Source organism: Camelus dromedarius, chromosome 21 (assembly GCF_036321535.1).
Source record: "Camelus dromedarius isolate mCamDro1 chromosome 21, mCamDro1.pat, whole genome shotgun sequence".
Lineage (NCBI taxonomy): Eukaryota > Metazoa > Chordata > Mammalia > Artiodactyla > Camelidae > Camelus > Camelus dromedarius.
Window position 1 is genome coordinate 18,413,630 of NC_087456.1, and position 288,358 is coordinate 18,701,987.

At 38.4% G+C, this 288,358-nt stretch overlaps 5 protein-coding genes, 1 long non-coding RNA gene, 1 other non-coding gene and 2 pseudogenes across 13 annotated transcripts; 6 read left to right on the forward strand and 3 right to left on the reverse strand.

Annotated features, from left to right (window-relative positions):
* Positions 1 to 6,129: 6,129 nt before the first annotated feature.
* On the reverse strand, positions 6,130 to 37,971 carry ADSS2 (adenylosuccinate synthase 2). 2 transcript variants are annotated; one of them, XM_010992279.3, is made up of 13 exons: positions 37,682 to 37,971; positions 28,868 to 28,970; positions 27,827 to 27,895; positions 25,872 to 25,922; positions 19,077 to 19,143; positions 18,696 to 18,803; positions 17,425 to 17,506; positions 16,602 to 16,728; positions 15,154 to 15,308; positions 13,858 to 13,982; positions 12,495 to 12,592; positions 8,623 to 8,772; positions 6,130 to 7,278 (listed from the first exon to the last, which is right to left on the reverse strand). In XM_010992279.3, the coding sequence occupies exons 1-13, from the start codon at positions 37,862 to 37,864 to the stop codon at positions 7,226 to 7,228; spliced, it is 1,371 nt and encodes a 456-aa protein (XP_010990581.2). In that variant the 5' UTR covers positions 37,865 to 37,971; the 3' UTR covers positions 6,130 to 7,225. The 2 variants fall into 2 exon arrangements, with proteins under 2 accessions (XP_010990581.2, XP_064333314.1); XM_064477244.1 differs by lacking the exons at positions 18,696 to 18,803; positions 19,077 to 19,143; positions 25,872 to 25,922; ... (1 more) ...; positions 28,868 to 28,970; positions 37,682 to 37,971 and adding an exon at positions 18,323 to 18,679.
* Positions 37,972 to 43,390: 5,419 nt separating this feature from the next.
* LOC105100180 (tubulin alpha-1C chain-like) lies at positions 43,391 to 50,598 on the forward strand (annotated as a pseudogene).
* A 9,243-nt stretch (positions 50,599 to 59,841) lies between these two features.
* On the forward strand, positions 59,842 to 158,477 carry CATSPERE (catsper channel auxiliary subunit epsilon). Its single transcript, XM_031438504.2, has 21 exons — positions 59,842 to 60,051; positions 76,204 to 76,277; positions 76,737 to 76,803; positions 78,182 to 78,252; positions 83,455 to 83,479; positions 88,706 to 88,780; positions 96,808 to 96,914; positions 107,913 to 108,405; positions 112,661 to 113,138; positions 122,031 to 122,473; positions 124,244 to 124,302; positions 126,368 to 126,443; positions 129,871 to 129,923; positions 131,927 to 131,977; positions 132,364 to 132,397; positions 132,466 to 132,545; positions 137,755 to 137,854; positions 143,067 to 143,153; positions 149,917 to 150,074; positions 151,005 to 151,058; positions 157,988 to 158,477. Exons 1-21 carry the CDS (start codon positions 59,842 to 59,844, stop codon positions 158,142 to 158,144), a joined length of 2,952 nt encoding a protein of 983 aa, XP_031294364.1. The 3' UTR covers positions 158,145 to 158,477.
* LOC116148719 (ubiquitin-conjugating enzyme E2 W-like) lies at positions 86,480 to 87,025 on the forward strand (annotated as a pseudogene).
* A 10,187-nt stretch (positions 158,478 to 168,664) lies between the features above and the next one.
* DESI2 (desumoylating isopeptidase 2) lies at positions 168,665 to 201,470 on the forward strand. 4 transcript variants are annotated; one of them, XM_064477247.1, is made up of 6 exons: positions 168,956 to 177,640; positions 177,755 to 178,233; positions 188,186 to 188,258; positions 190,758 to 190,851; positions 192,352 to 192,493; positions 201,152 to 201,470. In XM_064477247.1, the coding sequence occupies exons 2-6, from the start codon at positions 178,081 to 178,083 to the stop codon at positions 201,383 to 201,385; spliced, it is 696 nt and encodes a 231-aa protein (XP_064333317.1). In that variant the 5' UTR covers positions 168,956 to 177,640; positions 177,755 to 178,080; the 3' UTR covers positions 201,386 to 201,470. The 4 variants fall into 4 exon arrangements, with proteins under 4 accessions (XP_064333319.1, XP_064333317.1, XP_064333316.1 ...); XM_064477249.1 differs by lacking the exons at positions 168,956 to 177,640; positions 177,755 to 178,233 and adding an exon at positions 168,665 to 168,938; XM_064477246.1 differs by having other exon boundaries at positions 168,956 to 178,233.
* A 37,962-nt stretch (positions 201,471 to 239,432) lies between these two features.
* On the reverse strand, positions 239,433 to 255,162 carry LOC116148657 (uncharacterized). Of its 2 annotated transcripts, XR_004132177.2 has the most exons (5): positions 254,069 to 255,162; positions 247,119 to 247,238; positions 246,566 to 246,721; positions 246,058 to 246,134; positions 239,433 to 243,193 (listed from the first exon to the last, which is right to left on the reverse strand). It is a non-coding gene; the product is annotated as an uncharacterized LOC116148657 (long non-coding RNA). The 2 variants fall into 2 exon arrangements; XR_010377148.1 differs by lacking the exon at positions 246,566 to 246,721.
* On the forward strand, positions 243,523 to 243,595 carry TRNAT-CGU (transfer RNA threonine (anticodon CGU)). The gene has a single exon. It is a non-coding gene; the product is annotated as a tRNA-Thr (tRNA).
* A 419-nt stretch (positions 255,163 to 255,581) lies between the features above and the next one.
* On the forward strand, positions 255,582 to 262,067 carry LOC105099462 (cytochrome c oxidase assembly protein COX20, mitochondrial). The gene is made up of 4 exons (XM_064477250.1): positions 255,582 to 255,643; positions 261,064 to 261,178; positions 261,304 to 261,367; positions 261,796 to 262,067. The coding sequence occupies exons 1-4, from the start codon at positions 255,602 to 255,604 to the stop codon at positions 261,938 to 261,940; spliced, it is 366 nt and encodes a 121-aa protein (XP_064333320.1). The 5' UTR covers positions 255,582 to 255,601; the 3' UTR covers positions 261,941 to 262,067.
* An 8,478-nt stretch (positions 262,068 to 270,545) lies between these two features.
* HNRNPU (heterogeneous nuclear ribonucleoprotein U) lies at positions 270,546 to 280,565 on the reverse strand. Of its 2 annotated transcripts, none has more exons than XM_031438501.2 (14): positions 279,708 to 280,565; positions 278,756 to 278,867; positions 278,594 to 278,667; positions 276,516 to 276,655; positions 275,824 to 275,923; positions 275,309 to 275,421; positions 274,718 to 274,981; positions 274,313 to 274,432; positions 273,764 to 273,892; positions 273,494 to 273,662; positions 273,004 to 273,258; positions 272,512 to 272,696; positions 272,091 to 272,162; positions 270,546 to 271,656 (listed from the first exon to the last, which is right to left on the reverse strand). In XM_031438501.2, the coding sequence occupies exons 1-14, from the start codon at positions 280,339 to 280,341 to the stop codon at positions 271,603 to 271,605; spliced, it is 2,421 nt and encodes an 806-aa protein (XP_031294361.1). In that variant the 5' UTR covers positions 280,342 to 280,565; the 3' UTR covers positions 270,546 to 271,602. The 2 variants fall into 2 exon arrangements, with proteins under 2 accessions (XP_031294361.1, XP_031294359.1); XM_031438499.2 differs by having other exon boundaries at positions 279,651 to 280,561.
* Positions 280,566 to 288,358: the final 7,793 nt, after the last annotated feature.

The window sequence follows — 288,358 nt, forward strand, 5'->3', positions numbered from 1 at the left end:
TCCACATATTTGTGATTTTTTCAGTTTTCCTTCTGTTATTGATTTATAGCATCATGCCATTGTGATCAAAGAAGATATGTTACAGGATTTTAATATTTTTAAATCTGAGATTTGCTTTGTGACCTAACATATGGTCTGTCCTGGAAAATGTTCCATGTACACTTGAGAAGAAGGTATATTCTATTTTTGGATATAGTGTTCTATTAATGTCTATTAGGTCTAGCTGGTTTATAGTGTGGTTCTATTTCCTTATTGATCTTTTGTCTATTCTATAAATTATTGAAAGTAGGGTATTGAAGCCTCCACTTATTATTATTGTAGAACTATTTCTCCTTTCAAACCTGTGAACATTTGCTCCATATATTTGGAGACTCTGTTGTTTGGTGAGAACATGTTTATAAATGTTACATCTCAATAAATTGACTCTTTTATCAATATATGTCTTTCGTCTCCTGTAATAGTTTTGACTCAGCCTATTTTGTGTGATATTAGAATATATTTTTCCATCCTTTCACTTTCAACCTATTTGTATCTTCGGATTGAAAGTAAGTCACTTCCAGATAGCATACCATAAGATCACTTTTTAAAAGATCCATTCTGCCAGTCTTTTCCTTTTGATTGAAGAGTTTATACGTTTACACTAATTACTGATAAAGAAGGACTTACTTTTGCCATTTTGCTATTTCTTTTTTGTCTAATACCTCTTTTCATCCTTCATTTTCCTCCATTACTGTCACCTCTTGTTTAGTTGTTTTTCTGTAGTGTTCTGTTCTGATTCTCTTATCAGCTTCTTTTGTGTATATTTTAAATATATGTTCTCTTAAGGATTTTTATAGTTTCATTCTTACATTTAGCTCTTTAATATATTTTGAGTTTATTTTTGTGTATGGTGTGAGGAAATGTTCCAATTTCATTCTTTTACATGTAGCTGTCCGGTTTCCCATCACCACTTCTTGAAGACACTGTCTTTTCTCCATTGTGTATTCTTGCCTCCTGTGTTGTAGATTAACTGACCATAAATTTATTTTGGGGCTCTTTATTCTGTCCCATTCATCTATCTGGGTTTTTTTTTTTGCTGGGGAGGGGTGGGGGGCAGTTGATGTATGCCAGTACCATGCTATATGCCTCCACTGTAATCATTTATCCTAGACAGCTGTGGGTCTTCACTTGCCTTACAATGTCTACTCTACTTTCCACCCTAGTTGAGTTCCAAGTTAGGCAAAACAGAGATGAATGCCTTGTGTTAGTCCTTCAGATTACCTGACAGGTTTAAACAGAAACACACAATAACGTACAGATAAGGTCTGCTCTACTCCTTTCCAGAACCAAGGTCCAGGGTCCCATGCTAGAAACACAGGTTGCTGTCTTCAAGACTGTCACTTAGCTGGGGAGGAAATGGGACAAGGGCAAGTAAAAACACTACAAAGTTCTCCTATTTTTAATTTGCCTTTTTCCTGATTCAGTGTTTTCTTTGTTGCTTTAAATCTGCTTTCCATGTTCTGAAAAAGCTCTAATAGCTTTTTTTTTTAATGTTTCTGTGGATGTTTGGAGCTGTGTGTTCTGCCATTTTATTGACATCACTTCTAATCCTAAAATTTATATGGAATGCAAAAGACCTAGAATAGACAAAATAATACTGCTAAAGAACAAAGTTAGAGGATTTATATATCCCAATTTCAAAACATACCATAAAGTTAAATTATCAAAACAGAGTTGCCAAAGCAGATCAATGGGATCAAGAACTGGTATCCAAAATATTTAATAATCTCTTACAACCAAAAAACAAATAACGTAATTCCATAATGGGCAAAATCTTTGAATAGACATGTCACCAAGAATATACATGAAGAGATGTTGGAACATCATAAGTCACATTAGGAAAATGCAAGTTAAAACAACACTTCACACCTCGAATAGCTACAATCAAAAGATACAAGTATTGACTAGGATATGAAGAAGCAGGAAGTCATAGACATTTGCTGGTGGGCGTGTAAAGGGCTGCAGTCACTTTGAAAGTTTCTTCAAAAATGTAAATATAAATGTACAATATGATCCAGAAATTCCACTCCCGGATATCTACTCAATACAAATGAAAATGTATGTCCAAAAACTTACACACAAATGCTCACAGCGGCATTTTCCATAAGAATCAAAAACTGGAAATAATCCAAGTGTCCCTGAACAAATGAAGAAATACATATAATGAAAAACTATTCAGTAATAAAAAGAAATGAAGTACATGGTGCAGGCTCAAAACATTATATTCAATGAAAATCGCCAGATGAAAAAGACTGCATATTGCATGATTTCACTTATGTGAAATGTCCAGGAAAGACAATTCTACTGAGACAGAAAGTAGATTTGTGAGGTGGAAGTAAGAAAGAGGAGTGACTGCAAATGGGCATAAAGGATTTTTATGGGATGATGAAAATGCTCTATAAGTGGAGATTACGGTCATGGCTGCACCATTCTGTAAACTTACTAAATCATCAAGTTGTATTCTTTAAACAGGTAAATTTTATGGTATAAATTAGATCTCAATAAAGTTGCTTAAGTAAAAATCATATGTATGTTTTGATAAAAAATAAAACAAAATCAGGAGACGAAGTCTCCTAAGGAAGGCAAGGAAGAAAGATGGACTGATGCTGGGCATAGAAGTGATACAAATCTTATTTTCCTTCTTAGGCAGATACTATGAAGGCGGATGCTGTTCTAAATGAACATCAAGGCTAATGGTATATGTTGGTGCTTTCAAACAAAACTATCCTTTAAGTGAGTGAACGAATGAATAAATAAACAAACAGTGGGAAACTAGTTACAGAGCTAATAGTCTCCCCAAAATTCCAGAAGCAGTTTCCAAACAGGCAGCTTATATAATATGTAACTGCCGAATCTAATGAAAGCATAGTTTTCCCTTCTTTCACAACCTTTGTGTTCACTGTGGATGTTCACTCACAGGGTTTCTAAGATCAAGCCTTTCAAATGATGTCGAATGCCAGCATCCCAATTGTATTTATGTAAAGTGCTGATACATACTGATTACAATGTGTGATGTGGACTTCTAAAATTATTAATCACTGAATATATTCAGTTCTCAGGTATACTTGAAATGGCAATTTATTCTCAGTAACTGGTAAAACTCATTTCTTGAGAATACTTAAAATTAGGGGAGGGTATACCTCAATGTTAGAGCACACGCCTAGCATGCATGAGGTCATGGGTTCGATCCCCAGTACGTCTGTTAAATAAAAAATAACACAAACAAACCAACCAACCTAATCCCCCCCAAAAAACAAACAAAAAATACTTTAAATTATACGCTTAAAAAATCAAAACAATACAAAGATGTATAAGGATAATCACAAAGTCCTCTCTTAGTGACCGGTGTTGACTGTTTGACATATAGCCTTACATACTTTGTCTTAGATTTAGACCAACAAATATAGTTTAAAATTTTCCTCCTCCCTCCCCCACTCCTTCCAAATGGTGTCATACCTAGAAAACTTGCTGTGTTTGTGTCAACATGTCATGGTCATCTTTATAGTCAGTATGCATATATGTCTTAAAGGTTTCATAGAAGACCTTGCTACACTATTAATGGATATTCATATGATCTAATTACGCTATTACATGCTAAATAGGGGGTTTTCTCCCTTGAAGTGGGGTGGGGTGGGGTGGAGTGGGGTAGTGGGATTGCTGGTGGGTCGAAGGATTTGCAAATACAAATTGTAATAGAAATTGCCAAATTGCTTACCCGCAAATAGTAGTGATTCCATTCTCACTAGCAGTTTATGAACGTTCTATTTCTCCGTACGCTTGGTAGTACTGATTTTATTTTTCACACTTACCAATCTGAGGGATGAAACGTGGCATCTCATTGCCTTAACTTAAATTTTCCTGCCTGTAAGGGGAAGGTGAACACCGTTTCATGTTTTGGGCCATTTACATTTATTTTTCTTTGGATTGACTGCTGTAATTTTGCCCATCTTTCTGTTAGTTGTCATGGTCTTATCTGTGCCAGCTCTTTGTGTTTTAAGGTTATGTGTTGAAATATTTTTCCCAAGTTTGTCTTTTGCTTTCTCAGGTTGGCTTTTTTTTTTAAACTTTGTCCCTAGTATTTTTAAAACTTTGAATTTGGTCAAATCTGTACATTTTTCTTTAGGGTTTCCAAGTTTCCTGCTCTTCTTTAGAAGGCTCTTCCTAAGATTCTATATTTACCTACATCACTTTTATTAATTAAAACTGTTATAATTTAGATTTTTATTCTAGGTTAAGTTCATATTTTGAGATTGTTTTGCTATCACTTTTTAATGTATTCTTTTTCCAGTGAAATGAAATATCCATTATTAAGTTCCCCTATATACCGCATCTATTTCTGAAATGTCTAGTGCATTTCCTTTACATATTGTTCTTCCCCATGACAATCCACATACTTTGATTATAATAGCTTTACAATGTTTTAATATACCTAGTGGGGAAAACCCCATCTCTCCACATTTCTTTTTCAAAGATATCTTAGGAGTTTTTGCTCATTCCTTTTTTCACCGAAGCTTCAATATAATTTTGTCCAGTTACGAAGAATCTGACATGGTAATTCTGATTGGAATGGCATTATATTCATATACTCATTTGTGAAGTACTGGCATCCCCATTCAACTGTACACTTGATTCATATATGAGACGTATATACTAACTAGGTCCGCTCCCCACTGAAATATCTTGTTCTGTCATTCATTTCCCTCCCACTAAGTTTCACGGGGGAGAGTGCACATTTTGTTTCAGCAGTTGTTCCGTGCTCTTGCTACGTCTCCTGAGAATACTTACACGTTCTGGCCTACAGTCCTCTTCTTTCATGCAAAAAACATGGTTTGGTTGTTTGGCTTCGCCTTCTTCCAATTTCTTGCCAACCTCATCGGCCTCACCAGCCTCACCAGCCCCTCACTCATTTTGCTCAGTTGCTCAAACTTCCCAAATTCTTTGCAGCATCTGGGTCTTTGCATATTGACTACTTTGTACTTCGAATACTTATCCTTTTGGTCTCTTCAAATGCTATTTCCACGAAAGGCCTTCTTTGACATTTTCTAAATTTAGATTAGTTTCTTCACAGCACTCTGTACTTTACCATCATAGCCTATAAAATGTTTGTTCAGCATGCTGTCCCCACTACCATAAATTTTAGGAAGACTGTATTTGTCACTACCACATACACAAAACCTAGCAGAATCTAGCATGTATACTTGTTCAACAGAGATTATTTTGTTGTCTATGATTTTAAAAACTGAACTGTATCTGAAGAACAGAGCCTCTCAACCAACTGGCAAATAGCTCACTTTTACAGAGAAACAGGAGAATCACTCAAAATGAAAATGTGTAAATGTCTATCAACATCAATAGGAGAGTTACCCATTTTTGGTACAAAAATAAGACCACTTCTAATCTGAAGAATGGGTTTTTTGCATTTACTTCTGGGTCATTATTAAAAGTATATTTCAATAATGCAATGTTTAATAAGAACGTGAACTTTAAGATACTTGCTTCTTGGGGGAGGGTATAGCTCAGTGGTGTAGAGTGCATGCTTAGCATGCACGAGGTCCTGAGTTCAATCCCCAGTACCTCTAATAAACAAACAAACAAACAAACAAACAAACCTAATTACCCCTTCCCCCCCAAATTAAAAATAAAACAAATATATTTGCTTTTAATAGAGCTTTAGCTCTGGGTAGCTAATCTAATTTGAAGTCCAAATAGGAAGATGAAAGAGTAACGAGACATAAAACCCCCTTCACTTTCCATTAGAATAAATAAAAATTATTTATTATATATTAAATATAAATTATTATTTTACATAAAGGTCATTATTGATCAGTAGTAAGCTTGTAAGATCATCTGTACTATCCTTTTTATTTATTGAATCCAAGGCTGCTTCTATTTTATACTTTTTCTTAAACTAATTATTAATAAAAATATATCTAGTGAAGATAAAAGGTATTTAGATCCTTTCAAAGATTATTTTTGATCTCTCCACACCTTATCCCCACAGACTCTTTATGGGATAAAACTCCTCCTTATATATGCTAGTAGTATTACTATTACTTCTCTTATCAGAATAAAAACACAATACACAAAACATACTAGAAATAGTTGGTTCTTTTTAATCAGCTATTGATGGCATAATAAAATAAATTTAAGTGGCACCTAATTTAAACATTTAAAATAGTTCGTTGAAGGATAATCTACAACACAATATGTTAAGCCTAATTGTCAAAATAACACCTTTTTTCAAGAAAGACAAAATAAAGGCATGATCAAAATTATGACCAATAATTTGGGTTCATCTGGACACTTATAGATGACTTCATAGGCATACTGGCAGGCACAATGTTGAAAAATCAATCCACTTGACTTTGAAATAATGGTTAAGATAAAAAAGGAAAACTATACATTTCAGAATATTAACGTCTGAAATTAAAGAAAAATATCCACCAAATATCACAACAGATCTTTTAATGATGATTTTTTTTTTTTAACATTAAGCTTGTTGTTTTAGGGAACATCTTTTCTCTTTGAACATTTAACTAAATGTTCAATGTGTTAAATAATTTACAGAAAGAAATAAGTTTTGTGTTCTGTACAAATTAAAGGACCCATGAACATAACCCCCTCCCACCACCAAAGCTCAAATCTGCAATGGTCTCAGCAGAAAATAAACAGTTCACAATTTAAACAGAATTTATAGAATTACAAAAGTTTACAGGACTCCTCTCTTACCACTTTTTTCTAACAGCAGAGGTTACAATGACAGAATTGAATGATCAGAATGTAAAAATATTTGTGCAAAACTGCATTCATTGTTCTTACCATTTAATAGAGGTAAAACCTATGAATACACAATGACAATAATGAAGAAAAACTACATTGAAAGTAATTCTATTTTAGATTTCAAACAACATTGATTATACTATGACTAAACATTAAAAGAAAATGTGGCACCATGAGCAGCAGGAGCAACAAATGATTTGGCAATTCTGCCAGCTAAGGAAGCTGACACTGGAAAATGCCAAAGTTTATCTCCACACCAGCCATCCGTCTGAAAAGACTGGAAACAACTGTAGGGCTGAAAACTCACTTCAATGTCTTTATTCTTGAAGTTCGTAGATCATAAATGAAATATTTAAGAAAGTCCTTTCCCCCCTTCAAGGAGTGCTTCTTGCATCACTGGAAATCCTTAAAAAAGCTGAATCATAGACTCTCTGGATTTACCTACACCAATCCATCTAACTGGGAGTGGAAAAAAAGCATAAGAATAGTATTAATTCATTTATAATGTTCAAACTTTGGGATTAACAGATCTCACACTTTGCTTAGTGTTACCATTTAACTTTTCCCCATGTGCCTTTTGCTATCTTTTTGCTCTATTAGCAGATTATGCCAATTTCTAAACAGAATATACAGTTAACATCCAGTACAGGGTAGTTTGCCTTACTGTTTCCTGTTTTAATCACACAATATTTACAATTCTGTAATTCCTAATAATTAGTAGAGTAAAACACTGGCCCAAACCAGCAAAGACCTAAGGCACTTTTGATCAAGTTCTTAATAACTAGAAAAAATAAGCATGTTTGAAAAACGGTTGATGCTAAGAGGACACTGAAGTGTCACTGCAGCTTTCATATCTCAAAAAAGGTAGAAATTATCTGGAAGAGAATACTGCTTTAACTTGCACAGCCTTAGGAACTGGCTACTGTACCAGCCTATGGGAATCTCTAATCACCTGCACCACATGGATAAGCGTTTAAGGTATTTTACAGATGTCATTGTTAAATTCGCTGTTGTTTGTATTTCAAAAGATGTGAAAAGTGCGGTGAGCAAACATGCTTACAAAATTTATCAAGCTGGGAAGCGCAGCTAGCAATATGGAAAACAAGATTCATGTTTGGAGATGAACCACAAACACAAATCAACCACAATACAAAATCAGATTAAGTGCGTAATAGATTTATACAGAATACACTTGCCACTCACTTCACTTTTTGTCTCTGAAATCTCCAACAGCACAAATAAAACAAAAACAAGCAATGTGTTAAAAGACCTCATATAACTAGTCATAGCCATAACTTGGTTATGCCTAACTCCTTGGCCAGCTTACATTTATTTTTTAATAAAGAAGCTTTATTCTTTATTCTTTTATTTTTTCAAATTGGATTTCCTATTTTCTATACCTATTACTTCCTAATATCTAGTCAAGAAACTCCTCTAACTCTCAAGGGTGGTTTAACCCCAAATAAAAAAAACCACAAACCATTTTTGGTGGTAGTAAAGATACAAAGGATTTGTTAATGAAGAGGGAGAAAGAAATAAGAATGAATGTCACAGGGTAAGAAACAGACTAACAGAAAATTAAAACAGGGTCAAAAAGTGTGAGAGGTCTCATGCAAGTGAAGGATTAAAGAGAGATGATTATATTTACTCTAAGGGATAAAATTATTTAATAGTTTTCTGGGAATTTGTTCAAATCAAGCACTCGATACAAAATAACCTGTTTTTCATCCTATTTCAAAGGTAGACAGTTAAGTCAAAAGTAGAAAAAGTAAAGATGGTTGTTCATAAAATATTTATATTTACCTGGAATTTGAAGCTCATCTTCAATAAATCGAACATAATTTTGTGCATTAACAGGTAGTTCTTTAAAAGTCCTTGCATTTGATATGTCTGTGTTCCATCCTGGGAGAGTCTTATATTGAACTTCAACTTTATTTAAGACTTCTTGGTTTGCTGAAAGTTAAAGAATAAGTATATTTGTTCGTGGTGTCCACTGTCTATTGCCAAACAACTTTTTGATATGTCATAGGTTTACAACGTCTCATACTTGGAGACAGATATGTTTTGAAATTTAGAATTTTTCAAAGTTTAGAAAGATAAAGCAGTGCATATACCACCTAGTTTTTTATAATCAAACATATTTCTGCAGCAACAGGTTTATTCAATCTAAGTGGGTAGATTATTGTTCTAATAACATCAGCTCAAGTCAAGTTTTGCTGTCAAATGAGTTTTGCTGCCAAACTTACAATTTGCAATTTTTAGAGCTTTTTAGATTTCCACACTGTGGATTAGGGATTGTGAATCTGTGTAATGGCAGCAATCTCACAGAAAGGTTTGCAGACTTGCTCCCATCTGAGAAACCTTCTACTGTTTTTGTGACTACATACAAAGGCTTAGCTGGAAATTTTCTTCATTATCTCACCTAACCATTTTCTCTGTATTTCCTAAAAGAAACTGAACATGTACAGTTTCTTTGACTAGAGACAGATAGCTGGATGCTGTAGTACAGTCCAGATTTCCTTCTTCATGATTCAGACCCTCGTTCCCCACCTATGGGAGTACTGCCTGCGGAGAACTCACAGTTCAGAATCCCCTAGGAATTGCTCTCCACTGAAGGGAGCTGTCACCCTGGTGCAGCCCATTTCCAATGACTTGCCAACATGGTGATATAAAGGACCTGGCCACTTACCTTAGTTGGGGACAACTCTGAATTCAGCCCTATAGCTCCCCATGGCATCAGCTGAGAGCTTTTTATGACACTACTTGCCAGGTCACCTTGTCCCTCTGCCTCGCCCTGCTTCTTCTCTCACTCCCTTACAGATACTGCTGTTCAGAGCACTTATAAACTACCTACCTGCAAATCTCTGTATCAGAGTGTTTCCCAGGGAATGGAAAGTGAGACAGTTGGTGCCAGGAGTGGCGCGAGGAAGAAGGCTCTAAGACGAGATCTTGGAACTGGGTCACTGCATCACTAGTGGTGGAGAGAGTATGGACAGTCTCTGGCATGCTGTAATAGTGCAACTGTTAAAACTTTCTCATGGGAGGTGAATTGGGATGCCAGGGTGCAAAGTAAGGCTCTGGCAATATCTGAAGCACTGAGAAATGAGCACAATGGAGCAATGGAACTGAGTGGCTCTAGATCAACGCCATTCATGAACTGGAGAACGACAATGAAAGGCAAAGTGTGAAAGTCAGAGGGCCTCCTTGGCAGCAGCATCCAGAGAGAATCTCACGTCCTACAGCAGGGAGCAGGAAGAACCGAGGATCAGGCTCAGGACTCAGTCATACAGACAGCAGAGCTCCAGGGAGAGCTGAATTCTCAGATCCAGCAAATCTGCTAAGACAAGGCCAGATCCCTTTTTGAGAAAAAAGTGGGACCCTGAGACTTTGGATGAGACATCCAGGATGAACCCCTAGATTTGCTGATGGCCTGCAGAATGGCCTACTACTTCCTGTTAAAGGTTAGGGCTTCCCTTCGCTTGAGGACAATGCAGAGGCCTCTGCTTTACAAGGCAGGACCTACCTCTATCTCCCCTCCTGACCAGCGAAAAGTATCTAGGGTCAAGGTACAACATAAGTTGGCTAAGGAAGCACTGGGCCTGCTATAGGAGGAGAGGGACTACACTCTGAAGGATCTGCGGGATCAAGCCAACATTTACCAGTAGGAGCCAAGGAGTATGTATGGAACTGGATCCTTAAAGTACTCGATCAGGTGGAGCTGTGGCTGGTGGAACAGAAAGTTTAGTAAGAGAGTACATTGATATGGGAGTGCTCTCCCATTATTCATGATCCAAACGTGATAAAAACATGACACTAGGTATGTTCTTGGACTCTTATAGAAAGTGATGGACCACACTAAGCGGGTATGTCAGAGCTGCTTGTGGTAGACAGTAGAAGAATGAATCAAGACACTTCTTGGGGCTTCTACTTCCAGCCATAATGGAGTACATGGTTCTAGACTAACTCTCCTAGCATAAACAACCATAAAACTGGACAAAATATATGACAACTCTTTCCAGGCAGTGGACCATAGGCAGTGCAAACTATGGTTTCTGAGTGAAAGAAAACTCACAAGCAATTTTTGAAACTACTCCACTCTCTGCCTCGGGACAATTTCCTGATCAATGAAGTCAGGACACTGGGGTCAGCAGAGAATGGTGGTCCCACTGACCTTAGACGGCAGATATCAGATTTCATCAGGAATGCTAAAGCAGCTAGAATCATCGAGGTCAAGAGTCAGAGAGAAGGGAGCTATATAAAGAGGGTACTCCTCTCCCAGAAGTCTGTGTGAAAGTCCATGGTTAAAGCTCATCCATATATGCAAAGAACTGGACCATCAGAGAAAATGACCGGGTAGCAGCTGTCAAATGGTTGAGTGGAACAAAGATTCCAGAGGTCAAGCAATGCTGGTAAAAGGGACGGGACAGGGGACATTGGAGCTCCAGCACTGCCAGATTGCCAGGAGCAGTCTCTCTATACCTTGTTAACTCTTCTGGCATCCAGCTGAGACACCAGAAAGCCTGCCCATTAAAAGTAAAAGCCACACCTTAGACTGAAATCTACTGCAGACCACCCATAATGAAGCCTAAAACCAAGCTCTGCCAAGACCCACAGAGGAGACAGAATTTGGAGACTGTCTCATGCTACATTAGACAGGTGCAGGAAATACCTTGAGCTCTCCACATAACTATACTAACAGAGCATAAAATCAAGCTATACAAGGTTCAAGATGATCAGTCAGTAATTCAGTTGTCCCCTAAAACAAAAACCAATACTCTGCAGAGTAAGACAACAGAATCCAAGTCTCTACAACATATTATCCACAATGTCCACTATTCAACAAATAGTCATTAGACATAGAAACAGTGATCCACAATCAAGGAAAAAAAACCAAAACCAAACTGGAGACGGCTCAAATGTTAGACTTAGAGATAATGACTTTAAACATCTATCTAAGAACTTGCAGCTATCCTCAGTTCAAGGACTGGTCACCATTAGCAAGTTACAAAACCTACCAGCCTACCAAGTTCCATCAAGCTAGTCAACATTCCTTCATTTGGCATGTTCCCAGTCTTAAGGATGATTAGACAATTTAACAGTTTCTATTTCTGGAAGCTGGAAATATTTTTGGAACTTCCTGAGTAAATGAAGAAATCATTTAACTAAAGATACTAAAGCTATGCCTGAAAAATACATCGCCTCAAGTAGGAAATCTCCCTACATCCACCCACTTTAGACACAGAATAGAAGTTAGGAAAAAAATCATTCCTGTGGCTTGAAGGACAGAGTGTGTTAATGTATTAACAGCCTGCTTACCCTGACAGGCAAGGGGCTCTTTTCTCCTATCCCACATTTCTCAAGGAAGGGAGAAATACCTACATAGAAGTTACTTTCAAAGTAGGGAAGATGAGATTCAGGAGCAGCATAACTGGGCTCAGTGGTACCATGTTTCTTTCCTATTTTAAGTTTGAGCACATGATTGCTGCAACCCAGCACCCAAATGCATAGCAGCTATGGAACAAATGCTAACAGTAAGTGAATGTACTTGCCCTAGTCACAAAGGGCATATCAAGCCTATGACTATGTATAATAAATTATATAGAAGTGCTTTATAAATTGCTCTAAGACATTCATCTAATAATACTCTTTATACATAGCCACCCCTAAAAGAGTACCTGGGAAATGAGGTATGATTTCACCATCTAACTTGTATGCAACTCCAACTTTGATTTCCGTAAACATGTCCAAAATATCCAATTTGGTAAGTGCCAACCTAATTTTGGAAGAAAAGGCAACATTAAAACAGCAAATTCTTAAAGCCCTTAACAACTAACTTGATGAGGGAGTAAAGGAAAATTCATACAAAGCTAAAAGTTCCAAAGCAATTCTGAAAACTGATTAGAATTATATTTTAAAGCACACCATGCATAAACACTACAGGACAATATACTGATGTATTTTCCTCATTAAAAAAAAAACTTTACTGATCTACTAGTAAGTTATTTTTCTAATAATTAAATACATTTTCACTGACTGATCCATACCCTCCTGATTAGCTTTCTCAGAATCAATCAACACATATCCATACACATCCATAGGAGGGCTGCCTAGAGGAAAGGATACATTCTGCAGGGGTGGACACCGTAAAACTGGTCCACATGAATGACATTTACACATATCATCAACCCTCATTTCTTCACTCTGCTTACCATCACCTCCACCCTTGGTCAGAAACTCTCAAAGGAGAGTGAGGAAACTACATTAAGGGCTTCTTCATGATACAACAAAATCTCCCAATAAACTGACTGGAGAACAGTTTTAAGGGGAAAATCTATAGAAATTAGATAAAACCCTAGGTTTGGGATTCTTGCCCACAGATGATTTTTTTATCCTTTATTCTGTTATTTGCTAGAAGTTAAGCCTAATTAATACAAACATGAATGCATTTATTTACGTATTTATGTATATATGGTAGTAACTTTTCCTGAGCATTCTTAGCAAGCCAGTCAGCATGGTATATGCTCTCATCTAGTTTTCAAAATATCCTTTTGAAGTAGATAATACTGTTATCTGGATTTTAAAGATGAGGGAGAAAAAAATAGAAAGATTAACTTGCCCCAAGTCACACAGCCTAATGCATGGGTCTGAGATTTGAATCCACAAGTCAGCTCTCAATCAAGCCCATGCACTAAATCGCTGTTACATTGCCTCCCCTCTGTACACATACTCTGTGTTGCTCCGTCTATCTAACCACCTACCTGTCTTACTTCCCTCTATACTGTTTCGCATATATGAGTATCATGATTCTTTTCTCCCAACTTGGGATGCCTAGGACGATAACCTGGGTCCCTCTCCTTATGTACCCTTCCCTTATATCTTGGTCCACTTCTACATTGAACTGCAATTTCATTCTAAGGCTAAAGAGTGAAATTTCTCTATTAGGGCCCTACCTCAAGTGTGCACTCCACAAAATTTAACCTGTGGTCAGGAATTGTCATTTATGTCATTTATAAAATAAAAGTTTCTAGAAATACTCACGCAGTAAATCCATTAATCATATGAGCATATTTGAGCAAAACAAGGTCCAGCCAGCCACACCTTCTTTTCCTTCCAGTAGTTACACCAAACTCCCTACCCCTCGTTTGTAATAATTCTCCAATTTCCTAAGGAACAGAAAATAAAACTTCCCGATTAGAATACCAAAGCTGTAAATCGAGTAGAATTATACTTAAGATAACAAGTCAAAGTTTCTTAGAGATTAACAGCTTTCAGAAAATAACTAAGTTGAAGATAGAATTCCACAGAGATGAAGGGTTTTATGTGAGGGAGGCATTATTTGAAAACATCCAACTTTTGGCTTCATTTTTTACCATTATTTTAAAACCAATTTTTTAATAGTATATAGATAACTTCTTAAAATTTAGATTAACATATAAAAATAAATGCTCTATATCAAAAAGTGTTATTAGTAAGAATTTATTAAAATAGACACATTAAGCTAATTTGTTTCAAGAACAGCTAATGGCTTGATGATTTTCCTGAAAACCATAAGGCAAACTCATCTAATAAAAGCAGTTTTTATCACAACATCCCTTTGAAGAGAATTAAGACTGAAAACAATGCTCGGAAGTTCTAGGCTACAGCCATTCCCTAGAACCTAACTTCCCATCTATGATCTATCTATTCCTTAATTTACACCTTCCTGATTAAAGCCATCACTTTATTACCTCACATATTCTGACATCATTACAAGTATGTATTTTTCTAAAATGCTACTCTGTGAGGTCTGAACCCCAGCCTTGTCTGTCTATGTGGCCTTGGGCAAGTTACTTCGACTCTCCGTGCCTCAGTTTCTCATGTGTAAAATGGGGCTGGTGGTGGTACCCCGCTCCCTGAGTTGTTGTGAGGATCCAAAGAACTTCTAAGTTTACAGCAATTAAACAGTGCTGAGCCCAAGGTCACTACCATGTAAGTGTAAGCTATGATGAGACAACGTCTGGAGATCACTTTCCTCAAACATGGCTCCTAATAAGCTCTTAGTGAAAGGTAGTTGTTATTTTTAACTTCTTTCTCTTCCACTACCTTAATTCCCTTCATACACTCACCTTCACTTAGCCTTGCAATTACAGTTACCTTTGAGTACTAATCCCTCCTCTTCTGTTGCCAGTCTGCTGCCACTGACAACAAAGGGGTATACAATTTTTTTTTAATGTTGCTCTGATCAATTTTGTAAGTTAAGTGAAATGCACAGAAGACAAGAATTCATTAAGGGAAAAAAAGCTGAGTGTTTATTTTAAAACGTTTTCAATTAGATTTACTGAGAAAAAGGCTTACATTGTCTTGCTCTGTCGGAAAGGCACCAATACCAACTCTCGTTGTATAAGCTTTCACAACTCCATACACTTCTCCAACATTCTGAGGGGGCATACCCAAGCCAGTACAAACACCTCCAACTGTACAGTTTGAGGACGTTACAAAAGGATAAGTTCCTAAAAATAGAAACAAATGGTAAAATATACACAAATGATATGCGTTATTTTAAAACAGAATTACTATGAAAATTTGAGTATATTTAGGTATTTGAAAGACTTGAGTATAACTGTAACTGCCTTTTCAAAGCCTCAATGGTTTATTCCTGATTCTTTTTGTCTGTAGAGAGGTAAAAACACCTCTAGATGGTTAGTGCTATTAACTGCAGTGCTTATGGTAGAGAGGCTCCTTGAGTACATGCCATTACTCAGCTGTCTGGCAGGCACTCACCTAATGGACTGCTAAATAATTTAATGTCAAAACTCTGGTGTTATTCAACTGTGTGGATTTGCAGTCTATATATTTTAACAATCACCTGTCAGCTTAAAACAAATTTACTTTATTCCCTTGATATATATATTTGAGGTGTATCAGCAACCTGGAGTGACAACAGTACACTAAGAATTCTGTGGCCTTTTCTAACCTCTTGATCTCTACTCAGGGAATAATCCCTGAAATGACAAGAGTAAGTGAAGAGCGGTGTACTTCCCAACCCTTGCCCCAAGATCCTCTTCATACTTAAACTATTCACTGTGCTAATTAGACACGGCTTTCTTTCCAGATTGGATATTATGGTATCAAAAATACGTATCTACTATATAGATAGACTCTTTCTTTAATTGGCTTACTTGGAGTCAAAAGCCAATGAAATGTCAATAAGAGCTGAGAACAATTGGACTTATCCTGAGAGATCACGTTTAGATGGAAAGGCCAACAAATTAACGGGGGTGAGTTTGAAGACGTTAGGCATTAACTTTTTGAAGATGGATGAAATGCTCTAAATCCATTCAGAATCTCATGCCCAGAAATTAATTAAACAGATCCACAGATCTTAGAATGTGCATGTTTAATAACAATGTGTATTAGTTCTTGATATTTTAAAAAAAGCTGAATTAAAGGTCCTTTCATAGGATTCATCTAATCATCTTACAGTTCCAAGGAAATGAGGTTTGGAATTGAACCACAAACTAAACAATTAAAAAAAAAAAAATCACAGTTTATACAACCCAAATCCATTGACCCAAATAGTGATTTCATTTTTCTGATGAACTACAGAACTTAACATATGTATTATGTTTTCCATAATGATCCTTTAAAAAAAAAAAAGTTAGTATGAGATGACAAACTTTCATCATTCCTGAATATACAAGCTAAAAGCCTTATTTTAAAATCCATTAATGCTAACATTAATTATTTATATCTTAAGCACTTTAGGGCTCAGTTAAGCTCCCCATAAGTCATACCTCACTTACCAAAATCAATATCTAGTAGCGCTGCATTTGCACCTTCTACCAAGATTTTCTTTGGTGGTCCATGGAGAGCCTCATATAGGAAATAAACTCCATCTCTCACCATTGGTTTAATCCTTTCCATATAACCCTAATCCAAAGACAAAAACCAAGGTCAGTGTATACTAACAAATTTACAATATAACCAATGTGTAAAAATTGCCTGATTTTGACCGTGAAAACTGACAAATGCAAAGTAGAAAGGGGCTGGTGATGGTGCTCACCCTACCGCAACATTTGGATTGGCTGTAGTCTCTCATGCTGATGAAGATTCTTAATAGACTCAAGAGTGTTGTGCTAAAGAGACTGACCCTATGGGGTACCATTCCTAAATGGGCTGGTTAGCTTTAAAACATATCATCTACCACTTGTCCCTTTTGTTGATCTATCCTCCAAATTGCTATGAGTCATATATTTTCAGGTACTTTACTCCTGCACCCTGCTCCCCACTCTGTATTTTGTTTAAGCTACATCATGTAAAGTTACTCAGACATGCCAAGTTTTTCAAGGCCTACATGCTTTTGGAGTTCAAAAGTACAAACAATTTACTTGATCAGTTCTGACCTATAATACGTTACACATATCTGTGTGGCACTTAGTATACTATTAAGCTATTAATGTGTATCTTCTGAGTCATAATGTAGCTCTATAAAGGAAATTAAAGACTACATGTTCTTCATTCTTAAATTTTCAGTCTCTAACACAAAGACTGAATCAATGAAAGATCTAGATGTCAATTTGGCAAACAAGCTTTTAAAAGGACATTATAAAGGTCAGAAAGCATTACCTTGAGTTTTTGTAATTCACCTTCAATGTCTATTTCCAAAGTGGGGTATATAGATTTGTACTGGTTAGCCAGAACTTTGAACCTGAGAAATATAGGTAAATCAAGACATCAGCTCTGTTTAAAAATATACTGAATAAGATCATTCAATTCAAATGGTTTCTGAAGATAAGTGGTCTCACTAACAACCCCCAAACTGAAGTTACACTCCGAGAAACAGAATCTAACAAAGGAGATCAATCATATGAATAAGCAATACACTTAAAATATTTTTTACTGAAGTTTAGGAATATCAACAATATCATTAAGGTGATGTGGGGAAGGGCGAGGAGCAGGGAATGAAAGAAATCTGTAACCATAAAACTTACATCTGAATTAACTATATTATACTGTGTGACAGACAAAAGGGGACGGTCTGCATGATGCTTTAAGAGACAGAGGCAGACATTAGCAATTTGTCTCTATATTCCCATGGAGGTACTGCGACAGTGCAGACAGAAAAACTGCTGACTGAAAATGGATACAGAACATGATCTTTGATACCACCTGTTATTAGATGCAACCAACTAACTCCCCATCACTGAGTCACCATATAATTTTTTTATGATTATTAGGTTTCCCATAGAGATTTTTCTATAGAAATTAAGTGTTAATGTAGCATTTCTATATTTCAGGGTGAGTTTGATACACAATAGTTCACCAGTACCTGAGAGCCTGATTATTTCTAGGTGGGAGGGCACAATGGAGTCTTTGAACCTAAAAACCCGAGGATCAAGACCCCAGGATCTGGTGACCCCACCACAGCACTGCCATCTCCCTCTGGAAACATCTCTATTTCTCAGTAAACAAATCCAAACTCCAGTCCTTAAATAGAATTTTGGCTTTGTCTTAAGGTACTTACATAATATCATCATGTTACTTTTCATGCAGGTAATCTGAAATTAAGGACCAATTAAAATGTAATAAAAGGGGGGGAGCATATAGCTCAGTGGTAGAGCACATGCTTAGCATGCACAGGGTCCTCGGTTCAATCCCTAGTACCCCCATTACAAAATAATCATAATTAAGAAATAAATAAACCTAATTACCTCCCTCCAGAATAAAAAAAAAATTTTAAAGAATGTAATAAAAAACAACTTTAATATTTCAATTGAAACAGAAAAGCCAACCACTACTACTCAACCAGAATACTGATTTTATCGATTTGTATCCTGGGTTTTAAAAATTCTAAAAATCCACTCACTTTTCCCATTTTTCAATCACAAGACAGTTACCTCTCAGAGAAGCCATCAAAGTCAGAAACAAGATCGCACATCCTGAGTCCGCTCCGAGAAGCTTTGGAAGAATAAACTGGGCCAATGCCCTTTTTTGTAGTACCCAAACTTAAAAATGAATCAAAACAAGCTTTGAGTTAGAAAAGAAAGATACATCTTATGATCAGATCATCACAAACAATAAACACTGTGACTATTTTCTGTCTATGTTATTTCCTGGTTAAGTTTATTTTCACAATCTTACTGAGTTTCTCTGAAAACTAAACAGGATATTCTAATACTTATTTTTCTTAAACTCATGGCCTAGAATTTCAACATAAAAGTTTGGGCATGCTTAAACTGCACGCGCGCACGCACACACACACACACGAAAAATCATACTTTTTCCCTGCTTGTTCTTGTCTCTGTTGTTCCTGGATTCCATCAGCTGCTTGATGAAAATCAAATACTGAGGGGGAAAAAAAACAAAATTACAGTTATTGTTGAAACAAGTAATACAGGAAAACAAAAGACACTGCATTTTAAATTACTGAAGTTACAAATCCCTTCCGCGTAATTTATGACAAATTGAAGGTAGACATTTTAAAAAGCAACAATAATGGTAGGAGTGAAGGTTATAATGCTAGCTGGCATATTAATATGAAAAATATGCCTGATCATTCATTCATATCTATTGCAATATATACTATGTTTAAAATCAGTCCTTAAGAGAGTAATTTTGGAAAACCCTACCCTACAGTTCTGTAAAGCTCGTTTGCCAAGATACATTCTTCAAGTTCAGGACTCCAGGCCATCCCTCTCTCCCTCACTGTTCCCAAGCTTCCATCATCTCTCACTATAACTGTAGCCTCCTAGTGTCTTATTTCCACTCTTGGACACCTCTAATTCATACTGTTTAATGCAGCCAAAGCTATCTTTCCAAGACACAACTATGAGGTCACCACTCCCTTGTCTTTAAAACGCAATGTCTTTCTATCACTTAAAAGAAAAAGACAAAACTCTTCTACATGGCCTCCTTGCATAGTCTGCCCTTTCACCTTACACTATGCTCTGCCCCCTTTCTGCCCTCCCCCTACACAGGCATTCTTTTAAGTCCCTGGCTCCAAGGCACATGCTTCTCCTGTCTGAATATGCCTCTTCTATGCTTCCTCTCTCTTCTCTCTCCCTCTCCCTCCATATTGTTTCCCCTGTGGCTACATAAATTTAAATTCCCACCAACAGTGCACAAGGGTTTCCTTCTCTCCACATCTTCACCAATACTTGTTATCTCTTGTCTTTTCGATGACAAACATTCTAACAGGTGTGAGGTGCTACTTCATTGTGATTTTGATTTGCATTTCCCTAATGATTAGTGATACTGAGCACTTTTTTCATGTGCCTGTTGGGCAGCTGTGTGTCTTCTGTGAACAATGTCTGTACAATTCCTCTGTCCTTTTTTTATTTGGGTTTTTTTTCTATTGAGTATATGAGTTTTTCTTATTTATTTTGGGTATTAACCCCTTATCAGATATATGATTTGTAACTATCTCTCCCATTTTGTAGACTGCCTATTCATTTTGTTGATGGTTTCCTTGCTGTGCAAAAGATTTTTAGTTTGATGTAGTCTCGTTTGTTTATTTTTGCTTTTGTTGCCTTTTAGTGTCAAATCAAAAAAATCACTGCCAAGACCAGTGTTAAGGAGCTTATTACTATTTTCTTCTAGTTTTATGGTTTCAGGTCTTATGTTTAAGTCTTTAATCTCATTTTGAGTTAGTTTTCATTTATGGCATAAGACAGCAGTCCAGTTTCATTCTTTTGCATTTGGCTCTCCAGTTTTCCCAACACCATTTATTGAAGACACCATCCTTTCCCCACTGTATATTATTGGCTCCTTTGTTGTAAATTAACTGATTATATATGTGTGGGTTTATTTCAGAGCCCCCATTCCCTTCCATTGATCTTTGTGTCCGTTTTTATGCTAATACCATACTGTTTTTATTACTACAGCTTTGTAATATAATTTGAAATCAGGGAACATAAAGCCTGCAGCTTTATTCTTCTTTCTCAAGATTGCTTAGGCTATTTGGGGTCTTTTGTGGTTCCACACAAATTTTACAATTTTTGGTTCTGTTTCTGTGGATAATGCCATTGGAATTGCATTGAATTTTAATGCAGTTGAATGCACTTAATTTCAAATGCACTGAATCTGTAGATTGCTTTGGGTAGTGTGGACATTTTAACAATATTAATTCTTCCAATCCATGGGCATGGAATATCTTTCAATTTATTTGTGTCTTCTTCAGTTTCTTTCATCAGTGTCTTATAGTTTTCAGTGTACAGGTCTTTCACCTCCTTGGCTAACAGAGTAGCCTTTTAGGGAACTAGAAGGCTCTGCATAATAAGATTGATGGTGATTAAAGGGAGAAAACATGCATACTCTCTGTGTAGCACTTTGCTATATTATGTGGTACATTAAAATGTTCACTTATTTCTAACACATAGATTCTAAACCTTGGCCAATAAATAGCTATCACAAACTATAGGGTTAGTTTTTTGTCATGTTCCTATTTTGGTGCCCAGCCAACAGCCTTCCTTATCTACTTTTGAGAGGCTAGGATAGCTCTTGAGAGCTGTTTCACTAAACTCAAACACTGCAAATCAGTTACAGCAAGATTGAGATCTTGGAGTACTTATGTTACTTCTCTTAAATAAGAAAAAATTTGCATTTCAAAATCATTTTATTTTCTATGTTCAAAGAAGTTACAAAGGCAACGGGCAAACCACAAATAGTTGTTAGAAAGCAGGTGAGCCAAGTACCTTGTCATAGAGCCAATGTTTTCTTGGGTTTCTCTAGGCTCCAGGAAGCTATTAGCATAATCAAAATAATTACTTTCATAAAGCTTCATCATGACATGGAGCCTTAATACCTCCACAATTACTGGTTTTGAAAGAACAGTCTTTGTCTGAAGTTGCTGTTAATGCCTTTTACATTTTCTACAGCCTATACATTGAAACCAAAAAATGCCACCTTGGGGATTCAGTCTAATTTTTTAAATTAAAGATAATTGTGCACCTCCAGTAATTAAGTTTCATTAACATCATCTTATTATTTTTAATTATTACAGTTAATTTTTATTAACATTATTGTTATACTATATTGAAGTGTCCAGTGTAAGCCTCAGGACATGTAATACCCACTTTGCTTACTTCTCATACCTCCTCAGGTCTTTATTTTATTTTTTCCCAAAGTTTTGTTTGTTTTTGTGGCCACTTAACATGAGATCTACCCTCTTAACAGATTTTTAAGTCAACTATACTTGAATTTAAATAAATAAATGAATAAATGGATGTAAAAGATCTAATAAGCTTCTAAGGAGACTAAAAAAGAGAGCAAACTAAAAAAGAGCAAAAAAGTAGGAAGAATGGCATAAGAAAGAGCTGAAACCAATGAAATAGAAAACAAATACAGAAAATAAACAAAATCAAATGCTTATTCTTTGGGGAAAAAAATCAATAAAATGGATAAAGCTTTAGTTGGACTGATTAAGAGAAAATGATGGGGGGAGGGTATAGCTCAAGTGGTAAAGTGCATGCTTAGCATGCATGTGGTCCTGGGTTCAATCCTCTAAAAATAAATAAGCCTAATTATATCCCAATTCAAATTAATAATACCAGAAATGAAAAAAAAATCCAAAAAACGGTTATCACTGCAAACTCTACAGAAATTACAAGGACAATACACAAATATTAAAAATCTTATGCCAATAATTTGACAAGTTGGATGAATTGAATACATTCCTTAAAAGAACATGAATTACTGAAACTGACAAGAAGAAACAGAAAAACCTGAATCTCTCCATATCTATTAAAGAAATGGAATTCATAACTAAGAACATTCCCTCAAAGATTCTATCCAACATTTAAGAAGAAATAATACCAACCTTACATGACTCTATCAGAAAAACAAAGGCACTAAAACTAAAGAAAACTACAGAGCAATATCCCTCAGGATGAAAAAGCAGTACCTCTTGACCATGTGGGCTAGGGCTGGGCATTTTTATGAACAGAACAGATAAACTTCTTTCCCTCATGGACACAACCTTGTGTAAGGTGTCGTGTTACTGTTGGGGGCGGCGAACTACTAATGCCTGGAAGATAAATAACTTGCGAGAAGACACACAACCAACATTTGGATCTAGATCCCTCAAATTCCAAAGCCTGTAATTCTATTAGACTGTACTCTGTATCACCCATCATACTTTGTACTGAATTAATCTCGTGATTTTATGAGAAATTTTTTAAATTCTTGAAAAGAATTAGTATTTTTAAGCTTCTATGTACCAGACTAGGTCCTGTACTTAGTCTGAAATGAGAGCTCTAATGCCATAATTACACCGGAGCTTAGAGAACTGTCCTTTCAATCCTATGGTAAGAGAAGATCCTGAAGAAAAAATTTCACAGCAATGATTCTCAGCAATTTTCTAGTTATTTGATTTTTTGATAACGTTATTTACTTCTTTTCACCATTTTGTAATTGATAGTACTAAAAATACATATTTCCGAGACATTTTAATAGCACTTATTTTAAAGAATATGTATATTATTATACATTTTACTATTAACATCTAAATTTTAATCTGAGCTATCCTCTCTGGACTTATCCTCGATCAGAAATATTTTCTTTTAAGAACATAAATTTATAGAAAAAAATCATTATTAAAGAAATATAGTAAAATTATAAATAATATTATAGGGATAGATGGGATTTCAAAATTGTAGAATAGATAAACAAGATTATACAGTATAGCACAGGGAAATATACACAAGATCTTATGGTAGCTCACAGAGAAAAAAATGTGACAATGAATATATAAATGTTCACGTATAACTGAAAAATTGTGGTCTACACTGGAATTTGACACAACATTGTAAAATGATTATAAATCAATAAAAAATGTTAAAAATAAATAAATAATATTATAAAATTAACCCACATTTGCTATGGCTTAAACCATGTTACTTTGGTATTACTCTGGTCCTTTGACCCCCCTGCAATATTTCCTTTGGTCTTTGTACTCTAAAATACAGTTAAGTAACTTGCTTAACTACTGCACTATATTCAAGGATGCAAATTGTCAAGTAACAGACCCAAAGCACTTGTCATGAAGAAGAAAGGTGGAGAATCCAGACAGGAACACAGCCATCTCTTTTAACCCTATTTTCTTTCCAAAGATTGATTACCATCAGCATATATTTGTATCTACTCATTTGATTATGCACATTAAGGTTGTAAGTTACTCAAAGGGTCCATACGAAGTATTATCCTAATTTGCAATTCTAGATTGTGGTATTAAGATATTGAATTTCACACAGCAGATGACAGAGGAGCATGACAAAGTTCTGAAGATAAGTAGCGACTTTCACCATACAATGCTTTGCTTTATCAATAAGACAGAGAGAATGAATACCAAAAGGTTGTATGTAAAAATTATGAAGTTAAAAATGACTTATGGTTACAGAAAAAAAATCCGTATAAGGATAATGATTAGTGAGTACAAACAGACAAAAACACTACAATAGTAATGTACAAAAATAAAATTTTCATTACATACCTAATGGACTATCAGAAAAAATATTAATAACACAGTATTGCTTTTTATAATACAGCATTATAGCGATTATACATAAATGTTTAAAAGTACCAAGATAAGGTAATAAATAAAAAATATTTTAAACTATATTGGTGACAGGATGAAAGGATGATTTCTTTTTTAATCAGAAGCTTAAAATGACCAATAAATATGACAGATTTACAACCGCCTTCCTCAGAAAAGCAAAATGAAACACTTCTGTCCTCACTCAAATGATGTGCTATTATTTGGGACTGCAAAGCTTATTTTTTCCTTTTTTTTTTTTTTTTTGTCTTGTTATACATCTATGCTATTAATCACTCTGGAAATATAAATTGCAGTTTTGCTATAAAGAAAAAACTATGAACTCTTCAAAGAAAAAGTTCAGTTTAAATACAAGTATAACGAGTAGTTAATATTTTCATAGTTTAAATACAGTCATGTGAAATACAAATGACTCACAAGCTTCCTGTGTTTTATGAAAATACAGAAGCATGTATCTACATATTTTGTCTAGTGACACTCACAACTGGCAAAGTCTTGAGCATGGAGAATACCAAACCTACTAATAAACATATAGGATAATGTGAATTAATGAAAAGTGTTTGCAGTGGTAATCACAAGCTGTTCTTTTCAGATTTTATAGATTAAGAAGCCCATAGCAAACTATGTAATGAGAAGGGACTTTTCACATAAAAGCTGTATGTCGATACAGTACAGTTTACTTCAATTAAGTTACTGTATTGGGTTCCTAAGATTATGCATAATATTCAAATCTGTGATTGTTATTCGGAGGTCCTGTTACTTGGTTGATAAACACTCTTAAGAATTTTGATGGGACAGCCTCTTAAATGAAGGTCAATGGGAAAACTACAGCAACTACTGCCGCATGAAACATATCCAAACACAATGCAATAGTTCTACTCAGTCACAGAAGTTTCTTACGTGGTTTATAGTTCTTTCTCTTTTCTGGTTATGACTTCTTAATCATGTCATTGACAATTAAAAATTCTAATTCTATCAGAGACAGAATTCCAATTCTAATTCTAATTCAGAGATAGGATGATAGGGGAACAAACTTCAAGTATGTTGGCAGTGGTTGAAATTCATTTTAGAATCCAGTTTATTCTAGCTAATGGAGGAGAAGGTTGGTCTGAGTAAATTCCGCATCACTTAAAAAGCAGCGCTATCACATTTTAGGTACAGAGAGTCACTCTATAGATTTGTCAGATGGTAGACTTACTTTTACAGGAGAATTAATATGTGCAAATAAATGCTCTCTGTATTTCAATATAGCTTTATTTTTTAATAGTAGTAGAGATGTCTTGTGAAATACTGTTTATTCATTTGATTAGCTAATTATTTCTTCAGAAGTCAGTAAATTTTAACCTAGCCCTTATCAACATCAGAAGAAAAAAATAAGATTTCATGTATTTGAACCAATTACTACAATCCATCCTACTTAGCTTTCACTAAAATTAAAGACAAAATTGGCTACCAAATGCTTTCACATGATAAGTTTCTAATAAAAAGATGGTTATAAATAAATACATTATGTCCCCCTTACCAATATGAGCTCTGTCAGAAATGATAAGCCTTTTTTCCCAGCCTTCCAGACCTAGACGAAAAGGGAAAAAAAGATACATTAAATTGAATATTTTGTATAATAATTTTTAAATCTTAATTTCTTTAGAAATACAGTTTAAAATTTTTTTTCACTGAAGTAATCATTTCAGTATCTTTTCCTTGCACAGGAAATATGTTTAACAAGAATTTTCTCACCTGTCACTCTTTATACAAACTCATTTACAAATTCTATCTTTCTAAATGTTTTGCTCTAAAAAGCCAAAACTTAAACCAGCCATAGCCACGTAAAACACTTCTAAGAAATTCAAAATGCAATTGGTAGGAAATATCATTCTGATGGAGGCAATAGGTGGTGAGGGGTGAGGTGCCACACAAGGGGAGAATTTCAAGAAAAGGGAATTGATTTGGGAATGGCACCCTTTCACAAAAGACAATTATAAAAAGTGACTAAACTAAGATAATGTTCTCATTAATTCCTCCAAAGTAGTATCCAATACTATACTTATCACAATGAATTATAACAAAACATATGTAGCTCCCCATTTAAGTGTAAATGCCTGAGAGCAGGGGCCATGAGTTTTCATCGCATGGGCCCTGTCATCCAATAAATGTTCAAAAAAAATGTTGAATGAATAGATAAATCAATCTAAATCTTTTTCTTTAAAGATAGTACCTTAGTAGGTTATATGCATTCTAAGTATAAGCCACCAAGCCATATTTTCAAAACAAATATTCAGATATTAAAAATTAGTTGTTAATTTTGATAATATCCAAAGATTTGCTTTAAAAGTTATTCCTTATAGATTAAAAAGGAGAACTTTCCTGGTAAAGTGCTAAAAGATAAACTGGAATATTAAGCCTCCCGCTCTATAGCTGTTTTTGACATGTAAACACATACATATTCTAAAGTTAGTTTAGGGAATATTGTAAAGAAAATATTACAAAGAAACTCAGTAAAGTGGATTCAGCTGGGTTAGACAGGCCAGAAGGAAAAACAGTAGGGCAAAAATTGCAAAGGGGATGAAGGACAGCAGAGAGCAGCATGGGAGCCTCAAGCTGACCAATTTAAAAAGCAGATACAAGCAACACACAAGTAAAAATGAAGGGTGGACAGCAGAGATGGCAGCAGACAAGATTCTGTGAAGTCAGATTCAGTTGTTAGAACACTTGAGGATGGACTGCTACTTTTAAACCTGGAAAATAAACTTAACAATATAACAGAACTTAGTACTTTTAAATATGAGCTAAGGGGAAACTCACACTAATGATTTTCCTCAATTGTGTATTATTTGCATTGCCACATTCCCCTCAAACCCTAGCAAGGTACCCAAATTGAATGTAAACAGACTTCCAAATATGCAAAAGAGATTAGGAAAGGCAGGAAATGAAGGCTTCTTTTTTTTTTTTTTTAAGATGGATGTGGATACACTGCATAGAAGGAGCATTTCCTTCATTTGGAGGCAGGGACCTACACAATCCTCTTTTACCCCTGGAATATAGCAACCAAGGGAGTCCCAGATCCTCTAGGAAACGAGACTAACAGTACACACAGTAGGCTTCACTGGCTTCCTGACTGCCTCAAGCTAACTTTTGGTTCAGGCAGAAGGGGATGCTAACTTGAGCACAAATGACAAAATAAACTCGTGAATTTCCTAGAGTTTTGCCACCAAATAAATAGTAATTCTAGCCACCCAAAATTTGCAGATGACCAATGTGCAAAAATTCAAGACTTACACAATGACCCTGTTATGTTCACCTTTTCATTAAAATCCTGATGAATAAAATTTAGTAACTGACATTAAAAATATTGTCCTACAATAACCTGCAATTTTAAAGCAGAAGACAAAAATGTTACATTTGTCTGGAACAAGATCCCAGTAAAACTTAACAGAAAAATAACTGGTTACCAGACAAAGTAGACTCATTCTTTCATACCTTTTCCTTTTTGAACATTTTTCTCTGCTTCCTCAAACAATCCAGGTAGATGAATTACCACACCATTTCCTGAAAAAAAAAAAAGACAGAAAAAGAAAAATTAAAATTATAAAATAAATTCCAAACTTAAACATGTATATTTATAATATAGACATACATAATGATATTTAAATAAAGACATTTACAAAATACCTTTATTTAGAATAGTAGAAGAGTGAGGTACTTTGATTAATAGGACATTTTGATTTATCAAGAAGTTACCACAGAAATGATTCCAAATTTTAAACAGCAGTATAATGTAAATACATAATAGAACATAATACATAGAATATAAAACACTGTAATTTGAAATTTCTGTGAAACTGTTATTTTGAAAGTAACTAGTTATATAGTTTTAGGCAAATTGAACCAGATTATTGTATATTCTAAATCAATGTCCTTCAAATTGGGGAATCCCAACCTATACTAGTGGTCATAAACCCATTTTATTGGGTTGTGATTAGCATTTTTTAAAAATAAAAGACAAGGTGGGGAGGGTATAGCTCACTGATAGAGCACATGCCTAGCATGCATGAAGTACTGGGTTCAATCCTCAGTATTGCCACTAAAAATTAAATAAACCTGATCACCTCCCCTCTCCACCAAAAAAAAAAAAAGAAAAAATTAAAGACTAAAATAAAAAATAACAGATTGCATCATATGTCCAGAATCAATCCATGAAACAGACTTCTTGTATTTTTTACCATGTGTCACAGTGTTTAGAAAACTGATTTGATGATCTAACATTTCATTATAGACTTAAGATTGTCAATGATCAGAAATAAATGCAAAGTAATCATTCCCAAAAGTATTAGTGCTAAAAGATCTGAAAGGGTTGTAAAACAGCCAGTTAGGTATATTCCAGAAGGTACCACTGTCAAGATTAATAAGCAATCAATGAATCATTTGATTAGTAAGAGATTAAATCAGCTTAGATAATGAGAAATGAACACTATTATCATTTGGCAGGAAAAAATCCCTAAGTTCAGTTTATATACTTACCAATGAATGCAGTAACATTTGGATTAATTATTCCACTGGGCAAAAGATGAAAATCATATTCCACAGAATCTACAACAACTGTATGGCCGGCATTATTCCCTCCCTGGAATGCAAGATAGGGAGAAATGAACCTGACAATCAATACGACAAATAACATATCTCCTTCCAAGGTGGATTAGTGATCTCTTGCTAAAATGTCAATACAACTTAAGTGTTTGCGATGAATACTTACTTTAGAGGCTTTACAATGATTTTCTATCCTCTCTCCTTCCCCACTATCGCACACTTAGAGTGGTTATTCCTGACAGGATACCTACAGGCAGCATAGTACTCGACAGTGAAAAACTCAAAAGCTTCCCACTAAAATCTGGGACAAGACAAAGATGCCCACTATCACCACTTCTATTCAACATAGTCTTGGAAGTCCTAGCCACAGCAATCAGACAAGAGAGAGAAATAAAAGGGATCCAAATTGGAAAAGAAGAGGTGAAAGTGTCACTATATGCAGATGACTTGTTACTATATATAGAAAACCCTAAAAAGTCCACACAAAAATTACAAGAGTTGATCGAAGAATTCAGCAAGGTAGCAGGTTACAAGATTAACGTTCAAAAATCAGTGGCATTTCTTTACACTAACAATAAATCAACAGAAAAAGAAAGTAAAGAAACAATCCCCTTTAAAATAGCACCCAAAGTAATAAAATACCTAGGAATAAACCTAACCAAGGAAGTGAAAGAAATATATACAGAAAACTATAAACCATTGATGAGGGAAATTAAAGAAGACTTTAAAAAATGGAAAGATATCCCATGCTCTTGGATTGGAAGAATCAATATTGTTAAAATGGTCAAACTGCCCAAGGCAATCTACACATTTAATGCAATCCCTATCAAATTACACAGGACATATTTCACAGCACTAGAACAAATCATAATAAAATTTATATGGAGCCATCAAAGACCGAGAATTGCCAAAGCAATACTGAAGAGAAAGAGGCTGGAGGTATAACTCTCCCAGACTTCAGACAATATTATAGAGCTACAGTCATCAAGACAGCATGGTATTGGTACAAAAACAGACATATAGACCAACGGAACAGAATAGAGAGCCCAGAAGTGAACCCACAAACTTTTGGTCAACTAATCTTCAACAAAGGAGGCAAGAATATACCTGGAATAAAGACAGTCTCTTCAGCAAATGGTGTTGGGAAAACTGGACAGCAGCATGTAAAACAATGAAGCTAGAACACTCCCTTACACCATACACAAAAATCAACTCAAAATGGATCAAAGACTTAAACATAAGACAAGACACAATAAACCTCCTAGAGGAAAATATAGGCAAAACATTATCTGACATACATCTCAAAAATTTTCTCCTAGAAGAAATAAAAGCAAGAATAAACAAATGGGACCTAATGAAACTTACAAGCTTCTGCACAGCAAAGGAAACCATAAGTAAAACAAAAAGACAACCTACGGAATGGGAGAAAATCTTTGCAAATGAAACTGACAAAGGCTTGATCTCCAGAATATATAAGCAGCTCATACGACTTAATAAGAAACAACCAAACAACCCAATCCAAAGATGGGCAAAAGACCTGAATAAGCAATTCTCCAAGGAAGACATACAAATGATCAATAAGCACATGAAAAAATGCTCAATATCACTAATTATCAGAGAAATGCAAATCAAAACTACAACGAGGTATCACCTCACGCCAGTCAGAATGGCCATCATTCAAAAATCCACAAATGACAAATGCTGGAAAGGCTGTGGAGAAAGGGGAACACTCCTACACCGCTGGTGGGAATGCAGTTTGGTGCAGCCACTATGGAAAACAGTAGGGAGATTCCTCAAAAGACTAGGAATAGACTTACCGTATGACCCAGGAATCCCACTCCTAGGCTTATATTCAAAAGGAACCCTAGCTCAGGATGACACCTGCACCCCAACGTTCATAGCAGCACTATTTACAATAGCCAAGACATGGAAACAGCCTAAATGTCCATCAACAGATGACTGGATAAAGAAGAAGTGGTATGTTTATACAATGGAATACTATTTAGCCATAAAAACCGACAACATAATGCCATTCGCAGCAACATGGGATGTTCCTGGAGGATGTCATTCAAAGTGAAGTAAGCCAGAAAGAGAAAGAAAAATACTATAGGAGATCGCTCATATGTGGAATCTAAAAAAAAAAACAAAACATAAATACAAAACAGAAACAGACTCATAGACATAGAATACAAACTTGTGGTTGCCAAGGGGGCAGGGGGTGGGAAGGGACAGAATGGGATTTCAAAATGTACAACAGATAAACAAGATTATACTGTATAGCACAGGGAAATATATACAAGATCTTATGGTAGCTCACAGAGGAAAAAAATGTGACAATGAATATATATATGTTCATGTATAACTGCAAAATTGTGCTCTACACTGGAATTTGACACAACAGCGTAAAATGACTATCACTCAATAAAAAAATGTTAAGAAAAAAGTCTGAGTCAGGAAATGTTGATAGGTATAAATTTCTAATTAAGAAGCTTCAAAGGTCAAGGGAGATTTTTAAAAGTTTAGAAGGGAATGAAACGGTATTAGTCTGCAAAAGTAACTCCTGACTCTTCACTTAGCTTGGTATTAGGTCTTCTTCCCAAAATCACTCTCCTAACTGAGTTCCCACTGTAAGAGAGGAGATGAAGGCAGTCAACTGCCCCTTGACAGTGTTACAGACCTGAACCAATGCTGTCTCTTTTCTAGCAACAGTGTTGAGATCTAAGAGCTTCATGCACATAGCCCAGAGGCATTTCTCAGTCCACTTAGTCGGGCCTATGTTTTCTCTTTGTCCTTTTTGCTCTGAATATATGAACACTGTTCTGTAATCATAGAGCTCAAAATGAACATCAATCAAGAAATCAGAGAAAACACTATGGATTATAGCAGAGAGCAGGAATGCCTCTGAACTACTCCAGCAACCAAAAAAAGGGCTCCCATTTCTTGTCTAGCCTTCAAGCTTCTTAGAACCCTAACAAGCTTTTGAGTCTATGCCTATTACCTGTGCTGTTTCTCGGTAAAGACTGTAAGGCCTGTGTCCCTTTCCAGATGAAACATTTCACTATTTGCCAAAACTAAAACACGTTTCAATCTACAGCAATAAAATAATTATAAACAAGGATGACTATTCTTTTATAAAAATATTCATATAATTGCAATTAGTTTACAATTTCGAAGGAGAGCAGGTTAAGTTAGCAGCAGTAAGTTGATCAAATTAAACTATTCAACAGTTACCAGACACACTAGATGGGAAGAGAAAACATATACAGGGTATCTGAATTTCTTTTTAGCAAACACATCCAAGTGCACTGCTCAGTTACCTTTTAAAGGCTTAAGATAGCCTCTTTACCTTACACTACTATGGTTACCTTCCAGTCTCATACACAGACAAATGTCACACAAATGACAAAAAGCTCAGGTACTTTATCTTTTATACCTTAAATTACCATTATAAAACAGCTTCTCACAATGAAAATGGAAAGGAACATTGCCTTGGGGCATTTCAGGCTCCTAATTAAGAAACTGTAGAGTCGAGGTACCAAAATGTAATATACACACTTACTAACAAGGCTCAGAGATGACCAGGGTCATAGATGGGAGGATCAGACATGCAACTAAAAACTGCATAAACCAATAATGTTATGCAGCTCTTTGTAAATGCTTAACACAAATTCATCTAATCATTACATTTATGGAGATATTTTCTTTAAAATACACTGAAGTTGAACTGCAGATTTCAAGTCAAAAAACTTTTCTCTCATGAATAAATCCTTCCTTTAAGAGGGTTTTTTAAAAGCTTGAGACAAAGATCCCTTTTTTAAAATTTCATGGGACCTCCTATTTTTAAAGAGTTTTATTATACTGAATTAAATATAATTAAAAGTTGTTCAGTATAAAGAACCATTCCACCTTGGAGCCATAGTAGCCATGGGAATTCTCCTCTATTTACTGTTCTTTTTAATTGCTTTCTCCAGACCATACTGAATACCTCAATGTCCCTTTTTCCACTGACAAAAGTATTCTAACAGTCACCAATCTTCACTTATTGGTATGTAGGTCATCCACATTAACCTTTGGTGTCAAAATCTGACCTAATTCCTGAAAGATAATATAACTAGATTTGTATCCAGTTACAGTAAATAAGCTATTAAATACATATCAACTTACCAGTTCACTCTAGATTTGTTCTAGGCAATAGTTTTTCCTAAAGAAACATGAAAACACCCAAGTAACCCACCCATTTCCACCAAAATTAAAGAAACAGAATATTGACCAGATACTAAGATGATCTCTTATACTTTAAAATTTTATGTCTCAGAAATAGAGACGATGCTATTATATATATGTGTGTATGTATACGTGTGTGTGTGTGTGTGTATATATATATATATATATTTATATATATTTATATAAATATAAATCCAATAGGTTTAAATAGTGAACAACTTGTGAACAACTTGGGACATCCTCAATGACCAAACTTTGAGATCTATGTGCCTTCAGCAGAGAAAAAGTACTTACTAGAATCACATGGCATTCAAACGGAATATGCTGAGGAAATACACACAAAAAGATACAAATATCACTTATCTATTTTCTCACAGATACAAGAGATAAGACTTGAAATAAAAACTAGAGAAGTCTTTGAACATAATGGTACAATGTAAAAAATACTAGTTAAAAATATTAAGTAACAAATGTTAATCCAAGGAATGCTGGGGATTCCATGTTAAACTCGTGCCAACAGACAATTAAACTGTCCAGGAGTATATTAAAAATAATTTACAGGAAAGGGCTAAACTACTGATTTCAAAAAATTTCTAAAGGTGATCCAGGTCACCCAATAAATATTTTTTGAATATTTACTTCCTCTCTGCCTCACATAGTACTAGGTGCTGTGGAAGAAAACAAAAAAGGAACAAGTCCTCTTTTTGAGAAAATGTATATTCTAGCAGGGAAAGCACAGTAACCCAAGAAAGCAAGATTTAACCAACTCCACCACACACTGGTATATACACTCATGTACGCACTTGGGAAATGCTATGCATAAAAAGCAACCCTGATAGTCAGGAGACATAGAAACAGCAATCGTTATAAAGCTGGAAGAATGGCTTACCTTAAATGCTAATTCTCCACCATCTTCAAAATTATGGGAAGTGGTTTAGAAAACAATTTTAGCTGTATAAGGTCAAGGCATTAAATAACACTGAAATTATTCTCTTTTCAATTATCTTTCAACCTTTCTGATTATTTCAAGGAGAAAGTCTGTCTGCTGATGGTATGTCTTTTACATTTCTTTTTTTAATATTTTATTTATTTATTACTGTATTATTTAATTACTTTATTTTTTGGTATAGGGGGAGGTAATAAGGTTTGTTTATTTTTTTGGAGGAGGTACTGGGGATTGAACCCAGGACCCTGTGCATGCTAAGCATGTGCTCTACCACTTGAGCTATACCCTCCCTCCTTGGTATGTCTTTTACATTTCTTTTATCACCTACTAATAGCTGGTTTCAGAGCCTTCAGCAGATACCAGCACCTAGCTACAAATTAACATTTTTGTCATTACTTTTATATTTAGCAAGTGACAGGATACACTTTCCCATTATAATTAATTTTAGTTAAATTTTCCTTTTATATTAACTTTAAAACCCTGAGGGGGAAACACAAAGAAAGGGAATAATGTACTGGCTATCCCTGATCACAGGGAACTTCTTGCCTGTCACTGTAACCACGACTACCAAGCTTTACTCTCTCCAAGAACAATAAATTAAGTCCTAATTACTTAAGGCCCAGTATAAACTGCAGTAATTAAAATCTTTGTAGTTTCTATTCAACAAAATAAAGTAAATAAAGTATAACAGTTTACTTTGAGAGAATTTATGTGGGGAAACTGGTAACAGGCTTCCTAACAAAACTACTTTTGTGCTGCCAGGAAGGGGTCTTCCTATTCTCATGCTTTAACTCTTTGAAAAACCTGTACTATTACCCTTCTCCATCCCAGCTCTGGCAATACTTGTTTAAGTAACAGCTGTCCACTAGATGGTAAGTTCCTTGTGGGCAGAAGCCCTGCCTTTTTCAGCTTTTAACTCTAGGGCTAAGTGGTCCCCTGCAGATACTCATTATGTGATTGCTGAATGAAAGAACTGTGCCTGGAGTTGGTCCTATACATAATTATTCTTCTCTTTCTCTTAAAAGATATATCGATTTAAAATTAAGTCATTCTTTCATGCACGTCCTACACACTTATCTAAGGATCGAGAGTACGTAACAAGTTATAAATAACTCCCTGTAAATCCTGAGTCTGAAATATAGGCCTTAAGTGCTATGATGATGAAAACGCCACTAGTTTTGCATCCATTCTCTCCAAAAGGGCATTTTATATATTAAAATATATAGTTAAATGCAATGTCAGGTTGTTTTTAAATTGTATTTTTACTGGAAAAAAAATTCTTTATTTTATGATTCCATTGTTGAAAATAGAAATACATTATGCATATACCTCTTCTGGAGAAACACTGTATATTTGATTTTATGAAATGAATATGACAAATACATATACACATACATATAAAACTCTAGCAAAATACATATTATTTTCAATAATGCACAAAACTTGAATCATCAAACAAGGCAATTCAAGCTCAAAATGTCTTTCCTAAAGATGACCTTTCCCAGCTCTCCATACTCATTAAGAATTTCAACATTTCATAACCTTCAATTTTATAAGCCAGGAGAACTTCATTAAATAGATATCAGCTCACTAGTACAAATAACAAAGTTACCAAGGTGAATCACAAGAGATAGGCTTAAATCTACTCATTACTGATCTACTTGCACTAACAAGACGTAAGAATCCTTTGAGTGATGAACTATTAAAAGACACTAGGAGAATATAAAGATTTTTAAATTGTATAAGGAAGGTAGTAAGTCAATAGTTTACAGGTGAGTAGTCTGCCTAACAAGTCTGCTCATATGTTTCTCCTCTATCTTCAGCTAACATTTTAAAGCCAAACGAGGCTCTTTCTCAATCACTTCTCTCTAGGTTTCCCAAGGGCATCAGAGTGGTCCATGACCTCCTTCAGGAGTACTTCTCTAGTAATACAGTAACACCTCCAATCAACAAACTAATTCTACTACTTTTCAGAGGGATATTAAAATTGAGGCTCTTTTAGAATAAATGCTATAAATGGTTACACTCCCAAAACCTTACAACCCATAATGTAGCTCAACCCCAGTACTACTATTTCCATGTAAGGAAGACCTCAGAAATGACAGTGAAGGAGACAAACAGGCCTCAGGTCCCTCCCCTCCTACCCAGAAAAAGTTAGGTATCCTTATACTTCTTTCCCCACAGCATGGCCAGACCTGATTTTAAGACAAAAGGAAGGTGAAGGCCAGCCTTCTGGAGCACTCCAGCTCCTAAGGCAATATGAGGCAGTAATTCAAAGACAACCCCTTTAGGGATGTTATTAAGTATGTGTGCTGCCAGAAAGGTGGAGGAATTACAGCCTAGAAGCGAGGTAGAGGTGGTGGTGGTGCTAACGGTAAAACTAAAAGGAAACTGGTGTAACAGCTATCTTAACCAAGGAAAGGAACAGGCAGGGTGAATTTCTTCACGCAAAAAACACCAGGTGTTTGCATTTAATGTTTGATGTACCTATGATTACCTTATTTCTGCATGTTCAAGTGGTATTCAATTTTAGGTAAAAAAAAACTTCCAATCAAGTGGGCCTACTAACTTGTTAGAACATACACAGCATCATCATATTGCCATGTATGTTCAGGAAGAAGAAACGTTTTTGCAACCTAAACAGACAGCAGTTAACTTCAAATATTACATTACAATTTGTTTTGAAAGTGGTTATTGCTCAACTATTTCGAATTTTCAAATTGCTAATAGTTATCTAAGAGCCTTTACAGAGGCCTACCCTGTAGGCTGCTTCAAAGCAAACGACAAATAGGAAAAAAGCTTACACTGAAAACCACGTGCCTCCCAGTAGAAAGTATATTACCATTCCATTTCCTGAAAGTTCACTCTAGATGTGAGTGTGTAACAATGTAAGTATTTCTAGATATCAGATTTGACATCCATGTATTTACTTGCCTCACTCGTCAAAGAGCTGGGATTCCTTCCTCTGGGACCAACAGGTAAACATAATCTCCCCTCCGTTTTCTGGGTACGGAGTGAAAAACCGGAGCCATTAAGAACAGTCCAAAGCCCCGAGGTGGGTTCTCATGCCAACAAAGTGGACCAGAAGAGGTTAAGCTCTGCACACTCGGTGCCTGCAGGTGGGGGAGTGGTGAGTCTGGATCTCAGGGCGTTTCGGCCCACTCGGTCTCCCTGGGCGGGTGGGTGATGATGGGGAGGGTTCTGCGGCCGCGCAGGGTCTCCGCCCGGAGTCCAGAACAGGCCTCGAGCGGTAGCTCCTCAAACTCGGACCGTATCCCACCTCCACTCCGGCCCTAGACCTGGGGTTGGGCACTGGTCCCCAGACGGAAAAATGCAATTCCCCAGGCATCGCGCATCTCGATGGCTTCATGTCAACCCGCATTTTCCTCCAGAGCTACCCCGAGCCCTCAACCCAGGACCCCAGGTCAGGGGTCTTCGACCTCCCGCCATTTCTCCACGTCGCCGTGGCTCAAAACAAGAGGAGAGACCCTCAAGGTGACACCTTATTTTGGACAGTGGATGCGAGTTCTGGGCCCGAGCTCGTGGGCCGGCTTCCCGTCAAAGCGCGGCCGCCTCACCTGGCAGCGGCACACGATGTCGGCGTCCTGCGCCAGCAGATCCACCACCTTCCCCTTGCCTTCGTCGCCCCACTGCGCGCCGAGCACCACCGTCACCCGGTTCCCTCCGGGCCGCGCCCTGGGGCGGCCGCAGTCGCCGTTGGGCAAGGAGGATGCCGCCGGGTTGGTCTCGGCGAACGCCATGGCTCCAGAGACGCTAGGAGAGCCCGAAGGGGACGCGGGTGGCTGTGAGTGCGCGAACCGAACTGCTCTGCGGCCGCCAGCCCCATGCGGAGGAAGAAGCAGCCAGATCCAGCCCGCCCCCGCCCAGCCCCGCCCCGCCCCGCCCGCCGGGTCGCCACCCTCCCGCCAGGCCCGCCCCGCGTCCTGCTGCCCTCTCAAGGGATACCAGGACCGCCCCGCGCACGCCGGCTTCTGCAGCACCGCCCCAGGAAAAGGCCACGCCCCTTCCGCGGCCGGGCGCCCCTCCAGTGCGAACCAGATGAGCGGAAAGGGGCGGGGGCGGGGCTTCGAGCGCGCTTCTGCCTCAACGCCCCGCCCATCCGCCCTTCCTCCAGCTTTTCAAACTGGAGAGGCGCGGAGGTGCGTGCCGGTGCGTCGGACTACAACTCCCGGCAGCGCTCTGGCTGAAGCGACGAATTCCGGTGATTTGGTGTCTGCTGTCTGTACGTTTGTCTCTGAAAGTGATCATTTTTAAATTATTTTTTAACTTGTTTTTGTTAGAGGATGAGATAATGTGTGCACATACAAAGGGTGGAATTTCAAAATACAAAAGGGGTGGAATTGGAACTTATTATAGTTTTAAAATTGGAAAGTAAAGGTTTGAAGTGAGAACAGAAGGACAAGGATCAAACAGGGCAAACTCAAAAGGAAAGCCTTAAGCTTAATTCCTTTGATAACTATGTAAGTTTAAAAAGCTAAAGCTCTAAACTTTCTTAGAAACAATGAACAGTGCATATATGTAAATTTTTTAAATATGTGTAATATATATATGCATTTACATGCAATATATTGTATATGTGCAGTCAAATTATTTTACCTAATAAAAATGAAAACTAAAAAGCAAAGCCTTAATGTAGAGGACATTGGGCCTGAAAATCTAGAGATCATGTAGAGTCCTAAACCTAATCATTTATATCAGTAACAGAGGCTTAGAGAGGAGGAATGAATTACCGGTATCATATAGTATACAGTAGTGCACTTTTAATTCCCACAACCATATGAGGTAGGTAATACTATCTTATCCTTATTTTACAGGTTTTGAAAGTTAGTTAACTTCATCTAGTGAGGACTGAATTAGTCTAGATGGTCTGAATCCAGAGCCCAGGTCCTTTTCTGTATATTCCACTCCTCTTAGTATTTCAGTTGTCGCTAGATTCCAAGGAAAATATGAAACTAGACAAACCTCATTTTAAATGGAGTTGGGGAGCCCCAAAGTGGGAGCTCTCATGCAGGTACCATCCTAGCAGACTGTGTAACAAGAAGGAAGGCAAGAATATTGCTTTTCTTCTGGTAAAAGGAAGGATATTGTTTTTTACATAGGAACTTTATCACCTGCTTTTAAAAAAGGAAGGCAGATCCCTCCCTGCCCCAGCAACAATGCTCTAACCCTTGAAATCTTTTTGTCACTTTAACTAAATGAATAATTAAATATTATTTCATAATGATCTGTGATCCAATTTAATCGTGTCCAAAACTTTGGATATTTTTGACAAACTTCCCCAAAATCAAATTGTAAATGAAGTCTTTTTTACCTTAAACTAACTTTGGGATTTTTCTGGAGGGCCCCTGGAGCATCTCAAAGGGTCTGTTTTATCTTCTTATAAAAAGGGAAATATTAAACTAATTAGGCTTATTTGGGAAATTATGTGGGAAGCACTGTCAAATAAAAAATAACACTAAGCCTTCTTTATGTTGTATCTGTATAGATATGTGTTATAAATGTCTCAGAAATTATATGACATTCCTAGAAATCTGATATGTCCTCATATATTATGATTCATAATTCTAGCTTTTACAATGTTGTATGTCACAGAAATAACCAAATTCCCTTGTCAATTCCATTATAATGAATTCTTATTTGATCTTTAATAATGGACATTTAAGTCTTTTGTCATTCACAGTCATTGTTTTGATCTAATGTTTTGCAAAAAGATTCCTACAAAAATGCTTCATCTTCAAGGAGATTCATGGAAAAGACCCTAACAAGTACTCTAGAATGCAGATTTCTGATAACTTTAAGATCATAACACTGAACTGGGTAAATAGTTCTAAAACTTTAATGGAAAATTTATTGATTCATAAAGCTGCTAACCCAAGATCAAGACCAACAAGAATTGTAGGGAACTAAATGAACAAATAAGGATGATTATAATTTTTATGATTTTTTATCTTTTTATTTCTACCTGATTCCCCCAGAATTTGAAAACTCTTAAGTATTCTTTTCCTGACAATACAGTTAGTTATTTATGTGAATTCAATGAGAACATGTTCTGCTTATAACAGGATACAATTGGAAATATCGACTACATTACCAAGGCTTTGACTGGAATGTCATATTTGAGAGAGAGAGAGATACATAGACTCGGATATGAACAGACAATTCTAAGGAAGTGCTTGGAAAAAATAAACCTAGTACCTTGCTTATAAGGTTCCAGCAAAGAAGTCTTAAAAAGAGCTTTATTTGATCAATCACTATTCTTTCTATAATCAAGTTGAATTTAATACAAACAAATTAATTTTACTATGTTTTTTTATTAAAAAGGGGGATAATTATGGAGAGAGAAATTATTTTTGCAACTTTGTAGATATTAGATTCTTACCCTGTTAATTTTCTTCAGGGTTTTGTTATATACCTGTAAGCTGGACTGGATCCTAAACTCTCCTAGGAGTTTCCTCAACTATCTGACTACAAAGCTCCAGACTAATGTTTCTGATTTTCTCCCAACCTTCTGATTTGAAATCAATAAGAACAAAGACTGCCCTTAAATTTCCTTGGAAAGAACTACACCAAGATCCTCCTCACTGCCCAAATGCAGCCAGACTTCAGAGGCTTGGGCCGTGGGTAGACATGTCATGGCTAAAGAAGACTTCACCCGGCATCCAGTCCTATAACAAGTGCTGAATCAAATTGACTAGGAACTGAAAAAGACAATAGCTGAAGGAGACATCTTTCCCATAATGACTGGACCAGGCCTGTATATCTTTTCCTGCTGTTATGTCTTACCTTTTCCTTTCCCTCTTCTTCTTGGAAAGACAATACTCGTTTCTGCATTTTCAACCTATTACACGACAATGGTGACTCTTTCATCTATTCCGTAAAAAATGTTTTCACTTTTCCCAAGTGCTACTGCTAATTTCACCCAGCATCCCCTTGACATCAGCTACAGGGTAAGATGTTGGAATCCTCCCATTGGTCCACCCCATTAAGCCTCCTTAAGAGAGACCTTCAAGAGGCCTACCTCAGTCTGAGTTTGCCTCCATAAGGAGAGCCTTTCTCCTCTGGATCAGAATAAATTCCAGTGGATGCATGGTCAGAAATCTGTCTCTAACATGAGGAGAGCTTGCCAATTCATCATTTGACTTGTTAGCTAAGGCAGTTTTGCAATTTCTCATAGCCCTTGATTAGCTACTTGCTGAACAAGAAGGCATTTTCTTCAATAGCAAATACCACCTTCTTGGTTAAATGCCTCTGGAGGAAGAAAAACTCAATTAGACGAGATCGAGGAACTAACCCATTGGTTACAACAAATTTCACCTGATGACCACTCATCTTTTGACCTACCTTCAGGTTTGGGCTCCTGGTTTAGAACCAACATATAAACATAACTTGTCATATTACTTTTAACTCTGCTTTGCATAGTCCATTTTAAATTTCTTGTTAAATCTTTGTTAAAACGACATACCCAATAGGGTGATACTAGCTTAGTGCAATGTTTATGATCTTTAGATGGAAAATGCTTGGGAGTTATCCCTCCCACCCTTCCCTGTTACTCCAGTGTGGCCTCAGTGGTTTCCAGTCTGCTCTTTCCCTATGACATGGGCATGGGAACCAGAAAAGCGCCTTCCTGGCACCAAGGGACAAAATGCAGAAAACCTGACTCTTGATCAGCAGTGCTTTTGAGGAAAGTTCATGATCAGAAAGGGAAACGTGAAAATGAAGGCAACCTCATCGGAAGTGGAGTCAGGAAGCCAGGAAGAAGGAACTGTCACGCGTGCCACTTATTGCAGCCTACAGAGCCAGCAGCAAGAAGGAAGATAGAATGTCAATTTTCTTCAGCTATAAGGGAGGACATTTTTCACAGAGCAACTTCATCTCCTGCTTTTAAGAAAAAGGAAGGAAGATTCCCTCCTTGACCCAACAGCGATGCACTAACTACAACTTGCAGCCCATGAGAAACTGCTGCAACCCGACTGGCTCTTCTCCAACGGACTTTTGTTCAAAACAATCACCCCCAGCTTCTTCTTAAAACCTAATAAAAGCAAACCCCTCTCCTTTGTTCTCCTTATTTGCCTATGATTCACCATAGCTTACCTGTTCTGAACTGCAATTTTCTGCTATTCCCAAATAAACCCATTTTGCTGGTAAAATAGCTGGCTGTCTTACTTTTGAGGTTGACAGGTGACGTAGAGGAAAGAAGGAAAAGTTAGAAATAAAAATCTAAACTTGGAAGCAGTTTAGATAACAGAAATAAATCCAAATATCTTGAAAAAGGACTAATTTTAATTGGTGTGATGTAAAAAAGCATGTTTACATCAAGAGAGGGGGGTTTGTGTGATTTCAACAAAATAATACTAAGGATGTCACTGCTTCAAATGCATTTATAATCCCTTGGTTAGAGTGGACTCCATTCAGTAGAGGGATGGAAAGATGTTTTTAACTGGCAGACTCTACCAGCAGGTGAGATAGCTGCCTAATTTGGTGGGCGAGGATGAGATGATGGTGTTGAGTTTGACTTTTTTGAGTTTATGGCCAAGTAGCCTCATTTTAACCAGTGATATGCCCACCTTCAGTAGAACACAACATTTGAGCTGTTTTGTTTGGAGCAGTGACAGGCAGTGAATAACCATGTCTCAGCTTTGTATATGCAAGGGTTTTTTTCAAAGTACTTACTTAAATATTCACCCACACACTCACTTCTTATCCTTTGACCAAAGACATCCACTTTAGAGCTGGCAGCCTCATAAAACCCAAGGGTTGAGACCAAAAAACACTTTCCAGAGTTCGAAGTTAACCTAAGCAACCTGTACTTAAACCACCTGAGCATTAAGTTTTAAAGTATTTCAGGATACTTTTGAATGATGTGGCTAGAGTCTTGTTGGGGGAAAAGCAAACAAACAAAAAACCAGCTGCAAGAATTCAGGGGGCAGTGGCAAGCGACACCATAACTTTAGGTCTTCCTGCACTCTCTGAGCAGAAAGTCATTTATAGCTGCAGGTTTTCTAAGGCAAGAATTCGTCTCCAAGCCTAACCCGCATAAACTGGGTTTTCCACTGGGAAGTGAGAATAGGAGATGACAGAAGCTTAGGTTCCTCTGAACTGTGCTGCACAAATAGAGTAGTCATTGGGGGGTGCCCAATCACTTTATAAAAAACATCAATTAACCCTCCCAAACTAGGAAGTGGACTGATTTGCTATGCTTAAGTATTTAGAACTCAAAACCTCATCTCAGACAGCCGGGTGAGAAGCGCGTGGGGGGCCCCGGCACAATGGGAGCCCGGCGGGGAGGCAAGGCTGGAGGCTCGCGGGGACTCAGTCCCAGGAGGGGTCCAGGGCCCTGTGCAGCCTCCACCCGTCGGAGCAACCACGGTGAGAGGCGCCGGGGAGGCCGGCAGTCCGGCGGCGGGGATGCTGCGCGGGGCGTCTGGACTGTTCGCGGGGACCGTGGGCTGCGCAGAAAGGCCGGGCGGGCCGGCCTCGGAGCCCGGCTCTTCCCCGCGCCTTCCGGGCCAGAGGCGGACGCGGGCCAGCAGGGTCCCCGGCGCTACCGGCGGGGCGGGAGACCGAGACCCGCGCGTTTCCCCGCCCGAGACCGTGACGCGGCGCCGCCTGCCCCGGAGACCACAGCCGGCGCGGCGGCCGCGCCCGGGACGGCGGGGAACCCCCCGCAGGTCCCTCCGGTTCGGAGCCTGGGCGGCCCGACGCGGGCCGGAGGTCAAAGGCGCACGACCTTTGGTCCGTACCTGAGCAGGGGTTCAGTGAGCTCCGGGACCCGGGGAGGTATGCCCTTTGCCCATCTGTCTCCTCTCTGGGTGCCCAAGGACGCGAAGTCCCTCAACGGAGAACTCAGGGTGTGTACACAGGCCAGGCGCCTCCCAGGAATCTCAGGATCCCCACCTCTGGCTGAACCTTGAAGAGGCTCTGAGACTGTCTTGAAGGATGGTTCCTAACTGAACTGCTGAACTGTGAAACGGTTGCCCAACTCCTCGAAGACCGCCCTCTGCATCTGGGAAGGTCTAGACTGGATTGGGTGAAGGAGCAGAGCCAGGAAATCCTCTCCATCACAGGAATTACCCCAGTGAGGACAGTTGACAGGTGGGGTGAGGCTTCTGTCTCCATTGTGACCCTTAAGCTGTTCTCATCGGTCTAGACTGGATTGGGTGAAGGAGCAGAGCCAGGAAATCCTCTCCATCACAGGAATTACCCCAGTGAGGACAGTTGACAGGTGGGGTGAGGCTTCTGTCTCCATTGTGACCCTTAAGCTGTTCTCATCTGGATTAACACGCATGTACTGGGGGTCAGGACCGGTGTCCAGAATAGGGGCATATTGGGGGAGAGTATAGCTCAAGTGGTAGAGTGCATGCTTAGCAAGCATGAGGTCCTGGGTTCAATCCCCAGTACTTCCTCCAAAAAAAACACAAAAAACAAAAAAACCGAATAAACCTAATTTACCAAAAAAGAAGAAATTGAACAGAATAGGGGCATATTCCTCTCCCTGCCAAAAGGGAGCTTTCAAAGTGCTCGAACTCTACATAGAGTCTCTGCTTCCATTTACCCACAGACCTGAACTCATCTGCCCTCTCAGGGTGTGGAGGACACCCAAACGTGGAGGACTCCTCCTCAGGGTCCAGGGCTAGAAGCTCCAGAGGGCCCTGTCTTGGCATGCAGGGGGCTGAGCCTTCCCGAATCACCCCAGCCAGCAGACAGGGCACTAGGTAGTGAGGTTTGGCTACTTGGTATTGGATTTCTCTAGAAGATTTAGGATTAGACCCCTTTGTTCTCAAACCCTGAGTAAATGAAGAGAAAATGAAGTGGGAGAAGGCATGGAAAGGAACCCAGTCTTTTGGGTTTCAGACCAGGTAATGCACTGCCAGGCTTCAGCCTCCAGGGAGGAAGGATAAAGGATGCTCTCAGGGAAGGCTTTTCAGGCCCTCCTCCCTCCTCACACCACACCACTGCTCCACTTCTCCCAACAGCATGAGTGTGTCTCTGTCCCCGTGCACCAGGCTGGGGAGCAAATGGGCAGTGCCTGCTGGGAACCCTACTGACTGGAGCATGACATCCAGCCCTATGGCACCAGTGAGCAGGCCTGGGGAGCTATAATGACTCCTTCAACACTTTTAGTAAGAGAGGGGCTGGCAAGCACATGCTCAAGGCTGTCTTTGTGGACCTGGACCCTTATGTCGTAGGTGACTGGGCACCTGGTGGGGGAATCCCTGTCCCCAGCCCCTATTTTTTGCCATCCAAAGTCAGCTGGGACCTCTGCTTAGGGGAAAAGCTCTTGGAATGCAGGCAATTGCCTGACGAGAACAACACTGAAATCTGTTGCTTTTGTCTAGACTTAGTCTTCAGGGGTTCCTGGGACTTCCTGTGCTGAGGGGGCGATTAATCAGACAGCTCTGCCCAGAAACTGCTAGATATTTGAGTCAGGGGTCAGCCCTGGAACTGCAGAAAAGCCTGGATGTAAAAGCAGAAATTTCAAACTCCCTTTCCTTAGCCTCAGGTTCTTGGGGATAACATTGCCTGCGGAACTAGGTGCTGAGAACATTCACTATGTTCTCAGCCTTAACTGAAATGGGTTCCCTAATAGAATGTGGACCTGGGTGAACTTGGCTGTGTTGGCTCCCAGGGGTTCCTGTGCTTCCTCCTTTCTGCATCTGGGTTTCCTCACTTTCCTGTTCCTGAAAATGTCACCCCTCTCCTGTCTTTCTAAAGACATTGGTGTAAATGTTAAACTGTGGACTGGGTTTTTTGCATTAGTCTGTGTTCTTATCCCAATCAAAAGTCAAGTGAGAGTCCCCTAAACACCCTCTGATTCTTCACTAAACAGAATGAAGTGCCTATGATGCCAGGGAAGGGACTGGTAAAGGGACCCCCTAACCTTCCCCGTCACAGCCCAGGTAGGACTGGGCTTTAGAAGTGGGCTTGGAAGTGCTGTGTACCTCTCTGTTCAGTCCTACCTGGGGGAGCTCAGCCACAAAGGTCCTAGTGCCTGTGTCCCCATGGGAGAGGAGACCTTTCTTTCTCCCAGGATGGAGAAAGAACTGGCAGGTACAGGCAGCTCTTCCACCTGGAGCAGCTGATACCTGGGGGGGAAGATGCTGCCAGCAACTCTGCCCAAGGTCACCACACTGTGGGGAAGGAGAGCCTCGATCTGGTGCTGGAGCGGATCCAAAAACTAGTGAGCAGACCTGGTGCCTTGGCACCTGCAGGAGATCAGTGCATCCTTAGGAAGAAAGGGGAACCCCAGGCCTGCGGCTGGTGCTGATGGTTCCTCTGGCCTGTCCATCCACTTGGCTTCCTCTGGAGGGAGCTGTGCATCCTGGGTGTGGATCTGGGGTTAGAAGTCTGATGAACCTGCTTCGTGGACTGGTCTGTGGCCTCGGGCTTTCTGCTCTGCTGTCCTCGCTTTGCCAGGCCTGACTGTCCGATCCAGGCGTTCTTTGAACTTTGATCCGTCAAGGGCCCCAGCAGGTGGGCGGAAGCTGCCTCAGCAGCTCGGCTTGTTGTTCTTAGACCCCTGCCACTTCACACACACAGCACTGCCCTCCTGGGTCCTCTGTGCCCCAGGACTCCAAGCCCCTTGGAGATATTTTCTTCTCACCTTTTATGGAGGTGAAGCATGAGAGAACTTTCTGCAGTGATGGAAATTTCTATATCTTGACTAGTTTGGAGGTTCTATAGGTATATACATTTGTCAAATTATTCATTGTACGTTCAATAGCATCTATATACTTAAGTATAAGTTATGCTTCAAAGTTTTGGGTTTTTTAAGTACACACGTGAATACAGCTGTAGTTAGGTCACAATACCTTTCTAGACAGAAAAGGGTTCTGCCAGCAGAAGAAGGCTGGGGGAGCTAATATGCCATCTGCATTGTGAGCAGTGTTCTCTCCCACCCCAGACAGACCAGTGTACCAGGCTTCAGGGTTTCCTCATCTTCCAGAGCTTTGAGTGGGCCACTGGCTTAGGCTTCACCCCCCTGCTGGTGGAGTGGCTTTCTCTTGACTATGGCAAGAGATCCAAGTTTGAGTTTGCTGTCTACCCAGCCTCCCAAGTATCAAAAGCAGTTGTGGAAACTTACAGCTCCATCCTGACCACTCACACCACCCTGGAGCACACAGACTGTACCTTCACGGAGGACAACGAGGCCATCCGTGATATGTCACCACGCCTGGACATCAAGTGCCCTACCTACACCAACCTCAACTGGCTCATCAGCCAGATTGTCCTCTGCATTTTGCTGCGCCCTGTGTTTTGCTAGTGCCCTCAATGTGGACAGGCCTTGCAGCGCTCCAGACCAATCTGATGTCCTACCCCTGAATCCCCTTCCCCTTAGTGACCTGCTCACACATTGTCTCAGCTGAGAAGGCCTATCACGAGCAGCTCTCCATGTCAGAGATCACCAGCGCCTGCTTCAAACGCGCCAGTCAGATGGTCGAGTGTGACCCTCACTATGGCAAATACATGGCCTGCCGCCTGCTCTGCCATGGAGATGTGGTGCCCGAGGATGTGACGGTGTCACTGCCACTCTCAAGACCAGGCACACCATCTGGTTTGCAGGCTGGTGTCCCACGTGGTTCCAAGCCAAGTTGGGGAGGAAAGGAGGGGTCGGCATGTGTCCTGCATACCTGCTGAGAGGGGAGATTCCTGCAAAGCTGCAGGCATGAAAACATGCACCAGGGATGGGGAGAATCAGGCAAATAGCAGCTTTCGGGGCTGTCTTTAGCATAAGAGAGCTCACCTTGTCTAGAACCCAGGCCTGTGGCCTGTACTCCAGGGTCATTTCTACTTGAAAGTTTGCCTTTACGAAAGGTAAAGTGTGTTTCATGTCTCTTAGCCTGGAAAATAGGCATTCCCTAGGCCTCCCAGTCAGACTGGGGCAGGGCTGTCTTTGTTCACAGGAGCCAGGGACACGCCCACTTAATACAGCTCCTGCTCAGAACGGAGTGTTTTGGGAAGCACAGAAAGGCCTGCCATTCAGATAACGGGCAAAACAGGGGCCAGGAGCTCTATGTCGCAGAAGGTCTTCTGTCTCTTCGTTTTGAGTAATTCGTTTATGCCCCACCCTTTTATCAGTTCACATGCCCAGAGGGTACCAGACACATGACCTAGTTTAAAGTTTTATGGTTTTTGTTCCAGGGTGAGACTAGAAAGATAAAGGTAGCAGTTGTGACATTTAGAAAATATACAGCTTTCCTGCCCTATTACACTGCTGTGTATGTGACCACAATGGAGAGGAGGTAGGGACTTCTGGTCATAAAGATAGTAGAAACTTGCTAGTATTAAAGAGTCATCCTGCAGCTCAGAACAAAGGAGCAGGAAATGTGAGAGGCTGACTCTGTTTCTCGGCTCTGCATTTTAGGAAAGCTTAGCTACTCAAAGGAAGAACAGGTTGCCTTCAGGAGTTACTGGTAAGCTTTCTACCCTTGGAGGCATTAAGAGGAAGTTGACTTTTAAAAAAAAATTTGAATATGAAATGTACTTATACAGTCTGAATAGAGCAGTGTTTAAACTAGGTTAAGTTTAGATTCAGTTGGAGATCTTCACAAGGTTCTATATTTTGTTTAAACTGTTGATTTCTAAACTACAGGAAAGTGGGGAGACTTGCAGTTAACACTCACATACCCATTACCTAGATCCAACATCTAATTCTATGTTTCCTTTATTTTTGCCTTGCTGGCCCATTTAAACTCCTTTATAGCTATTATATAGCAAACATCTGTTTTTGTGCCTCACAGAATTAATAATACTTCTCCAAAATAAAAATACCGAGTCAATATTCAAACTTTCCCAGTAGCCACGAATTGTTTTTAGTCAGTTTTCAAAGTCAGGATATAATCAAGAACCAGGCATTGTATTTATTTGTCTCTTAAATATTTTAATATAAAGCAGTTGACCCTTTTTTTGTATGTGTGTGACTTGGAAGAGACTAGGCTCCTTGTCTTGAGTGTCCCACATTCCGAAATTGTTTCCCTGTGATGGTGAACTTGTTCTTCATAGACTGGCAAATATTGAACGCCAGGTGACTGGCCCTTCCCCAGTCATGGGACTCCTTGTACAGGCTCCCTCCAGGGAACACAGAACCAGGCATTCACACTACTTGCTGTTTCTTCACAGCCCCCCACTGTGAGGGGACCTGGCCAAAGTACAGGGGGTGATGCTCAGTGTTACTGAGGTCTGGTTCTGCCTCAACCACAAGTTGGACTTGATGTATGCCAAAGAGGCACTTGTGAGGGCATGGAGGAAGAGGAGTACTCTGAGGCCTGGGAGGTCCCAGCGCCCTAGAGAAGGATTATGAAAAAGCGGGCAGGGAGTCAACGGATGGAGAGGATGAGAGTAAAGAATACTGGGGGGGGGGGGCCCTTGGCCCCTGCAAAGCCTGTTCTCTCTCCCCAGTTTTGTATGTCTCATTCAACTGTTTCCCTAATGCCCTGCAAATACAATCAGTTTTGCAAGGGGTGTGGAACTATATGACGTGGAACTCTGCTCAGGCAATGGGTCTTCTCCAACTTTCCCAAATTCTTTGTCCTCCTTCTAAGTTGATGGGCAGGGTGGCCTCTGCCCCCCAGTGATTACAGCCAGAGGATGTCCGGTGGAGGATTGGCCCTTCTGTCCTATGTGGGCAGACCACCCTGACAGATATTTGGGGCTCAGGACCTGGGCACTGGTGCTCTGACTTCATGTGGTGGTTCCTATGTACCCCCTTATCTCCAGCCACCTTAAGGAAAGGTAAGCCTTCTAGAGGTTCTGGTGAAAGCTGCTGAAAGTGTATCTGCCTCAGCATTCCGGGACAGAAAGTCTGTCTCAATTCCAGCACTTTACCCATTCTCCCTCCTCATGGCCAACAGAGGGCAGTAGAGGTGAAATCCACATGGACTCACAGCCCAGTTGGCTGCAGCCTTCTTCCAATTTAGGGCTTTACCCTGATGCCTTATAAAGGCACAGGGTTGGAGAACCAGGACTCTAAAAGATGGGGCTTTTTTAGCTTGGGGCTTGGACCAGAGGCAACATAGGAGTCTCCAAGCATCCCAGTCTGAAACTTAATGATGGGGTTCCTCACATTGTTCTCATTCCAAGAAACTGGTGGGGAGCTGTGTAAAGAGTAAGTAGAACAAGGGTGATAGCATGACTGGGAAAGTTCAGATTCTGTATTCTTTATGTTCTCTTCCACTGCAGCTTTTCTGACCCTCCATGAGAAAGAAGCCCACTCTGGCTGATGGCAGCATCTCTTCCCCTGGAGCACTGGCTGGTTGACATCTTCATCTTTCAGGACGTGGGCTTCACCAAGGACATGGACAACATTAGGTTGCTGGTCTGTGCAGACTGTGGAGTCAGACCAATTGGCTACATTGTCTGGATGACAAGACCAGGTTCTCTGTGGCCATGGAATGGGTTTCCCATGAGTAGTGAGGAGAGGGGAATCAGCTCCACACCCCACTATAAAAAGCTGCTCCCCTCAAGAACTGGCATTTAACCTGGTATAACTGTTCTGCTGCTGCCTTCCCTGCAGTAACAGAAACTATGAGTATCAGCCTGCTCAGCTGACATGCAGAGGGAGAATCCTGCTCCTCCAAAGCCTCAACAGCATGTCTCTTGTTTAGGCCGCTTTGCATCACAGCATTTCCCAATTCCCCTTTCCTGCCGGTTTTAGGACACTGGGACACTGCCACAAAACTGTTCTCCACCCTGGTATTCTGCCTGGGCTCTCTTTCACCCAGAGGCTCCCTTGTTCCTTGCTCTAGAACAGCAGTTCTCAGCCTTTCAGCCACAGTGACCTATGACTCATGCTCATGTGCTGGTAGTTGAAACGCCCCCTCCTTTTTCTCTCTCATTCAAGAAAGCATGTGAGTGTGTGAGAATGCCTTTTTTGTATGGCTCACTTTACCTATAGTAATTAATTCTTTTTAAAAGCAAAGCATTCACAAACTTCAGTATTTAATAGCTAATCAGAAACACATTGCCTAGGACACACCCCCAAGACTACGTCCAATAGTCTCTACTCCAGGTTGACAGTAATTTTTATTGTGAAGATGAACATAGTGGCCCCTCTTTCCTTCAAGTCTCAATGTAGATAAATGCCTTCCTGCTGTAGCCTGTAAGTTGAGAATCAGATTTTCACCCCCAAGGAAAACTCAGCCCTGGTTGTTTTCCTAGGATATCTTAGGATTAGAGTGGAGGGTGTGGGATACAGGAGGGGTAGGCCTTTGCCGTGTTATACATGAGTTTATAGGTTTGTCTTATCGGGACAAGTAACTCATTTGCTCTTAGAAAAGACTTCTTTACTGGATAGTGTTATCATTTACTGGACATGGTCCTCTCTGAGTTTTGGTTCAGCTGGAATCTCTATTCCAACCAAGAATACAAACTTTCCATCCAAATACCTCTACTTCCAGCTGTGGAGTTGCTCTGTTTGATGATGGCACCAGTTTGATCTTCAGTACCATCTTCAGTTGTTCTATCGTTTCTCCTCTGAATGACTCACCATCTTAGAGGGAATCTGTATAACCAGGTTTCAGGTATCCTCTGATCATCCCTACCTCTAAGATTCAGGGGACCTAGAACTGAAATGCGAACTAAATAGAGACCTTGCCTTCTTCAGTCCATTCCTTGACATCTATTTGCAGGTTGCTTCCTTCTTCCTTCTCCCCAGAACTTACTCTAAGGGCTCCCCAATTAAAGTATGAGCCTTTTGCAACCAACCTACTCCCCTAGAAAAGCGGCTTCCTTCCCCAGTCATAGCCTCAATGTGTTCTAGGAGAAAATGAGAGAACTGTTTCCCAGAAAATCAAATGTCCATGATTATGGCATTTGCAGAAAGAAACAAAAACAAAAACAAAAAACTCAGAATTATCCACTCAGGTCAGAAGGAGCAGAACCAAGAAGATGCCTCTAGGGGCATTGGTCCCTCATATTACAAGCCAACACCTAGGGAAGGCTTTTTTTTTTTTTTTTTTTTTTTAATTAGGCTTTGGCCTTTACCTCCTTCTCCTTCTTCTTTTTTTTTTGTTGCAAAAGATTTTAAAAGACTTATTTAAAAAGAAGGGAAAAGTACACCCCCAAGAACGGAAGGCAGTCTGATCCAAGGGAGGAAGAGCTATTTCTTTTTTTAAACACAGACATAGTATATATTCATTGCAAGTAAACACAAAAATAGGTATAAAAATCTTTTTAATCACTCGTATTTCCACCACCAGAATGGTAATGTGGTGTATATCCTTCTCAATATTTTTCTATATGTAATATAAATGTGTATGGTTTTTTAAAAGAAATATGAGGCCATACTTTATTCTTTTATAACTTGTTTATTCCATTTAACAAAATACCAACTTCCCATGTCGGTTGACATCCATCTATGTACACCATTGTTTTTTGTATTCCATTGTATTTCTGTACTGTCATTTAAATAAGCCACTATTAGACGGTCTCCAGTTTCTTATAAACAATGTGATATGAATGCAACCTTATAGCTATATCTGTTTACACATTCTTGGCTACATCATTAAAAGTGGAATCACAGGGTATGCTCATTCCAAGGCTTTGCTGTATGACATAAATTCCTCAAAAACAGCTGTGCTGATTTATTCTCCTCCAGCCAGCGTAAAAGAGCAGCCATTTCTCAGAACCCTTCCTAACACTGTGTATTTATTATCATTAAAAGAATATTTTGCCACTTTGATAGAAAAAAATCTCATTTTTAATTTGTATCTATTGTATCTCTAATAAAAATTTTATCTACTTAGTCATTTGCAATTTTTTTTTGAGACTTGCCAAACATTATTGCCCCAGTAGCCAAAAATATCGAGTTGTTATTCTGGCTCTTCAGTTTTATCTGAAAGAAAGGCATGTAAGCAGTGGAAATTAAATTCTGTATGTCCCTGGGAAGAATACATAATTAGAAAAAGCAGAAGACAGATGAAAACTGAACCTTAGGATTTATCTTGAGGTCTGTCAACTAATTAATTAGTCACTTAGTTCTGCTATAAAATGAGAATGTCATCTCTTCATTCCCCTCACATATAATAGGATCTCACTAAAGATGTGAGTCAGTTACCTGCTGTCTGCTATAAGTAGATAGAGGTAACCCATGTTTGCTGCTTTCAGTGTAGAAACCCGCAGTTCCCGTTGGGGAGAGCAGTTCATTTTTCCAAGGCCTCATTGTTTCTACAAAATTCTTTTCTAACACAGAACCAAAGATGGACAATGGTGTCCTGCAATTTTATATACAGTTACCATGCCAAGTATGAATGAGGCTACTCAAGTAACTCAAAGTATATCAAATGAGGGTCTGCTCTTGGTGATAGTGGATAGGTAATTTGGACTGACCATCCCACTAAGGGCACTAGAAAGGCTAGAAAAAATATTTTAGAAATCTGAAGATACCAGAGAGCTAACATGAGTGTGAAGAATTACTGGACCAGAACCACTGAGAAGATGGAGGCTGTGGTAGGCGGGCTTGATGTTAACAGCCACTGCACAAGCACTTGTCAGACTTGGAGGAGGCAGTTCAGAGGATGATGGGTGATTTTGATGGCCTTCCAGAATTAGAGGGCGGAGCCTGTCAAAGGATAATAGACCTGGTGAATATTCTTCACTTTGGTTTGTGGCTGTCAGTTCTTTGCACCCCAGCAATGGGGTGAACCAGAAGTAGGAAAGAGAAAGGCCCTTGCAGGAGATTGCAGCTCAGTTTCCAATTCTCCCAGTCCTTGAAATTGGGTTATGGTGATCCTAAAGGGGAAGTGTCCCTAAACCCTTGGCCCGAACAAAAACTCTCTCTAGAGGGAAATATCATCATCCTAAACTTCAGGTTGTTTCTACAAACAGTTTCACTATTACAAGTATTATGAATACACTAAAACTATCACAGTATCCTGAATACACTAAAACAAGCAAGCAAACCAAGCATGCAGAACAAGAAGAAAACCAGTAAAACAAGATGATGGAAACAGGTCCATAGAGGATGGAGACACTGGAGCTTTCAGACATAAGCTATAAAATGACTCCTTACTCTGTTCAAGGAGATATAGAAGTTTGGGGAATTTCAGCAGCTACCTGGACATATGAATAAACAAGTGAATTCTACAATGTTTTTAAAAATCCAAAAGCCAAAATTAAGAGTTCAGTGGAAATGTTTTTTTTTTTTGGGGGGGGGAATAACTAGGTTTATATATTTATGAATGGAAGTACTGGGGATTGAACCTGGGACCTTGAGCATACTAAGCAGGCACTCTACCACTGAGCTATAGCCTCCCCACAGCAGAAGGTTTTAACAGAAGATTAGGCACAGCTGAAGAGGGAACTAGAAAGGAAACTGGTAACTGGGAATAACTCAAAACAGATCTGCAAGACTGTAATAATACAAAACCTTATATAGCACTGCTGAGACAAATTAAAAGAAAACGAATTTATGGGGCCAGAAAACCATAAGTCCACAGGCTAAATCCACTCAAGCCCAGCATCTGATTTATTGAGATTCAGGAGTCTGCAAGCTAAGAATGATTTCACCTTTTTAAATGGTTATGTAAGTTTCTACATAATACCCTCAATTTTGCCTCTAAGAGGCAAAGCCTAAAATATTTATTAACTGGTCCTTTAGGAAAAAAGCTTGCCAACTCCTGACTAATACTGTAAAGACGTCAACTTTTCCTCAAACTGATATATAAATTTAATAAAACTTCAGTAAAAAAGAGGACAGGTTTTTTTGTTTGTTTGTTTGACTCTAAAAGTTACAGGAAAATGTAGAGGACTAAGAATAGCCAAGGCAGCCATGGAGGAAAACAAGATGGAACAATTTCCCTATTAGATAGATATCATGGTTTGTCACAAGGATAGACAAAGAACAAAATTGAACAAAATAGCTCAGAAACAGATCCATGTATATGAATACTTGATTTATGACAAAAGTGGGATTAATGATTGGGAGGGGGCAAGAAGAGGGCTTATATAATGCCGGTGATTTCTACTTTCAAAAAAAATCCGAGTAGTGATTATGTGATAAATTATTAAGCATTGTACACATCTTTTGTGCATGTTTCTGAATATATGTTTTTATAATAAAAAGGCTTTTAGAAGAATGTAACCAATGGTCCTACTCAAAACTCACTCCTAAATATCAGTTGTCAGACCCTTCATAATTGGGTTACATTTCTTTTGTATTACCTCCTAAACCTATACACATTTAAAAATTAAACCCTTTATTCTGCCTGCTCACCTCTAAGGAAGGTAAGTTCCATAAATGTAGGGACCAAGAATATCCTGTTTACTGTTATACTTTTGGTGCCTGGCCCAATGCCTGCCACATTTAATAATTTGATAAACAGTTAAGGGAATTTAAACTTCGTTGAATGCTACTGCCATTTTAATGGGACTAATTTAAAGTATTCATGCAAAATTTTTAAATGGAGCTAGGGATTAGAGTGAATTATATTTCTGATGCAGGAATAGTGGGTTAGAGATTAGGTGCTGCAATTTTTTCCAATGCCTTTTGACAAAGACAAGGAAAACAGCTATGGTACAGGATCATGAACAGCGTACATCATTGTGGCCATGACCAGGGCTAAGTCTTCAGAAAGTAAGGAAATAAAGGAGTCTAACTTTGGTGCCAATTTTTCAGTTGTGATCAAGGATTCCTGAAATGTGCCTAAATGTCAGAATTTAGGGTTAAGTGTCAGAAGTGTCTACCAAATTCATTTCAAGTCTATTGTAACTTGGGATGCATTTTGCCTCATATAGAAACAATTTTATCCACAAGTAGTTTGTAGCCTATGACATAAACTATGTGTACACAAAGCATAGTATTATAACAAATGATTTTAATTTGGTATGCTAGGAACATGTTCTCTGTTAAATTAGAGCAGGTTTCCTCCAAAATCCAGACCTGGTGGCCCCAGAGTCTATTTCTGATTGGGGGCCAGGATGAACTGTGACCCCAGGGAACTAGTGAGCAGATGGAATGTGGGCTGGGGACACTTACCTAAGGAGGTGAGGGGAGAGTGATCAACCCCCACAGGCTTGTACATTATCTCTTCCCCTCCACTTTGTCCTGAACGAGCTGTGGCATGAGATGTCAAATAGGGTTTGGATGGATAGGGGAGTTCCATCTCAGGAAGCATTTGCCCCAGTCAAAGGGGAGGTAAATATCAAGATAAGACAATATGACTTTCAATAGAAAGTGAGCTCATGTAGGCACCCAACTTGGGCAACTACAGTAAGGTGACTATCAGTTGTAAGTAACTCAGTCATTTGAAAGCAGGTACCACCTGTACAGCCTTGGCACTGGCTCAAGAATGAATAGCTGAGGCACGGCCCTGGTGTTTCCCTGTTTACCTTGATTCTTTACCACCCCAGGAACAGGATATTCTTGTTCTCACAAAATCTCTCCATCTAAAATTGCAACCCCCCACCACAACACACACACACACACACACACAAAGTTACAGGCCAATATCACTGATGAACATAGATGCAAAAATCCTCAACAAAATATGAGCAAACCAAATTCAACAATATATTATAAGGATGATACACAATGATCAAGTGAGTTTTATCCCAAGGGTGCAAGGATGATTCAATATTCATAAATCAATCAATGTGGCACACCACTTTAACAAATTGAAAAATAAAAACCCTATTTTAAAGCATAAAAACATCTCCATAGATGCAAAAAAAGCTTTTAATAAAATTCAACATCCACTTATGATACAAACTTTCAACAAAATGGAGACAGAGGGAACATACCTCAACATAATAAAGGTCATATAGGACAAGCCCACAGCTAACATCATACATACTCAAAGAACAGGACAAGGATGCCCACTCTTATCATTTTTATTCAAGATAGAATTGGAAGTCCTAGTCACAGCAATCGGATAAGAAAAAGAAATAAAGGAATCCAAATTGGAAAAGAAAACATAAACCTGTCACTGTTTGCAGACGACAAGATACTATATGGAAAATTCTAAAGATGCCACCAAAAACAAACAAACAGAACAAAAAACTATTACAACTAGTAAATGAATTCAATAAGTTGTAGGATACAAAATTAGTACACTGAAATCTGTTGCATTTTCTATATGCTAACAATGAACTATTAGAAAGAGAAATTAATAAATTAATTCTATTTACAATTGCATCAAAAAGAACAAATTATCTAGGAGTAAATCTAAGCAAAAAGGTAAAAATCTGCACTTGGAAAACTGTAAGACTTTGTAGAAAGAAACTGAAGATGACACAAACAAATGGAAAGATTTACCTTGCTCACGGATTGAAAGAATTAATGTTGTTATAATGACCATACTATTATTCAAGGTAATCTACAGATTCAATGCAAGCCCTATCAAAATACCAATGACATTTTTCACAGAACTGGAACAAATAATTCTAAAATTTGTTTGGAAACACAAAAGATCTTGAATAGCTCCCCCCCCCACCCCCCCAAAAAAAACCCCCAAAAAACCTTGAGAAGAATCACTCCCTGACTTCAGACTACACTACAAAGCTACAATAATCAAAACAATATGGTACTGGCACAAAAACAGAACACAGATCAATGGAACAGAATATCGATCCCAGAAATAAACTCACACTTACATGGTTATTTACCCTATGATAAAGGAGCAAAGAATATACGATGGGGGAAAAACAGCCTCTTCAATAAATGGTGTAGGGAAAACTGGACAGCTGCATGCAAAAGAATCAAACTGGACTACTTTCTCATACCATCCTCAAAAATAAGCCCAAAATGGATTAAAGACTTAAATGTAAGACCTGAAACCATAAAATTCCTTGAAGAAAACATAGGTAATATACTCTTCGACATCAATCTTAGCAATATTTTATAGGACAGGTTTCCTCAGGCAAGGGCAGCAAAAGCTAAAAATAAACAAACGGGAGTACTTCAAACTGAAAAGCTTTTGCACAGTGCAGGAACTAGCAACAAAGTGAAAAGGTAGGTTACTGAATAGGAGAAGATATTTGTAAATCATACATCCAATAAGGGGTTAATCTCCAAAATATCCCAAGAACTCATAAAACTCAACATCAAACAAAACAAACAACCTGATTAAAAAATGGGCAGAGGACCTGAATATCCGTTTTCCAAAAAGGAATACTGATGGCCAAGAGGCACATGAAAAGATGCTCAACTTCACCAATCATCAGGGAAATGCAAATCAAAACCACAACGAGATAGCACCTCTCATCTGTCAGAATGGCCATCATTCACACACACACACACTGTGGTTGCCATTTCAATACCATTTAATTGCTATGTAGTCGGGGAAAGACTACATGTAGGGAGAGGATGCAGGCTTATCAGATTCCTCAGATTGCTTGAAAATAAGAGTTAACTATGAGCCTTTCTCTCTGAACTTCGGAATATTTAAAATTCCTGAAGAGCTATGAGGTGTCTGCAATGACGCTGGGGTTGAGGTCGGTGCGGCATGTGAAAACAAAGGAAACCTCATTTTAATGGAGTCAGGAAGCCCTGAAGGGGGACCCACATGCCTGCATAACCAGCAGCAAGAATGAAGATAAGAATGTCACTTTTCTTCAGGTATAAGGGAGGGCATTTTTCACAGTACAATTTTATCTCCTGCTTTTAAGAAAGAAAGAAAGAAAGAAAAAAAAGCTTCCTTTCTGATCCAGCAACAATGTACTAACTACCGCTTGCAGCCAATGAGAAACTGCCACAACCTCAGGCTCTGGCTCTGCTCCAATGAACTTTTGTTCAAAAACAGTCATCCCCAGTTTCCTCCTAAAGCCTAATAAAAGCAAGCCCCTCTTTGTTCTCCCGACTTACCTATGACTCACTATAGCTTGCCTGTCCCAAACTGCAATTTTCTACTATTCCCAAATAAACTTATTTTGCTGGTAAAATAACTGGCTTACTTTTAAGATTGACAACACCTACTGCTCATCAAATGCTCTTTAACTGCAACACAAATTACCTAAGACATCTAGTTCTGATATGAAGCTGCTATGGCAAAAATTGGGAATAGAATTACATCAAATGTAGCGTCTCCCAAATCATAGATATACAATTGCATTCTCTTAACAGTCCCTAGGGTGCATTTTACTATTTTTATTCAATGACTCAAGTCAGTAACACAGAACAAAAACGATCATGCAGGGCAGTGATAACATAAAGAGGAATAAAGATACACTTGTAGTCCTCAAGGATTCAGATTATTTGGTCTATCGACAAGTAAACAGATAAATTATAACGCTACATGATAACTCTGGTGTTTATGTTGGCTATACTGCAAGATTACAAATCCCTTTGCAAACCAGAATGCTGTTCTTTTTCTTTCTACTCAAGTACTGGGCATAAAACAGGTGCTCCATAGCGCATGTTACCACTCATTTCTGTTCAACTTCAAAAACAATTATGGAGCGCCAGCTCCCTACACGGTACTGCCAGATACGTAACAGCTACTGCAGTGATTATATACTGCCACAAGGAAGACGTAGACTAAAAGATACACTAACTTAAAAGTTTCACCTTCATCCAGTCAACTCGGACTCTCCTAACTGGTTTTGCTACTTCATTCCAGAAAGGATAGTTCTGCTTTTCCTTAAGACCTGGTTTACGCTTCCGCCTACTACAGTTAACTTTCTGCAGGCTGGGGAGCCCGCCCCGCGGCGCGCACCTGCACGCAGGCGCACACTCCTCGCCTCGTGGTGAGCGGCCGATCCCGCCCCACGGCGCGCACTTGCACGCATGCGCGCACACCCTCGCCTCGCGGGGAGGTGCGGACCCCGCCCTGCGGTGCGGGCCCGTGAGCATCTCCAGGCAACGGCGTCCGCGGGAGCGCGCGAGGACAGGCGGGCGAGGCTGGACCGTTGGGCGGCGAGGAAGCGGCGCCATGTCAGCCCAAGGAGTGGCAGTGCTGCTGTCTTGGCTGAGCTGTTGCGGCTCGGCCCTCTGGAGGTAGAGAGAGCCAGCCGCGGCGGGGTGGGGTCGCCCCTCGGGCGGGCAGGCGGGGCTCCGACCACGCGCCCTTGCAGACCACAGCCTCCTTCCCACCGTCACCCCAACACCAGCGCTGGCTCCCCGCCGCCACTTCCGACAGTTCTCGGTGAATGAGGGCACGCTGTTAGGACTGGGCTGTGTCCTCCAGTTCCCCCAGGGGGGTCTCGGTACCTTCACGTCTCGGTACCTTCACGTCTCGGTCCTCTGGGCAGCGGGACCCCAGAATCCTGAAGCTCTTTCCCTCCCACTGCACCCTTTTGCCAGAGAGAGAAGCACAGGAGAACCAAAAAGTCGCCACCAGAAATGGGGGGCAGGGGCGCTTCGCTAGGGTAACTAGGTAGTTGATGGTTTATCTTAGGTAGTTGTGGTTGATGTGTGAAGACAGTGCTTGATAAAATGTACACTACAAACTTAAGGACATGTAATTCCTGCATAAAGTGAGTTGATTTGGGGGAAGAAAAACTTAAAAGTTCTGAGATCTCGCTGCAAGTTTTCTTTTTGGTCAGTATTTCTTCGGTAACTGGTGGTTTAGAAAGTGTATCGGGATATTTTAGAAAGATTTTCAATATAGGTTAAAATACAGATAATTGACCAGAAAAATAACATTTTGCGAATATCCCGTTTAATGGAGGCTTTGCTATATTAATATTTATTACCTTCTAACATTAAAATGTAAAGGTACCAGCAGTAAATCAAACCATTACAGAGGTTTCAGAAGGAAGGGATCCACGCCACCTCAAAGGACAGACGGAGGGGTCAAATAAGAGTAAGAGTAACCTTTGGAAAGAGTCACTGAAGTAATGAGAGAGTAGAAACGTAGCATTCTAGCACAACTTTGTAAACCTTCATTTTCTTCTTTATAAAATGAAGATAATAAAACCTGTCATGGTGTTGTGGTGAAGCTTGAATACAGTGACAGCTTTCATGCTGGCAAACAACTGTCAATAAATTATGGTGGCTGATATTAAGGATAGCCTGTGAACTCAGGAATTTTATAAAGTTTGTTATGTTGTGGCACTAGGGATCACCAAGCTTTACTGTAAAGGACCAGATAATAAATATTTCAGGCTTTTCAGGCAATGCAGTCTATGTTTTAGCTACTCAGTTCTGCCATTGTAGAGGACAGCATACACCAAAAATAGTAAACAAAGGGCGTGGCTGTGTGCCAATAAAAATCTATTTACAAAAAACAGATGGAAACAGATGGAATTTAGCCTGCAGGACAGTTTGCCAACCCCAATCTACATTCATAATTGAAGGAAATGCTAACTTTCAGTTAGAGGTTAGTGAAGACAAAAATGGTATTTTTTTCTCATGGTAGTCACAGACTTCCTGAATTTTAGTTCTTAATAAGGTGTACTTTTAAAGGACAAAATTTCTTAAATTTATTATAATGAATTGTTATTTTATTGTTAGCTTTACGGTGGTGGTGGGGGAGCTGGTTAAGAAATCCTTCCTTGCCCCAAGGTCTTAACAGGTATTTAAATTGTCTGCTAATGTTACCGAACCAAATCTGCTTGCCCATGTGCAGTAAAAGCCAATTTACTGACACTAGGTTGTGGTGAAGGAAAGTGCAGCATTTTTGAAGGTGCCTAAGAAAGGAGTACGGGTGGCTGATGCTCAAAAGACCCAAACTCCCCAGTGGATTTCAGGGCCGGGTTTTTAAAGACAATATGAAGGTGAGGGTTGGGACCTGGTTGGGGTGGTATGGTGGTGATCCGCTAAAGCACAATTCCCTGATGGGTTAATGGTGAGGTAACAGGATGGCATTTCAGGAGGGAATCTCAGCTACGAACTTTCTGGTTCCAGCCAGTCTGAGGTCTGTATGTTGGTGGTTAGCATGCAGCAACTTCTTCCATCTGGTGGGGGTATCTGCAAAACAATTCAGGAATGTGCATCAGATACTGTTATCTATATTCTTCAGAGACGAACTAAAGATTCTGCTATATGCCTGATGATGGTTTGAATTATTACCAGTTCCCCTGGCCTACCCGCTGTTCACATTCTTTCAGTCATTAATTCTTGAGCCAGCCTTTTGTGACTCAGGGGAGGCCTGGGAGACTAAAGCTTTTCTACAAACAAGAGGCAGGCAGAGGACATGGTGGGAAGGAGGTTTGTCCTAGGAAGACTCCTTAGGGTCCTGCTCGGATACACTAAGAGTATTAACATTTGGGCTTTGATATTTCTTACCCTTGTGGAGTCAGTTTTCTTAAATCATCTAAGGCAGAAATGCAGTTATTTATTTTTCCTTATGAATCCAGATCTATTTTTTCATCTCCATTTATTGAATAGTCCCTCTTCTCCTCAATTGTTCTGACATATCATCTCTGTCCTATACAAACTTCATATATACACATGCCTATTTCTGGGTTTACTGTTCTGCTCAACTCCATTGGTCAGGTTGTCTATTGCTGCACCAATAACCCAATGTCTTAATTATTGTAGTTTTATAATAAGTCATGATATTTAGTAGAGCAAGCTTCCCCTCCCTGTTCTTTTTGTTGTCAAAGATTAGGTTCTTGCCTTGCTCAGGAAAGAATTCAAGAGCAAGGCATGATACAGTGAAAGCAAGTTTATTTAGAGAGATACACACTCCATAGACAGAGTGTGGGCCATCTTGGAAAGATGAGAGGAAGAGAGACCAAGATGTGTGGGCATGTTTAAAGTAAAAACAGATACATACTCCATAGACAGAGCGTGGGCAGTCTTGGAAGGCAAGAGAGAAAGTGACCACTAGGTGCGGATAAACTTAATGGGTTTGGCAATTTTATAATGCTAATGAGTAGGAGGATTATTCCAACTACTTTGGGGAAGGGAGAAGGATTTTTCAGGAAACACCCCCCCACCCCGCCTACTTTTTGACCTTTTATGGTCAGCCTAGGAACAGTCGTGGTGCCTGTGGTTTGCCATGAGGCTCCTGGTCTACTGGAAGTCGAATCTTCTGGCTTGATTCTAACTAGTTTGTCCTGTCCTTGATTGCTGTGTCACTCCTTCAGTGGTTGTGCCCTGCCCCCTTTTCTCCTTGTTTCATTTTCAAGAAGTGTTCTGATCATTCTTGGACTTCCACACTTTAACACACATTTTAGAACCTGATTATCAAGTACTACGAAAAACTCAGGATTTTGATTGGAGTTGCAGTGAATGTATAGAACACTTTAGAAAGAATAACATCTTTATGAATATTAAATCTTGCTATCCAGTGAGCATTGTGTATCTCTCTTTAGATCTTCTGTAAAAATGGGTTCTGTTTCCTCCTTTTCAATTGTAATTTATTTTTCTTACTGCACTGGTTAAGACCTCCAATACAGTGTTGAGTAGAAGTGGTAATCGTGGCATCCTTCTCTCATTTCAGATTTTTAGGGGGATGGTACTACTGTTTTGCCATTTAGGATATTGTCTGCTCTAGGTTCTCTGTAGATACTTTTCATCATGATTAAGAAAGTTTCTTTGCATTTCTTATTTAGTAAATTTTTAAATGATGAATTTATATGAAATTTATATTTTTCCATCTATTGAAATAATTTTATTTTTCCTCTCTTTAGTATGTGTAGTAGGTTTCATTTGTAGAGTTTTCTAATAAAATCATCTTTGTATACCTAGGATAAATCCAACTTGGTCATGGCTTATTATCTCTTTGTACCTTGTTATATTCAGGTTTCAAATATTTTCTTCAGGATTTTTATATTTTTATTTTTATTTTTCATATCTTAGTTTGATTTTGATATCAGTCTTACACTAGCTTTACAAAATGATTTGGAGAGTATTACCTCTTTTTCAGTTCTTTGGGAGAGTTTGTATAGGATTGGAATAACTTGTTCCTTGAAACTTGTGATTAGACTCGTATGTAAAGCCCCTGAACACAGTGTTTTAGGGGAAATTTTGAAGTATCACTTCAAATCCTCTAATATCTTATAGAACTATTTAGGCCTTTAGTTTTTTGCTTGAGTCAGTTTTGGTAATATATATTAAAATGCCTGTTTCGTGCAATTTTTCAAAATTGTCACATAATTAAAAATATTTCCTTATCTGTTTACTCTTTGGTTTTATTTGTAGTTATGGTCCCTTTTCATTAGTTATTTTTTCACCTTCTTTCTCCCTTTTTGATCAGTCTTGTCATAAGCTTGTCTGTTTTACTCATCTTTGTATTTTTTTCTATCTTTATTGATTTCTGTTTTCATTTTTATCTCTTCTATTTTCTTTGGGCTTATTCTGATACTCTTGCTCTAATATCTTAAGCTAGACATTTAGCTCACAGTTTTTGGTCTTTATTCTTTTCTAATATGACATTTAAAGATATCAATACCCCATATAGTACTCCTTTGCTCTGTCCCGTAAGAAATTGTTTTAACTTTAATCTATTTCTTCTATAACTCTCAAATTGTTTAATAGTTTGTTTCTTAATTCCAAATATGTAAATATTTGATAATCTTTTTGTTAATAACTTCTCCACTAATTGTAATATAATCAGAGAGCAGGGTCCACACGATGCCTATTCTTTGAAATTTGTTGAGACTGGCTTTATGTCCATTATAATAGATGATCAGTTTTTATAAACTTTCCTTAGGTATTTAAAAAGTATGTGTTTTCTCCGGCTCTAGTAGTTCTGTTGAGTCACACTTGTAATGGGTTGATCTTCTTTGTCCATGATTATACTTTCTGTCTCAAAGCCTTTTTGGTCTTAAATTAATATATTCAGTGGGGGTTGGAATTTCTGTGGGAATCGTGTGCATCCCACAGCATATGGTTGTCCCACCTGAATGATTTAGCACTTGCTTCTGGCAGATGCCCAAGAGTATGACCTTTCTAGGACAAATTCCTGGATAGGTATAGTAGGGTGAATAAGGGATTTGAGAGAAAATTGTTTACCCAAAGAATATATTTTGAGGGCTGGAAAGAGAGAGAAAAAAGTAAAGTCAGGAAAGGACTTATCTCTTAGGAGATGAAGGAAGTAGTAAAAATCAAGAATTCTCTTTGATTTTGAAGAACTGGTAGAGTGGGAATACACTAGAGAGAATATGAAATATTCATTCTTACAGTCCTTTTCATTAAAAAATAATACTGGCACATGGACCATCTGCATGTCCCACACCTATGATCATCCCAGATCCATTTCCAGCAGGAACACATTAAATGTTTGACATAATTAAGGAAGCAAGGATGAAGTGTTATCATAGCTGTCTGTGATGAACTTAATAAATTAAATAGGACTCTCTTAGCTACTGTCCCCTCCATACCGTTCCCAGCCTTAATAGGAGTAAGAAGCTGATGAAGGGGAAGTTGGGAGAAGAGGGAAGACCTGTTTCATTCACAAATTAAATTGTATACTTCACCTTTGTAAATTAAGATACAGTGTCTTCCACTTGTATTTTTCTCCTTCCTGAGGTTTCTGTCTGTCTTACTATAATGAAAGGGGTCTTATATTAGACTCATAAGTGGGAGATCGTCCATACTTACTTGAAAAATGGCCTTTGATGAAAAATATTTTATTTTAATTTATAAGGATATATAAAATACATTAACATGTTTTATATTTGATCTGCATATAGATAAAATGTGTTTCATTATAATGTATATTTCATTATGTGACTGATATCTGTTAAGAAGAATTCAGAATGCTGTTAAGACTTTATAATTCTGATAAAGGAGTTAGTGATATCCCAGCAATTCCACATATACATACACACAAAAATTGATTAAAGATTTTAGGGATGGAGTAATTCCAATGGCAATTAAGTGTGTAATATAGACGTGGACCAGATTATTGAAGCAAAGGGAAGGTGAAGGATATTTAAGATAACGCTTTATGACAGCCACTGGCCACATCTGGCTTTTGAGAACTTGAAATGTGGCTAGTCCAAATTAGGATTTTTTTAAGTATAGCATATACACCAGATTTCAAAGTCTTACTGTAAAAATAAAATTGCTTTTGAATAAAATATACTATTAAAATCAGTTTCACTTGTTTCTTCTTGGTTTTTAAATGTAACTGCTAGAAAAATTTTTATTACATAAGTTGCTCACATATTTTTATTGGACAGTGCTGCTTTATTTAGATAGATCATATAGATAGAAATTAAAGTACCCTGAATAATAGCAAGAAATGATAATGAACAAAGAAGGACTCATAGAAATTTGCTCTTTACTTCAGTGTTTCAAGTAAGAAATACCGTTTTTTTAAAATTTTCAATCTTTATTCATTTTAACTCAGTTCATAAGTGAAGGAATTAGAGTCAGTATTCTTCAACAGTTTTTATTTTAAAACAAAAACAAGATGTGTAAGTATTTACTTCTCACTGTAGTGTCTTCAGACACTGAGCAAACCTGAACACACCTTGAGCTGTGGGCAGATGTTGCTGATATTCCAAGTTTTAGCCCTGACTACGCTTTCCAAGAAGATGCTTGGGCAGGAATGTAACGCTCGGGGCAGCCCAGGCATGCCATGTATAGAATCCCTGACCATGTACAGAATTACTTATACTTGGAGGAGAAATTAGTTTTAGTATTCATATTTGAATTTTTCCTCTACAGGTATTCCATTAAGAGCCCAGACTACCATATTTTTAGTACCAGAAGTACTGTAAGTGTTTAAATTTTGAAAACGATAGTTAAGTATTAATTTTTTTTGACTTCACGGCAAAGAGCAGAGTTAATCATACTCAGCTGTACAGCATTTTCATGAAAACATTTTTTTCACTTCTTTTTTTAAATTTTATTTTATTGAATTATAGTCAGTTTACAATGTTGTGTCTATTTCCAGTGTAGAGCACAATTTTTCAGTTATACGTGAACATACATATATTCATTGTCGCATTCTTTTTCACCGTGAGCTACCACAAGATCTTGTATATATTTCCCTGTGCTATACAGTATAATCTTGTTTATCTATTTTATATGTACCTATCAGTATCTACAAATTTCGAACTCCTAGTCTGTCCCTTCCCACCCCACCCCCTCGGCAACCACAAGTTTGTATTCTGTGTCTATGAGTCTGTTTTTGTTTTGAATTTATGTTCGTCTTTTTCTTTTCTTTTTTTAAGATTCCACATATGAGCAATCTCCTATGGTATTTTTCTTTCTCTTTCTGAATGGCATTCTCCAGGGACATCCATGTTGCTGCAAATGGCGTTATGTTGTCATTTTTATGGCTGAATAGTATTCCATTGTATAAATATGCCACATCTCTATCCAGTCATCTGTCGACGGACATTTAGGCTGTTTCCATGTCTTGGCTATTGTAAATAGTGCTGCTGTGAACATTGGGGTGCAGGTGTCTTTTTGAAGTCCTGGACTTTATTTGTAGGGAGGTTTTTTATTGCTAATTCAATTTCATCTTTAGTGATGAGTTTGTTCAAGTGGTCAGTTTCTTCTTGATTCAGTCTTGGTGGACTATGTGTTTCCAGAAATTTGTCCATCTCTTCTAGGTTATCCATTTTGTTTCCACATAGTTGTTCATAATATTCTCATATGATATTCTATATTTCTATGTTATTGGTTGTAATTTCTCCATTTTCCTTTCTTATTTTGCTTTTTTGTGTTCTTTCTTTTCTCTTCTTCGTGAGGTTGGCCAGAGGTTTGTCAATTTTATTTACTCTTTCAAAAAACCAGCTCTTGATTTGATTGATTTTTTCTATTGTTTTTTTAATCTCTATTTTATTTATTTCCTTCCTGATCTTTATTATTTCCTTCCTTCTGCTGACTTTTGGTTTTTTTGTTTGTTTGTTTTTGGCTCTTATTTTTCTAATTCTTTTAGCTTTTCTAATTCTAATTCTTTTCTAATTCTATTTGAGAGTGTTCTTTTTTGAGGAAGGCCTGTATCACTATAAACTTCCCTCTTAGCACTGCCTTTGCTGTGTCCCATAAATTTTGTGTGGTTGTGTTTTCATCTGGAGTCTACCTTGTATATAAGATAGGCACTTACATTACTTTCTCCATAGAATGAACCAGCATATATTAAACAATTTATTTTTTCCTATTATTTTTTTCTGGTATCATCTTTTTTCTATATTGATGGGTTGATTTCTGAACTTTCTTATTTCCTACTGGTAGATTTGACCCATCCTCTCTGCAGCATGTTTCATATGGTTGCAGTTTCAAGTCTGTATAGTATTCCCTTGAATAAACATATGACAATACATGTATTTCTACTCTAAATAAACAATTGGGTTGTTTCCATTTTTAGAGTACTGTGATTAGGGCTGCTATGAACATTCTTATACCTATCTTCTGGTTAATATATGTATGCATTTCTGCCAGGTGTATATCTAGGAGTGAAACTGAAGTCATAGAGTATGTGCATATCTTCAGCTCTAAGAGATGGTATCAAAAGATTTTACAAAGTAATTATATCCATTTACATTCATATTCTATTTATATATACTATTGTATTTACATTATTCAAAACCAGGTAAAAGGAATCTCTGTAAACTATGTTTTCTTTTAAAATGTGCATTTGTTTTCAAATTTATTGCTATCCATTTCTTTGTAATCTCTGCATACCATTTAAATTTCTGTTTGTAGTTATTTTACTTCTCTAATATTATGTGTTTATGTACTTCATCTTTTAACCCGTGAACCAGAATATGCAAGTCAGGGAAGTTTCAGGAGACTAAAGTTTTTCTTCAAGCCAGAAGCTGGAGAACATGAAGGGGTCTGTTACCAAGAAAGGCTTATCTGAGTATTGCTCTGTTTCAGTCTGCCTTTTCTTTGCTACTCCTCAATCCTGAGGGAAACAGGAGTGGGACAAGAAAGAGAATAAAGTTTTGGATAGAGAGGGTAATTCAGAAATTCAGAATAGGCAAAACAGTCTTGAAAAAGAATTGTTGGAAGACTCACAGCTCCTGACTTGCTTATAAAAACTAGGATCCAGATAAGATTCAGTTTGTCTGTGTAAATCAGGATACAGATTATCCAGGTTTCTTTTATACATGATGATTAGTTCATGTATCTCTAGTTTCTTTTGTAAAAGGCAGGTTTATTGAGGTATTTTTATGCAACAAAATTTACTCCTTCTAAGCATATAGTTTGAATTTGGCAATGCATACAATTGCATACTCACTACTACAATCAAGATATAGAACACTGATATCACCCCCCAAAAGTTTACTTATACTCTGCAGTCAGTTCTCACCCTCCCCATCCTCAGCCACTGGTAACCAATAATCTGTTTCCCATTCCAGTAGTTTGCATTTTCTAGATACTCATATAAATGAAATCACCTATAGATTTTTTGATCAGTTTCTTTTCAGTTAGTCTGGTGCTCTCAGATTCATCCTTAATGGTGCATTTATGAGTACTTCATTCCTTTTTATTGCTGAGTAGTTTTCCCTTGCATTCATATATCACAGTTTTTGCTTTTTTTAAATATATTCATTCATTGATGGACAGTTAAGTTGTTTCCAGTTTGGGGCTATCTTGAATGAAACTTCTGTGAACATTCACATACATGTGTGTGCACATATATTTTTATTTCTATTGGTTAAAGACCTAGGAATGGGATTACTGTGTTATATGGTAAGGATATGTTTAAGTCACGAAGAAACTAAGAACTGTTTTCTGAAGTAGCTATACCATTTTGCATTCCCACCAGCAATGAATGAGAGTTCCTGATGCTCCACATCCTCAGCAGCATTTAGTGTTGTGAGCGTTTGGGATTTTTATCATTCTTATAGATGTGTGGTGGCTTTTCAATGTTTTGTTTTAATTTGTTTCCTAATGATGTATGATGTTGAGCATCTTTTCATATACATCCTTGTCATCTATATATCTTCTTTGCTAGGGTGCCTGTTTAGATCTTTTTTCCATTTTTCAAGTTGAATTTATGTTTTCTTGTTGAGTTTTAAGAGCTTTTAGTATATTTTGGATATCAGTCATCTATCAGATATTTGCAGTAATTTTGCATATATTTTCTCCCAGTCTGTGGCTTATCTTTTCATTCTCTGCACAGTGACTTTCCCAAAGTAGAAGTTTTTAATTTTAATGAATCAAATTTTTATTTTATAGATCATGCTTTTAGTGTGGCATCTAAAAAGCCATTGCCAAACCCAAGGTCACCTAGGTTTTTCCCATTCCTCTCTCTTTAGTCTTTCTGGGTCACTTTTTTCTTTGGGTGCTTCTCTTGTACACAGCATGTATTATGTCTCGCTTTGTGAGTTAAGTTTCATTCACATTTATTTATATGACATATTTTTCCTCTCAATTCTCTTATTTTATATATAGACATATATATAATCTATGTGTATTTTATTTACTGTGTTTCTCCTCTGCCTGATTATTTTTCTTCTCCTTTAAAAAAAGTCTTTCTGTATTTAGGAAGATTTATATTTTTATTTTAGCAATTACCTTTGTATTTATATCTTTTGAACATTTTAGTGCCCTGTTCTCTTATTTACTATCTGTTTTTTTAATAGCATTTAATTTCCACCTATTCCCTGGTCTACATTTAGTGAGTTTACTGTACTTTCCTTTATCCTTATTTTTCTTTACCCCAGATTTTTAGTTGCATTATTTCTACTTTGTCAGAATATGTAACATTTATATATTACCCTTTAACCTTTTTTTTCTTTATCTCCACATGTTAATCTTTTATCTAGAATCAAATATGTTAATGCTCACATCAATCCTTTTGCCAGTTACCTCAATCATTTTTTGAAATGACTTAGAAAATGAAGTTCATTTTCTCTTGTAGTACAGTTGTTGATAGAGTTTTTCTATTATGACCAGATATTTTAGTCTTTGCAGATCAAATGATCTCTGTTGTGACTACCTAACCCTGCCATTATAACATGAAAGCAGCCATAGACACTAAATAAATTGAATATGGCTGTATTCTCATAAAACTTCATTTACAAAAACAAGTGGTGAGCTGGATTTGGCACACGGGCCATACGTAGTTTTGCTGACCCTTGCTCTAGTGGATTCCTCATAAAGAGCTCCTAGGTAGAGTGCTTCCTGAATTCTTGCTATTAAAAATGTTCCCAAGTCCCACAGTCATGTCCTTAATATTTAAAGGAGAGCTCCACTGGATATGAAATCTTTGGTTCATACTTTATTTCTTGAGTTACCTTCCTTGTTACCTTGCTTTATATGTTGCTTTAGAAAATTCTGATGCACTTGTATTTTATTTGATCTTTTTGTTGGGAGGCCATGGCTTACTCAGACATGTTTCAGAGTTGACTTTTAAATGTCAATTTTTCCAGGTGCCAATGATTGATCTCTTTTTATGTACATATTCAGATCTTCTTTTATTTCTGGAAAGTTTTCATAGTCACAGATTTAAATATTAGTTCTTTTCCCATTGTTTTGCTTTTTAACTTCAGGGACTCCAATTACACACATGTTGGATTTTATTTGTCTGTCTTATACTTCCATCATTTTCTCTCTGGTTCTTTTTCTTCTTTACCTATTTCACTTATATTTTCTTGGTTTTTTCTGCCTTTCTTCAATGCCTTTTGTTCAGTTTTTGTTCAAATGTAGTCACCCATCATTATCTTTTAATTTAGTATTCATTTCCTTTATAATCGTCTGTATCATTTCCTAATTCAATCAACTTTTATTTCTATTTGTGGTTCATTTCTGTTCCTAGTTTGTGAATTTACAGTTCAAGATTTTCCTTTCTCATCATCAAATACTTGTCTGAGGATATCTAATTCAGCTTAGGATATTAGTTTGCAGTTTTCTCTGCTTTGTGTTTGGCTTTTTGAAGGCAGTTTCATTAACTGAAATTTTGATTTTAATTTTCTGTTCTCTTATTGTAGCTTTGTATGGATAAAGACTGCTTTTATCTATGAATTTCATGGAGAAGTTGCCAACTTGAGTTGATTTAAAAGATTTCTAGTTTAAGTTTATTTATCTCATTGTAGCAAAGTGAAGTATCTTTAATTGATGGCTTCTTGTTGAAGGTGTTGTATTTCCTTTAGGATTTTTCTTAGCTTGTAATATCCTAAATTTCTCCCTCTCAATTCTCTTTCCCTATGTTACATACTCTCCAAAGTGTGTCTCTCTCTTCCTTTTATTTTCTTCTCTCCAAAACTGATTCATTTCTGAGGCTCCCACCTCAACTGTCACACACGTTTAATTTTCTTCCTCATAGTCAGTGCTTTGATCTTCCGGAGTCTTTTTGCTGTACTTTCTGCACTTCACTGTACTTTCTCTTTCTGTGGGTGATTTTAATTAAATCTCAACCTTCTGTTTGTGTCTTTTCTCTTCCATGAAGTTTTTCAGGAGCTCACTCACTGTCCACAAAGGATTGTGACAGGAGCTTGAGTGAGAGTTCTGCTAAAAATTGTTGTTTATTTTTATACTTACAGGTTTCTTGAAGTTTGTAGTGTGCTTTGTTTTCTAGTTATGCCATTATACAGAATTTTCTTGGTTTTATTTGTTGATCTGTGTAATTTTTCGGAAATGTATGGAGAGAGTTGAACTTACTTGGCCATGATTATCTGGGCTAATAATTCACCTACCACTCATGTTCTGATACATTGTTAGAGTACAGTCAGTAGCAAATTCCTTTTTTAATAGCTACCACGTAGACGTGTCTCTACAGAAAAATCCCTCTTTAATACTTAGCAACAGTTCTTAAGCTGATGTCTCTGCAGTCATTCTGGTGGAAGCTCTTTTTCTAGCAGTTTCCTCAGGAAGGGTTCTATTTCCCAAGTTATTTTATGGTCATAAGACCTTGTCTATTAACTTTTATCTAAAAGTTGGCATATATGGATATAAAAATTATTGGCTAATATTTCTATTTCCTTATATATATGTTATTTTGTTGTCTATGACATAAAGTGTTGCCTCTGAACAGTCTACTGGAAATCTGATTTTCTTTTCCTTGTGAATAAATTGTTCTTTCTGTCAGGATCCCCAAAGGGTTTCTTATCAAATTCAATGCTTTTATTAATATAGGTTCTGGGTTGCTTTTTGAAAAAAAATTCTTTCTGCTTTTCCTGGGTATGAGTTGTGCCCTTTCAGTACATTGTTTCAGGTTATTTTATTTCACATATTATTCTTGAGTTATAGTTAATGTTAATGTTAGTGTTCTGTTCCAATCAGTTTGATTCTCTTACTTAGAATCTCCAACTTTGCATATATTAGATTTTCTTTGCCTATCTTTAATATTTGTCACTTATTCTTGAGTCACTTTTTCTCTTTTATTTTTAAAATCCTTCTGTTTACTGCAAAACCTTATCTATTAGGTTTATTCACTACTGTGCTTCTAATTTAGTTCATTTCTGAATTTACTTTTTAAAAATTTCTACTTGTTTCTGAGCTCTAGTTTATTTATGACTTTTAAATTCTGATTTCTGTTGTCATTCCATAACTTCTATCATTTTTCTTATTTATTTTGCTTCATTTTGAAATAGTAGGTGTATCAGTCATGATTCTCCAGAGATACAGAACTAATAGAATTTATACATGTTTATATTAAGAGATTTATTTTAAGAAATTGGCTGATGTGATTGTGGGAACTGGCAAGTCTGAAATTTTTAGATCAGGTGAGAGGCTGGTAACTCAGGCAAGAGTTAACGCTGTAGTCTTCAAGCAGAATGTCTTCTCCAGGAAACCTCATTTTTTTACTCTGAAGGCTTCCAGCTGATCAAAAGGGGCCCCACTCACATTATCAAAGGTATTCTGTTTTAATTAAAGTCAATTGATTGTAGATATAAACCACATCTATAAAATACCTTCATAGCAAAACCTATATTAGCATTTGATTAAATAACTGGGTACAATAATCTAGCCAAATTTATACATAAAATTAACCCTCACATTAAGTTATAGCTTTCATTTATTTAATGGATATGGTCTTACAGAGATGCTATTCTGCTTCTTACTCTCTTCTTTTTCTTATTAGAACTGTGTGTGATTTGATTGTGATCCTCTTTCTATTGCTTATTTTTCAAAACATGAAACTAATTTTCCTGCTCTTTAAGGAGGCAGAGATGGGCCATAATAACTTTTCTAACTTCATGGCTTTAGAGTTACCTCTTATGTTATTTTGTAAAGTGTTCAAAAAATAAGGTTAATACTTTCTAAGATTTCCAGATTTTATTTCCCTCCCTCATTCATCTGTAGTTTCTCTTTCCCTTGTTCTTATTGTCCCTTTCCAGCTCAGCATTCCATTCCCTGTATTTTTCTTCATTATGGACCTTTGTCCTAGAAGGCGTCTTTGGCTCACTGGTTTTGGAGTTCATAGGTCCCAGCTCCTCCTGTCCTTTCAGACATCACCATGAACTTCTTGAACTTACCTAGAAATTGAAAAGTGTAAAAACATCTCTGGTTAGAGTTGCTATTCTCTAATTTCCTGCCATGGTTTCCACTGAATACCTATCACTGACTAAGGTGTTTTCTTCTGAGGTCTGTCATACTTGCTTCCTTTTGCTTTCTTATGCTGACAACACATGAGTCTGTAGTTTTAGCTGGTTTGTTCCAAACCACTTTTATTTTGGGATTTTGAGGGACACCTTGTCTCTGAGCTCTACTATTGATGTTGTCTAGTGGGGTTTTGGGAGGGGTTGTTTGTTTGTTTGTTTTTGGTGCTATATTAATTGTTCTGTGTGTTTATCAGGAAATTTGAGTAGATTAAAACATTATATTAGCACTAACCCTTTCCTATTTGTTTTCTTCTATAAATTCCTATTTTTTTCCTGTTTTTTATATCCTTCTTTTTACTTTTTTTGCATTTTCTCTGTGGTTATTTTATGGCATCATCTATGAAAACTGAGTTTATTCACTTTAAAACTACATATTTCTTTTACATATATTTAAGGCTATAAATTTTCTTTAGAGACTATTCACACTAAATGCTCCAAGTTTTGATAACAACAAATGCCTTTATTGTTTTTTTCATAAATATTGTGTAATTTTTATTGTGATTTCTGCTTTACTGCATGAATTATTCAGAAGTACATTAAAAAAAAAAAGATTACAAATATCCTAGGGTTTTTTCTTATTAATTTTATGAGAAATTCAAATTTTATCTCATTAGTATCAAAGGCAAAGTATGTGTGATAATAATACTTTGAAATTGACTAAGACTTCAATGTCAATTTTGGTAAATTTTCTATGTAAGATGGAAAAGATTTTATATTGGTTAATTTTAGAAATACACACACACTCACACACAGTTGACCTTTGAACAACATGGGTTTGAGCTGAACGGGTCCACTTAGGCAACAGTTTTTTTCAATAGTAAATACTGAAGTAATATGCAACCCAATGTTGGTTGAATCTGCAGATGTGCAACCACAGATGCTGAGGAAATGCATATACAGGGAGCTAACTGTAAGTTATAGGCAGATTTTCCACTGTGTGGAGGGTCAGTACCCCTAACCCCTGAGTTCTTCAAGGGTCAACTGTAACCACCTTTTTTTCAGGTTTATCTATGGCTTGAGAAAAATGTGTTAAAAATATGCTACTGTTTTTGTGACTTCTTAAATTTCTTCTAGTAAGTCTATCAAATTTTACTTTATATGTTTTTGGGTTGTGTCATATTTTCTGGTGAACTTTTCTCTTTTTTCTTCTTATACACAATATCAAACCTACGAGATAGGTGGTAATAGATAAGCCCCATTATATAAGTAGAAACAATGAAGCAATATTTATGTATGTAAATCTGCATTAAAATGTATACATAAGTATATGTATGTAATTTTTATGTAACAATATTAGAAGGTGAAATTGGGCTCCAACTATGGCTGAGTAAGAGGACCAGTGTTGAGACTAAGACTGATGGTGTTAGAAAGTGGATGGGTATATGTCAAGAAAGAAAGAATTAATAAATTAAAGAATGTGGAAGCAGGAAAAAAAAGTAGAAATAAAGAAATACAGAAAATGTGACTGAAGAAAATTAGACTGATACCAGTCACCTCCCACACTTAATAGATTACTTTTGAAGTAAAATAAAATAAAAACCTTATAGTTGAAGGGAGACTATTGAACCATCCCGGAAAAGTTGTTACTTCTCCTTTGCCCTAATACTTGTACAATTTCAAAGAAATTGAATTTTAGTTATTCTTTCTTTAAATAATGATGCAGAAAATTGAACCCTACATCTAAACACTGAGATAAATTTTAAAGCCGATTTTTTTGTTTCGACTATTTTACCTTCTTTTTCAGATTCAGTTAGAGTATGAAGGGACATCATTTTCTGAGTGGAGTGTGCCAGGAACTTGTTCTGTGAAAAATAAAAGGTAAGATTTTTGCTGTGAAAGTCAACATATGTGTGTATTTATATGCAAAAAAAAAAAAAACCATTCAAAGTGTGGACATTCAGATTCAAGGCTGTGATTTAATGTAAATTTCTTTGCATTAAATAGATGTGAAAAGAAAAACAAAATCACCTTGAAAATAGGAGAGAAGTGAAATATTGCTATACATAGGATTATTTATTTATTTATTTATTTATTTATTTATTTATTTATTTAATTTATTTATTTAATGTAACAGAGGTACTGGGGATCAAAGCCATGACTCCATGTATGCTAAGCATGCAGTCTTACCACTGAGCTATATACCCTCCCCCCTTGTTTTTTATTTTTCTTCTTAGCATACAATGGAAATTTTTAGGATTAAAAAGTAGTAGGGAAATTTTTATTAATCTCATATGCACCTGTACTTATTTCTCCTTTCTCATTCTTTTTAAATGCTAGATCACCCAAGACAGAACTGCGTTGTTCTGCTGGTATTCAGGTTATAAAACCAATTGTTACGGGCCCCGTAAGTTGATTTTAATGATAAATTATTAAATATTGAATAATCATCCCTGTTAAATTTATTTTGCCACTTTTGAGCTTTCAACTTAATTTAACCTGTTTTAAATAATAAAGTTGTAACTCTAAATTAGATACTTAAAAATTATTATCAGTGTCATTAAGTTTAGATATAGCTCATAGCAAACTATGTGTTATGAGCTGAATCAGTAATCCCTTATCCATGGTTACACCTTCTGCGTTTTCAATTACCCACAGTCAACTGTGGTCCAAAAAATTTAAATGGAAAATTTAAGAAATAAACAATTCACAAGCTTTCAATTGCAGTTGTTCTGAGTAGTGTGATGCATCATCTAGCCGTCCGCTCAGTCCTGCCTGAATCATCCCTTTGTCCAGCATATCCCACCCATTAGTTACTTAGTAGCCATCTCAGTTATGAGATCTGTTACTGCAGTATTGCAGTGTTGTGTTCAAATAACCCTTACTTAATAATGACCCCAAAGTGCAAGCATAGTGAGCTGGCAATTCCGACATGCCAAAGGGAAGCCATAAAGTGCTTCCTTCACAAAGTGAAAAGGTGAAAGTTTTTTACTTGATAAGGAAAGAAAACAGATCAATATAAAAGAAAAATATCTACGTATGTTGATATAATTGTTCTATTTTAATAGTAGTTATTTTATTAATCTCTTGCTGTGCTTAATTTATAAATTAAAGTTTATCACAGTTACGTCTGTACAGGAGAAAACAGTATATATAGAGTTGGATTGGTACTATCTGCAGCTTCAATCATCTACTGGGGGTCTTGGAATATATTCCCCATGGATAAGAGGAGACTACCATAGGTCCAGAAGGGTTCTGAGTGCAGGAACTTTTGTCCCTGTGGAGTTGGGTGTGTCACCTGCTGGCATGCATATGTATCCACCAACCTGGAAGCTCTCGAACTCTCATGCTTTAGGGATTTTTATGGAGACTTCATCAAGTAGGCATGATTGATTATTAACTCAGTTTCCCGCCCTTCTCCCCTCTCCAGAGGATGGGAGGTTGAGCTGAAAGTTCCAAGCTTTAAATCATGGGTTGGCCTTTTTAGTGATCAGTTCCCAACCAGGAGCCCTCCAAGAGTTGCCTCCTTGGAGCAAAAGGAATTTGGGAGCTCTGTGTCAGACATGCCTAATACTCAGGAAATTACAAGAGTGTTAGGAGTGTCAGGAACCAGGGTCAAAGATCAAACATTAGCAGGAACTGGGGACAAAGATATATATACATATATATATGATATAAATTTATATATCATATATGAAAAAATATATATAATTTCACAATGAGAAATATAATAGAAACAATAAGCCATCTGAATTTATCATAGTTTCTTCTGCATTTTCTTTTAGGATTTAGAAGAAGAACGCTATTTCCCTATGGAGAATTCTTATTTTTGCTTTCTCTGGTATCATAAGGCTATGTAAGTAATGCAATAGAAAGGTAATTAATGCGTTTTAAGAGTATTTAGCTTTAATTAACCACAAGTGGATTATCTACATTATCGTTCCCACATAAGCTTTTATTCACCAATCAAGATATTTCAAACGTATTGCCCAACTAATATTGAAGAACAAACGGTAAAAATAACAATAGCAACCACTGTTTAAACATATGCTGCTTCTACGTGGTCATACTCTATGTAAATTAGCTTTATCAATTCTCATAATAACTAGTTACATGTAAGTATTACTATCTTTATTATAAATAAGGAGATGTAAGCTTGGATAGGTTAAATAATCTGGAAAAAATATACAACTGCTAAAAGATAGCATTGGAAAGTGACTGGTTTTTCAGATTATGGGCCTCTTTTGTTTCCATTATATACACTGTATTTCAAAAGGACTCTCTTTGTCTTAGACAGCTCTTCAAACTCTTTTTAACATGATGGTGAATGAATACAACTAAGAAGGGAAAACTGGTACAGGAAAAGAATAATTAATTGCATTATAAAATCATTCAATAAGTAAAAAGCATCAATGAATCAGAGCTTTCTTAGTATCACAGTCAAGGCATATCCTTCCTTTGGGGGAACCATCCCTCCCCTATTCTGTGGTGAAATTATTAATTTCATGTGATTTACCTGGTACTAACTCTAAAACCCCACATTTAACTGGCCACAGTGATTAGTTGAGGATTGGCATAAGACCCAAACAGAACCTATCAGAATACTTGTGTCTTCAGTAAAGCATGGTTTTTGCTGATAGTTTCATTGTCCTGGTTCACAAAGCCCCTTAAAGTCACATGGCTCTGCAGTTTATGTGCAGTTTTTGGATGGAAAGCCCCAATAACTAGATTTCAGCTAGCCCCACTAGGAGTACACATTTGCCCGTTCTTCTCTGAATTACTGCCACTCTCCCAGAGTCTTACCAAGAAGCAAGGATTGAGTCCCTGCTACTAATGAAACTGTCCTTGTTGGGTATTTCAGAGATGCCAGTCAACAGCGTTCCCCCTGTGGGTTTTGAACCAATTGAGAAACAGAAAAGGGAAAATAATGGGAATAAAAATTCCTGGTACAGCTTAATTGGAAAACGGATCCTGCCTTTGTGGCCGATGGGCTACTTTCTCCTTTCCCCAAGGAGGGAGATGGAACCGTCCAAGACTAACTAATATCCTTGTATCCATCACACAAGTCAAGAAATAGAACATTACAGTACCTTAGAGTCTGCTTTATGTCCTTACTGATCACATCCTATCTATCCCTCAAGAATTAACCACACTCCTGAATATGGTGTAATAGATTCTTTGCTTTTTTTATAGTTTACCAATAATATATGATTATAAGAAGTTGTTTAGTCTTGTTTTTGAATGTTACTTAAATTGAATCATATGTATTCATCTGTGACTTGCTTCTTTCTCTGAACATTCTATATTTCGACAGTCATCCATGTTTAAACAAGAACCTTTGGTACTTGCATTGTGACTGCTTGACAGTATTCCATTTTATAACTATTTTTGCTCATTCTGCTGCTGATGCATTTATTTGCAAGATAACGCCTTGCTACTCAAAGTGTGGTCCAAGGATCAGCAGCATTAGTGTCATCTGGGAACTGGATAGAAATGAAGAATCTGAGGCCTCATTCCAGACCTGATGTATCATAATCTGCATGTTAACAAAATGCTGTAGTCATTTGTATGTACATTATTTGGAAAGTACCGATCTAATGTACATTAAGTGAAAGTTTCTCTAGGGTATAGACCTAAAGGTAGAATTGCCTAAAAGTAGGATTGTACTTGTTCAACTTTACTAGGTAATGCCTAAGTGATTTTTAAAAGGTTATCCAAATTTACATCTACACCAGCAGTAGATGAAAGTTCCCATTGTGCTACATCCTCACCAACACTTACTATATGACTTAATTTTTTCAATCTAGTAGATGTGAAACTATGTCATTGTTCATTTTATTTGCATTTCCTTGATTATTATTGGGCATGTTTTCATTTATTCATGAGGAATTTTTCTTCTGTTTTTAAACCATTTTTTAATTGAAGTATAGTTAATTTACAACATTGTTTTAGTTTCACAAGTACAGCAAAGTGATTCAGTTATACATGTATATATGTATTCTTTTTCAGATTCTTTTCCATTATAGGTTATTATAAGGTATTAAATATAGTTCTCTGTGCTATACAGCAGGTCTTTGTTGTTTACCTACTTGATATATACTAGTGTTTATATTGTTAACCCCAAACTGCTAATATATCCACCACCACACTCAACTACTTTCTCCTGTGGTCTCCTTTGGTAACCATAAGTTCGTTTTCTATGCCTGTTAGTCTGTTTCTGTTTTGTAAATGAGTTCATTTATATCATTTCTTAGATTCCACATATAAGTGATAAGTGATAAAGATATTTATCCGTCTCTGATTTACTTCACTAACTATAATATCCTCTAGGTCTATCCATGTTGCTGCAACTGGCAATATTTCATTCCTTTTTTATGGCTGAGTAATATTCCACTGTATATATATTCCACATCTCCTAAGCCAGTCATCTCTTGATGGGCACTAGGGTTGTTTCCATGTATTGGCTATTGCAAATACTGCTGCTATGACCATTGAGGTGCATGTATCAAATTAGAGTTTTCATCTTTTCAGGTATATACTCAGGATTGGGTCTGCAGGATCATATGGTAGCTCCATTTTTAGTTTTTTAAGGAACCTCCATACTTTTTTCCATAGTGGCTGCACCAATTTACATTCCCACCAACAGTGTACAAGGGTTCCCTTTCCTCCACATCCTCTCCAGCATTTATTAAGTGTAGAGTTTTTGGTATCTATTCCAACAGATGTGAGGTGATATTTCATGTAACCTTGAATTGCATTTCTTTAATTGTTAGTAGCCTCATTTCATGTGCCTGTTGGCCATCTGTATGTCTTCTTTGGAGACATGTCTATTTGAGTCTTCTGCCCATTTCTTAATTGGGTTGTTTGTTTTTTCAATATTGAGTTGTATGAGCTTTTGAATATTTTAGATATTATTCCCTTGTCGATCATATCATTTGCAAAAATTTGTTCCATTCCATAGGTTGTCTTTTTGTTTTGTTGATGGTTTCCTTTGCTGTGCAAAAGTTTTTAAGTTTAATTAAGTCCCACTTATTTATTTTTATTTTATTTATTTTGCCTTGGGAGACTGATTTAAGAAAATATTCTTATGATTTATGTCAGAATGTTTTGCCTGTGTTCTTTTCATGGAGTTTTATGGTGTCACACCTTATATTTAGGTCTTTAAACCATTTTAAGTTTATTTTTATACATTGACTTACATTACATTGACTTACATGTAGCCGTCCAGCTTTCCCAACATCACTTGTTGGAGAAATTGTCTTTTCTCCATTGTATATTCTTGCTTCCTTTGTTACAGATTAATTGACATAGGTGTGTGGGTTTACTTCTAGGTTCTCTGTTCTGTTCCACTGATCTATACGTCTGTTTCTGTGCCAGTACTATGCTGTTTTGATTACTGTAGCTTTGTAATATAGTCTGAAGTCTAGAAGGCTATGCCTCCAGCTTTGTTCTTTTTCCTCAGGATTACTTTGGCAATTCTGAGTCTTTTGTGGTTCCATATAAATTTTAGGATTATTTGTTCTAGTTCTTTGAAAAATGTCATGGGTATTTTCATAAGGGTTGCACTAAATTTGTAGATTGCTTTGGATAGTATGGCCACTCTAACAATATTAATTCTCCTCATCCAAGAGCATGCTATACCTTTCCATTTTTTTCAATCACCTTCAGTTTCCTTTATCAATGTTTTATAGTTTCAATGTATACAACTTTCACCTCCTTGGTTAAGTTTATGGTTACTTTTTTTGATGAGATTTTTTAAAGGTTGTTTTTTTTTAACTTCTCTTTATGATATCATTGTTAGTTTAAATAAGTGCAATATATTTCTGTATATTAATCTTTTATCCTGCTACTTTGCTGGATTCATTTATTTTAATTGTGTTTGTGTGGAGTTTTTAGGGTTTTCTATATAGAGCAACATGTCATCTCCAAATAGTCACAATTTTACTTCTTCTCTTGTAATTTAGATCCCTTTTATTTCCTTTTCTTGTCTGATTCCTGTGATTATGACTTCCAATACTATGTTAAATGGAGTGGTGAGAGTTGGAGTTTTTGTCTTGATTTTGCAGGAATGCTTTCAGCTTTTCCCTGTTGAGTATTATTTTGGCTGTGTGTTTGTCATAAATGGCATTTATTATGTTGAGATATGTTCTATCTATACCCACTTTGGTGACTTTTTGTTATGAGTGGAGGTTGAATTTTGTCAAATGCTTTTTCTGCAGATATGGAAATGATCATGTGCTTTTCTTCTTTCCTGCACTTCCGACAAGTAGCACAACACAGAAATATACCAGTCCCAGAGCTAGGGATCTTTTTGATAAACTTAGTACTTTATGAACTTAGGGCACATTTGCCTATCAAGATTTATAGTACTTGTTTTCAGTAGCTTTCTCAGTAACTTTCTCACGTATCAGATAGAACAAATGAAATACATTTTCATTATATGGTCTCAGAAACTCACTGCATGCATATTTACTGGTTCCCAAAATATCTTTATTTTGTTTTATATCTAATAATGTACTAATCACTATGCACAAATGAGAAAAACATAGTCCTGAGGCATTACTTTTAGAGATTTTGTAATTTTTAAAATACAGATATCTTTAAAGTGAAAAAATTACTTTCTTAAAAAAAATGTACAAATGACTGTTACTCCTTTCAGAAAATTTACATTGAAAGGCTGATAAATGAAGTATTTGCAGTACTCCTGACATATATTAGAACATGTAAACACTATAGATTTTTTAAATGTGCATTGATCATGTCAAATTTTTAACGAGAATTAATCATACAACTTTGGCTGTGTGAGCTTACGGTATTGTTAAGGAGGCATACAGATTCATGCCCCTCAGCCTTTTGTGATGACACATGAGAATCAGTAATTATATTTAACTATAAACATATGTAGCTTTTTTAACATTTAGCATTTAATCATTTATGTATCTGTAATGGAATATAAAGAGAATATTCAAAGATTTATAAACATATATGTTGGAAGTTGAATATTCAAACTAATATTTAGCATGCTGTTTACTAAAATGATTTCTCTTTTTCCCAACAGAAATTTACCTGACAATTTAACCCAGGTAAAACTTTTTTTTAAATTTTATATCCTTTATGTATTGCTACTGTATTATTTCCTTCTTATCTTCCATATTTACCAGAAGAGGAATTTTCTAAAAAATTTCAACAAAATTTGCTTCAAGCGGTACTCGAGGTATGCATTGAGATCCCCTAGGGCTTCACAGACTTTGTCAGGAGTTCAGACCATGAGGTCTACCCTTTTCCATTTAAATATCTGTTTGAGGATAGATTTCCCCCCCTTCCATTTCTACCAAAGTAACATATACCAATAGTTTGAATGCAAGAGCACTAATAATAATCCAGCTGTCTTCTGTTACGCCAGATAAAGAGATTTGATAATGTAAAATGTGAAACAACTATTCTCCTTACTATTTTTTGTCTTGGAAAATATTTTTTCATAAAAATAATATGTTAATGCATAATAAGTTTAGTGTTAATATGTAATAGGTTTATCATACATTTTAAAATAAATTAATAAATATCTGTAAATGTTCTAAATTTTCACTTTGTTATATGCTAAATATTGACAGAACTAACTCACATAAAACAAAAGCTCTGTGGGATTCTCAATAGTTTTTAAGCCTATGAAGGCATTTTGAGATCCAAAGGCATTTTGACATCTGGATTAGAGGATGATTAGAAGTATGATAGAGAGCTACATTCAAAAAATTTGAAAATTGAAATAAGATGGTAATATTTGGAAATTAAAGCTCTATAAATATTTTAATTTTCTCAAGGCAGTGATTTGGTAGGAAGAAGAGACAGTGAAAAATAATAATAATAAATAAACTTCCTATATTGGATCAAGATGGTCGAATGAGCCCATGTATCCATACGCACTCGTATTCCAAACCCAACTGACATTATAGGATTATTTATTAAGGCTATAAGAGTGCAAAAAAGCAAGAAAGAGTATTATGAGTGGATAAGGAATTTTAATATAAAAATAGAACCTCCTAAAAGTAGAGTACCTATTACAGATCAAAATAATGCAGAATAGCCTCCATCTCACTCAAAACATAGAAATGCCTTTAGAAAATAATGTGTGTGTATAATGCTAGTGCAGACTTTTACATTAATATAGGTGCATGTGTGCATATAGAAGTTAAAAGCAAGTAAAGGAATTTCCCAGTTGCTGGAAGTAACTAGAGAACTAAAATGCAGAGTTAGATAAGACTGCATTCTGAACTAAGGGTATGAGACAGAATATAAGCTCTAGTAGACAAAGGGCAATGTTTTAATATGTGTATGGGGATAGAAAATGCAGCCTTTGACCTGTGGGAGAGGGAGGAGCTGAAACTAACCTCCCTACATGAAGCTAGGATTTATGAAAGGTCTGTCAAATGAGAACTTGCTGGCTTAGAGTAATTGCAGATAAATGATAAAATAGACAAAGACTTACCTACACAGAGTTTCAGGTAGATGTCCAAGTTTAACAGACCAAGAGGTTGGAGGACCTAAAGCCAAGTAGTAAATACAAAAAATGGAAGCAGTGAAACACACAGAGACCAGGCAGAGGTAATTGCCAAATCTATTTCATAACCAAGAGTGTCCAGGACTCTCACAGAAAACAAACCCTCTGAAAAGAATCTGAAACTAAAAGGTATAAACCACAAAAAAGACAACCTGCCTGGAACAGAAACACACATAAAAATTGAAAGTTCATACTTTTCAAAACTAAAGATGAGAACTATCTGAAAGATTACTAAATTCATATTTTAAATGGTCAAAAAGACAAAGGAAAGAATAGAAACAAAAACAAGGATTATTCATAATTATACAACATTCAGAAATTGAAAAGCATCCTCTATAAATGTCTTGAGATTAAAAAAAAGTAGGCAGCTAATAAGAGGTTAAATAGAACACTGGATACAACTGAGAAAATTGCAGAATTAGTGATTTGAAATGGGAATCAGGCAGAATGCAGAACCTAAAGATGAAAAGATGAAAAATATCCAAAGAGAAGTTAAGAGACATAGAGGGTAGACCAAGACACTTTATCATAAATGTAATAGGAGTTCCAAGTGGAAGAAAAGGAATTGGAGATAATGCTGAAAGAGATGATTATGGAGAATTCTTCACAGTTCTTCACAATATGAGTTCTCAGATTGAAAAATTGAAGTACCATATGTAGTAAGTAATGAGAAAACGAATTATTTAATCTCCTAATGAGTCTAAATAAGCATTGACAATCAAATATTTTAATAACGACTAATGTTTTTTAACAAAATGACATTAAAATACTAGCTAAAAGAATAGAAAATAGAGGAGAATTTGGGTTTGAAATTACCTAAGTTCTTTATAAATATTCAGGATGGGGATACTGGTTAACTTCAGCCTACATCAAATATTCAAGTAAAATTTTAAAGGTGTCTATTAAAGTAATAAAAATAAGTGTAATTTCTAAACAGTACAGCTCTGGAAGATGAATTTTTAAAATGCTAACAATTCAAAATGAGACAATAAAAAAGAAAAAGAAAATTTAAAACAGAATACAGGGACTCAAAAATATGATTTAAGAAATAATTTAAACTAATTCAGTAATCAAATGTGACAGGATAAAAATCAGTTGTAAAAAATTTGGAAAGGAAAGGATGCAAACAAATTAATACTATCAAAAGAAAACTGGGGTGATGATATGAACATCAGATAAAATATATGTGAAGCCCAAAAGACAGCAATAGCATGAAGAGAGAAATTACTTCATGATAAAGGAGAATCTACAAAGATGATAAATACATTCTGATATCAGATACACCTAATAATATAGCCTCGCACAATGTAAAGAAGATAGAAAGTGCCTCTAAGTCATTTCTTGAATCTAACACTACTTTAATGCCAAAAGTAGGCAGAGAAAGAAAGCAAGGAAGGGAGGGAGGAAAGGAAGAAATTGTACATAAATATACTCGTCTATATAAGACCAATAATTCTACATATATTAGCAAATAGAATCCCATAATGTATTAAAAGAACAAATTGAAAAGGGCCAGTATCTTCCAGAAATGCAACATTGGTTCAATATCAGGAAAACTGACAACAATATCCATAATGGCAACACAGTAAAAAGGAAAATAATGATCATATCAGTACATTTAAAAATTCAGATGGCGTCAACACAGGAACAACTACAGAGAGAACTGTTGGCTTTGCAAAATGACCCAAGTCCCGGAATGACTAAATTAAAAGAGTTCAAAATTCAATTACACAGTGGACTGTAGACATGGAAGGTGCACCAGGTACCTTATACAAAGGGGGAAAAATTCAACTGCTATTTAAATTTAAGTAGTCGATATCCTTTTGACTCTCCTCAGGTCATGTTTACTGGTGAAAATATCCCCATTCATCCTCATGTTTATAACAGTGGTCATATCTGTTTATCCATTCTAACAGAAGACTGGTCCCCAGTGCTCTCAGTCCAGTTTGTCTTAGCATTATTAGCATGCTTTCCAGCTGCAAAAAGAGATGACCACCAGATAATTATTTGTATGTTCAAACATGTAACAAGAATCCAAAGAACAAAATAGTGGTACCATGATGATACTCGTTGATGCCACTGTTACCATCCTCATAGCAGAAGAGAGTCCCACTGAGAAAACGAGGACTTTGGTCATTCAGTCTTTGAACTTTAACCTTTGACTGGAAGTGACCTATCGGCAATAAAGACTACTTCCTTTTACTGCATTTTTACTCATGTGCATTCTGGGCGCATGTTAATCGCTGATTCAGTCCAGGCAACTGACCTGCCTTTATTAAGTCGTACAGTTTTAACGAAGGTGTCAGGAAATGTCAAATATAATTCCATTTTTTATTTTTGTTTTTTTAAGCTTTTGGAAAAGTTCTACGTCCTCATGTATCATGCCATAAGAATGACTTCCTTGGCAGTTTTGGGACATTCATTGTCGGCAACGGATGTTCCTAACAGGAAAAATTTTCATTAACTCCTGCCACCCAACAATCAACGCATAATAGCGCCTATGAAATGAACTTACTGCTTAGAGTGGGATTATAAATCAAGTGACTGATCCAACATTATTTTGAAAGTTATCCCAACTGTTTATATTTGGCTTCAGCGCACTGTGAACCTAACTAAGGTTAACAGCATAAATTAACATGCGTCTTTAAAGGACTGTAATGAAAGATCATCGTGTACTTATTGAATTGCTTATATCTGCTGTCAAATTGTTTTGACATGGTTGGTTTTCAAGTAATATTGGCAGAGAGGTACAATATATTATCCCTCTTGTGAAAATAAATTAATTTGTTGTATATAGTTCCTGAGTCTCTGAAGTAAAGGTATAAGTAATATACGGGTGTGAATGGTTTAATCAAGGCTTTATTTTGGAAGTAAGAAAAATAGCAGTGATGATTAAATGGCTGCAGTCCATAATTTGGGCTTGTTATTTGTACATTAACAATTTTTTCCAAGTAGATTACACTCTGTTACTTCCTGCTAGCCATCAGCATGAGCCCTACTGTCTAAACAGTATTTCATTTTTTTATGTTTGGAAAATCTCTAAACATTTATGTTTGCAATTTTGTTTCTTTTGTTATGTTTTAAGTTTGAATATTACTTTAATCGAAAACCTTTTGTCAAATTTTTTCTTGTAATTTTTTTTTTTACTTTTATCATCTTGTCCTTCAATCCTGTACCCCAAAATAAGAAATACATTTTTGACAGAGGCTTAATGTTTTAAAAAAGAATTCAACAGCCATTCCTAATAAAAGCACAAAGCAAAACAAGTTCAGAAGGAAACTACTTAATTCTGATTTTAAAATGTGCTCCCTAAATGACTAACAATAATTGTTATAAATTATGAAGTACTTCTATTTCAATATCAGGAAGTGGACAAGGATGCACATAATCAGCATTATTATTTAATATTGACTTGAACATAATTGTGTAAGTAATAAGACAAGGAAAAGAAATATACAGTATTATAAATTTATGATAGCAAAGCATATTTAAAATACTTAAGAATAAATTTAACAAGACACAGAACCTGTATCAAGGTATCAAGAACTACTCTCAAATTTTGTTGAACGGCTTTAAAAAAGATCTTTTTTTAAAGTTTCTTATTGGATTCTAGAGTCCAATTTTTGATTAAAAAATCTCAACACTTACGTGGAATATAAAAACAAGTAAATACCTTTTATGGTTATGTTTTGTCACAACTAAAAATGAAATTTGTCCAATATGTAAAGAAATATAAACACACTTTATTTTGTAGGTCATTGTATGGGTATACGATCCAGAAAGTGCAGACCCCAGTGAGTTGCTGTGGACTGCAGATGAACCTTCCCTGGTAGGTGGAAACATTATTATTATCAGAGATAAAATAATATGCTACAGTTTTTAAAGAGCTGTGGGTAATGTATTTTAAGCAGCCTAGAATTAACTACACTTTAATTACCCATTAAAATTAGTTCAGTCATTATAGTGATTTTGAACTCGTGCCCCATCTCTAAATTATAAATCTTTCTTTGGAATTCTTCTTGAGCATTCTCTATATTTCTATGAACCTCATTATTCACGAAGAGGCTGACTGTTAAAATGGTTCAAAGGTGTTTCCTGAACATCTGTCTTGAAGTCATCCTTCAAAAATCTGTCTGGTCCTTTAGGGAGTCCTTTATCACTTGGACACTAATGAGTTTCTTAAAAGTTCAACACAGGGAATAAATAAGTCCTTTTTTGAAAATCTGTTACAAATTTACCTCTTTCTAAGATTCAAGTTCTGTCTTGTGTTACAATTAAAATGTACAGAAGAGAAATATAAAATGAGCAATTTTAGTTTAGTGATCAAATTCATGTGCTCTACCACTGACCCATTCCCACCCCCTGTTGGTTCCATTTTTCATTTTTGAGGTCCTTCCATACTGTTTTCCACAATGATTGGACCAGCTTACATTCCCACCAACAGTACACAAGGGTTCCCTTTGCTCCACACCTTGTCAGCATTTGTTCTCGTCTTTTTGATGATAGTCATTCTGATAGGTGTGAGGTGCTATCTCGTGGTTTTTATTTACATTCCCTGATGATTAGTGATGTTGAGCACCTTTTCATGTACCTGTTGGCCATTTGTGTCTTCTTGAGGAAAATGTCTATTCAATTCCTCTTCCCATTTTTTAAATCGGGTTTTTCTCTTTTTGCTGTTGAGTTGTATGAGTTCCTTACATACTGCATATTTACCGTTTATCAGATATATGACTCGCAAATATTTTCTCCCTTCCCATAGGTTGCCTTTTCACTCTATTGATTATTTCTTTTGGTACGCAGAAGCTTTTTAGTTGGATTTAGTTCCATGTACTTATTTTTGCCTTTATTGCCTGTGCTTCTGGTGTCATGTCCAAAAATTCATACCCAATGTCAAAGAGCTATTCCCGTTTTCTCCTAGGAGTTTTACACTTCCAGGTATTATGTTTAAGTCACTAGTCCATTTAAAGTTAATTTTTGTGAGTGGTATAATGTAGGGTTCCAATTTCATTCTTCTGCATATTATCAAGTTCTCCCAGCAGCATTTATCGAAGAGAGTATCCTTGGCTGTCTCATCAAGTATTAGTTGACTATATATGTGAGGGTTTATTTCTTGGCTCTTGGTTCTGTTCTTTTCTTTGTATGTCTATTTTAATGCCAGAACCATACTATTTTGATGACTACTGCTTTGCATTATAGTTTGAAATCAGGATGTGTGATTGCCTCTGGCTTTGTTCTTCTTTCTCAGGATTGCTTTAGCTATTTGGGGTCTTGTGTGATTCCATACAAATTTTAGGATTATTTTTTCTACTCCTGTGAAAAATGCCATTGAGATTTTGATAGGGATTACACTGAATCTATACATGGCTCTGAGTAGTATAGACATTTAATAATATTAATTCTTCTGATCCATGAAAATAGGATATCTTTCCATTTATTTGTGTCTTCTTAAATTCATTTCATCAAAGTCATAGTTTTTGGTGTAGATTTTTCACCTCCTTGGTTAAAGTTATCCCTAAGTGTTTCACATTTTTGATGCTGTTGTGAGATTTACTTATTTTTCACATAGCTCATTTGTTAGTATATAGAAACACAACTGATTTCTGCATGTTGATTTTGTATCCTTCAGCTTTACTGAATTTGTTGACTAGTTCTAATGGTTTTGGTGGCTTCTTTAGGATTTTCTAAAACTTAAGATCATATTATCTGCAAACAAAGACATTTTTACTTCCTTTTCAATGAAGATGCCTTTTATTTCTTTTTTCTTTTTCTTACCTGGTTACTGTGGAATACTATACTATGTTGAATAGGAGTGGTCAGAGTGAGCACACTTGTTATGTTCCTGATCTTAGAGCAAAAGTTTTCAGCTTTCCCCACTGAGTATGATGTTAGCTGTGGGCTTGTCATATATGGTTTTTATTATGTTGAGGTAGGTTCCTTCTATACTCAATCCACTGAGAGTTTGTATTAAAAAAGGATGTTGTCTTTCATCAAATGCTTTCTCTGCATGTATTGAGGTGATCAAATGACTTTTGTCTATTCAATCACTGTGATGTATCATACTGATTGACTTGTATATGTTGAACCATCCTTGCATCCCAGGGATAAATCCCACTTAATCACCAAGTATGATCCGCTTAGTGTGCTACTGAATTTGGTTTGCTAGAATGTTGTTGAGAATTTTTGCATCTATATTCATCCGAGGTACTGTCTTCTAGCTTTCTTTTCCTGTAGTGTTCCTATATGGTTTTGGTATCAAGGTAATGCTGACCTTATGAGTTCGGAAGTGTTCCCTCCCCTCAATTTTTGGAAAGAATTTGAGAAGTTTTGGTATTAATTCTTCTTTAAACATTTCGTAGAATTCACCTGTTAAACCATCTAGTCCTGAATTTTGTGGGGTTCTTTTTTTTTTTTTTTTTTTGAGGGGGGTAGATCTTTACTTACTGTTTAGGTCTTTTTACTCATTATTGGTCTGTTCAGATTTTCTCATTTTTCATTATTCAGTCTTGGTAGATTGTATGTTTGTAGGAATCTATACATTTCTTTTGGGTTATTCAACTTTTTGCCATGTAAATTGTTCACAATTGTTTCCTAGGAGCCTTTGTATTTGTGTGGTGTCAGTTGTAATGTCTGCTCTTCTCATTTTTTATTTTACTTAGTTGAGTCTTCTTGTCTTTTTCCTTAGTTTAGCTAAGGATGTGTCAATTTTGTTTTTTTCAAAAAGCCATCTCTTAGTTTTATTTTTTCTGTTATTTTTCTATTTTCTACTTGATTTGTTTCAGCTTTGATCATTATTATTTCTTTCCTTCTGCTCACTTTGGGTTTAGTTTGCTTTCCTTTTTCTAGTTCCTTTAGGTGTAAAATAAGTTGTTTATTTCAGATCTTTTTTAAATGTAGGCATTTACTGCTTCCCTTTTAGTCCTGCTTTTGATACATTCCATAAATTTTGTGTTGTTTTTGTTTTCATTTGTCTTGAGATATTTTTAAAATTCCCTTTGATTTCCTCTTTGATCCAATTACTGTTCAAGAGTGTGCAATTTAATTTGCTTGTATTTGTGATTCTTCACATTATCTTACTATTATTAATTTCTAGTTTCATTCTACTGTGGCTGGAAAAGATACTGAGAATGATTTTAATTCTCTTAAATTTTTAAAACTTATTTTATGACTTAACATGTGATCTGTCCTGAAGAACACACCCTTGAGAAGAACTGCATTCTTTTCGCTGTTGGGTGGGAAGTTCTGTATACACCTGTTAGGTCTGTATGGTCAGCTGTATTTTAAAAATTGCTTTTCTGTCTGGATGTTCTATCCATTATTGAAAGTGGGTAGTTAAGATTCCTACTATTATTGTATTGCTATGAGTTTCTCCCTCCCAACCTGTCAATATTTATTTCATATATTTAGGTGCTCTGATGTTGGGTGCATGTATATCTGTACTTGTTATATTATCCTGTCGAACTGATCCTTTTATCTATCATTATATAGTGACCTTCTTTGCCTCTAGAGACAGTTTTTGACTTAAAGTCCATTTGGTGTAATATAGGAATAGTCACTCCTGCTTTCTTTTGGTTATCATTTGCATGGAATAACTGTTTCATCCATTCATCACACATACCCTACGTGTGTCTTTAAATCTAAAATGAGTTGCTGGTAGACAGCATATTGCTGGATTTTTTTTTTCTTTTAATTGATTCAGCTAGTCTATGCCTTTTGATTGGGGGGTTTAGTCCATTCATATTTAAGTACTTATTAATAGATAAGTTCTTAAAATTGCCATATTGTTCATTGTTTTTGTCTGACGTGCGGCTGTGTTATTCTTCTCTTCCTCTATTGCCATCTTCCTTTGTTGTTTGATTTTTGTAGTGCTTTTTTTCTCTTTATCTTTTGTATAATATATCTGATAGAAACCTAAATACTAGATACTGTTTTTTCCTTTGTGATTACCTTGAGGCTTGCATAAAATATCTTATACTTACAACTGTCCTATTTTAAGTTGATAGCAACTTAACTACAATCACAAAGAAAAGTACACTTTTACTATCTGCCCCATTTGTGTTCCTGTTGTCAGAGTTTACTTTTTGTGTGTGTTAACAAATTTTTGTCTTTTAACTTTCATATTAGGGTTTAAAGTTATTAATGCACCACCATTACGGTGTTACATTGTTCTGTATTTGCCTATATAGTTACCTTTACCAGTGAGGTTTATGCTTGCATATGCTGGGTCCTCACTGGTGAAGACTGTGAAGGCCCATGATGGTAGTGAAGGCTACTGAGGTCCCCTTTCTCTCCTTTTCCCTCCATGGGAAGTTGTGGTGAATGAGATTCCTCGTGGCCCTGAGCTGTGCTGGCCTAGGGGCTGGAGTAATGCAGATAAAATTCTTCTCACACTTTTCTATGCACCATCCTCAGTTTTTGTGCTCCACTTGGTTGTTGAAGCTTCTGAATTGTACTCTGGAGCTCTTCAGGACTATTTTATCCAAGGATAGTTATTAAATTGTGGTTTCTGTAGGAGGACCTCCTACTCTACCATCTTTCTGATGTCACTCCTCTTTATTTTTTTTGTTTAATAATAGCCATCTAAGTGGATATGATGTGGTACCTCATCATGGTTTTGATTTGAATTTCCCTAACAATTAGTGATGTTGGCCATCTTTTCATGTGCTTATTGGTTATTTGTATAAGCTTCTCTGGAGAAATGTCTATTCAAGTCCTTTGCCTATTTTAAAAATTGGGTTGTTTTTGTTGTTGTTCAGTTTTAGAAGTTGTGGGTATATCTGGATATTAATCCCTTATCATATATATTCTTTGCAAATGTTTTATTCCATCCTGTGGATTGTCTTTTTTATTGTTGATAGTTAGGTTTGTTTTTTTTTAACATACAGAAGTTTTTAATTTGGTGAAGACAAACTTGTCTATTTTTCCATTTGTTGCTTGTGTCTTTGAAGTTATATCCATCAAATCATTGCCAAATCCAATGTTATGAAGCTTTTCTCTTGCTTTCTTCTAAGAGTTTTATAGTGTTAGCTCGTATGTGTGAGGAATGAAGTATTGATACCCTCAACAATTTGGATGGATGCTGAGTTTAAAAGCCAATTTTAAAGTGTCACATACTGTCTCATTCCATTTATATAACATTTTAGGGGCAATAAAATTCTAGTAATTGAAAACGGATAAGAAGTTACAGGTAGCAGTTACCAGAAGTTAGAGTTGGTGGGCAGTTGTGACTCTTAAGGAATAACATGAGGGAGTTGCTTCTTTGTGATGGACTATTCTGTGTGTGGTGATGATTACATGAATGTACATATGTGATAAAATTTCACAGAACTATACACAAAAAAGGAGTGCCCATTTAAAAAAATGGTGAAATCTGAATAAGGTTTGTACCTGAGTTACTAGTGTTGTATCAGTATCAACTTCCTAGCTTTGATAATGCACTAAGATTATATAAGCTATTGTCATTAGGGAAAACTGACTCACTTCTTGTGGGTGAAACTGTGGCAAAATAAAATAAAGTTCTATTGAAAGGACAATTCCTTTAACATTTGTCCATTGTACTAAGAATAAAACCCAAACTATTTTCCAAAGCCTGCAATGCTTAGCATGATGTGGCCCCTGCCTATCTTTTCTTTAATCTCACTTTTACTTACTACACTCTAGCTGTTGTCTTTCTTTCAATTCCTCAAATATAATAACTCCTCTCCCACTTCAGAGCCCTTGTAAGTGTTAATTCTGTATGGAACACACCTTTCACAATCGTATTGTGAGAGGGTTCTACTCTCCTCTGGGTGGTGAGATTATTTTCTTCTTTATTTATTCAAAAAATATATATAAATGCAGGTTTTGGAGGCAGAGCCTAAAGTCAGCAGTCCAGTTTTGGACATATTGGTTTGAAGTGCTTAGAAGACAACCAAAACTTGAAGTTAAAAATCTAATTAGATACATGGATCCTAAACTAGATATAAAATTTGGGCTCTAGGCTATACAGCTTGAGGAGTTGTATAGAAACTGGATGATACTTGAAGCCATGTGACTGGATGAGACCACCTAGGAAGAGAATGTACTAGGAGAAGAGTACTAGGATGAAGAGAGCCTAGGACCGAACTGGAGCTCCCCAGCAGAGCAGGAAGGAAAGGCAACGTGAAAGTGGAGTAAGAAAGAAGCACTGCCTGTCCAAGGCGGAGATCAGTCTAGTGTTTCAAATGCTGCTGAAAAATCAAGTAAGATAAACAAAAAGACATTTATTAAATTTAGTAACACGTATAACCATATATTGATGTTACGAGTAGAAGAATACTTTTTTAAAAAGTTTGGTACTAGCATAGTGGAATTTGCTAATAATAGTAACAAAATTAATTGGCATAGTACTTTTTAGAGATCATTTTGCTTATCTTATCTCAAGAATTTTATAAATGTTAATAACTTTTGATCTGTAATCATATTTCCAAGAATCTAACCAAAAGAAATAGTCCTAATGTAGAAAAGACTGTATCTGATGATGTCCATGGCAATAATATTTACAAAAGTGAAAAAAATAAAGCTACCTAAATGTCCAATAGGGGAATGTTAAGTTAGTGATGATAATTCACAATGGAATATCATGCTATCATTTTAAATGATGTTTATATAAGACCTCAGGTTATATAACATGAATACATAACAGTAACGTATATTTGGTAAATCCTAAGGAAATATCCTAAATGTGTTTATTTTTGATGATTTCTTTGATGTAGTTTTTCTATATTTATAAAAGTTACCTTTAATAACCATGAATTACCCTCTTAAGGAAGAAACTTACGTTCTTAAGCTTGTTTACATAATTGTCTAATTGTTTTAACTTCTTCTTAGCCTGTCTTTTTTCTATCATTTTGTTGTATATGTTGCTTGTTGTATTTTATTTCTATCTTATTCTGTGCTACATTAAGAATGCTCCATTTATTCTTTTCTTTTGCAGTTATATGGATAGTTGTATTAAAAGTTCTGAATAGTGAATAAGAGTTTAGAAAAAAATTAAAATACTATTATTTATCAACTATTTATCAGATAAATTTATTTTTCTCTATCAAAATCATTCAATATGTAATCTTCAGGGAGGCCTTTCCTGACCACCATTCCTAGTCTCAAAACAAGGTTAAATCCTCCTCTTAGACAATCCCATAGTCTCAATGACTACACCCTTACTGATGCTCATTACAGCAGTCTCCAAGGTTTCCTTGTGGGTGGTGGACATGTTTCTAGGAAATTAAACAGGAGCATTATTGGAGGATTCTAGACTAGCCCTCATTATCTGATTTTTTAATTCCAGGGATTCCCCATAGTGAAACTATTGCCTCTATTCTAAAAATACCTTCTTAGGGATAATTCCAATCAATTCAGCTTCTTAAGTTTCATGAGAAGAAGAGGGAACATGTCAGATCTATCTTTATGTTAACAGAATTTTTCTGAAAGCCTCCAGATACCATTTGAAAAATGCCTTGAAAGGGTATATTGTTTTGAAGCCAGGCTTATATAGAAATAATTCTAACAGATTAGTTTTAGAAACTCCATTATGTATTTCATTGACATTAAAACAAAGGGCATTTATTTAAGAGCCTCCATAATCTCAGTTTATTCAGGATTCTGATTGTGCATAGTGTTTTCAATGTGTTAGAAACTGTATTATGACTTATTTATAATTCATAAAGTTCTAACAGGGAAGATGTTCTATGGTAGAAAAAAACCCAAAGCTTAATTTTGAAAATGCAGTAAATTTGTAAATGTAAACAATGTTATAATTAAAATAATAAACTCCATATTATGATGTAATTTCAGAATAAGTTGGCTATGAAAAGAGTAAAAAGAGGATTTTTTTTTCCACAGGATTCCGAAGCACTTAGCAAGCATTTAGCCGCTATGGGACAGAAGCCTACCATACATACAACTCAGAGGAGAAAACTTTATTTTCCACATGAACAAATGAAGAATGGGTATTTAATTTTTTAATTTCAAATATACAATTAATCTTTAAAATCAAGTAAAATAACTGTCAGACACTTAAAAGAAATTTTAAAACCCTAGCAGAATTTCATGGAATATCTTATATGTAATTTCTAAGTAGCTTCTTTTAACACATAAAAGTTGTGATAATCGGAACTAATTACCAACTCAGAAAATGCCAGTCACACTCCTGGATTATATTTTGACAATTCATGTTAATAGCTAAACCTCAATGCAAGAGCCTCATTCAAGACAGTGGTAAATCCTGGCAGTATCTCAGAATGTTTCCTGCTGGTTCTTAAAGTGAGCCACAGTGGTATGACTGTTGTCACAATCACTACCACCATCAGTGCACACAAGAACATACATGTGCACGCATGCATGCGCGCACACACACACACATTCCACCTGAGAAGTAGATCTGTTATTGTTAAAGTTAGCAGGTGATCATGGGGTTTCGACAGCCTTTTTTAATCAACTGAGTACCTAGGCACAGGGCAAGGTGCTTATAACTAAAAGATAAAATTCCTGCAGTCAGTGACCTCATAGTTTAATAGAGAAGACAAGTAAACAAATAAATATTATGATAGAAGTGAGCCCAGGGTGAAGTGGAATACATAGAAGGTGCACTAAGGCTCAGAGAGGACTTTTCCAAAGAGCATTTCCAACAGGCGCAACATACAGGAGGGCCTTCAAACAGAGACCTGAGAAAGCAGATGCATTCTAGGAAAGGCAAAGAAGTTCAATTCCTGGGTAAAGTAGAGGGTGCCATTCAGAGAGAGAAAATACTAATGTGGAGCTAAAATTCCTGCAGATTTTATACAATTGTGGTGTTGAGAAGGAGGAGAAACAGCTGCTATAAAACCAAACCAAAGGCCTTGTCTCATTTAGCAGGCAGGTGGAAAGGTTATTGGTACCATTTGTTTCTTACCTATTTTTAACAGCTTTACTGAGATGTAATTCATATACCACACAATTCACCGTTTTAAAGTGTGAAATTCAGTGGTTTTTAGAATACTCACAGAGTTGTGCTACTGTTGCCACTATCTAATTCTAAAATACCATTATCAGCCCCAAAAGAGACCCACTCCCCACCCCACAGCCCTTCGCACTACTAATCTATTTTCTGTCTCTAGGGATTTGCTTATTCTGAATATTTCAAGAGAATCATACAGAGATGGTCTTTTGTGACTAACAGAAATAACTGTTAGCATAATGTTTTCAAGGTTCATCCATGTTGTAACTTGCATTAGTGCCACTGACTCTAGAACAACAAGGGTTTAAACTGCAAAGGTCCACTTACTCATGGAAATTTTTTCAGTAAATACGTGCTACAGTGCTACGTAATCCACAGCTGGTTGAACCTACGGGTGTGGCACTGAGAATACAAAGGGCCAACTCTAGGGTTATACACACATTTTCCACAGTGTCGGCAGAGGAAGGGAAAGGGGCAGCACTGCCCCTAACTCCTGTGTTGTTCAAAGGCCAAGTATATTTCATTCATTTTTATTGCCAAATAATATTCTATTATATGGACATACCAACATTTTACTTAATCTTTTAAAAAATTTATTTATTTACTTTCTATTCTTTTTGGGGGGGAGGTAATTATGTTTTTATTTATTTATTTTAATGGAAGTACTGGGGATTGAACCCAAGACCTTGTGCATGCTAGGCATGCACTCTACCACTGAGCTGTACCCTCCCCACTACTTATTCACTCTTTAGTTGATGAACATTTGGTTGTTTCTACTTTGGGGCTACTATGAATAATGTTGCTATGAACATTTATATATAAGTTTTTGTATGGACATAATTGTTTCATTTTTCTTGGATATATAACTAAGTGAAATTGCCAGGTCATATGGTATCTAATTTCATTTCTTTGTCATCAGAGAAAATACTTTATATGATTTCAGTCCTTTTAAATACATTGAAGTTTATTTCATGGCCTAATATATGGTCTGTCTGGAGAACTTTCTGTGTATACTTGTGAAGAAGCTATAGTTTACTGTTGTTGGGTGGAGTGTCTGATAATTTAAATGCTGTCTAGATGTACAGGTATTAAGGAAATATTGTTAAATGTTATATGATGATTTTGATGTCACTAGTTGTTTAGAAAGTTTTATCTTTTAAAGATACATAAAATTGAAATGGTAATAAAAATTAAAATTAATCTTCAAGGCATCAAGCCCAGATAATTTTGTGAATAAATTCTCTGAAGCCTATTGGCATAAAATAAAAATCTCTATATTATTTAAACTATTCCATATGTTTAAGAATATAGAAGTCTTTTCAATTCATTAAATAAGGCTAGCATAGTTCAAATACCAAATATTGGGCAGACAGAGCCCAACAATAAATAGATTTCTCTTTTAAAATCAATACCACTTTTTTAACATTATTTATTAAACTTCTAGAATGTGGTTACATATGCAAAGATGTTTCAACATTAGGAAATTAATAGTAATAGTGTAGAGAATATTACTATTAGGATAGTAATATTAGAATATTCTGTTAGAATAATATTCTATTAGAATAGTAATAGATTAAAGGAGAAAATGACATAATTGTCATAATACGTATGAAAAGAGGTTTTGATAAAATGTAATATATGCATTCTCAACCTTACGAATAATTAATAAATTGGAATTAGGAGAAAATTTCTTTCACTTAAAACAAATGTACATTTTAGAGACTTACAGTGAAAACAACAAATTAATTGGTGAAACATGAATCATTCTCATTAACGTCATAAAAAATAAAAGCATGCCCATTTTTTACTTGTTTTTCCACATTTTCTTATAATCCCAACCAATGTGATAGAAGCAAAGGGGAAAGGGCAATAAGAAGAAAAGTATCAAAGAGTGAGCAGGAGGAGGAAGAGAAGGAAGAGAATGTCTGGAAAAGAGAGGAAGAAGTGAAGAAGGAGAAAATGGAGAAGGAGAAAGAACTCTGGGTTTGGGGAGGGCACAGGGAAATATTGGGAGTGGAAATTGGTAAAACAGGTAAACTGAACAATATAAACCGGTTTAAAATATTCTGAAGGGAGATTGCTGCAGAATGTTCATTTTAAATATATATAACCTATGGCTTAACATTCCCACTTCTAAGAATTCTTTCTATAGAAATAGTAGTACGAGTATGAGAAGTATTTGTGTGTGTGTGTGTGTGTGTGTGTGTGTGTGTGTGTTCATTTAAGAATACTTTGTCATGAATTCCACCAAATAATTTAAAGAAGACTTACTGCCAATCCTTTTCAAACTCTTCAAAAAATAGAAGAGGGAATTCTTCCAATTCTACCCTGATACCAAAATCAGATAAGGTCACTAAAAGAAAAGAAAATTTCAGGCCAATATCTGATGAATATAGATGTAAAAATTCTCAACAAAATATTAGCAAACCAAATTTAACAATACAATAAAAGTATCATATACCATGATCAAGTGGGATTTATTTCAGGGATACAAGGATAGTTCAACACACACAAATTAATCATGTGATATATCATATTAACAAAATAAAGGATAAAAATCATATGATTACCTCACTAGATAACAGTAAAATCATTTGGCAAAATTCATCATCAATTCATGATTAAAAAAACTCTCAACAAACTGAGTACAGAAGGAACATACATCAACATAATAAAGGCCACATAATAGTAAATATCATCCTCAATGGTGAAAAGTTGGAAACTTTTCCTCTAAGATCAGGAACAAGACAAGGATGCCCTCTCTCACCACTTATATTCAACACAGTACTGGAAGTCCTAGCCAGAGCACTTAGGTAAAAAAAAGTAAAGTAAAAGGTATCCATTTTGGAAAGGAAGAGTAAAACTGTCTCTATTTGTAAATAACATGATCTTATACATAGAATGCCCTAAAGACTCCTCCAAAAACTATAAGAACTTATAAAAATATTCAGTAAGATTGTAGGATACAAAATCAGTATACAAAAATCAGTTGCATTTCTATACACTAACAATGAACTATCAGAAAGAGAAATTAAGAAAATAATCCCATTTACAATTGCATTAAAAGAATAAAATGCATACAATTAAATTTAACCAAAGAGGTAAAAACCTGTACACTGAAAATCATGAGAAATTGATGAAAAAAATTGAAGAAGACACAAATAAATAGAAAGATATTGCATGTTCATATAATAAATCAATATTGTTAAAATGTCCATACTATCAAAAGTAATCTACAAATTCAGTGCAATTCCTATCAAAATTCAAGGCAGTTTTCACAGAAATAGAACAATTCTAAAATTTGTATGAAACCACAAAAGACCTAAAGTAACCAAAGCAATCTTGAGAAGAACAAAGCTGGAAGCATCATATTATCTGATATTACACTATATTACAAAGATGTAGTAATTAAAACAGTATAGTACTGGCATAAAAAAGACACATAAATTAATGGTACTGAATAGAGAGCCCATAGATAAACACAAATATATATAGTTGATTAATTGATGACAAAGGAGTCAAAATACACAATGGAGAAAGGATAGTTTCTACAGTAAATGGTATTGGGAAACTGAATAGCCACATGCAGAAGAATAAAATTGGACACCTATTCTGTATCATACACAAAAACTAACTTAAAATGAGATTGAAGACTTAAACATGTGACCTGAACCCATAACTCCCTAGAAGAAAACATAGATGGTAAGCTCCTTGACATCAGTGTTGGCATTGATAGTTTGGACTTGACATCAAAAGCCAAGTCAACGAATAAAAAGGCAACCTATGGAATTGGAGAAATTAGTTTCAAATCATATATCTGCAATTAATAACCAAAATATATAAAGAACTCATGCAACTCAACAGCAACAACAAAATCCAGTTTAAAATAGAGGAACTAAATGGACATTTTCCCAAAGAAGACATACTACTGCCAACAAGTATCTGAACAGGTGCTCGACATCACTAATCACAAAGGAAATGCAAATCAAAACCACAGTGAAATATCACTTCACACCAGTTAAAATCATCATCAGAAAGACAAGAGATAGCAAATGTTGGCAAGGATATGGAGAAAAGAGAACTCTTGTGCACTGTTGATAGGAATGTAGATTGATGTAGCTACTATGGAAAACAATGTGGAAGTTCCTCCAAAAAAATTAAAAATAGAACTACCATAAAATCTAGCAACTCCACTTCTGGGTATTTACCCAAAGAAAATAAAAACACCAAATTGAAAAAATATATGCACGCCTGCGTTCATTGCAGCATTATTTACAATAACCAAGATATGGAAGGAACCTAAATGATCATCAATAGGTGAACTCACAGAAAAGATGTGATACACAGACACAGACACAATGGAACATTACTCGGCCATAAAAAAGAACGAACTCTTGCTGTTTGTAACAACATGGATGGACTTAGCCTTATGCTAAGTGAAATAAGTCAGACATAGACAAATACTGTATGATCTCACTTATACATGCAATCTAAAAACAAAATAAACAAAACAAAATAGAAACAGACATAGTTACAGAGAGCAAACTGATGGTTGCCAGGGGGAGTGAGGTGTGGGGAGTTTGGCAAAATAAGTGAAGTGGATTAAGAGGTACAAACCTGTAGTTATAAAATAAGTAAGTCACAGGGATGTTCTATACAGTATAAGGAATATAGTCATTAATACTGTAATCACTGTGTGTGGTGACAGATGGTTACTGAATTTATCATGATGATCATTTTCTTACTTATTTGTCAAATCACCATGTTGTACACCTACAACTAACATAACATTTTATGTCAACTATATTTTAATAAAATAAAATAAGTTATATATCAAGCTAATAAAAAATAAATTCAATTTTATGATAACTAGATACAGAATGAGTATAGATTTAACTTAGTTTTTTTGGCAACATGAATGTCAATTGGTTTTCACAGTTGATCTAACAAATGCTTGTACATCTACTGATCAAGCTACTGTTAGAAACTATGGGTATAGTCAAGGCCCCTACCTTCTATATTCAATTTTTTATTTGGAATTCAAGAAATTAAATCATTCAAATTCAAATTCTAGTATGGGAAATGGATAAGTAAATACCTAAAAATATAATATGGTATATCAAGAACTATGAGAGAAATACACCAGGTGATACTACAGAGAGAAGCACATTTAGATAGCATCTTAGGGGTGGTACTGAGTTGAGATAAAAGGGTTTGCATGAACCAGTAATGTGAAAAAAAATGTGGAAAGACTAATCTAGGTTTTTAAAAAGAGACGTAGATTCGAGATATAGCAGATACATAAACAGTTATAGACCTAAACATTTGAAAACTAAAATAGAAAAAAATTCTAGAAAAATAACGATTTTTCAAAAGTGACTCAAAAGGAAATCTAGAAGTTGAGCAACATTTTAACTACAAAGAAACTTAATCAGTATTTAACAAGCTTTAAGGAAGGGAAGAGAGGACTAGCACAGATAATTCCAACAATAAATAAGTAGCAAAATGAAGTTAGCAAGGTAGCATACCCCAAATCAGGCAAGGTCTGTATGAGAAAGAAAAATTATAGGCTAATCTCATTCATGAACCTTGATGCAAAATTCTAAATAAAATATTAGCAAAACAAATCCAACAACAATATATGAAAAGAGATATGACATATAATCAAGTTGGTTTATACTGGAAGTGCAAGGTTAGTATAATATTATAAATGTTTTAATTAACTTACTACATTAATAGATTAAAAGAAAACTACATGATAGTCTCAATAAGGACAGAATAAAGCTTTAAGTAAAAAAATTGTTCTTTACCTCATATATATTAAAATAATTTTAGATTAGTAATAATAATAATAAAATAATCTCAGAAGACAAACCTGTGAAAGGCTAAACTGCAAAACTTAAAAAATAGATGGGATGATATCTTTATTGCCTCAGGATAGGAAACAATTTCTATAATCAATCAAAAGTAACTCAGATTATAAAAGCAAAGATTTGATAAACAACTCATTAACAGGTACAGGACATGATGTTCAACTTTACTAGTAATCAGATAAAAATATTAATAGCCCAAAGAGATCCATTTTACATACACCAGATTGATATGATATGTTAACATTTTAGAAGTTTGTTGGTGAAAATCTGCCTCAGTCCATTCAGGCTGCTATAACAAAACAGCTTTAACTGGGTGGCTTATAAACAACAGAAGTTTATTTCTCACAGTTCTGGAGGCTGGAATTCTGAGATCAGGATGCCAGTATGTTTGGTTGAGGGCCCTCTTCTGAGTGGCAGAATTCTCATTGTATTTTTACATGGTGGAACAGGCTAGAAGCTCTCTTGGGCCTCTTTTACAGAGGCATTAATCCCATTTATGAGGGCTCTACCCTCATGACTCAAGTACCTCCCTGAGGCTCCACTTGCTAATACCATCACACTGGGCATTAGGATTTCAATATATGAATTCTGGGCAAAGACAAACATTCACACCATAGCAATGTGCAAAACTGGAAACACTTACATACATTGTTAGTAGAAGTATAAATTGGCACAATTTGAAAGGTATTTTTACATTATCAGCCAAAGCTGAAGATGCATATATCCAATGGTTCAGGAATTCAATACCAGTATATACCTTAGAGAAATCCATACACAAATATATCACACACAAAAAAGAAAATTACATGCCAATATCACTTATGAACATAAACACAAATATCTTGAACAAAATACTAGCAGACCGACTCTAACAATACTTTAAAAGGATCATACATCATGATCAAGAGGGATTTATCCTAGGGATACAAGGATTTTTCAATATCCACAAATCAATCAATGTGATACATCACATTAACAACTCTAAAGAATAAAAACCATAAGATCATTTCAATAGATGTAGAAAAAGCTTTGGATAAAATTTGCCATCAATTTATGATTAAAAACTCTCCAGACAGTGGGCATGGAGAGAACATACCTCAACATAATAAAGGCCACATATGACAAACCCACAGCCAACATCATAATCAACAGTGAAAGGCTGAAGGCATTTCCTCTAAGATCAGGAACAAGACATGGATGCCCACTCTTGCCACTTTATAATTTTGGAAGTCCTAGTCACAGCAATCAGAGAAGAAAAAGAAAAAAAAGGAATCCAAATTGGAAAGGAAGAAGGAAAACTCACTGCAGATGACATGATACGATAACATAGGAAATTCTAAAGGCACCACCAGAAAACTACTAGAGCTCATCCATGAATTTGGTAAAGTTGCAGGATACAAAATTAATATACAAAAATCTGTTGCATTTCTATACACTTAACAATGAAATATCAGAAAGAGAAATTAAGGACACAATCTAATTTACCATCATATCAAAAAGAATAAAACACCTAGGAATAAACCTAGCTAAGGAGGCAAAAGACCTGTACTCCAAAAACCATAAAACACCGATGAAATAAACTGAAGACAAAAACATGTTAAGATACACCATGTTCTTGGATTGGAAGAATCAATATTGTTAAAATGATTATACTACCCAAGGCAATCTACAGATTCAGTGCAATCCCTACCAAATTACCAATAGCATTTTCACAGAACTGGAACATGTGATCTCACTTTTATGCAAGCTCTAAAAAGTAGTAACAACAATAGCAACAAACTGAACTCATAGATACACAGATCAGTGATTTCCAGAGGCAAGGGGGTGGGGGAGTGGGCAAAAGTGGTCAAAAGGTACAAAACTTCCAGTTATAAAATAAGTATGGAGATGTAATGTAAAGCATCTTGACTCTAGTTACTAATACTGTATTGTATATTGGATAGTTGGTAAGAGAGAAGATCTTAAAATTTCTCATCACGACAAAAACAATTTGTAACTATGTATGGTGATGGTTGCTAACTAGACTTATTGTGGTGATCATCGGCAATATGTAAAAGGATCAAATTATTATATTGTACATCTAAAACTAATATAATGTTATACATCAATTAGATATCAGTTTTCAAAAAAAATCAGGCCAGTGACTACGTGGGGGAGGGTGAGAGAAGAGACATACAGAGATTTCCAAGTCATGGCAATGTTTTGACTCTTGATATGGGTGATTAGTACACAGGTATTCATCTTAGTATTATTCTTTAAAGTGTGTGTTTTGTATCACGTACTTTTGTATATATGATTTACTATTTTGTTTAAAAATTATTAAATAAATATTTTTAAAGAAATATAAATAAAATGTGCATATGTAGAGAATGTCAGATATCCATTTTTAAAATGTTGCCTTGGATGCCGTAAAATATCATCCATATGATTGGACTGATTAATTTGGGTTTAGAAAAGACTGTCCTTATGAAAGCTATATTTTGTGGTAAAACAAGAAAGCAAAATAGAAAAAATAATTCTTGAGCAGGACCTGAAGGACAAGTAGAAGATAGAGATGGAGAAGAGGGACTGGGTGCTCCAAGAGAAGGGAAAAGCACAATTTTGGAAGGCAAAAAGAAAGAACACACCTGAAATATAATACAGCAAGTGAAACTGAATAGGAAAAAAAAATACGCAGGCTCCATAAAATGTATTGGAATGGTTTGAATTTTTTCCTGGATATAATTTAGGGGCCACTAAAGTTTCTAACCAGAACCTGACTTAATGAAATTCAATTTAAAGCAAATAAAATAAATTAAAACATGGTATATATTTAATATGTATATATCTCTCTATATATAGATAAATATATTACTTTATCTCTATTCTCTTCCATAATCTTGCTAAAATAACAGAAAGAAAAGTTTTTAAAGTTGCAAGCCTATGAGGACAAACAATGGGAAGGAAAGCAAGCCCAGAAGATAGAAAGCAGAAAGAGAACTGATAACTGACTTTGTAGAGCACAAAATTCTGTTAAAATTAAGGGCTTGCAGGAGGGAATTCTAAAGTGATGGGAATTCCTCAGGGTGCCTGCAGTCCTGCTCACTGAATATGGAAACCTGGCATACATCCTCCCAGCAGAGTATTAGAAGATTCTTCTTTGGATTAACTGATCAAAACCACTTAAAATAACTTAAATTTGGAGTGGGGCGCGGGGGTGGGGTGGGCAGAGAAGCAGGGTGGGGCACCATGGGAGTAAGAAGTACTCCTCTAAGCTGACTCACAGCCTGTTACTTCTTCTCTCTGAAATATTAGAGGACAGCCAAGGACCGCCAATTACATAAAGCCTCCAACTTGAATGTCGGAGACCTAAATCAGTAAACAGAACAACTGAATTCAAAGGGCACAGCACACAACAGAAGGACACAGCAGGGAGCAAAAGAAAACTTCACCAAAATATATAAATAGTATCTTCACAGAAATAGGAGAAGATGTTATATACATAAAAGAAGATTCATGCTATAAAATGAGAAACAATAAGAAAAAATTGAAATGTGTATACATGTAGTCACTATGGAGCGCTGTTTTAATTACCTGTTGGAAAACTTAGAAAACTAAACAAATTTTCAAAATGAAATCATTATTAACTTCAGGGGAAATACTATAAAGAAACATATATATATAAAATATATATATAACATAATTATTACTGTCTCAGTGGTAAACAATATTTCTGTAGTAATAACAATATAAACACTATAAACTTAGCTCAATACTGTGATATTAATTTGAGAGAAGAGATGTATGGGTAGGTATATCATATGATAGATGCATCTTTAACTGTCATATAAGAAGCCAATAGATAATGTATAAAATTATATATTAAGAGAGCAGTATAAAATATGGAGGATATGGAGACACATTGCAGAACAAAGAGCTGTAAGAATCAAGATTGTTGTTCCTGGGAACAAAAGACGAATGAGGAGAAATGGGGAAGAGGTAGCATTTTAGTACTATTTGTTTTCTTTTACCCAGACGTATGTGGATAAAAATAAAAACTTTATAAAAGATGATGAATGTCAACACTGTGCAAGATGGATCTGGGGGAGAGGGAGAGTGCAAGCATTTTATTCTTATGTTTTCTATTTTTCTCTTCTTAGGGCCTGGCATTTCTCAGTACCAGTGGCAGAAGATGATGTGGTAACTGAGATTAAAGGAAATGAAGTGGCTTTTTTTGATTGTTTCGTTGCAGACACTCTTTTCCTGCTGACTTTTCCTTTTCTGGCAATACCTGAGACGCCTGGTTTTTTACCAATCTCTTCACCACGGGGCAGTCAATTAATGGCATCCCGGGCTAATTGTGTTCCTTCATCTGTTGTGGTGGTAGCTGATATGGAGACCTTTCAGACAAACGATTCATTCCGTACGTGGGTCAAGATCAGAGTACCCCCAAACATTCTGACTGATGATGAAAGACACAGTGTGTCTGATGTGAACCTAACAAAGGATGGAATATTTCTTTTAATAAACGGTATTCTTTACATAAAAAATTTTACAGCATTTACAAGACTGGGAAGCAATGTAAATCTTCCTGATAGTGGAATTATTGGCATTACATCAAGAAAATGGTGTTGGCTCAATTATTTATTGAAGGTTAGTAAAAGATCATGTATATGTATTACACCTACAAATTTAGATATATTTACCATACCATTTAATTCAGTGATCTATCAGAGACTAAACCATGCCCCTCTTTGTACAGTTACTTATGCTTGTAAATAGCTCTATCTTTTCTGACCTAATTTCTCAGAGGCCTCTTTGAAGAGATGTAACTCCAGTAACAGAGAATAAAATGAATCTAAAATATATTTAATAGATTTGTTTAATGGAAAACAAAATGGAAAATATGAGGGAAAAAAGAATCTATCAAATGGCAAGGCAATTATTAAAACTAAAAGCAAGGAAGACATTATCATTAAATTTAGGACGATTATCCTAGAAAGGAAATGTGTCGTTACTAGGAGAGAGCATGTGTGACATTTGGGAGCTCTGATGATATTCTATTTCTTAATCTATATAGTCATTACACAGACTCCTGGTTTGTGATAAATCATTCATATGTGTGTGTGTGTGTATATATATATATATTCCATTTTCTATATGTGTATTCTATTTTTTTAAATTTTAAATAAGTTAAAATATTACTTAGATAAAACTGATAATTGAAATGTAAAACTTAATGATCAGCTTAAATAGAAGATTGGATACAAGAAAAATAACTAGAGCACTGGAAAGTAGAAGAGAAATGAAACAAAATGAAAAACTGAGAGAAAAGGGGATAAAAAACAAGGAAAAGAGGGAAAGAGAGATGAAGGAAAGAATGCAAAAGAGAAGATCCAATCTATACCTAACCAGAATTCCAAAATGAAAGATCAGTGAAAATGAGAAAGAGCTGAAAATTTTTCAGACTTAAAGATATTACTCCTTAATCCAGAAATACTAATAAATCCCAGTTGATATGGGAAGAAAGAAAACCTACTTAGTCACAAAATAGTGAAATTGCAGGGAATCAAATACTAACAAGAGCTATTAAAAGTATCCAAGCAGAAATGACAAATTACAAATAAAATAAAGACAGTAAAACAATTAAACAGGATTCATGGAAGCCAGGAGATTGTGGAATATTCAAATAACTGAGATAAAGTTATTGTCACCTTAAAATGTATGTGTTCAATAAAGCTATCCTCAACAAGAGAAATGTTTGAAACTACTTTAAGAATCAAAACCAGAGACTTTAGAATATAATTAGAATAACTGCAATAAAATTTATTAGATGTGTTCAATAGCAGATTGGCGATGATATAACAGTCAGTAACTGAAGTTACATCAATAGAAAATTTCCAATATAAATAATAGGAAAAAATGTCAAAAGTGAACCAAGCCCCAGAGATCTGTGGGACAATACCAGAATATGTAACATTCATGTCATTGGAATCCAAGGAGGAGAGAAGAGAGTATTATGTAGGGAAAAATATCTGAACAAATAATAGCTAGAAACTTCTCAAATTTGGCAATAATAAGTATAACTTACAGTCATGAAGCCCAGCAGACTCTAATCAATGTAATTACAAAAGAAATTCATAATCAAACTACTGAAAACCAAAGGAAAATAACTTGAAAGCAGCCAGAGAAAAATGATACATTATGTACAGGAGAGCAATGATTCAAGTGATAGCTGATTTCTCATCAGAGGCCATAGGTAACAGAAGGCAATTAATCAACATTATTTGAGTGCTGAAAGAAACATCAACTTAGAATTCTATTCCAGACAAAAATGTCTTTCAAGAATTAAGGAGAAATAAAGACATTCTCAGATGAAGGAAAACTAAAAGAATTTGTTGCTAGCATACCTGCTGTAAAAGAAACAAATGTCTAATAAAGCTTATCAGGTGGAAGGAAAATGAGAAATTAAAAATTTTAGAAATGAGTAAAGAACAACAGAAATGGTAGATATGCAGGTAAATATAATAGATTATTTTTATACCCTTAAGTTCCTTTTTAAAAGTATGATAGGTAAATGCAAAGCTTAAAATATATAACATTTTCTGGTGGAGTTTTTAATATATGTTGATATAATACATGACTATTATAGCATAAATGAGGAAGGGTAAAAGAAGCTAAGGAGTATTGAGGTATCTTCATTCCACTCAAAATGGCAAGGCATATATTGTAACCCCTAGAGCAACCACTAAAAAGTTATACAGGATAGAGTTAAAAAACCCAATAGATAAATTTAAATGGAATAATACTAATTTTTTTTCAATAATCTAAAAAAAAAAAAGGCAGGAAAGGGAAACACTGGGACAAAAATCAGAGGATAGAAACAGAAAACAATAAAATGGTAGTTAAATATAAATGTCAATAATTTCATTAAATGTAAATGACCCTAATACTAATTAAAAGGCAGGGACTGTCAAATTGGATTTTAAAAAAAAGACCAAACTGTATGCTTTCTGTAAGAAGTCCACCTCGTTTTTAAAATTTTTTTTTACAATTTTTTAAATTGAAGTATAGTCATCTTACAATATTCTGTCAATTTCTGGTGTACACCATAATGTTTCAGTCATAAATATACACACATATAACTACTTAATGTAGATACAGATAACTTACTACTTTTGTCTTTTAACCTCCCCACTAGCTTTATAAGTGGCTCATTGGAATTTCCATCTATCATGTTTATTACAAATTCCAGTTCCCATCCTTCTGCTAAAAGTGAGAACTGCTGTGAGTCTTTTTTATGAAGGGCTTATTATTTTGTTTCAAATCTATTTCCTCTTTGACAATTGTTTCAAACTCATTTCCAGCAACAAAAGCTCTAGACTTTAAACTGAATCTTCATTTGGTAAAGTGTCTTTTCACCCCCAATAGTCTCTGTCTTTAATTATCAGTTTGATATCTGTCTACAACCTGTTTGAGTATGGACTAAATATTTGTGCATTAAATAAATATACAAACTTGTTTATTTAGGGAGACAAGATATGCACAAAAGACTCCTGTTGGTTGTCATGGACATAGAAGTTACATTTTAAGTAAAAATCTTTAATAATTAGAAACAGTTGGGGAAGAGACACAGGGGAGAAGGGGGACCTTCACTCCATAAATGAAATTAGGCCCACTGAATTTCAGACATCGTCATCTTTGAAGTGGCCTTCCTCACTAACAGCCTGTGTTCATAAAAGGGTAGTATTGATTTTGTCTAAGGTTTTAAGTTCTCTTCTCTTTTTCCAAGGAAGCTGGAATTGCAAAACTAATTTAATGTTTGAAGTGTTCTTGTATCTCGACCTTAGCTAACATCAAGGTCAAAGAGGCATCCCTGGCCAGAGTGGACAAAAATACATAAGAAAAGAGAAGGCTGATGCTCTTTGAGGATTTAAAAGGGAATTAAGATGAATTAGTTCTATGGATAGAAAAAGTATATAAAAGGATAAAATTACTGGAATAATTCACTTTTATGGTTATATGTGATATATTTCTATATATTTCTGTCTGACATATTATTCAGAAATATAATAAAAATTAAGCCTTAGTAGTTACTATGTTTTATTTTTAAATGTATCAAATTAGAAGGAATTGGAATTGTTAGCCCTGCCCCTAAAATCAAAGATTTTCTATTTAGAAAACAGTATGGAGATTTAGTCAAAAGACTAAAAATAGACTTACCATGTGATCCAGCAATCCCATTCCTGGGCATATGTCCAGAGGGAACCTTAATTCAAAAAGATACTTGCACCCCAATGGTCACAACAGCGCTATTTACAATAGCCAAGACATCAAAGCAACCTAAACATCCATCCACAGCCAGCTGGATAAAGAAGTTGGGGTATAGAGAGAGAGAGCTATATGAATAGTACTCAGGCATAAAAAGGAATGAAATAGTGCCACTTGCAGCAACATGGATGGACCTGGAGATTGTCATTCTAAGTAAAGTAAGCCAGAAAGAGAAAGAAAAATATCAAATGATATCACTTATATGTGGAATCTAAAAAAAAAAAAGACAAACGAATTTATTTAACAGAGGCGGACTCACAGATATAGAAAACAAACTTGCAGTTGCTAGGGGGGAGGGGGGTTGGAAGGAAGAAATTGGGAGTTTGAGATTTGCAGATACTAACTAATATATATAAAATAGATAAACAACAAGATCGTACTGTGTAGCACAAGGAACTGTATTCAATATCTTATAGTAACCTATGGTGGAAAAGAATATGAAAATGAATATATGTATGTTCATGTATGACTGAAGCATTTTGCTGTACACCAGGAATTGACACAACATTGTAAACTGACTATATTTCAGTAAATATATATATAAAAGGTTTTCTAATTATTTTCACTTTTGCTACAGGATGAAGGAATAAGAAGCAGCATGGCAATCTGGACAGAAAATGAAGTTTATCTTGGATATACTTTTCCTAAATTTGTTAAAATAGGAACTACTGAAATGTTGAAAAAACTTGTAAATATGTCATCAGCTGCTACTCTGACTATACACAATGTTGAGTATACAGGACACCCTTTGGAACTTGGCTTGTTATTAAGTTACTGCATTACATGTGAAGTCACCAAAACAATCTACCTAGTGATATATAATGAAGACACAAAACAGTGGGTATACCAAGACTTTGCATTAGATGTCACTATTGACACTTTTCTACATCTATATTTTACACATTCAGCGCTGCCAGAATTTATACTGTGGGACAAACAAAGGATCTACTATTATTATCACAACCTCAAAGATAAGGGAGTATTACAGACATCTACAGAATCTGGAAATCTATCAAGATTATCACAGGACAGCAATATTCACGATGTTTTTATCGGTGAGGTATTCTCATTCTGCAAAAGTTATTCTAGACTTCATAATAGACATCTTCCTTATGACGATGTAACAATTTTAATGCACTAATATATGTTGCTTTTGATAAAGGTGCACTTTTACCACCTAAAAACAGATATCTCTAAAGTTCTATTAATGTTAACTAGGATCTCACAAAAGCAAAACAGAAAACTCAAGTCTGTTTTCTCAGAGGTTCATTTTGGTCAATCGGGAGATACAGATGCAACTGACACATGCATTTTCAATGTAGAGGTGATGTGTTCTTGAATTCATTTCCTAGGCCTCCCATAACAAAGTACCACAAACTGGGAGACTTAAAACAACAGAAATTTATTGGCTTATAGTCCCCGAGGCTAGAAGTCCACATTCAAAGTGTTGGCAGGACCATGCTCCCTCTGAAATCTGAGGGAATCTTTCCTGTGTCTTCCTAGCTCCTAGTGGTGTGCTGGCAAAACTTGCTGTTCCTCAGCTTGCAGCTGCATCCAGTCGCTGCCTCTGTCATCACATAGCATTCTTCCTGTGTCTTCACATGCTACCTTGTTATAAGGACACCAGGAGCCACCCCACTCCAGGATGAACTCCTCTTAATGATTACACCTGTAATGACTCTATTTCCAAATATGGTCACATTCTGAAGTAGTATCACGAGTTAGAACTTAAACCTATCTTTTTTGAGGGGATGCAACTCAATTCAATCCATAATAGGCATTGTAGAGTTAAACAGATTTGTTTTCAATCCCATGAAAACATCATTTAACCTTTCCAGGCCTCAGTTTTCTAATCTGGAATATAGGACTGTCGTGTTGATTAGATAAGGGATTGTATATAAAAGTTTAGAATAAAAGTTGGCAAGTGAATAATACTTCAATTAATAGTAGTTATTTTTGAGATTATTATTCCTGAGTAGTCTACTAAACATTATAGGAAATGCAAAGAAATAGAAAGCTTGATCCTCAAGGAATCTACTTACGAGATAAACAATGTACTTTGAAGAAATATCACCCTTCAACTCCCAATTATCAAATTCTTCTGCTCCCCTTCACAACAAAACTCCAAGAAAGCATTGCTTAGTTTCACTTTTTCCTCTTTCACCTCATTCTTTCTTTAAGCCACTCTAATCAAATTTTTTCAAAAACTGCTCTTGTCAAGGCTTCCAATGACCTCCACTTTGCTAATCCATAGTCAGTTTTCAGACATCTTTCATGATCTGGCAAGCAGCATTTGAAACCCTTTTTTTCCCTGACTTTTGGGGAATTACTTTTTTTGGTCTTCCTCCTACTTCCTTGTCTATTTCTCCTCAGCCTCTTTTTCATTCTCATCTTTCTCAGTCCTAAATGGAGAAGTACCACAGGGTTTGTTCTCAGCCATCTTTTGAACCCTATTTATATTCATTCTTTTCCCTCCAGCCACGACCCCTAGACCGAACTCCAAACTCCTATTTCCTACCTTGATACCTTCCTTGGATGACTAGTGGGCATCTCAAGCTAACATATCCAGAACTGGCCTTGATTCCCTCACCCAAACTCCAACTTGCTTCTTCCCTAGTCCTCCCCTATTGAGTAAATATGACCTCTTCCAATCTTTCCAGCCATAAACCTTGACCTCATCCTTGAATCCTCCCCTTTTACATCCCATAACCAAGTCATTAGCAAATCCTGTTGGCTCCATCTAAAAAAACACTTAGTAATATCTAAACTTTTTTTTTTTACCATTCCCGCTCCAGTCCAAGTCACTATCCATACATACAAGAGCTGTTTAAGTGGTCTCCCATTTTCTTACCTTGCATCCCCATCGCCAACCAGATTAGACTCCACCCAGCAGCCAGAGTGAGACTTCGAGAATATATGCAACATCGTATTATTCCTCTGCTTAAAACCCTCATTTGGCTTCTCATATCACTCAGAATAAAATCCAAAACCTTTAGCATCCCCTGAAAAGCAATATGTGAATTGGCCTCAGACTCTGATGTCATCTCCTGTAACTTGACCCTTCATTCACTATTACCTAGCAATAGACTGGCCTCTTTGCTATCCCCTGGATATCTACTGTTTTCCTGGATATCTGCTGCCAAGAATATTCCTCACTTTGATATCTGCATGACTCTTATACTTAATTTAGGTTTAAGTCCAAATCCCTGACTCTGACCTAACTCCCTTGCTCTGTCCCTTACACATCTTAATTTTGTTCACAGCACTTATCTTCACCTAAGAAATATGTGTACTTATTTATTAACTGAATCTTCCACCAAAAACAAGCTCTGTGTGAGTTGTTGCATTTGTTGCTTTACTCACAGTGTCTAGAACATACTATGTGTACTTTTTTGAATAAGTAAATGAAAAGATACTCCTTGAGCACCCAGTATTTATGAAGTACTCCACCATGTTGTCTGATTTCACCTGGTATATTTTGAATTTGCTTTTTTCAAAGTCTGGATAAATTCACAGGAACTTGTTAATAATGGGTTCTTTGAGAAATGGGAATAGCAAAGGCTGAGGGCCTTTAACTTCTTATCTCATAAACTTATAAATTGTTTAAACTTTTCACTTCAGCATTTCTGAAAGGCCTTCTATACAATATTCAAACTTTAAGGTCCTCTAAAGTCTATCCCCAATTTATCATTCTAATAGCAAGTTAGGCAAAATGAGGCAACAGAGGAACATGTTCCAAACAAAGGAACAAGGTAAAATCACAGAAGAACTAAGTTAAGTGGAAATAGGCAATCTACCTAAGAAAGAGTTCAGGATAATGATCACAAAGATGACCAAAGAACTGGGGAGAAGAAGATGCACAAAGCAAGAAGTTGGAAGTTTTTAACAGTTAGAAAATATAAACAACAAAACAGAGATGAAGAATACAATAACTGAAATGAAAAATACACTAGAAGGAATCAACGGTAGACTAAGTGAAACATAGGAGTGGATCGGCAAGCTGGAAGACAGAGTAGTGGAAATCACTGATGCTGAACAGAAAGAAGAAAAAAGAATGCAGAGAAATGAGGACAGTTTAAAAGACCTCTGGGATAACATCAAGCATAGTAACATCTGCATCACAGGGGTCCCAGAAGGAGAAAGAGAGAGAGAAAGGGAAAGATAACATATTTGAAGACATAACTTCCTTAACCTTGGAAAGGAAACAGACATCCAAGTCCAGGAAGCACAGAAGTCCCAAACAGGATCAACCCAAAAAGGAACATGCCAAGACATATTGTAATTAAATGGCAAAACTAAAAGATGCAGAGAAAATATTAAAAGCAGCAAGGGAAAGGCAATAGTTATAAGACACTGATGAAAGAAATTGACGATGATATAAACAGATGGAAAGATTTACTGTGTTCTTGGATTAGAAGAATCAATATTGTTAAAATGACCATACTACTCAAGACATTCTACAGTTCAACGTAATCTCTATTAAACTACCAATGGCACAACAAGTAACAGGTGTTGGTGAGGATGCGGAGAAAAGGGAACCCTTGTGCATTGTTGGTGAGAATGTATATTGATGCAGCCATTATGGAAAACAGTATGGAGGTTCCTCAAAAAACTAAAACTACCATATGATCCAGTTCCAATTTGGGGCATATTTCCAAAGAAAATGAAAATACTAATTTTAAAAGATACATGCACTCCAATGTGCATAACAGCCTTACTTACAACAGCCAAAATATGAAAGCAACCTAAGCGTCCATCAACAGATGAATGAATAAAGAATACCACTATATATGATATATATATATGATATATATATTTTTGGCAATCCTATACACACACACACACACACACACACACACCAGAATACTACTCAGCTATAAAAAAAGAATGAAATTTTGCCATCTGAAGCAACATGAATGGACTTTGAGTGTATTATACTTAGTGAAACAACTCAGAGGGAAAAAAATACTGTATGTTATCACTTATATATGGAATCTAAAAAATAAAATGAAGTGAATATAACAAAAGAGAAATAGACTCACAGATATAGAGAACAAACTAGTGGTTACCAGCAAGGAGAGGGAAGAAGGGCAAAATAGGGTTAGGGCATTAAGAGGTACAAACTACTATGTTTAAAATAAATAATCTACAAAGGTATATTGTACAGCACAGGGAATATAGCTGAAATTTAATATTATAAATCAATTATACCTCAATTAAAAAGAGAAAGAAAAAGAAAACTATTACATTAAAATGGTTAAATTGCCAAAAAAATTGATAAAGAAGGATATATTGTATAGCACACAGAATTATAGCCATTATCCTGTAAGGACCTTTCAATGGAGTATAATCTATAAAAAATCCTGAATCACTATGTTGTACACCTAAAACTAATAAAATATTGTAAATCAACTATACTTCAATTAAAAAATATATACATATAATAGGCATATTTCCAAAACAATACATCCAATACATATCAAAATAATGCCACTTTAACTTCTGCATAGTGCTCCATTGTTTATTTATACTATTTAAACTAGTAGGAGTATAAATAGATATTTAGAAAGATATTAGGATTCAGTCCTTTTGCTATTACAAGTAATGTTGCAGAGAATATGCATATATATATATATATGTATATATATACATATATATATATATGTATGTATTTGTAGCATTGTACTAGTATTCCTGTAACATGTTACTAGAGGTAGAATTCCTGAATCGGAACTCTGAATATTTTAAAAGATGATAAATCCTTTTCAGTTGCTAACTAGTCAAGTCTAAACTCACCCAAAAATATTTGAAAATGTGTATTTTTATATAATCTGTTTAATATTTACCCACAGAATAGAAGAAAAATGTGTAATTCTCATGTCATTGCACATTTTATAGTTAGACACTATATGTAGTTTCATATCAGCCATATTCTTCTATGGATTGTCAATTCATACTGTTTAGATAGTTTTGCATTGAGTTGCTTATTTTCTTATTGATACGTTCTTATAATGTACATTAGCCATTTATCCTTCACATATTTTGCAAATATGTTCTCTTTGTGTCATTTCTTGTACCTTTTTTCAGGGACTTTGATACTTAGAATTTCTGTTTTTATGCAGTCAAATTTGTTAGTATTTTATTTTATATTTATGTAGATTATAATTTCATAATATGAAAGGTCTTTCCAATTATGAAAATATTGTATTTTATTTTAATGCAACACTAATTTTTAATATTTAATTCATCTAGCATTATGTTTGATTTAAGTTAGGAGTCTAATTTTATTTTTTATTTTTATTTTTCCCCTTGAAATCTAGTGTTGCTTTCAAACCAGTCTTCTATTAAGCAACCCTTACCCCACAAATCTGAAATGCCAATTTTACTGTGTATTTATTGTTCACGTTAACCAGGTTCAGTTTCTAGGCTCCTCCCTTCCACTCACCTGTCTCCACAAGGTCTATATTGTTTTGCAGTTTATATTGTTAGCTTTAATCACCTAATGTACTGTATAATTTACTATTTTTTAATGTTTATTGGCTGCCTTCCCTGTAGGAATGTAAGCTACACAAGAAAGGGATTTTTCAGTTTGTTTGTTTTACTAATGTATCCCTCCCAAGTATCTAGAAAAGTATGTAGCTACAGTGAGCATTCAATATTTATTGAGTAGATGATTGCATATTTGCAGTATCGGGTCTTCCCAACCAAGAATGTTATATCTCTTCATTACTTTGATTTTCTCTATTTGGTCTATTGAAGTCTCCCATCTCTTTTTCAGTCAATTTTAGAAGTTTGCATTTTCCTAGGAAATTGTTCATTTTATCTAGATTTTCCACTTTATTGGCAAGGCTTCCCATTTTATTTTGTAACTTTCTTCCATATCTGTAACTGTATTCTCTTGCTCATTTGTAATGTTGTTCATGCTCCACCACTTGTTAGTTTGGCTTGCAAGATCTCATTTATTATTTTTAGAGTTTTTGGTTTTATTTTCATTTCCTTTGAAAAGAACTCTTGATTTTATTTATCAAATCTACTTTCTTTTAAATTTAATTCCTTAATCTCTGCACCTTACCTCTACTTTCTGCTGGTAACTTTGGTATTCTAGCACCTGTTTCTTGAGTTTAATGATTAGTTCATTTACTTTCAGACTTGACTGTTTCTAAGTATTTAAAACTATGAAAAAGCATAATGCTATGAATTTTTCTCTGTATGGCTTTAGCTGCATCCCATAAACTTTTATATATAGTGTTCTTATTCTCATTATTTTTTTAAAAATTCCTTATTTTCATCTTAACCTCATGTTTAATCCAAAATTCCTTTAACTACGTTTTTAATGAGCAGTGCAACAGGAAAATGGGAGTAGATTGACACTAATATCTTATTAAAGTATTCTGATCCTAAAAAATTTGGCATTTCTGATTTAAAAGTTTGATTAGAATATAACTTCTGAACAGTGTTGGGAAAACTGGACAGCAGCATGTAAAGCAATGAAGCTAGAACACTCCCTTACACCATATACAAAAATAAACTCAAAATGGATTAAAGACTTAAACATAAGACAAGATACAATAAACCTCCTAGAGGAAAATATAGGCAAAACATTATCTGACATACATTTCAAAAATTTTCTCCTAGAAGAAATAAAAGCAAGAATAAACAAATGGGAACTAATGAAACTCACAAGCTTCTGCACAGCAAAGGAAACCAGAAGTAAAACAAGAAGAAAACCTACGGAATGGGAGAAAATTTTTGCAAATGAAACCGACAAAGGCTTGATCTCCAGAATATATAAGCAGCTCATACGACTCAATAAGAAAAAAATAAACAACCCAATCCAAAAATGGGCAGAAGACCTAAACAAGCACTTCTCCAAGGAAGACATACAAATGATCAAAAAGCACATGAAAAAATGCTCAATATCACTAATTATCAGAGAAATGCAAATCAAAACTACAATGAAGTATCACCTCACACCAGTCAGAATGGCCATCATTCAAAAATCCACAAATGACAAATGCTGGAGAGGCTGTGGAGAAAGGGGAACCCTCCTACACTGCTGGTGGGAATGCAGTTTGGTGCAGCCACTATGGAAAACAGTGTGGAGATTCCTCAAAAGACTAGAAATAGACTTACCGTATGACCCAGGAATCCCATTCCTGGGCTTGTATCCAGAAGGAAATCTACTTCAGGATGACACCTGCACCCCAATGTTCATAGCAGCACTATTTACAATAGCCAAAACATGGAAACAGCCTAAATGTCCATCAACAGGTAACTGGATAAAGAAGATGTGGTATATTTATACAATGGAATACTACTCAGCCATAAAAACCGACAACATAATGCCATTTGCAGCAACATGGATGCTCCTGGAGAATGTCATTCTAAGTGAAGTAAGCCAGAAAGAGAAAGAAAAATACCATATGAGATCGCTCATATGTGGAATCTAAAAAACAAAAACAAAAACAAACAAACAAAAACAAAGCGTAAATACAGGACAGAAATAGACTCACAGACAGAGAATACAGACTTGTGGTTCCAGGGGGGTGGAGGGTGGGAAGGGATAGACTGGGATTTCAAAATTGTAGAATAGATGAACAAGATTACACTGTATAGCACAGGGAAATATACACAAAATGTTATGATAACTCAGAGAGAAAAAAATGTGACAATGAGTGTGTATATGTCCATGAATGACTGAAAAATTGTGCTGAACACTGGAATTTGACACAACATTGTAAAATGATTATAAATCAATAAAAAATGTTAAAAAAAAAAAGAATATAACTTCTGGCTTTTGTGTGTGTGTGTGTGTGTGAAACTGTCACTTAATTATTCAGATTCCAAATGTAAGCTGCATAAGCAGAAAATACTCTGAACCTCCCTAACTCTGAATTCACCTTCCTCCTTTCAGCCAGCCTTCTCTAAATGTTATATTTTGAAAATTAAAGAAAGTATATTCCTAGGAGCTATCCATATGTAATGTATCTGAAAAGAAAGCTATGAAACCAACTAGTCCAATGGTTCATTTTATAGATACGGCTATTGAACCAAAGAGGTTAAGAGACTTACTGTTTATGAACCTCTATGATTTGGGCATAATACTCTATTAAGGAGAGAAAGTTGATTATTATTTTTAGAGTGACCCTGAAGATGTGACAGCTCACCACCACCACCACCACCACCATTTCTTCATTTCCTCATCCCAATTGTTTTAGCCTGCTATGGCTGCCATAAGAAAATACCACAGACCAGGTGGTTTAAACAATAGAAATTCATTTTCTCACCATTCTGGAGACTAGAAGTCCAAGGTCAAAGTGTCACCAAGGTTGGTTTCTGATGGAAAACTCTCCTCCTGGCTTTGAGACATTGGCCACCTTCTTGTGTCCTCACATGACCTTTCCTCTTTGTGCATACAGAGAAAGATATTCTGGTGTATCTTCTTCCTGTGATAAAGACATCAGTCATACTGGATTAGGGCCTCACCATTCTGACCTCATTTAACCTTAATTTCCTCCTTACGGACTCTACTTCCAAATATAGTCACGAGAGTTAGGGCTTCGAAATACGCATTTTGCGGGGTTATAGTTCAGTCCATAACCCAATGCTTCCTAATAATACCATTTCTGTCATGCTCGTCCTCATTTTTATTTAATGCACTAATTCCAGTTCTTTCTTCTATATAAATGATGTGATTACAAAAGTGATATAGTGAATGCAAGGAGAAACATATCCAGAAAAAAAAAAAAAACACTCTACTATGCAGTGGGAGAGAAGCTCTCAAGCACTGTGTTAAGTTGTGGGTTTGTGCCTGAACACTCTAATTTTCTCCAAGTATATAAATAGTCATTGTGAAAGAAATTGCTTTGGTTAATAGCGCACTTAAATAAAACAGCATGGATTTACATTAACTCAGAATAACGGAAACTTTTTTCTCTTTTTTCCAGATTATTTTGGAAATATTGTGATAAAAATGGAAAATAATGTAATGTTTTATTCCAAGGTGTCTGCTGAAGATGCAGTGAAACTACATTTATGGACAAGTAACAGAATAAAATCATTAATTTCCTTGGATTCATCTGGTCAAGTATATCTCATATACGTTTTTGAAAATGGTGAAATACAGCGACAGGAATATCCCTTAATACTGGAAGCACACAGTGCAATTTTTAAGACAGAAGAAAAATGTCCCTACTGGGAATTTCACAATAATATTTTTGTTGCTTTTTACTTATTGGACAAGGGACAAAACCTGTCATTTTGGGCTCTAATAGTCTATCCAGAAAATACTGGTCTGTACATCATTGTGGAATCATATGGCCCCAAAATATTAGATAAAAAACAACAAGTTCACTATGAAACTGCCTTAGGATACAGCATTAAAAACATGGTAAGTTATTATTTTAAAATTCCTTCATTTGATTTTAATAAATGTTAAACTATAATATTGACTTTAAAAAAACTGGATTTCCCCTCAAGTTTAGCTTCAAAAATGTTGAGAAATATCTACGTTTTTAAATAAATAATATGGTAAGTCATTAATTCCTGAGTGACAACTTTTACTTTCAATATCCAGGGCCTGTTTGCCACTTAAAAGCACATTCCTGCAGAACTCTGACTGTCAATTGTATTGTTCATTTCCTTTTTCTTTTTTTTTAATGCGTGACTTTTCTGTAGAGTTCCATCTGCTATGTCCGGTAGTATAACACCACCCCTAAACCTAATGGCTTCAAACAACAACTAGTTCTGCGGGTCAGCAATTCTGGTTATGAGTAGCTGGGCAGCTCTGCTGGCTTCATTCTGTGTTCATTCATGAGGCTGTGGTCATCTGATAGCTTGCCTGGGACAGGATAATGTAAGATGACCTCATTCACGTGTCAAATGCTTGGTGGAAGCACTGGCTTGTTAGTATAAGGGACCTCAGCTGGAGCACTTGTCTCTGCTCTATGGGTCCTCTATCCTGCAGGCTAGACCTGGCTTCTTTACTTGGTAATTTCAGGGCAGTGTTCCAAATGGTGAGAGCAGAAGTCACGAGGCCTTTCAAGACCTAGGTTTGGCCATATTCTACTCATCAAAATAATTCACAAGGCTCGCCCAGATTAACAGGATGGGGAAACAGACTCCACCTCTTAATAGAAGAGCAGCAAACATACACTGTAAAGGGACATGCATCCAGGAATGGGAGAAATTATTGCAGCCATCTTTGTAAATAATCTACCACAACTGGTATAAATTTTTTGTCTATGGTTTTGTAGATTATCTTCCTAAGTAATACTGTAGCATAATTGTTTTACATGTTACTACAATTTCTTCCCAAATATTGTGTGTTCTCCCCACTTCCTCTTTCTAGGCTCAGCTCCCTTAAGCTTGTACACTTGAGACTAATATAATATTACCGATCAATTGAACCTCAATTTTTGAAAAAGAATTAGGTCAATTAAGATATTCAAAAATAATTTTTAAAATTTCAAAACTATCTTTTGGCACAATATCATTATGAAAAATTAGAGAATTAGGCAAAATGAGGTGAGTAAACAAGGGAACAAGATAAAACCCCAGAAGAACTACTAAGCGAAATGGAGATAAGCAATCTACTTAATAAAGTGTTGAAGGTAAGGATCATAAAGACACTCAACAAACTCTGGAGAATGGCTTGAGCAAAGTGAGAAGTTTAACAGAGTCAGAAAATATAAAGAAGAACCAAACGGAGCTGAAGAAAGGTTCAGACAAATAATTCCCCATAGTCTCAACAATTACAGACTATATGATATCTGTAATCGATTAAAAACTTCAAAGAGGAAATAAAAAGGTCCAGAGGCAGATTACAGAAAACAGAAGAAAGTGAAAGTTTGCTATGCTAAGGATGTAAATAAAAAATAAAAATAATATTTCTATAACAAAAGTTAAATAAGGAGGGAGAGAGAAGCAATATAAATAAATGTGATGATATAAAATTAAAAGCAAAATAAGAAAATACAACAAATTAAATCTAACATATACATAATGGTAGTTTCTGAGCTAGAAAAGAAAATAAATTAGGAAAAAATGCTAAATATATTATTCTTCTTACCTAAAGAAAGATTTCAATCTACTTGAAAGTATCCATTGTCCCTATTCCCAATTTTTCTACTTTACATAAACTTTTTATTTTCTTTTTCAGACTGTAACATTTTCTCAGAATATCAACTATGAGGCAGTAGATGATTATTTCACATTGCAGTAAGTGTGACTTTTAAAAGAACCTACTCAATATTAAATATGCTATTCAGGTTACTGACTTATAGGTATTCTTTTATTGAAATTGCCTCATATCCTTTTAAATATCCAGATTTCAAATTCCTTTAAATATCTGGCAAGATGTGAAATTAGTATTCTGTATAGCAATGTAAAATGCTCCTTTAATTAAATGGAAACATGACCTATCTGAAGGTGCTATTCATCCAATTGAAGGTACAAAAAAACAGGCTGTTTCTTAATTCAACAATTCTGAGCATCTTTTATCATTCATTCCCATCCCAAAGTCTTTACATACTATCCTTAAGCAAAAACTAGAACTTGAATATCCGAAAAAAAGTCTTTAATTATGAGTAGAATCAGACAAAACACTATCTCGGAGTCTTGGAATAAGGTAGCACCTACACAATTTCTGAAGGAAGGCAGCCAACACAGAATTGTGTCTTAAGGCATTGATAAGGTTCTCATTATGTCCTGACTCAATGTATTTTCTGGAAAGATACCACTATTCTAGGAAAAGGTCTATTTTTCTTTGGTCTCTCTGCAGCTACTCCATGTGAGTTTGATCACCCACTCCGTGCCAAGCACTCTAGTAAGTGTTCACAACACATGGTGAACAAGAAACATGGAGTACTGCTGTCATGAGACATACCTCTAGTGGGGTAAGACAAGCAGCACGTAATGAAGTAAATAAGCAAGATGATCCCAAATAATTATAAGTGCTATTAAGAAAATAAAACAGAAGCGGTAGAGAACGACCAGGAAGTGTCAGGAGGAAATGCTACTTTAGACACAATAGTCAAGAGAGGCTCAATGTGTTCCTTTTTCCCTCAACCACTAACTTTATTCTTGACTCTTCTAGCGTTGTGGATTCCTTTGGGTACTTTTGGTTTTGTGGATATTTATTCAGCATTCTGTTGCTGTACAATACACAGCAAATTAGCCAGGATACTTTAGGTCAGTCTGAGGCTTGACAAAAAAATACCAAAAGCTTTGAAATCAGCAATGGCAGGAAAGGAAAAAAAAAAACCAAAACCTGTATATCAGCAAAATTGTGTAGCAAATTGAAGATGCAGTATTTACTTTAGTGTCCTTTTACAGATCTATACTATATTACTGAATTTATCAAGTCAAAGACTCCATCAAATTGGGGTAAAAGGCAATAGTTGGCATAATTATAAGATGCTTCCTGATTTCAAAATTGTTGAAGGAAATTTTAAAAAATGTATCTTAGAATTGATGAAATATGGTACAGTGATTTAAAAATACAAAAATGTGCTACTTGTATCCTCCCTTATTTAGTCTTTTTATATCTAATATATGATAAATATTAAGATACAATGAATATTGGAATGAAAAGGACATTTGTTGGTGGTTTGTGTATGCTTTTCCCCAGTTTTTTTAAAAAGTAAAAACCTTAGCAGTGGCAGGGTATAAATAATACTTTTAAAATCTTTTCTTCTGTGATCTTTGAGCCTGAGCACAAAGTGATTCATGTGTATTTCATAATCTACAAAGGCATTATGTCCAGTCTCCCTCTTGGTTCCAGTCAGATCACATTAGGCAGCATACTGTGAATCAGAAAACTAATTTCACAATTTTATTCTTTATTGTTCCAAAGGCATTATCAATAGGAGGGGAAAAAATCTGCAGAGGCTAGAGAAGGAACCTATACAGTGGCTATAACCTTATAATACCATCAGGAAGCAGGGCAAGCTGTCAGCAGCAGAGCCCTACCTTCAGGGGACTGAGGGTGTTCATGAAACAGGAGGGGTTGAAATGCTGATAGATGCTCATTCTATTTCCCACTGTGCTGACCCTATGCTGGTCAAAATACAGAATGCCCTGAGGTGGGAGTGACCTTAGGATATGACCACAGTGCACCTTAGAAGCAGTCACCCCCATCCTCCAGGTGTCTAGAATTCCTCGTGGGGGGCGGGGGTTCCCTCAGATCATGTTCATGGGGGTTTTGATCTGCTCTACAGAAAGGCAGAGTCATGCCTGCCTCCCTTGTGATTCTATAGTCACCTATATGTGTTGTTTCTCCTAGACACCAGAACACGGGTCTTCTGCTCGTCCAGGTTAGGTTTAGTGAATTTGCGAAAATATGTCCAATAACCCAAAAGGTAAGTGACATGGGTAGAAGATCAAAAAATTTACTTCAGTAATACAAGGTGGTAAACTAAATAATACATACCAACCCCATTCAACACCATTCCCCTAATACATAGCAACACTGTAATATTTCACTGTAGCGATGGCATTATTTACCTTGGGAAGAGAAGATAAGATTACTGCTTTCTATGAGTTTACTATCAGAAGTGAGATATATAAACACGCACAAAGGTGTAAAATTATTAGTTTTTGAAAATAAATAAAACTGTGTAAAGGAAAACTAAAGTCAATGGGAACAGCTAAAGTTGGATATGGCTTGTCAGAGAAGACTGCCAGTCATGTCCATATTTATCCTGCACGTATTTATTCAAAAAACTGAATCATTTCTTCATTCAAAAAAATGTATGACATGCCTGCTATGTTTCAGTCCATGTGCTTAAGTAATGGGAGTCACAAAGATGAAAAGAGCCCCTTCCCAAGGGGAAGCTATAAGCTAGTATAAGAGAACGTGAGATTTACAATTATCAAATAGCCCAGAGGAAAGAGTGAGCAATTTTGATTGGGAGGGAAAGGTGATGCATAAAGGTGATGCAGAAACTGGCTGCTGAAGAATCAGGAGAAGCTGCGTGGGCAGGCGCAGAGAGAGCTGCAGGGAGAGGCGTGCTCAAAGGCATAGCAATGTGATGATGCAGCAGTGGGCTGAGCAGGCAACCACCCACCAGCACCTCCTTTGAGTCTTTGTTCCACGCTGAGGGGTGCCTCCTCCCTTTGCTCCTTCTCAGCCCAACTAATAATCAATAAACATATATTGAGCACCCACTACACAGCAGTCATAGCACAATGAGGAATCCCTACATGAAGAACTCAGAGTTAAATGAAACACAGTGCCTGCTCTTCGAGACGCCAGCACAAGGAACCTGTTCCTACCAGGACAAGGTTCCATGAATTTAGAGGAAGCCTTGAATTGAGGCAGATGTGATCCACCCTTGAGCTCTGCTGACACATACTGCTTCCCCAGGAAACTGCCTGCAGATGCGTACCCACCATTCCCCCGTCTACCTACCATGCTGCCTTCCCAGCTTAATCTGCCGAGGAAGCAAAGATGAGACCTCGCAAGTTCCTGGCCCAGCCTCGGTCTGTGTGTTCCATCTTCAGCTCCTCAACAGCTCCACCCTATTCCATACACGATGCCTTCCTGAAGCATGTGCTTTCCTCCAACCTTTCCTCTGTCTAATTTATAGATTTGTTAGGGATCCTTATTCACCCTTTCCTGCCCAGCCCAGGCATTACAAAAGCAGGTTAATCTAACCTGAGTTCAAATCCAAGCTCTACCACCTGCAGGCTTCGAAAAGCTACTAAACACTCTAAATTTCAGCTGCCTCATTGGTAAAAGAGGAAATATAGAATCTACCTTGCAGTATTTATCTACTTTGCTGAGAGCATTAAATGAGATAATTTTTGTTAAGTGCCCAGAAGAGTACCTACCACAGAGTAATCATCTAATATTCCTGGTTCCTTCCTTGGCACACCCCAAGACAGGGACAGTTCAAATCCAGCCACCATGCATGCCACTGCAGGTAGTCTGTATTGACCCACCCGCTGAAACAGAATGGAGAAATATGTCATACATAGCCCTTTGGTCAACAGGAAAATGTGGCCTTGTGGAGGTAGGTCCTCCAGCTAGCCAGGAAAATAAAAACATGTACGCAACTACAAGGTGTGCCCTCAACCACAGGGACCCTTCTTTGTGCTGGTAAGCAAGTTGTCAATCTCCCAGATAAATTTATTACAGAGGCATAGGGCCCACAGACTTCTCTAGTTGCATGACGTTAGGCCCTTGCTAAACGTGCTGGAGCAAACGGACCATGGTCTGAACCATCTGAACAGGAATCTGCCATCTTTGTCACTTAGTCCTCCTATCTTCAGCAGAGGCAGCTCCAACAGGGCTGCATCTCGGTTTTTAACCATACACCAAGAAGCAGAACGCAGTGAGGCCACCCTAGTAAGCCAGTCCCCAGAGGGCCTTAGTAATTCCTTCCAAGACGAATTTCCCCAGGGAGAGAGGACTACACTTTGTCTAATGCGTTGTCTATCAATATTTCTGTGTTGAAGGCCTTTAGAATTCCTTCCTCAGTTCAGTTGTTCCGTCCAGTTAGAGAGAATGGCTGTGTCTGATTCTGAGCTAAGGAAGGTGCAGTTCTGCCCTGTCTCTCCACTTAAGAGAAGAACATTAAATAAAGAAAACCGGTACACTCATTATTATCCTTTGGGCTATATGTCCAAATCTCTCTAATTAGATGTCCAGTCCTAGGGAACATGTGTCAGCCCTCCAGCAGTGAATAAAAAAAGGATTATTCCTGCTTCCCACATCCTGTGCCCATGCTCCTGTTCAAGAGCCACCTGCAGGTCAACTCGTATTTTTAATCCTAGTCATGGCTGTTGATTCTGAGGGATGATTTTTGTGAACTAGGACCCAGAAAAGAAGTGATGTTACAAATAAGATCATCAAGTGATGATCTAACTATGAAAAATTTGAGGACCTCAGCCAACCATGTACGTTATACGGAAAATTTAGTAAAGAAAAAGGGCAGACCCATTTCTCTGAACATATTTGATGGGAAAAGATTTAATGACAATGGACAGCAAGGACTGTGGGTAGAATTGTTGAGATAACAAATCAGGTCCTATGGGTGAGATCAGGTGGTTCAAGAAATAAGATTCATGGACTCCTGCTGTAGAACATCCCTTGCAAATGAAGCCTGAAAGGTTTTGGTTTCGCAGGTGCAACTCTTTAAATCCATCAAGCTTGGCTGGACATCATTCTTTATCCCCACCCTCCTGATCCCCAAGTCCTTCTTTAGGGTAAGGAGTATTAGGGATTTTTCTTTAGATTTGCCTTGTGGAAATATGCAACATACAGGACATATTTAAGACAGAATGCAAGTGTCTAGATCTCACTTAGAAAGCCTTGGGTGGGGCTGGGGGTGGGCAGGGTAGACAGCAGTGAGTAAAGTGTCCTGGAGCCAGGTAGAAATAGAAGTAGCCTATCTCAGAGGAAGGACCAGGACTCTGGTTAAAAAGAAGTCAAATTAATAGATATAGAAAACTGCCAGGGGAGTCAGGTGCAAGCTGGAACCACAGAGTTGACAGTCCTGATCACAGAGGTGCTGGTGAAAGATAAGACCAGATCAGGTCTCAGAGATACTGATGTAAGAGAGCAGAGACCCAACCTTCGGGCCTTGAGAGCAGTAAGGGTGTAAAGAAGCAAAGAAAGAGAAAAAGTGATCAAAGAAGGAGGAAAACACAAAGTAGTACAACAGAACCCTACATTTAAAGGATTATTTCAAGTCTAAAATGTAATTGCCCTTGGCTGTAGTAATATTTTAGATCATGTGACTCGGAACTGCTGAACTCATCACCTAAATTACTTTACTTTAGGTGTTCCAAATAGCTGTGGGCTGTGATGCTAAAAAATTCATCGCTGTCAAAGGGCAAGTATATTTGCATTTGACCTGTCTTACTCTTCACGTTTTAAAACAAATGGTGAACTAAATGGTAATTACTAGCAATAATATTAGCCTAATGACTAACATGTCATAATGAAATCCATTATGAATTGACAATTTGTCCAAACCAGATTTGTTTGAACTTTTTGCCAAGTCAAATATTACATTTGAATCGTACTAAAAGAGAAAAAGATTTCACCTCTTTCTCTATTACCAGCATTTTTCTCTATCTTTCCCTTTCATTCGCCAGTTTCCATCTTTCAAATCACCTCTCTTAGCTCTGCAGTCTACAACTCATTTCCAGAGAAATGAGAGGGAGAAACACTTAACCTCTGTTGTCCATCCAACTCAAACCAGCTATAATTTCATTTCTGTCAGAGAACTGCTTATAACCACATGAGAGAAGCCTCAGTTTCCTACACCTTTTTCTATGGGAAAATTTTTTAGAGCAAACCTAACAGAACCACCCGTGTTTTCTCCAGAGAAACCCGAGGTATGACTTTTATTGATCTTACTATGGTTCACAATGACGCACCCTGGATCTTGTGTCATCCATAGCCCTTTCTTATCCGTGGGAGAAAGTCAAGGTCAGCATTCACAAAACCAATTGAGGTGGAATATACAGTGGAGGTAGCAATGTATCAGTCAGGGTGACTGACTCTTATCTGAGCCTATTTATGAAGTGTCTTGCTCTCATCCAAAACAAAGGTCTATTCATTTGTCATTCTAATAATCTTTTGAGTACTGAATTATTATAACCAGTTGCCAGATAAGTAAATATTCCCATCTCATTCAGCCAGGTATTTGCATTTCCTGTTAAGTCCTCTTCCAGAAAACACAAAGGCTAACTGATTTATACAGCCTATAGCATCCTGTTTCTGGGATGGTATACATCGTTGCTCCTTAGAGTATGTTCTATGGGCCAGCACTGACATCACCTGGGAACTTACAGAATCTCAGCCCTCACCTCATACCTGCTGAGTCAGAATCCCTATTTTAACAAAATTTCTAAGATTAGTAGGGACGTTAAAATTTGAGAATACGTGCTCTAAGAAAGATGTTACCAAAATCAATTCCCAGTACCCCTGCATGCAGTATCACTGCATGAAGACGTCCTTCTTCAGTGAGAGGCAAAGCCACTGGAATCAATTTCTGGGAGGGTTTAGAGAGCAACTGTCAAACTAGGTTACTTATCAGGATCACTTGGACAGCGTGTTTGAAAACACAGATTTCAGGACCTTATTCCAGGCCTCTTAGTCAACGACTCCCTGCTCTGGGAACCTAAAAATGACCCTAATATCTTGGATTCAGGCTGTGGTGGGCCTGAGGTTTTCATAGTCGGCAAAGGAAGCCTATGCACTTTGACAGGAGAGTTGTCAGTGAAGGAGGGCATCTCTTGGGGTCTCATTTGAGTTCGGGGTAGGAAACGGTCCAGACTTCCAATATCTATATAAACACAGTGATGACTAGAGTTCCTTCTGAGTTACACTGAAAGCAGCCAGCAAAAAAAAACAGTCAAAGGAATAATTTAACTTATTAAAAACTCTTATTATTTTTATAGACCATGATAGCCTTACATCTGCACGAACCCTAACTAGAAATTATGTGACTCTTTAAAGTATATCCTTATGTGCACAACTGAGTCTCTAGTAACAATTAGAACTCTGTTTTTTAAAAAAAAATTATGAGAAATGAAACCATTCAAAGAAATTCACCTTTACTTTGATAGATTTTCTACAGATTTCTCATATGTATCAAATATAAGAGATACGTTAGATTTCAAATTCTGGTGTCTTCACAAACATTTGTGAAGCTGATTTTTAAAAACAGAAATGCTAGGGCCACATACCAACCCCCAAGATTCTAATTCATTAAGTGATGATTCTGTGCTACTTTCAAGTTTGAGAATCACTGAGTTAAATAATTAAATGTTTGTGTTAGTAAATAAGGAATGATGATGTTACAACTCCATTATGTTTTTTTAATAGATTTCATAAAAAAGAATGTCGTCATCATGATTTTTATTACCGTATTGAAAAGTAAGAAATATTTTTAACATAAGCATTGAGTTTTATATTAATGTATCAATAATTTAGAATCAGAATTTATTCCTATTAGCATCAGTCTTTTCTACTCTATGCATTTGTTACAAATTTACATCTAAGCACTGCTTTTGCTACATTTCACAACTTTTGACAAGTTGTGTTTTCATTTTCATTTAGTTGAATATATTTCTAAATTTCTCTTAAGATTTCTTCTTTGATCCATGTGCTATTAGAAGCATGTTGTTTAATCTGCACATATTTTAAGAGTATTTTGTAATTATCTGTTTGACTTTTGTGATACCTCTTTACCCAAAGTAATGGTTTTAATTTTTAAGTTTAAGAAAAGGAAAGATACTAAGTAGTGCAAATGTCTTTTACAGGACATATCTGAGGGATCGACCATCTAAACACTTGGTAAGAAAACTATAATTTTGTCAACCAGCCAAATATAGAAAATAACTAAAGCATTTTTCCTCTTCTAGAGAGTAAAATATGATTGGGAAAAATATGGCTGCCCACTGAGACTTAATTTCAAAGAAAAGTTTCGCCCTTTACTTCAATTGTAAGTATATTCTCACTAAAAATTTTAACTTCCTTTGAAAACTTCAAAATAAAAGTATGAAAAGGAGCCTCATAGAAAACAAACTTATGGTTACCAGTGGGGTGAGGGGGTGGGAAGGGATAAATTTGGGAGTTTGAGATTTGCAAATTTTAGCCACTATAGATAAAAATAGATTTTTAAAAACCAAGTTTCTTCTGTATAGCACAGGGTACTATATTCAATATCTTGTAGTAACCTTTAATGAAAAAGAATATGAAAATGAATGCATGTACATGCATGACTGGACATTGTGCTGTGCGCCAGAAATTGACACAGTGTAACTGACTGTATTTCAATTTTAAAAAATATTTTTTAAATAAAAAATAAATATTTGCTGAATCAACTCATGAACTCCATGGCTTCCCTAAATGGGAAAAAATTTAATAGCATCAACGGTAATATAAAATAGAGAATAAAAGATAGGTTGCAGGGAGAAGATGATTAGTTGAGTTCTACATTCCTGAATTTGAGAAGTCTGTGTGACAGCCAGAGGGAAACGTTCAATAAAACGTTCACGGAAGCATCTGAAGTTCATGTAAACTGTCTGAGACAGAGATATGTATTTAGAAGTCAATAGAAATTTTGTGATATTAAGAATAGTTGTGACTGATCATAAAGAACTGTTGAAGTACCTAGAAGGTCCAACTGCACCCCTCTTCCCTGACCAAATCCTGAGTGAACTGAATAACAGGAGTCAGAAGATGAAAATTATTACTTATTACTCACAAAAAATATATTGAGAAATAGAGCTTACATTTGCAGAAAGTGAACCTCCTGCTCCTACAGCACTAAGACTACACCTTACAGGGTTAAGAAGAATGATGTCCCCAGTCACTGGTATAGATCCACTGTTGGCCTCTCCTCCTGGGGGTCATTTAAATGTATAACATAAAGGAGCAAAGACGACATGTTATCCTAAATATTCGCTCCTAAATTCACTCCTAAGAAGAAAAATGCAGAAGCTGAGCCAAGCATGTCTAGCTTATTCTTTTCTAACTTATCAATCATTTAAGTCAACCCATCTCCCAAGGTGCAGAGTGAATAGGAACACAGATGTAGACCAAGAGCGTTATATTCAATGAGCGCCCTCCATGTAAAAGGAAGTCTCAAAAGTAGTATTTCCTTTTAACAGTAATATGGAAAAAGAGAAGAGTTATGAGCCAAAAAATTAACTCTACCAAAAAACAACAACAACAAAAAAAACAAAAAACAATATTCGAGGGTGGGCTGAAGAAAAGGAGACTAGAAATAAGACCCCAAAGAAAACATTCAGAGAAATACAAAGATGACACAGATCATATGGAACTGTGGAAGGAAAATGGAATTTGCAAGAAAAAAAAAAGAATAAAATTCTCGTGTTCTTCTGCATATTTGAAATATTTCCTAATAAAATAAAATAAACTATTAGGAGCAAGTTCCATGAAGAAGATTGGGGAAGTAGGATCAAAGGCCCAGGCAGCAAGGCTAAAAGGGGGACAGTTCATCCCCTGGTCCTCTGAGACTTGGAAGGAAGGAGCAAAAATGGACATGGAAAGTGACTGGTTTGGGAATAGGAATGTAGGAGTGTCATGTCTGAAAGCCTCGCTTTACTTACATGAAGTAGGAAGGAGAGCCATCTGTAAACCAAGAAGAGGGACACTGAAGAGGGGCTTTCGGGAGAATGTCAAAGGTCACAGGGTAATATGGCTGGCTAAGGGCCAGTAACAAGGTGACTGGACACCACCACAGGCACAGCTGGGGTGAGATACCATGAGTGAGTCCAGTCCTCACAGAGGCTGAATGTCTGAAGTAGCACGTGCACAGAGGAAGAAGGCATAGGGAACCAAGTTTTGGATTAGACATTGGATGCAAGGGCAAGAACAACTGAGTGCATCTTGGATGCTGGTGAGAGAGGGGTCAGGTGACCGACCATGAGACTGAGCTGAGCGGGGAAGCCAGAGAGGCTGGAAAGGCACTACTGTGTAGCAGGAAAGCAGAGAGCAATCAGGGGACTGGAAGTTTCTGTGAGGTCAAGGGGCAGGTGAGAGGATGTGAAGGATGGGAGAGGCTGGGGTCAGGAAGCGGACTGCTGGGGCAGCACTGCTTTCAAGTACTGTGGCAACACTTTTTTTTCTGGGGGCAACTTCTTATATCTCTGCTACTAGGAATCACTTGATAAAGCTTGTTGCCTCCAGTTCTCCTAAGATAATCAACTGAATATTTGAGACTAACTACAGAGGGACAGTCAGATCAATAAGGCTCAGTGTCCAGTTCAACTGAATTACAGCAATACATAGTTGACAGCTTGGTATTCAATTAGGTATTTATCAGAGGTAAATTTGAGTGCTAATTAATTAAGCTTTGAGAAACAGGCAGTCAGAGGAGGTCACTGGGAAATAGGCCTCTAGATTACAATAAATGCCTTACCTTTAAAGAGAATGGCTCAGGAATAAGGCTAGGCAGAATTTTACAGATAAAATAATAGATTCACCATCAAACACTAATTAAGAAGGAAGCAAGTCCTGAGAGTATGATCCAGCTGGGAATATGCCACCCCTGCTGCCTCTCTGCCTTCACATTCCCCATGACAACCCATCCCAAACTAGAACTTGGTGCTAGAGAAGCAACCCAGAGGAAATACTGGGACACGACTGCACTACCATGATGCAGGAGGTTCAGGAACAGGTACTCCGGGTGATTTAGGGGTACTCATTATTTGTTTTAATTAGATATGATAAGACACAGACATGGAAATGACTGTCATGAAGGAAGAAGTTTATTATACCTAACGATCCCAAAAAACAGGAGACACAGCATACCACGTAGGGCCTCCCACGGAAGCACCAGGGTCTGTCAGGAGGCAGAGGGAGTGAGGGGAAAACAGAAGCAAGAGCCGTTATTGTGTTTTCTGTGGGAAGGAATGGATAAGACAGGGTGAGCAGGTTTAGGGGTGGCTATTTTGAGTAACTTCAGCGGACTCTGGGCATAAGTGCTATCCCTACTTATCTAGTATCTGATCTTGGGGTGATTGGGGCAGGTGAATAGTGGCCCAGAGTGTAACAACCTATAAAGGAGGTGGCTGGAGGTATGGGCTCTGGATTGGTTGGTTTGCATATGAAAGGCATTCTTGGGAGAGTTATTTACGATCTCTAAGAATTAATTAACCCTGGGAGTCCCTCCAAGGTAAGCAAGACCCCCGATATTAAAGCATCACCATGCAGAAAGTAAGAGACATGGTTAATACAGTGGGCTATCTGGAGTGACCACACAGGATTGAAATCATATGTGTCCAATGGATCAACAGAGAAGTGTCTCCTTCCCAGTTCCAAAAGTGGAACTGCCAGAGTGGAGAAGTTACTGCATTTTGTAACTTCTCTTGTAATTTGTAACAGTCATGATTCTCTCAGGTTCAATTAGTATTATACCTCACATTAATAAACTTTAATGAAAATAAGCCATACTTACACAGGCAGTGTTTTTGTCCCATATTCTCAATGAAGTAAATGTAACATCAAAGATCATTATAAAACCCCCTAAGTATGGGTCATGCCATTTATCCTTATTGCCACTAGATGGTACTGTAGTTTATTGCTTTTAGGAGTGTCCAAAGAAGCCAGCTCAGAGTTCAATTAAGATCTTTTTTATTTAAATAAAACATACGGCTTTACAACTAGTTTTTAATAATTCAAGATGCAATAAAATACGCGGCACCTTCCAAAGCTCCTAGAATCAGAGCTTTGCTAAAGCCCGACCTAAATCTCTGAAACTGTATAGAAAAGTGTGTGTGTTTCCACACACGTATGCCCTTTCCTGTGGGGAGGGTCCAGCACTCTCACTAGAATTGAGTTCTCTACAACCCCCTTCTCTTGCCAAGAAAGAAGTTGAGCACCACTGCTCCAACCCCTCCATAATCACACCTGAGTTCATCTCTATGATTCCTAAAAACTATAAGATAGAAATAAAACAGCTTCTCAGGTACCACTTTCTGGCATTTAAAAATGTTTTCTTCTCAACTTCTGAGAATGGGACAAAAACTGTCTTTTATAACCAGGGGTAGACAGTAGCGAGTTACACCTGACCCAGAAAGCCAAAAAGAATGACTGCAAAGTCAGGCAGCAATCTGGGCAGTGAGCAAGGGGACACTGTCAAGGATCTGCCAGTTTTCATGAATTGACACAGGGATGTGAAGCAAGAAAATATATCAGACGATGAGGCAACCCGGGCCAAGGTCCTAAGTGAAATTCCCATCCAAGGGGTATGAGGGACAATTTCATTCAGAAATATGGGCAATAACTGATGGAGAAGGCAGGCACGTACCCATTTTTAAAACGAGCTCTGGTACGCAAAGGTACAACTTTACCAGTAACTGACGTTAGCTTTGGTCTCAAGCCCCTATTTTCACGCGGTAGCAGGAAAAAAAAATCTTAACAATTTGAAGTAACATATCTCTTTTAAAACTCACTGCTTTCGGGGTAAATAAGCTCAGGGAGGCTTATGTCTCCAGTCCCAGCATCAGGGGAGTGGGCACCCTGTCATGCTGGACTGTCTGCTGGTGTCTGCTGTTGACATCGCATGTTCTCTGAGCACAGGCTGTGCAGGACTGCAGCTCCAGGGAGCTTGTGACTACTTCTGCTTCTCAAGCCCACCTCAACTCTTACTAACACAGCCACATTTTCCAGCCGGTGCCTCCAGGGAGATCTGCAGCATCTCAGTTCTAATCACAGTAATTCTGTGGTTTAGTTTTCTGGTACATAATAGGCACCTAACGAATATTTGTTGATTAAGTTGACACCAAGGAATCCTTGTTTTGCCCTTCCCACACTCATCACTCACTTCTGTCTTTCTCCCTGCTACCAGCCAGGACAGCAGGGCCTCACCAACTCGTCACCTTATCAACATACAGTTCCTATCAAAGGGAAGAGAACTTATGGCTCCAACTGTTAAAAAAGTGAAAACTGTCTGCTTCATTACTATGAGGTTTATTCTGAGAGCTGAGGGAAACCTATACAGTAGGTACCATTATTTTTTTTAAAGATAAGAAAATCGAGGCTTCAAGAGTTCCAGTAACTTCCCCAGGGTCACAAAGCTCCTGAGGGATCAAGACAAGATTTAAATCTAAGCACATCTGTCTTAAAAGCTTGAGCTCTTAGCCCTTCTAAACTTTTTTGTGTGTGTTCACTGTCTCTTTCAGATACAATGACGAAAACTATGTTGAAGACGTTGAAGTAAATTTCATAGTGTGGGAAATACACGGCAGGGATGACTATAGCTTTAACAACACTATGAAGAAGGTATGACATTTGGAGATTTAAATAGAATTTAGCATGCAATTAGACATGTCTTTCTGTTTTTAAACCTATATATATAAGTTATCTAAGGAAAATAGAACCAGTCAGCTTTGGGTAAAAAAAAAAACCCATATTATCCCTATATGAAATTCTGCGACTACTAAAATTCACTTATGAAAAAAAAACCACTATCATATAAAACAGACTTAAAGGTGTCAGAAACAATGATGTTTCTGGTAGGATGATGCAATTATTAATGAAATTTTTATTTTCTCTCCATATTGTATTTCATGTTTGGTTATTTATGGGTCTGCCTTTGACTTTCAGACATTCACCACATTTGTGCTAAATCAAATGGACACCCTCTAGGCTTTATCTCACTTGACTTCTTTGCATCATTTGACCCACTGAACTTGGCTTCACTGTCCCCACACTCTCCTGGTTCTCCTTCATCCTCCACGACCAGTCAACCTCAGCCTCCACGGTGACCCGCTCCGTCTGCCCATACACTGCAGGCCAGAAAGGTCCTGGCACTCCCAATCACCACACTTCACTCCTGCCTCTGCTCCGTGGGGCCTTCTGCCCTTGAGGGCCCCCATCATGATGGACCCTGTCTAGAAGTTACCAGCATTGGTTCCTGAGGTTCCCCAGAGGTCTCAAACAAAATGAGGGACAACTCCTTCCAAAGCAACTTTCTCATATATCAGAGACCTTAATTCTCCAAGAAGTATAACCCACCAGGGTGGCAGCCAGGAGACTCAAGTTCCACCTGCTACCTGCCTCCACACTACTACAAGAACTAAGTGTCTTTCCATTATGTGAGCAGACAAATCCATGCCATCACACATTTCTCATGTGCTTGTTCTGCACTCCATATGTAAATCCTTCTGGTCTACTTCCTCCCCACAGTCTCATCCCTGGACTATTCTATCCTTCTTGTACCTTGGCTCAGACTCCCATTACCCTTCACCTTCTCAGACTTTCCCAATATACCTTAAGGTTAAATGCCTTAGATCCTTCTTCAATAAACATTCTTCGGAGAATACAGTTTTCCCCATTTTCCTATCAAACCAAGGGGACTCCTTCTCCTACCCCATATACTTAAGGATGAACTGTGCAATTTAAGTTCTTCCTAATCCACAGTATCATTTCCAGATCATTATCTCTTCACTCAAAGTCAAATCCCATTAGTTTGAGGCTCCTGTGATCCAGCTGTCATCTACCCCATCCCTACTCGTTGCTGTCATATACTCAGTTACTTGATGATGTCTCCCTATGCCCTGAAAACAATTAGAGTTGACTCCTGAATTCTGCCAGCCGTCAGGTAGGGTTCTTGCTGGAAGAAGCTTTCTAAACAGAGACTGTATTTCCCAGCCTCATTTGCAACTAAGTGGGGCCACGTGACTGATTCTTGTCACTGGAGTATAAGCAGAAGTCTTCCGTGTCCAGGATGAAGTGTTGAAGAATGTCCCATGAAATCCCGTGCCCCCCACCTTCCTTCACATGTCTGTATGTTACAGCAACAATGAAAGATGGAGTAGAGGAGAGCTGGATGAAGGGGGTCCAGTCAGGGGACTTCAAGGAGCCACTAGATAAAGAAAAGTCTGAGTTCTTAATTCACTTCTTTCAGGAGAGCCATCCAGAGGAACCATCTAACCAGGGACTCTGCATTGGACTATGTGTAAAAGAATTAAATTTTAAATACATAAAGCCCCTGAGAATTGGGGTTATTATAGCAGTAAAGCAAAAGCTACCTTGACCAATATTGCTCCCTCTGTTAAAATCACATTTAAATGCAAACATTTCAGTCTCTGACCTCCCCTCCAGTTCGTTAGCTCTCTCGTTCCCACTCCTCCTCTGCTTCTTACTTTTTCTCACACAATCTAGATATCCACTATATTGAGCCCCCTGCTTTCTCCCTCTTTACTCCCTCTCTACATTTTTCTTCCCTTCATCTCCTCTCTAAATTGAGCTCCATTGTTCTGTCCTTCAGCTATTGTCTTGCCAATATCTCTATGTCACTTCCCCGGTATTGTTCCTGTTCACTGTCATAAAAACTTTAAACATCAATCTTTCTGCCTTATCTATGCCTATATCTGAGCTGCTGATCACTTCTAGGAAAAAAAATTTTAATTGCAATAACTGGAATTAGGAACTCAACTATTGGGAATGATGACAGAGCAGTCAGAAGGAAATACCCAGAATTACACACAGAGAGATAAACTGATTTAAAATATAGAAAAGAACATGAAAGAGATTTAGTGCTAAGATCTAAGAACTGGAGTCCTAAAAAGGGAGAAGACGGAGTGTTTGCCAGAAGCAATATTTTCCAAAACTGGTGAAGGACGCCAAGGCACAGAGAAAGTAATCTGAACCCAGAAACATCTCAGAAAAATTTCTAAAATCAAAAACAAAGAGAAAAATCTTTAAAGTAGCCAGAACAAAAAAGCTAAGTTACCTTCAAAACAAAACAAAAAAAGCTGATTTCTCAATAGAAATAAAAAACAGAAAATTTTGAACAAAAATATCTTTAAGTTACTGAAAGAAAATAATTTCCAAACCTAGAATTCCAAATTTAGTGGAAATAGCCTTTAAAAAATGAATGTCAACAAAAGATAATGCCTTAAAAGATACATGAAATTAAAAGAAAAAAACTTTCAAGTAAAAAAGAAATGAAGAACAAAATAAAAATGATTTGAGAGAAAGTAACAAATACTGAGGATAGGTAAAGATCTAATCAATGGAAAAATGGAATTCCTGAAAAAGAAAACCAAAGCAAAAGAACAAAACCAATACTAATAATTCCACAAAACATCTCCCTCCCCACTGAGAAAAAATATTTGACACTTCTTTTTGAAAGAGCATGCCATACACTTAAGAATGCCGAATCAGAAAGCCAACCCATGTGGGCATCTAGGCAAAAAAAGCAAGTAGCCTACAAGGAAAATTAAATTATCATCACACAATATATAGCAATGCTTTATGCCAGGAGAAAATAGAGCAAAATATTTAAAATACTAAAGGAAAAAACGAGCCAAGGATTTTATACCCAGCAAAACTCATTACACTATAAATGGCACAAACTGCTATCAATATATGAAAAGCTCAGATAATATTGTTCCCATGAGCCCTTCCAAAGTAACTTACTAAGTAATAAGCTTCAGAAAACCAAAATTACTAAAAAGATATCAATATAAGAACTACGGGGAAGCATTATAATATAGTTCAGAGTTACTTACAGGGTTAAATGGCTTAGAGTATAATATATAATGGGAGTATTTATTCTCTAATAACGTAGATATAGTATAGAGAGGAGAATGTGAAGAAGGGAAAAATGTAACTGCTTTCAGTAATCATGACAGTGGTGGTAACATTCGTATTGTTATTCTGAAGCTATGAGGTGTGTAATGTGAGATAGTCCAATATTATCATTCCTCACCAAGTGTAAAAGCAAGAAGATACGTATATAAGACAGGAGAACTTAGACAAAAATCCTGAACTTGAATAGGACTTAATATAAATCCCTGAGGTACTGGATACTGATCTGGATATAAATATAGTATTCAAATAGAGAGGTAGATAAAATTTTCCTGCTCTGTCCATCGAAATCCCTAGAAACATAGCTAATCAGTAGCCATTAAGTATCCTTAGTATTCAGATTGCTTTTTTGAAATACCATTTCCCCCTAACAGTACTGGGGATTCTTAGGTAAATGGCTGATTCCGAGCCTGGAGGAAGAAATATCTGAGATGAGCCTGGAACAGTCTGGCATACCCAACAGCAAGGAAGTATCAGAGACTGCTAAGGTCAGGTACAAGTAGTCAGAGATCAGCATCAACAGGTTCCCACTGGCCAAAGATGGGATAATTTGAGCTTCATGGAGGATAATTATTGCAATGGGTTAAAACTCATTAAATATATTAAACCTATGAATTCACAATGATTCTTCTAAATCTAATCTTTGTAGAATGATAGGAAGCTAATTATTTATTTTAAAAACTGGTGAATAAAGAAAAAGAAACAATTTATCCTATTTTCCTCAAATGAACTATACCACTGAGTAACCACATAGTACGTGAGCGGAAGCATCTCTTTACAAAATTAACCCAGTTGACAAATGAAAAAAACAGAATTATAATATCACCATTTTACAGCCCAAATAATAGAGGTTATTATAAACAAATTTATAACAACAAATTTGGCAGTGGACAAATGGATAAAATGGACAAATGCCTTGAAAAATACACCAAAATTTCTTGTACTCTAAGAAAAGAAAGGAAAACTCTAATCCCAGGTGGCTTTCCTAACAAAGTCACCAAATATTTAAGAAAAATTTAACTTGAGCCTTATAAAAACTCTTTCAGAGTATTGGGGTGGTGGGAAGCACTTTTAACTCACTTTGTGAATCCAGGAGGACCTGATGATGACCTTAAAAGAAAATAGAATTATGAGCCAATCTCACTCATGACCATAGATACAAAACACCTAAACATAATACTAGCAAATCAAATGCAGCAACATATTAAAAAATTACATATCCAGACCACATTTTGTCTATTTCATAAACGAAGAGTTTGAAATCATTTGAAAATCAGAGTAGCCTACTATAATAACAGAATAAAAAAGAAAAGGCGTAAGATTATTGCAATAGGTGGTTGATGAAGTCATTTAGTTAAAAATTTATCATCCACATATAACATTATTTTAAAAATAAATCTTAGAAAATTATGGTAACTTCCTTAGGCTAATAAAATGTTGATACAAAAAAACCTGTAGGAAACATCATACTTAATGAAAATTTGAAAGCCTTTCCTCTGAAATCAGGAATGAAACCAGGAGGCCTGTTTTCACCATTTCTATACAACATTGTTCCCAAGCTTTATAACAAGGTAAACAATAAATAATAAAAAATAAATTAAAAATATAAGAATTGGAAAGGAAGAAATAAAACTCATTCACAGATAACGTGACTGTTCATTTGAAACAGTTAAAATTAATAAGGGAGTTTAAGTTCTCTCTGTATAAGGTCAACATACAAAAGTCAACTGTTTTTCTGTATATCAGCAAACATTTAAATCATTAAAAATTTAGATATATAATTTTCGATGGCAGTAAAACATATTAAATACTTAGAAATAAATTTATATATAAACATATAATCTTTATATAAATGTATAAACCTTTATTATATATGTATAAAAAAAATTTTTGACAGAGTGGTTGTTTGAAAGAAGCTCAGACATGGAAATCAATGACTCAGCTTAACAAGCACCTCCCATTAGAAGAGGCCTGGGGACCAGAGGTAAGACATACATTACCATGCAAATTGGTTTTTTTTTTTTAACATTTTTTATTGATTTATAATCATTTTATAATGTGTCAAATTCCAGTGTAGAGCACAATTTTTCAGTTATATATGAACATATATATATTCATTGTCACAGTTTTTTCTCTGTGAGCTACCATAAGATCTTGTGTATATTTCCCTATGCTTTACAGTATAATCTTGTTTTATCTATTCTACAATTTTGAAATCCTGTCTATCCCTTCCCACCCTCCGGCCCCTTGGCAACCACAAGTTTTGCAAATTGTTTTTTTAAATAACTAATTTGGCATTTTAGTATTAAAGAAAGTTTGATGGAAATACTTTGGATTTAAATTTAATTTTGTAAATCAAATCCAATTTTTCTATTGGATTATACTATGATTTCTAAAATGCTTCATCTTAATTTCTGTTTGAGCTTCTGTTGCTCCTGTATTACTAACAATTTTATTTTAATTTTTCTGCTGAAAATCTATTTGCAGATTATTAAATATCTGACAAACATGTTAAAGCATCGAGAGTGAGTCTTTTTAAAGAATGCCTGAAGTTTCAATTCTTATATAACAAAAAGTTCATTTTTGAATGCCAGTTATCAATCCTATGCTGTTTTTTTTTAATTGAAGTATAGTCAGTTACAATGTGTCAATTTCTGGTGTACAGCATAATGTTTCAGTTATATATATACATACACATATATTCGTTTTCATATTTTTTCACTATAGGTTACTACAGTACTGTTTCCAACTGAATTTTCTTGAACTGAAATTAATTTATGTTATTTGGCAAATCAAATCACATCTCATGAATAAAAAGTGACATATAAGGTACCCCAGCCTGTGACATGAACACAGCATGTTGTATAGTAAGAATGTTATTTTGCTTCTACATCAGAATCTGTATGTGTCAAGACAGAGATATATGCAAACGATGTACACTATCCTCTGTATTCCCAACTCCAAAAAGTCCCTTTTCCATCTACCATTCCCTGTCTTCCCAGCAACAAAATCCTAGGAGCTTTACTCCCAACAATCCTTTGAACAATCCTTCCGCCCTGACATGGCCTTCCATGCTTTGATCCTACCACCCTCACCCCACCCCAAGTTCTCTTTTCCCTCTTTATCCAGCTAAATTCCATAGTCAATAATCATTTCACTTATTAACATGTACCCTTAATTCCTTCACCCGCCCTCACTTCTTTATATTTGTGTGGCCAAATCACAACCCTGGTTAAATTCAACTATCCACCTTAGCACCTGACCGTGGTCAGAGAAAAACATACCCATGCTGACTTGTTTCCCTTTCATTTCATGATTAAAATGGTCCCATGATACTGCCCAACAAATGTGACTGTATTTCTCTAGTTCGTTCCCTCGCCCCCTCTCGTAAACAGCTATTGCATGCTTTCTTCTCTCCTAAAATCTCCAACGCCTCTTCCCCATCCTCATTTTTACCTGATGAGCTTGCTTCCTACTTTACCAAGACAATTATGGTAGTTATTAAACCTGGTATAACACCCTTCTATCTAAGTTTATTTAAAGAAGTGCATATTTTAAAATGTGCTATATGTTACCACATTGTTTTTAACATTTTGACAACTATAATTTCTTATAACTAGTTTCCCTTGTAATGCAACCTGTTTTATATTATGTTTTTAGAAACATTATTCTGAGAGGGGTCCATGCAGTGCATAGATTTCACCAGATTTTCAAAGGTACCCATATAAAAATAAAACAAAATACAACTTTATATATATATATAAATATACACATACATAACCTATTCTTATATATTTATACATACACACTCACTATGAGGTTAGGATCCCTGATACAGATATTAAAAGAGAAGGACTAAACCTTGGGTCATTTCAATATTTAGAGATGGGGAAAATCAGGAGGGGCAAAAGAGATGAAAAAGGAACAATCCAAGGAGTTGGTGAAAGTCCAGGCAATTGTGGTGTTCTGGATTTCACATACAGCAAGTCTCATGAGAAGGAGGGAGGAATCAAACCGTGTCAAGTACTCTGCTAAGACAGGTCAACTCTGATGAGGATTGAAACTTGATCATTTTCTTTAGTAACATGGAGATAGCAAGTAACCTTGACAGGATCAGTTTTGGTGGGAGAGTGAAAGACAATACCTTACTGAAGTGGTTTAATTAGAATGGAAGAAAAGAATACAGAGCAGCAAGAATAGACATCTCTGCCAGAGAGTTTTACAGTAACGGGGAGAAACAGTGTGGTAGCTGGAGAGCAATGGGGTGAAGAGAGGGTCTTATTTTTTTTAATAACTGAGAGAAATAACCACATGTTGACGGATGGGAATAGTCCAACAAAAGAGAAAACTGATGATGCTTCAATCATCATCTCAAACTTAACATGTCTGAAACTGAGCTTCTGGTATCCACCTTCCAAACATACTCCTCCAACCTTCTTCCCTACCTCAGTTGATGGAAGTCCTCCCAGTGTACTCATGATAAAAGCCTCTAAATGTTACCTCATTTGGTCTTTCAGCAAATCTTGTTGACTCTTCCTTCAAAGTATATATATTCTGAATTTGGTCATCCCACCGCCACCCCAATTGCCACCACCTTGTTTCAAGCCACCATCACCAACCATCTGGGCTATAACCACAGCATCCTAACTGGTCTCCCTGCTTCAGCCTTGCCCACCCTAAGTCTATTTACTTAGCAGCTAGAGTGAGCCCACTAAAACATGAATGAGAACACGCCACTCTTCTGCTCACAACCATGCAGTGGTTCCCGTCTCACCTTGAGTTATGACAAAGTCAACCTGACTTGCTGCACCCCACTCCCACCCCCCACCCCCATCATGGCCAGCTAGTGCCTTTCTTCAGGCCTTTACTTAAAAATCAACCAGTCAATGAAGACTTTCCTGGCTATTCTACCAAAAAAGTTAAATGTCACCCCATGACAGTCCATATCTCCCTTCCCTATTTCCTGTAATGTCATTAGCATTTATAACTCTCTGATACATTACATAGTCTACTTATTTATCCTATTTATTATCTGGCTCCCCAGCTCACACGCAGGCTCCACAACGGGAGGGAATTTTGTTTGTTTTGCTCACTGGTGTATCCCCAGCATCTAACTCATTACGGCTGCTCAGTAAGTATTTGTGGGATGAATGAATTAATTATAAGTCACCCACCTATCTATAAAGAGTATTATTCTGTTATTAAAAAATCATAAGGAATTAAACTAGTAATGGAATCAGTTAAAAACAAAACTTACCCTCCTAACTTCCTGTTGAAGGGCATCAAAAAATCTGGGGTTGAGGATAGGTGTAAGTGACACTCTATATGCCAAAATCTCACAAAAGGCACCCAAATATTATAGGATTCTGACAAAACAACCTAATCCTAGGAAGTAATGAGCTATCTGATAATTAACCGTCATGGAGCTTGAGCTTGCCTCAGTCAGTATGATAGAGTGCAGTGGTTCTCAAATTCCAGAATCACCTAGAGGACTTGCTAAAACAGAGCTCTGGGTCCTGCCACCCAAGTTTCTGATTCAGCAGATCTGGGGTAAAGCCCCCAAATTTTGCATGTCTAACAATTCCCGGGTGATGCTGACACTGCTGATCTGGGAACCACATTTAAGAACTACTGAAATAGTGGCTTACATTCCAGAAAGATTCTGGAGTGCCCACCCTAGGCCCTAAATGTTCAGTTCTACCATATGAGAAACAAAGAGCTCACCATTAAAGGAGTGAACTCAGTCTGGAGTCTGAATATAATAGAAGGCAAGTATCTGCAGAGACCAGTTATGTCCTAGTGACTAAGGGTGTCACTGTGTAACTTACTCAACATGGCGATGAGAGGTGCTCTCTTCCTGAAGCATGTACCTGAAATGGAAACAGCCTTCCGATTCCTGGAGCTGCACTGATTGCCACTCAGCTCTTCCCACTCTACAAGGATGAATGAGGCTTGCATAAAAACCCGGAAGTAGCTCTAGGGACTGTAAATTCTCAAGAGAAAAATCTGAAGGAGTCATAAACAAAAGTGGCATTTTCACAGGCTCTTCCAAGTTAATGTTGGGGTTTGAGAAGGAGAGGGAGAACGTGGGTAATGAATGGCTGGCTACGTATTTCCCACTCAGGATGTCAGCTGAGTTTCTGAACACGACTGACATACTAACCACAGAAGTCCTTGGCTAGAAGCAAAGTGTAATTCATGAAGCCAGGGCAGATTTGTTTTCTCAGAGACTATATAACTTGATCAAGTGGGCTTTGAATTCAAAAAGAAAGAGGACGAATATAAGTATGTATATGCATGACTGGGACATTGTGCCGTACAGCAGAAATTGACACATTGTAACTGACTGTGTACTTCAATTAAAAAATAAATAAATAAATAAAAAAGAAAGGGGAAAAAATAATAATTGAAAAAAAAAAGTCTGTTAATATAACAGGAAATATCAGGCATGACACAAAAAGAGGAGCAACAATCAGTGGGAATCATCATTCATGCCAGGAAATAACGAGGTAGGAAGTTGGAAACAATATAAATATTCCCAGGTGTCTACATTAAAAAAAAAGTACATATGTCCCTATCAGAAATGCATTGTTGCGATATGTGTCCAGTTCCTGCATATATTTAGTACCTGCCACATACTCTTTCCATTAAATTCATGGTCTTACACATTAACTAACCTGGTAGAACGAGAAGTTCACAGGTCAGTGTCGACCTAGAAGAACCTCCATCATCATTATCATCATCATCATCATCATATGGATTGTGTTCTCAAGTTAGGATACATCAAAAGATGAGTGGTTGCCAGAGGTAGGGGATGGGGCATAAGGGAAATGGGAGAAAGTGGTCAAAAGGTACAGACTTACAGTTATGAAGTGTAATGTACAGCATGGTGACTATGGTTAGTAATACTGCCTTGTAATATTTGAAAGTTGCTAAGTGAGCAAATCTTAAAAGTCCCCATCATAAGAAAAACAATTGTAACAATGTATGGTGATAGGTGTTAACTAGACTCATGGTGGTTATCATCTCACGATACGTACAAATATTGAATTATTCTGTTGTACACCTGAAATTAATATAATGTTACAGGTCAATTATATCTCAAGAATAAATAAATAAGTACATACATACATAAAATAGAGAAAGGCAGAAATGAATTTCTTGATGTTCAAAAGAAAAAATAATAATGATGAGCCTCTTACTTGTTTTTCATCTACACCCAACATATTGCTTTATAAATATGTCAGGGAGTGCAGTGGTAGAAAGGTAGACAAAGGCAAGACATAATAGAAAATGTGATAAGGGGGAAGGACAAAATAATTATTTTGCAGTTTATCAAGACATTGAGGAACACTTCATGAACTCTTAAAAAATCATTGAGTTTAGGGGATGGGACTTATAATTAAAATATAATTATAGAATGATTCACTTGTGTAAAAGAAAATGAACTGCTAAGAAGGGAAGTGGAAGATTTTCAGTGTGAAGGCAATATTCACCTTCAAAATAAATTCAAACAGGATGGTAAATACTGAACTGTATATAAATAAAGACAAAAGGAAAGAGCTGTAGAAGGGACTGCTATGTATGCCTGATTACATAGCCAAATAAAAGAACTATATGAACTGTTCCTAATTATCTCCAAAACCAAGTAGCATTAAGAAAGTACACTGTGGGGGAGGGTAATAGCTCAAGTGGTAGAGTGCATGCTTAGTATGCATGAGGTCCTGGGTTCAATCCCCAGTACCTCCTCTAAAACTAAATAAATCAATCAACCCAAGAATGAACACTGTATCTGCAATACCATTGTACTGACAAATGTCAAAATGTAGGGAGGATGTGAAGGAAAGAACAAGAAATAAATTCCACTTGAATAAATCAGATGGAAGTTCCTCACTCAAAAGCTGGAGAAAGAATTCAGCCACACTGAGAATACGTGATAGAGATGAACAGCATTACCAGAACAGGGAGAAGCACGAAGCTCTGGGCCCTAAGTGACAGGCAGAAGAGAGAAAAAAACTACGAAGGTTGTTGACAGCCAAAAATCAGGCACATCCAAAGTAATTGCCCCACAAGGCTTCTTATCTCCTTAAATGAGAAACCCTTCAGACAGCAGAGGGGTAGAGGAGGAACCCTCTCAGTAGGGTGTGACAGCCTACAGGACAGGACCTACAAGAACCCAGAAGCAATGCCATGTATTATACTAGGATTTTCTTTTCTTAGCTTTAATAAAGTAACTGAAAAATCTAGTCTCATTTCATCTATGCTTTTCAAAAAGGGAACAGGGGATAAAGAAGTATTCTTACTTGTTTGTACCTTGAGACCCACAGAGAGACACGGTAATGGTAATGGGGGTAAACAGAAGTCTTAGGGGAAGATGAAAACCCAAAGATACCAGCTTGACTACTGTATCCATAACTTATCACCAAAATAGTATCTTTCCCTAAATTAAGCATCCTTGGAGGACTCCGTGCTTTTTTGATTTAGGGAAATAATATGCTTACATGCCCTCAACACCTTGATTTATTATTGTTTGCAAATAAATACAGCACTTGCTTTCACTAAGCTTCACTTTTTATCAAACTTTAACCCAGGAGAGCCACTAAAAACAGTATACAGCACTCAAATGACAGAAGAAGGGAATAGCCATTATATCTCTAAATGCTTTTTCGAGATAAATAAATGAGACTATAACCTTGTTTATTAGTCAGAGGATAGTCTTAAGGTTTTTGTCTTTGTTTCCTATTCAGAACTATAAGCACTGTTTTTCTTACGCTATTGGAAAACCAGGAGACTTAAATCAACCATATGAGATCATCAACAAGTCTAACAATAACCATTTAGTTTGGCCCGTGGACCATTATGGAATGTATGTGTTTCGTGTGAAGATCCTGGATCCAAACTATAGGTGAATATGCATGTCTTCTTATAATAATTTTACCATTAGTTACTAAAAATTAAATTTTTATTTTATTGATCTAACTTGATTTCACTCAGATGTCCAATTACAAGCATCTCTCATTTTATCAAGTCTCACTTTATTACTCTTTGAAGACACTGCACTTTTTTACAAATTGAAGGTTTGTGACAACCTTTGGTCAAGCAGGTTTATCAGCGCTATTTTTCCAACAGCATTTATTCACTTCATGTCTCTGTGTCACATTTTGGCATTTCTTGCAACATTTCAAACCCTCCATCAGCCAAAAGATTACAATTCATTGAAGGCTCTCAGCTTCCTTAAGGAGTCAGCCTACAGCAGGTGAACATCATGGGCAATTTGGTCAAAAAAACTTGAATTCAAATCCCAGCTCTGTGACTTATAACTGCAAACTTTTGTAAGGAGCTTAATCTATCTGAGCTTCAATTTCCTCGTCTAAAAGCAACGGCTGCTATGAGGATTAACAAAGATAATTCACGTAGAACATTTGGTACGTTGCCTGGTACATAGCAAATGCTCAGTTAGTATTCATTTTCAGTAAGTATTAATGCTCGATAAATGTTAACTGTTTATGATTCCTGTCCAACACTTACTATCGTTAATTATTATCGATATCATTATTGCTGTTGCCCTGGGAGCCATTATCAAAATGATGTAAGCCACTAGGAGGACAGTGAGGCTGCTCTTACAAGCTCTGAGTAAACTTGTAGCGATCAGCTTAAGTCACACGTATGAAAAAAAATCATCACAGCTCCTATGTAAATGTATCTATTCTCTCCCTTGTCAAGAAAATGACACCTTAACTAAGATTATATATAATTTGGTTGTTACCATAGAGATGTGCAGGGAGTCTTTTAATGTATTTAATTTAATCTTTAATATTATTTTTCTAATTTGCAGTTTCTGTAATCTAACAGCTATATTTGCAATAGAGACCTTTGGAGTGATTCCCAGGTAATGACTACAGCCTAATCCAGCTCTAAAGAGGGAAGTAAAAGAAACAGTGGCAGCAAAAAAGGAAACGTACCTCTCCCTCTCCTATTTTCCTGGGACCCTAATATTTCTGCCCTATATGTGACATTTTTAAAATTGTATATATATACCCTACTGAAGCTAGGGTCCCTTTTAGTTCCATCCTCCTCAATAGCCAGTTTTCCCTTCAAAAGTGTCTGTCAACTCCACGTAAGGGCAGATGATAGATTGCAGCAGTGGGGACAGAGAGGACAATGGCTGGGCCCCACTGACCGTGAGTCAGCCCTCCACTACTGGCCATTATTCCAGTGCATACAGGAAACAGACAGTAAAGGCATTTCCCTGGACTCAGCTTCAGTTTCATTTGAGAGCGGAGTGAAACATCTTATATGAAAGTTGGGACTGCAGATGACTGCATCTCTGTCCTATGTTTTTGTTTTGTTTTGTTTTCTGAAAATGTTAAACAAGAGTGGAGGACAAACATCAAGTTACTTATGGCGCTACTTTAAATATCACTGACTGCTCAACTCTCTGTGCTAACAGGAGGTTAATGGTGCAGATAAACTGCAAATGAGATAAGCCACGTGTTACTTGTAGGTAGCTTGGGGGAACATGTACAGGTTTTTTTTTGCAGCAACTTCTCTTTCTCATCAGATCTGTACGTTTGATTTAGATGTATATTAAGAACATATGTCCACCCAAGTATCCACCAACAGAAGTGGGAGTTGGTGAGTTAGGGAGGAGAGGAGGAGGAGTAAAGGGGGATCTCACCTATTTGCCCCAGCTCATCTGCCAGAAGCTGGATTTTAGCAGCCAGGAAATACGATGCAGCACAAGGGATGGCCCATCAGGTTAGTGACTGCAGTTCAGTCTCTGTTATGAGCCCTGAAGGGGACCAGAGGCAGAACAGGGGTGAGCTGGTGGTGAACATCTTCCTAGTAAGAGAGCACTCTTCATGAGCAAACCGGGCTGATTATCAGTTTGCAGGAGGCAAAGATCTTACTACTTCCTTGCTTTCTGGCCCAGTGCTTAACCACTTCCCCCAATTTTCTACTCTGTCCTTTGGAGTTGCCACGATTTAACCAGCAAACTCACCTAAATCCTGTCCTCTGAGCTCTCCTTCTGTCTGTCACCCTTCAGCTCTTCAGAGTGATGGCTATTTATTTCCTCACACTCCCATGTGCCTTGGGGAACCATTACCACTCCCAGATCCTTATTTATCCTGGTTCTTCTGAAAAAAAATAATTTTTTTTAAACACCCTTTGAGGCTCATGGCATCTGCTCTACGCCCATCCTTTCTCTGTTCTCATTGCTGTGTCCTCTCCAAACTTCCCTTCATTCAAGGCCATCCTGTTTTCATCTCCGTATCAAGACCCACCACCAGGGTCCACATGGCCAACCCTGCCAACATCATGGCCTTTCCTACTCCTTGGCGTGCTCCTCCTCTCTGGTACTCTAGCCATCCACTCCCAGAGTCACACCTTGGCCACTGTCAGGACTATCAGAACTGCTCTGCGGACTGAAGCATCAGTTCAGACATCTCGTCCTCTGACCTTCTCAGCTCGCTAATCCAACTCCACCCACTACAACTCTTCGTTCTCACCGGAAAGGACCTCCACCTCTACTTTCAGTCTCTCCTTTTTTTACTTTCTATTTCCTTACATTCCAAACAAAGTCCATTATTTCAACATTTTCTAGTACTCCTTTACCTTTTTGGGATTTGCGCCCCCTCTGGCAAGCCCCCAACTACCTACTTTCTCTAGGACTACATCGGAGCAGCCCAGTACTTCTAAAGAAAGATACACAGCAGGGCAGATTGATCACCAACTTCAAATAGATCACCAGCACCACCTGGGAACCTTTCTTTCTTTCTCTGGTCAACCAGTATTTCCACTCTCCATAACATCCACCTATCTGAGTAGCTTCCTCCTTGGACCTTTCCTTAACAATCATCAAATGAAATTTTTTTCACCTTTACAGAGAAATTAGAAGCCATCAGACAGGAACTCCCCTTATTTCTGATTCCAAACATAAAAACCAACTAACATCTATCCCCTTTCACTCCTCTTTCTATCCTGTTACATCCTCTTTAAATACAATTCTCTCACCTGTGCTTTAAACCCTGGTCCTTCCCACTCTGAAATTCCAGATCAATTATTCCTTCTCTCTTCTCTATATTCAACTTTCCCTCTCAACTAGATCCTTCCAATAAGCTTTTAATTACCCTCAAGTTTTTTAAGCAAATAAACAATAAAGTAAAACCTCAGGCATATCCCCTTCCACCTACCACCTTATCTCACACCTCCTTCGCAAGACAAACTCCTGAAAAGGCTTGTCTACCCTCATAATCCTCATGATCCTATATTCCATCCCTATGGCATGAATCCATCCAGTCTGCTTTCTATCTTATCACGCCACCAGTTACTTCTCGTTAGAATAGCTTTGGTCTGCACTAAGTCTCTTTGGTACTTTCTTATATGCTCTGTCTCTTTGCTCATGAATTCTTCCCCTGACCTCAGTGAGCATCTTTATGACCATCACTTTGAACTCCTTATCAGGTAAATCACTTAGCTCTGTTTCATTAAGGTCTGTTTCTGAAGTTTTATCTTCTTATTTTGTTTGGAATATATTTCTCTGTTTCTTCATTTTCCTTGACTTTCTGTGTTGGTTTCCGTGCAATAGATAAGACAGCCACTTCTCCCAGTCATGAAGGAGTGATCCTACATAGGAGATGGAACTTACTATTCAGCCCAGCCCTAACTGCTGTTTCTCTCTTAAACCCTTGAGACTGTCCAAGCTGCCTTCGTAGTTCTTAGTGTCTCCCAGTAGCTGAGGGTGTGCCAAGACCACCAGTGTCCCAAAGAGGAGGATCTCAGCCAGCACCCAGATGCAGCCTGGTTGGAAGCTGGACCCTCAAGAGGCAGTTTTTAAAGTATGCAAACAGACCTCTTTCAGGGGAAGACTAGGAGATGGGCCTTTCTGTCTGTTCCCCTATGCTGAGGGAACAGCCAGATAAGAACAGTTTCTTTATTTGTTACAGTCCTGTGGGACCTGTGAATATACGCTCTGCTGGCTACCAGGGCCAGGCAATCCAGTGGCGTGTCTCCTGAGCAGCAGCCATAGGGGCTGGGGCATCAGAAGTATGAGTGAAGTCTTTTGGGGGAGATACCTGCGACCTGGGGACAGGCAGAGAGAGAGTGCAACTTTGGCACCTGCCAGCATCTCCAGTCTCTGCAGAGGATTGCAGAGATTTGTGTTACATTAGGAGCCTGACCCTCAGATCGCAGCTTTTAAGATAAGCAAACGGGTCTCTTTCACGGAAAGACCGGGAAATGCTGCCTCTGTGCCGAGCAGGGGCAGAAGGTGAGAGAGGGGATTGGCCACTGCGAGTCCTCAGGATCCAACGGAAGCTAGGAGTTGTGAGTTTCCTCCCCACTGTACGCTGCGGGGCTGGGGGTGGGGGTTCTGGTGAGACTGTGCCTCAATCTCTCCCACCCACCTTTATGTGGCTGACTTTTTCTCATTCACCCAGTATATAGGAGTTGCTCAGCTAGTTTCTGTATTTCTCTCAGAGGGAATTGTTCCATATGTAGCTATAGTATTGGTGTGTCCATGGAAGGAAGGAAGTTCGGGAGCCTCCTTTGTCACCATCTTGAACTGGAACTGGCCTACACTAAATCTGACCTTTCCAGTCCTGTCTTTTTCGACCTTTCATCAGCGTTGACTTTTCCTTTGGCTGCCATTTTGCTCTAACGGTTTTCCTAGCCTTCTGTAGCCATTCTCTCTCTTTCTAATAAAGAGAGCCTCATCCTACAACACCAGCCATTACATGTTGACCTTCCTTAGGGCTCAGTCCTGGTTTTCTGAGCTTCTCACTCTGGCAAGCTCATCCATATCCATGATTTTGATTAGCATCTATAAATACATGACTCCCAAATCCTATCTCTAGCCCAGTCCAGGGCCATATATTCCACTGTCTACTTAACCTCTTCTTTTATCTCAAAAGACGAGTCAAACGGGACATGTCCAAAAGTGAACTCATGATCTTACCACCCATTCCCTTACCCCGTTATTTGTCTGAAACTGATTTTCACAGTAATTGCAAACAGTCCTATGTGTCACTGCACAGCTCCAGGAGAATCCATTCACATAGGCTATAACGTGAATGGTGCCCTCTTGGAGTTAAACAATATGGTGACCCTATTTTCCAGTGTTTCCTTCTCAGGAAATAGCACATCTAAAATTGTACAAGCCAAACACCTAGCAGTCAAAAACATGAAAAACTAAAAACTGGAGTTCACATTCCTCTCTCTCTCTCTCTCCCCTCCAGCTCATCTAAACAGTCACTGCTTCCCACTCATTTAATCTCTTACATTGCCCTTAAATGAATCCACTTCTTACCAAACCCAAAACCACCACTCTAATCCAAGTTACCATTACCTCTGGTCTGAATTATTGCAGCAGACTCCTAACAGTGCTCTCCCCTCATCTTTTCCTATTTTATTCTATCTCATTCTCCTCATTGGAGCCAGAGTAATCTTTTCAAATGCTAATTTTAGTAGCTTGAGACCTTTAAATTTCTTTCTTTAAAATGAAAACTTCCTAACATAGCCTACAAGATCTTTTCTGATCTAGCCCCTACCTACTTCTCCAGTCTCACTTTGCATCACGTTCCCCTCATTTTCTCAGCTCCACACCTACCAACCTTCTTTCAGTTCCCAGCTTTCTCCATACTCTGTTCCACAGCAGGAGCTTTGAACATGCTATTTTCTTCATCTGCAGTCTCTTCCTTCCCCCTCTTTACCTCTTAACTCTATCAATCTACTTCTATTTAATTCTTCAAATTTTTTTCTTGGTATTTTCTTTTTATTTGTTCAATTTTCACAATAATGAATTGATTTCTGGTCATTCTCAGAAGATGACCAAATTTTTTGTCTGCAAATATTATAAACTCATGGACTTAAGCATAATTTATGGATTTCAATCCAATGTAAACTTATCCTTATTAAAGCTCAAATTGTCCTGTCTTGGACCATTGACTTCTCCTTTCAATTTGTCTTCTAAGTTATATATCTACGTACAGCTGTATCTATCTGTCTATTGATGTGTGTGTGTGTGTGTGTGTGTGTGTGTGTGTGTGTGTGTGTGTGTGTTTGTATAAAACCCTTGTAGTCTTTGATAATTTATTTTATTATTTTTTAATGGAGGTACTGGGGATTAAACCCAGGACCTTATACATGCTAAGCATAAGTTCTACCACTGAGCTATACCCTCCCCACTAATTTTTCACATTTTAAAATATTTATCTTTTCCCAATGGGGGCATTTTTTGACCCAATTCACCAGGTCAAATCCTGCGATGAGCTTTCATTGCATTGTATACCTCTCCTACTCAGTTCTTATCACAAGTTCAATTATATATTTATTTTCTCATTAGTTGATTAATTACTATGTCCCCACTAAAATGTAAGCTGCCTAAGGATGAAGACCATGTCTATTGTTCCTCATTATTGTTTTCCCAGCACCTAGCACAGTACTGCATACATCAGATGCTTTGTTAAGTTAGTGGACTTTCGAGAAGGAAGAGATTCACTGGAACTAGATTAAGCTTGTAACCACTGAGGAGGAAGATCAGACTAAGGGGACTGGGGACCTGGGGAAATACTGCAAACAAATAATTATGGTTTAAAAGGGAACTGAAAACTAAAGTCAGGTACCAGGACAACAAACAGAAAACAGCACAATGTTTGGCTTAAGAAATACATCCACTCTGAAGGGGGGCACTCATGCAGAGTCCCAGGTGAAGACGCAGATGTCTGGACCTTGGCTGAAAGTAGCACCTAATTAAGTGTGCGCACACACACACACACACACACACACACACAGGCACATCTGGTTGACCCTCAGGTGCCTCAAATTCTATGTGCCCAACACACATGCCCTCTAAAGTGTATTTCCTTCTGAACTTCCTATTGTCAGTGAATGAGGATACCATCCTCAGAGTTACCTCATCTTAAAACTTAGGAGACAGCCCTTATTCTAACGTATTTGTCAAACCCTACAGCTTAACAATCACCACGATTGATCCAGTCTAACTCCTAAATATACTCTAGATTTAGCCACTTCTCCCCATTTCTCCAGCCATGAATTAATTAAAACCCTCATCATAGTTGATTATTACAAAAACCTCCTAACTGGCTTTTCTCCCTCCATATGAGTAATTCCCATTCATCCACTCCTCACACTACAATCAGAATCGTCCTTCTAAAATGACAGCTCTGTATCAGACCTCTGAAACTCCCTCTTGCCTTCAGACTAAAATCCACACTCTGTAGCTTGAATAAAGCTGCCTTTCTCATCCCCAACAACCTGTGCTGCCTCACCTCTAGCCACTGGGCCTACACCTAAGCTCTAGTCATGCTCAAGTAGTTTTAGATACAGACTGTCTGGGGCTGATCTTAAGATTTTCTCATGTTCCATGCCTTGTAAATGCATCTCCCTTGGCCTGAAACATGATGCCCACCTAGTCGCTTTCACCACTCCCAGGCGTTTTTATCTAATTAACTTACAATAACACTCCTAATCTTACTCATATCCAGCTAACTCCTACCCATACTCAGTTCAAAAGTCACCTCCACTGGGAAGCCTTCCCCATGCCTGGCTCCCATAGTACCTTGTGACTCCCCCTCTCATTATACTGATCACTTTCACTGTCTGTTTTCCTCTCTGGTCAGCCTCAAGCACTAAGAGGTAGACATCCTGAGGGTAGACAAGATGTCTCATTAATCCTACTACTCACTGACAGAGAACAATGGCCTTGTAGCCAGCTATTTGAATATTATTTGACTAAATAAGTTAACAACCAAAATAAGTGAACGATGACTTTTAATGACTTTTTTTCTCTTATTTCAGTCCCCGTACTTACCTGGTTGCTGCCATCCTCTTTCTCCTGATGCTCCTGTTCCTCAGTCTTCTAGCTCTGAGCTACTTGTATTATTATCTGAGGATTTACAGTGCATTTATTGATGTACCACTTCACAACCCTGAAACAAAACAAAAGAATGATTAAGAAAAATGGAAGTTTATTGACTACAAATGTATGTATGTAGAGGGAGTGTCTCTATCCTTATATTGAGAGTATAAGTTTGACTAGGAACTACTAAGTATAAGTGCATAGTAAGTATCACCAAATTCAAAATCTGAAAAGTGTTCTTAAATTACTCAAAACAAAACTATTTTTGTATATAATGCATGTTATTAAATTAATCCTTAGTGTGTTTACATTTATCTTAATGTAGTCTATGTACTTTTATATGGCTTAAAGAAAAAAAAAACTTTAAACCACCTAAATTTGGCTATTACAATCTTTCCTAAGAATGAAAGTAAATTTTTGAAAATATAAGTGTGTCAAATGTTATTATTTTGCATAAGACTTTTCATATGAAACCTTATATGGCTGAAGTTAACTTATGTATAAAAGACTTCATAATGTATATAAATTTCAATAGTCTGTAAAAGGTATTTCAGAAGTTTCTCTAATGGTAGATTCACATATGAGATACACACCTTATTATATTGGAAAATAGGAAACTGATGCTCTAAGTCTGAATTTTAAGTTTTCAAATTTGATTTTGATGCTCAAAATAAGCTTCTTCATTTGTCCAAATGTGATCACAGCTTTCTAAACAACTAGTATTTGAACAGTCAGGATCTAACTAGAGAAGGAGAATCAGTAGAAGTGTGTGAGTGTGTGTGTGAGTGTGTGTGAGTCTGTGTGTAAAGAGATTTATTTAAAGGAACTGGCTTATGGGGAGAGAATGCAGGAGACAGAGGGTGTGCTGAGCTTTAGCTGTACTGGGCCCAGCCAGGGTGGAGGTACCCTAGTCCATGTTCTTCACTCTCTCCATGGACTTACTTAAATTCATAAATCGGCTCCTTTTTCCTCAAACAAACAAACAAAAAAATTGGCTTATGTGATTGTAGAGGCTGGGTAAACGAGTCTGAAATCCATGCACAGACATCACGAATGAAAGATCAGAAGTCAAATGGAACTCCAAGGGCACAGACCAAAACTATTATCTACAAATAGGATTTCTTACTTTACTAAGATCAGGAACAAGACAGGGATACCTGCTATTAATCACTGTTTTGAAGGTTCTGACATTACAAGAGGGAAGTAAAATAACCATTATAAATGCTTGGGAAAAGGAAATAAAATCCTCTCTTTCAACAGTAAGATTGAAAGGAAACCCAAAATTAGAAACAAGAATTACTCAAATAAGATCATTAGATGGCTCAAGATGAGACAAATATTTAAAATTTAAAACCTTGCTTTTAAAAGTTACATGAAAAACCTGAAAGAAATCTGAAAAAGCAATACCTTTTCTCTATAATAGTTTAACAGTTGGCAACAGAAATAAAATATAATTTATTGTAGTGGCAAACTACATAGAATTAAACTTAATATGAAAGGTGTATGACCTACATGAGAAGCATCGTTAAAATCTTTATTGAAAGGGTGAAACAAGACCTGAAATATGTGACAGAGAAAAGAAAGAAAACAACCAAACACAAAATGAGCAAAACACATGGTCATTTCACAGAAGAGCACATCCAAACAGCCAACAAATACAATAAAAACAACTATTTCTTAGTGTTTACTATGTGCCAGAAATTATTCTAGTAATTTATGGAATCCTCTTCAACAACTTTATGTGATTGGAACTACTATTATCCCATTACAGAGATGAGGAAACTCGTACAGAGAGGGTAAATAATTTTTTAAGGTCACACAGTTGGTAAGTGAAGTCTCACAAGGTTTTGCTAAATGAGAACAGTGAGCTACAGGGAAGTACTTATACTATGATCCTATTATATAAACAAAATGAAAGCTCTGTGCATGAGAACCAGAGAAAAGTATGGAAGGATACACACCATTTGTGTACATCATGTGCATGTGTGCTTGTGTATGTCTGTCCACTGTGGGAGGGGGAGAGGGGATGTGTCCAGAGATGTAGAGAGGAAAGGATATAAACAAACCCCTCAAAACTGTGGAAGCAGCAAACAACAGAAAAATAGCATGCATATTTTTCTCTTTATGTAAATTGATGTGTCTGTGCATAAAGACAAATGGAAGGATGTTAGTCACAAAACTCAAAATGATGTAGTTCCAGGTGATATTTGCTTTCTTACTGTGGTTTCCTACTACACTAAAGTTATACTACTTAATTAATCATAAAAAGTCTCTTGTCACTGTGAACAAACAAATGGGAATTAAAGAAGTAGAGACAGCAAGTATAAACTCTTTCAAGGAGTTCTTTTTTTCCGTGATAGGGAGCAAAGAAATGGAGGGCAACTGGAGGCAGAGGTGAGGTCAGGAAGGTGTTACTGAGTACTGATAGGAATGATCCAGTGGCTAGGGAAAACTGATGATCCAGGGGAGAGAGGGGGTAACTGCTGAACCAAAATCCTTGAGTAGGCAAAACAAAACCAGATCAAGTGCTGAAATTGAACATTTCATCCACTGTTATAGGAGGGAAGCCAGAGTTCATGGGTACTGATGTAGGTAGGCTGGTAGGAAGATGGGTGGTTTGTGGCAGACCTCCTACTGCAGGAGTGTAATTGACCCAGCACATGAGCTGCTGCCCCCTGAAATTCACCACCACATTGCACCAAGGCCACACCCCCCAAGCCACTACCCCTCCGATGACTGAGTGTGCTGGGGATACTTTCACAGATGAGACACCTGCCAGCCTGCCTCAAGGACTCCTGAAGTCTCATGTTGCACAGCAGTTAAGGACACCTCCACTCTCACACACACACACAAACACACACTCACTTTCTCTGTGTGTGTGTGTGTGTGTCTGTCTGTCTGTCTCTCTCTCTCTCTCTCAATGTGGGTCAGATGATTCTCCCTACCTTCCACAACTTCCTATTTCCTTTCAGACAAGTATTTCCCCTAATAAAATTGTTGCACATTCAGTCTGATGTTGGTGACTGTTTCTCAGAGAACCTGGACTGACAGAGGTGGTAATTCGAGTGGTCTAAGAAAACAAATGTTTGGAGGGGACTTGAGACTGGCTCACCCAGCACCCTGCAGGCAGAGATAGCACCAACCTGGAGGGTTTGTGGGACACAAACAGTTCCTGGTTCAAGGTGGTGGTTCAGTTGCTAAAGCTTTTATTGATGGTGACTTGGGGAAATGTCCTGGTGGAGGGGAGTGTTACGGCAGGTACAATGGAGCAAGCATTTGAACATAGGGATAAAAAGACAGTGACGTTTGCTGGTTACTGCTAAATTATATATATAATTGACATATAACATTGTGTAAGTTTAAGGTATACAGGTGTTGATTTGATACATTTATATATTGCAATATGATTATCACCATGGTGTAAGCGAACACCTCACTATGGACAATTAAATGCTGACAAAATGGAAAAGTTAAGAGAAATGGATAAATTCTTAGGAACATGCCATTTCCCAAGACTGAACCAGGAAGAAATTGAAAATAAGAACAGGCCAATTACCACTAATTAAAGTGAATCAGTATTAAAAATAAAATTCCCAACAAACAACAGTCCAGGACCACAGGCTTCACAGGTGAATTCTACCAAACATTTAGTAAACAGTTAACTTAACATCTATCCTTTTCAAACTATTCCAAAAAATTGCAGAAGGAATGGTTCCAAATTCATTTTATAAGGCCGGTATCATCCTGATACCAAAACCAGACAAAATTATCACACACACACACACACACACACACACAAAGTTACAGGCCAATATCACTGATGAACATAGATGCAAAAATCCTCAACAAAATATTAGCAAACCAAATTCAACAATACATTATAAGGATGATACACAATGATCAAGTGAGTTTTATCCCAGGGGTGCAAGGATGATTCAATATTCATAAATCAATCAATGTGGCACACCACTTTAACAAATTGAAAAATAAAAATCCTATTTTAAAGCATAAAAACATCTCCATAGATGCAAAAAAAGCTTTTAATAAAATTCAACATCTACTTATGATACAAACTTTCAACAAAATGGAGACAGAGGGAACATACCTCAACATAATAAAGGCCATATAAGACAAGCCCACAACTAACATCATACATACTCAACAGAACAGGACAAGGATGCCCACTCATCACTTTTATTCAAGATAGAATTGGAAGTCCTAGCCACAGCAATCGGATAAGAAAAAGAAATAAAGGAATCCAAATTGGAAAAGAAAACATAAACCTGTCACTGTTTGCAGACGACAAAATACTATATGGAAAATTCTAAAGATGCCACCAAAAACAAACAAACAAAACAAAAAACTATTATAACTAGTAAATGAATTCAATAAGTTGCAGGATACAAAATTAGTACACTGAAATCTGTTGCATTTTTCTATAGCATTTTCTATACACTAACAATGAACTATCAGAAAAAGAAATTAATAAATTAATTCTATTTATAATTGCATCAAAAAGAACAAATTATCTAGGAGTAAATCTAAGCAAAAAGGTAAAGACCTACACTTGGAAAACTGTAAGACTTTGTAGAAGATGACACAAACAAATGGAAAGATTTACCTTGCTCATGGATTGAAAGAATTAATGTTGTTATAATGACCATACTATTATTCAAGGTAATCTACAGATTCAATGCAAGCCCTATCAAAATACCAATGACATTTTTCACAGAACTGGAACAAATAATTCTAAAATTTGTTTGGAAACACAAAAGATCTTGAATAGCTCCGCCCAAAAAAACCTTGAGAAGAATCACTCCCTGACTTCAGACTACACTACAAAGCTACAATAATCAAAACAATATGGTACTGGCACAAAAACAGAACACAGATCAATGGAACAGGATATTGATCCCAGAAATAAACTCATGCTTACATGGTTATTTACCCTATGATAAAGGAGAAAACAATATACGATGGGGGAAAAATAGCTTCTTCAATAAATGGTGTAGGGAAAACTGGACAGCTACATGCAAAAGAATCAAACTGGACTACTTTCTCATACCATCCTCAAAAATAAGCCCAAAATGGATTAAAGACTTAAATGTAAGACCTGAAACCATAAAATTCCTTGAAGAAAACATAGGTAATATACTCTTTGACATCAATCTTAGCAATATTTTATAGGACAGGTCTCCTCAGGCAAGGGCAGCAAAAGCTAAAAATAAACAAATGGGAGTACTTCAAACTAAAAAGCTTTTGCACAGTGCAGGAACTAGCAACAAAGTGAAAAGGTAGGTTACTGAATAGGAGAAGATATTTGTAAATCATACATCTAATAAGGGGTTAATCTCCAAAATATCCCAAGAACTCATAAAACTCAACATCAAACAAAACAAACAACCTGATTAAAAAATGGGCAGAGGACCTGAATATACATTTTCCAAAAAGGACACACTGATGGCCAAGAGGCACATGAAAAGATGCTCAACTTCACCAACCATCAGGGAAATGCAAATCAAAACCACAATGAGATAGCACCTCTCATCTGTCAGAATAGCCATCACTAAAAGGATAATAAATTATAAGTGCTGGCAGTATGTGGAGAAAAGAGAACCCTCATGATTGGTTGGTGGGAATGTAAATGGGTACAGCACTATGGAAAACAGTATGGAGGTTCTTGAAAAAAATTAAGAATAGAACTATCATATGATTTAGCAATGTTGCTTCTGGTCTTTTCCCAAAGAAAACAAAAACAATCATTTAAAAAGGTATACACACCCCAAGTTCACTGCAGCATTATTTATTATATACAATAGGAAACAGTATTGTATACAATAGGAAAGATATGGAAGCAATCTGAGTGTCCATTAATGGATGAATGGATAAAGATGTGTGTATGCGTGTGTGTGTGCGCATGTGTATACACACACACACACACGTATATAGTGGACTATTACTCATTAAAAAAACTTGCCATTTGTTACAATATGGATGGACCTAGAAGGTATTATACTTAGTGAAATAAGTCAGAGAGAGAAAGACAAATACTGTACGGTTTCACTTGTGGAATCTAAAAAACAAAACAAATGAACAAATCAAAACAAATCAGACTCATAAGTACAGACAATAAATGGGTGGTTAACAAAGGGGAGGGGCTGGGGAATGGACAAAATAGGTGAAGGGGATTAAGCAGTACAAACTTTCAGCTATAAAATAAATAAGTTACAAGAATGTAATGTACAGCATGGGGAATACAGTCAATAATATTGGAATAATTTTTTATGGTGACAGATGGTAACTAGACATATCAAGGTGATCATTTTGTAATTTATAAAAATATCAAATCACTATGTTGTGCATCTGAAAGTAATAGAATATTGTAAGTCAGTTATACTTCAATAGTTTTTAAAAAGACAGCTGGATTCACTTCATCGCTACAACGCAGTTCAGATAGCAATAAGTTTCAAATTTTATTTTCCTTGATGATGCTCTGAACACTTAGGTCTCCCTTCAGGATTGTGTAGGTTGTAATTGTCTGTGTAGGTTGTAATGAGGCTACTCTCTCAGTTTCGAATCCACCTTTCTAGTCGCTGAGGCCAGGCAAAAGACATTTCCGCTCTCCACCTGGCTCCCTGGTAGGTTTCTCTAGTACCGGGTACCGCACCAGAAGGATGCTGGCAGCAGGAAGAGGAAGAGGACTTCTCGTTTCCCACCTTTCCTGTCAGCGAGAACTTAGTCATGCTTCTTCATCCCAGCAGGGGCAGCAGATTTCAGGAGCAATGGTTGATGTCCAGCTGGAAGTTTTTAAAAATTTCCAGGACCCACGTCATTGTGCCCCTCAGAGGCACCAGCAGCAGCAGCCTGCCAAACTTCTCTCTTCAGGGTTTTGGATTCCACCTCAACAGGGCTCTCCTCCAAGCTTTAAAACTTTAAATCCCAAACTCTTTGTTCCCCCAGGCCTCAGGGTGATAGCTGCTTCTGGTGCTTACAACCTCCCTGATAACTTCGTGTTCCTTTTTTTTTTTTTCCAGCCCCCAGTACCCCATTTACAATTCTTTATATTAAATTTTCTTTGTTAATATTACTGGAATCGTTTCTGCTTCCCGACAACCACCCCAAATAAATCTCCTTATTCTGCTCCACCACTACTTGTGCCCTTCAACGTAAATTATAAATTAATGAATAAACACATACTTTTTTTCTGTTTTCCACTTGTTTGTAAGCTTCATGAGGGCAGGAGTCATGTGTTTTATCACAGAGTGCTAGTGGTACACAGTGGGTGACACCTAGAAGGTACTCATTTAATACTTGTTCGATGAATCAATGAGTGAATGGATAATTTCAGTTATTGGTGGCTTGATACCTAAATTCCATGAGCAATTTATCATCAGTGAATTCAATTTTGTACCTGATTAACTTCAAGTGACCTTGAGACATCCTACACAGTGGGCAGAATAATAGCTCCCCAAAGATGTCCACATCCAATTCCCTAGAACCTGCAAATACATTACTTCACATAGGAGAAAAAAAAAAAAAAAGACTTTGCAGACATGATTAGTTAAGGCTGTTGAGATGACATTATCCTTGATTATCTAGGTGGACCCAATGTAATTACCAGGGTCCTAAGTGAAAGGAAGGAGCAGGAGAGTCAGAGAAGATACAATGCAATAATAGAGGTCAGGGTGATGTGCCCCTGAGTCAAGGAATGAGGGCAGTCTCCAGCAGGTGAAAGACAAGGAAGCAGATTCTCCCCTAGAGTCTCTGGAAAGAACACAGTCCTTGATCTTATCTCAGGGATACCCATTCTTGACTGCTGGCCTCTAGAATTGTTAAGATAATAAGTTTGTGTTGTGTTGTTACAAACCACTAAGTTTGTGGTCATTTGTTACAGCAGCAATTAAAAAACAAATACACCTGGTGGAGAAGTCCAACAGGCTGCGGGTTATGCTGGCCTGGTGCTCAAAAGAGAGATAGGGACCAGAGATGGGGGCATCAGACTTTTCAGCACACATGCAATAGTTACAGCTGTGAGAGTAGCTGAGATCACAAAGGACAAAGCGAGTGTTTAGAGTAACAGGTGAAATGAACCAGTGGTTTGAGCCCTCAGTAAGAGGTGTTATGAGATGTTAATGGATAGTGCCTTTCCCCACACCCGCATTTTGTTCAGTTGTATTAGGAAGAGAGGAAGGCAGCAGGGGGAGGGAAGCAAAGCAGCTAGGTACACTAAAAATGAATTTTAGAACCTTGTCCACAACCAGACGACAGACAAATAACAATCAAGCACACAGCATTTACTGTCACTCAACAGTGCCTGGAGATTCCACCCTATTTCCTCAGGATATTTGTTTCCCCTATTTTACACCTTCTCTCTTTTCAAATTCCCTACACCCCACCCTTCCCCTCTCTGACTCTCCAGTGATCATCCTGCCTCTTATTCACAAGAAAAATCAAAGCAAATCAGAAAAGAATGCCTGCCTTCATTTGTCTTCTGTTATCTTCCGCATCATCACTGTGTACCTGCATCTACCTTATAGGATGTCACTATGGATAAAGCATCCTTCCTACTAAAGGTCAACCCCTCCATTTGTGCATTGGATCTCTTCCCCTTCTTACCTTGCCCTTGGAAACCTCCTCCCCCTCTCCATCATCAATTTCTCTCTTTCCACCTACAAGTATATCTTAGTACGTACCATCTTTAAAATGTCCTCCACTGACTACACAGCCTTATCCCACTATTGACCCAAGTTGCCTATAGTCTCCATTTCTTCTCCTTAAATTCACCTCTCAGACCATTCCAGACAGTCTTTGAATCCCAATCCTCCCCTGAGATTGCTCTTGTCAAGGCTACGTAACCTCCATATTGCTGAATCTTAACACCTGTGGCTTCTGTGTTACCACATTCTCCTCCTGCTTCAGTGATTTGTCTTCCTCTTCTACTTGACCTCTGCATGAAGGGTTCTAGAGCTTTGTCTCTGGCCCCTTTATCTTTGTTAAGCTACATACTTTCCTGAGTCATCCAATCAGTCCCAAAACTTTAGAGTTTATCATGACTGTGACTCTGGTTTTTCCAAATGCCTACCTGATATCATGGGTGTCTAAAAAGTATCTCCAATTTAACATGATCAAACCGTAACTCTTGACCTCCCTCTTCCCAATCGGTTCTTTCCAATTTTCACATCTTATAAATGGCACCACCACCTGCACAATTTTTCAATTCAAATATCTAGAAGTTATCCTTGAGTGTTTCTAACAAACTCAACATCCAATCCATTGGCAAGTCCTGTAGACTCTACTTCCAAAATATTCCAAATCTGATTTCTTCAGTGTCCCCCACTAACCCCAATATCCAAGCCACTTTTTGGTGTGCACTTGTGGAATAGCTTCCTAATGGGCTGAATCAATTAGCTTTGCTGATACCTTTTAATGGGATATCTGTCGGCTGATATCTGTGGGGCTGGCTTTTTGTCATTCAGAGCTCAGCTTAAATAAACCTCACCTGGTAACCAAGACCTTCCTGCTGCACCCAATCTGAGGAAACTTGATCACTTCATCCTATTTTAACTCTTTACAAAGCAAATGTCACCGATACTTTGTCCTCCTTCCCGTTAATTTCTCTATTCCCCAGGATCTACAACACTTCCTGACAAAAGACAGGCACATAACATTTCTGGGGGGAGGGAGGTAAACAAAGTTTATTCCAGGAAGAACAACTCATTGAGATAAAACCGTTTTAAAATTTACATATATGTACCGCTCACTGTTTATAAGAACAGTTGAGAGCTTTAGCTTTTTAAGCTTAGTTATCAAAGGAATAAAGCCAACCACAAAATAAGAATCAACAGAATACAGTAATTCAATCATAAAGCACAGTCAAATGTGCTTACACATGTTCAACTGCAACGTTTTTTTAAATGAACGCAAAAGCACCTACTGTGTTCTAGGATTGTGCTAATCTATGAGTGCTGTACTCTTCCCATCTCAGCAGGGAAGTAGAAAATATAAAATTCCATACTGAGGATTAACTGGATGCACATTGCACCCCTTCCCCCACCCGCCTTTCTCTATTACCCCACCCCTCCCCTTGCAAAAAAAAAAAAGAAAAGTGACCAGGGACTTGAAAAACAGGGTCAACGCTATGTTTTCGCCACGCTTCTCTTCATGGAGCTCGACGCAACAGAAACTAACCGTAGCAGCAGCGAAGTGGGTTGCAGGCAGAAGACCTCACCGCCCTCAAGGACGGACAGCAAGGGCTCGAGTGCCGACCGCAAGCACTGCATGCTGGGAGCTGTAGTCTCCCGGGAACGCCTGGCCCGCCGCGCCGGGCCCCCGCAGCATGCTGGGAGCTGTCGTCGACGGCCCCGAGGAAGGACCGCATTACTGAGACTCCGCCTCTGCGCTTCCTCACTGCATGCTGGGAACTATAGTCTTTCTGGGACCCTGGTCCTCCCGGGCGGAGAAGGCTGAGACTACGCCATCTTAGGTCCGAGCGCAGCAGAGGAGGCCAGAGCGCAGGCGGGCCCAGCCCCGGCGCCGGCCGGCCCCGCCCCCGGGCGCCTGGCGCCCGCCCCTCGCTCGGGCCACGCCTTCCCCCACGTGTCTGCCGCCGTGGGAGGTGCCTGAGCCGGAGCGGGCTGCCTGCGGTCCGACCCCGTAGGCGCGGAGGGTCTATTCGGCGGCGCCCGGGAGCGACCCGCTTCCCGATGCTCCCGCCCCGGCTGCCGCGGGCCGGGCAGTGCGCTTAGTGCCCGGCTCCGGCCCCCCGAAGCGCCCGCGGGGGTGGGAGCGGCCTCGGGCCCCGCAGAGACCGAGCGGCTGGAGGGCGAGGCGGCGGCCGCCGGGAGGAGGATGGGGGCTAACCAGTTAGTGGTGCTAAACGTGTACGACATGGTGAGTACGGCCCCGGCGGCCCGAGCCCGGCCCAGGCCGGCATCCCTCCGCGGGTCGGCTCGGACCGGCCCCGCGGATTCCCTGCCTCGCGTCGCCGCCTCCCGCTTAGTTCTTCGGGATGGGGGGAGGGGAGTTTTGTTTTTTTTTTTTTTAATCCCCGTAAACGTCCTCGCGCGTGTTAGCGTCGCCCGGGCTGCCCCAGGACTTTGCAAGACTCGGTTCTCCTTGAACCTCTCGCTTGCCCCAACTTGGCCCGGACCCTGGGCTGGGCCCGACCGTCCGGCCGACGAGCAGTGTCCTTTCCGCCAAGCTTTCATCGTGGATCGGACTTCCCACTCCAACTGGACTGCGGGGCTGCCCCGTTTATCCCGCTCCGATTGCCTGCTCTCCCGTCTGTCTCTTCTTCTGCCGAACCATACATCTCTTTTCATGGTGCCCAAGTCATCAGAAACTCCCAAGCCCCTCTAAGTCCAGAAAGTCACCGCTTGTCGAAGCCAAAGATGAACAGGAGCCAACACCCCCTTGCCCCCAAGGCAACCTCATTAAAATGAATTAGGCTAAAATTTATCCAGAAAATAGCCCAGCTGAATTATTTAGGGATCATAGTGGTGCTCCGCTCCTTTCCTAGATTCTGGAGACCACCTTCCAGGTGATGCAACAGGTATCTGACGTGACCACTGGAGAGGACGGAACGAACTTGTTTATTATGTCATATAACTTTGGAGTACTGCAGGCACATAGAATCGAGTCCAAAGATTGGTTTGCCTTGTAATTGCAGTTGAGATAACCCAGTACAGAATTAACTGTTGCAGTTAGATGCATGCTTAGGTTTGTTTGCTTTTGGTTGATTAGTTTTTGTTTTATAAGGAGTTACCTCTACCTGCAGTGTTTAAAATTTCTTGTAAAATGGATTGACAAGTGAAAAAGTCTCCATCATTGTTTTTGTTGGTTTAAAGATTCAGATGAGCATTAGTACTAGAGGTCAGGAACCTTGGTTCTCATTCACTTATCTTACCTGTTTATTCCCTTGCATTGTTTTTAAGTTTTTTAATTTACAGTGTAACATCTTGAGTAGGAAGGAATTCCCATGCCAATCTGGGAATTAGGTCCGAAGAGCATAGAGACTGCTGGGGACGTGAGTCTCAGCTGAGTTCACGTATAAACTTGGGAGGTGAAGGGAAGGTAGGTTACTATCCTGAGAAATGTGGAACACGATAGAAAAAGTTACGGAGAAGAATAATCAGAACTAGAGATTCTAGAAGAGTGTGTACTTTGTGAGGTCTTTGGGCTGTGTTACTGGTTAAAAACTAATTGTCTAGATTTAAACTTTTTGTGGATAGCTGTGGATGCCTTTATGTTTCAAGAATTTTTATTGCCCTTTTAATGTTTCTGTGCCCCCATCCCCCTCAGTGATCTGAGTTTGGTTTCTTGTTTGTTCATGAAGACTGTTACAAACCATCCGTCTGCTATATTCTGCTCTTGAGAGCACAGTGTGCTTTTTCTTCTAGATTATAAACCCCTTTATCAGTTAGGATTATGCAATGACCAGAGGGCCACAGTTTCACAGCCTAAAAGAAATCTGTGAAAGTAGAGGAAGAGAGCATATTGCCTTTTTAAATAAAACTGAAAATATATTTTTTGGCATATAATGGGCTTCTTTACACTTCAGGTATCCTATAAATCACAAAAATGATTGCTATGTGGTGTAGGAAAAGCTAGAGATGCTATTCAAACCAGTACGTTAAAGGGAGGAGTGTTCTGAAAGATGTTAAAAATATTAACTAGTTAACAAAGATCTTCACGTCACTTTTGTGAAGTAGGTAGTTACAGAGGAAGCAAGTAGAGAAAAGGGTAGGTTAAACCTGTCCAGATAACTACGAATAGGATCTAGAATTTCTAGACCACGGTCTATTTCATTATCTTCTCTAATGAATAATTCCTATATTTATTTCTTACATATTGCTTTTTCCTATCAGCAGGACGAGAAGGAACATAGGAATCAGAATGGTAAATAGCTGAATTATTAGTCTTCTTACGAACTTGCACTTGTGGGTTCTCATGAGGGCTTTTGGTCTGTGTTTTATGTCACTAATTCAGCAACCTACAATTATTTAGTTATGACCCTGTAAAAATCACAAAAATGAATGACTTATCGTTTCTTAAGGAATTTAGAATATCTTAGGGGAGGTGCAACAGTAATAACAATTCAAAACAGAATGGCATGATTTTGATACAAGCAGGACAAGATGTGGAGGAGGAGACTGCTGAAAGATACAGGGGGCAGAACTTGGGGGATTGGTGGGGTTTCTGCAGGCAGAGAACAGTCAGCGTGAACGGGGTGCAGGAGTAGGAACGCACAGGTTAGATTTGGGAGATAACCAGCTGGTCCAGTATGACTCGTGTAGGATGCATGTAGGGAGACAAAACTTTCAGTTCAGTGAGAACTTTTATTAGTTTGGGGCTGCAGTGAAGGTTGAGGGGGCATCTGTGAGGCGGGGTAGGGAGTGGGGAACCATTTGAAGTTTTCTTGGTAGGGAGCAGGGTGATCAGAGTTAGGTTTTAGAGTTAAGGCCAATGGGTTGAGCTACAATTTTGTATTTATTATACTCATTTTCTCAAGTCAGTTTTGGTTTTTGAAGCATTTTTGCTTCATGTCAAGGGCAAATTCCTTTTATCTTTGGTAGTACTTGCTGTTCATCATAAATGCCTTTGATGAGAATTGCTGTCATCTGCCTTTGCAGTACATCAGCTAGTCTATCTGGTCCAAACTTTGTAAGCATGAAAATCAACCTTTGGTTTGTGCTTATAATCACTGTGTATAGGGACCTCTTGCTGTGTGCCCTTGGGCCTCTTTCTGTGTGAGACTGTTGCCTACTCTAGCTGTTTTTCTCCTGTTCACTAGATTGGGAGCCGCTGATCATTTCTTTCCATCCAAAACTCTGCCACATATATGAAAATAATCGTATCAGGGTCATCTGACTTCTCATGGAGGAGTAGTATCCCCTCAGAAGGTTACTTAATCTCACATAGTGCTGCTCAATTATTGCTTGCTGCCTTCTCAGTGATTATGTTCCTCTCTGTACTGTGGGGTAATCTACCGCCAATAAAACATGTCCTGGAGTTATTTTCAGTCTTGGGAATGAGGTTATTCACACATTGCTAATGTACTGGTACAGATAGTAAAGCATGTGATTCATGATTCAAATCAGTTTCAGTTGCTGGGACAGTCTCTGGTATAGTCACTTTAGTACAAAGTCTTCATTTGTCATAGATCCAGAATTTGTGTTTTTCAGATTATCTTGATGAATTATACTAATGAATTTTTATAAAATAAAAAATGTAATAACATGATAATGTTTGTAGATTCATTCCATAAACAGTTTTCTCTTATTTTTAAATAGGATCTGTACATCCTGAGAGTTGTGATAGAAAAGAAGCACTTCCTAGGACTCTTCAAAAGAGAAAGTTTTTGTCTGGACTCCATTCTTTTGATCCTCCTGCCTCCGTTAGCCTTCTCCAAGAGAGCGTGAGCTCATGCAGGCCTGACAGGGTCTGACTTCCTGTACATCTGTGGATCTAGTTAAAGAGTTCCAGGCTCATCTAAACATAGTTTTCACCTACATGATTCCATAATAACTTTAAATGAGAATGTCCAGGAACAGATTTTTTTCCCTTTCCTCCTTTCCCCACCTCAGACCCTTCCCCATTACTCTGGCCACTCCCAACCCGAGTACCTCTTGTGTTGTCATTTTGTCTTGGTAACTAGCACCTTCCTCTACTCAGTTTCCCAAGCCAGAACCCTGGGAGTAAAATGAAATTCCTCTTGATTACAAACCCTTCAATTTACCAGGCCTTGTCTCTTAGTTTGGTCAGTTTTATCTGAAAGTAACAGAGAGCTTGACAGTCAGTGGCTTAAACTGAAAGGATACTTAATCCAGAGATAACAGTCCCTAGGTTAGTTCAGCAGCTCAGCCGGGTCGTCATGGACCGAGACTTTTCCATATTTCCACTCTGCTATCCTCAGCATGTTGGCTTCTGTTCTTGCCTTGTCCCTTCATAGTTGTAAAGGGACTGTCTTAGCACCAGGCACAGTATCCTCATTCAGCAGGATCGGAAGACAGGTGTATGGGCCCTTGTTCCTCATGTACCTCTGTCATTTAAATAGAAGGGGAAGGCTTTGCCAGAGCCACCCTCCTTTCCTAAGAGATTGTCCAGAATTGACTCACATGTGACTGCGATGAAGCTGAGAAGGGGGGTGTCTGGCTTTTCAGGCCTTCATGGTAAGTTGTGGGGAAGGCAGGCAGGGAGTCAGAATGGCAGTTAGCTGGGAACCTCTGATGTCTCTCACATGTTTTACTTTCTGAACATTCTTTCAGTTGGTTCCCTTATCCCCATTTCCACTGTTGCTTCTCATGTTCAGGCCCTCATTATCTCTGTTTCTATAATATAATAGCCTTCTTACTAGTTGCAGTCTTTAGTATTACTTTTTAGTCCATCTTCCCTTCTGTGACCAAAGTAATCTTTCTGAAACGTAAATGGTTGTGCCATTTCTCTGCTTAAAATTCACCTCCAGGGTAAAATCTAATGCCCTTTATGATTTGGCCCCTGACTGTTAAAGCCCGTTTCCTATCAGTCCCCAACAAGCCCCCTCCCACCCCCTATCCCCACACATACTCTTAGGCTCACGCAGTGAAATTTTTAAGTTATCTGAACAGGCTTGCTCTACTGGTCCACACCTCAGTATCTTTTGTGCATGCTGATCCTTCCATCTGGAATGTCCTGTTCCAGCGCTGACCGTCTCTAACCCCTGGCTCCTTTGGGCCGTGGCTTAGCCTTTATCCGTCAGACTTGGCTGAACTCTGTGCCCTCGTACTTTCTGCATGTCTCAGTCACTGCATGTATTATAATTCTGTGCATCCCGCTAGACTGTAAGTTCCTTGATAGCATCATACTATCACCAGTGTTTAGAACAGGCCCGACACTAGACGGTGTTTTGTAAGTAAATATTTACCAAATGAATAGGATTTTAACCACGCAGTTTTATTAGGAATGGTGCCAATACTTCAATGGCATGAAAATGTCATCTGATCCTCCTTCTCCTGTGTCAAATACCTACTTCTGGGTTTTTTCCTTATACTTTTACTTAGTACATTGCTGAATTTTAGCTTTGATTGTTGGAATAGGGTGACCAAATGAAGCGGGGGTGGATCATGGGAACGGGGTAGGAAAAATATCAAATATTCTTCTTTGACACGGGGTTGTTTTTTTTTTAAACACCATGGAACTAAAGAAATGTTCTTAGCCTGTTTATTTTTGAACTTATATCTTAATCACTCCTTGGAAGATGATCCATCCAAAAACATTGTCAGTTCCTGAATTTTAGCAAGATTAACTAGTTAATAGGAACTAATCTTAATTTTTTTGTATCAAGTATATTTCTTGGGCCAGTGACTCTCCTACCACTCATGACCCATGAGTCTGGCTAAAAAAAAAAAAAAAAATCTGCCCTTCTATGTTATCCCTGATAGTATGTGCTCTTTTTTTCTTTTCTGTTCTTTTCTTTTCTTCCCTTTTTTCTGGTTTAGTATATAAGAGAAAAGAACCCAATCTCTGTATATATTTGTTTTCTATTCCCACAGTAACAAAAACTTAGTGGTTTAAAATAGTGCAGATTCATTCCCTCACGCTTCCCTAGGTCAGCGGCTCTGGCGGACTAAGCTGTTCCTCCGCTGTAGGCCTCACAGGGTTGAAAGCAAGGTGTCAGGCGGCCTAGGCTTTCGGGGCACATCTGCCCCCAAGCCCATTAGGTCATTACCAGAATTCAGTTGCTTGCAGTTGTAGGGCTGAGGTCCCATGCCTTGCTGTTTGTCAGCCAGGCCTCTGTCAGATGCTTAAAGCCTCTTGCATTCCTCATCTGCATCCTTCATCTTCAAACTGGCAATAGTGCATTGAGTCCTTCTCACACTTCGGCTATCTCTGGCCTCTCCTTCTGCCACATCTATTCTCCCTCCGTCCAGAGCAAGTTTTCTGCTTTTAAGGGCTCTTATAATTAGATGAGACCCTCAAGGATATTCCAGGGTAATGTCTTAAGGCCTGTAACTTTAACTACCTCTGCAAAGTCCCTTTGCCGTGTACTGTAGCATATTCACAGCTTCTGGAGGCCAGATCTGGACATCTTAAGGAGTCCTTCTGCTGACCACACTGTGAAAGGTATTTTTTAAACCCCAAAATGTAAAGTGTTCCCTTTTATCAGTCTTTTGACTTGGCATGGACTATATTTTAACCTAGTAACTTAAAATGGGAAGTTTGTACAGTTGTCCCTCAGTATCCCATGGGGGATTGGTTCCAGGACCTGCCCCGATACCAAAATCTGGAGATGCCCAGGCCCCATAGTCAGCCCTCCACATGCACGGGTGTGGAACCTGTGGATATGGAGAGCTGACTGTATATTTACGGAAAAAAATCTGCATATTAAGTGATCTCATGTTGTTCAAGGGTCAGCTGTATTCAAAAAGTAAAGTATGGAAACCTTTTATGATTGGCAGATACTCAGATATTAAAGGTCCAAACAGGTTGGTGACTACAGAGCCTTCAAACTGCAGAGGTGTTGTGTATTATCAGTCCCAAGATCACGTTTATGAGGATGGATAAAGTGAACAAAACAGAATTTAATGAAACTTGTAAATTAAATACTCTTAAATACCAAGGAGAGCTTACCATTTTAGATGAATTCTTTTGTTAAAAAGATTTTTCTTAAGACAGGTTATACTTATATTTTCCATTTGTTGACTGTCAGATTTCTGTAAGATTATTTAAATTTCAGAGCATCACTATTGTATAGGTGTTACCCAGTTGGTTAATAGAATATGAAGAGAAGACTGCCAAAATAATCTTAAATTATGTGAAAGGCAGAATAATAATAAAGGGAAGTGAGATACATGAAAATAATTTTGTTTCAATTTATCCAGAATATATTTTAGTGCACAACTCTGATAGTCCCCAGCCACAAAACGGAACTTAATAATTAACTAATTGACCCCACATTATTTGAAATGAAAGTCTCTCCTCACTGAATTGTGATGTCATCCTTATATCACTGAATTCTTGCCTGTACAGAATTGATTCTAGTCTCATTACTACACTGTTTTAATTATTATAATTTCACAGTATATTTGGTACATGGCTGGGCCAGTTTCCCTTTATTATCATTCCAAAGTGTTTGTGGCTATTACTCATTTTTTTTTTTAGGAGTGCTTTGTAAGGCTCTGAAAAAATGTCTTACTTTTTCTGTCTTTTTAAAGTTTTAAATTGTATTGGAATACACACCACTTCTAGCTGTGTAGCTCAGTGTGTATTCACTCTGCTGTGCAGCCAACCTCCAGAACTTTTTCATGTTGCCCAACTGAAACTATACCTATTAAACAACAACTTCCTGCTTCCCCTTCCCCGCAGTCCCTGCTTACCACAGGTTTACTTTCTTCCTCCATGAATTTGACTAGATACCTCATGTAAGTGGAAGCACACAGCCTTTGTCTTTTTGTAACTGACCTTTGCCTTTGCATAGTGTCCTCAAGGGTCATCTCTGCTGTAGCATGTGTCAGAATTTCCTTCCTTCTTAAGGCTAAATAACATTCCATTGTATGTTTGTGTGTATGTACATACATGTACATACACACACACTACATTTTGTTTATCCATTTATCTGTTGATGGACATTGTTTGCATCTAGCTTTTGGCTATTGTGAATAATGCTGCTGTGAACATGGATGTACAAGTAGTCTGTTCAAGTCTCTGCCTTCAGTCCTTTTAGCTATATACCCAGTAGTCCGCAAGTTTTATGGTTCTTTTTTTTTTTTTAAGTTTTATGACATGAGGTTTCATGTTATCCCTAGAAAGGCTTCCCCTAGCCTAAAATTATAGAAACAGTTTACATGTTTGTTCCCAAGTGGAAAGCCGACGCTATTTATTGAAATAAAATTTAAAGTCAATTTGTCAAAAAAAATTTGGAAATTTAAGTGTAATGACATTAAATTTGTGAACAATTTTGAGAGAGAATTGATAGATGTACAATATTGAGTCTTTTCCCATAATAATAAAAGCTAACATTTTTTAGTGTTTTCTGCATGCCAGCCATTGCAGTAAGCCGTTCCCTCATCTTATTATCCATTTTTAAAATGATGAAACTGAGGGTTAGTTGAAGAACCTGCCCAGAATCACCCTGTAAGTGATAAAGCCCAGTCTTGAACCATGTGCTCTGACACTAGAATCTGTGCCCTTAACCACCGAAAAGCATTTCTCATCCCTGGAAAGTGCTGTTTCTCTTTTTATTTGTCCTAATCTAACACTTCTCCCTAAACTAACTTCCACTGTGTTCTTTGGAACTCATGGTTGGGCAGTGATTTTTTTAAAAATTCTCTACTACCTAAATCTTTTCTGTGAACATTTCTATGATAGTTAATTTCATGTGTCAACTTGGCTAGGTCCTGGCACCCAGTTTTCAGTTAAACAACAGTCTAAATGTTACTATGAAGATATTTAAAGCATCATCCAATCAGTTGAAGGCCTTAAGAGAAAAGACTGAGGTAGTCCCCTAAAGAAGAAGGAATCTTGCCTCCAGGAAAGTTGCGACATCACCTCTTCCCTGCATCTCCAGCCTGCCAGCCTGCCCTGCAGACTTGCCACTTGCCATCCCCCACAATCGAGTGAGCCAATCCCTTAAAATGATCGCTCCCTTACTCCCCTCTCCCCTATCTAGTTAGATTTGGTAGTCTATCTTTATAATCATTCCCTCTGTCTTACTTGTCTGCCAACTGTAGGTAACTGAACTCTCCATCTACTCTACACCTCAGCAGCCGGATGCAGCTAGAGAAAAATATACAGCCATACGGACTAACCTCACTTTAAAATCATGACCACAAACCCCAAGAGGACCCTAAATGCCTTCTGGCAGTGCTTCCTTATTTCTCTGGTCAGATGACTCTCCCACTCTTTAAGACAGCTACAGTATTTTATGCTCTCCCCATTCCTTACTCTCAGCTGATGACTTCACTGCTTATTTCACTTCTTTTTTTTAAGCAATTGAAGAGAAGTTTTTCATCCTTCCACCACCACCGTTTGCCTCCCTCCCATTACATGGAATGGGATGAATTGCCTGTGCTTCTGTCTGAAGTCAAACCTCCCACTGTGTGCTGGAGCCCAGACTCTCCTATACAAGGACTTCCCTCTCAGAGTTGTTGCCACTCTCTTCTGTTCTGTCTCATCAATTTTCCCCCTCTGCTGTCATTCCAATCAGCATGTGAGTATGCTGTAATATTTTCCAGTCCTTATCCACTTAAACTGAGGAGCCTTAGTGGGATACTTCAATATTACCTCCATTTACCATCCACCATACTGTACCATGATGCTCTCAGCCTGGAAGTGTATGTCTTTTTAAATCAACTTCTTAAGAAATTTATTCTTAATAGGCTAACAAATAAGGAAGCAAGCAAGAATTGTAATATTTCAATCCCCATTCATTCTGACCTGTTGCTATTTTATCTGTGGTATCAAAACAATAATGCAGCAGCATAGATTTCTAAATCCTTCCCTCCGCAGTGAGCTTGAGGGCAGAGAGTGCCTTACTCTTCTTTTATTCCCAGAGCTCAGTACATAGTAATTACTTGAAAAAGGTTTGTTGGACTCACCTGAAGTTCCCCTAGACGTGTCATCCTGAAACAGTTTCTTTCTCCACTGTGTCCTCTTGTTCACTGCTGCTGCTTGCAGGAAGGAGAAGCATGCCGCTGGACACCTGCGATGGCTTTGTGTTTCCACCATATGCCTGGCTGCTCACCTCCAGGGCCTGCTCCTCTCTGCTATCTTGACACATCTCCCTAGCCAGGCAAGTGGCAAGTGAGAGCCCCAGACCATCCACACTGGTTCAGAACAAGAGTACAGACATGAGAAAGAGTCAGGGCTGAGACAGGGACAGCGAGTTATCCACCTTCTCCTTGCAGGAGGAGAATCTGTAGTAGGAGGGAGTGTAACGCAGTTCTTTGTCTTTGTGGTTTAGCCTGGCATCGGGCTGCATGGATTTGTATCCTACTTTCTCCTTTTTAGCTTTGTGACCTTCGAAAAATTATTTAACTTCTCTGTGCTTCAGTTTCCTTCTAAAGGGGAAATAGTACTATACCTAGTTCATAGGGTTTTTGTAGGGATCATATGAGTCAGTGTAAGTAAAATGCATACAATGGTACCTGGCACATGATAAGCACTAGACAGTGTTAGCTATTGTTATTGCTAATGTTGTTATTTGCAGGATTATAGAAGCTAAATGAGCTTCCATTTGCTTTCAGCAGTTGCAACACTTAGTGATTCAATTTTTGAAATTTCTTCACTTTATCTAAAGGAGTATTATACTACACAGAACAAAGTGCTACCTCAATTGAAGAATTAAAAGCAGACTGTTGTACATTTGACACCATTTCCAATATCGCCATCATAGTATATGTATAAAATTGGGGTTAATTTTATAGCCTTTTTCCCCACCTTGGGTTCCAACTTAATGGAACTAATTTATAAGTCTTTAAATATTTGTGGACACTAAAAGTAAACAACTTAGCCTGAGATTGGTTTGTATACAATAATGTAATTATAATTTCTGGCTCACTGTCCAACAATAAGTTAAAAGAACCACCAGATAAAGAATTTAACATGTTAATTGTCTCCAGCAGTTCTCAGTGTAATCTGTTGTGTATGTGTTCTAGTCTACTGAATAGTGTGGAAAGAGTTGTCTTGTTGAAGTCAGTCAGACTGGCTTCTAAAAGGACAATGTTTGCCAGATTTTCCCTCTCCATCAGATTCGAGGGTTAGTTATCGTCCTAGAAAAGGAGGTCTCTACATTGCTAAACTAGTAATGAGGTGGGCACATTATATGGCATTTAGGCAAAGAGTAAGTGATGGCTGTTCCTTTTTATTTGTGATGGTACATGATGGATTACCGTAATTTCACACTTCAGGAAAAGTCATGAATTAATAATAGTAATGATCTCCATCTTATTCTGAAGTTGCTCAGGATACTTCAAGATCATGTAAAGAAAATCGAGTCCACATGAGAATATCTATTAGGAAGTGGTCATGTGATTAAAAAAAAAAACCTGTAGGTGAAGGCTAAGAAACCTGGGCTCTATTTACAGCTTAGCCACTCATTATGTGACCTTGGGTACAAATAACTTGTCTAAGTATCCCAAAAGTGATGTACATACTTTATGTGGACTATTATCACTATGAAAGTTAGAGAAAGTGAAATATGTGTTAGAGCAGCATCCAGAAACTAAATCATGAGTTATTAATTTATTATATATACAAATATTTCTATTTTAACATTTGTCAAATTGTGATTGTTTGCATTCCTAATGAGTTCCTTATGGACAAGGACTGTGAGTTAATCATCCTCATGTTCCCAGTGTCTAACAGAGTCCCTGACACATACATTTTATCGAATCAAAGTTGTCTAACTTGCTTTATTTATAGCTTTGCTGGTAAGTAAAAATTTTAAATGAGATTTAAACTGAGCTGCATCTTAAGGGACTCTTCTAGAACTGTTTCTCAGTTTTATCCTGGACCAACTAAAAACTACGTTTTATGTAATACTGAGTATATACACATGTAGCTGAAACCAGATGTTCAGGAAACACCTTGTTATTTGTGGGGTCCTCTGATAAGTTCTATTCCATTATGTTTTGTCCATTTAAAATAATGCAATCCCTACATGATTTCACGGTTCTCTAATGGGTTGCAACCTGGAGTTTAAAAGACAACTGCCAAGAATGCAAGCTCCATGAGAACAGGGACTTCATCATGCTAACTTCTGTGGTGCTAGTTCTTGGCACATAGTAGGTGTCCAATAAATATTTATTGAATGAGTGAGAATGGAGGTGCTCTTTTCCATAGGTCACATCAAGTACAGGGCAGAGGGAAAAGCATTACATATTCCTTGCTGCATTTCAGCACATCAAGTATTTGAGTGATCTACTAAGTATAATAAAATACACCAAGCAACATAGAGGATACAGAATTCAGTAAGACTTTGTCTCGCATGTCATGCAGTTTAGAACCCAATCCAGGGATAGTCAATAGTCAAGTACAAATAGGCCTCCTAAAAGGAGTTTCAAGGTTTTACCACAATATTTCACACTACTAAAGTAAGTGCCTGATATGAGTGATTTGCCAAGAACTTGGTTTAATGGTATAGATGTGGTATCAGGACCAAGAATTGGCAGTACCCTGTCCCATCTACTTACCATCGCTAGTAGAGTCAAACTGTGGGTATATAAAAGAACTGTAGTCTTAAAAATATTCAAGGAGCATTTGATTCACAGTTGATTCAATTTTTTTAAATCTCTTCTCCATTAAATAACTTTGAATTAACATAGTCATCCTGTGTCTAGCTTATGGGTCTTAGAAATTAGATACTTCAGTAAACACAATGGTTTTTTTGTTTGCTTTTTGGTTTTGTTTTGTTTTTTTTTTCATTGAAGTATAGTTGATTTTACAGTGTTGTGTTAGTTTCTGGTGTATAACATAGTGGTTCAGTCATACATATATATACATATTCTTTTTCATGTTTTTCATTATAGGTTTTTACAAGATACTGAATATAGTTCCCTGTGCTATGCCATAGGATCTTGTTGTTTAATAATTTGTTTTTGAAAATTAGTATACCTGGTCGATTAAGAGAAGGAAACTTTAGCTCTGTGCAAAATATATAGCACCACGTTTTCCTTGGTTTTAGGTTATCATGTAAGTGTGTAGTTACGCATATTCACACTTACGAGTTCAGAACAGTGCTTAGGAGCTTAAGACCCAGAGTACAGTCCTTAAGGAGGCCAGCCTTAGGCTAACCTTCAGTTTTACCATCAAAACTGAATCTTCAGAATAAAATAGGGTGCAGGCTAAATAGTATATTGAAGCAAGTGTAAACTGGGAGGGACTGCCCCAGCAAATGAGGAAGTTTGGCTACCCTAGCTTTAGTACAAATGTTTAGTTGACTACATTGTCTCAAAAAGAAAAAAAATTTCCAGAACATTTACAAGACTTGAAACACTATTAACTAAAAAATTACTGGTAAATCTTTTGTATCAGGAGAGAATGTACTTTGAAAGATTGAGGCTTAATACCTACTGTTAACAATTTATAAATACTATTGTAATGAAAATGTTTTTGTTACACAGAGATTTTTTTTCCCCTAAGACCTAGAAAGTGAATGATGTGCTTATTTTATTTATTTACTTTTTGGTGGTTTTTTTTTTAATTGAAGTATAGTCAGTTACAGTTTGTCAATTTCTGGTATACAGTATAACGTCCCAGTCATACATATATATACATACATTTGTTTTCATATTCTTTTTCATTAAGGGTTATTACCAAATATTGAATATAGTCCTCTGCTATACAGAAGAAATTTTTTAATCTATTTTTATATATAGTAGTTAATATTTGCAAATCTTGAACTCCCAATTTTATCCTTTCCTACCCTCTTTCCCCTGGTAACTATAAGATTGTTTACTATGCACAATGTGCTTATTTTAGATAATATTTTCTGGTAGTGAAAAGATTGGACATTTTCTTAGAAATAATAGTAATAGAGTATAATCTATGTATTTCTTACAGTATAAAGTAAATTACCAGACATAGCCCTGGATATTCATGATTTCATCTAAAAAAGATCTCAGTTCATTCAGTGAGTTTTTATTGTCTCTCTGCTTTATGACTAGCCCAGTACTAAGGCATCATAGATAGCACTTAAAATATGATTTACTTTTTAAACAGCATTTGCTGTAAAATTATCTTGGAATCAGTCCAGAGGTACCAAAAAGACCTCAAAGGTAGTTTAAGAGTATGAACATCAAGGGCAGTTTTATATGAGATGGCATTGTAGTAATTATCCCACAGTCTCCACTATTCACAGTTTATTCTGGATTTTTAACTCTATAATTGAAATGCCTTTTCTACTCACTGAACACCTTTTTTGGGAAATTAAGTAATACACTTGCTTTTAATCCACATGAACACTGGTTCTAGTTTTTTAGGGAAAACAGTCATGCTTAGATCATTTAATACTGCCTTTTAAGGAAGTCAGGCCCAGACTCTTAAGTGATTATATTAAGTGTTTTAAATTCCAGACTAGAGAGATAGCATTTATCATTGTTGTTGCTTTCAAATAGGAAGCATAACATTTTATTAAATTATTACGGCAAATCACTGACTAAAATAAAGTTTAATGAAAGTTCTCTATTAGAAGAATTTAACATTTTAATATATGACTGTAATATAGCACAATCAATTCACTTCTGTAAGTAAGGCTTTAAAATTATAAATGGCAGTATTCAGACCAATTTTTTGCATTGAAGCAAGATTGAGTGCAAAAGTAACTGTAGTTTTTTTATATATGTTTATTGCCTTTCCACATATATCAAGATGATAATTTTTCTATGAATTGTTTCTTTTTTAAGGCTTTTTTAAAACTTTTTATGTTTTATTTATTATTATATTATTTAATTCTTTTATTTTGGTGGGGGGAGGTAACTAGGTTTATTTATTTTAGAGGAGGTACTGGGGATTGTTCAATCCCCAGTACCTCATGCATGCTAAGCAAGCACTCTTACCACTTGAGCTATACCCTCCCCCTGAATTGTTTCTTCTTACCTTTTCTTATATTAATACTTTAGAGTGCTCTAAAGAGCCAGCCTTCAGTGACGCTGGCTGGTATCAGACTAGGTAAAGCATGTGTCCAGGACCCTTCCTTGGCCCTCTTCTTACTTGCCACCTCCCTGGACTTAGGAGGTACAAGGCTATAAGGTCCTAGCTCCAAAGTGAAATTGGTTTTCCAGCCCTCTGCTCATGTCCCTAATGAATAGATAAGCATCCTACAAAACCACTGCCTTACTTACAGAGGCCTTTTACTCAGATCTATACTTCTCAAGAATATAAATTATTGCTTATAGGAGTCTTACAGTAGAGTCAAATTAACTCTACCATTGTTTGCTATTCAGGTTAATGAGCCACTGCTCTTGGAATTTGACGTCAACTCCCAAAGATTCTTGGAAATTCTGAGAATTAACAGATAGTCAGAAGTGACCTGCTTATTTACACATGTATACAACCCTTTACCAGTATGTAGAACAAAGTATTAGGGAAGGGTCATATTATCAATGTATGTGTTTGCTACTTGTAACACTTAGTGTTCACTATAGGTGAAGCCCCCTTTTAGGTACTTTATACATATTAATTTATTTAATCCTCATAATAGTTCTCTGTGGTAGGTACTATTTATTATCCCTGTTTTGTAAGAACAGAGAGGATAAATACCTTTCTCTAAGTCACACAATTAGTAAATAGTGAAGCCAGAATTTGAACCAAGGCATTCTGGCTCCAGAATTGGAATTGGAATCAAACACTTTTTGAGACAGATTGGGTATCTTTGACAGTTTCCAGATATGTATGAAGAAACCAAAGCAAAGAGCCCCCATCTCCTGATACTCAGCCCATCATCTTTGTACTGTAGTGCAAGTGATTCAGCGTTGTTCGTTGAAATGATTGGATCAACCTTTTTCTATCCAAGCAGTAATCTCTGCAGTAAATTCAAATATAATAGAAGCAATGCCTCTGTGATCCAAACTGGAACACAGGAACATTGTGGGCTTCCCCACCTGACCCTAAGGAAAAGGTAGCCTTAGATTAAGCTGACCGAATGGTTTAGGTAGCTGGTTGACCGTAGACGTGTTGTGGTAACTCTACCGTTGTTCACGGTCTGAGAGATACTATTTTGTGGTGGCATATGGCTGGTTTACTGTTTTCTCTTGGTATGTTGGGGAAGGTTTGAAAAGAGTCAAACTGTAATCTAACTGTCAAATGAAAACCAATTTTTTTCATATAACCCCTGAGGGATAGTACAGTTGTCAGCACTGGGTAAACTTGAATATATAGCTTTCCTTAGTGGATCTGCCCCCAACGCCCCAGGCTACTCCCCCTCACACAGCGCGGCCCTGGTGTGGCACTTTCTCTGCAGGGCCGGCCCCTGTGTCATTACAGAAACCTCCTCATCCCGGCTTCTGTAGCTGCCTCAGAGCCACAGTCCCTCCAACTGGTCTCCTGAATACTAGTGGTGCTGTTACACTTGGACCAAACTCTAGCAATAAAACTAGTCTCTTCCTAATTCAAATAAAAAGCTAAGCTTTTAGATAAAATTGTCCTGAATCATCCGTTTTTCCCAAGTATGTTATTTGAAACTTTTGGCATCTGCTATTTAGACAACAAAATCAATGAAGACATACCCAACAGAAATTAACAGAAATATTGCTAACATCTAGTCATATCTAGTTCAGCAGCTTGTTTTGTTTGTTTGTTTTTCAAGGATACATGTTCTTGGCTGTGATTTCATGTTGCATATTTATGATCTATCTTCTGTTAGAAAATGCCAGTGTTTCATGGTTCTGCAAAAGCATGAATTTCCACATAGCAAGTTTGAGAAGCTGTGTTGAGCTTTGTAGGAAGACTTTTATTCCAGAAATGTTTTGTAAAATGGTTTGATAAATAATTTTTTAAAGTAATGACAAAAGATGGAGACCCCAAGTTAGAGGAACATTGAGAAACACCACTATTAATTTCAAAAATCTTAACTATAAGAGATATTCAGCATGAATAACTACCAACAGCAAATCACTGTAGGGGGGAGCTTCACAGCAGAAATCATTCAGTACAAGACTCAGTCCTCACATACTGTCGGCTCTCCCATCTCTGGGATGCAAAGGGCTGGCTGTACCACTCCATTTCATTAAAGGGACTTGAGGCTTTGTGGATTTGGGTGTCTTCGAGGGTATTAGAACCATTCCCCCATGGATACTGAGGGATTGCTGTAATTTTTTGTTTTGTTGTTTACACTTATATCATTAAGTCTCCACTTAAAATAGGCATCATCTATATTGTCTGCATAGCCTTGGCAGGACTGGGAGGCAGAAGGACTCTCGATGAGGCTTGCTGACCTTGAATTAAACGCCTGTCTTCCACAGGCAGCCTGCCCAGTTTTGAAAGAGTGAGCCTTCCAGGCATGTTCTCTAATAATAGAGCTAGGAAGCCCTAACAGGAACAGAAACATTTGGAGAGCATCTCTCGCTCTGACCAACTCTCCATGGAAGGTTTACCCTCTTCTTTTCAGCATCCATTCAGAGAAAAAGTCGCACCAAAGAAAAATATCTAATTTCCTTCATAACAAATTCTAAAACTTTCTTCAGTAATATGCTGCTATTCATATATGAAGAGGTAGCCAGCCAGAATACATATAATTAGAGGGGTTTTTTTTTTCTGTTCTTGATGTTTGTTTGTTTATAGCCTGTTTTCCACATTTTTTCTTTATATTTTCCACATATTTTTGAAGTTAGCTATCTGGAATTAGGAATGCAGTCTGCAATTTGAAAAGTAACCTCTTTACAGCTTTTTGATTGGGATAAGAGTTCAAGAACTAATTGGACCATCTTTTGTATTATTAGAAAATGTTTTAGGGTAGCTAGTATTTTTTTCACTTGAGGGTTGGTGTCTGTATATTTTATTTCACTCTTACTGAAGTTTATATTGGACCATTTCTTAGAAGAATAGGGAAGTGGGAACTTTTTTCTTTATGAATTTCTTGGTTTTCACTCTGCTAACAGAGAAAACTTTGTTATAATGCCAAATTCCTTTTTTTTTTTTTTAAGGAACAAAGTATCTGTTGTATCTGAAGGAAAATTTATCCTTGGGCATTTCGTGTCCAGTTTTTGTTTAGGTTTGCCAACTGTGAAATTATATACTCTTTTGCCATTTGGTACAAGTTGGTAGATCTTTTTTTCTATCTGTATAAATTTACTTATTCTAGGCATTTCATATAAACAAAATCATACCATATATGGTGTTTTGTGATTGACTTATTTCACCTAGTGTAACGTTTTCAGAGTTCATTCCTGTTGCTGCATGCATCAGTTCCTTTTTGTTGATACATGAAGTATACTTTTATGCATAATCAGTTTTATCAGCCCATTTATAATAAGTTACCCTTTATCATTAATTTTAAATACCACTTTTATTGTACACCAGATTCTTAATATACAAGGGTCTGCTCCTGGAATAGTACCATACTGTTACAATGAGTATTTTGATATCTAGATGAGAAAATCCCATGTTCTTTCTAAAATATTTCTTGTTTATTATTTAATTTTTCTTCCAGAAACATTTTAAGGGGGAAAAAACCTACTTTATTCATTTAAGCTTCTTCCAGCAATGTATGAAAAAGTGCATTTTCCCAGTTCTGGGAGAAACCAGGGGTCTGGAGCCAAAGTTAAGGCTTGAATAAACCTAGAAAAATTAAAGACAGATAATCTGGTCTCTAATCTGGGAGAACTCTAGTAGGTTTGTAACACTGATCAGTGTTACCTAAGTGTTTAATCAGCTGTTAACTCTTTTACCTTCTTCTAGGTATAACCTTCTTCACTCCACCGTAACCCCTTTCACAGTCATCTCACATAATTTCACATCATACCACCTTTTCCTCTTCCTGGCATTTCCTTTGCATTCCACCCCCAACCCCCACCTCATTTAATTCCCTCAAATTTTCTGTCTGGAGAAATCTCATTTGTTCCTAAAAATGAAGTTCAGATCTTTATTACCTTTTCTGAGAAGTTTTTCTTCATGCCAACGGTAAGAAGATTATTCTAACCTTTGTGCCTCATATTATTTATTCCTATATTATCATTATCAGACTTTGAGCTGAACAGGACATTATGTCAAATGTTTCTGAAAAAGAATAAAATACCCCTGTCTTCAGAGAATGAAAGGGAACACTTAAGACAGAAGAAAAACAGATACAAAAGCAGACATTACAGGTGATTTTTTTTTAAGTCACTAACAGGAGAGCTTTTATACCAATTTTTTTCCCACCCTAACTGGGTTTAGATTTTATGGCTTATGCTCTAATCCTCAGATGAGGTGCTCATACACAAAGTGAGACATTCGTTTTAACCCAGGGAGGCATCCACATAGGATGTGGCACAAGCAGAGGCATGGAGGTGGGACTAAGTGGGCTGTTGTCGTGGGAGTTTCAGAGCTACAGGGAAAAATACCATGAAACGGGATTAGAAAGGCCTGAGTGTTCAGGGAAGGATCTGGGAAGTAGCCTGCTGTAAGGTGGAGTTGAGTCGTAAAGGAACAAATATTCTGAATCTTCTTCTTTTTTTTCCCCGTAGTACTGGATGAACGAATACACCTCATCCATTGGAATTGGAGTTTTTCATTCAGGAATTGAAGTATATGGCAGAGGTACGCGTACACATGGTCTAAATATACTTTCTGAAGAAATTTTTCCTTTAAAAGAGTTACAAAACCATGACTATAACTCTCTTTTTTTTAAAGCACTTCCATACTTTATGGTAGAAAGTAGAAGAAAATCTCCCCATATTTGCTTATACTGTATTTTGGGAAAATGCCCCAAACTGAATGTATTTGGGGATAAAATACTCTTAAGTACACAAGTGAACATTGATTTACTTACCTTACATTCTAAATATTATGTCTTAAAAAATATTTTCCTTTTGAGATTGTTATACCATGACAGTTTTGCTTTAATATATATTGGAGTTCCTAAGAAACCTTATACTTTGAAAAATAATATAATAAAAACAATTATTTTTGTTGGAAAAGTGGTGCTAAAGTGTCAAATGTGAAATACCAATTTCCTGAGGGAATTTCAGTAATAAATTTGCTTTTGTAGACCTACAAGTGCCTTTGATTACATCTAGCTTTTTGCTCAAGAGTAATGGCTTTTGTCATTAACTCAGCCCTTTTTATGCTTTATTACCCTTTATTATGATAAACATGACTGGAGCCACTCAAACCAAGCAGCTCTGTTTCAACAACTTTTTCCTTTGTTCTAATTTCCTGTCTTGGTGCAAGGTAACCTGATCGAGTTGTAAGTGTTAATGGTCTGCGCAAGACACATCACATTGCTGATTTCATCAAGGTTGACATGGTACACAGTTTGAATCATAACTCTCCCTATAGCAGAAATGCCTTTATTTGCTTCACCTAGGCAGTCTTTGTGACCTCCTAGAATATGTTATTGCAGTTTACTCCTGGTTACCCCTGAAGACTTCTACCTGCCTTGGCTAATACAAAGAAAAGGCTCATTTACTTAAATGTGTCAGTGTGGTGTTTGTACTGTTCCTTTTTTATGCCAGATTAGCTGCTTCTAGGTGCAATGTACCATATTAAATGTGGCTGTAAAGATCTGCCATTTAAGGTCCATTTTACTTGAAAGGCTGCATCTACCAAATAATCCCAAAAAGCAGTGAGGCTCCTGCTGAAAATTTCAGTGATTGGAGTATTACTGTCGGTGAAATCGTAGTGTGTGTGTTTGCTCCCTGTTTCACTTGGCTTTGCCAAGGCTGAGTGTATATTTCATTTTAGCTGAATTTATATGGTGTGTTACAGTTTTTTAAAGTGCCATCAAGTTTTGAACCAGATGGCCGTGCTGCTCTGAGCTAAAACTCAGCATGGGGCATTTTTCTCCAGTTTTCAGATGAGGAAACTGAAACTTGAATGTCACACTGCTAATAATTAACAAAACTAGGACTTGAACCCAAGTATTCTTATATACTAGTCCATTGTTCTTTTATCTGCCTAATCACTGCTCTCATTCATAAAATAACCTAGGAACAATTAAAAACGTGGTTCAAAACAGCAAAGCTAGGGCCAGATACGTTCCTAAAAGTGAATTATTGCTTCTTGAATAGAAGAAAAATGAGTCTACTACAACTTTTCTTACTATAATTGAGAAAGTTAAAAATCTAAATCTTTCCATGTCTAACCTTATCTACAATGTTTTATAAAAATTCTATTAAATTTTTATTGTATATTTCAGAATTAAATGCTGCATACTTTCTTCTACATTATTGCTTTTTTTTCTGAAAGGTCTGAACCAAAAGTAAACTTAGAATTGCCTTATTCTTAACCATGCTTTGTTCTAAGACCTTGTAAGATTATATTTAATAAATTTTAAGTGATGAGATTAACTTAAGCATATGTCTGGAATTCTTTAAGTAAGTCAGCAAGATTTGCCATTTAAATATCTACCTATCTCAGAATTGTCGGAGATTTTAGTTCTTTCCTGGTTTGAAACCGTTCTCCATTTTTGTTCTAGATGAGAGTTTGTGTCTGATGACCAGGATGTGCATTCACTGTAGGGCAAGTAGCTCTCGTCTAGCTTTAGAGACGTGCTGTGGAGTCTGTGAGTGGGTGTACGTGTTAATTTTGCAGCTTATTTTTTCTTGAATGAGGGGAATTGAAGTTAGCTTTTCGGGTTTGTTAATGTTTCACTCCTACTCAAAGTTAAGCCAAGTCTTCATCCCAGGAACCATGAAAACTCATTGTTATTAGACAGTTTTTCCAGTAAAGTGCAAGTCTGAAATTTGATTACTTTAATTTAGAAAGTGTCAGAACACTGAACTGACCACCTACTTAGTTTGGTGTGATAGATAAGCACAGAGACTTTATTCACTTTTTAGTGTTAGTCACTCTCCTCCAGACAACATAAATATAGAAGTCAGGAGTACCTTTGAGCATCTTTTGTTATTAGAGTTTCAGGTCTTTTGCGTCAACTGTTCTGTACAAGTAATAGCTAAATGAGTTGTTTGTAAAAGCATTAATAAACTGAAAAATATTAGATGGTATCATTATCTTCATCATTTCTTAAAGCTGATTCAGCATTCTGGTTAAATTTTATGTGATAAATACTAAAAATCATGAGTTTTCTCTTTTCAGAATTTGCTTATGGTGGCCATCCTTACCCCTTTTCTGGAATATTTGAAATTTCCCCAGGAAATGCTTCTGAACTAGGAGAAACATTTAAATTTAAGTAAGTAGGGAGGATAATTTTTATTACACTGTCTTAGGTGCCAAAGCTTGGTTTCAGGCATACAGAATTCATTCTATAGATTAGTATCTAGGAAGTTAAAATGTTTCTTTAACATTGTTTTAGTTGCTGACACTTTAAAATCAAATCTATCTAAATTGTGTAAAGATGGTAATCAGCCAGATAAAGTGCCTGAAATAAGCTAGTCTGTTGCTCTTACTCAGGACAAAGTTACTCTATTTTTAAAATGCTTTTTACCTTGGTGTAAGATTCTGCTTTAGAAAAACATTCCTATATAATGATTGCTTCCCCTCGAGCTCCTATTTGGGGAGAGATAGAGGAAGGATTTATTGTGACCTACCTAACACTTAAAAATCTCTTCATTTTCCCAATTAAAAGGACACTGTTATAAACTTGAAATTACTAAACTAAAATAATTTGAACAGATTAGCCAAGAAACTGTTGTTAAGGTGCATTTATTACATGCATTGCTAAACCTAAAACGTGCAGATATGAGTGTACTCTAGGGCCTTATGAGTAGTAAACAGCACTGAAAACCTGAATGCTGATGATTAAATTTCCATTCCTTAGTTAAGCTTTGTATTTAAAGTGGCACTTAGAATCTTAGTTTCAAGGAGCTTTAAAGAAACCTCTGAGCCTATAATAGTTAACTTGCCAAGTGAAAAATAGTAAAATGTGGTTATAACATTGAAATTCAGTATAGGTCTGTATATTTTTATCACTAGTAGGTTAATGGTTCTCTTAGCCTATAGCTAATCTAAGTGCTATAATGCCACCGAGTCTTTTCCTTAGGACTCCTTTTTGTCAAGACTACTAGATAAAATGGTTTTCTAAGTATTTTCCGCTTTCTTGTATCTGACTAAAACTCTACTTTCTGTTGAATAATATCTATTGCATTTCCAGGCTAGTAGTTCTGGAGAGTTTTTTGTTTGTTTGCTTTTTGTTTTGTTTTGTTTTGTTTTTGACTTGTTTCTTGGTTTGATGTATTTTTTTATTTTGGTTTTATAATGCTTAAAAAAAAATTAGTCATTTGACAGTTCATCTCACTGCAACACAGTGGCAGATAACTTAAGAGATTATTTCTGAGTGAGAATATGACCAGCCATTTGATGGCAAGTGTAATTAAGCAAGAATGTTTGCAGCATGGATCTGGTTCTCTGATAATGTAACTGTAAATGCAGTAGTAGTAAAAATAACTGTAGTATGACATTTTAATATAATGATACTATTTAATAAAGAAGATGGCTTATTTTTCATTTGTATTATTAAGTAATGTGTTTAAGAGTTCGTCGCTCTTAAAAAGTATAAGCTAAAATAATTGAGATTATTAAAGTTATCTCATTTGCCTTTTAGTTTTATGACATTAATCCTACTGTGTTACACCAGTCATAATGTTCCTGGAAATAAGCAAGTACGTAAGCAAACCTGTAATACCTGTAACTCACATAGCTATGGTATTTTTTTTTCTATTTGTTCTTTAAGAGAAGCTGTTGTTTTAGGGAGCACTGACTTCCTAGAAGATGATATAGAAAAAATTGTAGAAGAACTGGGAAAAGAATACAAAGGCAATGCCTATCATTTGATGCATAAAAACTGCAATCACTTTTCTTCGGCTTTGTCAGAGGTAAATTAAATTTTATTTTAAAACTTCTTCAAGTAAATAATATTTACTAGTATACTTACTATCACACTATATTTAGTCAATTTTTTTTCTGATTATTTATGTTGTATGAAATACAGTATTTTAGGGGGTTTTTTGTATGAAAGGCCTTTCCAAAGTTGGTAACTTTAGAGTCTTTACAGTTTTAAATTGTAATTATGTTCATGACTTTCAGTGGGTAGAGAGACTGAGGACGAACAATTGCCTCTTATTCTAACTCATTTTATTATGACCTTATACTTTCACTTTTAAAGATGAATGCCTAAGTGACTTGTTAGCCACTAAGATGTCTCTTTTTCTAAATTTCAGTTGCCAACTTGAAATTTTTTCTGGCTCTTACTTATTAATGAGTAATTCATTTCTCCTATCTTGAAATTTTACTCTGCCAATTTATCACACAGGCACTTACTTGCCTTCCCAATTCTTGACTCCCAAGCAGAAGACCAAAACTAATCCAAATTAAAGGACCTTAAAAAAGAAAATGGAGGGAAGAAGGCAAAAGATTATAAAATAAAGCCTAGAGAATTAAACAGCAGTTGAAACAGCTTCCCGGCTCTCTGATCCTAGCAGGTGGTTGCAGTGGGCACACCAGGCACCACAGGCACTAGGTGGTTGCAGTGGGCACACCAGGCACCACAGGCACTGCGCAGTGTGTGAAGGAGAGATGAGCTGCTCTTTCAGCGGCCCCTCGCAGCGATGCTTGGCTGCCTGGCCCTTGTCACTTTACCGCGGCTCCCACAGCACAGCTTTCAAACAGGACGACGGCACACTGTCACTGTGCTTCTCAAATTATGCTTTGAGGACCAGCTGCTTCAGCATCACAGAGGAGTTTGTAAGATACATATTATCTCTACCCCACCATAGATGTGCTGAGTCAGAACCTTCATTTTAACAGGATCCCCGGGTGATTGACATGAGTGTGAAAGTTAGAGGAGCCCCCACGAGTCTAGCAGATGCAGTTGGTACCACAGAGGCGATCAAGTCAGTGTTCAGGGAAGAGGGAAGGTGCGTCTAAGCTTTCTTGACCCTAGATGTTATATCTGTAGGGAGTGCATTCAAAGGTCCATAGAATGTTAAAATTAGCAGAGATTTTAGACAACATCTAATCCAGTCTCCTCATTTTACAGTCTAGGAAACAGGCCTTGATTGGGGAAATGACTTACCAAGGTTGTTACGGAGAACCCAGATGAGACACAGACTCCTGAGCTCAGTGCTCGTTGTGCGCCATCATTACTTCCCCTGGTTCCGATTTATTCTCTCTCAAATAATTAATAGCTTTCTTGAGCATCTATAACACCACCTCAGCCCTGGTCTAACCGTAAAACCATGTTACAGTTGAGGGCCCAGAAAACAACTCTAGGTGTCCCTGGAGCCGTCTTTTTAGGTCACAGTTTTCATGCTTTCACTCGTGTGAGTGCTGAATTGTTAAAGAAACAGACTCAAATTAGGTGACTTAGCCAAGGCGAGCCAGCTTGTCAGTGACAGAACTAAGACTAGAACTCTGGATAGTAAAGGAAGTAAGGGACTGTTTTTACTAAACCCCATATAATCAACTCAAACACATTTAATGTTAGACATGCTTGAAAAGTTAATAAATCTAATGTACTTTCACATCTTTGATGACATAGTTTCTGTGTGTGTCATGTAACCAGTTGCAGATACACAAAATCATAGATTACTTATAATTGATTGCTGGTATATGTAATCTGTTATTCAACATTTTTCCAAAAACTCTAAGAATTATCAACATTTAACATTACAGATATTGGTTCAGATGCTTCTCTACAGCAGGGATTAGCAAACCACTATAACCTGCACACCGACACCAGCCTACCACCTCGTTTTTTTACAGCCTGCAAGCTAAAGATGGTTTCTCCATTTTTAAAGGTTGGGTAAAGGCCAAAAGAAGAATATGTGGTGACATTTATAAATTATATTAAATTCACATTTTCATTGTGTATAAAATTTGGTTGGGACACACCCACACTCTTTTTTTTTTTTAAACCTGTCACCTTTACTGTTTTCAGGCTGTAGCAGCAGAATTGAGTAGTTGTGATAGAAACCACAGGGTCTGCAAAGCCTAAAATATCTGTTTGGCCCTTACTAGATAGTTTGTCAGCCCCTACTCTACATGTTAGATGCATTTGAATCTGGTTCAGATTGGCTTAGACATTGAGGAAGTGTTCTGTCTCACAAAACAAGAAGTCCAGGATAAAGCAGGCTCCATGTCAGTGTGGTCAGTGTCTCAACAGTGTGTGTCACCAGTGACCTAAGGCCTTTTCATCTCTCTGAGCTGCCATCCTTAGGCTGTTGAGCTGGCTCTGCCCTTAGGTCAGGCTAGCTCTCTTTATGGTTTTGAGATAGTTGCAACAAATTTAGGCACCATGTCCAGATACAGCACCACCCAGAGAAAGAAGAAAACTGTCTCTCCCTTCTCTCTGAGGAACAGTGAGACTTTTTCTAGAACCTCCCACCCTTTCCAAAGCAGGTCACGTTTCATGGCCAGAATGGGTCAAATGCCTATTTCTAAACCAGTCACTAGCAAGAAGAATGGCATTGCCGTTACTAATACTACTGGTCGAAATGCCTTTTGTAAATTAATATTTTCAGTGGAAAATTCGAAACCTGAAAAAAAGTAGAGCAACTAATATAATGAGTTGCTGTATACCTATCACTTAGCTTCAAAATTATCAATCCATGGGTAATTTTGTTTCATCTGTAAGTACCAACTTGGAAATAATACTCTCATCCCTGGATTATTTTGAAATAAATCCCAGATATTTTATAATTCTTTCAATTATAAATGTTTTACTTTGTAGCTCTAAAGATAAGGATTCTTTGTAACATAACTACAATATGTTATCACACCTTAAAAAATTAACATTCATTCCTTAATATTATTCAAATATACAATGTGGTAATTTCCCCAACAGTCATAGTTTTTTAACAGTTTGTTTGAATCGGATCTAAATAAAGGCCATACTGCTTGTTACCCTGAGGTTCAGTCCACATAGGAGAGGTAGGATGGATCCTTGAGTCTCTTCCTTTGCTTAACAGTCTTCAAAAAATGAATTGGTTCCTGTGCTATGCAGAAAAAAGTTAACATAGCCGGCTTCAGATTGCTGTCCTCAGGAAGCAGGGTTGGTCTTTGGCCGGCATCTGGGAACTTGGATTTCAGGAGGGCTCCCACGGTTCCCAGAACTGAGTGGCTCATGATTCCTTACCTATTTGTTTAAGCAATTTGGTTTATGCTGAGCATCTGCTTTTTCTCTGGGAATCTGGAATTTTGGTACTTTCTAGACTGAGGATGCCTTTGTGACCAGTCCCCAACAAAAGCCTTGGGCACTGGGTCTATATTGAGTCTCCCTGGTAGACAGCACATCACATGTGTGATCACAGCCCATTGCCAGGGGAATTATGGGACCCATTTGGGAGAGGTCACTTGAAAGCTTACTGCCTGGTTTCCTCCAGACTTTGGCCCCTGTGCCTTTTTTTTTTTTGCCTTCACTGATTTTGCTTTATATCTTCTGCTGTAATAGGTCATAGCCTTGAGTTTGACTATGTGCTGAATCCCATGTGTCCCAGCAAATTATCATACCTGGGTCTTGTGGACCCCCAATACAGTCAGCATCAGAAGTGGGGTTCACTGGAATGACCCTGATTCACGGAGCTGTGACTGCTGGACTGTGAGGGAAGAAAGGATGAAGCAGGGGGGTCTGGCAAACCTTTTGCTCCTGGGTGGCTTTGGAGTCATCTGTGATGTGAAATAGCAGTTGAGCTGCTGTCTGCTGTGAGAGGTGAAAGGTACCTGCCGAATTAGAAGATGACAGGTCAGCTCCAGGAGAGCCAAACGTGGGGACAGCAGCGCAGCCAGTGGGTTCCCTAGGCTTTGTTCTCCCCTCCGGGTGGGAAGGGGAGAGGCCCCGGGGTGAGCCAGAAGTGCTGCACGTTTGTGTTGCTGTCTTGTCCAAGTGAGAAGAAGGGTGAGGAAATCAGTTACAGAGCCGGGGCAGAGGGAACGTGGAGAACGGGGACACTCCAGTCTTTTTTCACCCCCACTATGATCTCCCCAGGGAGCTGTAGTATTAAACCTGTAAATGCTGAATTTATTGCTAGGAGTTTGAGTAAATTTGCAATGAGGAAAGAAGGAAGGGTTTTGTGTGTGTTTTTTTTTAATGGCTTTTATTTTGTGGTTATTGCATCTATGGATATATGATAGAAATTGATATAAAATGTTTTTTATGCTTATAATTTCATAAATCATGCAGGGATTGTCTCAGTCAGGAAATGCTGCAAAGAAAAAGTGGTAGTGGGACAACTACCTTGCTTTTTTCTGCCATCGGGTGGATGAAATTTAAGTTTTTTGATTATTAAAAGAAAATAAGACTCAAAAAAAAGTCTCCATAAGTGATTGTTTTTACTATGATTTTGCGCATTGCAGCCTCTGGAAAAAGGGGGACAACATAAAAAGAGAGAGTCTCCAGATGGAAATACACTTCTAAAGTTTTAAAAGGCAGTTTTAGTTGCTAATGAGCTGTTGTAAAAATCTGATGTCTGACACATAGAAGCTGATGATTTTTCAGCCTGATTTGTGTATTTTTGAGTGGATCTTAGAAAGGGCTTAGGAAACCCTTGCTTATTGCTTGAACTCAGAAACTTGGCTCTCTGGCCCTGTAGCATCTCGGCTTTATTTGCTGCCAAAGAAGAGCCCTTGGCTCTTTTTGAAATCCTCAATTCACGCCCATAATTGCCTAGACTTGACTCTTAAGCTAAAACCTAACAGTCTGCTACACACTGCACTGTGTCAGCCTCAGCACGAGCTGGGCTAACCTGAAAACGTATAGGCCAGGGAACAGAACTTCTGCTTGGGCACCGTTGCAGATTTAGGACACCCACCTCTGGAGCCCTAAACTACCCAGCCATCATGAAGCGGTGTCCTTGCGGGTGTCCACAGGGAAGGACTCCTTGCTTCATTGGGATCATCTGAAATTGAGCTGCTGATCAGCTCTGTGTGTCTCGTACAGAGACTGATTACCTTCCTAACTTGATGGTTATTGCCAAAAGCTGCAAGTTGGAGGAAAGCCCACCACCAGGACTATAACCCTGCCACCAACTCCTGACAGAACCTACCCTCAGCCCCCTCTCAGGGGTGGTGCACCGCAAGTCACTTAGCGACTTTCTGGAGTAGTTGCAGTTTGCAGCAGTGGACTGGTAGCCTAGCTGTCCTGCCGTCCCCCCTGTCTCCGGTGCACACACCTTCCTAAGGTAGTGTGGTTACGACATGCAGCTCTCCATCCCCAGGATCAGGAGGAGATGTTCTAGGCCGTTCACTAGATAAATGATTAGGATGAAAGGAGTGAGTGGCTATATAAACCCATTTTGAAATTTTCTGAAGATTCAGAATTTGATCCAATTCCCAATATGATGTGTATCTGGTTAAATTACATAAAAATATTTTCCTGTCAAAACTCTTTTGTCCCTCTTTTATACTTTTCTTCCAGACAAAAGGTCTGGATGAGAGTAGGGGATAATTTTTTAAACGTAAGCTTATGGTTGCTAAATGGGGCACACTGATTTTGTAGCAACAAAACAAAACAAAACCCTGGCACCTGGGGAGGAGATTAGGCACAGGTAAGTCATTAATACTCTTTGTTTCCCATACTGCCTTTTTCCAAAAGAAAAACTGTACGTGCTGCCTCCTCAGCTGCTGCAAAAGCACCTTGAATTCACACAGGCCACTGAGCCTGTGATGACAGTGACAGTCCTGGCTGCGAGACAGCAGAGGTGGCCCAGCTCCTGCACGTCCCACACCAAACATGCCTGGGTGTTCTCCACACTCACGAGGCTGAGAACCTCATGTCACAGACAGACAGAACCGTCTGGAACCGACTGCCTCCAGGCAGTCCCTCTGAATCCAAGAGTCAACTCAGTTTTCAGACTAGATGAGAAAGCCTAGAGCAGAGGCTCCATCTGAATCCACTCAGGCTGCTCTCACAAGATACGACTGAGTGGCTTGTAAACAATAAAAACTTTTTCTCACAGTCTGGAGGCTGGGAAGTCTCAGATCAAGACACTGACAGACTTCAGTGCCTGGGCAGGGTCTGCCTCCTAGTTTATAAGCCATCTTCTCGCTGTGTCCTCCCATGTGGAAGGGGTAGGGGAGCCCCCAGATCTCTTTTATAAGGGCTCTAATCCCACTCGTGACCTAATTCCCTTCTAAAGGCCCCACCTCCAAATACCATCACATTGAGGATTAGGATTTCGACATAGGAATTGGGGGGGGGGGGCACAAATATTCTGTAGCCGGCCCACAGTGCTCACCCATGGCGGGAAAGCACCCTGGAGGCCTTTTAAACCTGTGCTGCCTGATTGATGTTTGCCCTCTGGAGGGTGCCCTCTGTGTTGTACCCTGACTGTCGTGACACTGCCTCAGCCCCAAAAATCTTCCAGGTCAACTTCAGCTTACTGGCCAGAGTTGTGCTGTGCCTAAATTGGTGTCTCAGATCAGATAAAGAAGGTTCATACCAAAACTTGAGGAGGCCACCAGGGTTTCTAAAATAAACCTTTATGGCTAATTGGGTTTGTTTTAACTGGCTAAGTCCAGGACCCCTGAAGGATATAACTGAGAGCAGTACTTCCGGTTCGTCTCACTGCTATATGGGGTCCCTTTATAATTTTTGCTGTAATGACAGCTTGGCTAAGGGGATGGACTGTGCAAAAAAAAAAAAAAAAAAGTTAAGAAAGCAGGCTGGAGACTGCTATCCTTAAAAAGGCCTGTGTGCAAAGTTCCCCTTGGCTGCATCTGAGAACTTGATTTTCTGGAAAGTTCCCACCATTCCCAAAACAAGTAAGTGTGGCTCACTGTGCCTGAACCATTTGTACAACAGTGTGATTTATACTAAACCTGTCTTTGGTTCTGGGAATCTCCAGTTTCCGTACATGCTAGGAGAGGGTTCCCTCCGTGACTGGGCCCAACTGAAAACCGTAGGAACTGGTTTTCAGTTGGGCCTGAGCAAACTCTTCACGTGTGTTGTCACAGCTCCTTATGGGGGGAATTAAGTGAGTCCCATGTGACTCCACTGGGAGAGGACCTTTGAAAGCTCGTGCCTGATTTCCTCTGGGCTTCACCCCGGGTGCCTTTTCCCCAGCTGATTTTGTTTTGTGTCTTTTCACTGTAATAAATCATAGCTGTGAATACAGCTATATGCCAAGTCCTGTGAGCTCTCATAGCGAATCATCTAACCTGCAAGTGGTCTCAGGAACTCACAGTGCAGTTCCCTAGCGTTCTCCAAAGGTAACACATTTTTTTAAGTTTATATAATTATGGATTCCCCCCTCCTCCCCAGATTTAAAAATATTTGATATATTTCAGCTCAGCATTCCCCCAGATCTAGTTCACACACACAGTCTTCAGGTATTTTTAAGTCGTGTCTACCTCTGTGCTTCCAGGCCAGGTAATCAGAAACGATGGAAACATGTCACCTTCCCTCCAGTGAGACCATCCCACTAGCACTGTAGTTAAGACAGAGACATAGTTTTTAAATGTAGCCATTAAGTCAGAGGGCTGAAGCTTTAGGGAGAAAGGTTACATTGCTTGATTATAGGTGCTGACTTATTTACATTTTAGCTAATTTTTGGACATAAGATACTTTGAAACCAGCTAAGCTAAGATGCTTGGTACTTCCAGATGATGATTATAATCTTTGACATGATTGGAGGCAAAAACACCACAGGGACAGTAAAGCGTGGACTCAGCTAAGCCCAGTTTTGATGGCAGAAGGGAGAGAAGGTAATGAAAGAGTCAAGTTAGCATTTAGCATTATAGAAGACCCAGTTCTTACTTTTGAAATGGAAGAAAGAAAAAAAAAAAAGAAGGGCTCAGGAGTCCAAAGACCAGGATAAGGATGAGAAGTGGGCAGCAGCAGATGGGCAGCTGGGAGGGTTTCTCCTGACGCCACCACCCCCAGCAGAGTCCTCAGACTGAAGCTCAGCCGGGCTCCGGCGCCCTGCCCCAACCACAGCTCCCCTTCCGCTGCAGGGTCATCCCTCCAGGTCTTCATCTGGGGAGACACTTCTTTCTCAGCCAGTATGGGCTCCTTAGAAAAAGTAGGGCAAAGATGGAGGCAAAGGGGTCAAGTAGGAGGCAGGGGAAATGCAGTGGAAGATACTGGGGGGGAAGTAGAAAACAACCTGCGAAAAAGAGGATTCACAGGTAGGAAGATTACCCAAGACTGACTGCTCTGCCTGCAGCTTCTGTTACTCTGATGTCTTATATTAACAAGTCTTGTCTTCTGTGTATTCAGAGTACTCTCACATGTGCATCAAAGCAGTTGCAAAGACCAAAGAAGAAAGGAGCCAAATGGAAATAGCTTGATATCACAGATACAGAAAGTAAGCAACTTAGCAAGGTTCTTCAGAAAGGAAGGAACGGAGCTGACAGTAGGGAGGACCCCAGGCTTTCGTGTTAGGGAGCTGCTTGTTGTCAAAGGCCTGCAGTTACAGCGCCGAAGGCTAACGAGCAGTGGCTTTCTGGAACATCAGCCTCCCCCCCAACCCTCTGCTCCTTGGCAGTGGACCAGATAACCTCAACCCCTCGCCTAATACAACACTCTTTCTCTGTAGATTCTTTGTGGGAAAGAGATTCCTCGCTGGATCAATAGACTTGCCTACTTCAGCTCCTGTATACCCTTTCTACAGAGTTGCCTCCCAAAGGAGTGGCTCACTCCCGCAGCCCTGCAGTCCAGCGTCACCCAAGAGCTCCAGGATGAACTGGAGGAAGCGGAGGACGCTGCCGCATCCGCGTCCACGGCCAGCACCGCAGCCGGCTCCAGGCCCGGGCGCCACACTAAACTGTAGATGTGTCCAAAGTCCCACATTCAGAACTGTCTCTGGCAGCTGAATGCCACTAGAGAAAAGTAAAAGAGTAAGCGTCCTTTGGATATTTTGTATGCAAAGATGGCTCTCCCCCAAATCCCAGTTTTTCAGCTCAGGATTATATTTGTAATCAAAAAAAAAAATCACTTGGCGCAGGAGGGAGAACTTTGTATGAAGCTGCCCTCTTTTTTTTACCTACTTGTAAATTGGGGTTTACTTCTTCAGTTTTATACAAGCTCTGTTAAGTTATGTTTACAGTATTTTGTATCGCTGTTTACAAATCTTGCATGGACTCCTGCCACCATGAAAGAAGAAAATCTTCATGTCTTCAAAAATTAGGCAGGTAATCTTTGTACACTTCTGATAATTGCCCGAACTACGGCATACATAATAGGCACAAAGGAAGGTTCTTACACAGTCAGTCACCATCACCTGCTTAAGAATCATCTTTTAGGTCTGTGGTTTGTTTCTGTGACTGTTTCGTTTTGGCGCTAGGATGCAGGGAGGTGAAGGGGCACGCACAGCCCTGAGGGCTTGGGACCTTGATCTGCGCGAGAGGTGCCCGAGCCTGCGCCGAGTTCCTCTCAGCGCCCCCGCCCGAGCACCACATCTCCTGAGGTTCCCATCAGACAGTGGCTTACATCCCAGATACCCGTCCACCTGGGCGGGGTGGCACACTCCTGTGTCAGTCTGGCTTTGATGCCTCCGACTCTGTAAGTAAGATGTTTTTCGTTAAAGATATTCTTGCTAGCAACTGATGGGTGTTTTTGCACATGTGTTGAGGGGCTTTTTAATTTAATACGTGTTGATACCTTCCCTACCTATTCCTATGGGGTAGGAATATCCTAGGTAGCAACCTTCTGAGTAGCAGTGTGAGTTCATTCAGCTGCTTTTAACTATTCAAGCTACCTTTTATACTAGACCTTGAAAACTGGAGTCTAAAGTAACACTCTCCAAAAAGTTAATCCTTTGCTATTTTAAAGATTTTATGTACCACATCAGAAAGTTGGTTTGCTATGGGAGTAGTTGCACCTCGTAACAGAAAATCTAGTCTCATTGACTCCTTGTTGAAAAATCATATTTGTGTGTCTTAAAATTCATCTTTTTCTGTTCCCTCAAATGTATGTCTCTTACATAACATACTCTAAGAATGAAATTGTCACCATAGATAAGTCCTCGTTAGCAAGGAATCTCTCTGCTCAAGTCTACTCCCAGTTTGACCCTTGGATGTAAGAGCCAAGTCATTACATGTCAAACTCAATTTATCTGCCTTAAGAATGAATGTCCTACATAAAATATTGGATGCAGTGTATAAATTATCCAAGGCAGTGACTTCAGCTTTATATATATTGTTAGTTTTAAAGTCATCTACTTTTATTTAAACTTCTAGATTGGACTGTTTGCTATTGCTGTTTGTAAAGATACATATCTTTCAGTAAACTACATTTTTAACTTTTCCATAAGCTACTTTTGATTCATTTTGTCAACTTAAGCACACCCTGTTCATAGGGAAAATAAACCTTGGGTTCAACCTGAGGGAAATGAAGCCACTTTACCTAATTTATGCTTTTGACTGTTCTGTTTCTGGAAAGGAAAGCCTTTAGAAATTATTCTCAATTTTTTAGGGGGGCAGAGCACTTGTTTTAAGAGATGTGACAGAAAGGAATATATGATCTTTATGGCAAGTTGACTCAGTCTAGAAATGAGATTTAGAATAACGTGCTGAGACTCCAGCAGTGAATTTGTTCACTCAAAGATGAGTCCTGTTACCGTAACCCAGGTTAGTGGGAAATGTCTAGCGCAGTTTGCTTGGGATTTTTAAAAATAATGTGGTGGATTCCAGTTTTTTCTAATCCACTTGATTATACCTGATTTTAAATCTGTGCTACTGACACACATGAAGGAGTGGTCATTTTTTAAGCATTTCTTGGTGAATAGCCAGGGACGTTCCACCTGTGCTTCTCCAGAATCCAGCACCTCAGCACACAGATGATTTTATTGTTATTTTGTTGTATTTACCCTCACCTGCAGCATTTGGAGTTCAAAAAGAGTGTTACGGGAACTAGTAAAACTAAATAGTGGCCCAATAGTGTACAATCAGCGGATGAAGTTCTGGACATGAGACTGTTTGCAGTCTCATACTTGAGGGTGAGAAATAAAAAGAATGTTTTTACTTTAGAAAATCTCATTTAAGTCAGTTCCTTCACTGCAGTTTAAAATAACAAATTTAATTAACTAGAACTTAGCCAGCTTTCCCTTGCCCTTGAAGGAAGAGAATCTTGTTCTTGACCTGATCTCTAGTAAGAAAAATCCTGTATCAGAAATCCGGTCATCAAGACACCCGTGATATGATGGTGTCAGGGTTGCTCTTTGTAGTTTTAACCAAGTGAAACATTTCTCACAGTAAGTTGGACAGTAATACAGTGTTAAGAGGGTCAGAAGCTGCTGGTTTCTACTGTTTGTTTTCGGTGCTCTTGGGTTCTTTTTTTCCGAAGCCTAGGAAGGGAGCATAAGCTTTGGGAAGTGTGGCTTATGGAATTGCAGACGGTAGTGCTGCAGCAGTAAAGAGAGCCTCCACTTGATGCCAGAAGTCCAGCCAACTATTGCTCTGGCCCACAGCAATAGCGCACGTTACCTTCACCAGCATTTGTACAGAGCAGGGAGTTCTGGTTTTAGCCCACTGATAGCATTGCGTGTGTGGACGAGGAGATACAGCTCTACAGACAGCTGCAGGACTCTATATCCATGGCTGCTTTCCATCACAAAACGGGTAGAAACACATCCACTGCTTCAGGGTTCTAATCTGTGTGTCTTCTTACAGCTCCATTTCTACAAGGTACTCTGTAATTTTGATACACGCTGTATTTTCTTTCAGTGACTACGTTTTAAAGGCTTGGGTTTTATTCAGCAAGCTGGCCATACTGCCACTGTATCCCCTTCCCTTTCAGATGGTTTTCAAGTGCAGCTCAATCGTTAGACTTTCATTGTCTGCTCAGTCAATACACATCTTCACTGTTTGAAAGGTGTTAACAGCTGTTAAAGAATCTTCATGAACCTGAGGATAATTTCTTGTGAAGTTTAATGCAAATGTACTGTCATTCATAGTGTTTATATAAAAAATACCAGGAATCTTCACTTTTGCTACCTTGATATAGCATTGGGCTATCATGTTAACAACATTGAAATGCATCAATTTATTAAAAAAATACTTTTATAAAAAATGCTTTATAGTGCTTTCTGACCTCCAGGAGATTGCAACTGTTATGTATTTGCCTTGGGGGGTAAGAGGGGTGGGCCGGGAGGTTATTTTTAAAACTCAGAATCTGATCTGCTCTACAGAGACGTAGCCGGCCCTTCTCCGTCATATATTCCTCATGTATTTATTTGCATGTTCATTTACTCCCCTGTATTCCTCTTGAGCTCAGTTCCATGGGCCAACTCCTTAACTGTCAGAGAGCACACCGCACTGCCCACAGGCAGTGGTGCCCACCCGGCTGCTGGGGAGTGGAGGCGAGACTGGGAAGGGAGAACAGGCCCTCCTCTCTCCACCAGGAGAGCAGGGGAGAGGCCTGCAGGGGAATAGCCCCGCTGCCCGCGCACCCACTCCCCATCTTAGAGCATCAAGCAAGCAGGAGCCCACGTAACCAGGCCCCTCATTTCTTACAAGCTCATCCTGCTTCAGCTTAGCACCTCCGGCCTGACCCTTCCCCCTTCTCCATTGACTGTTTCGAACCTAGCCAAGTAATACTTCACGAATTCAAAACTTCTCTCGAGTTAAGTGTTGTTAAATAAACAACAGTGGTCTTTCGTGGTCTGCCAATGCCTGTCCACTCTGCGAAGTAGGAATGGTCTACAACTCATTTGTTCTCAAGGACGGGAACCAAAGGGGAACATCCCCCAGTCTAAATAGGTTAATAGACTGTAACGAGTTGGCCACCAACCCAGATCTGGCAAAGCAACTGGGCTTGCCTGTAGAAAAGGTGCTAGAGAGCCTGAGGGGCACTGGTCTTTTCTTCCCCATTATTATCTGCTCCTGAAGTTCTCCTTGTCACCCAGACATTGACCTCATTCCAAGTGTGCGAAAGTCTGTGCCGATAAATATATTCCAAGAGGCAGACGAGTCAGGCAGCTACTTATTTCCTTATGGATTCTGAACCCTCTCAGCCTTGTCCCTTTGACCCTTTCCCCTAAAGGAAAATCCTCCCAAAGAGGACCATGCCTTGATCCTAGTTCCCTTCTTGTCAAGGCCAAGGGGAAAGTGAAAGTTAGGGGCCTCCTCTCAGTCTCATCTTGGTCAGGGAGGCATCTATTTCCCAAGGCTAGATGGGCGCGCCCGGGCTCTGCAGCCCTGGCCTGAGCGGGACGCTTTGTGGGCCCAGTCACGAATGTACCACCCCCCTGCTGCCGGCCCCTGACCCCCTCACTCAGAAACAGTTGCCTGGTTCTACCAAATACTCCTGGCCTTCGTGGTCCTCAGTCAGGGGAGCCCTCGACTGCCGACCTGTTCCCTTCACACCCCTAGCTCCCAGGGCTCAGTGTGCTTCAGTGCCTAGGCCCCTTCAGATGCTTGTGAAGCTGCAGTCATGCAGAGGGAGCCATGTGCCTCAACAGGCTGTCCCTACAGGCGGGTGGACTCAGGAATAGAGTGACCAGTCGCTAAGCCTGACTCCTTAGAGGGAGGGCAGGAGGCCTGCTCTAGTCCACGCTGGGAAAGGACTTTGCATTGGGCAGAGCAGTGAGAAACAGAGGCGACAAGGGGAAGCAACTCAGTCCACCTGGGACCTCAGTCATTGCAGCATCAAATGTCCCCACAAATTTTGCCCCCAGGGGGTAGGCAGTCCTATCCCTGGCTGAGAACTGCTGTCTGTGTCTCAGGGTCCTGATCTCACTTCTGCCACTCAGACCTTAGACTCATTATCACCAGTGACTGCATCTCTGGTAACATCTTCATTCGAAGCATCTCTGATCACCGCCTAAGTTCCCAGCTCACCTGCGTACCCGCAGGTCAAGTCTTTGACCTCATCAAGAGCCCACGTCCACTAAATTTGCGCTTGTTTTACTAATATCACTTCCCCCGCCCTCTTCATTTTTCTTCTCACCCAGCCTAAATTCCACGGTTGGTAATCAAATTGTTGCCTTCTCAGGATCCTCCGTTTCAGTGCTCTTCCTCCCTTCATTGCACAGCCTGGCAAACCCAGCCCTGCTCAGGCCCGGACCTCCCTGGGTCTGTGCCAGGTCAGCTGACTGTTGCTGGGGCGAAGTCACACCACTGGGCGGACCGGTTTGATCTCACTGTTCCTGTCTCTCAGCACCACGCTCAGTTCCCTGCAGGCCTCTTGTAACTCTGCCCACCTACTCTCCTGGATGACACTCCAGCTCTCTCTTCAAACCTCCCACACATTCCTCACACACAGTTGAGAACCTCACCTTGTACTTCATTGAAAATAGAGACAATTTAGGCAGTTGACCTCTGTATTGGGGGAAAATACCCAGTTCTCCCTCTGTGTTTCTCCTTTACTGTCACACAGAACACTTCACTTGTGACACTTCTGTCACCAAACGTATCGGGGTTCTCCCCACACCAAGCGATTCTCCACGACACCAGCTGGTTGTCCTACAACTCGGTTCTGACACTACCTACCTGGAGATGGCATCAGATCCCACAGTTAAGGGCTCAGTCCCACAAGGCTGCCCCCCCACTTCAGAAGCCAGTCGCTAGTAGTAGGTCCCAAGGTTACCTACAATTTCTGTCCAACTTGGCTACAAATCAGAGGTTCCCAGAACCACACCCTCCTCCTCAAATTTGATTGGTTTGCTAGAGCGGCTCGCAGGACTTAAGGAAACAGTTCTATTTACCAGTTTATTAAAGGATGTGATTTTTTAAAATATATTTTTTAACATTTTTTATTGATTTATAATCATTTTACAATGTTATGTCAAATTCCAGTGTTCAGCACAATTTAAATATAGGTGAACAGTCAGATAAAGAGATGCACATGGTGAGGTCTGAGAGCGTCCTGAGTGCAGGAGCTTCTGTCCCTGTGGAGTTGGGGGTGTGTCACCCTCCCAGTGTGCAGATGTCTTCAGCCACCTGGAAGCTCTGTCAACCCAAACTATTGGGATTTTGTGGAGGCATCTTCACATAAGGCATGATCAATTACTAACTCCATTTTCAGCCCCTCTTGCCTCTCTAGAGAACTTTGAGGTTGGGGGAGGTTATAAAAATTCCAAGCTTCTAATCACACCTTTGTGGTTCTGGTGACCAGCCCTGATCCGGGAGCCTTCAGGTACCCCCTCAGAGTGGCCTCAGTAAAACAAAAGATGCTCCCAGTGCTCTCATCACAGGAATTTTTCACAGATTTGGGGGGTTCTGTGCCTGGAATCAGGGCCAAAGATCAATACATATATTTTCTACTATCTCATGACCTCCAATTTTCCTGTCTACATACTCATCTGACCTTGTTCGCAGAGTCACTGTCCCTGTTACAATGGGAATTAGTCCTTACTGTTTTCAAAGGCCAATCCTTCCCCTGCCACTACATCCGTCTGCTCTCATCTCTCAAGGACTTGCTCCAACATGATTCCTTCTCTCCTCTGAAGCATCAATTTCCCTTTCTCCACTGGATCATTCCTGTCAGCATAAAACATGTTCCATGGTTTCTCAGCTAAAACCAAAAAGCCAAATCAAACCCTCCCTTGACTCCCTCATCCTGAGCAGGGCAGCATTTCCTTATTTCTCTCCACAAGCAAAGTTCATGAAACTTCACATCCATTCACTCTTATAAACAACATTTTTGTTTACATATACATATGTATATATGAAAGAATATATAGGATGTACATGTACAGTTTGAAAAATAATAAAATGAACACCTCTCTGTACCCACCACCCAGCTTAAAACATAAAACATCAGCAGAACCTCAGAAGCACCAGCTCCCTCCTGATCTCTTCCTCCTCCCTCCACTGCAGGGATAACCGCTATCCTGAACTCTGTGTTAATCATTCCTTTGTGCTTTTTTAATGGTTTTTAATACCCACATATGCATCCCTACACAGTATATTATTTGGTTTTACCTATTTTAAAACTTTATATAAATGGAATCACTTGGAATATGTTTCCCTGTGATTTAAAAAAAACTACATATTTTTTAATCTATGCATGTTTGTGTGGGTAGAGTTCATTTTCACTGCTGTATAGTATTCAACTCTATACCTATACCACAATTTTATTTATATATTTTACTTTTAATGGACATTTGGGCTGTTTCAGTTTATTGCTCTTATAAGCAATACTTTTATGAAAATAGTAATGCACACCTTCAGCTGCAGAAGGAAGGGCTCCTCTGGGAGAGGAGCTGCGAGGTTGGAGGGAATATGCACAGCCACCTTTATTAATTTTTAGAAGAAAACAGTGTATTCTTCTTACTGCACTTTCATTAAATAAAATCCTATTCAGCCCTCTCTCCATCTGCTAGTCAAACAGAGCTCCACAGCCTAGGTATTTTCTTATAATGTCACATAATGAAATTTCAGAGCCTGGGCTTGAAAAGTGGTTGTTCATTATTTGGAGGTGAGAGCTGTGCCTGGTGCCCCCCCACACAGCCAGCTGCCAGGAGGACAACACTCAAAATCACAAAAGTCTTTCAAAAGATCTGGTTGATGTGGTTAAGAACTTTCAACAGAATGTGTCTTGTTCTCCCATGTAAAGTGGACATGTGAATGTCATCACTATGTGCATCTCTGAGCAGCAGGGTCTTGCTAGGCTCCTATGACTAAAAATTGTAGCCACAATCTGTGAAAAGAGCCACCATGTGAAAATAACCTCCAAAGACTCCTATTTGGTTGTTGGTCTCACTTAATTCACTGACTTAACTGCAATGTCATAAATGACATCTCAGTATTCCTAAAGGTTACAGTCACTTGAAAAAATTTCTCTTACTGATCAGAAGAGGATCGTGGCACTTTTCTCCTCTGTGCATGATGGAAAAATCAAAGCCGCTGTTAGATATATTATTTAACAAATCATCTGAAAGTTTTTGTATCATCTTGTCAATACTGGGTAATCAAAATTGTTTTCCAAAATGGCTCTAACACTCTCCATGCCCACCAGCAGAAGATTTTCATTCCTATTACTCCACACCCTTGCCAAGACTTAATATTGGCTAACTCTTCAATGTTTGCTAATCTGGTAAGCATAATCTGGCATCTAGCTGAGCTTTTGATTTGCATTTTCCTGACTATTAATAAGATTAAGAATCTATGTTTCTGGGCTTTCTTTTTTTCCCCTGTGAAGTGTCTGTCCCATTTTTTTGCCTATTTTTCTATTTATCTTTTTCTTACTGATTTGTAGAAAATATTAACATATTCTGGCTACTATTCTTTGACAAATCTACATGCTACAAATATTTTTTCTAGTTTGAGATTTGTCTTTTCACTATCTTCAAGGTATGTTTTGATTAGCAGAAGTTCGTTTTAAAGTGGTCAGTAATATCAGTATTTTTCTCTATGGTAAATATTTTTTGTACCTTAAGAAATCCATCTCTCTCCCTATATTGAAAAGATAGTCTCATACATTTTCTTTTAAGTATTTTAAAGTTTGCTTTTTGCATTTAAGACTTAAATTCAACTAGAATTGATTGTGTGTGTGTGTGTGTTAAGGATCCAATGTATTCTTTTTTCCATATGGGTAACTATTTTCCCTAACACAATACACTGAAGAGTCTATCCTTTACCCACTAATGTACAAGTTCCATTTTCCATCCATCAAGTATCTATATATTAGTGAATCTTTTTCGGGGCTCTCTCTAGTTCCATTGGTCTATTTACTATCTCCAGATTAATGATTCACTATCTTAATTATTAAGGCTTCATAATAAGTGTCATTATGTGGTAAAGCAAGTTTCTGCAACTTCTTCAGGAAGTTATTCGGTTACTCTTGGCACTCTTGCATGCAAATTTTAGAATTAATTTATGAAGTCACTCACACACATGCACACACTTGAATGGCATTGAATTTATATATCCATTTGTAAAGAACCAATTATCTCCATGATACTGAATCTTTATCCAAGAACATGGTCTATCACTCAGGTATACTGATCTTCAGTGTCCTTCAATAAGGTTTTATAGTTTTTCTCCATAAAGGGCTTTCATGTGTTTTGTTAGATATATCCCTAGGTTCCTTATACTTTTTTGTTGCTGGTGTTAAGTGATATCTTTTATTTCTTAATTATATGTTCTGACCCATTGTTCCTCATTTGTAAAAATGTAATTGAATTTTTCATTTAAAAAATATTTTTTAAACAGATTTGAGTTTACAGAAAAATTGATCAGAACAGAGAGTTCCCACATACCACCTCTCACACACATACGTTCCACTACTACTAACATCATACGTTAGTGTGGCACGTGAACCAATTAATACATTATTATTTACTAAAGTCAATTTACATAAGTTCATTCTTTGTGCTACTATATAATTCTATGGGTTTTTCCAAATGCACAGTATTATATATCCACAATTGCAGCATCATACAGAATAATTTTACTCCCCTAAAAAATCCCACATGTTGCACATATTCTTCCTTCTATACCCCTAACCCCTAAACCACCGATGTTTTTACTGTCTCTCTAGTTTTGTATTTTCCAGAATGTCACACAGTTGGAATCATACAATACATAGACTTTTCAGATTGGCTTCTTTCACTTAGCAATATGTATTTAAGTTTCCTCCATGTCTCTCCGTAGCTTGATATCTCATTTCTTTTTATTGATAAATAATGTCCACTGTATGGCTGTACCACAGTTTGTTTATCCATTCACCTACTGAAGGACATCTTGGTTGCTTTCAAGTTTGGGCAATTATGGATAAAGCTACGGTAAATATTCATATGCAGGTGTTTGTGTGGACATAAGTTTTCAACTCTTTGGGGTTCATACCTAGGAGTGTGATTGCTGGATTGTATGTTTAGCTTTTTATAAGAAGCTGCTAAACTGTCTTCCAAAGTGGCTGTACTATTTTGCATTCCCACCAGCGATAAGTGAGTGTTCCTGTTACTTCACATCCTCATCGACACTCAGCATTGTCAGTGTTTTGGATTTTGACCATTCTCTTAAGTGTATATTCTCATAGGTGTATGGTGGTATCTCTCTGTTTTATTTTGAAACTCCCTAATGACATAGGGTGTTGAACATCTCTTTAATTCTTATTTGCCATCTGCATGTCTTATTTGATGAGGAATCTGTTCAGATCTTTTGCCCACCCTTTAATTGGGGTATTTATTTTTCATTGTTGAGTTTTAAGAGTTTCAGCAGATATGTGTTCTGCAAATATTTTCTGCTATCTGTGGCTGCAATTGGTTTTTAAAGATAAAAGTTTTTTTCAGCAATCTTGCAGAACTCTCTTGTTGGTTTTAGTTACATAGCTGAGATTCTTTGGAGTTTTCTACGTAGATAGCTATATCATCTGCAAATAACAAGTTCTGTTTCTTCCTTTCAAATCTAATTTTTCGTTTGTTTACCTCTAAGGCTTTGGCTAAGATCTTCTAAATAACGTTGCCTTGATTTTAAAGGAAAGTTTTCAGCATTTCAAGTCTTTATCAAGTATTGCTTCCTATATTTTGAAGCTCTATTTCTGGGTGCCTAGACAGTTAGAATATGTTCTTAATGAATTGACCTTTTTATTATTATGAAAATCTCCTTCTTTATCCCTGGTCATATTCATTCCTCTTAAGTCTACTTTGGTATTAATATAGTCACAATAACTTTCTTATTAGTATTTTTATCTTTTTCCATCCTTTTATTTTCAATCTGTGTGTGTCATTACATTTACAGTGGGCTTTATTCCAAACAGCATGTAATTAAATCTTGCATTTTTATCCCATTTTGACAATCACTGCCTTTTAACTGAAATTCTTAAGACACTTGCTTTGAATACAATTATCAATATGGTTGGGTCTAAATCTACCACGTCACTAATTTTTTTTTCATTTGTCTCATGTTTTCTTTGCTCGTCTATTCCTTTTTCCTGACGTCTTTTGGATTACTTTAGTATATTTTAATATTTATTTTATCTACTTTATTAGCAATGTGTCTTTGAGGTTTTTTAAAGACTATTTTCTAGGGCTGTTTTAGGTTCATATGTCTTGGGGGTTTGTTTTGTTTTGTTTTTTTGTGGTTGTTCAGGGTTTACAATATGCATCATTAACTTATCACTGTCTGCATTTAAATAACATTATACCACTTGAAACATATTGTTAGAACCTTAAAAATAGTATACTTCAATTTCCTCCCTCCCATTCTCTGTGCTAGTTTTCATATACTTTAGTTCCATATATGTTACAAACCACACAATACTTTCATTGTCTTTGCTTTAAAATAGTTCTCTTTTAAAGAAAATTTAAATGACAAAAAAATGTTTTTTTTATCTACCCATGTTATTTACTATTTCCAGTGTTCTTTGTTCCTTTGTATAGGTTTAAGTTTTCATCTGGCATCATTTTCCTTTCACATGAAGAATTGCTTTAATGTTTCTTGTGACACAGTGACTTTCTCGTAGTTTTCAAAATTTTCAAAAATTTCAGTCATTATTTCTTCAACCACTTGTTCTGCAATGCTCTCACTCACCCCCATACTTTCTCCTCTCCTTCTGAAAATCCAATTACATATATGTTAGAACGCTTCGATATCGTCTGAAGGCAAGATGCTCTGATCTTTTTCCTAGTCTTTTTCTCTCCGTGTGCTTTAGTGCAGATAGTTTCTATTACTATGTGTTGAAGTTGACCGATATTTTCTTCTGTAGCACTTAATCTTGTATGAATCCCATTAAGTGAATTTTCATTATTTTTTAATTTTTTAATTAAAAAATTATATATATAATTTTTAATCTCTAGATTAAATCACTTCCACCTCTCCTCATTCTGTTCATGTTTTCCTTTCAATCCTTGAGCATATTTATAACAATTTTCTTAATGTCCTTATTTGCCAGTTCTATCATATCTTTCGTTTCTGGTTTGTTTAAGTTCTGAGTCTGTTTCTATTAACTGATTTTTCTGCTGGTTATGGGTCACATTTTTCTGCTTCTTGGTGTGTATAATATTTTTTGGTTGAATGCTATACCTTTCAAATGTTACCTTGCTGAATGTCTATATTTTAAAGGATGTTGAAATTTTTTTCTGGCTGGCAATTAAATTACTTGCAGGTCAGTGTGATCCTTCTGAGGCTTGTTTGTAAATTTTTAGGGCAGGTTCATAGGCGCCTTTGCTCTAGGGGTGGTTTAGCCCTCCTATTAAAGTGTGGACCCTTCAGATCTCAGTACTGAATACCCCAAGTGATTAACAGGGCCTTTCTGGTCTGACTGGTCAGACTGTCCTTTGGAACTCTGGGAATTGTTCAGCTTAAAGCTTCCAGGTCATTCTTTGCCCAGATTCATGGAGTTTCACCCATTTCTTCATAGTTTAGTATCAAGCAAAGTCTCACAGGGACCCCTGTGGAGAATTCTGGATCTCTTTCGCTCTGTAACTCTATCCTCTCTAGAACTCTGTCCCACAACTTGCAGCATCTTCTCCTTCCTGAAGTCTGAACTCTATCTTCTCATCTCAGCGACTTGTGCTCTGCTTGGGATCCTCCTCCCTACACTGTGGTCCAGAAGGTGCCTCCAGGCAGAGAGCAGAGGCAATTGTAAGGTTCACTTCACTTCCTCTACCCTCTTACAGGGATCACAGTCCTGTACTGCCCATTGTCCAGTGTCTGCAAACAGTTGATCCACATCGTTCGTTCAGTTTTTCAGTTGTTTATATCAGGAGAGCAAGGTGGGACCCTGTTAGTCCATAATGGCCAGAATCAGAAATCTCTCGTAATTTCTTAATGTGGTGAATTACATTAATTGATTTTCTAAATAACTGACTTTAAGCTTTGCATTCCTTGCATATCTGGCCTAAATCCAACTTCCAACTTGGTCATAATATCTTTTTTAACATATGCTGGATTTAGGATGGATAAGCAGACAGGAGGACAGACAGGTAGGTAGATACATAGATATGTAAGTAGATAAATAGATATTTGACATTCTGAGTGAAATTGGCCTATAATTTTCCTTTTTGAAATTACCTTGTTGATTTTGGATTCAAGCTTGTGCTGACCTTATAAAATGAATCAAGAAGAGTTTTTTGTGTTCTCTAGAAGAGTCTGTATATGAGTGGAATGATATTTTCCTTAAATGTTTTGTAGAATTAGGCTGTCAAGGTGATTGGACCTGATGATTTCTTTGTGGGAGTATTTTAACATATTGATTCAATTTCATTAAAAATTACAAGGCTATTCAGATATTCAGTTGTTTCTCAGGTCTACTTTTTGTAAGTTCTGTTTTTGTAGGAATTTATCTATTTTACCTTTTTTTCAAATATAGTGCATAAAATTGTTCATAATATTCTTGTTACCATTTTAATTTCTCTAGATATGTAGTTATGTCCTTTTTTGTTATTAATATTATTTCTTTTTTCTCTCTCTTCACTCCCCCCAACCTTCTCTTTCAGTTCTGTCAATTTGGTTTGTCTGTTTTACAAGGTTTTGTTTTTTTTTTCCCCAAAAGATTAGCTTTTGATTTTATTTGTACTCTATTGTATGGCTATATTGTCTGCCATTAATTTCTGCTTTGTTTGTTCTTAATTTTCTTTCTTCTTCTTTTTAAAAATTTATTATCTTATTCTTTGTTTTTTTAAAAATCTCAGCTTCTTTCAGAATTCAGAATCTTGTCTAATTTAAAGCATATATTTTCCTCAGAGTATTTTGTCCCTCAAGTTTTGCTATATAGCATTATTGATGACATTTAGTTCAGAATAGTTTCTAATTTTAAATATGATTTATTCTTTAACCCACAGGTTTTTTAGAATTATGTGCATTAATTTTCAAGCTTATGACGATTTTATAATTAGCTTCTATTGATTTTCTATTTAATCGTGCTGTAGTCCAAAAATGTTGTCTGTATACTAATTCTTTGAAAATTGTTAAGGTTTAATAGCCTACCTCATGATCAATTTTTTTCTTTCAGTTTTATAGAGGTATAATTGACATACAGCATTGTATAAGTTTAAGATACGCAGCATAATGATTTGACTTATATATGTCATGAAATGGTCATCATAATAAGTTTAGTAAACATCCATCATCTCACATAGATACAAAATTAAAGAAATAGAAAAAATTTTTCTGTGTGTGATGAGAACTCTTGGGATTTATACTCTTAAAAACTTTCATATACAACATAAGCAGTGTGAATTATATTTACCGTGTTGTACATTACACCTCTAGTGCTTATTTATCTTATAACTGGACATTTGTAACTTTTGACTGCCTTCAACCAATTCCCCCTACCACCACCACCCACCTTTGGTAACCACAAATTTGACCTCTTTTTCTATGAGTTTGCTATTGAACTATAATTGACCTACAACACTATTTTATTTTAGTTTCTAGTACATGACATAGTGATTCGATATTTCTATACATTTCAAAATGATCACCACAATAAGTCTAGTTATGATCTGTCACCGCACAAATATATTACATAGTTATCATCTGTATTCCTCACACTGTACATTTTATACCTGTGACTCATTTGTTTTGCAACTCGAAATTTGTGCCTTTTAATCTCCCTCACTTACTTCTTCCCTCTTTCCACCCATCTTCCCTCTAGCAGCCACCTGTTCTCTTTATCTATAACTGTTTTATTTGTTCATTGGTTTTTGTTTTTTTTTTTTTTAAGATTCCACGTATTACTGAAATCATACAGTATTTTCTTTCTCTGTCTGACTTATTTCACTTAGCATAAACTCTATGGGTCCATCCATGTTGTCGCAAACGGTAAGATTTTATTCTTTTCTATGGTTAAATAATGTTTGATTCAATATAAAGGAAAGGGACTTTAATGAGAAAAGCTAGCAATCTGGGGAGAAGGTGGACTTATGTCCCGAGACCAACAATTCCATCCTGCGGTGCCTCCTTTCCTGGCCCCAGCTTTCTGGCTTATGCTTTGTTTCTTCTGCTTTTTTCAGTTTCCTAGGTTCCTGCCTCAACCACTGCAATGAACTAAACAGGTGGTGATCCTCCGCCCTCTCTAGGTCAAGGGCATGGGGAGACCCCTGGAAGGCCTCAGGATCTCCCCAGCCACTTCAGCAACAGCAACAGCACGTGAGGAACCCAGAGGCCCATTGCTCAGTGTTTCTAGCTTGCTAGTTGAAAGGGCAGTTTTGGCTGGGTGCGGAGGGAAGGCAGGACTGTAGGGGGAATAGGGGTATGGGAATAGCCCCGGGAGAGACAATTATACCAGTTTAATAAATACCTTGACTGCGTACAGATTTCATTATACTTCGAGCACTTTCGCTTCTAATATTTGACTTTCATACTCACAGGTCTGTAGCGCCAGAGCGTCATTAGCAGGTTTTTATTGATGAGGAAGAGGAAGAAGTTAAAGATCCACCCAGGAGTCTCCCGGATTCCTCTCCATGTGCTCTTTTTATCTCCAGCACTAGTGTCCAAACTCCCGCATCCAGCCCTCAGGCCTTGGTTCTAATGTTGGTTTACATGGGTTCAAAAACGCCAGTAAACAAAAGATAAAAACAGATTCGCTCACATTTATGAGGGGTGAACATCTCAAGCATCCCTCTTTAAAAAAAATTTTTTTTAATCCCCGAGTGCATGGCTCCAATTGAAGACCAGTGCCGCTCCCACCTTCTTCCGGGGGTGTTTAAAGAGACACAATCGCTTCCCTGTTCAGCTTTTCCCAGCCGGGAAGCAGCAGCTGGAGAACGCGCAGCGGCCAGAGGGGTCCGGAGGCCTCTGTGGCGACTGCCTTCTGGTTCGTTACTGCACTGAGGCCCCAGAGAAGCCGGAGGACGGAGCCAGGTCACATCACTAAAACTTTAATACGGAGAAGCCTGGTTTCAAATGCGTATCTCTCCCAAACTCGCATTCTTTCATTCAAATGTACTTGGGTTTATTTTCACTTTTTGCTTTTGCTAAACAAAACAAAACCAGAGCTCTGTGTACAGGGAGCAGGGCGGGCCAAGTTTCCCGGCGGCCACGGCCTAGTCGCACGCCTGCTCGTGGTGCAGCACCAGCAGCGGGATCTCCTCCAGCCTCTCGGGCCGCTCCCCGCGCCGCAGGTAGCGCCTCCTCCACGCCGCCAGCCTCTGCAGCAGCCTCCGCAGGCTCGCGGGGCCCCAGCGGCCGCGCTCCTGGGCCGCCGGGCCGGGCCGCGCGTATCGGGCCTTCCTGCGCGCGCCGCGGGCCGCGCCCCGCGGGAAGAGCCGCCGCCAGCACCAGCAGCCGGAGCAGGAGCCCCCGTCGCCGGCCGCGCGTCGTCCCGCCGCCTCGGGCTCGGCGCAGGGGGGGCCGCCCCGCCTCAGGCGCGCCATCCTCTCCAGCAGCTCGTGCCGCGCGCCGCAGCGCCAGGGGCCGCCGGGCCTTGCGTCCTCCATGCCGGGCCGGACCTCTTCCTCGAGTGCGCCGGGCAGGGACCGCAGCCCGGGGCTCGGGAAACAGGGGCCGGACAGCTGGGCCGCGGCCTCAGAACGCCAAAGGGCCGCTCGAGGTCTTTCTGCTGCCTCCCTCTCCCGCGCGCGCCCCCCAGCTGTCCCACAGTCGGCATTGCCAAGGAGACGGGAATGCTGACCCCACAATGCCCTGCGGGGACCGAGCGCAAACCCCCACCCCCAGCACGTGGGGAGACACCAGGACACCGAGTCCCCAGGTAATTCCTCGGTCCACTAAGAAGTCAGCCGAGATAGCTGTGGAGTGATCTTCGGACATGGCCTCAAACAGGCAAGAAGGGACCTTGGAGGTTCCTGAGGTCCAGACCCGCGTTTACTATGGGATTAGGCATCTACCGAGAAGGTGGCTGCACAGCCTTCACCTGATCGAGGCTTGGATTTCAGTTCCCGGGCTTGTGTTGCCCCGGAGGCTTCTAATATATTGTGGACTGGTTTCAGGTATTCTATATTTTTCGGATAGCAGGGAACTCGAGTTTCACAAAAATTCTCAAAACCTGATTTCCTTCATCCGACCGCACCTTGAAGTCCTCTTCCTATGTAGGATTAGGGTTGACTTTTTTTTTTTTCATTAATTTTTTTTCTGATGGCAAATTTAGGATTTTTGTGAAATTTTTGAAAAACACGTACGAAAAAGAAAACACCTTTTTTCTGCTTTTATTTTTGCAAGGTTGACTTTTTTATTGTAGTGGTTTACAATGTGTCAATTTCTGGTGTACAGCATGTTTCAGTCATACATATACATATATTTATTCGTTTTCGTAGTCTTTTTCATTACAGGTTACCACAAGATACTAAATATAGTTCCCTGTGTTCTTGCTTCTTTGTATACTTTTTACACTTGTTAATTTTCTCAAATGCAAGTAAGGAAAAGCTATTATAATGGCTACCATATATCTTGCTTATCATGTGCTAAGCACTCTTCCTAACATTTTGCAAAATTTTTCTCATTTATTTTGTAGCCCACTGACAAGTGAGCAGGCTCTAGGGTGAGTCCACCTAACTTTGTATTCTGGCTCCAACATTTACTAACTTTAACTTTGGGCAAGTTTCTTTTTTCTTTCTTTTTCTTTTTCTTTCTTTCTTTTTTTTTTTTTTTTTTTTTTTTTGTGGTGGTTGTTTTGGGGCAAGTTTCTTAACCCCTCAGTGCCTCCATTTATTCACCTGTAAAACTGAGATAATAACAATGCTACCTCTCTAGGAGTTGTCGTGAGAATTAAATGAGATAACATACAAAAAGCATTTAGCAAGTACTTGGGACAGAGTGTCAATTATATTACACAATCCTCACAACAACTCAAGTGAAGTGGCTCCCAAGTGAAGTAGATATTCTCATTTTGCTGATTGAGAAAACTAAAGCCTGGTAGAGGTAAACTCGTCTGCCTGTGATAACAGCTTGTGAGTTAAGGAGACATGATTTAACCCAGGATAATAAATGATTCTACTGCTGTTGAACTTTCAACTTTTCACCCTACCAGCTTGGTGTCCCTTTTGGTCCACCTATCCTCCAAAATGTCCACAGTCAATAGTTAAGGGTCAGTGTTTAACATTCACATATCCTCTGGATGAGAACAAACGGCAGCAAACAAGCAAAGCCAGGAGGAACAAATCCCAGGTATCCGGTCTTTATTTCTAGCAGCTTTTACGGTTTCCGATCATCTTGGCAGGAGCCTTTCAGTTCCCATCACCCCTGAGCACACCCTAACAATAAGTGTCCTTTGTGTTCCCCTCACCTTGGCATGACTGCATGGAACCAACCCCCACAAGCGACTCCCCTTTAAGAATTGCTTTATGTTTTATTCGCTCCTTCCCCAACTCTCCACGGGTGGTTCCTCCTTGTATTCAGGCTGTCTGTGCTTCCTGCTACCTGTGCCAAAGAGTCAAGCACAAGATAAATCCTGGCAGATACAGCTGGTAAGAAACAACAAGGCCCAATTCAGACAGATTGTTTACACGGGCAGCGCCAGGAGAGCAGCCAAAGATGACGGCTCCCCACGGCACCGGGCAGCACTGACAGAGGGGCCGGTTGGCTGCAACACGAGTGGAGCGACACCCTGCTGCTGAGTTGCTGATGCAATGCTGCAGCTCCTTTACAGCCCACAGCTCTGCCCAGGTTGGGGGAGGACGGGACAGAAAGTCTCGTGCATCATGGGAAGCTGAGAAGGGATGAGAAACTCTCACAACAGCCTCCAGGGAAGATAGGAGGCAGGTAGTAAGTGGTCTTGCAGCTCCTTACAAATCTTGCATGCCCTCTTGTTCCAGGAAGATTCCAGGGTGTTCTGCCAAGATTTAGATTCATCTTCGATTCAGGCCTGGTCTGTGTGGCCTATGTGGTTGTGCACGAGGTCCCCAGGGCACTGTGACAGAGCCATTCCCCTGTACACACAGATTCATGGGCTTCCTGCATCTTTTTCTGGCTGTTATGGGCTAAATTGTGTCCCCCTGAAACTCCCATGGTAAAGTCCTAACTCCTAGAGCCTCAGAATGTGACTCTGTTTGAAGATAGGTTCCAAAGAAAGTTACGGTAAGGTCACGAGGGTGGGCACTAAGCCGATATGAAGATTAGGACACAGACAGAGAGGGATGACCGTGAGCAGACACAGGGAGAAAGCAGCCACCTAGTCAAGGAGAGAGGCCTTGGAAGAAAGCAAAGCGGCCGGCATCTTGATCTTGGCCTTCCAGCTTCCAGAACTGTAGAAAATAAATTTCTGTTGTTAGGCCACCCAGTCTGTGGCATCTTGTTATGGCGGCCCTAGCAAGCTAATGCTGGCTGGCTTCACCTTCCATTTTGTTCTGTCTCAAAGCCCTCTCTTACTCCTCGGTCACTGCATTCTAGACACACCAGCAGGCTCCTCCTTGGCATCCCCGTGCTCAGAGGTTCACTGTGCAGGTGCTCTCTCTGCAACTCCTGCCAGACCTGTGCCTCTGCCGCTGCTCTCAGGCCCCCAGAGTCCCCAGGCCACCAGGAAAGGTCTGGGCAGCCTCAAACTGAGACTTACACCTGTCATCACGCACAGCCACTCAGCCCAGAGGGCTCTAGGGGTTGCCAGATAAAATACAGCATGCCCAGGTAAATTTGAATTTCAGATAAACAACAAATAATGCTTTAGTGTAGGTCTATCCCAAGCATTGCATAGGTGCACGTATACTAAAGAATTGTTTATGGAGAGGCTATAGCTCAAGTGGTAGAGCACATGTTTAGCATGCCTGGGTTCAATCCCCAGTACCTCCTCTAAAAATAAATGAACCCAATTACCTCCCCCTGCAAAAAAAAAAAAAAAAAAAAGAATTGTTTACCTGAAATTCAGATTGAACCAGGCTTCTGTATTTTCATTGGCTGCCCTGCCAGGGTCCTGGGAGAGTCCAGGGCACTCTTCATTAAGGCACTTTGGGAGAGTTTCCTCCAGGTCCTTCAGCAGATCTCCTAGACCAAAAGCTGGCCAGAGGCGGGGGCACTCGCCACACCCCCAACCCAGACAGAAGCAGGCCTCTCAGGCCCGCCTTGTCCTGAGCCAGGTACCCACAATGGCACCAGAGACCTGGAGTCTCCAAAGTTAGGAGGAGCTCACCGTATAAAATAATGGAGTGTGGCGAGTCCCTGTCTCCCCCCAGGATTTTACAAAAGTGACAGCAGATTTAGACACAGTCCTTGGTACCCTCAAACCCAGAAAAAGAGGCAGAATAGCAAAATGAAGAGTGTTAGCTTTGGGAGCATACAGACTTGATTCAGAATTAGCGATGTGGCCTTGAGGAAGCCACAGGCCCGCTTTCAACCTCAGTTGTCTCGTCAGAGCCCGGGGGTGCTGTTCTGCCCTACACACCTTACAGTGTCATCCGAGTGAGGAGCGAATGAGACAGGCATGTCGGGCCCTAGCACGGTGCCTGACACAAAGCAGGTGCTCAATAAACGCCAGCCCTGCTGCTGTGGGATCCTCTTCCCTTTTCCCCGGGGACATCTCCCTCCCCAAACGCCCCAGCACACCCAGGTTCTCCTAACCAGCGTCCCAGAGGCATCTTTGTTTCTGAAAGCCTAGCTCTATGAGCTCAAACTCCTGGAAACTTTTCCAGGAAAATTTGGGATGCAGAGATTCGGGATAGAAAACAGATGGCTTTGGTCTCTTGTGGTCTGGACAGTGAAAGGTCAGTTCTCTCTGCAGGAGAGAGCACTGTGCCAGCAGCACCCAGGCTAGAAAACAGTCCTCCCCACCTCCAGAGCCTAATGCTCCCCTGTCTCTGACACCCGCTGACCAGGCAACCAGGTACAGGTGGAGCAGCCCCAGCTGAGCCCAGGGATTAGAAGATTAAGTCAATGCTCAGTGCCAGCAAGGCTGAGTCCAAGGCTGAGTCGGTGACATCACCCCTGTACGTGAAAGGTGACACATTTGTAAGCAGAGACATGAAGTGGAGAGTGAGATCACCAAGGGTGACACCTGCCATTACCCGGATACCTGGGCCAGCAGAGGGGTATACACTGAACCAGATAGAACACACTTTGCCTCTTCATGAAGGCTGGCTTCATCCTAGTACGTAGACTTTACAAGGTGACTTTTCAAAATTGCTCTTTATGATAAGAACCAAATGTTTTATCTAGCCATTTTAAGGTAAAACTTTGATGAAATAAATCCTAGGAAAGGCCTGGTTTCCATATTAGTGAAGTAAATTCTGTATCCAAGAACATTGGGTAATTACACCCCCAAATGGTTGCATGCTGTTATAGTGACTACGAGGGAACTAGCTTCTCTTTCCTTTACTGTGTGTGGGGAGGTCCTACCATCAGTATGTCAAGGCCACGCCATGTTAATGCAACCTCGATGTGAGACAGAGCCTCCCCCTGGAAGCCCCCCCAAAACCATGGCCTGTGGAAATCCAAAGCATTCTCCCCAAGATTTCTGCAAATTCTTTATCTCCCAATGTACTCCTCTCTCCGACTTTCACAAGCTTCCTCCCGCATGAAGAATGAAATGTTCTGAAATTTGTACACTTTCATGGAAATTTTGGAGCGGGAACTGGATAACAGGCTCACAAAATACAAATGGAAAAATACAAACAACTTTCCAAGAAACGGCAAGGGTCAAGGTGTCCAGGAGCCTCAGCGGCCTTCCCCGACAGACCCCACCTCTCTCACTCTTCCCAGCTCTTTTCAGGGCCTGCCACTCTCTCCTCTACTCACTACTTCTCTTTCCTCCTCCTCTTAGGAAGGGAAAAATGAACATTCCTTGCTCTTGTTCACGGCAAAGCAGTTTTCCCCTTTCCACTGATATCTTGCCACCTGTGGACACCTGACTCCAGGATCTTACCTACCTCAGTCAGCTGGGAATCTTCCTACAGAGAGATATCCCCACCTAAGAGGGAACTTTTCACCCCTGCTACATTAAGTGCATTTCTATTGTTATAATTTGGACCTTTGCAGGACAACTTCCCTGCGAGATCAGAGGTGGCGGGTGGGGAGGGAGGAGGGAGGAGGACTGATCCTGAATCAGCATCATCAGATTTATCACCGTCATCACCATTGCTAGCATTCATTGCCTCTCGCCATTTTATATCACGCTGTAATATAAGGGTCTTACAGGTATGACCTCATCTCAGCCCCACGACAGGCCTATGACGTAGACAGAAACAGTACCCATTTCACCGGTGAGGACACTGAAGTGTACCTTGCTGTTGAAGGGTGTATGGCTAGCAGAGACAGCAGGCCACGCCAGGAACGGCTTGTGAACATAACCCTGCCTTGTGAATCGACTGGTAACTTGACTCGCCCTCCTGGGTGGGAAACCAGGCAGTACCAGGGTGGAGTGGAGGGGGCTGGAAGGTTTGAACCAGGCAAAGATATGCTTTTGTTTTTGTTTTTAATGAGAGAAGAAGCTTTCACACTGTTCTTGAGGAAGGACAAGATACACAGTTAAATGTCTCGTGCTGGGAAAAAGGAAGCCCTGGCCCCATGGAGACAGGGAGCTGGTGGGAAAGGGGCCGAGACCAAGCTGCACTGGGCTTCTGGGAATAGAAAGTGGTTATCTTAAACCAGGTGTGCAAAGGCCCCCGTCCTGCTTGCTTGTTAATGTTCCTTATTGCAGGGTCAGTGACCTACGGTTTGTAAACATACTTTTGTATTATCTTTGAGTTCTTTTTGTGGCTTTTTTCATTTCAATTTTTCTTTTTTTAAAAAGTGTTTATTGACGTACAGTCAGTTTACATCATTTCAATTTTTGTTTTGCCGTCTTTGTAATGTTCTTTTAGATGAAGCCAGCCTACTTTGTGATTAGGAAGATGTAGAAAGGGGGGATCTTTTTATACTCACTAGGATGGAATTTTAAGTGGGACCAATGTATAACTTATATCCACATAAGATAATGGCAAAGGGAATCCAGAGAGAATTTCCCAAGGAAAGGTGAAATTCAGAGGGAAGAGGTCTGGGACACTGACTCCGCCACACTCCTCCTCCCTCCCTCCCTCTGCCCTGAGTTCTCCACTCAGAAGTTTGAGGTCAGAACAACCAAATACCATGAGTGGACCCTGACTGTTTAAATAAATCAACTGTAAAAGGAGAAATTTGAATATGGACTTAGAATTAGATGGCACTAAGGAATTCTTGTTCATTTTATTATGTGTATTATAGTGGCAATATAATTTTCTAACCAAAAAAACTGAGATGCATACGGGAGAATTTAAGTATGAAACATAATGTCTGGAATTTACTTTACAATATCAAGGAAAAAAAGGAGAGGAGAGATGGACAGAGGAAGAAAGTCTGGCAGAATGTCAATGATGGTTAAAGCTGGAGTGGTGGACACACGGGATTGTTATGTTTCCCACTGTTATGCATATTTGGAAGTTTTTAAAGAAAAAAATATGGAGAAGCTATAGCATAAAGGGAGTCAGTTACTGTGACCCCTAGTGCAATGTGATGGGGGAAAAAGACACACTTACCCAGGCGATTTGAACAGAAGTTTGAAACCACCCACCTCAACTAGCAGCCAGTTCAGGAGCAAGGGCCTGGGTAACTGACCTAGATTTCCACCAGATCTGGCGGAGTGTTCAGACCAGAGGAAATCCCAGGAGTAAGATGTCAGGGGAGGCAGGTGTGCCCTGCATTTACCACAGAAGGACCACAGGCCGGAGGCCAGCCGATTTGGAAGTACTTCCAGAGACCTGGAGAATGACTTTCTCACTCTACTTGGAGTTTCTCAATCACAAAAACAAAATCATTAGCATAAAGTCTCAGTTTCCACACCAGAAAAAAATGTGAAATAACAATTAAGATGGGGACAACCAAATTTGCTCCATTTCAAGGACAGCTGTGAGGGTCTCAGAGATGGCCATTGTTACGAAGAAGCAAACTGGACATTAATTTCAAGCCACCCAGCTCTCCCTCGCTGCCATTGCCAAGTGGAGGATTGCAGCAGTTTGCTGTGTGATTCTCTCCAAAACCCCTGTAAGGGCTGGTCAGAAAATCCGGGTGATGCAAAGAACTGGGCTGAGATCTAGCTGGTTTGAAGAAGCAGCTTTGTTCCAATGTCTGCTCTGCTGGAAGAGAGTTGGCCAAGGATGGCACTTATTTTGGCAAATGCTTTATTTAAGGAAACCCAAAACATGTGTTTCTGTCAACAGATCCCTTTTAAAATACGCAAGAGCCTAGCAGCTTCCAAAGGAAAGATTTGGGTGGGCGGTTCATGTTTTTTCTGAAAAGAAACAAAAGCTGAAGTCTCTGTGGTTAAAATTTAGACAATGGCCAGTAAAATGTCAGGGCCAGGTATGTGTTCGAGACTTTCGGTGATGGGACGTTGGAAGAGGTCATCTCTTATGCTTTCTTTTGCACATGGCAACCGGGTCCTCCCAGCCGTGGGGGAGCAGCGTTCGCTCCCCTCATTGCTCCCCCGTCTGCATGTCTTCTTCAGACAGGACAGCCCACCCCAGGAAAGCTCAGGGAGACGGATGGATGCTTGCCCCACACCTACTCTCCCTTCTTTAAGAATTGCACCAGCCCTTAGATTATATGACCTCGCTCCCACCAGGCCACAGAGGCTAGAACCCAAACTGCATCAGAGAAATTGTCTCACCCAGAAACTGGAGTTGGGACAGAGGTTCGGGTCAGGTGTGTGTGGGTGCAGGACCTGGAATGTCATTTTGATGCAGGGGTGAGGACACCGTTGTTCCTAAGCTTTCCATACATATATACTTTTAAATGTGGAAATACCTATCCCTTCAATGTACTCAGAATACTTCTGGTTCTTCTGTACAGCACAGAGAACTGTATTCAATATCCTGTAGTAGCCTATAGTGAAAAAGAATATAAAAATGAATATATGTATGTATATGCATGACTGGGACATTATGCTGTATACCAGAAATTGACATGTTGTAACTGACTGTACCTCAATTAAAAAAAAAAAAAACCTTTTAGGTAAGAAACATCCATTCTCATGACTAGGAGAGACTATAATTTTTCAACAGCTTATAACCTATGAACGAGAACTGCTACCTGCCTCAGAATGCCACACACACACACCTTAGATCACCCAGATAATGCGAATCAAAATGTGCCACAGTGCTATGTGCTAAGCAGCATTGTAACCTGAAAAATTTAGGGGGATTATCAAAACAGCTAGTATTCAGCAGAAACCTACCAGCCCCTGAAATCACTGTAGCTCGCAGACCTTCCAAATTATGTATATTTTAGGTTATGAATGTTATCTTCAGCTCTATTTTTAGCTTTCCACTCCTACAAAAGCATTTGTAAGAACAGAGAAAGTCTCTGTGACAGAACCTATTAAGTATGAACTGCTCACCTGCTATCTCTGAGGCAGAAACACTACAGTTTCTCAGATGGCACTCTTCTTTTTTTTTTTTTTTTTTTTTTTGGAAAGTAATACAAAGAGTTTTTTTAATTTTTACTTCTTCATAGTAGAATACTTAACACTTTGTAATTGGAACATTCCTCAAGGTCTGTAAATGAAATCATTAACACTCAGTCTTTTTCCGGCATGAAATTGTGAAGTCTGAAGAAACAAGGTTTTGTTTTCCTTGACATCCAAATCTGAAAACTGCAGGCAGAATGGGGTTCACAACAGAGTGTGGAGGTGGCGGCTTAGATTCCACAGGGAAGCCATGGCACTGGCCTCTCTCTCCACCCAGCAGGACAAGTTCCACCTCACCAGTGGACGCATGGTCTGGAGTCCCCCTTGAACCTCCTATGTAACTGAATACACCACCTTCTGCTCCAGCAATGTTAGCACAGAATGGGTGGAGATAATCTGTCTGCAGAAACCAACCATTAAGGAGTCAAGATCCAGGGAATTGAAAACTGCAGTTAGGAAGTTAACTGAGGAACTGAAGGAGGTTCCTAGGGGATGTCTGCCCCCAGCTGGGGTGGAGCCTGAGAAAGGCGGCTCTCCCACCATTGTGCACCTTTCCGGACGCCGGGATTTCTTCCCCAGACCCAAAGGCACCCCCCTACCCCGGGCACTGGTCTAGGATAATGACTTTATGCTACACTCTGAGGATTTATTTCCTTGGAGGCTCTGAAGGGAGCCACGCTCAGTAGCACAGGGGAGAACATGAGTTTCTCCAAGCTGCCAGACGGCAACTGTCACCGTCATCGCTAACTCCTGGGCAACACTCATGGGTCAAATTAGGGAAGCCAGGGCCTGAGTGAGGCCATAGCCCACACTTACCCCCCAGCCCCAATCACCAGCGGCATCTGAGAAACTGATCCCCAGCAGTGGGTCAGAGGGGCCTTCGGGCACTGAGGCACCTGAGACCCCAGACCCGCAGAGCCGCAGTGGAGGTGCCAAGGGTTTGTTTCCAAGCCCCGGCTCTGTTGCTTGCCAGGGCCAAGTTTCCTCACTTTTCTGAGCTTCAGTTTCTTCATTTGTAAGACAGAGATTATTATAATCTCATCTTCAAAAGTGTGAGAATTAAATGGGAAGCATGAAAGTAATTTGTGAAGTGCAATACAATGTGAGATATTATTATGAAATTCAGAGGAAACTGAGGTTCATTGTAATATATTAGCACCTAGCACATGTTCCTGTTTGTAGGAAGTACTTAATGAGTATTTGAGGAGGATTATTGTGACTATCAAAGTATGCTGATTCCCACCCTCCCCACCACTACAAGCAGCAGACCAGGGAATGAAAAAGAACACAGGTCAGGAAGTGCAGGGGAGGGAGAGTGCCCTCTGACCTCTGCTGGAGGCTGGAGATTTGGGGGGGCGGGCGAGGAGGGAGGTGCGCAGGACTGTTGAGGGTGTGGTCTTTGGAGGTGGGAGCAAGGAAACCACGTACCAGCCTTCTATAGGTACTGATGCTTTCTTTCCTTTAAACAAAAAGTAATCTAATTAGGCTTTAGTTTCCAGGCAACCATGTTCTACTGAGTCCCATGTTTTGGCAGTTGTTTGATGCGTGAGTCATGTTTACGGTGAACTGCAGCAACTCCATGCAAAGGAACACAACTTAGACCCAAATTGAGAACTTAGTGGGGTTTCTTAACCTTTTCTGTGCCATAGACTCCTTTGGCAATCTGGTGAAGTCTGTGGACCTCTTTTAAGAATAATATTTCTAGTGAGGGAGGGTATAGCTCAGTGGTGGAGTGCAGTGCTTAGCATGCACGAGGTCCTGGGTTGAATCCCAGGTACCTCCATTTAAAAAAAAAAAAAAGAATAAATAAACCTAATTACCTCCGCCCCCAAAAAAAGAATAATACTTCTAGATGCATTCAAAATAAAACTACATCAGGCTACAAAGGAAACAAGTCAAATGAAATGTTTTTAAAATATGTGATAAATAATCTATTTGCTTCATCAATTAGCATAATTAATATCAAGATCGAGCAGCAGGTCTAATAAAACTATCAAAATTGTGAAAGTGATGAGGGCACTCAGTAGTCCCTAATATCTGGATATCTGAAACAGCCGTATGGGACACAAAGTGTCTATGAGTTCTGCTAGTGACAGAGTCACGAGGGCTGCTGTTGCTACTGTGGCTTGGTGCCTGCATTTACAATGGAGGGAAATGCTAGGTTTCAACTGGAGGTTACTAACTTCCAAAGTCTGCGTACCTCCTGAAAACTTTCATAGTCTCCAGGTTCCCATCCTATTTTCCCTGTCTCCTTCTGAACATTCTTTCTTTGAAATTTCTGGGTGGGAAGAAATTGATTTAAAACTTGATTCATACCTAGCTCTGAGGGAGAGCCACAGAACAAATGAGCTGTGGATGGTTTTTTGAAGACTTCCTGTCCAAATAAATTTTTTTCCTCCTGATTCTTCCAAGCGCATATTCTTTGAGACTTCAAGTCCACAGGCACCCAGGGAGATAAATATTGACTGGTTAGGTTAACCAAGGCAGAGAGCCAATCTAAATTACTTGGCCTCCAAATTAAAGTTCTGGCCTCAATCAAGTGCCTTGTTAAAATTCTTCAAATTGAGTTTATCCTTTGATTTGGTAGAATATTTATTTAGGCATCATGTCAATACTGGAAAAAGGCTGCCCTGGTTTGGGACTCTAGCTCAGCCACCCATTAGCTGAGCGATCTTTGGCATATTATTTAACCTCTCTGAGGCTGTCTCCTCAAACTTGAGTGTTGTGGGGCATATTGAAATGTATATACACAAAGTGCCTGAGACAGTGAAGTTACTCAGATGGCTATATATATCCATCATCATGATTATTTCAATACCCTGTGAAGTCGATGTGGGCCTGACCTAATGAGGTGAAGGTAGCTGAACTAAAATAGAGCATGAACTCCTTTATTCTTCAGGGAGTTTGTAGCTTTTCATCTGACAGCATTTAAATGGAATCTAAACAAGGTTCAAATCATCAGCAGGTCTTGAATCTACCAGATTAGAATATTTTTGATTAGGTATGCTTGAGTCTTCAATAAAATGGAATAAATGAAATTTGTTTTTAAATGGCTTTATTATGGGTGGCATGATGCTTGTATTACATTTGATTGTTCCTTTGATGACATGAGTGGGTGGTAGGAAAGGTGTACACTTAATTGCATTTTGATGAACTTATGGGTTTTTAAATCTTGGTAATCGTAATTCAAAATGACAAATATAATTCATAATATATAATAAATATATTTTTAAATAATTACTTACAATGAAGAAATCTTGGGGCAGTGGGGAACCATACCAATTTAACCTTCTTCCTAGCCTTAGAAAAACTAGTTTCTTACATAGTAAGTTGCAAAGTGTGCTGATAACAGGACTGAGGTTGATTTTAACAAGCATTCTGCAAACGTGATTACTGAAGAATATAATGAGGGTTTTTTTCTCCTTTGCAGGAGGGAGAGAAAGTTTCTCTTCCTGACATTATCATGTCAGATAAATCCAAGGTGTAAGCTGAAAAGAAAATAATTATGTAATCCCTCTGCTTCATCTTATCTCCTTTTTAAGGAATATAAAGCATTAGTAATATTCTAGTGAGAATTCTAATATGTGAGTCATCGCCTGTGAATCATGGTAACACATCAAAAGACTCTGACTGGGAAAAACTGAATTATATTCCTATTCCCACACTAAAATAATAACCCCTTTCCCACAGGGGCTAAAAGAAAAACATGGCTTTTCAGCAATGAACTTTAACTTCTTTTCTTTATTTCTTTCTGGTTTGATTTTTATGGGAATCTGGGCTAGGATGGCTGGCACCTCGACAACTTACTATTTAGAGCCTCCTTCCATCCAGGATGTAACTCATGCTCTCTCTCTCTCTCCCTCCCTCTCGCATTTCTTGTCCTCATTTGCTGTTATTTCTACAAAGATAACAAAATACTAACAAGCAATTTTTTTAGAGCTTTAGTTTACAACGCATTTTCATAATTACCTCATTTGATCATCTTAGCAACTTTATAGAAAAATAGAAATGATTAACCACTCCTACAGACCGGGAAACTTAGGCTTGAGAGGGTAAGTGGCTTCTCAAGATCCAGTGCCGCTTTAGACCAAGTCAGGTAAATCAGGGCCCTCATCAGCGTGATGGACTGCAGCCTGCGTGATGATCCCTCCCGAAGATGGGCCAGCGGATGGTGACCCGCTGACCAACACGGTAAGTGCGCAGAGACTTCCTTTCACAGCAAAGAGCACGGAAGCTTACAGAGATGGCTGCATGGTGCAGGAGACAAGAAGACAAGGCAGCATCCGCACCCCAGGCAGAGTGAGAGCTGCCCAGGTCTGCAGGTCCCCGGGACGGGCAGCCACGCAAAGGGAGGATTCCAGTGGACACGAGGAGCTCGCCTCAGCTCGTCTCACGGGGCGGGGGGAGGGGTTATACCTCTCTACCCTGCCCCCTCCCCCGCCAAGATATGCGCGCGCCCGCGCGCACACACGCACGTCTGCCCCACCCCACCTACCCATGAGGGAGCAGGACACAGTCCTCTCTGCTCCCCAACTCCAAGTTACCAGTGCGAAACAAGCCCAGCAAACCCTCAGGAGACCAAATAAAGTGAAAGTTCGTTTCCCAGGCACAGTCTCCTTCCGCTGCGCTGGCTTCCAACCAGCTGTGGCTTCAAAGCTGCACACACCCCAGATGCTTCATTGAGCTGATCAGCAGCTCACTCAGAATCATCACCTACTACCTATGAATACCCAGTGGAAGATACAGACTTGCAGCCAAAATCATAAATGATTTATGATGCAAAAAGCAGAGAACTTTTTGTTCTGCTCCCCTCCCGTCCCCTTTCCCACCCTAACGGTCACCTCTGGGCCCCTTCCCCAAGCAAAGCTGCTGGCACCTGTACTAGAGACTCTGGGGAGGACAAAGGGGTCAGCTGGCCTGCTGGAGCGCTGGTCAGCGTGGCCTGGGCTCCCAGGCCCTGGACCTCCCCGCTCCTCTCTCACCACATCCAGAGTCGTGCCCTTAACCTTGTCATTACCAAAAACTGCATCCTGTTTGTAGCTCACTCTCAGACCACCCAGCCTATCCACCCCGCTAATTCAGTCAACATCCCAATTGAACAACACCAGGGCCCCACTGAGACCTGCCAGCCTACAGTCTAGAGCCCCACCCCACTTCCTCATGTCCTCTCCTCTCTCCTTATCCACCTGCTTCTGTAACTAACCACATCACTCATTGCTTACGCCTTCTCCTTTGCCCCTCTCTTAATTTGAGGCCTTCCAATGAAACCATAATGTGGTTAATCTAACTCTCGACCTGCTCAGGGCCTGCAAAACACACAATCACACTCTCTGGTCAGCCTTTAAATTCGTGATAAAGTCGAGTGGGACCTGAGTGATGCCTTACAAACCTATTGTACTTACCGGTCAAGTCTGTCTCCCACTCCCAGAGGGTGGTTTCGTGCCTCCTCCGCTCTCTCCACACCTTCCACACCTCCTCCCCAGCCTCCCTCTCAGCAGCTTTGCTTCCTACTTCACCAAGAAAATCAACGCAATCAGAAAAGAACCCCTACACACGTCCCCCCGCATCTGCGTCTGTGCCCTCCCCCTTTAACTGTACTGCTGAGGGGCTCTGCCCTACTCCACCCAACCCCCATCACATAATGGGGTTCCACACCCCTCACCTGCTCAGGCGAAGTCACGCCAGCTCATGTCTTCTCTCTGCTGCACCATCACATGTTCTCTCTCTCAAATGAACCCAACTCATCAACATGCAAACATACTATATTTCTCCCATCACTTCCCCCTCCAGGTGCTAGCGCATTTCCCTTCCTTCCTTTACAGCGAAGCTCCTTGAAAGAACTGAACATGCTGTCCTTCTGCCACCCCCAGTGTCTTTCCTCTTTTCCCTCTTGAATCCCCCACAACCAGGCTTTCACCCACCACCACTCCGCTGAGCCATCCTCAGGGTCCCCGGTGAGTTCAGTCACCTATCAGCCCCATCGGCAAACTGATGTCCTCTCCTTCTTGAATCTCTTTCTTCTCTTGACATCCAGGATGCCACACTGTCCTGGCGTGCCTCCTACTTTTTAGCCACCTGTCTTAAGTCCTTTTGTTGGTTCTTTTCCACATCCATGGTCTTTAAATGTCTGCATCTCCCGTCTCGTGTCTCTAGTCAGTTCTGAGGGAATCTCCCCTCGTCTGATGGCTTTAAGTCCTGTGTATATGATGACGATTCTCAAGTTTTTATCTTCAGCCTGAACCTCTCCCCTGAGCTTCATACCCACTCATCCAACTGCTACTTCAGACTCAGTTGGATGTTAACAAGCATCTTAATAGGCCCCAAACTGAGCTCCCAATTCACTCACCAGCCCTCTGGCAGGCTTCCCCGTTTCAGTCCAAGGCAACTTTATTCTTCTAGTTGCTTAGACCAAAGTCATTGCTATGATCCTTGACTGTTTTCTTTTTCTCCCCCTCACACATCAGTTTGTTAGCAAATCTCATTAACTATACCTTCAAAGCACGTCCAAAATCCAACCACTTTTCTTCACCCCCACTGCTGCAACCCTATGATGATGGTTCAAACCACCATCATCCCTTGCCTGAATTATTGTAATAGCTTCTTTTTTCGTTATTAACAATTTTTAATTGAAGTATAGTTAATTTACAATGTGTACATTTAAGGTGTACAGCAAGTGATTCAGTTATACACATATTTTCTTCAGATTCTTTTCCATTATAGGTTATTACAAGATATTGAATATAGTTTCCTGTGCTCTACTGTAGGTCTTTGTTGTTTATTTTATATACAGTAGTATGTATCTGTTAATCCCAAGCTCCTAATTTATCCCTCCCCCTGACCCCCACTTTCCCCTTTAGTAACATAAGGTTTTTTCCTATGCCTACGAGACTATTTCTGTTTTGTAAATAAGTTCATTTGTATCATTTTTTAGATTCGGCATATAAGTGATACCATATATTTGTCTTTGACTTACTTCACTTAATATGATCATCTCCAGTTCCATCCATGTTGCTGCAGATGGCATTATTTCATTCTTTTTTATGGCTGAGTAATCTTGCATTGTGTATATACACTTCATCTTCTTTATCCATTCACCATCCAATGATGGACATTCAGGTTGCTTCCGTGTCTTGGCTATTGTAAATAGTACTGCTATGAACATTGAGCTACATGTAGTTTTTCAAATTAGAGTTTCCTCTGGATATATGCCCAGGAGTGGGATTGTTGGATCATACGGTAACTCCATTTTTAGCTTTTAAGGAAATTCCATAATGTTTTCCATGATGGCTGCACCAAACTACATTCCCACCAACAATGTAGGAGAGTCCCCTTTTCCTCCTCCTTTTGACCACGTGGTTCTGGTGAAAGCTGCCAATTACAGTGCCAACCCTAGACATGGTTGGCCCAAAATGGATGCCCACTTGAACCCCAGGCCAGAGCAGTCAGAACTCTTTCTGGGGATTTTTACATACTGGGGTGGAGATCAAGTCTTTTCCTTCCTTTGGGGTTTATGATTTAGTATGACTGAAAGCTAGAGCTACCTCAGGCATATCTCTGACTCATAAAGGAAGATTATATAGACTAGGATAAAATGAGGCCAAGTCCAGAGAAATGGAGAGGACAGAGAGCCTGGAAGGCCCCTTCTTTCTCCCTCCCACTTGAGCCCACTGCCCTCAGAAACTTTCCCTACATCTTACCCACACAGCTCCCTCCCTCCCATGACAACTTCTGATAGCCTACTGGGGGCCCAGTGACGTCCTCACCCCATCCCCCTTCAAGGGCCACGCATTGTCCCACGGCCTCTGGGCTGTGAGACTCTGCCACAGGGAGCCTCCCAGTCAAGGCGAAAACTCCCCAAGGGAAAAGGGAGCTATCCCCTCAGGGATGGATGCAAGACGGCTGACATGTCCACTCAGTTAGAACAGACTCCTTGAGGTGGGATTTCTAGGTCAAGAGATGTACAGAGGTTGAGCTTTGGTTTCATTTTCTGGCCCAAATCTGCTAATTGGCTTGGGTTTGGTCTTGACCTTTGGAAGGTCAAATGGCCTACTCTCACGTCACTTATGTTTGTGGCACCATGAACTGTGACCAATCGGTGTTCCTGTGATCACTCATCTGTCTTACCAGTACAAAAATGTCAGGATTACTCAAGGCATGTCATTCCAATTTAGTGTTAACATAGTCACTTTGAAATATTCAGCCTTTTTCTGGTGTACACTGCTGGCATACACGGGAATATAAAGGTCTGGCACTCTTGGTCCAATTCAGGACATCTCTGAAGGGCCTTTCTAGTTCAGAGCTCCCCTGGGGTGACCCAAGGCTGTCACTGTGTCCATGCCCCCAGCTTGACTTCTCCCTCTGCCCCATCCAGCTTCTGACCCAGCCCTTCTTACATGCTGATCCCAAAGGCACTTCTAAATAAACATTGTACCTTCCACAGCACCCAGACTGGGACACAGCCCTTAGGATCTGAAAGGTCCTTTTGGTCCTGGATCCTAAGTTGCCTTGTATACTTTGTTTTCGCAAGGGCATTTTGATCTCCCCAGCCAGACTGTGAGTTCTTGAAAACAGAAACTGCCTTACATTTCTTTAGCATCCATAGCACACACTTCCCCCACCTTCCATCTCAGCAATCTTTGTTCTGAATTAAACTCAAATATTGGGTAATCCAAAAGTAATATGTAAAGGGCCTTTTGAAAAAAAAATATGTCTACATTATTTGAAAATCACAATGGGGAAAATATTATGGATACTTGTCCTAGTCTGCTCAGGCTGGTATAACAAGATACCATAGACTACGTGGCTTAAGCGACAGAAATGTACTTCTCAGGGGCTGGGAAGTTCAAGGTCAAGGTGCCAGCCAGTTAGAGATCTTGCCAGTGCTCTCTTACAAATGACTGCCTCCTTGCTGTATCCTCACAAGGCAGAGAGAGGGAGAGAGAGAGGAGAATATTTCCAGTCTCTTCGTCTTTTTGTAAAGACATCAGTCTCATTACAAGACCTCCACTCTCATGACCACATCTAAACCTAACTACCTCCTTAAGGGCCCATCTCCAAATACCATCATTGAGGATTAGGGCGTCAAGTGAACTTGGAGGAGACACAAACGTTCAGTCCATAGCAACCTTCTTTCTAAAAAGAATTACAGCAGTGAAGGTCAAGCATGACCTGAAAGTCAACTGCAACGTAGGAAAAAACCCCTCTCACCGTGGTTCCTCTTTCACTGGTCTTCTCATACAACATCTCCTTCTTCAGCGTTTTGATTCTCATTATGCTCTCTGGGCTGTTTCAAGTTGCATGATACACTTATTTAAAATTAGCTGAAATACCAATACTTGGAGAATTTAGTAAATTTGGAAATTCACCAAGGGAAGAAACACGTGTAAATGTACTATGGCGACACCTGGTGGAAATATACGCAATAACATCATAAGCCTCCAATGGCAGATTCCTGGTTTCTTTCTGAAGAAAAAATGGAAAATTTAAGAAACATTCCATAGAGTCAGCAACAAAAAGAAGAAGTGTATGTAGAAACGTGTGGGTCTGTGTGTATTTCTCCTTGTGTATCAAAGATAGAAATGATTCAAGACACAATCAATGAAGATGAGAGCTTGATCAAGAATATGTCATTTATTCAGCTGCCTCTATTCTGATCTCAAACAAGATGCTCCGCCATTGGGAGGCTCACTTTTTCAACCATAAAATAAGAAAAGTGAATAATTTCTACTGAGTCCACTAAACAGTGTTAAGTGAAATGTGTTTTATGAATTGTATGAATGTTATGCTATACAAAATTTAGCTCTCAGCCACAAATTTTCCTTTCAAAGAATTTTAATATTGCTTAAAGATGAGACAGCATTAGTCTGGACTTCGTACCTTACAACAAGTCCCTTTCACTCAGGGGTTAACTGCTTAAAATTACAGTGTGCTCAATAATGAGGGTGGAAACAGCAACTTCTAGGGTAGTGGTCCTCACCAAGGGGTGATTTTACCCTCCAAGGGACATTTGGCAGTGTTTGGCAACATTTCTGGTTGTCACAATGTGGGGGAGGCGGGGATGGTGTTACTGGCATCTAGTGGGTAGAGGCCAGGGATACAGCTAAACATCCTACAAGGCGCAGGACAGCCCCCACAACAAAGAATTCTCTGGCCCCAGAATGTCAACAGTGCCGCAGTCAAGCAACCCAGTCTAAGGAACAGGAGGGAGAAAGTCCAGCCTCCTCTTTCCCTCCTACGGTCCTCATCACCACCGCCACCAATTACAAAGTTTGGTTAGTGGGTCATAAACGAGAAATTCTCCAACCTGTATGTGCAAGCAAGTGCACAGAGTTTGCAGGTTGCATTTTATTAAGTAGGCATTATGAAATGTTATCTACTATTTGTAATCCATATCGACACAGACGCAGTTGGTCATATTCCTCCTCTTTTTACAGGGAAAGTGAACCTGAGCCTTTGCTGGAGAAACATTGAGATAGACTAGTGGTGATCACCAAATGCATAGTTACTTGTGGAATTAGGTCCAAATGATAGTTAAAAAAGAGGGAGTATAATCTGTATTGGCCATATGCTCTGACAGTGTAAATATAATACAGCTGGTTTTTTCAACGGTGCAAGAATAGGGTGAGGGATTGTACCCGCCAAAAATGCTTTTTTTAAAAACTGTTTTCAGTAATCATATTGGCAGTGGTAGTATTAATATTGCTGCTTTGAGATCATTGTATCAGTAATATAGGATAAAGCAAGTGAGTAAGTTTGAACATTCTAATTCTATTATCCATTTGGATTTTGAGAATCATAGTCTCCACTTGGAAGAATGGGTATACAGATGGCAGATAGAAGAGGTTAAGTAAAGAAACTGCTTTGTTTTTACATTTATTCTTTCATGTGAATTCAATAAATCTTTTCTGAATTAAAAAAAAAAAAGAGGTTAAGTAAAAACTTTGTAGTCCTGAATTTGAATTTGAAGTACCAGCATAAACTCATGGGATATTTATATTACATTAATAATATTATATTATATTATATTATATTATATTATATTATATTATCTCATCTCCACTGAATCGGCCCAGAAACAAAGCAATGACCAGCACAGTAGCAATGAGCATGAACATCTTTAGTACCAATTATTATTTTGAAACACCATTTCCCACTAAAAGAAGCCAAGGCTTCCTGAAGAAATGGCTGATTCTGGTTTGGGGCAGGAAATGTACAATGTACAGGAATTGACCCTTGAAGTATCATCTTGTCATATCAGATCACAACGAAGCTATGGAAGACCCGTGGTCTCATAAAAAGGATGCAGGAGCCAATTAGAAGAGGCATTCACTCACCAAAGATGGGGCAATTTATGCTTCAATATACCAAGAGATTGAAATAGCTTAAATCCATAAATTCATAATTTTATACACATATTTTTTAAACTTAATTCATCACATTTGGAGAATATTAGGAGACCAATCTTTTATCTTGAAAAACTGGTACATAATGGGAAAGAATCAAGCATTTTTTTCCTGCTTTCCTACATGGATTGTACCGCTGGGTAACCAAATGGTAAACGAAGGGAGACATCTCTTTATGAAAGTATTACAACTAATAAATGAAAAAGAAGCGACAGACTATTACCATGTTGGCCACTCTCAGTGAATTATTGGATTTAGGCTTTAAGCATCAGTGCTTCACTTATCCTTTGCTAACGTAACAAAAGGGAGTCAACGAGACACTTGTGCCTCCTGATTCAAGATCACATGTCCACCTATGGTCTTGCCAAAGGGATGAACCTCATCTAAGTCTCATTGGGCCTCAACTTGATCCAGCTGCCGAAAGGGAGGAAATCCAGAACATATTGAACCACACCACGAGTATGTTGTCAGCAACATCCAGACTGTAGGAAATTTCACAAGTCAAGGGACTTAGGTTTTTCCACAGATAAATTGTAAGGCTGAGAAAGAGACCAAGGGGAAACTTGAAGATTTTCAGACTAAGAATTATATCAAAAATTTCAAATGAAGAACTGTAGAGTCCCAGGGTATTTACTTGGGTAAAACACACTTTTGAACTGCACAGGTCCACTTATATGTGGATTTTTTTCAATAAAGACATATATGTACTACAAATGTATTTTCTCTTCCTTATGATTTCCTTAATAACACTTTCTTTTCTCTAGCTTACTTTATTGTAAGAATACAGTATATAACATGTATACCATACAAAGTATGTGTTAATAGACTGTTACGTTACTGATAAGGCTTCCAGTCAACAGTAGGCTACTAGTAGTTAAGTCTGAGGGGAATCAAAATTTTTACGCAGATTTTTGATCCAACAAGGGCCGGTGCTCCAACCCCAGTGTTGTTTTAAGGGTCAACTGTATGAAGAAACACAAGTAAGAGATTATTTTACTGGTTACTTGAGAGAGAATCATATGATGGGGTCATATGATGGCACATGAAGGGAAAATTTTATTTTTTGACCTGGGTGGCAGGTACAAGGGTGTTACAAGGATTTGCTAATATATGCCTTATAATTAAATATTAATACTCTAAATGTTAAGATATTATGTCAATATTAAATCAAATGTTAATAAAATGTTAAAGTATTAAATTAAATAATAATATATGCCTTGTAGTGATTCATTAAGCTATATGTTCATTTTTATGTGATTTTCTGTATCTGTGTTTGATTTTCCAGGGAAGTTTTTTGTGAATAATATAAAGAAATTGCAAGGCAGAAAACTGTGGAATCTTCTCACATCAGCACAAATACACAGTGGGTTTCTGTAACTTTGTTTTTACACTTAACTTTATAGATAACGTAATGATAATTACAGGAGTTGGCCACTAGGGTGTGTTCTTTGTTGCCCATAGCATCTCTGCACTAAGAAAAGGAGGTTTTGAAATGTTTATGCAATGCCATGTGTTAGGATAAAACGAGCAATTATTCGTTGTCCTTTGATCACAATCTACATAAATGAGTGTTAGCGCCGGCAATTTTTGTTTGGAAAGTTAGATTCAACATGTAAATACAGTGTATATATCATGAAAATACTGCGTCTTTTTCATCCTTTAAAATGTCTTAATTTACTTAATGTTATCATAATAAAACCTCATAAACTATCTTAACAAAACATTAGGACCTAACATGTGGAGAATGAAAGGTGAGAAATTCTCAGAGTGGTCTTCTGATAAGAGATGACAGCCCACTGGTAGCAGGGACAGAAGCACATGAGGGCTATTCAGAGTCTCCCCTAAATATGCCACCCAGCTCCTGGGGGGCTGAGAATAACACAGCGCACCGGCCAGGCTTTGAGGGCCAATGAGGAATGAAAGACGGTCTCTGAGGGGCCAGGGCTTAGCACAAGGGTGAGGCCAGTTGTGACTGCTACTCTAAGAACCGTCTTTCTTCACGTGCAATGTAGAAAGGGCTGCTGTTCATAGGCTTTTATTGATATGAACTCAGGCTAAGCTTGATGGCCCTGTATCTTAGGTGAGAAAAAGTGGCTCTCCTGTAATAGCTGCTTATCTTTTCTCAAAAGGAGGGAAAGAGTGATACAAGCTCTTTTTTGTTACTAAATCATAAGCCACAGATGCTTTGTATTGCCAAGGAAATAAAAAGCTTATGAATGGTTCATAGGCTGAGAAAAAGGATGCTTTGAGTTTTAGAATTTTTCTACAAGGCTGCAAGAGATAGTACAGCAATAAATCTTAAGCTTCATCTCTAATTGTTACTGTGTCATTTGCCATACCTCTCCAGCCATCCTAAAGGTGTGATACAGTGTCCATGGGTAAATTTTTGTATATATACATTTGTTAGAATGGATTAGAATTGCTCATTCTGGTTCCTTTTTGAGATTTCCTGCGTTAGTGACTTCTTGGGGTCATACATCCTTCCTGCTGTGATGACAATATCCTGATGGTGAAGAGGCAGGATGCTGAGTGATAGTGAAGAAGAAAGTAGAGGGGATAAATTGGCAGGATCACGTTGGGAGTGTCACAGATAAAAGATTCCTGTCTGGTGGACACTGTGGCTTTTCCCTAACCCCTAGTGCTCTGCAGGGACCCCACGCATCACCCCCAGAGCCAAAATCCAGACTCCCTCATTTTAGGACATTCCCAGGAGCCTCAGGAACACGGTTTGTCCTGGGCTTGGTTTAAGTACTGCACTGTGTCCCCCACCTCTCAGTTTCCTCCCACCCCTGCCAGCCTCACACCCTAAATGGCCACCTCCTGCATCCAGAATGTCTCCTCCACCACTGCTCATCTTCTGACGCTTGTGCAGTGGTTAAGTACATGGACTGTGGCCTTAGAGAGTACAGAGTTAGAATCCCAGTCCAGCCACTTTTATTTGACCTTGGGCAAATTATTTAACTTCTCTAAGCCTCCGTTTCTTTTTCCATTAAATAAAGATGATGAGGATAATAATATTGACCTAATATTGATTTTTTTTTGTAAAGCAAATATTCTCCTGTAACCAACACCCAAATCAAGAAAGAGAGCAGACCACTTCAGCACTGCCACTCCTTCCCATTCACTGACCCCCTCCCTGCAGCTTGCAGACTGTAGATTTATCTTGTTTTTGAATTTTATATAAATGGTAACCTACAGCATATATACTTTAACATCTGGCTTTTTCCACTAACCCATCTACTTCTGAAAGTCACTCAAAGGGTCACATTAGTAATAATTCTTTTGTTCTCATTCTACTGCTGATGAGAACTTGGGTTGTTTCCATTTTGGGCTATTACCCAGACAGCTACAGGGAACACGCTGGATGCAGTCTTAAGCAGTAGAAAATAAACATGCTAAACCTCCACTGAAATGGAATGGAACAAATTTCTAGACTTAAATTTACACATGTTTAGAGTTACTGACAGGTAACAAGGCAGAATGGAAAAGAAGATAGGGTTTTAGACAAGGCACACTTGTGATAAATTCTGGACTTTCCACTTACTAATTGTGTGACTTGGGCAGTTACTTGACCTCTTTGAGAATCAATTTCTTCATCAGCAAAATAGTAATAAAAATATCTCTCTCATTCAGAGGCAGAGATGGTCACACAAGAAGGCAAAGGCAGGGCACCTAGCAAGCACGAAGGGGAGTTTGCAGCATTTCAGGGGTGGGAGGGGAGCACAGGTGCAAAGGGAGGGGCCCCTTCTCTCCTGGAAGCTTCTACTCAAGGTATTTATTCAAACATATCTCCTGGAAATATGTTTATTATGAAATTTTGAAAGGCAGGGAAATTTTTTAAATTTCAAAATGACCAAGTGAAACAAATGAATCTAAGTGCATATCAAGTTGGTGGCATATCTACACAGAGAAAGACTAAAACACAATATTGACTGCATACCCTGGTGGGGTGTACTCCAAGGGCAAAAAGTAGTGAGCTAGCTAGCTAGATAAATAGATAGGGCAAATCATTATATTAATATCTTGGGAACCAAGATTTTCAGTATAAAGAAAAAAAGAGACAAGAGTAGAAAATCCAGAGAAGGTGAGTAAAATTTCTGTAACTCATTAATAGGCACTATTATTTCTTATATAGTAACTGTTTACTAAAAAGGCCAAGAAGCAATCACACTTAATGGCAATGAGCATCCCTAGTGCCCAGATTATAAATGTCCTTATTTGAATATCAATATGAATTCACAATTTAACAAAATTATTCTCTCCACCTCTGCCCACTGCAAGAGCCCAGAAGCAATGGCACCCCAAGACTGTTAGATACAGGAACCAATTTGTGAGCCAAGAATGGAAAAATTTGATTGTCAAAAGAATAATGGCTACCATGGATTGAAAAACAACAAAATTCTAAAAATCCAAGTGTTCATAATGACACTAATCAAACACACACACACACACACACAACCTTTCACTGCTTGTCTTTGGAGGTTGCTATGGCACCAACACATTTTTATGAAAATTGGTAAATGAAGGAAAGGAGGGAAGCATTTATCCCACCTTCACACTCAGCCTGTGTTTCAAGGTAACTAAAGAGTTGATAAAGGAATGTTCTTCTTTATGGAAGTCCAGTTAATCAGTCTGGAAGAATTGGTATCCACTAATTAAATGATGTATTTGGACCACAGTTATCAACAGCTGCTAAAACCACCAGCTGCAAGGTTGATGAGGAGCTTCAGAATGCAGGGATCAGACTGACTCCACTGCAGTCTCCCGTGGCCAGTCTTCAAAGTGAGAAGTGAAGTATGTGGCACGACTAAGAAGTGCTCTTGCCGGCAAACCTGAATCTAATCAAGCCTCTGGCGTAACTGACCAGTTGACAGGAAACAGGAGGTACAGGAACAGTAAATGAACCAGCAGTGATCGGTCAGCCAAATCTAACAGAGGGGAAATTCCACAGGCAAATAACTTGGTTTCTTCCACAAAATAAAAAAAATTCACTAAAAAAAAAAAAAAAAAAGACAGGTGATTAAAATGGACTCAAAAGAGACAGCCGCCAAACGCAGTTTGTATACCTTGTTTGGGTCCTAATGTGAAGAAACCAAATGTAGAATGACATTTTTGAGGCATTCAGGGAAATGTGAATATGCACTGGGTTCTAGTTGATGTTACTGGCAATTTTATTAAGCATAATAATACCAATGAAGTTATATATATATATTATATTTTTTCAAAATGCTCTTATCTCTCAGAGATAGCTACTTCAGTATTTATGGTAAAATAATACAATGTCCGTGATTTGCTTTAAGATATTCTAGCAAAGTGGGGTGGAAGGTATAGATCAGTGGTAGAGTGTGTGCTTCGTATGCACAAGGTCCTGGGTTCAATCCCCAGTGCCTCTGTTAAGGGGAAAAAATAAAATAAAATGCTCTTTAAAAAAATAAAGTCTGTGACTCATTAAAAAAATATAGTATGTTGACACAACATTGTAAACTGACTATAACGCAATTAAAAAATATATACATATAGTATGACTGAACTATTATTCTGTACACCAGAAGTTGACACAAAATTGTAAACCGATTATACTTCAATTAAAAAAAAACTTGCAATAAGAAATATATATACATATATATATATTCTAGCAAAAAAATGATGGAGTGATATAAATGGAATAAGATGCATCAGAGGTTGACTGCTGAAGCTAGATGAAGGATACTTGATAGTTATTATGTTATTCTTTCTATTTGGGGTATATTTGAAATATCCCAAAATGAAAAAAATTTTAACCTTATCTAGAATTTAAATTTATGCCAATGGTGTAAATTATATTAAATCTCATTAATTTGGACTAATGACAATCAAGGCCAGACTAAATTAATTTTTAATTATAATTCTAATTTGATAACAATTGCATTTAACTTCAACAGACTATATCTTTATTATTTATAAGTTGATGCAGTAACTTGGACAGGGAAGTTTTAAAGAGTTTGTAAATAAAATGTCAAGTATTGCATCCAGGTGTTAAGTGTAACCCTTCTCATTATCAGAGCTTTAACAAGGGCCCCAAAGGTCAAATAGCAAACACAGCAAGTGTCAAGTTCCAAGATTATCAACTGAGATACTGACTAGACTAGACCATCTACACCAGGCTTGTGAAGGGCAAAATCCAAGCTAGCTCCACCAGGATTAGATGACCACTGTCTTCTAACCTTGGGAAGAGGCCAAGAGGCTTTCTTTGGTGCTGTGCTGTGTGTCCCCTCCCACTCCACCATGGGGGAAGGGTAGGGGTCTCTCCTTCCCACTCAAGCTTGTGGAGGGGCTCCAAAAGGCCCTCGAGAGAACATGGAGTTGGAGAGACAGGAAGGCGGGCATTTGAAAGGCGAAAGGCCATGGTGACTGCCCCGTCTGTGGACAGAGTGAGGAGAATCACTTAGGAATGAACAGTACTTCCCAGATGCCAGGGCAAAGGGACATGTTTCCAGGGACCATATGTGGACCCCATAATGAGTTACTGCCCAGAGTTATCTAAGGACTTCATCTAAGAGCAAGCCAAGAGGTGGGACCAGCTGGAGGGGAGGTCAGAAGGTCATCTGAGAACACCACCTAGAGGTCAGAAGGGCCCCCACTTGGTCAAACCAACTCCACAGACAGCCACGGCCAAATTACCACTGCGTCAGCCACGAGGCAGGGCTGCTCTCTCCCCCTTCCATTCTCTCCTCAACCCAGAGGGGTCAGAAACTGTGGCTAGTTTCCCAGTCTGAAGTAGGCCCAAGCTTGGGAAGGGGGGAAATTTAGAATTTAAACAAATTTAGAGTTTCAATAGAACTCTTCATAGGACTTTAAAAATGTCTGAGCTGAGGCTATTCAGATAACAGATACAGAAACCAAAAAAGCTACAAGACAGATTCATAATTTTATTGAGGAGAGAGAATGAGTCCGAATTTAACAATTCAAATTACCTACTCTTCCAGTAAACCACTTAAAAATAGTTCTAAACTCCTGGCAATAGCTTAGAGTGAGGAGAAAGATGGCACTGGAGGTGATTGGAGAACGTGGGACCTAGTGCTAAGGATTTGGGTTCTTTATGCTAAAAACAATGAGAAGCCCCTGAAAAGTTTCCGGTGGTGGATTACAAGACAGGATTTCATATGTTGTGGCTGCAGTGGGGCAAGTGGTTTAGGGTAGGGTGGGTGGGTGGGGCTGGAGTGGAAGCAGGAAAACCAGTTAGGAATGTGTGGTCACCCAGCTGAACGATGGTGGTGACTCTGATGGAGACGGGAAGAGGGAAAGAAGTGAGTGGGGCTTAGATTTACTCCAATAATCATTATCTACAGGGCTTGTGGATGATTAGCTCCTGGCGGGGGGGGGGGGGGAATTAGGGGAAATAAAAAGCTTATTCCTGGGTTTCTGGATTGAGCACCTTGGTGGGTGTGGTGCCTTTTAACAGGGAGGAAGACCAAAGGGGAAGTTTGGTGGGAAAGATGATAAGCTTAGTTCTAAATCTGAGAGGTCGGGGAAAGCTGTCCGGGAGGGAGTTGGAGAACAGAGCTTGGAGTTTAGGAAATAGGATGGAGGCGAGGGCCTCCATTGGCAGGGATGTTGAGTGCAGCTTGGGAGGGCTGGCCTTGCTGGGCAGCCTGGAAACTGACATCCTGGGGAGGGAAGAGCCCCGGGGAAAGGAGGGGCTCGTAGAGAAGATAAAGCGAACAAAGACAATTCCAAAGTAGAGTGAAAAACTTTCACGCTGACCGAGAAAAGGCAGAACGTTGCTGTCAAATTATGCCAGGAACTGCCTGATTTCTGTCATAAAAGACAGATTATTTTTAAAATTTGCGATTCAATTATTCAAAGTTCAACATACCTCCTCAATAAGTGTTGGTTGACAATTGTGATTTTCCGTGTTTCAGGTTGGGAATATGGAGCTACTTTAAAATAAACCTTTAAAGAATTAAAAAAAAAAAAAGAGTGTAAAAGAGTGGTGATTTCAAAGCTTAACAAATATTAACTATTATATATAAAATAGATTAAAAATACAAATTTCTTCTGTATAGCACTGGGAACTACATTCAATATCTTGTAGTAACCTATAATGAAAAAGAATATGAAAACAAATATATGTATGTATAGGTATGACTGAAACATGCTGTACACCGGAAATTGAAACAACATTGTAAACTGTATCTCAATAAAATAAACACATAAATAAATAAATAATTTTAAAATTAAAAAAAAAATCATTTAGGGAGGAATAAAACAGAATGTTAGATATTGTTGACTGGCCAATCAAATGAAGACTTGAAAATGGCCTTTAAGAGTTCTTATGTTTTTGAAACATATACTGAAATATTGGGGGATAAAGGATATGATACCTAGTATTTCCTTCAACATAATCCTAGGGTTGGGGAGGGGGCGGGTATCTTCCCTCCAACAAGATAGCCATGAGTTGTCAGTTGTGGAGACTGGATGTGGAGCCCATGAAGGTTCACTGCACTATTCTTTCAACTGATGCATGTGTTTGAAATTTCCTGTCACAAAAAGTTTTTTATTATTTTTCCATAATAAAGTAGCCATTGGATTTATCATTACGGAGATCGCGAGTAACCACTGCATAAGTAGTTTTAGTGATGGCAGAAGCCAGATTGAATGGATTAAGTAGTAACTGCAGGTTAGGCTGTAAAGACAGTGAGTGTAGGAAATGCAACTTGTGGAAAAACTCTAGCAGTGGAGGCAAGAAGGAGGTAGGGAGTAGACAAAGAAGGATGTGGGTTGGAAAGAGGGTTTTTTCTTCTTCAGAGTGGAGAGACTGGAGTGTGGTTATATCCTCATACAGCTAAGCCAGAGGACAGGGAAAGTTGTTGAATAAGGAAGGAGCCTGAGAAGGTAGGAGGAGATGGAATGAAGACTCTAATTGAAGAAACTGACCTCGGGTCTTCCTCAGATACAGAAGAGAAGGGCGCAGGTGCAGCCGGCCAGAGATGCGTGACAGGAGGCACAAGGCTTGTATATTTTTCTCTCAACCAGACAGTGAGGTGAGGGCACTTCCTGAGCAGGGGACGGAAGGGGAGGGTCATTGGTAAGCATGAAAACTGTTTTCTGGGTTTTTTTTTTTCAGAACCCTCTGTAGCTTGGTTCTGAGCGCACAAAAGAAGGTCCAGGTGTATCAAATCGTTGGAGGTTGGCCAAAGATGCACAAAAAAGACACTGAAAACGAGAGTTTAGGACTGTAGTAGGTACCTATTGTTGCAGAACAAATTACCCCCAAATTGAGCAGCTTAAAACCACAAGCATTTATGATCTCAGAGAGTAGCACACCAGCCTAAAACAGTGGTATTTCATAGACTCACCATCATTTCAAATTATTCTACTTACTTGCTTTTGCCCACCTCCCCTCAATAAAAGGAAGATTCCTGAGAGAGGGACCAGGCCTGTCTTGCTCTTTGCTGTATTCGCTTGGTGTTAGAGGAGTATGAGGTATATAGCCAATGATGAGAAAAATCTATAAATAAATGACTGAGTGAATGAGTGAAACCCACCATGAGAGAAAATGTTAGTTTCAACTTAGTGACAAACTTTTTTTTTTCTCTTGGGAAGGATGGAATTTCCAAGGGTGATTTATTAGTTTGCACAGAAGTTCAATGGTTGCCTAACTGTATTTTTTTCTATTTTTTAATATATTTTTACTTATTTTTAAAATGTATTTTTATTATATTTTTATAAAATTTTAATATTTTAAATCTATTTTTATATTTTATTTATACTTATCTATATTTATATTTTTATTATATTTTAAATCTTTTTAAATAAAAATTTTTACCTAGCTTTTACCCTCTTCTCCTTTTTCTTTTTTCAAATATAATTAGTTTATATTGCTGCCAATAAAACAGTTCTCAGATGTATAACTTAACGTCTTGAGTGCCTTGAAAGATCACCCTCAAATACAAACATACATATTCCATTCTAAATGCAAAAGGTAAGTTCCACAAAAGATTGTTGTAAAGAAATATCAACTTAACATCTTCCTTTTTCAATTCACTTTCAATTTAAAATTAGAAACGAGTCTTGGCAACAACAACAACAAAATTGGTCCCTGAATGAATACAAAGAAGCATACTTAATGATTCCAACTGACTTTTTGAAAACCATGTATCTTAAGGGAAAATTCCCTTTTGAAATATTAACATTCAAATTGTTAAACCTAGTGGGAAAAAAAGTAATATCTTATATTTTATTGGTTCCGGGGTTTATATACACTTATGCCACCGCCCCCCACCCTCCAGCACTGTTTGAGACAGCAGGCGGTGAGGACCACCAAGGGGCTGGAGCTTTGTATCCTTAGAACAAGTATTTTGGTTCACAGTCCCAGCTTGGCTCTCTCTAGCTGTGTGATCCTGAACCAGTCCCTTGAACTCTCTGGGCCTCAATTTCCTTCTCTGTAAACTGAGGTGTTATCAGAGTTGTGAAGGTCAAATGAGAAGTCCTTCTCCCACCAGAGATGTGTGAATTAGCTAAGAATGGCTGTTGTCTCTATTTTTACAGACTAGAAAACTGAGTCAGAAGAGTTCACAGATTTGCTTAAGGTTATACAATCAGGAGGCATCAGCGTTTGACTCATCCTCAGAATTTGTCTCCAAATTGAGTGCTGTTTCCCCCTTTCTACAATTATCTCCCACTTTAACAATGAGAGTGTACGGCTGCACTTAGAAAAGGTTAAAAATAAGAATACTCCAATGACAGCCACAATCAGAAACTGACAGTGAGAATAACTGTTTTTACGTTCGCACAGTGTACCCATCTAAAGAGAGCAAGAATGATCACCCTGAGGCTTTAGAGATTTAACTAAGGTTTTACTAGCAACAAAATATCATACTTATAAATTACAGCTAAATACTAGTTCTTTTAGGGACTGGGGTTAGTTTCTTTTCTTTTCTTTAACATCACTCCCTCCTCCTGGCCTCTGTAACCAGGTGCAGCTCTACAGTGTGTTACACAAATACAGTTGATCTTCATTTACTGTCACTGTGTTCTGTAAAATTGCCAAGAACACCGAGTTAGCGAATTCCTAGGGGAAACAGGGTTAGGTTGCTGTGAGCCTCCGGTGACAACATTTTTGTCACCAATCAATACATAACCCGGTTTCATGTTTGTTTCTGTTTAAAGACACTTTATTTAATATATATTGTTGATTCATTCACAGTGAACTCACAGCCAACAGCACTGTAACTCATGCCTGAACGAAGCTTGTCTAACACATGTATTTTTCTCCATAAGGCTTTCTTGTGCTTAGGACACTAGACAGCACTTCAGCACTGCACTTGGGGCCATTTTAAACAGCATGATCATCAATAAAAAGCACAAAAATTAAAAAAAAAAAATCAGGGCATTAAAGAGATCGTGGAAAAGGATGCTTTTTCCAGTATAAAAGCCAATACAGGAAGGCAGAGTGCAGCCTTATTCAGCCTCCGCTGGGAACGTGTGCACTGGGCAACTCAGAATTCCCGCCGCTCTGCATCTGGCCATAAATGACAGTAGCACCATCTGTATTAATTTGGAGGTTACAAATACATTTTAGCTAAGAGGTGAATTCACAAATATGGAATCTGCAAATAATTGTAGGAAAGATTATATATACTTGGAACAGGAAGAGGCAATGGGAAAGGGGGCCACTGGCATTGAGACTGCTCTCCTGTTAAGCAGGTGAGTGGACAAGTACCCCAGTCAACCTTAGTCCTCTTGCCTGTGAAGGGAGGAGGCTGTATTAAATGAGGTCTAAATATCCTCCCAGCAATAATATTCAGTGATACAGTTCATGACCCTCCTATGGGCATGGAACATACAAGTTTATGTAGACTATGAGACTATATGGATTAATGGAGCCAACTTTGTGACTGTAGGCAAATACTTAAGCTCTCTGAACCTCATTTTCTTTACAAAATGAAAACATCTATTTCATAGAGTTGCTGGGGGAAAAAAGACTGGAATAATAAATAAAACCATAATGTATGCAAAGTACCTAGAACACAGGGAGCACTAAAATGTTAATTTTCCCTTTCTTGAAAACCCTGCAGATTCATGTAAACTTTTTCAATCGTATGCTGGGGAAAAGGGTTATTTAATAACTTCATAATGTCCAAGAATGATCAATGACCATATGTTTTATGAAGAACCTATTGGTTTCTAAAGTGGTAATATAATATGTCAAGAGTTTTCCTGAGTTATCTGCCAGTTAGTAGGTTAAATGCAGCTGCCCAGCCCACAGCAAGTAGTCAAAATTCCCTGGTTTACTTTTCACTGATTCACTCATCCATTATTCCACAAATGTTTCTGGACTACCTACTATGTGCCAGGCACTGTTCTAAGCCCTGGAGATAAAGCAGAAAACAAAGTAGTTAAGTCCTTGCTTTCCAAGAGCTTATGGGCAGACAATAAGCCAATATCTAATGAAATGTCCGGTGACAGTCAAGATGAAGAAGAAAACTAAAGTGAGCTAAAGGGATAGACAGTGCTGGAGGGAGGAGTGCTTCCTGAGACAGGGCCATCAGAGAAGGTCTCTTTAAGGAGCTACATTTGAGCAACGACCTGAATGGTGGGAAGGGGAGAACACAGAGATGATCCAGGCAGAGGAGGGCCATGCAGGACCCTGAAGTAAGAATGACAGTGTGTGCTGGATAAACAACATGAAGGCTGGAGGGGCCAGGGTGTGGGCTCAAGAAGGGAGAGCAGCAGATAAGACCCAGAGTGGAAAGAAAGGCCAGCTCCTGGAGGCCAAGTACACTGTACAAAGGGCTTTGGACTCTATACTGAATGTTTGCTGAACTTTTTAAAATGTGATGCAACCATATTGAAAGGATGAGGGGAGGGGAAAAGGGTGAAAGAGAGAAATTTTCATTATCAATAGATAAGGCCTAAAACTGAAAAATTAAGAAATAGGAGAATGAGCATTTTGTTTAGAAATATGAAGGTAAACTACCAGAAGAAAGGGCCAAATGAGACAAAAGTTGTTGCCTGTGGGGTACAGAACTCCAGAATGGAGAAAAGTGTGGTGGAAAACAGCTGGTTTCTTTAAACATCCTGTAGACCCACTAGACTTAACACAAGCTCATGTGCACACATACACCGACACAAGCAGGAAAAAAGAGCAGGAAAATTCCAACTTCTGGTCAGAGGGCTGATTGAACCCAATTTTTTTATCATTCCTTCCTCCAAAATCTATTGAAATGAAAAAAGGAATATAAAAGTAAAAATAAATCAGTACTTCTGCTGGAAAGACAGGAGAATGTACCAGCAGCAGACCAGAACATTTAGGAATTTCTGGACGACACAGAGGATTTGGGATCAGATAGATTATTAAACATAATATTCCTGATTAAAAAACCTCACACAAGCCTAAGAGAGAACCTCGAAAAGTGAGTTTGCCAGCACAGTCCCACCAAATTCGTAAAATGATAGACCCATTTCACCCCCATCAGGCTGCGGTCAGCAGATATCTATAGCTCTCTAGAGTGGGAATACTGACACTGGACACTCTTTCAGATGAGAAAATGAAAGCAGACACCCTGGGCAGTGTGCCAGGGGATTTACAGCCACCAGTTGGGAAGGAACCCATGGAGAAGAGTTTTCTCGCCCCACTCCATCCACTATGCTAAACCATCAGCACATTCAGGGCACCTGCATCCACTACCAGACAAGCAGGAGTCTTACAACAGGTAGCAAGCTTGAAAATCAAAGCACGATCACAGGAATAAGACTGAACAGGCCCATTATCATGATGCTTTGCCGTCACTGCCGTCCTGGAAAGCCACTCCTTTAGTTCTTGTCAAGATGCCCTGAGACCGTCCTGGATGTTGTCCTTGTCAAGACCTCGCTCTCTGACTTTTTATCAATTCAGTGAGTTTTTCCACATATTCCCAATGAATTCCTTTTTGAAGAATCTAACTAGACTCAGAGCCTGTTGCTTGCAATGAAAAAACTCTTACCATACAAAAAGATGGCTGAATGGCAATTAATAAGCTTAATTTAATGCTATTATCATATAGTTACATATTTTTAAATATTTATAATATATACATCATGGTACATAATTAATAAGCTTAACTTAATGCTAATACAGAGAATGCACATTCTTTTCAAAAGCCTATGGAACATTTACAAAATGATCTTTTAGGTAACACACACACATACACACAAATCAAAATATTCCAAAAAAGTAGAAACACATGGGTCACAGTGTGAAACAAAACAGAATTTAAAAAACCCAAAAATTAATACCAAAAGCATATCCAAACTTACTCACTTGGAAAGAAATAAAAGCTGAAATTACAGAAAATTTAGAAAATAATGGTGATAGGAACATTGCCCAACAAAATCTATGACAACATATGATAACAAGACTCTAGTGATTTTCTCTTATAGCCTTAAATACATTCATCAGAAACCAAGAAAGATGGAGAAAAAGTAAATTAAGTGGTCAATTCAAAAAGTTAGAAAAAAGACAACGAAATAGATAGCAGGTTAATAGAAAAAAAATGTAAACTACAAAATGAAATAGAAAAAAAAATAGACTTGGTCAATAATACCAAAATTTGATCTTTTAAGAAATGAAAAGAGATAGCTAATCAAAATTATTAATGAGAAAGAGAGCATATGAAAATTATTTTTTAAATTATGAGAGTATTTTTTAAGTCTGGGAGTCAAGAAGGCCTTAAGCAAGGCCTTAGCAAGATGCAAATCAAAAGCCATAAAAGAAAACACTGAAATACTGGACTCCATTAAAAAAAAAGTTACAATGTTTGAAAAATGAAAGACTCCATAAACAAAACTGACAAATAAGTAAACTAGAAAATACCCATTACAAATATAAGAGTTAAAAGCCATAACTGTAAAGAGCTGCTATAAACTAAGAACATCAGGTACACATCCAAATTTGTTAATGCACAGGAGCTATACAAAGCTAATTTTTAGGGAAAGAATGACCAATAAACATTTGAAAGAATGTTGAATTATACTAGTAATCAGGAAAGTTTAAAACAATTAAGAGACCATTTTCCACCCATCAGATCAGCAAAAATTTCTAAATATGATAACACTCAGTGCTAAAAATGCTGTGAGGAGACATGCACTCTCATACACTGTTAATAGAGAATATAAATTGCCAGTATTTTTGGAAGACAGCTTAGCAATTTGTATGAAAAATTTTAATGTTCATACTCCTTTCAATCAGGCCACTTCCAGAAATCTATCCTACAGAAATACTTGAACCCGTGCACAAAGATGTATGCACACACATGCTCACTGAAGCATTTTTTTTGGATTAGTGAAAAAAATGAAACTTTCTAGGTTCATCGGAAGGAAAATGATGAAAGGACTGCTGAGCAGCCTTTAAAAACAATGAGTAAATCTATAGATACATACATGAAAAAATTTCCAAGAAAAGTGTTAAATGCTAAGAATTATTGGATGCAAATTACACGTGTAGCCATTTAAGTATCTGTGTGACGTATACAGATACACAGGTATGGGGGTAGGTATGGTATAGAGACTTTTACATTTTACCTCATATTCCAGGGTTGTTTTAATTAAGAAAAAGAAGACAACAAAAGAAAACAGTTTAGAAAGAAATGTATTAAGCTGTAGTTGTGTTTACCTTAGATAGGGGAGAAAAAAGGGTGAGACTGAAAGAGATTTTTACTTTTCAGTCTATAAACTGTAAAAAAAAATCCAAGTATTCTGCATTTTTGTGAAATTAAACATTTTTAATATAAAGAGGCAATGTATGGAAATACTTTTCAAAGACAAAAGAAATGGACCCTAAGTTTACCCTAGCAATATTTCAAAGTCACAATTAAAAATAAAATAGGATAGTCATGGTGTCTTACCTGGTACTTGTCCAGCTGTCCTTCCTTTACAACGCAATTAGAAATTACTTAAAAATAATCCCTCACTCCATTATGGAATATCACTGCCTTAGATACTACCTTCCAGACCAAGAGCTCAAAGAATAGTTAGCTCAAAAATTTCAGCAGAAAACCCCGAACTGGCAGGGTATCACGGGAGGGGTGACATTCATTCTATTTCCTAATTAATATTAGAGCAGTTAAATCTCCCTAACAGTTACTCATTAAAAAAAAAAAGTCACACATAAGTCATAAATTGTGTATTTTATTGGGTTTGTAGAACGGCATTAGACAATCATGAAAGTATAAGCAATTAAAAAAAAACCGCTCAACTAATGATCATTGATGGGAAGCAGTCATCGCGAACCCTACCCAGCACTTAACTGCGTGCACGGCAGCATGACTTTGCACAATGAAACTCTCTAAAGCTTGAGCATTCTCCCGGGAGTATACTTGGAAATATAAAGGTACACAAGTAAAGGAGGCATAAGGTTTTGAATGGGACATTTTAGACTCACGGTGGGTAGAAAAAAATACAAGAAAAAGAACTGCACTGTTTATTTAGAGCGCTGAGCAAGTGGCCAAACACTATCACACACCAGGAGACTGATGTCGCCCACACGCATATTACACGTTAAGTCGCAGTGGCAGGGAGGGTGTACGTGGAACACCACCTAACACTCCAGATGCGTGTTGCAGGCCTCCTAATCCCGTACCCCGCCCACCCTCTCGTCTACACGGCGGGCTCAAACGTCCTGACGCATCCTCACTGACGAGGCGCTCCCTCCATTTTGTCCCCAGTCTCCTTCAGGCGAACCGAGCGGCGCTATTTCAGAGCCACTCACTGATAAAACCAAACCAGGGAGGAGGAGGTGTGCGCGCGGGACCACACTTTGCCCGAGGCCGGCGCCCGGGGCTAAATGGCGGCTGGCGCTGGGTGGAGCTGCCTGGGGCGCCCAGGGCTCGTCCCAGGGCGGGAGGACAAAGGACACGCAGGGAACGCGGGCCGCAAGCCAAGGCCGGCCGACTTCCGGGCCGTGCGCTGAGAGGGTGGGGGCGTCCTGCTCACAGGACAAAGCCGCGGCGGCGCGCACACGCTCTCTACGCGGCCCCGCCCGCCCCCGCCCCGCGTGCCCGGCGCCCATGCACGCGCGCGCGCGCGCGCGGACAACGGTTAGAAATGGCGGTTAGGACGAGAGGAGGGGCCGGGGCGGGAAGAAGTTCAGCCTCAAGGAGCCAAGTGTCTGGGTGCGTGGTTGTTTCACGAGCCGCCCTCCTCCCCTGGACCAGGCACTCGGGCTAGGGAGAGCCCCTGTGGAGAAGGCGTGACTCGTTTAACTGAACAAAGGATATGGCGGCCACAGCTGAAACCACCAGCCCAAAGGCGCTGCGGCGTGAGAGACTAGGAGACATTCCCTAAAATGGCGGACAGAGCGGGCGGGGCGGGGCTTCCGCTCGCGGCGGCGCGGCGGGGCGGGGCGGGGCGGGGCGGGGCGGAGGCGCCGAGTGGTCACCATGGCCGCCGCGCCGGAGCCCGGGGAGCCTGGGAAGGGGAAGGTAACCCGGGGGTAGTGGGGCTCGCGGGCTCTGGGCGGGGGGGATCGGGGGGGATCGGGGGGTGGTGGGAGGTGCGTAAGGACGCTCGCGGCCTTTCGAGCTGGGAGACCTGGCCGGGATGTCGTGTCGTTAGCTTCTCTGCCATCGCACAGCCCCCTGACCCCCGACAATTTTATCTTAATTGCCGTAACTTAAGTGACGGAAAGGTAGTAATAACTTACTGCGGGTCACTATCAAACAGCTAACAAGAATGAACCATTTGGAAAGAAATTTTTGTTAAGAAGGGCCTCATAATTTGCTGGTAAAGTGATTTAAAAGCTCCCTGCGGACAGGTGACTTGTCTTTAAGGCTGTATACTTAACCACATTTAAAATAGAGTGCTCAGTAAATGCTGAGGGATGAAAACTTGGTTACATTCCAGTGAATTTATGTCCAGAGCAGAAGGATCAGATGAGAAGATTAAGATTTTATTCGCTTTAACCTTGCTTTCACTGGACCACGTGGAGCATGCAGTGTTACATGTAACCAATAGCTTCCTTGCTGGTATTCACTAAGGTGCTCTGCCTTCCTCAGCCCTCTTTTCCAGTTATCCTTGTGTAAAATGGATAGATAATTTCACCGCTTCTTAAAACCCACTGCTTTCAGGATAAAATCCGAATTTCTTGGCGTGTAATGTAAAGCCCGTCACCTAACCTTACTACTCAGTCCACGTCTGACTTTTGCTTTCCTCTCCAGGTGTACTAAAGCTAAACAGGGCTGTCTGGTCTCTCTTGAAAGGGCCTCTTGACTTCTCAAAGGAGACTGAGGCGCTTCTGTCCCCACCTCCCCTGACACTTTGTATGTAGCTGTATCATTACAGCATTATACCGGAAGTTAATAATTTGTGCCTTCCTAAAGAGCAGGGAACACAATTTTTATACCTTCAGTGCAGAGCAAATAACAAATGTTTATTAAAAATATAATGCAAGAAGAAAACAAGTTTTTAAATAGTAAGGTATAGAGATAATATTGGATCAATTATTCACAAACATTTATTGAAACTTGCTATGTGATAGATTGCACCTATAGTTTTAAAATGTTCTCTGCTGAGCTTGAGAATTTTGCTCATTTCTTCAAAGTTCTTGCTTCTCTGGGGACTTTTCATCCAAATTTAGCCAAGGTAGATCATCAGACGGTTATGAACAAATGCTGGATAACTTGTTTCCGTATTTATTATGAGAACAAATTTTTTCAGTTTATACACTATTGGTACCTTTTCTGTTTTTCATGCCTCACATGCCATTTGGAATATGCTTTGTGTAGCAAAATATACCCTTGTTTGAAACTTAACATATTTCTGGGGCAACACATCATCAAACACGAAATTCTAGATTGTTTTCTGAGGACACTGGGATCTTGAATGGGGCTTTTATCCTTTTTGAATCCGATTGTTTACCTTTGATAAGAGAACTGCTGTCATTTTAGGGTCATCTGATTAACAGTATTTGAAGCTAAGCAAAGAAAATGTTTCAAAAATAAATGATTATCTGTGCCATGTGATGAGATGTAGAGTATGATGGATTTTGCAAAACGGATGTCTTTTAGCCGACTTTGGCGGTGCCTTTACAGTGCCTGAGATAAATGTCTCGTTGAAGCGAGTTAAAGGGTTAGACAGCAGAAAAATGGGATGGTGGGTTGGGGGAACAAGTGTCAAGAGAAGGGGGTTTGTCTTGTATGTTTCTAGGCTAGAGATTGTTCAGTAGAGGAAAAACTAACGATGCAAATGAAAGAAAGGATAACCACAGAAGCAAAATCCTTGAGAGTCCAGAGAGGAACCAACTGCCACAATGGGGACTAGTTTTAAATAGTATGGCCAAGTACTCCTTTGAAATAAAAGGAAAGAGGGATTGGGTGGTGGAAAATAAAGTAGCTCTGGTTTGATATGATGTTTCCTATAAATTATTAAGTTGGTGTTCTGGCTTAGAAAATTTTTAAATTGAAGTATAGTTGATTTTACAATGTTATTTTCTAGTGTACAACACAATGATTGAGTTATACATAAATATATTCATATTCCTTCATATTTTGTAGTTATTACAAGATATTGAATATAGTTCTTTATGCTATACAGTAGGACCATGTTTATTTTACGTTTAGTGGTTTGTATCTGCTAATCCCAAACTCATTTCTCTCTCCCCCACCCTTTCTCCCTTGGTAACCATAAATTTATTTTCTGAGACATTTTTTGTTCTGTAGTTAAGTTCATTTGCGTCACTTCTCTCTACCTGTAAGTTGCCATACGACATTCATATTTTTCTCCACTTAGTACGATGAACTTTAGGTCCATCCATGTTGCTGCAAAATGGCATTATTCCGTTCTTTTTTATGGCTGAGCAGTATTCCATTGTGTGTGTATATTAATATATTTTACACACACCACATCTTCTGTATCCAGTCATCTGGTTGTTTCCACATCTTGGCTATTGTAAATACTGCTGTGAACATTGGGATGCCTGTATCTTTTCAAACACTTTTTCTAGATAAATTCCCAGGAGTGGGATTGCTGGATCATAGGGTAAGTGTATCTTTAGTTTTTTAAGGAACCTCCATACTATGTTTTCCATAGTGACTGCACCAGACCACATTCCCACCAACAGTGCAGGAGGGTCCCCTTTTCTCCACACCATCTCCAACATTTATCATTTGTGGGCTTTTCAATGATTGTCATTCTGACTGGTGTGAGATGATACTTCATTGTAGTTTTCATTTGCATGGCTTAAAAATCTTTTTAAGCTTCCCTTAATTCCATCAAGGTGAGCTGGTAAAGCTGCCTTTCTATACCTAAGCTTAAAAAATTCGTCTACCAAAAAAAAAGTCTAAAGTTTCTTTACATTTAAAGGCTTTACTCTGTTATTAACAGGGAACCTGTTTGCAGATTGGGGGAATAAAAGACGGATGTTAAGTGCTTGTACATTACAAACGTAACTACCTCAAAAGGACTTCAGGCATGGATCCTTTATTTCCATTCCTGATACAGTTCAGTGTGTTCACACAAGCATTATATATGCTCAAGACCACTTTGTTATTAATAGTATTTCATACTTGCTTTTAAGTCATCAGTAGTCTAAATTCTAACTTTACCAGGAGGCTGATGAGTCTCTACTAGTAAGGGAAAATTGTGGTCTTAAAAAGTATTTGTACATCCTTACCCAGTTTTGATACAAACTGCAAATGTACAATTATGCACTTATTTCTATTACTCCATGTACGAGTGAGCCTTAGTGTTCAACTATTAAAAACCGAAGGGTTAATGATGCAGTGGAAATGAGGCTTTGAAGGCCAGGCTGACTCCACATCCACTCTGCCAGCACTCATTAGCCTTCTACTTAAACTCTGAGCCTGTTTCAGAGATAAGGTCACATAGACAAGTCGAGAATTAAAAGCAAGGGCCTGGCACTAATAGCCTCTCAGCACCTAAATTATGAGATTGTTTAATTTGGTCTCCTGACTAGATCAAGGCAGTTGCTGGAGGTGGGGCTGACGTGTGCATTGTATGCATTTAGCAGCAGCATCCTTGGCCTTTAATCCACTTTAGTTTTAGAAGGTACCACTAAAAGGAAATTTTTTTTTAATAAATGGATTATTCCATTATTTGAAACTTTAAAAAAATGCACTTTTCTAAACAGTTCCCTAAATGCCAATGGCCTACTGAATCAGAATCTGAGGGTGGGATTTGAAAATCTAAAGGTCAAAAGTTACCCAGATGTCTGGCAAGTGTATTTTACACACTTGGTAAAGAACTGGGGCTGAAAGCATTTTGTCCAAGTATCTCTAAGAAATGTTTGCACATTCTGGTGTATCCCAGGGTCACACACTAGAGCTCTATTATGGAAACGAATCCAAATGAAAAAGCCCAGAAACCTTTAAGTAACTTGTGCTATCTTTGGGCTTGGGGGGGGGGGGGATGCAGTGTTTGGCATGATGTGGGCAACGCTTGATGGTTCCTTTTATTCTTACTGCTTAAGACCTCTACCTGAAGGTGAAAGCAGACTCCACTTGGCTTGTGATCTGAGGATGAGAAACAAGTTTTATATGAAGATTTGTACTGAAGAACTTTTAAAATTAAACCCCGCAACTTTAATGAGCACCTGCTTCATGAAGTAAACATGTTAGGGGGGTGTTTGTGGTGGGGGTAATAGGGAGAGGCAAAAAAATGGAATAGAATGATCCAAGAAATTTTTTGCTTTATTAGGAACCAAGTCATTTTGTCTTTTCTGCAGAAGCTTGAGCCAAAGCAAACAATCAGGAACACCTTCATGTTTCAACCTTTAATCTGACTTCTCTTTTACTGTCCTTTCCCTATTTCTCCCAATCTTTTCCCCCCTTATAGTATATAGATACCTGCTAGGTATCTCATCCCATAGACTGAACAAGGGACTTCATTTTTAAAAGCTACATTATGGAAAATTTGCATTTAGTCAAATTTTAGGAAAACAGAATCAAAAGTTTTCTGGGTTTTTTTTTTTAATTAATAAGAGAATGTGAAACCTAAGTATGACTTTTAACAAAGTGTCTGTCCTGCCCTCCCCAAACCTTTAAGTACGATAATGTGACAGACATTCAAATTAAAAATGTTATGCTTAAGGTGGCAGTATTTTTGATTAAGGAGAACAAATCCATACATCTAATGAAGACTGTAGAAAAAGAATTTTAAAACCATTTTAGCACTTGAAGGAACTTACTTATCACCTAGTTCAACACCTTCATTGATTGAGGGCCCGATAAAAAAAAATATATCCTACAGGTTCCAGAAGTTAGTGATAGAACTGAGACAAATCCAACTCTCCATAGATTTCCAGCATTTTCCTTCATGCTTTGGCTTGGTTACCATGTACTATCAACAAGGAATTAAATACAATCAAGTGTAACTTCACAGGCAAGGAAACAGACAAAAGATGTCTTAACATGAAATATTTATTCTAACAGACACAACTGATGTTCACTGATAAGATCTGAAGTCATCGTTAAAGGAATTTAAAACAGCATATACTAGTATTATAAGCAACATGGTTGAAAGTTTCACTTTTCCCATTTAGGATTCTCAAATAATTAGAATTTGAATTAACTGTCTCACTGCTTTTCAATTTCACTTTTAGCCAAATTCCCAAATGATTTCATACACATTTTAAAAGAGCTTATAAAATAATGTATGCCCTTATCTCCAAGTCAGTTTATTAACAAGTTACGGCATAACCGTAACGCCATAAGGTTTGATTTACTCTACTGCTTAGGACTTTCTGGTCAATTTCTCAAGGTTTCCATTTAAAGGTTCAGATTACATACCAAAGCAGGGTGATTAAAGACAGTTTTAATCTTTGCCAAACCACACTGAAATAAAATATTTTCTTGTTCAATCTAGGTTCTTTTTTATTTTCTCCTAGCCCTTTAAGCTCCTAGGAATTTTAGATGTCGAAAACATTCCCTGTGCACGAGATTCCATCTTATATGGTTCATTAGGATCTGTTGTGGCTGGCCTTGGACATTTTTTGTTAACTAGTGAGTATGTATTTTCCTCTATGTATAAAAAACATACATTTCTCTATGTGTGAACAGCGTTTTCCTGGATGATAATTTGTAACATATATAATGTATAATTATGTAGTTATGCTTTCTTTTCACAGGTAGAATTAGAAGATCATGTGATGTTGGAGTAGGAGGATTTATCTTGGTGACTTTAGGATGCTGGTATGTATACTAAGCATTCAAGATCTATGATTGTAATACATTTATCTAATCCCAAAGCACATGCTTCTATACAGAGCAATCTCCCCCTGGGAGATTTCCTACCCGCAGTGAAAAAATTTACTTACAAAATATTGCTAGAATGCCTTTACTTTAAGAAATATACATATATACATGTTTTGTACCGTTGTCAAATGAACAGATGATGTCATGTCAGGGTTTACGCTTCATTTGGGAAGGCCCCAGACTTTTATCCTAATGCTCATATCATCCCTTCCCATGGCGTAACAGCTGAAAGTACTACTTTAAGAATGTATATACAAACACTGATAGTCATCTGTAAGCATTTTTAAAACTTGATTACAAATTTCAAATTAGTTTCTTTCTATAGATGTTTTATATTAATAATTTATTCATGTTCTTCTTACAAGGTTCCATTGTAGGTATAATTATGCAAAGCTAAGAATCCAGGAAAGAATTGCCAGAGAAGGGATTAAAAATAAGATTTTATATGAAAGTACCCACCTTGATCCTGAAAGAAAACAAACCAATGGCGGCAGCGGCGGCAGCACCTGAGCAGTCTCGAGCATAGGAAACCCAGATAAAACTCACTTCAGGGTGAACAAAGCTGAGGTCAACTACAGAACACATTTAATGTACCAGAAGGCTTTCAATCAAGTAAATAAAGTACGTGTAAGCTGTAGTCTTTTTCACATGTGTACAAATGAATACTTACACACTGACTCTGCTCCTGTATCTACTGCTCATATGGCACGTCACAGGCTCGTCACACTTAAACGTAGTGTTTAACATGCTTGGAAAAGTGTTTTCCTGTAGTAAGTAGTGAGTACACATGACATTTCAAAAAATGAAATCTGTCTCAGTTGGAGTTAAAACTTGCCTTAAAAACAAATCACAACTGTATTACTTACTGTACCCTGTTAAATGAGGGGATACTTCCTGGTTTCTAAAGCCAGTGCTGTTGTATCAAAACTTAAAACTAACAGATTGTCACTTCTGAATCGTTTAAAAAATGTACCCATTGACACTATTCTTCCATTTCAACAAGTGAGTCATCTCTTAGGTTGTTTTTGGCTGGAAATATTTTCAGAACTTGTTTGGCACAAAGGAAGTATAACTGCAGAATTACAGGTTGTTACATTAATGTAAAGACTTATAATTCAATTGGCTGCCATAAAACAAAAAAAAACAGCACAAAACATCCAACTAAGTCCTCAGGATCTACTCATTCATTCATCATTTTTGGCTTTAATAAATAGCAACATTTTTTTTCAAGAAATACTTAAGACACAACCTAGAGGCCTTCCTGGTTAAGGAATGATAAATATGAAAAAAGACACCAGTGGACATGATAATGGTATTTATTATTGGTTCTATGGATTACCACAGCTCAATAGAGCAAGGAAGAGATGTCCTGAAACTTTCTTTTTCCTCGTGGGGGTAGGTAGGTAATTAGATTTTTGTTTATTTTTAAAGATGGTACTGGGTATTGAACCCAAGACTTCATGCATGTTAAGCATGCGCTCTACCACTCGAGCTATACCCTCAGGCTCTGAAACTTTATTTTGTTCTGTATTCCTTTTCAAAGGATAGGCAGGGCTTGCTCCAGTTGAATTCACAGGAGAGGTAGCATTTTCAGTCCCATGCCTACCTTCTTATGGCTGTCATTATGAGTGTCAGGGTGCACAGGCTGTGTGGTTACCAAATGCCCTAACCATCATGAGTGATGTTGTCAAGCACATGGTCTACGAGACTTTTATTGATCCTAATCATCTGGCAGCCACAACAGGAAGGACCTGGACACTGATTAGGGTTATTGGAAAAGAAAATGCCATTTGTAAGATCATCTGCCTTCTCAGTGATACAAATCCAAGTTGAGTTCAGTCTATTATTCAAATTGATCTTAAAAAAGTTAAAAAGTCCATGATGTGAGCCATGTTTTAAAAGAGCACTGCATTGGCGGAGGGAGGTTAACTGCTAATCAAATCTGGAATTTAACAAGCCATGGAAGCCATTTCTGTTCTCAGTAACATGTAACATAAAATCAGGCAACTGGGTTAAGTAACTCAAGTTCCTTCTCAGTCTAGCACACTATGATTACATCTTACCCTGAGGAAGAGAGAAATCTCTCAGCTGGTAAAAATTTCCAAGGCTTTCACCCACAAGGTTAGTTCATTTTCACAGTACAATGACTGCATAAATTGGAGGCCTGAATAAAAACAGAAAGTTTTAATAAGCAATCATTTGGATTATTTTTTAAATGTCATTTCATAAGTTTATACCATTAGCACTTTTCCTTCTTGAACTATTAAGATGTTACAAAATGCATCAATGAACTACTGGCCCATGGAATATGCTCCAGGCCCTTATCATATGGCTCCTGGATGCCGCTCCAAGTTTATCTTGACACTTCCACTTCTGGTACTTCCATCCAAAGGTCTTGCACTCTGCCACTCAACATCAAGATTAAGCTGTATGAAGTTTTGCCAATCCTATCTCCAGTGTACCCCTGGCCACCAAGACCTGAATTCATACCTCAACTTTCACTTCACATAGAATGCCTTCTTTCTGCCTCCTCTGTAACATTCCATTCTCTTGCTAACTTACAGGAACTACGATCATCACCTCATTTAGGTTCTCACACTACTTTGTTTCATCTGTTACCAGTAGTTGGCACTTCCACTGGTCAGACTTCTGCTACAAGAACCCTATCAATCTTTAATCTTTACATTCACTAACAAAGTCCCTCTCATCCAAAAGCTTAGGCTTCAAATTTAAGCTGAAAGAGTAACCTACCTTCGATGTGCACTTGGAGCCTCCAGCTGTACTGCTTCCTTCATTATTCCATTAAATCCGAAATTTCACACTAGGTGATATAGCAGTAGGTACCAGCTAAATAGCTGATTGAAATAGAATTGTGGTCATTAGTAGGTTTAAAACTTTTTCTAGCTTATCATACCTACTTTAACTCTTTCTAGTGCTTTACGCCATCCCCCCACTTCCCTTATCCCTCCCTCTTTGTTTTTCCTTCTACTTGCTTTTCTCTCTCAGTAAAAGGACCTCAGGGAACAAAATTAACTAGCTTTTCTCTGGACTTGTGATTTATATTGACCAAGTTTGACAAGAAATTTTGACTAACCCTAGTACCACTATTTGATTTGCAAGCATCTCTTCAGTCTACGTACCTCTACTCCATCGCTGGTTTCCCTTTGCTTCGATTACATAATGCGAGGAGGTCTATATAATAAATTCAGGACTCCTGTTTATGCACTTTTCAGCAAAGAGCTAGGGATCAAGTAAGGTTTGAATCCTTCTATTCCTAGATAAAAATCTGGTGGATGGGGATTAAGACATCCCTTTAAGAGTCAAGTTAATATATATACTATACTTTGGGTAAGCATAATACTTTAATAAGTAGAAAAATTACAATAACTGCTTAATTGTGGTTTTTAATGGTCTTCTAGAATAAAATATTCTGGAAGTACTTTAAAATATGGTCCAGTGGTCATTAAATCAGGTCAGTATAATATATACCAATATCCTCAACCACCCAAATACTGGTGTCTTACACAGCTTATATTGTGTTAAGTTCCATCTTTAAATTTTCTTTTACAAGGGAAGCTCTAGGGATAAAACTTTTCCAAAGTACTTTCCAAAGTACTACATTTTAAAATTTGTAATGTGAGCACTACTGATCAGTATGTTGCAGTCCTTTCAACTACTGCATTCACCTTACTCTTAACTATATACATAAATAAGGTGTCTTCCAAGTATTTCTATCTTGAGAAAGCTACCAGTGCCTACATTGTAAGTATTAATTTAGTCTATTATTCACTTTAAAAAGCTCAGATAAATTTAACAGACCATCTGTTTGTTCTGCCTTTTTTCTAGGATTGACTTCCACTAAGTTCTTTAAGTTATAAAACACCTATTATGTGGCCTACCCTTAGATGATTCAAGTCTGCATATACTGGTTTCTTAAAGGATTACATTTCCATGAGAGTATCTGTTCCCACTTAGACCATGAGTCATGTGAAATGAAGTGTTTTACTATCTAAATTATAAGCTTGTTTTTAAGATTTTTCTAGTTTTATAGGTTTTCTCCTCAGATAAACAGAAATGGTTCTGATTTTTACTTTTTACTCAAAGTTGTCTGCTCTTTAGAAGCCATTAGATTGTTTCTGACAGGTGAGCTCCATTTCACTGAGGAAGCCTTGTTAAATTTCCAGCACCCAAGTCCTCTTACTTCAACAAAATACATTATTCTGGAGTATGTAGTGGAGAAATATCAATTTCTTCTAAGCTTATCAAGTTTTTAATTTCAGGTCAATGAGAAAGTACATGTTCACACTGAGCCTTACTTCCGTCTTTAAATTTACTTCCTAATTGATTTTATGTGCTCTGATGTATCACTTCATTATCCAAAAGGATTTCATTCTCCAAGTTTTTATAAGCTAATAAAAAGTATTTGTGTTTTTAGCATAGATGCAGATTTTTGGGAACCTAGGACATAGGTATCCTAGATTTTTTTTTGCATTATAATATTTTAAGTATTTAAACTCTAAAGTAGGGAGGATATTGAAACAAATGTTTTACAAAACATTAAATTGAAGGAATTTGAACCTTTAGAATAAGGATATAACCTTAAGAGGACTTGGCACTATTTGCATGTACTGCCTTTAACCTACGCCAATTGCTAAAGCAGTACCAAATACTTTATATTTCAAGTATGCAAAGGAGAGAACTTTTTTTCCTGATATGAAATCTATTCATCTAGTTACCAATTTCTCCCTTTCCCCTTTTTAAAATTAAGAGTTCTAATTAAGGTGATCCTGGAAAGCCAATATAACAGGTGTTAAATGTACAAGCAGCAATTAATTTGGAATACCTATTGGAATCACTGGAACACATTTACTTGGGCCCTTTTACTCTTCCACACAGCACATTCACATGGACAGACTAAGGAAAAGGAGATGAAATTTAAATCAGCATATTATTTCTTGCTTTATTTTTCAAAAAAAAAAAATAGTAAGTTGGAACCTTTGTTGTACTTGACTAGGACATTCCCCTCTCCCTTCTGTGATAAAAGGACACCTTAATAGCTGCGTTAAAAAATTACCGTTATTCAAGTGAGCTCCAATTTTTCCTCAGAACTTATTTTACCTCATATTTTTCTCTACGTATACTTGAATATTTTTGAGGCTTTTATCCCACACAACTTAAACTGTCAACACTGGCCATATATCATTGTTCTTGGTTGCTTTTGTTAATTTATTTTTTCTTCAGTGCTTAAGTGCTTGTCAGGTATAAAATGTTTTACCAGACAAGACTAATTTTACTTCCTGTAAGATCATGGAATGAACTGTTAAAGGAATGGCAGAAAACAGCCACAAACAGTAGTTCAGTGTTTATTAGTTAGCTTTCCAGGCCTGTAATCCCTGCGTAATGTCCAGTAGTACAGATACCCAAGCTGGACATGCTCAAGAGTAACTGCTGTGCCATTGGTACAGCACTGGGAGGCAAATGGTGCAACATTTGAACAAGGAACTGCACCTTTCCATGACATGTCTCCATTTGCCTGCACTATTACTTCATCACTTTCAACTACAGTACAGATTCTCATACCCACAGATCCAGCTTTGTTTAAAATTAAGATCCCTGTTCCTTGTCACGATGCAAAAGTATATGTTCATTCCTAGCATAAAGGAGAAAAAAACTTTAACACTCCCAAGTAGTAATTAGAAATGATTACAAATGGTTAAGTTCTTCCAACAACTCACCTAACCTTTAACAGTGATTACTGATGTCCTGGCCTATCAGGTACATGCAGCATTTATTCCCCTAATACTAGAACTACAATCATAAGTGAAATTAGTGTCTACACAATGACAAAAATTTTACTTATCCAGCTTCCCAAGTTACCAGTGCACTGCCAACCTAATTGCAGAAAAATAGGTTACATTTTGAGCAAATCTGGGTTAATATTATGAATATAATTATTTCCACCTATTTCCAATCTACTCTTCCTTACAGATGAAATTCCTTACGCAAACATATTCAACCACTTGTATTTTAAGTCAATTGGCTACGATGTGGAAGTATATATTCTCACTGATACACTTATGTGCGTAATCTTTGTTAGCCATTTTCCACCTACTTAAAGCTCTGAGCCCCAGGTTGCCTGGATAGTTGAAATTTACTAAGTGTGACCACCAAGTAAAGTAGCACACTTTATTAGCACAATATAATAAAACGTACATGTCAAGGTAGGTTATTTCAACTGTTCCATTTCACAACTTATAAATTTTAAATGTTAAGATACTTGGGGATCCTGGTTTTTTTTTTCCTGCCTCAACACACTGATGGACACATACTACACTGTAGGTCACTTTCAAGGTAATTCTCAAGGGTTTACTTTTTATTCATCAAGGTTAAAAAAAAAAAGACAAAACATCACTTCATCATGAATTAGGTGAAGTAAACATGTACCTGGAGTACTAGCACTAAGTTAAAAACTGGGCATTAGAGCCTAAATAATACTCAAGTACTAAACTAGCTAGATTACTTGCATGTTTTACTGTAGAAGCTGTAAAATAATGGAAAATTTTTTTCAAATCTATTATCCAAGGAAGAGGCTCTCCACATCAGATTCTTACTCAAAGCACTAATAGTCCCTAAGCTAAGCATTACAACGTATTATGTATGTCCGTTTTTATAAATTACTAAAATATTTAAACATAAGCTCATTTTCAAACCTTTTCTAAATACCTCAATTTCAGAGGCCAAGAAATATGAACAATGACAAAGTTCAGAGTCAAAATATTTCAAGAACTTCAGGAGAAAATGGCTTTAGAAAGAATATCATGTATGTCTTCCAAAGATTATTTCAATGAGTATTCTGGGGGGTTGAAAACTAGGTACTCATTCTCAGCTACAGGCTCCATTTAAAAAAGAAACAAAAAAAAATCTTACTTATGTGTAGGAAGTTATGGAAACTAGTATTTTTAAGATGTTTATTTTTATGTCTAATACCAGAAACTAAGAGGCTAGGAAAGATACAAGTTTATACCTTCCTTAGTAATTTTATTCTGGTTGTTGCTTTTTAAAAACATCAGATACACATCTACCACCAGTCCTTTTTATGTGAAAGATGTCTATTCCACTGCCTTAAAAGCTATCAAAATACTTCAGTTTTGTGTAATGGGACCTATTATAAAAGCAATCATACGATAAAAAGCCAATTTATATTAAGTAAAAGTTCCCAGAAAAACATGTCAACTGAATTTCCAAAAAAGGAAAAATACAGAACACAATCTACCTGTATAAATTCCCCAGGAGGTGAAAAATAATCTAAAATACTATTAGTTACTTTTCCCGTAAAAAAAATTAAGGACAATTATTTTTGAGAAACTTCAATACCTTGTTAGTATTCGAGAAATAGTTTCAAATTCCTATTTCCAGACAGGATCTACCCTAGGCAAATGAGAGCTTATTGTTTTATAGATTCAATATGGCTTCCTTCTGTTATTTCAGTGTCATATTTATTTGACTCATTCTTCATTTGTAAGATTTCATCTTGCTGTCTGGGTATTAGGTAGGGCCAGAAGCTGGTCTCAGCTTCCTGGGTCAGAGCCAGAGCCCTCCACCAAAGGATTAGATAAGAGTAATAAGCTGTAACCTACCAGCAACAAAGAACTTTCTACAGTTCAAGTTACTTCATCATTTCTATCTTGCAGCATTTTTTGTTAACAGCAATCTCACAGGTGAGCTTTCTCAGGATTTTGTTGGGACATCTGTTTATGGTTATCTATTATATTTGTTTATGCAGTGTTTTGCTTGCCATAGAGCAGAGGTAGGCAAGGGGTGGGGTGAACAATAAACCAAGTGTCTCATCTGTTGATCTTGTTCTGCTGAACTTAGCATTTGTCAACTTTTTCTCTTGCCTATTATATGATATACTCCCTCTTCTGCATTTCTTCAATTTTCTCTTTAGGATTTTTATACAAATGGAGACATAGACCTTGACGCTGCTTAAAGTTTAACATTTTTCTGGGCAACATTTCTATCTATCCCATCTCTCTTCCCAAAACTTTCTGGGCTACACAGGAATGACACCCTACCAAATAGTGTTCGTTATTTTGTCATCACTCTCCTATTGCAGTAATTAGAATATAAATTCCTTAATATGTAAATTTAAACTCAAAGGTATATGCAAGATTTTTTTAAAAACCTAAACATTTGAGACACCTGAACAATGATTAGCAACAAAGTTTAAATTTCCCCCCTAGGTAAGTTTATGCAAACCTAGTAATACTGGTGCATACTAAAAAGTATGCTCATGTCAATGGATGCTAGCAGTATTGCTAAAAAGAAAAAAGCCCTTGAGACATTATCTTGTACTGTTAAGTATTCCTATAATTGAAGGATTAGCCTTTGTTCCAAAAACCTCAACTGAACCTACACCACCACCTGAAACTCAACTCCAGACCATCTTTAAGCAGAATCCCTAGGAGTATAAATAGAAAATCTGATTTTAAATGGCTGAAACAAAAATCTAGGCAATCAGAAATATAAACAAACCTAAACTTACCAGTAGCAACCTAAAACAGCAACAAAACACTAAACTGACGTCAAGTTTTAGTTCTACAGTTTGACTCCTGATTCCTCACCTTAGTGAGGGTCCTTTAGATTAAGTGTTCTGTGCAAACCCAATAAAATTACAATTAGGGGATCTAATGTTATCACGTAACTACAGTTAAGTTAGCAGTGTTGTGTAGCAGTGAAATCAATGACTGGCTTGCATGATGGCTTCTAAAAGCATCTGTTCCCAGCGTTTCATGTAACATAGATGTACATAAAATAATCAGTTGAGGACAGCCATTAGCATTTCGTAAAGATGATAAACTGAGTGTTAACTTCTCCCAGCCAGTACCTTTTCCCCTCGTTTAAACGTTTAAGTCATCTGGGGGGGAGGGGAAGATTTCAACTTTACTTCATATTAAAATTGATTTGTCAGTATACATTTAAGTTTTTAAAACCTAAATGTTCCAAGTACAAAGTAAAGAATAAGCTGTCCAGAAAGCACACACTTAAATTTTCTCCTCTTGGGAGTTTCATAAAGGGATTTTGAACCTTGATGGCGAGAATCCCAAAACAAGAGTAAAATGAATTCTTTTTATTGCAAACAAACGTCTAAATTAATTTCTCCACCCACTTTCTTTAGAAAGAAAAAGAAATCAGCAGGCTAAGGAGATACCCATTCAAGAACTGACATGATTAAAAATTAAGATATAAATGGGTGACTCACAATTTCATTAGCTTACAAAGATGGTGGAGTTAACTACTACAAGCACACTAGTTATACAGTATTTTGTGGGAGAAGGGCATACAGACATAGCTAACTTCATATAGATCCCATTAGACAACTGGATTTACAACAAGTTTTTTTAATAAGAAATGGGCAAAGCCAGCTTTCTTTTCAGAATCAAAATGCAGAACAAATGGAAAAATTATGGTATTTAACCTTCACAAGTTTGAGCCTCCACAAATAATGCAACCAAGTTTTACATTTTTAACAGCCCTTCTACATACACTCCATCTTCTCTATCTTGGTTCCAAAATTTACCTTCAGTCCCAATTATGCCAATTCTAATGTTATTTAAAAAGAAAGAGCCTTCCCAGTTATTGTCAAAACTACTATTTAGCTTACCCCTCCAACTACTCAGCAAACTACAGAGAGGATGGAGTGTAATATGAGCAGTACAGAGTCTTATGCAATTCATGAGGACCACTTAGTCCTTACATGAATCTGGTTGCTAACATTTCTATTATATTGTGACAATGACTCCCGACTGTTATCTCTGTGAGAAATGGGGGGAGTAAATTCTTAATAAAAGACACCAGGTACAAAGCAACATTTTACTTTTGTTGTGATAAAAAAAAAAGTCACATTTTACAGATAAAATGTAGAACCCTGAAATACTGACACATTCTCTTATCGTGCACAATGCTGAGGTTCTCTTACGATTCACTTTAAAACTGCAATTAAAAATGTACAAAAAAGAAAAGAAAAAAAATCAACCCACAAAGCTTCTAAAAAAGGAACCCGCAGGCACTTCCTCTTGTGGAATGTTTAAAAAGTTAGCCTACTAAAGAAAACAGTCGACTTCTTGTGAAGGTTTTGGAGAAATATGTATCAGTTCGTTTTATTTGGGTATTCAATAATATCCTTGGTGATAATGCTGACTCCATGGCTTCTGACCCCAGAATTGCTGTAAGAGAAAATTTTTTTTTTAAAGAAAAAACATCAATAAGCCACTCAAACTGCTTTTAGGAAATGACAATCTAATTCAGAGTAATTGCTGGAAACAAATTTATACCTGTCATACCTCTGATTTATCAAGCCAGATTTAGTTAGTATTAATATCCCATTATCAATACACATTACAAAAGGAAACATTACAACTTGGTTAGTTTATACAATTAAAGCTAGTAGTAAAAAAAACCATAATTAAATAATATTACTTTATTAAAAAATACTAAGTTAAACTCCAACCTATTTTGCCTTCAAAGGATAACATTATGGCTACAAGTGCAACACAATTCACATCTTGCACCCTGTAATAAACACTTCAATCCCTGCACATCTTTTTTATGAACTCAAGTACAATTGAATGTACAAAAAAGCACGTAAGGAATTACTTACACCCTGCTGCCACTGGTTGTAGCCCTGAGATTGATTTTTGTAGCCACGATTGTTTCCTCGTCCTCTGAAGTTCTACGAAAAGGAAAAACAACTTTTAAGAACTCAGCACAGCAAGTTTTCAGGTTTGTAGGGGCAGGGGAGATGAAGGGACATGGCCACAGAAATGGATTGCCAGCCATTAAATTCTGGGTACCCTTTGCCGGATTTGTTCTCAGGCGATTAATTTATTTGTTATGAGGTTATCATCTGACTTGTTGCTAGCTAATGTACCTGAAAAATCAACGTTAATTAAATTCATTTTAACATCACTATGCATACACTGTGTTCCTTACAATTCTAGCTGAAGCTATGTAACATGTCTTTAATTTTCCAGACTAAATTATATAGAAAATCAGTGTCTGCAAGGACCATAAACCATTACCTGGTTGTAGTTCCCTCTGTTGGGCATTCCACCTCTGTTGTAGTTCCCTCTATTTGAGTAACCGCCTCGGCTGGGAAAAACAGGGCCACGAGGATATGGATAGCCAATTCCACCACTTCCGCCACCGCCACCACCTCTCTGTGGCATATTGCCCCTCCTGTTATATCCACCACGATTTCCAGGAGCTAAAAACGAGACACTGTATTTAATGTGTGTTGTACCTCCTTTACAAACATGACTTACGGTTCTTCTGGACCATTCCTTTAGTTTAGGAGAAAAATGTTTAAAAACAAAAATGTTTAACCACTGATATAACCTAGGTGTGTTTACTATCAAATCACATAAAGATTTTACTAGTTACTAGACAGCTAGGATCAATGAGGATCAAAAACTTCCTATGTTAAATTCAGCTAAATAACACAGAATCAAACTGAAAGACTATAGATTATCACTTGTTTCCATCTTGAACCAGATAAACAGAAATCAACTTGCCTCCTCCTCTAAAATTTCCACCACGCATATTGAATCCACCACGTCCTCTATGGCCACCACCTCTGTTAAACTGGTTCTTGCCACTCTTATTTTTATTGCTCTTCTTCGAGCCTGTGTTCTGCTTCTTTTCTGGTGGAAGAGCCTTTTTGCTTTCTTCCTTATATTGCTCCAAAAGTTTTTGGGCTTCCTCCTTCTGAAGTTCAACATAGGTTATTTCATCAAAGCACTCAGCTACTTCTGGCAGAGTAAAGTTTCCTGCAAAAAATTAAGTAAGATTAATCTACAAAGCCATTATATACATATTCACAATCCCAGAGCCTACCATTTTCAGCTTTACTTCTTGCAAAACACTTTATTTTAAAACGAGAAAAAAACCAAATACACTCATTCACAAAGAATTTAACTCTTCAACCAGTATTACTGGGAGGAAATTTAAGTTTACAGACATAAATCACAGAATGATATGTAACAGTAGAATTAAATTTCATGCCTTTCATTTTAAGAACTGCATGTTCTGGTAGGTCTTTCCCCTCTACTTCAGCTTTCTTCTGTGTTCTTTGCTTGTAGTCTTCATCTTTTGGGCAAACTACAACAGCTTTTCGTTGGAAGCCTGCAAACAGGCACATTTTTCTCCTCTGGGCAGCAGCAGACACATTTGTCTTAAAAAAAAAAAAATGAAAAGTTTATAACCCCAGACATTAATTCTACACCAAATCCAATTATCAGTTACTTTTTTTTTAACTTTAAAGCTACAGCTTACCTGATCCAAAATGAAATTTCGCTTCTTACGGGCAGCAATCTCAATAAACTTTCCTAGACACTGTGGAGCTCTCTGCAACAGTGTGTTCAGTTTTCCAGTATCTGCCATTTGCTTCTTAAAACCTGCCACCTATTTTTAAAAGTAAAATTTCCTTTGAACTTGTGGATCTCAAGGTAAGGTTTTAACATTAGCTTAGATCTATGTGGAAAGCAGGCAACATTTTAAAATTTAAATACTGCCTTTTCTCATTATTGCTACAAAAAAGGTTATTTTATCATGTAACAACACCCAATCCTATTCAATTCTTTTTACTCAATAGCTGCTGAATGTTAAGAGTTCAAAAAAGTCTATAAAAAAGACAATGAAACCTACCCAGTGGAAGGCAATTTACCTTACAGGTAAAAGCCTACTAAATAACCAATTAAACTTTGTCCAAACTCCTATCTCTAAGACATTAACAAAATGGATAAGGACAATACGCAAAAGCATTACCTAGAATACATTCTCGTCTTTTAGAAATGCTGATCATGCCCCAAACATTTTACTTACCATCATTTTATCCATTATGGTATTTGTTCCAAGAATGTTGTATTTACCAGGATTTTCTGCTGCATGTTTAGTAACCCAGGTAGTTTTTCCAGCTCCTGGCAAGCCAATCATCATAACCACCTACAATAGGAAGAAATGTTTCTTCAGTCTAATCATTAGAAACCACCTAATAGTTCTTAAGATGTTTTTTTGAATGCACAAGAACCCAGTTTACGTATCTAAAATTTCACAGCCCTTTAACAAGACAACCTGTGGGCTACTGAACATTCCACTTAGAGATGACTAAGAGAAAAATCTGAGAACATGTATGGCAAGAAGTAAATTAAAACAGACCAACCATTCAGCTCTTCTGAGTGTCATTTTTGCCAAGCAAAAGCAATCTTCCGTTTTTTTTAAGTGACTTACTTCACAATCTTTCTTCTCTTCAGGCCCCTTTGGTCCTCTAACTCGATCTTCCAAGGGGACATTCTGGATAAAAGTATAGTCTTCAGGTATTGGAAAATATGGCTTTTCCTTCTGACCAAAATTAAATTCAACTGCACAGTTATGGCAGAGAACATGCGGGAAGAGTGGTCGTCCAGCAAGCACTTCCTTACTGATTTTGAAGGCAATGCCAAGATCTTGTCCATTCTTTGCATAGGAGAGTTCTACTTCATCACTTTCAAAGTTCTGTTAATGGGGGGGGGGGGGGATTTATTAATGGATTATAATCTGCTTCTAGTAAGTCTTCTAAAAAAATTCAAAATTCAAGTTAGGAATGAAGCTTATCCCACGGAAAACATATTTCGGTTAAATGTTAAAGGGCCTTCTGGTGGTTATAGAGAAACGAAACACCTATACCCAGAAGAAATATTGTCCTGAAAAATAAACTAGATTTTCAGGTCAAATTCACATAAGTTGTCTAAATGAATTAGCATTGAAAGGTGACACTGATAAGACTTCAAAATACTATCTAATAGCTTGCTATTTATATATAGAAATTTAGCTATGACTTACAGCAAAACATGTAATCACATCATTTTCATCAAACTTCTCTCCATAATCTTCGGTCTCACAGTTGCATGTTTTTATTCCTTTTAGAGAATACCCATAAGAAAACTCTTCTTCACCTAAGAAAACAATTTACTTTCATGAAGTCAATTTTTCAAAACAGTCTAATGACCCACATATTTTAATATTAAAGATGTAGGGTTCAAGACAAATGATGAGTATGTAACCTAATATTCTTTCACTTACATTGACTTTATACTGAAAAGTTAATGACAGCTATGTGGTTATGTAACTATTCCATGCCATGGATAACATTCTATTTTAACCATCTGTCATAAACCAAGTAACCATAAAGAAAAAACCTGAAATTTAGCCTGTGCTTACTACGTGTTATTATTATTCATCTCTAAAATACCACCAGAATAAAGAACAGAGAAAAGATTTAGAATGCCTTCCAGTATAACTACTGAAATCAAACCCTAAACACTTGTGAGAACACAGTACTAAAGCAGAAACTTTACCAAGCAACATTCCACTTGTGGTTAGTGACCAGCCAATCCGAACTTCATGTATGTCAATGTCTTTTGTATACAAATGCCTTACTGGGATCTTCTCTGTAACCTGAAAGTCAAATCATAAATGATTAAACTGTAAACCAAGGAAGATAAACCACTAAACCAACCCTGGCTTATTTCATTTCGGCAATAGGCTAATTTTTCTCTGGCTACTAAGTACAAAAAGACACCCAGTCTTCCCCACCACTAGCCAACATTTACAAGAACTTTAAAAACTGATGTTAGGGCTTGTAAGTTGAATTTGAAAATAAACCAAACACTTGGTTGATTCACATTTAAAAGAACATTAATGCTGAAATTACATATTCTCAATTCTCAACTGAAAACAAACTAAAGCATCCTTCTGGTACAAAACTAGGAGCCCAGCCAAATTTTTAAAATTTTCAAACCCTTAGTGAGCCTTTCAAGTGGCTGATAAAAAAAGGAAAGCCCTAGATGAAAAACAGGCTGGCTTTTTAGGGCAACTTTTGATATAACATCTACAACATCTTCAAATGTTGTAACACATAGGTTCCAAGTCCCTCTTCTAACCCACAAAAACGTCAAAAATTACAAGTTCCACAGATACCCAACAGTGTCAGGCAAATGAAAACTCACAAAGGTTCTTATTTATATAAAAAAAATCAAAACTGCATTACCTTCATCTCAAAACAGACTTTGCCTTTTGACACACCGTAAGATGCCCTTCCTCCAGCCCAAAGAAAAGCAAAACTCTCCATAGTAAGGGAAGAAGCACTGAGGCGATCTCTTGATATTTTAAAGTGTAGATCACAATTATCTGTAATTATACCAAATACCGTATTATTTATTTTGACATCCAATGTAAGTATCTGCTATGTAGACAAACCTTTATTAAATTCTCTTTACATTTAACATTGCATACATTTTCACAGATCATGCTGAAGCCCCACTCCCACCACGTCACTCTTGCCAAATTATGAACTAAAGTGTACACTACCTATACAACTAACAAACATCAAGGTTTGATATGTGTATTTAAGTATACAAAATAATCAAGACAATGTGACATTAATACATACCTGCTCTGCTCTTTACCTTGATTTAGAGGCAAGCAGTAGAAGATAGCAGGAAATCAAAGTGAAGCATGCCAGACCAGGTAGAATTTACCAGTGCCACAATAAAACTGAAGGGAGGCCATAACCAAGTATTTCAAAATAAGAATATGAGCTGTTTATTCTGCACTTTATAATTTTAAAACACCAGGGGCTCTAGATTTTAAAGTTTCTCCAAAACTTGTTAAGAAGGCAGTCCCAACCTACAAAGTACGAGCCTGGTCATCTAATGCTGCAGACTTTAACAGCATTTCAGGTTCCCTTCCCACAGGCTTGCCTTTTATATAAAGCTGAAGTAAAACTATTAAAATAACTGTTACTAACAATGGGGGGGGGGGATCCAAAATCCAAAACTAGCTGCCTTTGGGTCACTGGCTCATTAGAATGCATTTTCCAAATTCTCGGTTGAGGGAGCACTAAATTACACTTTAAATGCTTATTGGTGAGAGGAAATTTGTCTGTTTACAGTTTGGAACTCTCCCTAAATTAACTTCACTCCTTAAATTCCTGATCATCATTAACCAACTTATAATTCAGTAAATAGTGTTTGAACCCAATAATGCACTTAACAAATTGATAGTCCTAGTTGATGAGCTAAAAGCCTTTTATAATAGTGTTAACCTTTCTAAATAATTGCTTCATTATCTCGCCAATATTTTAGCAACTAAATTTAACATAAGACTTTCAATCTACTTTTCCATGCGCACTTTTTTCTAAAGACTCCACATCTCAACTGTGTAAAAGCTATGCAGTAGGAAATTAAGACTTAAATTTACAGTCCTGTTTGTCTGAATTAAAAACTTTCTATTCCAAAGCATGAGAATCTCTTCTAAGATTCAACTCCCCACACCTACTGGGCAGGTTGATACCTTACCTCTAAGTAATTATTTCTACCCTTTGTTCCATTTAACAGAAAGAATTGTACATTCTGATCAATACTAAACCAACTATTTTTTCTGTACTAAATAAAATTTAGAAATCTGACAGCCAAGGCCCATTTATAGAGGTTTGCAATACTTCCTTATACTCAATTGCAACCCAACTGGGTAAAGTAGCAGTATTTACAGCGCTGCCATTGATACCATTCGCTGCTGAAGAAAGCTAGTGGCCCAGTGATAGCCCACTGCTGCTGCCCCAGGTCTTTGGAAGAAATCAACTTATTAAAGCAGCAGCTACTGAACTGGAATTGAGAACAAAAGAGCAGTTATTGAGAAAGTAGTATTACAATCTTTCAGAATAGGGAATATGCTTGTGTGCTAATGGGTAGTCATTAATAAATATTTAGCCTGAATAGCTCACTTAATATTAACTCCACAAAAAAGACATTTTATTGTAGACGCCTATAATGATAAGCTATAAGTGGTCTTACAAGTTTCCATTAACTAGTCAAACGCTGGCATTAATTTTACATTCCTACAAATGAGAACTTTAAAGTCACAACCAAAAGAATTATCAAATTGCTAGAGCCTGCAGAATTATCAAATACCACTTCTGCACTAATTATTAAGTGACAGAATCTAAATAAACCACCATCTTCCTACTTTCAGATGAACTGTTCAAACCCATTAAATTTTCTAACATTTTGGAACCAAAAATCACATTTGACAATTGGAGGAGAAAGGGGGAGAAACAGCTTCACTTACAAGTATCAAGACAAACCACCGTGTCATCGAAGTGTTCATCTTCTTCTTCAACAGGTGGCTGAGGAGATTTAGCTCTGAAAAGACAGAATTGCCTCCTGATACAGCTTTCCTTACCAAAGAATAGACTGGGTGACAAATAAAAACTACGTTAGCATCCTCTACCTGCTATACTTGTTCTCTTCGATGTATTCAAAATATCCACGGCCATGATCTTCTCGGGGTCTTTTAACACCTCTCTTTTTATCTCCGCCTTTCTGTTCTGTTTTGCCGTCTCCTACAACACACGACACCCTTTATGACAGACCACGCCAATACACAAACAGAAAAACCTTTTCTGTTTTGAGGCGCAAAAAGCTCGACCTTCCCTATTCATTTTTGTAAGTGTTTTTAACCGACGACTCAAAAGCGAATTGGATTGGAGTTAGTGACGCAGTCTAAGGACACCGCTAATTTTGCCAGTCTACTCGAAGATTCGAGAAAGCTAATGAAAACTAGCGCGGCCCAGACGCCGAGCCCACGTGTACCCGGAGAGGGTTCAGGAAGGGGGGAGGGGCCGAAGCGCCCCGCCCGCGCTCCCCTCCCCCACCCGGGCCCGCGCTCCTCGCTCCCCGCGGCCGCATTGTACTGCTCGCCGCCCGGCCCGCCCGGCCCCGCCCGCCGGAAGTGACGTCACGCCGAGCCCGGCGCGCCTTGCACAATACCGCGGCCCGGAGCCGCCATAGCGCGCCGCCGGGGCCCCGGGCCTCCCCTCCCCCCGAGACATGTGCCCGCATCGCGCGCACGCAGCGCGGCGGCGCCACCGCGGCTCCTCCCCCTCCAGCGGCAGCTGCAGCCCCCCCCGCCCCCCCCGGCTCTCGAGCCACATAATGGAGGCGCTGCCGCCGCCGTCACACACCGAACCGAGGCCTCACGCCTAATCCGGGATTCCCCGCCCCCCGGGGGGGCTCCCTCCCGCGGCGGGGCTCCCCCCTCCCCCGGCGGGGCTCCGGCAGGTCTGGACACCGTCCCCTCCCCGCGCGGGCCTCCCGCCGCGCGCAGCTAACCACGCAGCACTCACCCGCTGCCGGAGCCCCGGGGCGACCGCCGCCTCCGCCGCCTTCCGCCTTCTTCTTACCTCCCGCCTGCTGCTGGCCCTGCCTCGCCCCGGGCGGCGCCACGGTCACCGCGAACAGCGACGTGGGGCCGGTGCTCTTCCCCGCGGCCTCCTTGGCGGCCCCGCGCTGCTGCTGGGGCTGTTGCTGCGGCGCCGCCGGCGGTTGAGGCTGCTGCTCCCCGTGGCCGTTCTCGTCGCCTGCGCCTTCCTCCTCGTCTCCGAGCTCATCTTCCCCTTCCTGGAAGCCCTGGTCATCGCCGTTCTCGTCCTCCGAGGCGGCCTCCTCCTCCTCCATCGGGCCCGAGTCGGCCGCCCCCGCGGCGCCGTTCTCCTCCCCGAGCTCCATCTGGTCGCCATCCAGGGCGGCGATCCCTTCCTCCTCCTCCTCCTCTTCCTCCTCGTCGTCGTCGCCGCCGGCCGCGGCCTCCTGCTCGAGGCCTGCTCCCGAGCGCCCGGCGGAATCCCCGCCCAGGTCTAGGCTGCCGTTCCCGGGCTCCATGGCGGGGCGGCCCCCGGCCTCCTCGTCGTCCAACGCGGCCTGGAGACGCTCCATGAGCTCGGCCTTGAGGCCCTTGTCGGACAGGCGCCGCTTCTTGAGCTCCTCTTTCAGCTCCGACACCTTCAGCTTTTTCACATTAACAGGCGAGGAACTCATGGTGAGGCCCCGATTCACCGCTAGGCGCTGGCTCAAACTCGGCTCCGCTCACTCGGCCACTGGCGGCGGCTGCGGCTGCTCCTCGGCCCGGGCGGCGGCTGCGGCTGCGGCTAGAGGTGGGTTCGTGCTGCAGAGCGGACCCGCCTGGTCTCGAACGGCGCCAATTCCTTTCACCGAGTTCGCGAGGGAGACGCGAAGACTCGCCTGGCGCGAACGAGCACGTAACGTCGCCTCGCAGGGGCGGTGCCGCGCACGTAATATAGCCGCCCCGCCCCTGCGCCGGCGGAGCGCCCGCGCTCGCCCCGCCCCGCCCACGCCATGCTCCCCCGCCCCCACCCGAACAGCGGGCCGAGAGCGCGGCGCCGCGCACTGCGCTTCCAATTGGGGCCGAGCAAATGGAGGAGGAGGAGGAAACCGCCTTCAGTTAAACCGACCCGCTGCAACATCTATTGGCCTTCCCAGTTCTTTGGTGGCGATACTCGTTTTGCTGTTTGCCTTCCAGCCCGGAGGCTGCTTCTGTCCAAATCCTTTTAGTCCTCACCTTGGCATTTTCAGCTCGAATCCGCCACGTTTCCTTCTCTTTTAAATTGGGTTTATCTATTTCTCCAGCAATTTGTTTAAAACTCCTCAAAATTTTATTTCAGTTTTGATTTGTACAACACAAGTTGGCAATTACTAAGGAAGGAGAGTTTCTTCCGCTTAATATTTGGCTTAATTTTTCTAGGTCCTGCCTTGCGAATTGAATTTTAAGCTCGGGAAGGGCCTTTCTTTTGTCTCTCCCGCAATCCCTGATGTGGGGCTTGGGAGATAGAGACTTGCTTTGGGAGCGTGTTCTCCGCTCCATACTGCAGAGCGTACTTTAAAGGCCCTGTCATGGCATTTATTGCCGAAGAAGTTAATTAAGCCTCCGAATTGCATTTGTGCGTTTTCTCTACCTACCAAAAATACCTGTAAGATTCGTACCGCCCAATTTAGGACCTGGTCATCCAATTATGGAGTCCCGTAGCTAACGATGAGGATGAGACCCCGCTAGATCATACACTGATTCTGTCCCTATTCCTGTAGAAATACTTTTGGCCCAACCATCCTGAAACACCAGTAAAAGTTAATGAGAAAAAAAGGGCTGGGATTTTGTAAAAAGAAAAATAATCACTCTCAAAAAGAAATGTTATTTTGGTGTATCTTAGAAGTTTAATTTTTCTCTTTATTAAATAAAAGGTGTTACGTTCTTCAAGTTTTAGATAGCGGTGCCGGAATTTAGATTTGTGACAGAAGTGAACATCTTAAACCCCAGAGAATCTGCGAGTGGCTAGCCAGTGTTCTAGTCTAGTTCATCCCTGACTAAGGTGGTCAGCTATACCCACTATTTGGTGCTTTAGCTGGCATAATAATGCTGCCCCGGTTTTAGTTTGAAATTTGGAAAAACACACACACAAATTTGAACTTTCTCCCTTTGGCTAGTATTTAACCGATTAAAAATTTTTATTTTAAAAGTTCAATCGCTTTTAAGAATCATGTATTTTACCATGCAGTCATATATTAAGATGAAATATTAACGTGTGAAATAATTTGAGTTGAAATTAATGGTGTACAGTACTAGTAACGCTAAGTTCAAGTTAATGGACAGGGAAAGGATAGCGCCCAAAATAGGAACTTCCTAATAGTGCCAAAAACTCATTTATCCTTTGGTAATAATGTCCTTGGAGCTTATAAACAAGTTCTTTGCCCTTGTTCAAAATGGGAAGAGAGTTACAAGGGGCTTACATGTTCCCTAACTGGATAATTAGTCCCCTAACAAATCAGTTAAATATAGGTATTATAATGGTCATTTAAGTTTATGTATCTTTAGGTATTATATACATTTTAAAATATTAGTGATATGAAAACAATTTTCTATTTAACTGGAAAAAATAAACTATGAATATAAAGTTTGTATATCTAAATATCAATTTAAGAAAATTGTTCTTGGTATGTTAATTCAGCTGTAATAATAAACATGAAATAGAACTTTAGATGAATATGAGAAATTTCCATGGCTTTGTCTCAGAGAGCTTTGTGGACTGAGAGCCCAGTGGAGCCTGGAGATCATCTTGGGCCTTTATTTTATCCCTCAGGAAGCTGAGGCCCTCCCTCCCACTCCAGTGTTCTTTCATTGGGCCTTCTTGGACATTTAAAAGAAAAATATTTTTTGTAAATGCTCAAAGAGCCACCGTCTTACTATGTCCTTTTTACAAACAGGTGAAACCTACCATTCAATATTTCACTTTACCACTTGAAAGTACAAATAGTGACTTAGTTTTACTAATTGTTTTCTCTTCTTATACTTTTAATGCTGTCATGATAGTCCTGTTCTACAGAGACCAATAAAAGTTTAGGTCACTTTATCCAAATTGCTGAGGGACCTGTAAGAATCTCAAAAGTTCCCCTTTTTGAAATCCTGGAGACTACAAAGAACACAGAGTGGAAAAGAGGGAAAATTAATTCTCAGTAGCAAAATATGATTAGTGAATTACCCATTGGGTAATAGACCTATGACAGGTCATTACAGAGTTAGGGGCTCAGAATACAGAGCTTATATTTTGAGGTCGAAGCAAAGGCACATACCTAAATGTTACAGTTTGTCACACAATTCACTCAGTAAACATTTTTTAGCACCTTTTCTAAGACAGGCACTGGTCTACTAGGAACACAGCAGTGAACTATGTGATTGTGCCTTCATTCTCTCAGGGAGAGTTAGCTAATAAATAAAACAGATGGTAACAAGACTGCAGGGACATGTAAAACAGGAGAGGGGCAGTGTGTGCTGGGTTTGGGGGAGCTTTTCACTTATAAATGGGGTGGTCAGGGAATCCTAAGGAACAAGGTAACATTTGAGCAAGTATGTAGAAGAGGTGGTGGGAACAGTAAATAGGCCTGAGGAGAAAGATCAGCAGTGAGATCAGGCAGCTTCAAGACAGGAAAAGAGGCACAGATTGCCAGCAGCCTTGCTGGTGGTTTTGTAAGGACTTTGGCTTTTGCATCCATTGAGAAGGAAGACATTGAAGGGTTGTTAGTAGTGAAGTGACGTGAACTGACCAGAATGCTAAATTCAATGGACTCAAGATGCTATTCCACTTAACTCTTTGTTTTTTTGGTATATACAATCAATCCCAATTTAATTTCATAAAGGAAGCAAGAAATACCCTGAGATACATTTCCAATCTTCTTACAAAAATTTGAGAAATTACAAGTACCGCCAAATTATTATATATTAAAAGCGCGCTTTCAAGTAGACAAACAGGAAAGCCCAATTGGAAGGGAGGATGTTTCAAATTCTGGTTAAAAGTACAAGCTTAAAAATCAGACCTCAGTTGCAGTTCCAGCTAGACCACATAGTAGTTATGTGATCTTGCACAAGCTGTTTATGTCTCTATGATATATATCTGATGTATGATATATGTATAGTGTATCTATGTCTATGGTGTATATGTATATGATATATGTATGATATATATGAGAGTACTCCTTTATAAAATGATACCTGCCTCATGAGATTGTTGGGAAAATTCAGAGAGATAATGAATATAAACTCTGAGTACAGGCTGGACACAGTAAGAGCTTAGTAAATATTAGTCTTCATTAGCTAGGTCGAGCAATTTAATGAACTTAAGAAGACCTAGAATTGGATTGTTAAATCTTATTTAGGAAATTATAACTATTTTTTAAACTGTCAATGAATTGTTCACGGTGAGATGTCAGTCTGGGAAAAAGTGAAATGCAATGTGGATGGGAGAGAGCAGGCTTCAATTCTATGCCCGGCACTGCCGCTATAACCAGCTGTGTGTCCTTCGGCAAATTGCACCATCTTTCTGGATGTTCGTTTTCTCATCTATAAACGAAGCAGAGCAGACTTGAAGATTTGTAGAGTCCCTCAAGGGAGAACCTTCTATGAGGTTCCTCTATGCTGACTCCAGACTATAAATGGAGACGCGCTGTTAAACTTTGAAATATTGGTTATTCATATTCAGGTTTTATTTGTTGCATTTAAAACTTTGCATTAGAGTCTCAAAGAATTTCATAATTAGTAGACATGAAATTTGAACTCATTTTACATTTTTTGGTACAAAAACTCCCATTTACATTAGACTTAGATACCACAACAGGCTAAAAGTTTTAAATTAAATGGCTTCTGTTTAAATCATCTTGTCTTTGATGTTAGGAATCTCTTCTCATAAACTATATAACTTCTGTAGAATAAGATGTGCCCATTAGAAAGTTGCAGGAGGGGGAGGGTATAGTTCAGTGGTAGAATGCCTGCTTAGCATGCACAAGGTCCTGGGTTCAATTCCCCAGGACCTCCATTTAAATAAATAAACAAACAAACTTAATTACCTCCCCCACCAAAAAATAAATAAATATATTTTAAAAAGGAAAAAAAAAACAGTTGCAGGAAAACCAGAATAATGTAGTTAATAGTAAGATTTTAGGGCTTTTCTGATAATTAAAATATTTACCAGGTGAAGACTGATTAACACTTACCAAAACTTATCTTACATAGAGGCAGGTCAAGTGATGAATTTATAAAAAGTGTACACTATCACATATTACCAGTGACTAGCCAGAAAAAGATGAAGAAAATATTTAGACCATCTTGAGTCACATAGCCAAGAATGAGATGAAAGATTAAAGTGATTATGACCTCATAAGCTCTCACCTTCTACCTGCAACATGATAATTTGTCTCAAAGTTAGTCCAAGTTCCCTAAGGGCAGAGAGTGAGACACACTTGACTTTTCCAGCACCCGTGCAGTGTCTTCCATCAGCATTTGCCAAGAGCTTGGCACTGAACTGGGAAACAAGATGGGGGCTCAGAAATGAAAAATATCCCCTAAAAATATGTGAACTGTCCTGCAACCCTGACATGAACTGGAGAATTCTTGATTTTAAGACAGAAACAGACTCACAGACATAGAGAACAAACTTATGGTTACTAAGGGGGTGGGAAGGGATAAATTGGGAATTCAAAATTTGCACCTCTTGGGAAGTGATGGAAATGTTAGCTATATTGATTGTGGTGGTTTCATGGTGTAGTTTACTGTACAGGAATCATACCACAATAAAGGTGTCAAAAAGAGTTATCAAAAAATCAAGTAGAGGCTATGATAATAAATTTTATTGACAGAGTCTTCTTGGCATAACACCAGCAAAATAAATAAATAACAAGTACATTTCTTTGCAAGCTCAGCTATTATTATTGTGGGCACCACTAGTGAACACCATGAAGGCTTATCAGTGATCCTAAACTAAACTCTTAGAACTATTAAACAGAGTTTTTTATGGCCCATAGATTTAATTACATGTCCAGGTCCTCTCCCCTCTACACTGACGGTGTTTCTAGTATTTTCCTTCATCAGACCTTGAGTTAAGTTATATCATTTTCTTAAATGTAAGTTCCTAGAACAGGAACTTTCCAACACAAATGCAGAAAGATTTTTACAGTATAAATACTAGTGATTCTTTTATCATGAGTGGTATGAAGTTAGCAGCACTCACCATCAGCATGATAATAAAGAGCTGCAGGGAAGTGAAGCACTCATTAACAATTCACCAGGGTGAGGGATCTTTTTGTTTGGGGTGTCTTTTGAAGAGGGGGAGCTAATTAAGTTTATTTATTTTTGATGGCGGTACTGGGGATTGAACCCAGGACCCCCTTAACACTAAGCACGTGCTCTACCATTGGGCTATACCCTTCCCCTCCCCGGGTCTTTTTAAGGCCCCACTTAAAGTTCCCGAGCGGCTTCCCAACGCCCTGAAGACAGAGCAGGAAAGCCTCCCCGGCCCTCCAGGAGCTGGCTCCTGCTGCCTGTACAGTCTCATCTCAGGTTTCTCCGTGCTTCATCGCCCAGCAGGACCCCACTGTTCCCAGGGCTGGCCTGGTGTCCTGCCCAGGGCTGGGAGTCTTCTTGGCCTGGCTAACCCCGATTCATGCTCCAGGTCCCAAAGTCATCCTGATGCCCTCACCAAGCTCTGTCTACCAGACCGAGTTTTATCTCCACCCCCTTTCCCTAACACCTGTTGGTAATACAGACCTACCTCAAAGGAGCGCTGGCAATGCAAAGGGTCTGCTGAATGGGGACCAGTCAGCAAACATCAGCTCCCCCAGCTGTTGTTACTGTGTGCTGGTCTCTCTCCCTGGATTGTATCCGCAGGAGGGCAGAGCACATCTGTCTGTAACCCCAGACCTCCCACAAGGAGGAGAACAGGGCTGATCATAGGTGTTCAATAAATGTTGTTGAATGCAGGACTATACAACAATTTGTTGAATGAGGGGAGCAGGGGGAGTTATTGTTTAATGGGTACAGGATTTATGTTTAGGGTGATGAGAAACTTCGATAGATACACCCCCTATGGTTGTATAATGTTGTGCATTGTACTTAATGCCCTTGAACTATACACTGAAAAATGGTTAATTGGTAAATTTTATGTTATGTGTATTTTACCACAATAAAAATTGTGTTGAATGATTGCATAAATTGTTAAGTATTTTGAACCAGGTCCTATCCATTTCTAACATTTCAATTCAATAAATATTCATTGATAAATAAATCTTCATGGGTAACATGTACAGGTGCACTCTTGGACTTATTTAATAGTCAAGGAAACATACTCAAAATTCAAACCTTTTGTAGGTAAAACATGTTTTAACCAGATAAACAGGTCTGATTTATCTTTGTATTCTAAACAGCTAGCAACACTTAATATGTTCAATTAAGGTTTCTTAATTCAAAAATCGGACATTGATAATGAGATAGTGTTTGTTTAGGGCTTTCCCTGTGACCAACTGCTTCCACAAACCTTGTCTCATATTATCATGGGGGCTCCTTCTCTCTCACCCTGCCTTCTCTTTTCCCTTTCCTTCATCCTTCATGTTAGCATACATACCTTCCTGACTTTGTGTTGCCAGAATCTACACAACTTCCTCAATTTCTTTGTTTTACCAACTAGTTTCAGCTGTTCTTTTCTAGCTCTCATTCCCACATGGCTAAGCAGAATTTTGTGATTTTATCCCTTGTATAACTTCAACAAAGTCCAAGTCCCAGGAAAGAGTGACTCTTGATTCTGAGGTGGAAATCACATTGCTGGGATAGATAAGGCTAGTTTAGCAGAAGATGGGTTGGGCTCCATGCCCTAGAATCCTGAGAATCCCACCCCACCCCCACCCCCGACACCCACCACAATATCTTCTGAGCGTCCTTGAGAGTAAGGATCACATATCTCACTTCAAAAAGGAATCACACATCACACTCTTTTCCACTATCTGTAGTTTGTATGGTGATCATGTTTTCTGATTTCCTTTTTTATTTTTCATGGAATAAACTTCAGTCTTTTTAATGTAAGGAAGTAGATAAGAAGATACTGTATAATGAAAGGAAGCATTATAAACAGAAGGGAACATCAAAAGTATGAGGTTAAACAGAGTAATAAAGAATAACCCGGGGTGGAGGGAGCTCAATAGAATAAACAGTAAAATGGTAAAAAAGAATAATTCGGGAGTATAGCTCAAGTGGTAGAGTGCATGCTTAGCATACATGAGGTCCTGGATTCATTCCCCAGTACCTCCTCCAAGAATAAATAAATAAACCTAATTACCTCCACCCACCAAAAAAAAAGAAAGAAGGAAAGTATAATCTGGTTTTCAAGGTCTAATGTCAAACAGTGTTACCACCAGGAGAAAAGTCTTACACAGACCCTGGCTGATGATAATAAACAAAATAGAAAGAAGTGGAGAGGTGACAATAGTTGGATTAGAAGCTAGAGACCTCATTGGACTTCCATCAATCTGATTCCTTTGACACATGGGCAGAGTTTTCATCCTAATATTCCTAATAGATGCAGCATAGCAGAGTGGTTCAGGGCACAGATTCGAGAGACTACAAGAGGTAGAATCCTTTTCCCTTTACTTACTAAGTCTTTGAATGTAGGCAAATTTCCTAAACTTTCCATGCCTCAGTTGCCTCATGAAATGAGACTAGTAAGAG

Excerpts from the sequence above, each read along its gene's own strand:
- DESI2 (XM_064477246.1), top strand. The coding sequence starts at position 178,081 with ATGAATTGCCTGTGCTTCTGTCTGAAGTCAAACCTCCCACTGTGTGCT. Across the intron at positions 178,234-188,185 it reads GCTGTCATTCCAATCAGCAT|TACTGGATGAACGAATACAC; the intron begins GTGAGTATGCTG and ends TTTTCCCCGTAG. Across the intron at positions 192,494-201,151 it reads TTTCTTCGGCTTTGTCAGAG|ATTCTTTGTGGGAAAGAGAT; the intron begins GTAAATTAAATT and ends CTTTCTCTGTAG.
- LOC105099462 (XM_064477250.1), top strand. The coding sequence starts at position 255,602 with ATGGCCGCCGCGCCGGAGCCCGGGGAGCCTGGGAAGGGGAAG. Across the intron at positions 255,644-261,063 it reads GGGAGCCTGGGAAGGGGAAG|CCCTTTAAGCTCCTAGGAAT; the intron begins GTAACCCGGGGG and ends ATTTTCTCCTAG. Across the intron at positions 261,368-261,795 it reads TTGGTGACTTTAGGATGCTG|GTTCCATTGTAGGTATAATT; the intron begins GTATGTATACTA and ends TCTTCTTACAAG.
- CATSPERE (XM_031438504.2), top strand. The coding sequence starts at position 59,842 with ATGCGCGCACACCCTCGCCTCGCGGGGAGGTGCGGACCCCGCCCTGCG. Across the intron at positions 132,546-137,754 it reads TTTCGCCCTTTACTTCAATT|ATACAATGACGAAAACTATG; the intron begins GTAAGTATATTC and ends TGTCTCTTTCAG. Across the intron at positions 143,154-149,916 it reads AAGAGGCCTGGGGACCAGAG|AACTATAAGCACTGTTTTTC; the intron begins GTAAGACATACA and ends TTTCCTATTCAG.
- ADSS2 (XM_010992279.3), bottom strand. The coding sequence starts at position 37,864 with ATGGCGTTCGCCGAGACCAACCCGGCGGCATCCTCCTTGCCCAACGGC. Across the intron at positions 18,804-19,076 it reads CAAGAACAAGCAGGGAAAAA|TTTGGGTACTACAAAAAAGG; the intron begins GTATGATTTTTC and ends TTCATTTTTAAG. Across the intron at positions 16,729-17,424 it reads GTGAATTACAAAAACTCAAG|GGTTATATGGAAAGGATTAA; the intron begins GTAATGCTTTCT and ends TCTTTGGATTAG.
- HNRNPU (XM_031438499.2), bottom strand. The coding sequence starts at position 280,341 with ATGAGTTCCTCGCCTGTTAATGTGAAAAAGCTGAAGGTGTCGGAGCTG. Across the intron at positions 274,433-274,717 it reads AAGAGAAGAAAGATTGTGAA|GTGGTTATGATGATTGGCTT; the intron begins GTAAGTCACTTA and ends TTCCTATTGTAG. Across the intron at positions 272,697-273,003 it reads TGGAAATTTTAGAGGAGGAG|CTCCTGGAAATCGTGGTGGA; the intron begins GCAAGTTGATTT and ends TCTCGTTTTTAG.